This window comes from Pristiophorus japonicus, unplaced genomic scaffold, assembly GCF_044704955.1.
Source record: "Pristiophorus japonicus isolate sPriJap1 unplaced genomic scaffold, sPriJap1.hap1 HAP1_SCAFFOLD_368, whole genome shotgun sequence".
Lineage (NCBI taxonomy): Eukaryota > Metazoa > Chordata > Chondrichthyes > Pristiophoridae > Pristiophorus > Pristiophorus japonicus.
In genome coordinates this window covers 176,175-464,532 of record NW_027253521.1, presented here as the reverse complement: position 1 = coordinate 464,532, position 288,358 = coordinate 176,175, and the positions used below count along the sequence as shown (strand labels likewise).

General features: G+C 46.8%; 1 protein-coding gene across 1 annotated transcript; it reads right to left on the bottom strand.

The window, feature by feature from the left end:
* Positions 1 to 48,168: 48,168 nt before the first annotated feature.
* On the bottom strand, positions 48,169 to 231,377 carry ccdc83 (coiled-coil domain containing 83). The gene is made up of 11 exons (XM_070872795.1): positions 231,354 to 231,377; positions 216,949 to 217,047; positions 173,754 to 173,838; positions 163,412 to 163,580; positions 134,913 to 135,080; positions 127,263 to 127,354; positions 112,344 to 112,412; positions 75,196 to 75,317; positions 74,646 to 74,743; positions 61,354 to 61,550; positions 48,169 to 49,794 (listed from the first exon to the last, which is right to left on the bottom strand). The coding sequence occupies exons 2-11, from the start codon at positions 217,023 to 217,025 to the stop codon at positions 49,618 to 49,620; spliced, it is 1,254 nt and encodes a 417-aa protein (XP_070728896.1). The 5' UTR covers positions 217,026 to 217,047; positions 231,354 to 231,377; the 3' UTR covers positions 48,169 to 49,617.
* Positions 231,378 to 288,358: the final 56,981 nt, after the last annotated feature.

The following is a 288,358-nucleotide window of genomic DNA, read 5'->3' as shown; positions in this document are numbered from 1 at the left end:
TATCTATCTGTGTGTGTGTGTATGTATCTATCTGTGTGTGTGTGTATGTATCTATCTGTGTGTGTGTATATCTATCTATCTGTGTGTGTGTGTATCTATCTGTGTGTGTGTATCTATCTGTGTGTGTGTGTATATCTATCTATCTGTGTGTATTGTGTGTGTATATCTATCTATCTGTATGTGTGTGTATCTATCTGTGTGTGTATGTATATCTATCTGTGTGTGTATCTATCTATATCAATCTGTGTGTGTATCTATCTATCTGTGTGTGTGTGTGTATCTATCTATCTGTGTGTGTGTGTGTGTATCTATCTATCTGTGTGTGTGTGTGTATCTATCTCTCTGTGTGTGTGTATATCTATCTGTCTGTGTGTGTGTATATCTATCTGTCTGTATGTGTGTATATCTATCTGTCTGTGTGTGTGTGTATATCTATCTATCTATCTGTGTGTGTGTATATCTATCTATCTATCTGTGTGTGTGTATATCTATCTATCTGTGTGTATTGTGTGTGTATATCTACCTATCTGTGTGTGTGTATATCTATCTATCTGTGTGTGTGTATATCTATCTATCTGTATGTGTGTGTATCTATCTGTGTGTGTGTGTATGTGTGTGTATCTATCTGTGTGTGTGTGTGTGTATGTATATCTATCTGTGTGTGTGTGTGTATATCTATCTGTGTGTGTGTGTGTATATCTATCTGTGTGTGTGTGTATATCTATCTGTGTGTGTGTATATCTATCTGTGTGTGTGTGTATCTATGTGTGTGTGTGTATCTTTGTGTGTGTGTGTATCTGTGTGTGTGTGTGTGTGTGTATCTGTGTGTGTGTGTGTGTGTATCTATCTGTGTGTATGTGTATGTATCTGTGTGTGTATATCTATCTGTGTGTGTATATCTATCTATCTGTGTGTGTATATCTATCTGTGTGTGTGTGTATGTATCTATCTGTGTGTGTGTATGTATCTATCTGTGTGTGTATCTATCTAGCTATCTATCTGTGTGTGTGTGTGTGTGTGTATCTATCTGTGTGTGTGTGTGTGTGTGTATCTATCTGTGTGTGTGTGTGTGTATCTATCTATCTATCTGTGTGTGTGTGTATCTATCTATCTGTGTGTGTATCTATCTATCTGTGTGTGTGTGTATCTATCTGTGTGTGTGCGTTTGTGTATCTATCTGTGTGTGTGTATCTATCTGTGTGTGTGTATCTATCTGTGTGTGTCTGTGTATCTATCTACCTGTGTGTGTGTGTGTGTATCTATCTATCTATCTGTGTGTGTGTGTGTATCTATCTCTGTGTGTGTGTATCTATCTCTGTGTGTGTGTATCTATCTATCTGTGTGTGTGTGTATATCTATCTATCTATCTATCTATCTGTGTGTGTGTATATCTATCTATCTGTGTGTATTGTGTGTGTATATCTACCTATCTGTGTGTGTATGTATATCTATCTGTGTGTGTGTGTGTGTATATCTATCTGTGTGTGTGTGAGTGTGTGTGTATATCTATCTGTGTGTGTGTGTATATCTATCTGTGTGTGTGTGTGTATATCTATCTGTGTGTGTGTGTGTATATCTATCTGTGTGTGTGTGTGTATATCTATCTGTGTGTGTGTATATCTATCTGTGTGTGTGTGTATCTATCTATCTGTGTGTGTGTATCTATCTCTGTGTGTATCTATCTATCTGTGTGTGTGTGTATATCTATCTGTCTGCGTGTGTATATCTATCTATCTATCTGTGTGTGTATATATCTATCTCTCTGTGTGTGTGTGTGTGTATATCTATCTGTGTGTGTGTATGTATATCTACGTGTGAGTGTGTGTGTATCTATGTGTGTGTGTGTGTATCTATCTGTGTGTGTGTGTATCTATCTGTGTGTGTGTGTATCTATCTGTGTGTGTGTGTATCTATCTATCTGTGCGTGTGTGTATCGATCTGTGTGTGTGTGTATCTATCTGTGTGTGTGTATATCTATCTATCTGTGTGTGTGTGTATCTATCTCTGTGTGTGTGTGTGTGTGTGTATATATATCTATCTGTCTGTGTGTGTATATCTATCTATCTGTATGTGTCTGTATCTATCTGTGTGTGTGTGTATATCTATCTGTGTGTGTATCTATCTATCTGTATTGTGTGTGTATATCTACCTATCTGTGTGTATGTATATCTATGTGTGTGTGTGTGTGTGTGTGTGTATCTATCTGTGTGTGTGTGTATCTATCTGTGTGTGTGTATCTATCTATCTATCTGTGTGTGTATCTATCTATTTATCTGTGTGTATGTGTGTATCTATCTATCTGTGTGTGTGTGTATCTGTCTATCTGTGTGTGTGTGTATCTATCTATCTGTGTGTGTATCTATCTATCTATCTGTGTGTGTGTATCTATCTATCTGTGTGTGTGTGTATCTATCTATCTGTGCGTGTGTGTATCGATCTGTGTGTGTGTGTATCGATCTGTGTGTGTGTGTATCTATCTGTGTGTGTGTATATCTATCTATCTGTGTGTGTGTGTATCTATCTCTGTGTGTGTGTATCTATCTATCTGTGTGTGTGTGTGTGTGTGTATATATATATCTATCTGTCTGTGTGTGTATATCTATCTATCTGTATGTGTCTGTATCTATCTGTGTGTGTGTGTATATCTATCTGTGTGTGTATCTATCTATCTGTATTGTGTGTGTATATCTACCTATCTGTGTGTATGTATATCTATCTGTGTGTGTGTGTGTATCTTTGTGTGTGTGTGTGTATCTATCTATCTGTGTGTGTGTGTATCTGTCTATCTGTGTGTGTGTGTATCTATCTATCTGTGTGTGTATCTATCTATCTATCTGTGTGTGTGTATCTATCTATCTGTGTGTGTGTGTATCTATCTATCTGTGTGTGTATATCTATCTGTGTGTGTATATCTATCTGTGTGTGTGTATCTATCTGTGTGTGTATGTATATCTATCTGTGTGTGTGTGTGTATGTATATCTATCTGTGTGTGTGTATATCTATCTATGTGTGTGTGTGTGTATCTATCTGTGTGTGTATATCTATCTATCTATCTATCTATCTGTGTGTGTGTGTATCTATCTGTGTGTGTGTGTATCTATCTATCTGTGTGTGTATCTATCTATCTGTCTGTGTATGTATCTATCTATCTGTGTGTGTATCTATCTATCTGTGTGTGTGTGTATGTATCTATCTGTGTGTGTATGTATGTATCTATCTGTGTGTGTATGTATGTATCTATCTGAGTGTGTGTGTATGTATCTATCTGTGTGTGTGTATATCTATCTATCTGTGTGTGTGTGTATCTATCTCTATCTATCTGTGTGTGTGTGTGTGTATCTATCTGTGTGTGTGTGTGTGTGTATCTATCTTTCTGTGTGTGTGTATATCTATCTGTGTGTGTATATCTATCTGTGTGTGTATATCTATCTATATGTATGTGTATGTATATATCTGTATGTGTATGTATATATCTGTGTGTGTGTATATCTATCTGTATGTATATGTATCTATCTGTGTGTTTGTGTGTATGTATCTATCTGTGTGTGTGTGTATGTAAATATCTGTGCGTGTATCTATCTATCTGTGTGTGTGTGTTTGTGTATCTATCTGTGTGTGTGTGTATGTATCTATCTGTGTGTGTGTGTATCTATCTGTGTGTGTGTATCTATCTGTGTGTGTATATCTATCTATCTGTGTGTGTATATCTATCTATCTGTATGTGTATGTATATATCTGTATGTGTATGTAAATATCTGTATGTGTATGTATATATCTGTGTGTGTGTGTGTATCTATCTATCTGTGTGTGTATCTATCTACCTGTGTGTGTATATCTATCTACCTGTGTGTGTGTGTGTATCTATCTGTATGTATATGTATCTATCTGTGTGTGTGTGTATGTATCTATCTGTGTGTGTGTGTGTATGTATCTATCTGTGTGTGTGTGTATGTATCTATCTGTGTGTGTATCTATCTATCTGTGTGTGTGTATCTATCTGTGTGTGTGTGTGTATCTATCTATCTATCTGTGTGTGTGTGTATCTATCTATCTATCTGTGTGTGTGTGTCTATCTATCTGTGTGTGTGTGTGTCTATCTATCTGTGTGTGTGTGTATCTATCTATCTATCTGTGTGTCTATCTATCTGTGTGTGTGTGTGTGTCTATCTATCTGTGTGTGTGTGTGTGTATCTATCTGTGTGTGTGTGTATCTATCTGTGTGTGTGTGTATCTATCTGTGTGTGTGTATCTATCTGTGTGTGTGTATCTATCTGTGTGTGTGTATCTATCTGTGTGTGTGTGTATCTATCTATCTGTGCGTGTGTGTATCGATCTGTGTGTGTGTGTATCGATCTGTGTGTGTATCTATCTGTGTGTGTGTATATCTATCTATCTGTGTGTGTGTGTATCTATCTCTGTGTGTGTGTATCTATCTATCTGTGTGTGTGTGTGTGTGTGTGTGTATATATATCTATCTGTCTGTGTGTGTATATCTATCTATCTGTATGTGTCTGTATCTATCTGTGTGTGTGTGTATATCTATCTGTGTGTGTATCTATCTATCTGTATTGTGTGTGTATATCTACCTATCTGTGTGTATGTATATCTATCTGTGTGTGTGTGTGTGTGTATCTATCTGTGTGTGTGTGTATCTATCTATCTGTGTGTGTGTATCTATCTATCTATCTGTGTGTGTATCTATCTATTTATCTGTGTGTGTGTGTGTATCTATCTATCTGTGTGTGTGTGTATCTGTCTATCTGTGTGTGTGTATCTATCTATCTGTGTGTGTATCTATCTATCTATCTGTGTGTGTGTATCTATCTATCTGTGTGTGTGTGTATCTATCTATCTGTGTGTGTATATCTATCTGTGTGTGTATATCTATCTGTGTGTGTGTATCTATCTGTGTGTGTATGTATATCTATCTGTGTGTGTGTGTGTATGTATATCTATCTGTGTGTGTGTATATCTATCTATGTGTGTGTGTGTGTGTATCTATCTGTGTGTGTATATCTATCTATCTATCTATCTATCTGTGTGTGTGTGTATCTATCTATCTGTGTGTGTATCTATCTATCTGTCTGTGTATGTATCTATCTATCTGTGTGTGTATCTATCTATCTGTGTGTGTGTGTATGTATCTATCTGTGTGTGTATGTATGTATCTATCTGAGTGTGTGTGTATGTATCTATCTGTGTGTGTGTATATCTATCTATCTGTGTGTGTGTGTATCTATCTCTATCTATCTGTGTGTGTGTGTATCTATCTCTATCTATCTGTGTGTGTGTGTGTGTATCTATCTGTGTGTGTGTGTGTGTGTATCTATCTTTCTGTGTGTGTGTATCTATCTATCTGTGTATATGTGTGTATCTGTCTGTGTGTGTGTGTATATCTATCTGTGTGTGTATATCTATCTGTGTGCGTATATCTATCTATATGTATGTGTATGTATATATCTGTATGTGTATGTATATATCTGTGTGTGTGTATATCTATCTGTATGTATATGTATCTATCTGTGTGTTTGTGTGTATGTATCTATCTGTGTGTGTGTGTATGTAAATATCTGTGCGTGTATCTATCTATCTGTGTGTGTGTGTTTGTGTATCTATCTGTGTGTGTGTGTATGTATCTATCTGTGTGTGTGTGTATCTATCTGTGTGTGTGTATCTATCTGTGTGTGTGTATCTATCTGTGTGTGTGTATCTATCTGTGTGTGTATATCTATCTATCTGTGTGTGTATATCTATCTATCTGTATGTGTATGTATATATCTGTATGTGTATGTAAATATCTGTATGTGTATGTATATATCTGTGTGTGTGTGTGTGTATGTATCTATCTGTGTGTGTATCTATCTATCTATCTGTGTGTGTGTGTATCTATCTATCTATCTGTGTGTGTGTGTCTATCTATCTGTGTGTGTGTGTGTCTATCTATCTGTGTGTGTGTGTATCTATCTATCTGTGTGTGTATCTATCTATCTATCTGTGTGTGTGTATCTATCTGTGTGTGTGTGTATCTATCTATCTGTGTGTGTATATCTATCTGTGTGTGTATATCTATCTGTGTGTGTGTATCTATCTGTGTGTGTATGTATATCTATCTGTGTGTGTGTGTGTATGTATATCTATCTGTGTGTGTGTATATCTATCTATGTGTGTGTGTGTGTGTATCTATCTGTGTGTGTATATCTATCTATCTATCTATCTATCTGTGTGTGTGTGTATCTATCTATCTGTGTGTGTATCTATCTATCTGTCTGTGTATGTATCTATCTATCTGTGTGTGTATCTATCTATCTGTGTGTGTGTGTATGTATCTATCTGTGTGTGTATGTATGTATCTATCTGAGTGTGTATGTATGTATCTATCTGAGTGTGTGTGTATGTATCTATCTGTGTGTGTGTATATCTATCTATCTGTGTGTGTGTGTATCTATCTCTATCTATCTGTGTGTGTGTGTATCTATCTCTATCTATCTGTGTGTGTGTGTGTGTATCTATCTGTGTGTGTGTGTGTGTATCTATCTTTCTGTGTGTGTGTATCTATCTATCTGTGTATATGTGTGTATCTGTCTGTGTGTGTGTGTATATCTATCTGTGTGTGTATATCTATCTGTGTGTGTATATCTATCTGTGTGTGTATATCTATCTATCTGTATGTGTATGTATATATCTGTATGTGTATGTATATATATCTGTATGTATATGTATCTATCTGTGTGTGTGTGTGTATGTATCTATCTGTGTGTGTGTGTATGTAAATATCTGTGCGTGTATCTATCTATCTGTGTGTGTGTGTTTGTGTATCTATCTGTGTGTGTGTGTATGTATCTATCTGTGTGTGTGTGTATCTATCTGTGTGTGTGTATCTATCTGTGTGTGTGTATCTATCTGTGTGTGTGTATCTATCTATCTGTATGTGTATGTATATATCTGTATGTGTATGTAAATATCTGTATGTGTATGTATATATCTGTGTGTGTGTGTGTATCTATCTATCTGTGTGTGTATCTATCTACCTGTGTGTGTATATCTATCTACCTGTGTGTGTGTATCTATCTGTATGTATATGTATCTATCTGTGTGTGTGTGTATGTATCTATCTGTGTGTGTGTGTGTGTATGTATCTATCTGTGTGTGTGTGTCTATCTATCTGTGTGTGTGTGTATCTATCTATCTGTGTGTGTGTGTATCTATCTATCTGTGTGTGTGTGTATCTATCTATCTGTGTGTGTGTGTATCTATCTGTGTGTGTGTATATCTATCTATCTGTGTGTGTGTATATCTATCTATCTGTGTGTGTGTATATCTATCTATCTGTATGTGTATGTATCTATCTGTGTGTATGTATGTATCTATCTGTGTGTATGTATGTATCTATCTGTGTATGTATGTATCTATCTATCTGTGTGTGTGTGTGTGTATGTGTGTGTGTGTGTGTGTGTGTGTGTATATCTATCTATCTATATCTATGTGTGTGTGTATATCTATCTATTTGTGATCTTTACGCAAAAAAAAATTGGCCGTGCGTTATTATTAAATCCTAGCGGGAATTACATGCCGAAAGTAACGCTGGGTGATATTATGGGTGTTGGGACTGCCCATTCTGATGATGCCGCCCAAAAAAAGTAGGCGGGCGGTAGTATTTTTTCTTGCCGTTACGCACATGCGGAAAGTTACGCTCGGCAATAAGTGATCGAGAAATGGGCGTCAGTTTCCATTTTGTGGCTTAATGGCCGATATCTGGGTGTTAACGTCCATTTTAACGCTGAAATGACGTGTAAGTGGGCGTTATGCAGGCAAAAATAATGGAAAATCTAGCCCATAGACTGATAAAATGGGCAGAGACATAGCAGGTTATGTTTAACACACAAAAGTGTGAAGTGATACTTTTTTGTGGGAAGAATGAGGAAAGAGGCAATATGATCTAATGGTACATTTTTTAAAGGAGGTGTAGGAACAGAGATCTCTGATGTATTTACACAAATCTCTGAAGGTGGCGGGACAAATTGTTAAGGCTGTTAAAAAGCACATGGAATCCTTGGTTTTATTAATAGAGACATAGATTACAAAAGCAAGGAAGTTTTAGTAAAAGAATCTAGGGAAGAGATAGAGTCATTGCTACACATTTGATAATTCATTAGAAAAAGGTGCAGTGTGAGAGGACTGATGGGATAACTGACATATATTTAAGAAGGGAGATCAAACATGTCCAGGGAACTGTAGACCAGGCGGCTTAACATCTGTGACAGGAAAAATAATGGAATCCCGACAAAAGGAGAAAATAGAAGAAAACATCTAGAAACCAAAAATATAATGAGGAATAGTCAGCATGGATTTCAAAAGGAAAAGTCTTGCTTGATTAACATCATTGAATTTTTTGAAGAGGTAACAGTGAGGGTAGACAAGGGCAATGCAGTAGCTGTAATCTATCTAGATTTTCAAAAGGCCTTTCATAAAGTGCTACATTACCACCCTAAGTGGAGGAAGTGCATCCAGGAGGGCGCTGAGCACTTTGAGTCTCGTCGTCGAGAGCATGCAGAAATCAAGTGCAGGCAGCGGAAAGAGCATGCAGCAAACCAGTCCCATCCACCCTTTCCCTCAACAACTGTTTGTCCCACCTGTGACAGAGACTGTGATTCTCGTATTGGACTGACCTAAGAACTCACGCTAAGAGTGGAAGCAAGTTTTCCTCGATTCCGAGGGACTGCCGATGATGATGATGACTACATGATAGACTAATGAATAAGGTCAGAGTGTGTGGAGTCAGGGGACAAGTAGCAGAATGGATAGTTTGCTGGCTTCAAAAAGAGTAGGAGTAAAGGGTAGCTATTCACTGGCAGGTGGAAAATGGGTCCCAAAAGGATCAGTGCTGGGACTACTGTTCACAATTTATCTTAATGATTTGGACATTGGAATCAAAAACGTAATTTCAAAATTTGCAGATGACGCCAAATTGGGGGCGTGGGTGGATAGCTGAGGAGGACTGCAACAAATTACAGGAGAACATTAATAAACTTGCAGAGTGGGTGTTATATACATAAACTTGTATTTACTCTGTACAACCACCAGAGGGTTCATCCCCTGTAGTCCCAAAGAATCCCATAATCCTTTGGGAGCGCAGATATTTAAGGAAGCCTCACAAGTGGAGAGGCACGCTGGAGACTTGCAATAAAAGACTAAAGTCACACTTTACTTTGAGTTCAGTGTTCAGTCTGACTCTCTCCATACATAACAACTGGTGATGAGATACAGATAGTGAACCTAAAGATGCAGAGAACAGTGGGTATCCTGGAGAAATTCTCAGAGGGAGATGATTGGGAAACTTTTGTGGAGCGATTTGACCAATACTTTGTGGCCAACGAGCTAGATGGGGAAGAGAACGCTGCCAGACGAAGGGCAATCCTCCTCACCGTCTGTGAGGCACCAACGTACGGCCTCATGAAGAATCTGCTACACCAGCAAAACCCACAGAGAAATCGTATGACGATTTGTACACACTGGTCCGAGAGCATTTGAACCTGAAGGAAAGCGTTCTGATGGCAAGGTACCTACAAAAGGTCTGAAGGCCAGGAAGTGGCGAGTTATGTCGCCGAGCTAAGACGCCTTGCAGGACATTGTGAATTTGAAGGACATTTGGAGCACATACTCAGAGACTTTTTCATACTTGGCATTGACCACAAAACCATACTGCGCAAACTTTTGAATGTCGAGACCCCAACCTTGAGTAAGGCCATAGCGATAGCCCAGGCGTTCATTGCCACTAGTGACAATACAAAGCAAACCTCTCAGCACACGAGTGCTGCTACAAGTACTGTGAACAAAGTGATGTTGTTTTCAAATCGCAACGTACAGGTCACATATGTCTGCAGCAGCACGTCCGCAGATGTCGGAGTCCACCATCAAGGGTGATGAATGCAAGGCCATTAACACCTTGTTGGCGCTTCGGGGGGTGATCATCATTTCCATTCATGCCGATTCAAAGGGTACGTTTGCAAGGGCTGTAGAACAATGGAACACCTCCATTTGCAGGTGAGCTGCAAACCACCATGTTGCAGAGGAGGACAGATCCACGGAGGATCATGAAGAACCGGAGCCTCAGATAGAGGAGGCAGAGGTACATGGGGTGCACACATTCACCACGAACTGTCCCCCGATAAAGCTGAATGTCGAACTAAATGGACTCCCAGTGTCAATGGAGCTGACACGGGCACGAGCCAGTCCACCATGGGCAAAAAACTTTAGAAAGGTTGTGGTGCAGCAAGGCTTCAAGGCCAGTCTTAACTCCCATTCGTACGAAACTTAGAACTTACACTAAAGAACTGATTCCTGTAATCGGCAGTGTTACCATAAAGGTCTCCTACGATAGAGTGGTGCACAAGTTACCACTCTGGGTGGTACCAGGCGATGGTCCCACGCTGCTCGGCAGGAGCTGGCTGGGAAAGATACGCTGGAACTGGGACGACGTCCGAGCACGATCGCCTGCTGACAACATTTTGTGTGCCCAGGTCTTAAACAAGTTCCCTTCGCTGTTCGAATCAGGCATCGGGAAATTCCAAGGAGCAAATGTGCAGATCCACCGAATTCCGGGGGCGCGACCCATCCATCACAAGGCGAGAGCAGTACCGTACATGATGAGAGAAAGGGTTGAGATCGAGCTAGACCGGCTGCAAAGAGAGGGCATCATTTCACCAATCGAGTTCGACGAGTGGGCCAGCCCGATCATTCCTGTCCTCAAGGGAGACGGCACCGTTAGTTAGCCACAGATTCTATCAATTGTTTCTCGCTGCAGGACCAATACCCACTACCAAAGGCCGACGACCTCTTTGCAACGCTGGTGAGAGGAAAGACGTTCACGAAGCTGGATTTGACTTCAGCCTTCATGACGCAGGAACTGGATAAATCATCGAAGGGCCTCACCTGCATCACCATGCACAAAGGTCTTTTCATTTATAACAGGTGCCGGTTTGGAATTCGATCAGCGGCGGCGATATTCCAGAGTAACATGGAAAGTTTCCTGAAGTCGGTCCCGCACACAGTGGTCTTCCAGGACGACATCTTGGTCACAGGTCGGGACACTGTCAAGTATCTGTGGAACTTGGAGGAGGTTCTTAATCGACTCAACCGCGTGAGGCTCAGGTTAAAACACTCGGTGCGTTTTCCTGGCGCCTGAAGTGGAGTTCTTGGGGAGGAGGATCACGGCGGACCATTGATTTGAAGACCGAGGCAATCAAGAACGCACCGAGGCCACAGAACGTGATGGAGCTGCGGTCGTTTCTAGGACTCCTGAACTACTTTGGTAACTTCTTACCGGGTCTGAGCACACTGTTAGAACCACTGCATGTCTTACTACGAAAAGGGGATGAATGGGTTTGGGGCAAAAGCCAAGAAAATGCCTTTGTAAAAGCGAGAAAATTGTTATGCTCAAACAAATTGCTTGTGTTGTATGATCCATGCAAGCGTTTGGTACTAGCATGTGATGCGTCGTCATATGGCATCGGGTGTGTATTGCAGCAAGCGAATGATTTCAGGAAACTGCAACCGGTTGCTTATGCATCCAGGAATCTGTCTAAGGCTGAGAGCCTACAGCATGATTGAGAAAGAAGCATTAGCGTGTGTCTATTGGGTAAAGAAAATGCATCGATACCTGTTTGGGCTTAAATTCGAATTGGAAACTGACTATAAGCCACTCATAACCCTGTTTTCCAAGAGTAAGGAGATAAATACCAATGCATCGGCCTGCATCCAGAGATGGCTGCTCACGTTGTCCGCATACAACTATGCCATCCATCAGAGGCCAGGCACAGAAAACTGCGCCGGTGCTCTCAGTAAACTGCCATTGCCCACCACGGGGGTAGAAATGGTGCAGCCCGCAGATTTAGCCATGGTTATGGAAGCATTTGACAGTGAGCAATCACCCGTCACTGCCCGGCAGATCAAAACCTGGACGAGCCAGGACCCCTTATTGTCCCTACTCAAAAACTGTGTGCTTCAAGGGAGCTGGTCCAGTGCCCCAGTGGAAATGCAGGAAGAGATAAAGCCGTTCCAGCAGCGCAAAGATGAAATGTCTATACAGGCAGACTGCCTTCTGTGGGGCAATTGAGTAGTGGTCCCCAAGAAGGGTAGAGACACCTTCATCAGTGACCTCCACAGTACCCATCCAGGCATCATATTGATGAAAACGATAGCCAGATCCCACGAGTGGTGGCCCGGTACCGATGCGGACTTAAAGTCTTGCGTTTACAGATGTAATACATGCTTGCAGTTAAGCAATGTACCCAGGTGGGCGCCACTAAGTTTATGGTCTTGGCTCTCCAAACCATGGTCTAGCGTACACATCGACAATGCAGGCCCGTTCTTGGGCAAAATGTTCCTTGTAGATGTAGATGCGTACTCCAAGTGGATTGAATGTGAGATAATGTCAGCTAGCACGTCCGCTGCCACTACTGAAAGCCTGCGGGCCATGTTTGCCACACACGGCCTACCCGATGTCCTGGTGAGCGACAGCAGGCCATGTTTTACCAGTGCTGAATTCAAAGAATTCATGACCCGCAACGGGATCAAACATGTCACATCTGCCCCGTTTAAACCAGCGTCCAATGGTCAGGCAGAGAGCAGTGCAAACCATCAAGCAAGGCTTGAAGAGGTTGACTGAAGGTTCACTGCAGACTCGCCTATCCCGAGTCCTGCTTAGCTACCGCACGAGACCCCACTCGCTGACTGGGATCCCACCTACTGAACTGCTCATAAAAAGAGCACTTAAGATAAGGCTCTCGTTAGTTCACCCTGATCTGCATGATCAACAAAGTACATACCATGATAGCGTAAATGTGTCACGCGAGATTGAAATCAATGATCCTGTATTTGTATTGAATTATGGACAAGGTCCCAAGTGGCTTCCCAGCACTGTCGTGGCCAAAGAGGGGAGCAGGGTGTTTCGGGTCAAACTTTCAAATGGACTCATTCACCGGAAACACTTGGACCAAATCAAACTCAGATTCACGGACCATCCTGAGCAACCAACCTTGGACCCGACCTCCTTTGACCCCCCCCCAACAAACACCAGTGGCAACCAGCACCACGGTTGACCACGAAGCAAAACCCATTATCTACAGCAGCCCAGCAGGGCCCGACAATTGATTCAACAATACCAGCTTTCACACTGAGACGATCAACCAAGGCAAGAAGGGCCGCAGATCGGCTCACATTGTGAATAGTTACACTATTGACTTTGGTGGGGAGTGTTGTTATGTAAGTAAACTTGTATTTACTCTGTACAGCCACCAGAGGGCTCATCCCCTGGAGTCCCAAGGGATCCCATAATCCCTTGGGAGCACAGGTATTTAAGGAGGCTTCACAGGTTGGAGAGGCGCTCTGAAGACCTGCAATAAAAGACTACGGTCACATTTTACTTTGAGCTCACAGTGTTCAGTCTGACTCTTTCTCCATACATAACAGTGGGCACATCATTGGCAAATGAATTTCAGCACAGCTAAATGTGAGGTATTACATTTTGGTAGGAAGAATAAGGAGGTCATTTATTGGGTGGTGCGAGTCTCAGTAGGATACAGGAGCAAAGGGATCTCGGAGTATAAATATGAAAATCACTAAAAGTAGTGACACAGGTTAACAAGGCCACACATAAAACAAACCAAGCACGAGGGTTTATTTCTGGAGGGATAGAATTGAAAAGTAGTGAAATTATGCTAAACCTGTATCGAACCTTGGTAAGATTACAGTTGGTGTACTGCATACAATTTTGCCATATTATAAAAGGATCGAGGCACTGGAAAGGGTGCAGAGAAAATCGACAAGGATGATATCAGAAATGGGAGGGTATACCTAATGGGAAAGGATGAACAGGCTGGGTCGCTTTCCTCTTGAAAAAAGAAGGCTGAGGTTTGACCTTATAGAGGTCTTTAAAATTATGAAAGGTTTTGATAGAGTAGATGCAGAAAGCGTGTTTCCACTTGTGGGGAAGAGCATAACTAGAGGCCATCAATATAAGATAGTCACCAAGAAATCAAATAGGGAATTCAGAAGAAACTTCTTTACCCAGAAGGTGGTGAGAATGTGGAACTCGCCACCACAGGGAGGAGTTGAGGCAAATAGTTTGGATGCATTTAAGGGGCGGCTAGATAAGTGTCATGTTTGTAACTACAATGTAACACCACTGTATTACTGTATACATTCAACTTCGATGCACACCTTGACCACAGGGGGTGAACTTGTGGGAGACACTCCTTACCTGATCACACAGGTATATAAAGGGAGGTCCCACGTAGGGTCATCACTTCTGGACTCCTGTAATAGAGAGTTAAGGTCACAGAGTGGCCTTGTCCCTGGAATGTGCCTCGTGTGGTTTCATGCTGTAGAGTAAGGACTTTACATTGGCGACGAGAAACGGGAATTCACGACCCACGAGAATGGCCACTGGTAGCACAGAGGAACGGTACTGTGTTGGGGAAGACTGGGACGATTTTGTCGAGAGGCTTCAGCAAAGCTTCGTTACAAAAGACTGGCTGGGGGATGCAGCAGCAGACAAGCGACGGGCTCATCTCCTGATCAGCTGCGGGCCAAACACTTATGCGCTCATGAAGGACTTACTGGCACCCGAAAAGCTGTCGGACAAAACCTTTGAAGAGCTTAGCAAATTAATCGGGGAGCACCTCAAACCAGTGAGCAGCATACACATGGCTCGACACAGATTCTACACCCACCGACGTCGTGAAGGACAGAGCATACCGGACTTTGTAGCGGACCTCCAGCATTTGGCCAGCCTCTAAGTTCACACATGTCTGCAGGGGGGAGATGCTAAGGGACTTCTTTATCGAGGGTATCGGTCATGTGGAAATTTTTCGTAAGTTAATTGAGACCAAGGACTTGACCTTGGAAGCGGCAGTGTTGTTAGCTCAAACTTTCATGGCGGGGGAGGAAGAGACGCAAATGATTTACGCGCGTAATTCTGCCTCTAACGCGGCGATGGATCAGGGAGTCAACATTGTCAATGCTACTCAGAGCCCCGCAGTCAGGCAGGGGCAGTCCGACATTTACCAAGCAGCAAAAGACCCCAGAGCAGGACCTCAGCAGAGATAATGGCAGGCTGAATGGACGTTCGCGCCATCACAATGGGCAATGCGGTCTGGGATGGGGCCATTGACACCCACTAATAGGGTACTTGAGCAGTCAAAGGGACAGTCAGCGCGGAATTCCTGGCCATAGTCCCTTTGTCCCCAACAATGGAAACTTTAACTCCTGCTGGAGGTGTGAGGGAAAACACAGCCAGATCTTGTAGATTCCAACAGTTTGTCTGCAGAAACTGCAATCTCAGTGGCCATTTAGCTCGAATGTGCAGAAAACCTGCAACCAGACTAATATCTGAGGCAGATGGACCAAAAGAGGGTTCTGTGAGGCAGGATGACTTTTGGGACAAATCGATGGACGCCAAGGTTCAGCGGGTCCATGCGGTGAATATTCATAGTTCATACACCAAAACGCCACCAATGATGATGAGGGTTTTGTTGAACGGTATCCCAGTACGCATGGAGCTGGACACTGGGGCCAGCCAGTCACTCATGGGCGTTCAGCAATTTGAGAAGCTATGGCCACTCAAAGCCAGTCAACCCAAATTAGAACATATTGAGACACAATAACGGACTTACATCAAAGAAATCATTCCGGTGCTAGGCAGTGCAATGATGGCTGTCATACACAATGGGTTAATGAACCGGCTGCCACTCTGAATTGTCCCGGGCAACGGTCCCGCACTATTGGGGGGGAGCTGGTTAGCCGAGATGAACTGGAAATGGGGGGATGTTCATGCAATGTCCTCGGTGGAGCGAAGTTCGTGCTCACAAGTCCTGCAACAATTCGAGTCACTATTCCAACCGGGCGTCGGGACTTTCAAAGGCACTAAAGTAGTGATACACATCACCCCGGACGCCAGGCCAGTGCACCACAAAGCCAGAGCAGTGCCATATGTGATGTGGGAAAAAATCGAGAGCAAATTGGACCGGCTGTTGCGAGAGGGCATCATCTTGCCTGTTGAATTCAGCGACTGGGCAAGCCCCATCGTTCCCGTTCGAAAAGCGGATGGCTGTCAGGATCTGTGGTGACTACAACGCCACCATCAATCGGGTGTCCCGACAAGACCAAAACCCGCTTCAAGAGCGGAGGACCTTTTCACCACGCTGGCAGGCGGCAAGCTGTTTACCAGGTTGGACCTCACTTCAGCCTTTCTGACCCAGGAACTGGCCGACGAATCCAAACTGCTGACCACCATCACCACGCACAAGGGACTGTTTGCATATAATAGGTGCCTGTTTGGCATTCGATCAGCGGCCACGATTTTTCAACGTAACACGGAACGCCTGCTTAAATCCATTCCAGGAATGATCATATGCCAGGACGACATCCTCATCACGGGTTGAGACACCGAGGAACACCTCCACAACCTGAAGGAGGTGCTACGCCGACTGGATTGGGTAGGCCTGTGACTCAAGAAGTCTAAATGTATGTTCTTAGCTCCTGAGGTTGAGTTTCTGGGCAGGAGGGTTGCTGCAGATGGGATTCGGCCCACCGAATCCAAAACTGAGGTGATTCGACGAGCACCCAGGCCCTGTGACACATCAGAGCTGCGTTCATTCCTGGGAATGTTGAACTATTTCGGGAACTTTCTGCCGAACTTGAGCACGTTGTTGGGGCCGCTACACGTGCTCCTGCGTAAGGGTTGCGATTGGTTTTGGGGGGACTGTCAGGAACGAGCTTTTGATCGGGTGTGAAACCTACTTTGTTCAAACAAGTTGTTGACCCTGTACGACCCCTGTAAACGTTTAGTGCTGACATGTGATGCATCGTCCTATGGGGTTGGTTGCGTGTTGCAGCAGGGTAATGCTGAGGGTCAGCTCCAACCTGTGGCTTATGCCTCCAGGTCGCGCGTCAAGCAGAACGGGGCTATGGGATGGTCGAGAAGAAAGCGCTTGCATGTGTCTATGGTGTAAAAAAAAATGCATCAGTATCTCTTCGGTAGGAAGTTTGAATTAGAAACGGACCACAAGCCACTCATATCCCTGTTGTCAGACAGCAAGGCTGTCAATGCCAACGCATCAGCTCGTATATAGCGGTGGGCTCTCACGATCGCTGCTTATGACTACTCCATCCGGCACCGGCCCGGCACTGAAAACTCCGCTGATGCGCTCAGCAGGCTCCCACTGGCCATCACCGAGGGGGCAGCTGAGCAAAGCGCCGAGATGGTCATGGATGTCGATGCCTTTGACAGTGCAGGCTCCCCCATCATAGCCCGCCAGATCAAAATCTGGACATACAGAGATCCCCTCCTATCCCTGATTAAGAAATGTGTCCTGACTGGGGATTGGGCGCCCGCACACGGTGCATGCCCTGAGGAGGTCAGATCGTTCCACAGGCGGATGGATGAGCTCTCCATCCAAGTCGACTGCCTACTATGGGGCAGCCGGGTAGTCATGCCCCAGAAGGGCAGGGAGGCATTCATCAGGGAGCTCCACAGCGAGCACCCAGGCATTGTGATGATGAAGGCCATTGCCCGGTCACACGTTTGGTGGCTTGGAATTGATTCAAACCTGGAGCACTGTGTTCGCAGGTGCACGACCTGTGCCCAGCTGGGTAATGCCCCCAGGGAGGCCCCGCTCAGCCCGTGGCCCTGGTCCACCAAGCCATGGTCACGCATTCACGTTGACTACGCGGGCCCGTTCATGGGGAAGATGTTCCTCATTGTAGTAGATGCGTACTCGAAATGGATCGAGTGCATCATCCTGAATTCATGCATGTCTTCCACCACCATGGAAAGCCTACGTGCGATCTTTGCAACCCATGGATTGCCGGACATCCTGGTTAGTGATAATGGCCTGTGTTTCACGAGCCATGAATTATGGGAGTTTATGTCGGGCAATGGCATCAACTACGTCAGGACTGTGCCGTTCAAGCCGGCTTCCAATGGCCAGGCGGAATGGGCAGTCCAAATCATGAAGCAAGGTATGCTCAGGGTTCAAGGACCCTCCCTACAATGCTGCCTATCACGCCTCCTGCTGGCCTATAGATCCCGCCCGCACTCGCTCACGGGGGTCCTGCCCGCAAAGCTACTCATGAAACGGACACTCAAAACTCGGTTGTCCCACATCCACCCAGTCGGTCAGTTGAGGGCAAGCGCAAGTCACAAAACGAGTACCATGACCGTAATTCAAGGGGGAGATGTATAGAAATAAATGATCCTGTATTCATCCTCAAACACGCCATGGGGCCCAAATGGCTTGTGGGTACTATAATTGGCAAAGTGGGGAATAGGGTCATCGTGGTTAAACTCAACAATGGCCAGGTATGCCGTAAGCATCTGGACCAAGAAAAAAAAAGGTTCAGCATGGACACGGAGGAACCTGAAGAAGACCATGAGATGGAGCTCACACTACCACCAGCGAACGTGCAGCAAGAGCGATCAGAAGAATGCACAGTCCCCAAGGTCAGCCCGGAATCACCACAGGTGACAGACACTCACGTCAGTGCCCAACAACCAGAGCCCCAACTGCGGCGCTCCATGAGGGAGTGTAGACCACCTGAAAGATTAAACCTATGATCCCAGTAAGACTTGGGGGGTGGGGGAGGAGAAGGTGATGTCATGTTTGTAACCACAATGTAACACCACTGTATTACTGTATACACTCAACCTAGATGCACACCTTGACCACAGAGGGTGAACTTGTGGGAGACACTCCTTACCTGATGACACGGGTATATAAAGGGAGGTCCCATGTAGGGTCATCACTTCTGGAGTCCTGTCTTAAAGAGTTAAGATCACAGAGTGGCCTTGTCCCTGGAATGTGTCTCGTGTGGTTTCATGCTGTAGAGTAAGGATTTTACAATCAGCATATGAGAGAGAAGGGAATAGAGGGATATGTAGATGGAGTTAGATGGGGAAAGATGGGAGAAGGTTCAAGTGGAGCATAAATGCCAGCATAGCCTGGTTGGGCCAAATGGCCTGTTTCTGTGCCGCATATCCTATGTAATCCTATATAAATGTTTATAAAACACAGGTAAGACTCAGATGGAGTATTGTTCAATTCTGAGCACTACACTTTAGGAAAGGTAGAAACATAGAAAATAGGTGCAGGAGTAGGCCATTCGGCCCTTCGAGCCTGTACCGCCATTCAATGAGTTCATGGCTGAACATGCAACTTCAGTTCCCCATTCCTGCTTTCTCGCCATACCCCTTGATCCCCCTAGTAGTAAGGACTACATCTAACTCCTTTTTGAATATATTTAGTAAATTGGCCTCAACAACTTTCTGTGGTAGAGAATTCCACAGGTTCACCACTCTCTGGGTGAAGAAGTTTCTCCTCATCTCGGTCCTAAATGGCTTACCCCTTATCCTTAGACTGTGACCCCTGGTTCTGGACTTTCCCAACATTGGGAACATTCTTCCTGCATCTAACCTGTCTAAACCCATCAGAATTTTAAATGTTTCTATGAGATCCCCTCTCATTCTTCTGAACTCCAGTGAATACAAGCCCAGTTGATCCAGTCTTTCTTGATATGTCAGTCCCACCATCCCGGGAATCAGTTTGGTGAACCTTCACTGCACTCCCTCAATAGCAAGAACGTCCTTCCTCAAGTTAGGAGACCAAAACTGTACACAATACTCCAGGTGTGGCCTCACCAAGGCCCTGTACAACTGTAGTAACACCTCCCTGTCCCTGTACTCAAATCCCCTCGCTATGAAGGCCAACATGCCATTTGCTTTCTTAACCACCTGCTGTACCTGCAAGCCAACCTTCAATGACTGATGTACCATGACACCCAGGTCTCGTTGCACCTCCCCTTTTCCTAATCTGTCACCATTCAGATAATAGTCTGTCTCTCTGTTTTTACCACCAAAGTGGATAACCTCACATTTATCCACTTTATACTTCATCTGCCATGCATTTGCCCACTCACCTAACCTATCCAAATCACTCTGCAGCCTCGTAGCATCCTCCTTGCAGCTCACACTGCCACCCAGCTTAGTGTCATCCGCAAATTTGGAGATACTACATTTAATCCCCTCGTCTAAATCCAAGCTGTCAAGGTCTTGGAAAAGGTGCAGAAGAGACTTACTAGAATGATACCAGGGATTTATTTTTGTTCAATCTGGGTTGTGGGCGTCGCTGGCAAGGCCCATCCCTAATTGTCCTTGAGACAGTGGTGGTGAGTCGCCGCCTTGAACTGCTGCAGTCCTTGTAGTGAAGGTACTCCCACATTGCTGCTTGGGAGAGAGTTCCAGGATTTTGACACAGCAACGATGAAGGAACACTGGTTTCCAAGTCAGTATGGTACGTAACTTGGAGGAGAACTTGCAGGTGATGGTGCTCTCATGTACCTGTTGCCCTTGTCCTCCTAGGTGGGAGAGGTTGTGGGTTTGGTAGGTGCTGCCAAACAAGCCAAGGTGAGTTGCTGCAGTGCATCTTATAGATGGTACACACTGCAGCCACGATGTGCTGATGGTGGAGGAAATGAATGTTGAAGGTGGTGAATGGGTGCCAATCAAGCGGGCTGCTTTGTCCTAGATGGTGTCTAGCTTCTTGAGTGTTGCTGGACCTTCACTCATCCAGGTAAGTGGAGGGTAGTTCATCACACTCCTGATGTGTGCCCTGTAGATGATGGAAAGGCTTTGAGGAGTCAGAAGATGAGACACTCACTGCAGAATACCCAGCCTCTGACCTGCTCACAGTATTTATGTGGCTGGCTCAGTTAAGTTTCTGATCAATGGTGACCCCCAGGATGTTGTTCCTCAGGGATTCGGTGGTGGTTAGACTCTCGTTTGTTGGATGAGTGACTTCAGTCATGTGGAGAGACTGGAGAAGCTTGGTTGTTCTTAGAGCAGAAAAGGTTAAGAGGAGATTTCATCGAGGTGTTCAATATCATGAATGATTTTGATAGAGTAAATAAAAACAGTTTCTAGTGGCAGAAGAGTCGGGAATTAAAGGACACAGATTTAAGGTGATTAACAAAAAAAACAGAGGCAACACGAGGAATCTTTTTTTTTTAAAAAGAGAGTTTTGATCTGGAATTCACTGCCAGAAAGGGTGGTGGAAGCAGATGCAATAGTAACATTCAAAAGAGAATTGGATAAAAATTTGAAAGGAAAAAAATTGAAGGGCTATGAGGAAAGATTGGCTAACTCTACCAAAGAGCTGGCACAGGTACAATAGGCTGAATGGCATCCTGTACTGTATCATTCTATGATTCTTTCTCAAGATGGCTTCTGGGCTGGCTAAGCTCCTGTCCTCTGCAACTCTATCTGTTGTGTCTCTGCACCTTGTTACAAACTCACACGAGACATGGATATATCAGACACGGTCATTCTGTGACCTTCACTTTATTCCCAGGACCAAAGAGTGCTGATCCTGGGTGGGACCTCCCCTTTTATACCTGGAAGCCCAGGTGAGGAGCTCACTCCCTGTGGTCAGGTTGTGCATTACAAGGGTACAGGTACAGTCTGCATGAGTTACAGTTACAGACTTAGTCATTGCAAGATGGTGAAATACATGACATCACCTCCCCCCTTCGGTCTTTTAGTTTCAGAGGTTAAGTCTATCGGGTGGTCAGCGCTCTCTCGTGGAGCGCCATAGTTGTGGCTCTGGTGGCTGAGCCTCAGCACACGTCTCTGTCACTTGAGGTGATTCCGGCCTGTCCTGGCTGGCCGCAGGGACTGTGCATGCTGAGGGCTGTCTTTGTTGCTCGTGCGCTGGCAGTGGTGTGGGTGTTATCTCCTCATGCTCTTCTTCCGGTTCCTCCGTGTCTGCACTGAACCTTGTCTTTACTTGTTCCAATTGTTTGCGGCATATCTACCCATTGTTTAGTCTGACCACCATGATCCTGTTTCCTTCTTTGCCGATTACGGTGCCCTCAAGCCATTTGGGTCCCAAAGCATGGTTAAGAACAAATACCGGGTCATCTATTTCTATACACCTCCCCCTTGAGCCGCGATCATGGAGCTCGGTTTGGGACTGGCGCTTGCCCTCAACAATGTCTGCCAGGGCTGGGTGAATCAGGGACAGCTGCGTCTTGAGCGTGCATTTCATGAGGAGTTCCGCTGGCGGGACCCCCATGAGCAAGTGTGGGCGGGACCTGTAGGCCAGCAGGAGGCGCGATAGGCGCTACTGAAAGGAGGGTCCTTGGATGCGTAGCATGCCCTGCTTTATGACTTGGACCGCCCGTTCTGCCTGGCCATTGGAGGCCGGCTTGAACGGCGCTGTCCGGACGTGCTTGATCCCATTGCCCGACATAAACTCCTGAAATTCATGGCTGGTAAAACACGGACCATGTTCGCTGACCAGGATGTCCAGCAAGCCGTGGATTGCGAAAACCGGACGCAGACTCTCCACAGTGATGGATGTCGTGCACGAGTTCAATATGATGCACTCGATCCACTTCGAGTATGCATCGACAACGATCAGGAACATTTTTCCCATGAACGGGCCCGCATAGTCCACGTGAATACGTGACCATGGCCTGGTGGGCTAAGGCCACGGGCTGAGTGGGGCCTCCTTGGGGGCATTGCCTAGCTGGGCACACGCCGTGCACCTGCGAACCCACTGTTCCAGGTCTGAGTCAATCCCCGGCCACCACGCGTGTTACCAGGCAATGGCCTTCATTAACACGATGCCAGGGTGCTCGCTGTGGAGTCCCCTGATGAACGCTTCCCTTCCTTTTCTGGGGCATGACTACCTGGCTGCCCCATAACAGGCAGTCGGCTTGGACAGAGAGTTCATCCATCCGTCTCTGAAACGGCCTGACTTCCTCGGGGCACGCCTTGTGTGCGGGCGCCCAGTCTCCAGTCAGGACACATTTCTTTATCATGGATAGGAGGGGGTCCCTGTTGGTCCAGAGTTTGATCTGGTGGGCTGTGATGGGGGAGCCCGCAGTGACAAAAGCCTCAACGGCCATGACCATCTCGGCGCTCTGCTCCGACGCCCCCTCGGTGGTGGCCAGTGGGAGCCTGCTGAGCGCGTCAGCGCAATTTTCGGTGCCTGGCCGGTGCCACATGGTGTAGTCATACGCAGCCAGCGTGAGGACCCATCGCTATATGTGAGCTGACGCATTAGCGTTGACAGCCTTGCTGTCGGACAACAGGGATGTTAACGGCTTGTGGTCCGTCTCTAGCTCGAACCGTCTACCAAAAAGGTACTGGTGCATCTTTTTCACGCCATACACACACGCGAGTGCCTCCTTCTCGACCATGCCGTATCCACGCTCTGCCTGGGAGAGTGACCTGGAGGCGTAAGCCACCGGTTAGAGTCGGCCGTCATCTTTGCCCTGCTGCAAAACACACCCAACCCCGTAGGATGACTCATCGCATGTTAAAACCAGTTTTTTACAGGGGTCATACAAAGTCAAGAGTTTGTTGGAACACAGCAGGTTCCTCGCCTTATTGAAAGCCCGTTCTTGACAATCCCCCCCAAGACCATTCACAACCTTTACGGAGGAGCATGTGTAACGGCGCCAACAATGTGCTTAAGTTCGGCTGGAAGTTCCCAAAATAGTTCAAGAGTCCCAGGAATGATCGCAATTCCGACGTGTTGCCGTGCCTGGGCGAATCTCCTTAGCTTTTGATTCAGTGGGCCGGATCCTGTCTGCGGCAATCCTCCTGTCCAGGAACTCGACCTCTGGGGCCAAAAACACGCACTTGGCCTTGAGTTACAGTTACATACTTATAGTCATTGCAAGATGGTGAAATACACGACACTATCAATTGCCACCCATTCTCCACAATACCCTAATCATCTGCTTAAGACCTTCTGGCATTTTAATGCAAACTACAAGGTACAAAGGTACATTTTTAAAATTATTTTGTGCAGAGCCCACAGCCCATCCCCAGCTTCTTGTTTGTTTTCACTGCTTTTTTCAATGGCTGGAACACTGCTCAAATTTGACTTCCAACTCCTGGATTACTTTGCCATCAGGACTCTGCTGCTATGACTCTACTCTGCTACTCAGTTGTTTCAAGGTGACTTTTCAATCCCACAGCCCACCCCCCACCTGATGAGTTTCTGGCTCTACTTCAGTGCATTGCAGATTGCTCAACTGCTGTGTGGGTCCTGGGCAGAAATCCACTTTCTCCTGGGCTAAAGTCCTTTTCCCACTGTTTCTGGACCTTATAGTGATCTCTAAAATTGCTGCTGTTTCTACTGCAACCACATACTGGGCCATCTCGATTCTAGTATCTGGTCTGCTCCTGCATCCTCTATTTTCTCAGCTGCTGGGAATTTTTCACTCTGCGCTGAATACTTTCTCATCTGTTCCTGCTTGTCCCATCCTGCCCTGGATTGTTTTCCACTGCTGCTGAATGACTGTTACTCTGCTCCATTCCACCTGCTTCCCACTGTTGCTGACTCCATTCATCTCTCCGCTGAAACACAGGATTAATTGGTGTATACTAATCACTGAAGCTATTGCCCATCTCCGCTGGATCTATGTTGGTTCATGTTCGATTCTCCATGCCTCCTCTAGCAATGTGCCCACTGATGCTCACTCTGACACTCCTGAACTCGCTTGCTCTCCACATCTGTCTCCAAAACTAGACACTAGTTCATCAGTGCTCCAAGCTGACTACCCTGTCAACTTCATTCCACCATGGGATCTCTGACTTTTAACTTTGGATTCTCTCTCTTATGATCTCCTCCCTGTACTTTGTTTAAAACCATGACCTATCTTAATCTTTGCCATGCCAATGCAACCTAAATTTTCTGTATTCATTGATGTGCACCTTTTGGCTGCTGCTCCAGACTGGAGTCCATTAATTCCATTTTACTTTTTCTTTCTCCTCTTTTTACCCTTCTTGAGTCCTCTCCTTCTTATCTACCTGCGAAACATTTTATTTCTGCCCTTTCTGCTATTTCACAATCTCTCCCCTCCCACCCCAACTTTTCATTATTCCTCTACCTTGCTCCGATTGTCCTGCTGCCATATCAGGCTTGACACGCTCTTGGATAAGCCCACAGCTCCCCTCTGTGCCTCTCTCAGCATTCTCCGAAGGACCCATTGAGCACTCTACTGTGCCTCCTAATATGAAGCAACTCTAAATGCTCCATCCTCCCCTCTCCGAACTTGCATGCCTGCTGGGGCTATTCTTGCTAATCTACTTTCCGTCCCGTTCACGCCTCCCACCATGGCCCGTGGATTCTGCAGGTGGATTAACAATTCCTTCACTGCATCTCCCTTCAGAATGTTAGTTCACTTGAGAACAAGGCCCTTTTCTTCCATAGCCTTATACTGGATAACAGTATTGAAGTGGCCTTTGACAGAAACTTTGTTTCCTCTTACTCAAAATTCTTTGCCTTGGCTATATCTTCCATCATCTATCGTGCCCAAACCACTATGGTGGCCGTGTGGCCCTTATCACCCAATGTAAGCTTTGTCTGTCCTCCCTTCTCCTTTTTCAGCACCACCTTGTTCCACCCCTCTTGCCTCTTTTAAAATTCTCGTTCTTGCCATCCACTCAAGCCCCACACCAAGTTTCTTACCAAGATATTCTCCTTCGGTCTCTGCATTAAGTAACTTCTCACCCACTGATTTCAACCTCCATTTCAACTCGCCTTTCCCTCTTTCCTCTGAGTTCACTTACCATCTTGTCCTCCCTTAACCTCCATATAAAATCTCCTACACATTTACTGTCACACTCTTGACCTTGCCATGTCATATGACCTCTATTCTCCTTGTCTCAATCACCAATAAAGCTATCTGATCACTTCCTTTGTATCTCCTCACTCACATCCCCTTTCAACCCCACTTCCTTCTGCTTGGCACCTGGAAACACCCTCTCCCAAGTCACAATAGCACTTTCAACTGTCTAGACTCTCCGTTGCCATGATACTTCTGCAGCTGTTGATCACAATCTCACCTCTGCCTTTGATGCCCTTGTCGCTAGAAAAAATGTTACTTCCTCCCACTCTGGTTGTTCCCCTGGTACGGTCCCCATTTCACTCCCTTAAATCCAAGGGGCACATAATTGGATTAGCTATTTATTACCAGATCTGGCTGGACCATATCAAGCACTATCATGCTCAATATCATCATCATAGGTAGTCCCTCGAAACGAGGATGACTTGTCTCCATGCCAAAAAGGGATGAGTTCACAGGTGTTTCAATGGAGGACCTCATATTCCAGGTCCCGAACTACATCTTGAAGGGTGGAAGATGCCTGTGCGTGGATTTTTTTAACGTGTGATGGCCGTTGCACATCAGCCACCACACGGGCTTGACAGAGCTAGGTCGGTCCAGTGGCAAGGATTAACCAAGACAGCTGGAGACCTGCTCTGCTGCACGGGCTTAGTGTGCACACATATCGCAGTGTGGGCTGGCCCGTGCTGCCCCTGGGCCCTCGCCTCTTCTGGCCCCACACTCATGCTTCTCCCGGGTCCTGATCAAATCCCTCTACATTCTCTCGGTCTGAACGAAGGAGCGGCCTCTCCACTCCTGCTGTACCTGCCCACGCTCCTATCACCAACCTGGACCTTGATGACATCCCTCTTCGCTGCCGTTACTCTCTGCACCAGCTCACGCTGTACCTTGAAGTGGTACATGCCACGCTGTCCAGGGGCTGCCGCTCGCCGCCCCTGTTACGGCCCCGACCTGCCACTGATGGTCTCTCGCAGGTCGGGGCCACCACTCCTTTTATGGCCCCGACCTGCCACCGATGGTCTCTCACAGGTCGGGGCTGCCATGTTGTCCAGTCACTGACAATGTAACCTTTCCATGCTCAAATATACCAGGATCATCTTCAAATGCAAAAATAACCCCTGGCTTCTTTTATCCATTACCAACCATCTCCTTAAACCACTCTCCCCTGCCCCCTCCACCCTCATCTCCAAGTGCAAGGAGCTCATGGACTTTGCCACTAAGGTTGAGACAATCCATTCAGCTGCCTCTGCTGCATCCCTCCCTGTCCTAGTCCTGAAACGACCTCTTTCTCTAGTTTCTCTTAATCTCCCCTCATGTCTACTCTGAGCTCACCTTGTCCATGAAACATACCTACTACTCCCTTGGTCCCATTCCCACTAAACTGCTGATCACCCAACGTCACTCCCAGGCCCTCATGCTAGCTGATATTTTAAATGGTTCCCTCTCCTCAGGTAGTGACCCTCTCCCTTCTAAAATCTGCTGTTGGCATTCCCCTCTTCTGTCCTTGCAAACTGCCACCCCATCTCCAATCTGCCTTTCCTCTCAAGTCCTTGAACGTGTTGCCGCCTCCCAAATCCGAACCCATCTTTTCCGCACTCCATGTTTGAACCCCTCCAATCTTTGCCGCACTCCATGTTTCCACTCCTGCCCTAGCACTGAAGTGACTCTAATCAAAGTCACAAATGACATTCTCTGTGACTGTGACCATTGTGCACTATCCTTCCTCATCCTTCGGGACTTCTCTGTCGTCTTTCATACGGTTCACCATCCTCCCACAACACCTCTCCTTTGTCCAGCTGAGTACGACTTGCCCAGTTGTAGCCATAGAATTTCCTTCTATGCCTTATCTTTCCACCCCACACTTACCTCTGGAGTGGCCCAAGAATCTACCCTTGCCCCCTCCATTTCTCATCTACATTTTGCCCCTCAGTGACATCATCCGAACGTTACCCAGCTTTACGTCCTCACCACCTCTCCTGGCCCCAGTCCTGGAAGAACCACAATTTACTCCACTTTAAGACCGAAGCCATTATCTTCTGCCCCTGCAACAAATCCTGTTTCCTTGCCACAGATCCCATCCCCCTCCCTGGCCACTGTTTCAGGTTGAACCAAACTGTTCAGAATCTGGGCATCCTATTTGATCCTGAGCTGAATTTCCAACCTCACATCTTCAGCTGTCTAGGACCAAAGCTATGAAATTTACTCCCTAAACCCCTCCGCCATTCCATTTCTCCACCTTTTAAGACCCTCCTTAAAACCAACCTCGATGACTAAGCTTTTAGTCACATCTCCTAATATCATCCTTTGGCTCAGTGTTAATTCTTGTCTGATTGCGTGCTTCTGAAGTGTCTTGGGATATTACCTTGCATTAAAGGTGCTATATAAATGCAAGTTTTTATTGTATGAGGGTAGCCTGCTTATAGAAGTTGACTCCCATCACCCACTGCTACGAGTGTGGTAGCAGGACTAGGAGTATAACAATGAAACATACCATATTCTGGAGAGGATCTCTCTTCTGCACATGTACTCCGCTCTGCTAAGGCAGACCGATTAAACACGATGTGAGACAACATTCACTTCTATTCGTAAACTACTTTATTCCACGGTACAGAAAATATACAGAATGGGGAGTATCAGGAGACATTTGATACTGTCAGTGTAATTTTTGTTTGCGCACTATTGTAAAAGTAGAGAACATGCACATGCTAGCCCACTTTTGTAAATGCACAAACTCTCCCTGACCAGGGCAGAAGTTCCCTACTTACTAATTAATTGCTTCACATCTCGCATATTAATTATCATTCATCTGCTTACAGAATCACAACTAAACATAGGTCAGTATTGGGAGCAAACTTATACTCAATAGACATTTTAAAAATCGCAAGTCTTTTCTGTGGAAAAATAATCCTGAATCGTTACACATAGTAATTCTTGTAGTGTTGCTTCGACTATCAGAGAAGCAATTGTCTATTCTCCAGTCTTGCCTTTGGACTGCTGAGTGAAGGAGGGGAGGAGTTTTTTTTTTGGTAAGCAGTGCTATAATCTCTCATTGGGTGGACATTGACTTTATGTAACATAGGTGCTCATTTCCTTACAGATTCCAATCTTTGACCGAGATTTCCAGACATTTTGGGCACTCCATTTTCTCCAGTGTAAGGGAGCTGTTAATTACTTGGTTACGCATTGAGAACCCAAGCTCCTGTGCCATTAGCATGAGTAGCATTTCTGGGATCAAACTATCAAAGTACATACTTAATAGGCTGGTTTTTAATTTTGGTTTGCAAGAATGGATTGCTTAATTTCTCTGTTTATGATCCTCTTCAAAATGTAATTCAGTACTTTGAAAGTAAGTTTACCATCTGTCTTTATATACCAAAAATGTGAGGATATACATATCAGGAAAGGATGAACAGGCTGGGTTTCTTTTCTCCTTAAAACAGGCTTAGGTGACCTAATATTGGTCTTTAAGATTATGAAAGGTTTTGATAGAGTGGATACAGAGAGAATGTTTCCACTTCTGGGGAAGGCCATCAATACAAGATAGTCATCAAGAATCCAATAGGGAATGCAGAAGAAACTTCTTTACCCAGTGAGTGGTGAGCATGTGGAACTCGCTACTACAGGGAGTGGTTGAAGCGAATAATATAGATGCATTTAAGGGGGGGCTAGACAAGCATATGAGGGAGAAGGGAATGGAGGATTATGCTGATAGATTTAGATGAGGAAAGATGGGAGGAGGCTCGAGTGGAACATAAACGCCGCATGGATTGGTTTGGCCGAATGGCCTGTTTCTGTGCCACTTTTCCTATCTTGTCCTATAATTCCAACACGCACCCATCCCTGCCCCACACACACTTCTGATTCTGGCCTCTTGCTCCTGTGTATGTCACCGACTTTTACACATGCATTGATGGCCGTATCTTCAGCTACACTTTGAACGTCCCTCCCCAAATAAGCTCTATCTTCCTGTGTTCCTTTAACACCCTTAAAATTCACATAATTGAGCAAGCTTTTGGTTAACCCTCCTATTAACTCCACTTTGAGCTGTGCATCTTTTTTTGATCATGCCTCTTACGTACTTTGGGATGTTTTGCTATATTAAAGGTGCTATATAAATGCAAGTTATAATCCTGCACTCGTTCATACAACTTTTTATGGGTGAATGCAAATTCTGAACGCTGATATCTAAACTTTTGTTTATGCTCTACATTGTTTTATTCATAAATACAAAATCACCTGTGGAGTGAGAAACAGAGTTAACGGCGTGATTATTTGTACTGCCCTTTTTCTGTCCTTCTGCGCCTGCGTCCTCTCGACTCCCCCGCCCCCACCCCGCCCCGAAAACTGGAAGTGGGGCCCCGCAATCAGTCTGACCATGTTGTTCCTCAATTGATCACGGGTTGTTCGATGGAGCTGCTGATCCCCCGACCGACCGCCGACCGAACCGCTGATCCTCCGACCGACCGAGCCTCCCACTGACCGAGCCGCTGATCCTCTGACCGACCGAGCCTCCCACTGACCGAGTCGCTGATCATCCGACTGACCGAGCCTCCCACTGACCGAGCCGCTGATCCTCTGACCGACCGAGCCTCCCACTGACCGAGTCGCTGATCATCCGACTGACCGAGCCTCCCACTGACCGAGCCGCTGATCCTCTGATTGACCGAACCTCCCACTGACCGAACCGCTGATCCTCCGACCGACCGAGCCTCCCACTGACCGAGCCGCTGATCCTCTGACTGACCGAACCTCCCACTGACCGCACCGCTGATCCTCCGACCGACCGAGCCTCCCACTGACCGCACCGCTGATCCTCCGACCGACCGAGCCTCCCACTGACCGAGCCGCTGATCCTCTGACCGACTGAGCCTCCCACTGACCGAGCCGCTGATCCTCTGATTGACCGAACCTCCCACTGACCGAGCCGCTGATCCTCCGACCGACCGAGCCTCCCACTGACCGAGCCGCTGATCCTCTGACTGACCGAGCCTCCCACTGACCGAGCCGCTGATCCTCTGACTGACCGAACCTCCCACTGACCGAGCCGCTGATCCTCTGAACGACCGAGCCTCCCACTGACCGAGCCGCTGATCCTCTGACTGACCGAACCTCCCACTGACCGCACCGCTGATCCTCCGACCGACCGAGCCTCCCACTGACCGAGCCGCTGATCCTCTGACCGACCGAGCCTCCCACTGACCGAGTCGCTGATCCTCTGATTGACCGAACCTCCCACTGACCGAGCCGCTGATCCTCTGACTGACCGAGCCTCCCACTGACCGAGTCGCTGATCCTCTGACCGACCGAGCCTCCCACTGACCGAGCCGCTGATCCTCTGATTGACCGAACCTCCCACTGACCGAGCCGCTGATCCTCCGACCGACCGAGCCTCCCACTGACCGAGCCGCTGATCCTCTGACTGACCGAGCCTCCCACTGACCGAGTCGCTGATCCTCCGACTGACCGAGCCTCCCACTGACCGAGCCGTTGATCCTCTGATTGACCGAACCTCCCACTGACCGAGCCGCTGATCCTCCGACTGACCGAGCCTCCCACTGACCGAGCCGCTGATACTCTGACCGACCGAGCCTCCCACTGACCGAGCCACTGATCCTCTGACTGACCGAGCCTCCCACTGACCGAGCCACTGATCCTCTTACCGACCGAGCCGCCCACTGACCGAGCCGCCCACTGACCGAGCCTCCCACTGACCGAGCCTCCCACTGACCGAGCCTCCCACTGACCGAGCCTCCCACTGACCGAGCCTCCCACTGACCGAGTCTCCCACTGACCGAGTCTCCCACTGACCGAGCCTCCCACTGACCGAGCCTCCCACTGACCGAGCCTCCCACTGACCGAGCCTCCCACTGACCGAGCCTCCCACTGACCGAGCCTCCCACTGACCGAGCCTCCCACTGACCGAGCCTCCCACTGACCGAGCCTCCCACTGACCGAGCCGCTGATCCTCTGACCGACCGAGCCTTCCACTGACCGAGCCGTTGATCCTCTGACCGACCGAGCCTCCCACTGACCGAGCCGCTGATCCTCCGACTGACCGAGCCTCCCACTGACCGAGCCGCTGATCCTCTGAACGACCGAGCCTCCCACTGACCGAGCCGCTGATCCTCTGACCGACCGAGCCTCCCACTGACCGAGCCTCCCACTGACCGAGCCTCCCACTGACCGAGCCTCCCACTGACCGAGCCGCTGATCCTCTGACCGACCGAGCCTCCCACTGACCGAGCTGCTGATCCTCCCACTGACCGAGCCTCCTACTGACCGAGCCGCTGATCCTCTGACTGACCGAGCCTCCCACTGACCGAGCCGCTGATCCTCTGACCGACCGAGCCTCCCACTGACCGAGCCGCTGATCCTCTGACCGACCGAGCCTTCCACTGACCGAGCCGCTGATCCTCTGACCGACCGAGCCTCCCACTGACCCGAGCCACTGATCCTCTGACTGACCGAGCCGCTGATCCTCTGACCGACCGAGCCTCCCACTGATCCTCCCACTGACCGAGCCGCTGATCCTCTGACCGACCGTGCCTCCCACTGACCGAGCCTCCCACTGACCGAGCCGCTGATCCTCCCACTGACCGAGCCTCCTACTGACCGAGCTGCTGATCCTCTGACTGACCGAGCCTCCCACTGACTGAGCCGCTGATCCTCTGACTGACCGAGCCTCCCACTGACCAAGCCGCTGATCCTCTGACCGACCGAGCCTCCCATTGACTGAGCCTCCCACTGACCGAGCCATTGATCCTCCGACTGACCGAGCTGCTGATCCTCTGATTGACCGAGCCTCCCACTGACCGAGCCACTGATCCTCCGACTGACCGAGCCGCTGATCCTCTGATTGACCGAGCCTCCCACTGACTGAGCCTCCCACTGACCGAGCCGCTGATCCATTGACCGAGCCTCCCACTGACCGAGCCGCTGATCCTTTGACCGACCGAGCCTCCCACTGACCTGAGCCACTGATCCTCTGACTGACCGAGCCTCCCACTGACCGAGCCACTGATCCTCTTACCGACCGAGCCTTCCACTGACCGAGCCGCTGAACTTCTGACCGGCTGAGCTGCTGATCCTTTGACCGCATTGACCGCTGGAAAGTTGTGGTTTTTGCTTCTTTTGCTTTTCCCATGTTGCTTTGCTGAGGACCCCGCAGCATTGACCGAGCAGGGAGCTGTGTTGCTGTTGCTCTGTGTTGGTACTTCCACACGGGTATTCATTTATAGTACAACTGTGTGAGCTGTGTTTTCTTACTTCCAAGTGCAAGTTTTTTGGTGCAAAAAATAGTACATTTGTGGAGATGCAGCCTGTTGTGTATCTATAAAGCATGCACTCCCCTGTTCCGCCATCAGGAAGCTCATCCCCTGAAGTCCCAAGGGATCCCAGCATCCCTTGGGAGCACTGTATATAAGCCTGTTCCTGACTGTCTTATTAAAGACTGAGGTCACTGTTACTTTAACCTCCCTGTGTGCAGCCTCATCTGTGTTATGAACACAATAACTGGCGACGAGAATACTTATTCAACGCAAAGATACAGCAAACTGTGGGCATCCTGGAGAAGTTCTCGGAGGGTGAAGACTGGGAAGCCTATGTCGAACGGCTAGACCAGTACTTTGTAGCCAACGAGCTGGACGGAGAAGGAAGCGCTGCAAAAAGGAGAGCAGTCCTCCTCACAGTCTGTGGGGCACCGACCTACAGCCTCATGAAGAATCTTCTGGCTCCGGTGAAACCCACAGATAAGTCGTATGAGGAGCTGTGTACACTGGTTCTGGAGCATCTTAACCCGAGGGAGAGTGTGCTGATGGCGAGGTATCGGTTCTACACGTGCCAGCGATCTGAAGGTCAGGAAGTGGCGTGCTACGTTGCCGAGCTAAGGCGATTTGCAGGACAATGTGAGTTTGATGGCTACCTGAAGCAAATGCTCAGAGACTTTTTTGTACTGGGCATTGGCCACAAGACCATCCTACGAAAACTTTTGACTGTAGACACACCTACCCTCAGTAAGGCCATTGCGATAGCACAGGTGTTTATGTCCACCAGTGATAACACCAAACAAATCTCTCAGCACACAAGTGCTAGCAATGTTCATAAAATAACTGGAACTGTGTTTGCGAGCAGAAATGTACAGGGTAGAACCCACGAGTCTGCAACTACCAGCTGGCCTCAGGTGACCCAGATGACTGAGTGCCCAACAAAGGATGAATGCAAGGTAATTCACACCTTGTTGGCATTGTGGAGGCTTCCATCAGCCTATTCATGCCGTTTCAAAGGGTATATTTGAAAAGCTGTGGAACAATGGGGCACCTCCAATGAGCTTGAAAACGAGCTGCAAGCTCTGCAAAACCTGCTAACCACCACGTGGCAGCGGAAGATCGGTCCATGGTGGATCAAAGCAATTTCGAGCCTCAAAGAGAGGAGGCAGATGCTGAAGTACATGGGGTGCACACATTTTTGACAAAATGTCCACCTATTAATCGTTTCTCGCTACAGGACCAATACCCGCTACTAAAGGCAGATGACCTATTTGCGATGCTGGCAGGAGGCAAGGCGTTCACCAAGCTTGACCTGACTTTGGCCTACATGATGCAGGAGCTGGAGGAGTCTTCGAAGGACCTCACCTGCATCAACACGCACAAGGGACTGTTCATCTACAACAGATGCCCGTTTGGAATTCGGTCGGTTGCAGCGATCTTCCAGAGAAACATGGAGAGCCTACTCAAGTCGGTACCACACACGGTGATCTTTCAGGACGACATATTGGTTACGGGTCAGGACATCGCCGAGCACCTACAAAACCTGGAGGAGGTCCTCCAGCAAACTGGATCGCGTAGGGCTGCGGCTGAAGAGGTCGAAATGCATCTTCATGGCAACAGAAGTAGAGTTTTTGGGGAGAAATATCGTGGCGGACGGCATTCGGCCCACAGACGCTAAGGCAGAGGCTATCAGGAACGCGCCCAGGCCACAGAACGTCACAGAGGTGCGGTCGTTCTGGGACTCAACTATTTTGGTAACTTCCAACCGGGGTTAAGCACCCTTTTAGAGCCCCTACATGTGTTATTATGCAAAGGTGAGAATTGGGTATGGGGGAAAAAAAACAAGTAATTGCTTTTGAGAAAGCCAGAAACATTTTATGCTCCAACAAGCTGCTTGTATTGTATAATCCGTGTAAAAGACTTGTGCAAGCATGTGAGGCGTCGTCGTACAGGGTCGGGTGTGTATTACAACAAGCTAACGTTGCGGGGAAGTTGCAACCTGTCACCTATGCTTCCAGGAGCTTGTCTAAGGCTGAGAGGGCCGACAACATAAGAACATAAGAATTAGGAACAGGAGTAGGCCATCTAGCCCCTCGAGCCTGCTCCGCCATTCAATAAGATCATGGCATGATTGAGAAAGAGGCATTAGCGTGTGTGTTCGGGGTAAAGAAAATGCATCAGTACCTGTTTGGCCTCAAATTTGAGCTGGAAACTGATCACAAGCCCCTCCCATCACTGATCGCTGAAAACAAGGGGATAAATACTAATGCCTCAGCCTGCATACAAAGGTGGGCACTCGCGCTATCAGCATATAACTATACCATCCGCCACAGGCCAGGCACCGAGAACTGTGCGGATGCTCTCAGTCGGCTACCATTGCCCACCACGGGGGTGAAAATGGCGCAGCCTGCAAACTTGTTGATGGTGGCACAGCCCGCAGACCTGTTGATGGTCATGGAAGCATTTGAAAATGATAAATCACCTGTCACGGCCCGCCAGATTAGAACTTGGACCAGCCAAGATCCTCTGCTGTCCCTAGTAAAAAAACTGTGTACTACATGGGAGCTGGGCCAGCATCCCCATTGAAATTTCAAGAGCCAATCAAGCTGTTCCAGAGGCGAAAGGACGAGCTGTCCATCTAGGCAGACTGCCTGTTGTGGGGTAACCGCGTAGTGCTACCAAAAAAGGGCAGGGAGATGTTCATCTCGGATCTCCACAGCACACACCCGGGTATAATAATGTTGAAAGCGATAGCCAGATCCCACGTGTGGTGGCCCGATATCGACTGACTTAGAGTCCTGTGTACGGCAATGCAGCGTATGTGCTCAGTTGAGCAACGCGCCCAGAGAAGCACCACTAAGTTTGTGGTCCTGGCCCTCCAGACTATGGTCGAGGATCCATGTCGACTATGCGGGCCTGTTTCTCGGTAAAATGTTCTTGGTGGTAGTGGATGCTTTTTCAAAATGAAGTGAATGTGAAATAATGTTGGGAAGCACCGCCACCGCCACCATTGAAAGCCTGAAGGCCATGTTTGCCACCCACGGCCTGCCTGGCAAACTGGTCATTGGGATCAAACATGTCACCTCGGCCCCATTTAAACCTGCTTCCAATGGGCAGGCAGAGCTGGTAGTACAAACCATCAAACAGAGCCTTAAACGAATCACAGAAGGCTCACTCCAAACCCGCCTGAGCTACTCATGAAAAGGACACTTAAAACCAGACTCTTGCTGATTCACCCCAACCTGCATGATCAGGCAGAGAGCAGGCGGCAGCAACAAAATGTAAATGATGGTCGCGCCACTGTGTCACGGGAAATTGATCTGAATGACCCTGTGTATGTGGTAAGCTATGGACATGGTCCCAAGTGGATCACGGACACGGTGATAGCTAAAGAAGGGATTAGGGTGTTTGTAGTCAAACTAGACAATGGACAAATTTGCAGAAAGCACCTGGACCAAACGAGGCTGTGGTTCACAGACTGTCCTGAACAACCCACAGCAGACACCACCTTTTTCGAGCCCACCACACACACCCAAAGGATCAACGACACCACGCCGGACCAGGAAATCGAACCCATCACGCCCAACAGCCCAGCAAGGCCAGGCTCACCCAGCAGCCCTGCAGGGCCAACAACACACCAGCCCAGCGAGGACACAGCCAACACACCAGAACAGACATTTGTACCGAGGCAGTCCACCAGGGAAAGAAAGGCTCCCGACCGCCTCACCTTGTAAATAGTTTTCACTTTGACTTTGCAGGGGGAGTGATGATGTGTATATGTAAAGCATGCACTCCCATGTTCAGGAGAACTGTATATAAGCCGGCCCCTAAGGCCTGTCCCTGACTCTGGAGTGTCTTACAGATTGAGGTCACTGTTACTTTAACCTCCCTGTGTGCAGCCTCATCTGTGTTGGGAACACAATACAGCCGGTGATGGCAAGTATGGTGTGCACCAATAAACCTAGCAATTGTCCATGGATTCAAGGACATCTTCAACTATTGAGTTTGATACATTTGAGAGTTTACTTTGAAATTGGAGGAGTTTCAATAGGTACCTGTGCTTGCTTCTGTATTTTGTGCCTGTTGTGTACGGCTGCAGGCTACGTGTTATCGTACATTTCTGGCAAAAGTCTCAGATTTCAGCAAAACTCAACACTCTTCCCTTTTCGCAGGCGACTCTTCTACAAGGCAACCTCACATACAATGGCAAATAAGAACAAGAAACGGAAGATGAAATCCCTAACAGGTTTGTGTACGTGTTTGTGAAACTGGTGTGTCCACTATGGGCAGCCACGCATCCATTCAACTGGGAGGTAGACCAAATCAGAGGTAAATGTTAATACATCTGCTTGGTTACTGTGGTGTTCATGTTCAACAGCACTGTGTGAACCCCGAATCTATTGTGTTTCAGGTACCTCTCAATGGGATGTGAGGCCATGCTTGCTTTGACCTACAGCAGCAAGAAGGCGAAACTGTGTGTCACATCGTACCACATCATACACACAGCCCACGTACCGAGGAAGGAGTTCCTTCCATTTTATCCTAGCAGGCGGCATCACAGTCCAGAGGAGATGCAACATGTGGCAGACTTGGTCAAGCTCCACTCTCAAAATAAGTAGTTGAAGAAATACATTGAGCAGATATTGAACAAGGTTGCAACACTGACTGACATCAGGAATATCAAGTCACGGCTGAAAGCTGGGAATGGAAGCATGGCTTCTGTAATAGCTGTACTCGAGCGTGTCTCAGAGGTTGGGCAGGTGCATATCAGCATGGACAGAGATAATAACTTCATTGCCTTCGCAACAAATGAAATACAGTCGAGGTTTCAGGCATTTCCTGAAATGTTGTTAATTGACAGCTCCTATAAGATAAACAAGCACGACTATCCCCTCTACCAAATCATGGTGCAGGACAACTGTGGCAAGGATCGGGGGCTGCCTTCTATGCCTTTGCAAAGAATGAAACATCTGAGATGCTAAATAACATTGTGGAAGTGTTCGTAAAACAGATGGGATCCAGCATTGATCGTGTGAAGACTGTCATGCTGGATAAGGACATTGAGGAGATCAATGCTGTCAGGAAGAATTTGCCAGGGGCCACCATTCTGCTATATCTGTTCCATGTTATGATGAACCTAAAGAGACAGATCAGCAGCTACGTAGTACACAACTCCATCAAGGAGATGTTGTTCCAACTCTGCAAAGAAATGGTTCATGCCCGCACCTAGGAGTTTCTGCAGAGTTGTGTACAAAGGATTGGCCTGCTGCACTTTCTGCTGCAGGCAAGTCTGTGCAAAACATGCATTTAAGAGTGAGTCTGTTGATTCCTGTGCTGTAACGCCTTTCTTTCTATTTCAGGAATATCTGTTGGCCAACTGGATTCCGCAGAAGGAGGTATGGGTCATGTATCTATGCAGAAATGTAGTGACATTTGGGAATAATATAAATAATCATATTGTGTCTGAGAAACGAGAAGATCAAACACTTACACTCCGCCATTGATGAAGAATGGAGTATCAACAACCTGGTGTTCCACAACGATGTCCTGGATAGGGAACGCATGTATGCGACGTACCTGCACTATTCCTCAGTAAAGCAGTTTGGAGAATTGCCAGCAGATGTACAGGCTTTGTCGGCCAAGTTCATGGAGCATGCTGCGAAGAAAATGGCCAAGAATCACTGGCACGTGAATGTCATGAGCATTAAGCAGCAGGATGCTGATGTGAGCTCCGGGTTCAAGGGGTATGATGTTCATATACATCATGGGCAAGCTACCTGTAGCTGCACTTTCTGCCTCCAGCTCTTACTCCCTTGTAAGCATGCAGTTGTAGTCCAGCAGCTTTTGAGCCTGCCTCTGTGGAGACTTGCCCTCGAGAGCCGTTGGCGGTTATCAAGAACTCCCTTGCAAGCAGTCACAAGAGCTGGTGTTGTCATGACGGAAGCCTACCAATGCCCACTCAACGGCGCTGAAAAGCACAGGCGTGCATCCGGTGCATTGCAACTCCTGACCAGTTGTGGAATGAAGCGTTTCACTCTAACTTTAAGCCTGGCTCTGGATCCATATTCACATGTTGGAGCGAGGAGAGGAACCTTGGGCGCTAAGGACTGCTCAGCCAAGCAGCAACTCATTAAGCCTCATGACTGTTCCAGCTGCTATTGCTAACTCTGCCCTCCCCCTCCCAACAGTGTATGTCATGAGGAGGATGTCACCACCATGCCACCAGTCGTGCCTGACCAAGCTCCTACCTTCTCGCCTCCAGCAGCTGGCACTATGGACTTCAGCAATGTGTGCTAGCTCACCACTCTGCCCCGCAAACCCAGTCAGCTCTCGCAGCAGTCCAGGGGCTGCCCGTTGCCTCACCTGGCCCAGCACAACAGACAGTTACTGCACGACCCACGCATTTCTCAATACATGTAACCTCTGAGGACTCAGACCAATCTCACCTTCAGGTACTGGAAGGCTGCCGATTGATGTCTATTAAGCAAATAGGCCGGCCAGAAGGGTCTAAAGGCTTCGGACATTTCAACAGGAAGAAGCGGTCATGAGGACATGACCAGGCCCGCTGCGGCTTTCGTCACCCGAGGTATCCGCCCAGCCACCTGAGCACCGAGCCCCAGGTTTTATGGGTGCAATGTGCACACAGTGGTTTCACCATTGTTGCTTCCCTCACGATGTGACTCCAGATACACACACATGTGAGCGATGCTCGTGTTAATCATGTTTGGAGAGTTTTGTACAATGCAACTTGATTATCTTTTATTGTCAATAAATTTCATTACATTTTTTACATTATTTCTGTGTCATTTAGGTCAGTCGCTATTGGCAACTACTAGGGCTTTTGGGTTAGCTTTCGAAGAGCAACGAACTTCGGCTGGGGGAGGCAACATTTGTGCTGGGGAAAGGGACTTTGGCTGGGGGAGGGATGCACTTGTGCTGGGATAAGGGGCTCCAGCTGGGGGAGGGATGCACTTGTGCTGGGGTTAAGGGGCTTCGGCTGGGGGAGGGATGCACTTGTGCTGGGGTAAGGGACTTTGGCTGGAACTTGGCTTTTGGGGAGATCTATCCTCCCTGGCTTCTGAAGTCAAAATGGATCGAATTACAATTTGCAGTCAGTCAGAATTTGAGTTGGGCGGTTCCAGTTGCACATTCCAGAGAAACTTCAGGTTGTGGCTTATTCTCCAAGGTGGCCAATCAGCAATAAGTCATGTGATAATGGAGAGCCAATCAGAGACAAGGCGGCCATTTTGGCATTACAAATAAACGCAACACAGAATTAATGTTTCAAGTCGATGACCTTTCATCAGAACTGGTAAAAGTTAGAGATGTAACAGATTTTAAGCAAGTGCAGGGGCAGGGAAAGCGGAAGAGGGGAAGAAAGAACAAAAAGGAAGGTCTGTGATAGGTGGAAGGCAGGAGAAATTAAATGACAAAAGGTATGATTGTCCAAAGCAAAAGGAGATGGTAATGGGACAAGTAAAGAAACAAAAGGTGGATCTAAAAGAGGTGTAAATGGGTATAGCGGAATCATCAACAGCTGCCATCTGAAAATAAAAGGCAGAGTTATGTTCTGAAATTGTTGGACTCGATTTTGAGTCCAGAAGCCTGTAAAGTGCCTAATTGAAAGATTAGGTGCTGTTCCTCGAGTTTACGTTGAGCTTCATTGAAACAGTGTAAGAGGCCAAGCTCCGAGTGGGAGTGGAGCAGAGAATTAAAGTGACAGGCGACCGGAAGTTCGGGGTCACGCTTAAGGACTCAATGGGGATGTTCCGCAAAGCGGTCACCCAATCTGCGATTGATTTCCCCATTGTAGAGGAGATCGCATCGTGAGCAGCGAATACAGTATACTAAATTGCAAGTAGTACAAGTAAATCGCTGCTCCCCCTGGAAGGAGTGTTTGGGGCCCTGGAGGATAGGAAGGGAGGAGATAAAACTGCACGTGTTGCATCTCCTGTGCTTGCACGGTCCCTTCGGAATGCTGGAAGGGGAGGGGAAGATGTGCTTGATGGTGAGATCATGCTGGAGATGGCGGAGGATGATCCGTTGAATGTGGGGGCTGGTGGGGTGAAAGGTGAGGACAAGGGGAACACTATCGTGCTTCTGCTCGTACCCCTTCCATAAGTGCGGGAAATGGAACAAACTCGGTTGAGGGCCATGTCAACCACGGTAAAGAGAATCCTTGGTTCAGGGAAAATGCAGACATTATCGGAAGTACTGATATGAAAGGTGGCATCGTCAGAACAAATGTAACTGAGATTGAGAAACTGAGAGAATGAGTCCTTACAGGAAGCTGTAGTGGAAGTGTAGTCCATGTAACTGTGGGAGTAACATAGGGATTTGTAGTGGATGTTTATCAATAGCCTATCCCCAGAAATGGAGCCAGAAGTCGAGGAAGGGAAAAGTTGGAGTTGGACCAAGTGAGGGAAGGGTGGAAATTGGCTGTAAAATGAATTGAAATTTTCCAGTTCAGGGCAAGAGCAGGAAACGGCTCCGATAGTCATCAATGTACTGGGAAAAAGAGGCTCTCATAGCAACACCTTTTATTTGATCAGCCATGATCACATTGAATAATGGTACAGGCTCGAAGAGCCGAATGACCTACTCCTGCACCTATTTTCTATGTTTCTATTTGGAGGAAGTGAGTGGAGTCAAAGGAGAAGTTTTTCAATGTGAGAACCAGTTTTTCCAGGCGGAGGAGAGTGGTGGTGGGTGGGGACTGGTTGAGACTTTCTTCAAAGAAGCAGCATTGCGCCCTCAGGCCGTCCAGGTGGGAGATGGAGTTATAGAGGGATTGGACCTCCATGATGAACAGGAGACTATTGGGGCCAGGAAACTGGAAACTGTTAAAGTGGTGGAGGGCGTTGGAAGAGTCGCAGATGTAGGTGGGAAGAGAATGGTCAAGGGGAGAAAAATAGTTAAGATGGCTGTGGGGCAAGAACAGGTTGAAATGATGGGTCTACCAGGGCAGTGCTGTTTGTGGATCTTTGGAAGGAGGTAGAAGCGGGCTATGCGGGGTTGGGGGACTATGAGGTTGGCAGCTGTGGAGGGAAGATCTCCAGAAGAGATGAGGTCAGTTGATAGTCTTGGAAACAATGGCTTGATGTTCGGTAGTGGGGTCATGGTCCAGGAGGGAGGTAGAAGGTACCCAGTGGGTTGGTATTCAGCCTCTACAAGGTAGAGGTTGGTTTGTCAAACAACAACAGTGCCACCCTTGTCAGCAGGTTTAATGACAATGTTAGAGTTGGATCTGAGAGAACGGAGTGCTGAAAGTTCAGAGGGAGGTAGGTTGGAATGAGGGGGAGCAGAGAAATTGAGACAGCCAATATCATGCCGGCAATTTGCAATGAATAGATCGAGAGAGGGTAAGAATCCAGAGGGAGGGGTCCAGGTAGAATGAGAATTTAGAAAACTGGAGAAAGGATCTGCTGTGCAGGGGGCAGAGTCCTAGCTGAAGAAGTGGGCACGGAGGCGAAGGTAGCGGAAAAAGAGCTCAGTGTCGTGCTGCACTCAAATTCGTTGAGGTGGGGATGTAGGGATGACTAAAAAAGCAATAAAGATAGGGAAGATAGATTACGAAGGTAAACTTGCGCAAAACATAAAAACAGATCGTAAAAGCTTTTACAGATATATAAAACGGAAAAGAGTGACTAAAGTAAATGTTGGTCCCTTAGAAGATGAAAAGGGGGATTTAATAATGGGAAATGTGGAAATGGCTGAGACCTTAAACAATTATTTTGCTTCCGTCTTCACAGTGGAAGACACAAAAACCATGCCAAAAATTGCTGGTCATAGGAATGTGGGAAGGGAGGACCTTGAGATGATCACTATCACTAGGGAGGTAGTGCTGGACAGACTAATGGGATTGAAGGTAGACAAGTCCCCTGGTCCTGATGAAATGCATCCCAGGGTATTAAAAGACATGGCGGAAGTTATAGCAGATGCATTTGTTATAATCTACCAAAATTCTCTGGACTCTGGGGAGGTACCAGCGGATTGGAGAGCAGCTAATGTAATGTCTCTGTTTTTAAAAAAGGGGGCAGGCAAAAGGCAGGTAACTATAGGCCGGTTAGTTTAACATCTGTAGTGGGGAAAATGCTTGAAACTATTAAGGAAGAAATAGCGGGACATCTGGATAGGAATAGTGCAATCAAGCAGACGCAGCATGGATTCATGAAAGGGAAATCATGTTTAACTAACTTACTGGAATTCTTTGAGGATATAACGAGCATGGTGGATGGAGGTGTACCGATGGATGTGGTGTATTTAGATTTCCAAAAGGCATTCGATAAGGTGCCATTCAAAAGGTTACTGCAGAAGATAAAGGTACGCGGAGTCAGAGGAAATGTATTAGCATGGATAGAGAATTGGCTGGCGAACAGAAAGCAGAGAGTCGGGATAAATGGGTCCTTTTCCGGTTAGAAATCAGTGGTTAGTGGTGTGCCACAGGGATCAGTACTGGGACCACAACTGTTTACAATATACATAGATGACCTAGAAGAGGGGACAGAGTGTAGTGCAACAAAATTTGCAGATGACACTAAGATTAGTGGGAAAGCGGGTTGTGTAGAGGACTCAGAGAGGCTGCAAGGAGATTTGGATAGGTTAAGCGAATGGGCTAAGGTTTGGCAGATGGAATATAATGTCGGAAAGTGTGAGGTCATCCACCTTGGGGACAAAAAACAGTAAAAGGTAATATTATTTGAATGAGGAGAAATTACAACATGCTGTGGTGCAGAGGGACTTGGGGGTCCTTGTGCATGAATCCCAAAAGGTTAGTTTGCAGGTGCAGCAGGTAATCAGGAAGGCAAATGGAATGTTGGCCTTCATTGCGAAAGGGATGGAGTACAAAAGCAGGGAGGTGTTGCTGCAACTGTATAAGGTATTGGTAAGGCCGCACCTGGAGTACTGCGTGCAGTTTTGGTCACCTTACTTAAGGAAGGATATACTAGCTTTGGAAGGGGTACAGAGACGATTCACTCGGCTGATTCGAGAAATGAGGGGGTTATCTTATGATGATAGATTGAGTAGACTGGGTCTTTACTCCTTGGAGTTCAGAAGGATGAGGGGTGATCTTATAGAAACATTTAAAATCATGAAAGGGATAGACAAGATAGAGGCAGAGAGGTTGTTTCCATTGGTGGAGGAGACTAGAACTAGGGGGCACAGCCTCAAAATACAGAGGAGCCAATTTAAAACCGAGTTGAGAAAGAATTTCTTCTCCCAGAGGGTTGTGAATCTGTGGAATTCTCTGCCCAAGGAAGCAGTTGAGGCTGGTTCATTGAATGTTTTCAAGTCAAAGATAGATAGATTTTTAAGCAATAAGGGAATTAAGGGTTACGGGGAGAGGGCGGGTAAGTGGAGCTGAGTCCACGACCAGATCAGCCATGATCTTATTGAATGGCGGAGCAGGCTCAAGGGGCTAGATGGCCTACTCCTGTTCCTAAATCTTATGTTCTTATGTAAGCTCAGGCCTTTGCTGAGGACTGATTGTTCGGGGTCAGAGAGGGGAAGGTCAGAGGGGATAGTGAAAACACGGCAGGGTTGAGATTGGAAGTTTTATTCATTAAGGTTTTTTAAAAAATAAACAGACCATCTTTAGAGAGCACTTTATTTTGAATTGCATGACACTTTGTTTTCATTTAATTGTAAATTATGGCTTAAAGTTTGCTGTGGTTTTTGTAACATTAGAAGTTTTGGATTGTGGCATGATTTCTCAAAGTTGGGTGACTCCCGAGCAGTATTTGGACCAGACAAAAGAGTGGCATTCCTGTTTCCGATAGGGTCGCTTCAAGATGCATGGAACAATTCAGTGATGTCACGAGAGTGGCTTAGCAATAAGGGAGACTCGACTCAGGATTTTCAAACCAGCACTAAAATTGACTTTTTTTTAAAACTAAAAAATTCTGTCTCCTAACGTTACTCTTTTGTAAAAAGGGCAACTACTTTGAGCCTCTATCCAAGTTTCCTCAGCCACAGTGCACAAAATCATGGAAATTTGCAGCACAGAAGGAGGCCATTTTCTTAAAGATTTTTTTAAAATTTAATTCGAGCTTTACTAAGGAGCTTGCATAGTATCTTTAAATTTAGAGCAAAGGCTATGTATCTTTAAATTTGAAGTACAGAATGATGACCTATGAAAGTAAATGATTTTCAGTTGCTTACAGTACCTTAATGTGGGAAGTCAGGGACACTTCCAGTGTGTCCAGCTACAGCTCCTGACAGACCTGGCGCAAGGGTCAAGGATGTCTCGGAGTGGCTGCAGGGCATTCTGGAGGGGGAGGGTGAAAAGCCAGTTGTCATGGTACATATAGGTAAAAGCGATACAGGTAGAAAATGAGATGAGGTCCTACAAACTGAATTTAGGGAGCTAAGAGTTAAATTAAAAAGTCGGACCTTGTAAGAGAAAATTGGCATTAGGGGTATAAGCAAAATAAGGTTTAAAGTGCCGGCTTCTACATTGGCTCAGCAAAAGTGGCAGAAGGTCTGTGGCTGACCTCCCATTCTAACATATTCCAGCACCAAGAACTCAGAGAGCTTTGATTCAACATTGATGAACCAAAACACCAGATAACATTTAAGGTACGTCCAGTTCGACAAGATAAGACTCTATGAAAAGACTTTAAACAGACTTTTAGGCGCTACTTAGGATCAGCAAATTCTAACCCAATGAGGTCATCCCAGTTAAGTCTAAAAGTTGCCTTGAGATCTTGGACTGTCAATCCAAAATATTACTAATAAGGTAACCTAATTAGAGATCGAGGGAGTCGTACCGGGGGGGGCGAAGGGATCTATGAAATGTATAAATGATGTACAATTTTGCTATTCAGGGAACATCTCCACTCACAGGCGGCTGTGATAAGAAGTGTTCGCGGATGTCTGTAATTAAAGATCGTTATACCTCGTCATCCGTCTCCATCTAATACTTCGAGGGCTGCTGCGCAGGTTGGGACGAGCGTCGACCCTTTATATCAAAGGGCCCGCTCGTGGGAAGAGAAGCCTTCCCATTTTCCCCTTCAGACCTCAAAGGTAGTAATCTCAGGATTGCTAACAGTGCCACGTGCTAGTCAGAATAGAAATAGCAGGATAGTTAAGATGAATACGTGGCTTGAGGAATGGTGCAAGAGGGAGGGATTCAAATTCCTGGGATATTGGAACCGGTTCTGGGGGAGGTGGGAACAGTACAAACCGGGCGGTCTGCACCTGGGCAGGACCAGAACCTATGTCCTCGGGGGAGTGTTTGCTCGTGCTGTTGGGGAGGGTTTAAACTTATATGGTAGGGGGATGGGAATCAATGCAGGGAGACAGATGTAAGTAAAATGGGGGCAGAAGCAAAAGGTAGAAAGGAGATAAGGAAAGGTGGAGGGCAGAGAAATCAAAGGCAAAAATCAAAAAGGGCCACATTACAACATAATTCTAAAAGGACAAAATGTTAAAAAAACTAGACTGAAGACTCTGTCTCAATGCGAGGAGCATGCGTAATAAGGTGGATGAATTAACTGCGCAGATAGCTGTTAACGGATATGATCTAATTGGGATTACGGAGACATGGTTCCAGGGTGACCAAGGCTGGGAACTCAACATCCAGGGGTATTTAATATTCAAGAAGGACAGACAGAAAGGAAAAGGAGTGGGGTAGCGTTGCTGGTTAAAGAGGAGACTAACTCAATAGTAAGTAAGGACATTAGCTTGGATGATGTGGAATCTGTATGGGTAGAGCTGTGGAACACCAAAGGGCAGAAAACACTAGTGGGAGTTGTGTACAGACCACAAAACAGAGGCAGTGAGGTTGGGGATGGCATCAAACAGGAAATTAGGGATGCGTAAAATAAAGGTACAGCAGTTATCATGGGTGACTTTAATCTACATTGAGATTGGGCTGACCAAACTGGTAGCGAGACGGTGGAGGAGGATTTCCTGGAGTGTATTAGGGATGGTTTTCTGGACCAATATGTCGAGGAACCAGCTAGAGAGCTAGTCATCCTAGACTGGGTGTTGTGTAATGAGAGAGGATTAATTAGCAATCTTGTGCAAGGCCCCTTGGGGAAGAGTGATCATAATATGGTATAATTCTTCATTAAGCTGGAGAGTGACACAGTTAGTTCAGAGACTAGGGTCCTGAACTTAAAGAAAGGTAACTTCGATGGTATGAGACTTGAATGGCTAGGATAGACTGGCGTATGATACTCAAAGGGTTGACGGTGGATAAGCAATGGTAGACATTCAAAGATCACATGGATGAACTTCAACAATTGTACATCACACATGTGGCGTAAAAATAAAACGAAAAAGGAAGCTCAACCGTGGCTAACCAGGGAAATTAGGGATAGTGTTAAATCCAAGGAAGAGGCATATAAATTGGCCAGAAAAAGCAGCAAACCTGAGGACTGGGAGAAATTTAGAATTCAGCAGAGGAGGACAAAGGGTTTCATTAGGAGGGGGGAAATAGAGTAGGAGAGTAAGCTTGCAGTGAACATAAAAACTGACAGCAAAAGCGTCTATAGATATGTAAAGAGAAAAAGATTAGTGAAGACAAATGTAGGTCCCTTGCAGTCAGAATCAGGTGAATTTATAATGGGAAACAAAGAAATGGCAGACCAATTGAACAAATACTTTGGATCTGTCTTCACTAAGGAAGACACAAATAACCTTCTGGAAATACTAGGGGACCGAGGGTCTAGCAAGAAGGAGGAACTGAAGGAAATCCTTAGTAGTCAGGAAATTGTGTTATGGAAATTGATGGGATTGAAGGCCGATAAATTCCCAGGGCCTGATAGTCTGCATCCCAGATTATTTAAGGAAGTCGCCCTAGAACTAGTGGATGCATTAGTGGTCATTTTCCAACATTCTATAGACTCTAGATCAGTTCCTATGGATTGGAGGGTAGCTAATGTAGCCCCACTTTTTAAAAAAAAGGAGGGAGAGAGAAAACAGGTAACTATAGACCGGTTAGCCTGACATCGGTAGTGGGAAAAATGTTGCAATCAATTATTAAAGATGTAACAGCAGCGCATTTGGAAAACAGTGACATGATCGGTCGAAGGATTTATGAAAGGGAAATCATGCTTGACAAATCTAGAATTTTTTGAGGATGTAACTAGTAGAGTGGACAAGGGAGAACCAGTGGATGTGGTGTATTTGGACTTTCAAAAGGCTTTTGACAAGGTCCCACACAAGAGATTGGTGTGCAAAATTAAAGCATATGGTATTGGGGGTAATGTACTGATGTGGATAGAGAATTGGTTGGCAGACAGGAAGCAGAGTCGGGATAAATGAGTCCTTTTCAGAATGGCAGACAGTGATTAGTGAGGTGCCGCAAGGTTCAGTGCTGGGACCCCAGCTATTTACAATATACATTAATTATTTGGACAAAGGAATTGAATGTAATATCTCCAAGTTTGCAGATGACACTAAGCTGGGTGGCGGTGTGAGCTGTGAGAAAGATGCTAAGAAGCTGCAAGATGACTTGGACAGGTTAGGTGAGTGTGCAAATGCATGGCAGATGCAGTATAATGTAGATACATGTAAGGTTATCCACTTTGGTGGCAAAAACAGGAAGGCAGAATATTATCTGAATGGTGACAGATTAGGAAAAGGAGGTGCAACGCGACCTGGGTGTCATGGTACATCAGTCATTGAAAGTTGGCATGCAGGTACAGTAGGCGGTGAAGAAGGCAAATGGCATGTTGGCCTTGATAGCGAGAGGATTTGAGTATAGTAACAGGGAGGTCTTACTGCAGTTGTACGGGCCTTGGTGAGGCCACACTTTGAATATTGTGTACAGTTTTGGTCTCCTAATCTGAGGGAGGGCATTCTTGTTATTGAGGGAATGCAGCGAAGGTCCATCAGATTGATTCCCGGGATGGCAGGACTGACATATGAAGAAAGACTGGATCGACTAGGCTTATTATATTCATTGGAATTTAGAAGAATGAGAGGGGATCTCACAGAAACATATAACATTCTGATGGGATTGGACAGGTTAGATACAGGAAGAATGTTCCCAATGTTGGGAAGTCCAGAACCAGGGGTCACAGTCTAAGGATAAGGGGTAAGCCATTTAGGACCGAGATGAGGAGAAACTTCTTCACTCGGAGAATTGTGAACCGATGGAATTCTCTACCACAGAAAGTTGTTGAGGCCAATTTGTTAGATATATTCAAAAGGGAGTTAGATGTGACCCTTACGGCTAAAGGGATCAAAGGGTATGGAGAGAAAGCAGGAAATGGGGTACTGAAGTTGCATGATCAGCCATGATCATGTTGAATGTTGGTGCAGGCTTGAAGGGCCGAATGGCCTATCCTGCACTTATTTTCTATGTTTCCATGTAGTCCATTGTATTCAGGAAAATGCCAGGTTCAATTTCAGCTGTGTATTGAGTTCTCTTAAAATCTGATGGGGTCACTGCAATTGTCCCTGGGCACATAAAGAAAGGCCACTTGGGTGAAATACCCAAGGACTACTGGTGCCTTTGGAACTATTCCTCAACATGAGCTACTGTCTTCAGGCGATCTGGGTTAGGGGTAGGAGAGGGAAATAAACTAAATTATTTAAGACTTATAATTATAGCTTGTAGTCACAATAGCATTGTTGTCTTTACAATTTTAAATAATCCACTCTACATCAACAAATGCTGCTAAATTACAAGAGTTTTAATACCTATAAAATAGCAGATCTCAGCATTGCATTGGTAACGGGCCACCCCATCTCGGCTTCATTTGATTGTGCCTGTTGATTTCTCACTCCTTGACTGGAAGGTTGCTTGACGACTTGAAAAGACATAGCTCGGCCCTTTACGTACAACAGCCTCTGCTCCAGGGCACCACACTCTAAGTACTGGATAACAAATTAGAAATGTTTTACACAATAATTGGACAACAACTTGCATTTATATAGCACCTTTAACATAATAAAATGTTCCAAGGTTTCACGAGCAATATCAAATAAAATTTGACACTGCGTCACCTAAAGAGATCTTGGGGCAGAATTTACAGTCACTATGATGACATACTCTCAGCGTATAGACTCAAGTTCAGACTCGATCCCAAACTTGCGGTCTGTCTAGTTCCGACTAGACCCATCATCCACTGCTACTGTCAAATCCTCATTGCTGGTGAAAAGTTGGACTAATTGCCCATCAATTTTATGGCTGGTGCAAAGAGATGCAGGAGCCTGTTTTGCACAGTGTGAGGGGAATGAGAAAATTGTAATTTTAGAGCTATAATATAATTTGTGCATTTGTTTTAATTATATATAAATATAAAATAATGTTATCAAGTTTATGGTGGCCAAATAGATTTCAACTTTTTGTCAGATCATTTACAGATATATGGAATTGTATTGATGTAAGCTTGCAAGAAACAGTGTTGACAGAAAAATAAATCTAACGGTGAAGGCCAGCCAGTATTTATACTGAGGCTGTCGAGTTGCTATGCTTAACATGCTTTCTATGTTTCCTGATTGGCTAGTGAAAGGAGATCCTGATAGGCTTATGTACAACGGTGCGCCCCTGGGATCTGTGGGCCACTACACTGCACACGACTCTGCAGCATTTCAAATAAGTTTTTGTTTGGGGTCTCGCACCAGGTAAGTGCGGATTTCGTTCGGAAGTCGGCGGTGTACTCCTTAGGTTCGCCGCCAAATGCAATTTCAGGGCCATTAGGACAGGTGACCAAAAGATTGGTCAAAGAGGTAAGTTTTAAAGCGCTTTGAGATGTCTGATGGTCATGAAAGGCACTATATAAATCCAAGTCTTTTTACAATGGAAAAGTTGGCGTCTTAAAAGTGATCAATTTGATTTGAAGATTAGAGCATATCCCATACTGAATAAAAACAAATTATTCACTTTCCATTTTACGTGTATTTAGCACTTTACACTTGTGTTATCTACATAAGAACATAAGAAATAGGAACAGGAGTAGACCATACAGCCCCTCGAGCCTGCTCCACCATTCAATAAGATCATGGCTGATCTGATCATGGACTCAGCTCCACTTCCCCACCCGCTCCCCATAGCTTCTTATCCCCTTATCTTTTAAAAAATGTCTATTTCTGTCTTAAATTTATTCAATATCCCAGCTTCCACAGCTCTCTGAGGCAGCGAATTCCACAGATTTACAACCCTCAGAGAAGAAACTTCTCCTCATCTCTGTTTTAAATGGGCGGCCCCTTATTCTAAGATCATGCCCTCTAGTTCTAGTCTCCCCATCAGTGGAAACATCCTCTCTGCATCCACCTTGTCAAGCCCCCTCATAATCTTCTACATTTCGATAAGATCACCTCTCATTCTTCTGAATTCTAATGAGTAGAGTCCCAACCTACTCAACCTTTCCTCAAAAGTCAACTCCCTCATCCCCAGAATCAACCTAGTGAACCTTCTCCGAACTGCCTCTAAAGCAAGTATATTCTTTCGTAAATATGGAAACCAAACTGCACGCAGTATTCCAGGTATGGTCTCACCAATACCTTATATAGCTGTAGCACGACTTCCCTGCTTTTATACTCCATCCCCTTTGCAATAAAGACCAAGATACCATTGGCCTTCCTGATCACTTGCTGTACCTGCATACTATCCTTTTGTGTTTCAGGCACAAGTACTCCCAGGTCCCGCTGTACTGCGGCACTTTGCAATCTTTCTCCATTTAAATAATAACTTGCTCTTCCATTTTTTTTCTGCCAAATTGCATGACCTCACACTTTCCAACATTATATTCCATCTGCCAAATTTTTGCCCACTCACTTAGCCTGTCTATGTCCTTTTGCAGATTTTTTGTGTCCTCCTCATACATTGCTTTTCTTCCCATCTTTGTATCGTCAGCAAACTTGGCTACATTACACTCAGTCCCTTCTTCCAAGTCGATATTACATAGGATTACATGGGATATTCAGCACAGAAACAGGCCATTTAGCCCAAAGTTCATACCTGCGTTTATGCTCCACTCAAGTCTCCTCCCGTCTTTCCTCATCTAAATCTATCAGCACAATCCTCTTAAATTCATCTATATTGTTTGCTTCAATCACTCTCTGTGGTAACAAGTTCCATATTCTCACCACTCTCTGAATTCCCTATTTGATTTCTTGGTGACTATCTTATACTGATGGCCTCTAGTTTTCCTCTTCCACACAAATAGAAATGCTCTCTCTGTGTCTAATCTATCAAAACCTTTCATAATTTCAAAAACCTCTAAGGTCACCTATCAGCCTTCTCTTTTCCTGATGGGTATGCCCTCACATTTCTGGTATCATCCTTGTAAATTTTTTTTGCACCCTCTCCAGTGCCTCTGTATCCTTCCTGACTTGCGAGGAACCATCTGCGGCAGGTCGGGGCCATAAAAGGAGCGGAGGTGTGGCGACCCAGCCCACAGCGAAGCCCCGACCTGTGAGGAACAATCTATGGCAGATCGGGGCCATAAAAGGAGTATACCACTGCAAGGTACAGTACAAGCCGGTCGGGAGGGTGACGACTGTGAAGAGGGCGACTGGATTGGACATCACCATAATCCAGATCGCTGATTGGAGCGCGGGCAGGTACAGCAGGAGCAGCGAGGTCGGGGCGAAGGAGTGGCGAGAGATTGCAGAGTGACGTGATCGGGGCCCAGGAGAGGCGAGGGCCCAGAGGCGGCACAGGCCAGCCCACACTGTGATATGTGTGCGCACTAGGTCCGTGCAGCAGAGCTGGTCTCCAGTCGTTTTGATTAATCCTTGCCATTGGACCAAGACCTAGATCTGTCAAGCCTGAGTGGTGGCTGGTGTGCAACGGCCACCACATGTTTAAAAAAAAAAATCCAAGCGCAGATATCTTCCACCCTTCAATATGCAGCTCGGGACCTGGAATATCAGGTCCTTCAATGAAACACCTGTCAACTCATTCCTTTTTGGTGGAATCCTCGATATGAGGAACTGCCTAAGAAGAAGAGAAGATCCTTTTTATAATATGGCGACCAGAATTGTACACAGTACTTCAAGTGTGGTCGAACCAAGGTTCAAGACAAGGTTAGCATAACTTCTCTACTTTTCAACTTTCTCCCTCTAGCAATAAACCCAAGTGCTTGGTTTGCTTTATTTGTGGCCTTGTTAACCTGTGTCATTTATTTTTAGTGATTTGTGTATTTGCACTTGGAGATCCCTTTGCTCTTCTAATGTGACCTCCCTATTTTTCTTACCAAAATGTAATACCTCACATTTATCTATGTTGAAATTAATTTGCCAATTCTATGCCCATTCTGCAAGTTTATTGTTGTCGTCTTGTAATTTGTTGCAATTCTCCTCCATATTGACTATCTCCGCCCCCTCCCCCCAATTTGATGTCATCTGCAAATTTAGAAATAGTGTTTTTGATTCCAAAGTCTAAATTGTTAATATAAATTGTGAACAACATATTGGGTTTTAAAATATCTTTGGAAACTCTAAAGGTCCTTGGAAAAGTTATAGGCCCGGAATTCGCGGCCCTGTACGAGGTGTGCACGCGCCCATAGGGGGACCGCAAGTTCTGGGTTTAGGCATGCACTGCACATGCGTCTAAGCCCAGAGTTTGCGATCTGTCAAGAATCCTTTTGACAGATCGCACGCATCCAGAAGTAAAGGGCCTCTGCTGGAGGAGAGTTGGGCTATTTGCATAAGAAGGAAAGAAAGACTTGGATTTATATAGCACCTTTCATAACCACCAAACATCTCAAAGCGCTTTACAGCTAATGAAGTTTTTTTAAATTTGAGTGTAGTCACTATTGTAATGTGGGAAACATGGTAGCCAATTTGCACACAAGCAATCTCCCACAAACAGCAATGTGATAATGACCAGATAATCTGTTTTATTGTTATGTTGATTGAGGGATAAATGTTGGCAAGGACACCGGGGATAACTCCCCTGCTCTTCTTCAAAATAGTGCCATGGGATCTTTTATGTCCGCTTGAGAGAGCAGACGGGGCCTCGATTTGATGTCTCATCCGAAAGATGGCACCTCCGACAGTGCAGTGCACCCTCAGCACTGCACTAGAGAGTCAGCCTCTTTTTTTTGTGCTCAAGTCCTTGAAGTGGAACTTGCACCCACCACCTTCTGACTCAGAGGTGAGGGGACCGAAATTGCCCACCGCCCGAAACATAAGAACATACATAAGAAATAGAGGCAGGAGTAGGCCATTTGGCCCCTCGAGGCTGCTCCGCCATTTAATAAGATCATGCCTGATCTGATCTTGCGCTCAGCTCCACTTCTCTGCCCGCTCCCCATAACCCTTCACTCCCTTATCGCTTAAACGAGGCATACCAACCTTTTTCGATGTGTTCTGACCACCCCAATGCATGGTGCAGCCAAACAGTTGAAATTCAGCAATTCCGGGTTTGCTTTCGAATGGGGCGGAAGTGGCCTCACTAGCGGGGCAGAAGTGGGGGCGGGGTGGAGTGACCAACGCTGCAAGGCATCAGCGCTGCGCTGATGATGTCATCACGCTGGCGCGTCGCTCGTTACACGTCTCCCCCTTCACTTAAAGGTCCAAGAGGGAGTGCCAGGCTGCCTGTTGTAAGCCTGGCTGAAACCGCGGCCATAATTGGCAAAAAAAAACATGGCAGCCGCGGCAGTGCGCCCTCCCCTTTAAGGGTGACCGCGCTGCCAAGCCACAGAGTGTACCGACAGCTTGGGACCGATCGGCGGTGGCGCTGCTACTCCCACGGGGCAATTCCGGGAAAGGGGCAATTTCCCGAGGGGCAATGTCGGTAAGGGGTCGGTGCGTGCATGCCGTGGCGGGAAAACAGACGGAGCAATTCCGGACATTGCTCCAAAACCGAGGAATGGCAATTTTCAAAATGGCGGCCCCTCCACGGAGACTCGGCGGCCATTCCGCACCGACCCGTGGCCGCTGCTTTCAGGCTACCAGAGGCCTTATACACAGGGGCAATTTCTGCCCCCAGAGTGTTACCCACTGAGCCACGATGAGGCCTGCTTTTATTAGCTTAAGACTTTAAAAGGACAGAAAAATAATTTTTTTTCAATAATTTTAATATTTAAAAATCTAAGAAATAAGCTAAGTTTATCTTTAACCCTTTAAAATATGTTTTTAAAAAGTTTAAATGTGTTAATTTAAATCATTAAATTCCATTTTGATTAATTTTAAAATGTGATTTAAAAAATATTTATTTTAAGTGTGTATTTTTTGGAGTATTCCCATTCATACTTATGGTGATATACGGAACTCACCCCAAGTGTGAATGCGAATACCCCTACTTTGGTTGGACCGGCCCACGTGATCCTCTGGGATACGTGGACCTCTACTCAGGCCTATGCCGAGAGGCCCAGGACCACAAGTCTCCGAAGCTCCTGGATCACCAGGTAAGTTCGTAGATATTTTTCTGGTCAATGACATCTGCCCACGAGAAGCCTCCGACCACAATTTCTGGGCCATAATCTCCCAGCTCCGTTTATCTTTCCCAAAACACGCTGTTCAAATCCTTCAGTCGCGGCCATCCTTACTTCAGATCGCAGGGTCCGTGCCGTGATGTTGCAGCCCGACACTCCGCTTGTGTGCAGGGCTCCCTGGTGCTCTAGCAGGTGACCCCTTCTATCTGCTGCAGAGTCGGCAGCTTGGCTCTCCCCTTTAATGGAAGGGGAGGGCCCTGTCTTCCCGCCAGCACTATGCACCCCTCCACGTTGAAATTCGCGTTGATTAGCGCCCCGGTCCCACCCCTTGAGAGGAAGTGGAGTGAGAGATTTTGCGGTCCACTTCGTCTCAGGGCGTTACGCAATTTTACCCTGTTGTTCTATAACTCTCTTTATTCCCTGCCATCAATGTCCTCCCTTACATTATTCTTTCCAATGCTCACTTTTCCTGCTTTGTTTATATTTAGGCTGGTTGCGTTTCTTGTAGATCCCTACCCCCCATCTTACTAGTTTAAAGCCTTTGTCACACCTCAATTTACCCTTTCCGCTGGGACATAGGTACCATCCCGGTTCACGTGGAGCCCGTCCCATCGGTACAACTCTTTCCTGTCCGAGAACTGGTGCCAGTGTCCCAGGAAAAGGAACCCCTCTTTCTGTCTGCTTCTATGCCAATTTGCACATGGCTCGGGCAATAATCCAGGGACTTGAGCTCATAAATCTAGGCTGACATTCCAGTGCAGTACTGAGGGAGTGCTGCACTGTTGGAGGTGCCATCTTTCAGATGAGAAGTTAAACCGAGGCCCCGTCTGCCCACTCAGGTGGACGTAAAAGATCCCATGGCATTATTTGGAAGAAGAACAGTGGAGTTATCCCCGATGTCCTGGCCAATATTTATCCCTTAATCAACATAACAAAAAAAACAGATGATCTGGTCATTATCACATTGCTGTTTATGGGAGCTTGCTGTGCATAAAGTGACTGCTGCATTTCCCACATTACAACGGTGACTACACTCCAAAAAGTACTTCATTGGCTGTAAAGCGCTTTGAGACGTCCGGTGGTCGTGAAAGGTGCTATATAAATGCAAGTCTTTCTTTTTCAAACCTGGTTTTCCCCTTGCTCAAAGCATTGAGACTGCCCTGGCTAAAGCTGTGAATATCATCCTCGGTAACAATCCATTATCTCTTCTCAACCTCACCACTGTGTTTAATATGGTTCACCATATCCAATGCCTGTCTGTGGAAGTGCACTTGCATGGTATCCATGAGCACTTCAGTCGGACTACCTGACTGACGTCAAATCCGATATTAGTCAAACATTTCCTCCATCTGAACATCAAACAGGCTGAAACCATTGTCTTCGCTCACGTGCCACTGACTTCATCCGCTTCCCTGTTCACACACATGCTGTACCAGGCAGTGCAAAATCTTGGTACAGTCTTGTATCATCATAGACAGTCCCTCGAATCGAGGATGACTTGCTTCCACGTCAAAAAGTTCACGGGTGTTTCAGTGAAGGACCTGACATTCTAGGTCCTGAACTAAATCTAGAAGGGTGGAAGATGCCTGTGCGTGGATTTTTTTTAACGTATGGTGACCGTTGCATACCAGCCACCACACAGGCTTGACAGTGGCAAGGATTGACCAAGACGACTGGAGACCAGCTCTGCTGCATGGATCTAGTGCACACACATATCGCAGTGTGGGCTGGCCCATGCTGCCCCTGGACCCTCGCCTCTTCTGGGCCCCGAACTCTCGCCTCTCCTGGGCCCCAAGCACGTCCCTCTACAATCTCTCGCCTTTGCCCCGACCTCGCCACTCCTGTTGTACCTGCCCACGCTACAATCACCGACCTGGATCTTGGTGACGTCCCTCTTCACTGCCATTGCTCTCCTGCTCCAGCATGTGCTGCTCCCTGTAGTATGCCGCCACACTGCTCCTTCCGCTCCCCGGCCTGCTCCCACAGCTGAACTTCAAATCCTATCCATCATCCAGACTGTTTATTTCTGCCTCCAACAACGCCCACCTCCAACAATGTCCTTTCCAACATTCCCACCTCAGCCAAACATCCAATCCTTTCTCTGTTTTCTCACTCCCTACTCCCGCACCCACATTTTCTGTTCAACATGTAATATACATTTCAATTGCTGTAGTCATAAAGGTGCAAATGATTATTAATGGTTTGGAATTTGTTAACTAGTTCGATAGAAAGAAGTGTATATGGCATCTACACATTTCAATTTGAAATAACTTTTCCTCAGTTACATCATGTAATTGATCTAAATGAAAAATCTTAATAGTCACAACAGTTGCATTTAAAATAGTGAGACTTACCTACAACTGTCATGAGGGAAACAGGATTGTTTCCTGAAGGACATACCTGTCAGACTGGGCCTGCAGCAGGTGGTGAGAGAACCAACATGAGGGGAAAACATACTTGACCTCATCCTCACCAACCTACCTGTCGCAGATATATATGTCCATGACAATATTGGTAGCAATGACCATCACACAATCTTTGTGGAGACAAAGTCCCATTGCCTCACTGAGCACATCCTCCGTCATGCATTGTGCTAAATGGGATAGATATAGAACATATCTAGCAGCTTCAAACTGGGCATCCATAAGGCACTGTGGCCCATTAGCAGCAGCAGAATTGTAATCCGCCACAATCTGTAACCTCTACCATTGCCATCAAGCCAGAGGACCAACCTTGGTTCAATGAGAAGTGTAGACGAGCATGCCAGGAGCAGCACCAGGCATACCTAAAAATGAGGTGCCAACTTGAGGAAGCTGTAACACAGGACTACATGCATACTAAACAGCTATAGAAATGCGTCACAACATCCCTCACATTCAGTTAAAGAGGAGAACCGCTGCGAGCTCTGCATATTTTTCAGTTAGATCCACTAGGCCACCAAGGAGGATTTCAGCTGGGCCAGTGGCCTGGCACCTAAGAGGGAGTGCCAGGCTGCCTGTTGGCGGCCCAGCCGAACCCAGGGGCATAATTGTCAGGCTGACCTGACAGTCAGCCGACAACAAAAAATAAAATGGCGTCATCAGCAGCGCCACCTCCCCTTTTAGGGCGGCCACGCAGCCGAGCAACAAGGAGTGCACCGACACAAAGCTATCTGGGGCAATTCTGCAAAAGGGATATTTCCCGCGGGGCAATCTGGGAAGCAGTCGCCGCCGGTTGGTAAGGGGTCGGCGCGTGCATGCCGCGACGGGAAAACGGGCAGACTGGCCCCCTACGCCGCTCCGCCCCTGATGAAGGGAAATTTGCAAAATGGCAGCCCCTCCGCGGACAGTTGGTGGCCATTCCACACTGCCCATGGCCGCCGCTTTCAGGCGGCCAGAGGCCTTTTCAGGAGGGGCAATTTCGGCCCCAAAGTGTTTTTACAAAACTTTAAGCATAGATTCATGTACTTTCTTCAAACCTCAAAACATTATGGCTCGGGTTTACAGCATTTTACAAGAGTAATTTAATGATAGACTTCAGATTGTACGTGTTATATATGTAAACTTGTATATACTCTCTACAGCCACCAGAGGGCTCATCCCCTGGAGTCCCAAGGGATCTCATAATCCCTTGGGAGCACAGATATTTAAGGAGGCCTCATCGGTTGGAGAGGCACTCTGGAGACCTGCAATAAAAGACTAAGGTCACACTTTACCTTGAGCTCACAGTATTCAGTCTGACTCTTTCTTCATACATAACAGTATGAATGTATGTATTTGTAAAATATGTAATTTGGTACATGTATATATGATGCTTTATTTATTTGCTTGAATATTTCACATAGGAGATGATGCTAATTCCTTTACAGGTATAACGTCCAGAATCTGGCTGCCAAGATGGCGACCAAGATGGCGACATCGAGCAGTGAGGGACGAGGAAACCAGTTTTTTTTAAAAAGCAGCGTTGGGGGGTCGCGGGCGGCAAGAATCGGTGGGTGGTGAGTATCGGTGGATCGGCGGGTAGCAAATAGCACCAACAGAGCGGTCTGAAATCCGGAAAGATCCAAAAACCAGCACGATCTCGGTCCTGAGGTTTCTGGATTTCGGACATGATGGCCCAGAAATCCCGGTTTTTACTTCCCACGTGCGTTCGACTGGATTCTAGAAAAAAGAAGCGCACTTACCTGAAGCTGCTGCGCCCACGAGAGTTCCCGGTCCCGAGGCCTCCACTGACTGCGCATGCACGTAGGGACGTGCGCAGGGCTGAAACTGCAGTCACATGGATCTGGGTAGCCAATCAAGGTAAAGTATGTTCTCATTCAGAATAATGGGAACTCCATAAGTTGGAGTTCCCATTATTATGAATGAGAACCACCCCCCCCACATAAAATATTAATAAAAAATAGAAAAAAATACATTACATATTTAACATTAATTTAAATTAGTTATTTACGTATTAAATATATATATTCTGATTTTTTTTAAGTTTTTTAATTATGCTTTAAAATAAACTTAACTTAGTGGGCAGGTTTTAAAAATAAAATGTTTTTTGAAATTTTATTTTTTATGTTTTAACTGTGTTTTAAAACTCTTACGCCTGTAAAAGTAGGCTATGCGACTGCTTTCATAAGGCGTGAGAGTTTTCAGGACATTCGCTGGGCAAGATAAGGGTAAATACTGCAATTTTGTCCATGTGAATGTCCTGGCTGTGGAGATGTGTTGGATCTGTCAAGCTCCAGCTTGACAGATCGGAAAAGCTGGTTTTCAGCGTATGCGCATTGTGTGCTGTAAACTGGCTTTTGCGATGCCTTCCCGGGTCCGTACACACTCCGTACGGACCAGGGAGGCCGGAATTTCTGGGCCATTAATTTTCTTGTCTGAAATCCCGAAAAATCCAAAAACCGGCACGGTCTCAGTCCCGAGGTTGCCGGATTTTGGATGTTGTGCCTGTATAAAGAATAATAATTCCCTATGGTATATAACTTTGTGGAAAGCTGCCGAATGCTAGAATAAAGCTGCTGGTAAAGTAAGGCCAGCTCACAGTGCCACTATAATGAAGGTGTCTGTTGGAAATCAAGATGACCATTCATGACAGTGAAATTTCACAATACTGATGTTTTTGTTTCCCCATTACGTGATTTTGGAAATAAATTCTGATGGTTGTCAAGGTATGCACTTATGTCATGCCTCAATTCAAATGATAACAGGCTGATGTGTATCTGAACAATATTAAACTAAAAAGGAATACACATCTTTCCACTCTTGACATTAACTGGTATAGAAATATATTAAAGGCTGGATTTTTGGCTTCCGGCTGCCTCTGTTTTTGCCTCGGAGGAGCGGCAATGGCGGCAGTAAGCTCTTCTAGGCGGGCGGCGGGTGGCCAGCTTCCAGCGCCCTGCCTGGGTTTTCGGGGCTGGTTTCGGTGGGGCACGGAGCATTTCCGCCCGGAAGAGGCGAGCCAGTGTGCAATGCCTGGTTTGTGACACCAGCTCGATTTTTGGCTCCCACCCCACCATAGATTGCCTGTGAAAACGGGTAGTCCGACCTGTAGCGGCTGCAGTGAGTTAAGTAATGTCCACCTCAGGTAAGTGTGATTGTTTCATTTTTTTTTAATGATTTATGTTGTGGTGGCGTGAGTTATGTATTGGGAATGTTATTGTTGGGCTTTTTTCAGGTTTATTTTTACTCCCCAGGCCTCTCTGAGCGTTCTCAGGCCGGCTGTTTAGTCGGGATTTTTGCATGTTCAGCTGGCCTAGCGCCCTAAGAGAGGTGACCTCCCTTACCACTCCGTCCCACACTCGGAGCGCAGCTGCCCAATTTTGCTGACTGAGGCACAAAGTTTTTCCAGGCAGTATCAGGACCGCCCCATCGCCATTAACGCCCCGAAATCCTAAAAGCCGAAAATCCAGCCCTAGGCTTTCCAAGTACTCTATGGATATAAAAAATATCGTGTTTACAAATACCAACCTTGAACTACATATTGAATATTTGTACCTGAAGTATTGTGGGGCAGTGTTGCAAGTAATGGATAGTTTTAAAAAAAATGTATTTTAATTTATTTAACTAACCTCAAAGCATTTTTCGTCTTCCTGCAGCAAATAGGTGAGATTCTGTGACACAGACTTGCCTAACTGGAACTGTGGTTCATTGTCATTTTCTGTCTTTTCCTTTTTAAAATATGGTTGCATTGAGGAAACTTTCTTCTCTACTGCAAGAAGTGTTGTATTCTTGGGTTTTGGCAGATTGGAGTCAACATCATCGATCTCTGCAAGAGCATCAATAAAAATGAATATGAATACTTTTTTAATATGTCCCCACAGCCATGTTCAATGTTCAAAAATGCTGGAACATTGGCTAAGTGGGTAAAGGCAGTGAGTAACTGATCTATGCAAGCTCGGAAGATCACAGGTTCAATGCCTGGTGGTGTTGAGTTAGTTGGTCTCAACCTGGCTTCAGGTGGGCAGCACAATTGGTTTCAATAAACCTGGCTATTGAGGCCTTTGATGGTTCATTAGTTTTGGACTCTTACACAAGTGGAAACAACATCTCCATATCTACCCGATTGACCCCCTTCAAGTCACTTCTCAATCTTTTCATTTTTTTCCAGAGAAAAGAGCCCCAGCCTGTTCTGTCTTTCCTGATAATTGTACCCTCTCAGTTCTGGTATCATCCTGGTAAATCTTTTTTGCACTTTTTCCAGTGCTTCTATGGGCCCAAAATTGATGAACTCACCACCCGCTGCCGCCGACGTTCTTCTTCGGGTTCCGCCCAGTGCCATTTTCGATTTGGGCTGGAGCGGGTGGGAGGGGAGAACCGCCTGTGATATTGATGTGGGCGGGAGTCAGCGCCAGAACAGGAGTGAACTGGAGGCTGGTCTGTCCCCGATCTTAAAAAAAAAAAGGTTGGTAAACATTTTTTACATTTTTTTTCACAGTGACTTACCTGATTGGGGTCCCCTGAAGGTGTTCCGATGGGTTTTTTTTCCAATGATTTTTCTTTGCAGGTCTTCGACCTTCCTTGGGCCCAAATCCATCCTCGGCGGCACTTGGGCGGCAAGTGCCCTTGCCACCAAGATTGGGAGCTCCTGCCGGCTGCTGCCCAGATTGGCGGTGTAAGTCCCTCATTTGCTGCCCATCGCCCTTTGAAGGACCTTTTTGATGAAAACTCTGCCCAAAGTACTATTGGGTACTTGGGTAGCCGGGGGCCTTCACCAATTTCTGCCCCTTTATCTTTTTTGTAATATGGAGACCAGAACTGAGCATTGTATTATTGTAAGTATTGCCTGTTATATAGCCCAGTAAATTAATTTGAAGATCCTCGCCCCTTTTCAGATGACACCATGGATCCAACCTATCTGACCTCCTAGCTGTAGATTCCCCCTCACATACCACCTGATCCTCTGACATCTTACTTCCCTTTTGCAGTTCCTTCTACTTCACCATAGGTGGTTGCTTGTTCAGTCATTACAACTTTTTCTTTTGATTTATTCCTGGGATATGGACAACACTTGCAAGACAACATGGTGGATATTGAGTCTAGTGGCAAAGAAATTGATCAAGCAATTGCTCTGTCCTGGATAGGGGTCAAGCTTCTTGAATGTTGATGTGGCTGCACTCACCCATGATATGGCTGCCAGCCCCCCCACCCCCACCTCACCACTGCCCCCAATCCTATATCCTTCCTGTCAACCATAACGACTACCTACTTCTACCTCCCTAACATTATCCACCTCAGCCCAACTGTTGCTAAAAACCCACATCTATGCCGTTGAAACTTCCAGATATGACTATTGCAATGCTCTTCACCCTTTGTCAAGTCCAGCTCAGACATTACTTGTCTGCCTGCATCTTGTACTGCTTGTCCATCAACCCTTTCCTCAGCACTTCAAATTCTCATCCTCATATTAAAATCCCTGCGTGGCCTCACTTCTCCCTTTCTCGAGAAGCTCCCCTAGCCCTACAACACCCAAACTCCAAATTCCCCATTGCTTTCTCTGGCCTCCTTTGCATCGCACTTTCTTTCGCCCCCTTATTGGTGGCTGTACCTTCAATCATGGAGGCTACTTCTCCACCAACCTGTCCTTTTAAGACCACCCTTAAAACCTACCTCTTTGACCAAACATTTTTTTCACCCCTCCTATTCCTTCCTCGGCTAGCTCAGTGTCCATTTTTTGCTTACACCTCCGTAGATTACTACTTTATTTCGATTCCCTCAAAACCTCTAACAGATCCAATGTGGCAGATGTGTCCTTAGTCTGTCAGACTTAATTACAGTGATAGTGTCACAATACACAATGATGACTGAACTTTGCCTTCACAAGACTGTGAGATGATCACTTCTATTATTGCCAATGTGAATAAACATGCCTAGAATAGGTAAGTTGGTGAATACGAGGTTAATCATGTTATTCCCTTATATTGGTTATCACATCACCTGACAGGCCAAGTTAGCTAGCTATGTCCTTCAGGACTCTTCCAGCTCGATCTCTGGTGATACTAACAGATACTCTTGGTGGTGGACACCTCAGAGTTTCCTCCAAGTGATGTTCAACATGGAGGAGTACTGATCTGTCAGTTGAGGGGTGATAAGCTCATAATAAAGGATGAAACTGAGTACTGTGAACAATGAGTAAGTGTGACCTTAACTCCTTTAATAAGACTCCAGAGTGCAGGTACCGCGTGGATGGCCTGCTTCTATACAGTGCTCCCAAGGGATGCTGGACTCTGCTGGCGGTGTGATACAGGTTGCCAAGGGTTAAATACATAACATCACATCACTCCCTCGTAAAATCGATAGTACACTTATTTACAGGGTGAGATGATCTTGGGGCTTTTCTCTCCCTTGTCGATCGTCTCTGTACAAATGCAGGTGTGGGTGAGTTGGTTAGTTCTTCACTGGGCTGCTGGGCAGCTGGCCTTGCTGGGATTGTAAGTTCGGCTTCATGGTCAACCATGATGTCGGTTGCCACTTGTGTGTGTGTTGGAGGGTCAAAGTTGGTGGTGTCTTCTTCGGGTTGCTCGTACCTGTTAGTGAACCGCAATTTGATTTGGTCCAAATGCTTTCTGCATGTTAGTCCATTGGCCAATTTGACCTGAAACACCCTATTCTCTTCTTTGACTATAACCATGCCAGTGAGCCATTTGAGACCATTTCCATAATTGAGTTCAAACACAGGATCATTGACATCAATATTGCGTGACAAATTGGCGCGATCATGGTACATACTTTGTTGATGCTGCCTGCCCTCTACATGATCATTGAGATCAAGGTGGACAAGATAGAGCCTTGTTTTGAGCGCCCTTTTCATGAGCAGCTTGGCTGGGGGAACCCCGGTGAGCGAGTGGGGTCTGGTGCGGTAGCTGAGCAGAACTCGGGACAGTCGGGTCTGCAGGGAGCCTTCCGACACGCGTTTCAAGCTTTGCTTGATGGACTGAACTGCCCTTTGGATGCGGGCTTGAATGGGGCAGATGTGACTTGCTTGATCCCATTGCGGGTCATGAATTCCTTGAATTCAGCACTGATGAAACACGGCCCATTGTTGCTGACTAGGACATCAGGCAGGCCGTGTGGGGCAAATATAGCTCGTAGGCTTTCGATGGTGGCAGTGGACGTGCTTACAGACATTATTACATATTTCAATCTGTTATATATGTGAACTTGTATTTACTCTGTAAAGCCACCAGAGGGCTCATTCCCCAGAGTCCCAAGGGATCCCATAATCCCTTGGGAGCACAGGTATTTAAGAAGACTTCACAGGTTGGAGAGGGACTCTGGAGTCCTGCAATAAAAGACTAAGATCACACTTTACTTTGAGCTCACAGTGTTCAATCTGACTCTTTCTCCATACACTACAACTGGTGATGAGATACAGATAGCGAACCCAAAGATGAGAACAGTGGGCATCCTGGAGAAATTTTCGGAGGGAGATGATTGGGAAACTTTTGTGGAGCGACTCGACCAATACTTCATGGACAACAAGCTAGATGGGGAAGAGAGCACTGCCAAACAAAGGGCGATCCTCCTCACTGTCTGTGGGGCACCAACATATGGCCTTATGAAGAAACTGCTCACTCCAGCGAAACCCACGGAGAAATCGTACGACAATTTGTGCACACTGGTCCGAGAGCATTTGAACTCGAAGGAAAGCGTTCTGATGGTGAGGTACCGGTTCTACACCTACAAAAGATGTGAAGGCCAGGAAGTGGCGAGTTATGTCGCCGAGCTGAGACACCTTGCAGGACATTGCAAATTTGAAGGACATTTGGAGCACATGCTCAGAGACTGTTTCATACTTGGCATTGGCCACGAAACCATACTCCGCAAGCTTTTGACTGTAGAGACCCCAACCTTGAGTAAGGCCATAGTGATAGCCCAGGCGTTCATTGCCACCAGTGACAATACTAAGCAAATCTCTCAGCACTCGAGTGCTGCTACAAGTACTGTGAGCAAAGTTGTTTTCAAATCGTAACGTACAGGGTAGGTCACACATACCTGCAGCTACACATCCACAGGTGTCTGAGTTCACCATCAAGGGTGATGAATGCAAGGCCATTAACATCTTGTTGGCACTGCGGGGGTGATCGTCGTTTCCATTCATGCCGGTTCAAAGGATACGTTTGAAGGGCTGTGAAACAATGGGACACCTCCAACGAGTGTGCAAGCGAGCTGCTAAGCCTGTTAAACCTGCAAATGACCATGTTGCAGAGGAGGACAGATCCACGGAGGATCACTACGAACCAGAGCCTCAGATAGAGGAGGCAGAGGTACATGGGGGTGCACACATTCACCATGAATTGTCCTCCGATAATGCTGAATGTTGAACTAAATGGATTCCCGGTGTCAATGGAGCTGGACACGGGCGCGAGCCAGTCCATCATGGGCAAAAAGACTTCCGAAAGATTGTGGTACAATAAGGCCTCAAGGCCAGTCTTAACTCCAGTTCGCACGAGACTAAGAACTTACACTAAAGAACTGATTCCTGTAATCGGCAGTGCTACCGTAAAGTTCTCCTACGATGGAGAGATGCACAAGCTACCACTCTGGGTGGTACCGAGTGATGGTCCCACTCTGCTCGGCAAGAGCTCGCTGGGAAAGATACGCTGGAACTGGGACGACGTCCGAGCGCGAACGCCTGCTGACGACACTTCGTGTGCCCAGGTCTTAAACAAATTTCCTTCGCAGTTCGAACCAGGCATCGGGAAATTCCAAGCAGCAAAAGTGCAGATCCACCTAATTCCGAGCGCGACTCATCCATCACAAGGCGAGAGCGGTACTGTACTTGATGAGAGAAAGGGTAGAGATCGAGCTGGACCGGCTGCAACAGCGAGTGGGCCAGCCCTATTGTCCCAGTCCTCAAGGGAGATGGCACTGTCGGAATCTGTGGCGATTCCAAAGTAAATGTCAATCGTTTCTCCCTGCAGGACCAATACCCACTACCAAAAACCGATGACCTCTTTGCAACGCTGGCGGGAAGAAAGACGTTCACGAAGCTGGATCTGACTTCCGCCTACATGACGCAGGAACTGGAGGAATCATCGAAGGCCCTCACCTGAATCAACACGCACAAAGGTCATTTCATTTATAACAGATGCCCATTTGGAATCCGATCAGTGGCGGCGATATTACAGAGAAACATGGAAAGTTTACTGAAGTTGGTCCTGCAAACCGTAGTCTTCCAGGACGACATCTTGGTCACAGGTCAGAACACAGTCGAGCACCTGCAGAACCTGGAAGAGGTTCTTAGTCGACTCAACCATGTGGGGCTCAGGTCAAAACGCTCGAAGTGCATTTTCATGGCGCCTGAAGTGGAGTTCCTGGAATGAGGATTGCGGCGGACGGTATCAGGCCCACCAACGCGAAGACGGAGGCAATCGAGAACGCACTGAGGCCACAGAATGTGACGGAGCTGCGGTCGTTTCTGGGACTCTTGAACTACTTTGGTAACTTATTACCGGGTCTCAGCACCCTTATAGAACCACTACATGTCTTACTACAAAAAGGGGGTGAATGGGTTTGGGGAAAAAGCCAAGAAAATGCCTTTGTAAAAGCGAGAAAATTGTTATGCTCAAACAAATTGCTTGTGTTGTATGATTCATGTAAGCGTTTGGTACTAGCATGTGATGCGTCGTCATATGGCACGGGTGTGTATTGCAACAAACTAATGATTTCGGGAAACTGCAACTGGTTGCTTATGCATCCAGGAGTCTGTCTAAGGCCGAGAGAGCCTACAGCATGATTGAAAAAGAAGCGTTACGTGTGTCTATGGGGTAAAGAAAATGCATCAATTCCTGTTTGGGCTAAAATTCGAATTGGAAATTGACCATAAGCCACTTATATCCCTGTTTTTCGAGAGTAAAGGGATAAATACCAATGCATTGGCCCGCATCCAGAGATGAGCGCTCACGCTGTCTGCATACAACTATGCCATCCGCCACAGGCCAGGCATAGAAAACTGCACCGATGCTCTCAGTCGGCTGCCATTGCCCACCATGGGGGTGAAAATGGCGCAGCCCGCAGATCTAGCCATGGTTATGGAAGCATTTGACAGTGAGCAATCACCCGTCACTGCCCGGCAGATCAAAACCTGGATAAGCCAGGACCCCTTTCTATCTCTAGTTAAAAGCTGTGTGCTTCACGGGAGCTGGTCCAGTGTCCCAGTGGAAATGCAGGAAGAGATAAAGCCGTTCCAGTGGCGCAAAGATGAAATGTCAATACAGGCAGACTGCCTTCTGTGGGGCAATCGAGTAGTGGTCCCCAAGAAGGGCAGAGACACCTTCGTCAATGACCTCCACAGTACCCACCCAGGCATCATTATGATGAAAGCGATAGCCAGATCCCACGTGTGGTGGCCCAGTATCAATGCGGACTTATAGAGTCCTGCGTGCACAGATGTAATACATGCTCGCAGTTAAGCAATGTACCCAGGGAGGTGCCGCTAAGTTTATGGTCTTGGCCCTCCAAACAATGGTCTAGGGTACACGTCGACTATGCAGGCCCGTTCTTGGGTAAAATGTTCCTTGTGGTTGTAGACACGTACTCCAAGTGGATTGCATGTGAAATAATGTCGGCTAGCGCGTCCGCTGCCTCCACTGAAAGTCTGCGGGCCATATTTGCCACACACGGCTTACCCGATGTCCTGGTGAGTGACAGTGGCCATTGTTTTACCAGTGCTGAGTTCAAAGAATCCATGATCTGGAACGGGATCAAACTTGTCACATCTGCCCCGTTTAAACCAGCGTCCAATGGTCAGGCAGAGAGAGCAGTGCAAACCATCAAGCAAGGCTTGAAGAGGGTAACTGAAGACTCACTGCAGACTCGCCTATCCCGAGTCCTGCTTAGCTACCGCATGAGACCACACTCACTCACTGGGATCCCACCTGCTGAACTGCTCATGAAAAGAGCACTTAAGACAAGGCTCTCGTTAGCTCACCCTGATCTACATGAACAGGTAGAGAGCAGGCGGCTTCAACAAAGTGCATACCATGATAGCTCAAATGTGTCACACGAGATTGAAGTCAATGATCCTGTATTTGTATTAAATTAGGACAAGGTCCCAAGTGGCCTCCCGGCACTGTTGTGACCAAAGAGGGGAGCAGGGTGTTTTGGGTGAAACTTTCAAATGGACTCATTCACCGGAAACACTTGGACTAAATCAAACTCAGATTCACGGACTACCCTGAGCAACCCACCTTGGACCCTATCTTTTTTGATCCCCCAACACGCAGTGGCAACTGACACCATGGTTGACCACGAAGCAGAACCCATCATCCACATCAGCCCTGCAGGGCCCAACACACCAGGAAGGCCAGCTGCACAGCAGCCCAGCGAGGGCCCAACAAATGATTCAACAACACCAGCTTTCACATCGAGACGATCAACCAGGGCAAGAAGGGTCCCAGATCAACTCGCATTGTAAATAGTTACACTCTTGACTTTGGGGGGGAATGTTGTTATATATGTGGACTTGTATTTACTCAGTACAGCCACCAGAGGACTCATTCCCTGGAGTCCCAAGGGATCCCATAATCCCTTGGGAGCACAGGTATTTAAGAAGGCTTCACAGGTTGGAGAGGCACTCTGGAGACCTGCAATAAAAGACTAAGGTCACATTTTACTTGGAGCTCAGTGTTCAGTCTGACTCTTTCTCCGTACACTACATAATCCATTTTGAATAAGCATCCACGACAACCAAGAACATTTTGCCTAGAAATGGGCCTGCAGAGTCAACGTGGATCCTCAACCACGGTTTGGAGAGCCACGACCACAAACTTAGCAGTGCCTCTCTGGGTGCGTTGCTCAGTTGAGAGCAAGTGTTGCACTGGCGCAAGCATGACTCTAAATCCTAGTCGAATCCGGGCCACCACACATGGGGTCTGGCTATGGCTTTCATCATTACAATGCCTAAGTGGGTGCTGTGTAGGTCACAAATGAACATTTCTCTGCCTTTCTTGGGCAAGACCACACGATTATCCCACAAAAGACAGTCCGCCTGCAAGGACATTTCGTCTTTGCGCCTGTGGAATGGCTTAATCGCCTCCTGCATCTCCGCAGGGACGAGGGACCAGCTCCCATGGAGGACACAGTTTTTTTTACCAGGGACAGTAAAGTATCCTGGTCCAAGTCCTGATCTGGTGGGCCTTAACAGGTGACACTTTGTTTTCGAATGCATCCATCACCATGAGCAAGTCTGCAGGCTGTGCCATTTCCATCCCAGTGGTGGGCAATGGTAGCCGACTGAGAGCATCAGCGCAGTTCTCTGTGGCCGGTCTGTGAGCGCCCATCTTTGGATGCGGGGAGAGGCATTGGTGTTAATCCCTTTGCTCTCTGAGAATAGCGATATAAGCAGCTTATGGTCAGTTTCAAGCTCAAACTTGAGGCCAAACAAATACTGGTGCATTTTTTTCACCCCGTAAACGCACGCCAGGGCTTCTTTTTCAATCATGCTGTATGCCCTTTCGGCCCCCGATTCGTTAGCCTGTTGTAACACACACCCGACTCCGTACGACAACGCATTGCAAGCTAACACTAATCGTTTACATAGGTTATACAGAACAAGCAGTTTGTTTGAACATAACAGATTTCTGGCTTTCTCAAAAGCAACCTCTTGTGAATCCCCCCATACCCAGTCGTCTCCCTTGCGCAGTAGCACATGTAGGGGTTCTAGCAAGGTGCTTAAACCAGGTAGGAAATTACCGAAATAGTTGAGGAGTCCCAGGAACGACCGCAGCTCCGTCACGTTCTGTGGTCTCGCCGAGTTCTTGATGGTCTCCGTCTTGGCGTCGGTGGGTCTGATTCCATCTGCTGCGATTCTTCTTCCCAAGAACTCAACCTCCGGCACCAAGAAAACACATTTCGAGTGTTTCAACCCGAGTCCCACGCGATCCAACCGACTTAAAACCTCTTGCAGATTCTTCAAGTGTTCGATGGTGTCCCGACCTGTAACCAGTATGTTGTCCTGAAAAACCACGGTGCGAGGAACCAATTTTAGCAGGCTCTCTCCATGTTCTGTTGGAAAATTGCCGCGGTCGACCGAATCCCGAACGGTCATTTGTTGTCGATGAATAGACCTTTGTGCGTGTTGCAGGTGAGGCCTTTCGAAGATTCCTCTCGCTTCTGCGTCATGCAGGCCGAGGTCAGGTCCAACTTGGTGAACGTCTTCCCTCCAGCCAGGGTCGCAAATACGCGTCTGCCTTAGGTAGCGGGTACTGATCCTGTAGCGAAAAACGGTTAATCGTTACTTTATAGTCCCCACAAATTCTGACCTTGCCGTCACCTTTAAGTACCGGGACAATCAGATTGGCCCACTCGTTGAATTCCACCGGCATGATGATGCTTTCTCGCTGCAGCCTGTCCAGCTTAATTTCCACTTTCTCTCGCATCATATACGGTACCGCCCGTGCCTTGTGGTGGATGGGTCACATACTGGAACCAAATGGATCTGCACTTTCACCCCCGAGAAATTTCCAATGCCTGGCTCGAACAACGATGGAAATCTGCTCAGAACCTGGGCACATGAGGCGTCGTCGACGGACGAAAGCGCTCGGATGTTGTTCCAGTTACAGCAGATTTTTCCCAGCCAGCTTCTGACGAACAGTGTGGGGCCATCCCCTGGCATGATCCATAGTGGGAGTTCGTGCACTGCTCCATCATAGGAGACTTTGACTTCTGCACTGCCAATTACAGGGATCAGTGGTATAAGTTCTTAGCTTGGTGTGAATGGGGCTGAGCTTGGGCCTGTGTGCCTTGTTGCACCACAGCCTGTCAAAGGCCTTTTTGCTCATTATAGGCTGACTCGCACCCGTGTCCAGTTCCATGGATACTGGAATTCTGTTCAGTTCAACTTTTAACATTATTGGTGGACATTTCGTGGTGAAAGTGTGTACCCCGTACACTTCTGCCTCCTCGGTTCAAGTCTCTAGTTCAGCCTGATTCACCGTGGATCGATCTTCCTCTGCAACATGGTGGTTTGCAGGGTTTTCAGCTCGCCTGCACATTCGCTGGAGGTGTCCCATTGTTCTGCAGCCGTTGCACGCTTAGTGTTTGAAGCGCCAACATTTGCATTAGCGATTGATGGCGGACTCTGGGTCATCTGAGGTTGTGCAGCAGCCGATGTGTACATTCTGCCATGTATATTCCTGCTTGAAAACGACGTTTTTGCACAGTAATGGCCGAAACCTCTTTATGCTGGTGTTGTTTGGTGTTGTCGCTGGTGGACAGAAATGCCTGGGCTATCGTTACGGCTTTGTTCAGATTCGGTGTTTCAACAGTCAATAGTTTGCGAAGTATTACCTCATGGCCAATGCCAAGCACAAAAAAGTCTCTCAGCATTTGTTCTAGGAACCCATCAAATTCGCAATGTCATGTGAGGTGCCTTAATTCGGCGATGTAGCTCGCCACTTCCTGGCCGTCCGACCGTTGACACGTGTAGAACCGATACCTCGCCATCAAAACGTTTTCCTTAGGATTTAGGTGCTCCCGGACCAGCGTACACAATTCTTCATAGGATTTGGTTGTTGGTTTTACCGGAGCTAGAAGATTCTTCATGAGGCCATAGGTTGTTGCCCCACAGACGGTAAAGAGGATCGCCCTTCGTTTGGCAGTGTTCTCGTCCCCTTCCAGCTCATTGGCCACAAAGTATTGGTCAAGTCTCCATGAAAGCCTCCCAATCTTGCCCTTCTGAGAACTTCTCCAGGATACCAACTGTTCTTTACATTTTCGCACGGTTGTTCATTATCTCGTCGCCAATTGATAAGCTCATAATTAAGGATGAAACTGTGAACAATAAGCAAGTGTGACCTTAACTCCTTTAATAAGACTCCAGAGTGCAGGTACCACAGGCCTGCTTATGTACAGTGCTCCCAAGGGATGCTGAGATCCCTTGGGACTTTAACAGGTGGGCTCTCTGGTGGTGGTATGATACAGGTTGCCAAGGGTTAAATATATAACAAGGGGGATGGTAGATGGTGATCAGTTTCATAACTTTCTAATAATGTGATTTTGAACTCATTACCTCCTGGGCTGTTCTAGTAACATCTCTCACATCTCTCCTACAAACCCTTCTTTTTAATTGCTCTTTCAACTGCAATGCAACTTTCTTTCCCCTTTCACTTCTGTTCGCCTTTTCTATGCCCTGTAAAATGCTTAGAGACATATTTCTGTACATGAGGAACACTGTACAAATATGTTGCTTTGTTTGTTGGTTCAATTGAATTTGAGGTACAATAGAATGACTCATAATTGTAGACTGTTTTCCCCTCGAGATCTCTCTACTTTCTTCCTAACCCAATTTGCATTAAATAGATCAACAATCTGAATAATCCTCAATCCTCTTTCTGAACAGATATTGACCTGGAATTGTCTTTTTTCTGGCAGTGTGCTCCACATAGCACTTCTGTCGATGGGAAAAAATCTTTTAATCTTATCAAGAGAAGTGAATTTTGTAATTGTGTGCTCAAGTTCAGTGCTCACTGTTCCAAACTAAATAATCTGTTTACCTCTACCTTATCTATACTGTTCATTATTCTAAACATCTTCTTCATACCTCCTTTGTCTTTTCCAGTCAAAGTAAGTTGCCATTTCCATCTTTCTTCATACGTTAATTCCTTAAGGTCTGGAATCATCCCTGGCATTTCTCTCTGAATGATTTCCAAACATCTATATTATTTTGACGTAAACTAACCCATCTTTGATACCATGCCCCAGAATTCTTTACATTTAAAGAACAAGCCGATTGCTGTAAGTTCATGTGGGAACACAGAAGATGATGAGTTCCCACATTTTTTTTAGTCTGATATATTGCACTATTGTCTGTGCACATTCACATTTATGTGTTTATTCTAATCAAAGGTGCGATGATTTATCCAAAGCAAAAAAGTGTCTCCTCAAGATCTGAGAAAATATTCATCAACCCACAACAGATTTTTAAGAAGCTAAATAAGGTTAAAAGCAGTTAATTTATAATGGATAATAAAGTACATTCAGTTTGTTGTGTAGAAGTAAGACTATCACACCGTTTTAAAAAAAAAGAAAAGTCTTAAAATCACAGCTCAACAAATAAAGCTTTATCAATTTCTAATTTAACATTATGAAAATGGACAATGGGAATTTGCTTAATGTTTTGTTAGAACCCAGCCTAAGATCAAGAACTGCCCCTCCCACATCCAGAAATCTAGCTTGTTTAGAAGATGACAGTTGTCTTATCACTGCCTAGTTCAGGGAGCAGAGAGACATGCTCACAACCCAAAAGTAATATTACTTAACATGTCTAAGCGTTTGATGAGGCAAATAGGGAAAAACTAATTCCACTAGTTGGTAAGTCACTAACTTGAGGACAGAAATGAAAAATAATCAAATGAACAAAGGGAGAGTTTAGGAGAATTTCTTTTTTATGCAGAGGTTGTTAGGACATGAAATGCCCTAGCAGAAACTGGTGGAAGCAGAATTCATAAAAGCTTCATCAAATAACTACCCATTTTTTAAATAAGTACATTTGAAGAAAGGGCAATGGAATTCAATTAAGTGGATACCTCCTTCAGAGACTTAGCAATAGGCATTTTGGGCTGAATGGCCTCATTCTGTGGTATAACATTTTGTGATTCGAAATCATTGTATTTAGGTACTTGAGTACAGTAGACCAAATGGCATGAGTTGAATATTAAATGTCCTGTACATTAATTCTGATAAAACATTAATCAATACAGGGTACCACGCGTTCTACCGTACCATATATAATGAATTTTTTAAAAAGTAGTATTGTGGAAAAAGTCACATTATTTAACATAACTATGCAGAAATCCATCACATTTCGTTTCTGAATTTAGGAGAACTTGTGTGGTTTAGATGCATTTTTTGTGGTTATTACCTGAAGGTTGACCTCTGAGCTCTAATTTAGCTAAATCTTCTTCCATTACTCTACTGCTGTGGCCCTCAGGTCCAACGGTATAAGTCTCAAATAAGTTCCTATATGATCATCAGAAATAAAGCATCATTAGATTACAGTGCGAGGGGAAAAATTACTTTGCATTTGTCAGTTGAAAACCAAAACAGGTGGCTTTACTAGATCTGACCTTGATACATTCACCATGAATATGGCGTAGGTAATATAATAAGGAATGGAGCTACATGCGACCAAAAAATTGAATTTCTAAAAGGGTAAATTATACAATATTTTGAGCAGTACTTTTCAAATTTTGAGTTTACAGCAAATATCTAAATCATGGTATATTCATGTTACTGAAATTTTAATTAAAATCAATACCAAACAATTAAAAAAAAAATTTGGAGATCGTACAATAGTAGATATACTGAGTGTAATGGTCAGCATTTAAATGTTAATGCAATTAGTAATAGATCTGTTCAGTCTTAATTTTGAGGTAAGAGACGTCAAAATGCTTATGGGTGTTAACCATTACCTGCATATATTACGGTCGCTGATCTGACAATCAAACAGTTGACCCAAAATATCTAGATTTTCCTCTTCAACCTTTTGAACTGCTTGCTCTATATTAGCAAATTCCAGACTATATAGGTTTAGCTGCAGAAACAAAATCAGAATACAAATAGTTAATCAGTACCAAGAATTTGACTGAAATGTAACTTTATAACCAAGTTATTAGATTAAATTGCATACATTCTGCTTTAGGTAATTCAGCATTCAATTTAACTCTGAGAAAGACTGAACATAAACCACTGCTGAACTTATCTCCTTGGGAGAACCTACATCTACATAATTTTAAAAATATTGTACACACTTCCTGACCACAAACTTTACTTCCTATATTACACTTTCTAACATCAATGTTTAATTTTGAAACAGTCCATGTAGACATTTTTCTTGGAAAATCCCATAGGACCATGTCAACATTTGGCTATCACAATATGTTGTTGAATCAACTGAATCACTCGATATGCTTTTCAATTAAAAAAAAATCCTGCCCTATTTTTCCCTCAGTAACTGAAATTTCTATTGTCTAAAATCAAGTTTAAACATTTCACAAAATATTTCACAAAAATGTGATTTATTTTCCTCATTGAATTACTTTTGTGTCTTTTAATACCTCAATTAGCATTTTTACTTTATCCTCTCCCAAAGGTCTGAGCCCAGAGTTGTCACTTTGTCCAGTCCTGCAACCTGAGCGTGTGCACAATGCACAGTTTCCCATGATGCATCAGTAAATTTAAGCCAACCAATTGATAGACGGCTTCTCTCTCATAAAATTTGATTGTTTTTCAAAATTTCTGTTAGAAAAGCTATGAATAGAGATAGTAGGAGAAATATTGGACATTGATAGAAACTGGCCGATATCACCGTGACCTCAGGTTTACGGCTGCAGCACTACCGGGCAAAAATTAGGGCTGGGGCCTAGAGATTTGTAGCGCAACGCTAACTTACCATGTAACTCCCTTGTGGTGGTAGTGGAGGCATCCGAGCTGAAGTTCCCATCCAGGAGTGGCATTGCAGCTTCTTACAGCCTCTGGGAGTGAGGCTGAGGAGTTTGCAATTAATTGTGGGTAATTAAAAGGGCTATGATTTACAGGGGCAAGGCATTCAAAAGGAATAAAAATTAAAATCAAGTGGAAAAAATTCATTTTTCAGCCCTGAGTGCCTTTCAAAAAAAACATAAACATTGAAAATAAGTCCCAAATGGCAGTCTTCAGCTCTGAATTGTCTTCTGCACTGTAAGGATTCGGCAAAAATATCAACAGCAAAAGCATAAACTTTTGGACTTTAAGTTTTGGACATTGCTTTTAACTTTGCTGTTACTGCAGAAGGGTAGAAAACATGACTTGGGACATGTCCAAACATATTCCACAGGAATACACATCAGGTGGGCAGGATGGGTCGATGGCTGAATGGAGGAATCATCGCAGGAAGGAACCTAATGTAGGACCCTTTGTCATGTCATGCGAACCCATTGGCCGGTGCTCAAGACACAAAGGAAGCTTTTCGGCCATCCAGACTTGTTGGAGCCTTATCCCCAAGAACAGCCAGTTGACAAAGACACCGGCCGAAAAGGTGTTTCATTTTGCTTTTTAGTTGTACTGCCTCAGGCGAAGGACTAACTTTTGGCGTGAGAAGAAGCATTTTTGTAGGTATAAGAGAGGCAGTTTTAGCTGCCATCTCGCTCTCTCTCTCTCTCCGCTTCTACGCTTGCTTGCTTCGTTCAACGCACTCAAAGATCGAGCACTCCGTCTGGGATATTACATGAATGATTTGGATGAAGGAATTGAGTGTATATTGTAAAGAGCTAGGATCTCAGCACTGAGCCCTACAGCACTCCACTCGTCACTGCCTTTAAAACCAGCTCAGAGGAGGAGGTAAGGGCAAGGTACACGAAATAAAGCCCAGTGAGGCTCGTAAAAAGGAATGGTGTCAGGAAGGGGTTAGCGCAGGGAAGGCTAGGATGTGTTTTGGGTGTGGAAAGATGCGACACTGGAGGAGAGACTGCCCAGCCCCGAGGAGGGGACAAGGCAAAGGGGATCCTCCAGTGCCTCAGACAAAACCTGTCGAGGCGAAGGGACCGACCGTGGAACAATTTGATGTTCTCGTGGCCGCCCTTCGGACAGTTTTTGTGCCAGAGCAGGGAAGGGTAGATGCTGCTGTGAGCAGGGAAATCCCAACCGCTCCGGTAATCCTACTATCCTGACTCGCACGCACCCAGCCTGAGTACCTGTGTTTGCTCATGTACGATGAGTGGAGTAGACATGCGTGAGGATGGGGGTGGAGAAGATAGAGGGGAAGTACTTGGTGGACACCGGAGCTTCGAGCACGGTGATCCATGCGAGTAACCTGACCGATTCACCCTGGTCCAGCAAGGTTCCATTCAGTCTCGTAGGGTTCACTGGGAACGAGCAGGTAGGGCAATGTCCAGACCGTTAGCCATAAATTTAGGATCCCTCCACACCAGGTGGGAATGCGTCCTAATAAAGTGGGAACAGCCAGGGTCAGGAGTCCTCGGGGCCGACTTTATGCGAGCCCAAGAATTATAGTGGATTTGAGGAATCACTGCTTTTGGGGAGCAGTGGGTTCCGATTAGGAGAAATAAGTTGTAGTGATCCTAAGGAAAGGGGAAGGAAAAGGCAACGTGTACCATGAAGCTGAAAGGGAGTTACGACCGAGAGCAATTGGTCAATACTACCCTGACCAAGTACCAGGCGTACGTGTGGGACAAGCTCGCATCGTTCGCCACACATGAGCACGACTGAGGTAGGGTGACGGGGGTGGAAGTCCGAGTAGATGGGAACCTATGCAGGGAGACAGAGGGAAGTAGAATGGGGCCAGAAGCAAAAGATACAAAGAAGAAAAGTAAAAGTGTAGGGCAGAGAAACCCATGGCAAAAAGCAAAAAGGGCCACATTACAGCAAAATTCTAATGGGGCAAAGCGTGTTTAAAAAAACAAGCCTGAAGGCTCTGTGCCTCAATGCGAGGAGTATTCGGAATAAGGTGGATGAATTAACTGCGCAGGCAGCAATTAACGAATATGATATAATTGGCATCACGGTGACATGGCTCCAGGGTGACCAAGGCTGGGAACTCAACATCCAGGAGGATTCAACTTTCAGGAAGGATAGGCAGAAAGGAAAAGGAGGTGGGATAGCTTTGTTTGTTAAAAAGGAAATTTAACGCAATAGTAAGGAAGGACATTAGCTTGAATGATGTGGAATCGGTATGGGTGGAGCTACGGAATACCAAAGGGCAGAAAACGCTAGTGGGAGTTGTGTATAGACCACCAAACAGTAGTAGTGAGGTTGGGGACAGCATCAAACAAGAAATTAGGGATGCGTGCAATAAAGGTACAGCAGTTATCATGGGCGACTTTAATCTACATATAGATTGGGTTAACCAAACTGGTAGCAGTACAGTGGAGGAGGAATTCCTGGAGTGTATTAGAGATGGTTTTCTAGACCAATATGTCGAGGAACCAACTAGAGGGCTGGCCATCCTGGACTGGGTGATGTGTAATGAGAAAGAACTAATTAGCAATCTTGTTGTGCAAGGCCCCTTGGGGAAGAGTGACCATAATATGGTAGAATTCTTTATTAAGATGGAAAGTGACACAGTTAATTCAGAGACTAGGGTCCTGAACATAAGGAAAGGTAACTTCGATGGTATGAGACGTGAATTGGCTAGAATAGACTGGCGAATGATACTTAAAGGGTTGATGGTGGATAGGCACTGGCAAACATTTATAGATCACATGGATGAACTTCAACAATTGTACATCCCTGTAAAGATAAAACGGGAAAGGTGGCTCAACCATGGCTAACAAGGGAAATTAAGGATAGTGTTAAATCCAAGGAAGAGACATATAAATTGGCCAGAAAAAGCAGCAAACCTGAGGACTGAAAGAAATTTAGAATTCAGCAGAGGAGGACAAAGTGTCTAATTAGGAGGGTGAAAATAGAGTATGAGAGGAAGCTTGGTGGCAACATAAAAACTCACTGCAAAAGCTTCTATAGATATGTGAAGAGAAAAAGATTAGTGAAGCCAAACGTCAGATTCAGGTGAATTTATAATGGGGAACAAAGAAATGGCAGACCAGTTGAACAAATACTTTGGTTCTGTCTTCACGAAGGAAGACACAAATAACCTTCTGGAAATACTAGGGGTCCGAGGGTCTAGTGAGAAGGAGGAACTGAAGGAAATCCTTATTAGGCGTGAAACTGTGTTATGGAAATTGATGGGATTGAAGGCCGATAAATCCCCTGGGCCTGATGGTCTGTATCACAGAGTACTTAAGGAAGTGGCCCTAGAAATAGTGGATGCATTGGTGATCATTTTCCAACAGTCTATCGACTCTGGATCAGTTCCTATGGATTTGGAGGGTAGCTAATGTAACCCCACTTTTTTTAAAAAGGAGGGAGAGAGAAAACAGGTAATTATAGATCGGTTAGCCTGACATCAGTAGTGGGGAAACTGTTGGAATCAATTATTAAAGATGAAATAGCAGCGCATTTGGAAAGCAGTGACAGGATTGAAAGGGAAATCATGCTTGACAAATCTTCTAAAAAATTTTGAGGATGTAACTAGTAGAGTGGACAAGGGAGAACCAGTGGATGTGATGTATTTGGACTTTCAAAAGGCTTTTGACAAGGTCCCACACAAGAGATTGATGTGCAAAATTAAAGCACATGGTATTGGGGGTAATGTATTGACGTGGATAGAGAACTGGTTGGCAGATCGGAAGCAGAGAGTCGGGATAGATTAGTCCTTTTCAGAATGGCAGGCAGTGACTAGTGGGGTGCCGCAGGGCTCAGTGCTGGGACCCCAGCTATTTACAAAATACAGTCATGATTTAGATGAAGGAATTGAGTGTGATATCTCCAAGTTTGCAGATGACACTAAGCTGGGTGGCGGTGTGAGTTGTGAGGAGGACGCTAAGAGGCTGCAGGGTGACTTGGACAGGTTAGGTGAGTGGGCAAGTGCATGGCAGATGCAGTATAATGTGGATAAATGTGAGGTTATCCACTTTGGGGGCAAAAACACAAAGGCAGAATATTATCTCAATGGTGACAGATTAGGAAAAGGGGAGGTGCAACGAGACCTGGGTGTCATGGTACATCAGTCATTGAAAGTTGGCATGCAGGCACAGCAGGTGGTGAAGAAGGCAAATGGTATGTTGGCCTTCATAGCTAGGGATCCCTGGTAGCACAGTAAGTGTTGAGGCCCATAGCCACATGTGAACTCACCACTTTGGCCAATTAGGAAACCGGACCAGTCGTGGAGAGCCACCATGGACTATCTGGTGCTCAACAAAAACATTCCATCCTGCGGGTCCACAGCCGCGGCCGTAGCTGATCTGATGGGGAGTTTTCCAGCAATCGCAACCACATTTACGGTGCTGGACATTTGAAATGGGTTTTGGTCGATTCCCCTGAAACAGGAAGACCAGTACAAGTTTCCCTTCACTTTGAAGGGACAGCAGTACACATGGACACGCCTTCCCCAGGTATTTCATAACAGCCCCTCCATATTCCACCAATGTATGGCAGACGCCTTGAAGGGTTTCAGCAGGCCCCAACAGTTGGTGCAATATGTGGACGATTTGCTTTTGTTCTCCGATGAGGGGGAGGAGCATGGTCCACTGCTGGCCGAGCTGCTGAGAGAGACAGGGTTCAAGGTCAATCCTAAGAAAGCTTAGATCAGTCAGAGGGAAGTAAAATTCCTCGGGCTGACCATGAGAGCTGAGGGAAGGGCTATAGACGAGGCCAAATGGAAGGCGGTACAGGAGTTACCAGCCCGCACAACCGTGACGGGGGTGAGATCCTTCCTGAGGCTCATGGGGTACAGCAGGGATTTTATTGAAGATTACGCTGCCACGGCAGCCTCTCTGCTTCGGCTCCTCCGCAAAGGAGTCAGATGGGAGTGGGATGAGGACTGCACGGCAACGTTTAATCGCCTCAAGGGAGACCGGCAGACGGCACCCGCATTAGGGGTGATTAATGGTGGGGAAGTAACTGCCAGCGGCAACAGTTTGAGCACGGTGCTGTTCCAGGAACAGCACGGCAAACTGAAGTCTGTGATGAACTCATCAAGAGTTCTTACGGATGTGGAACCGGGATATTCCAATTGCGAGAGGCATCTCCAAGTTACGCATTGGGTCGTAAAGCACTTACAGCACTTTACGGGATCATCCTTGATCATTCTACTAACCCACCATACCCCACTCAGATGTTATTAGATGGGAAGATAAAGGACGGCACGGTGAGCAGTGCTCGCATTGTCCGCTGGACTTTATTGCTATCACAAATGCATCTGAGAGTGCAAGGCTTGAGTGAGCCCAAGTTGGCCGCCAATATGATCTACCCGGGGACGGCCCACAAGTGTACGGTGGAAGGGGTATGGGACGTGGACGGAGGATTCTGGGCCAAGTTAGAGAGAGATCTACGTCGACGGGTCTAGTTCGGTGATGAACGGGAAGCGTTTCCCTGGGTGAGGGATTTATGACCCTCTGGCTGGGATAGCAAGGGCCATTAAACTGCCGAGCGCCCAGCACGCTGAACTGTTGGCAGTGATGTATGTCATTAACCACATCGACGAGTTCCCAGCCCCGTCCACCATCTGCTCAGATTCCATGTTTATGTGCAATTCGTGCACCGAATACTTGGCCATCTGGGCTCGTCGCGATTTCACATCTGCGACGGGAAGCCCTTAGCAACAGTACCGTTGCTGAGAAAGGTCTTGGAGGCTACGGGGAACCTGGGATGTCATTATATCCACAAAGTAAAGGCTCAATCTAAGACAGAGCCCAGAGGGGAAGGCAACCAAAGGGTAGGCGAGTTAGCAAAGGAAGGAGCCAGGGAAAGAGTTTTTTGGGATCCATATTATTGTGTTCCTAACACAGATGAGGCTGCACATAGGGACGTTAAAGTAACAGTGACCTCAGTCTTTAATAAGACACTCCAGAGTGAGGAACAGGCCTTGGGGGCCAGCTTATATACAGTGCTCCCAAGGGATGCTGGGATCCCTTGGGACTTCAGGGGATGCGCTCCCTGGTGGCGGAACATGGGTGTGCATGCTTTACAGATACACAACACATATGGGTCCAGCCCAGTAGCAGCGATCCGGGAAAAAGGGGGTCATCAGGGAGTGCAGGGGCACATTGGCTCCGGACTTAAGGCAAGTCCAGTCACAGGATCCCGTCCTCAAGGTCGTCCTGGAGCAGCTGGCTAAGGGCGAGAAGGTAGAAGGTCCGTTCGGGGTAGCGGGCATCACCGTAAAGGAGGGGATGCTCTTTAAGGGGGATCGGTGGATAGTTCCCGAGACACACCAAAGAGAATTCCTCCAGTTGACCCACGGGGGCCCAGGAGCGGGACACCGAGCCAGCGACTACCTGGCAAAGGGTAGAACAGGCAGGGTGGTGGCCGCAACTGAGGAAGGATGTCCCCGATTTTTGCGCAGACTGTCCGGTGTGTGCGGTGAACAACCCCGATCCGCAACTTAGGAAGATTCCCATGGGGCATACGAGAAGGGCAGAGGGACCATGGCAGTTGGTACAGGTCGTTGCCCACCACAAAGGGGGGTTACAAATACTTAGTAGACGTGTTCTCCAATGGGGGGAAGCCTTCTCTTGCCGATCAGCCACGGTGTTAGCAACGGCAAGGATTTTGGTAAGGGAAGTATTCTCCAGGTGGGGACTGCCACAGATCGTGGAGTCCAACCAAGGGAGCCACTTCACGGGGCAAGTCATGCAGGCCACCTTGAAGGTTCTGGGGATAAAGGATAAATGGCATGTGGATCACAACCCACAGTCATCGGGGGTTGTGGAGTGACTTAATTGGACCATCAAAGCAAGGCTGCGGAAGGAAACAGGGCCATCCCCGAAAAGGTGGGATGAGGTCCTGCCGTTAGTTTTGATGGGGGTCTGAACCAGCCTCTCCAGGAACACGGTACTCCCCGCATGAGCTCATGACGGGGAGGGTCATGTGCATACTCACCCATGTTCTGGCACTGGTTCTCACTGAAGGTCAAGTGAGAGAAGTAAACTGGGATATGTTTGTCAAGAATCTGTACGAGAGGTTGAAGCAGATTCATTGGCAGGCAGCCAGTAACATGGGGAAGCAGCACCGACTGGAGTAATCAGTTGCTGCTCGAACCCCAGAGAACGCACGAGTGGAAGGTAGGGGACCAAGTAATGGTCTGAAACTACGCTTCAGTAGGGACGTTTGAGCCACTGCATATGGGACCTTTCAGTATAGTGGATAAGGCAAGCCCCATGGTTTACGCGGTTAAACTTCCAAGGCGCACAAAGTGGTTCCCTGTGAACCAGCGTAAGTTGTTTAACCCGGGGGAAAGGGTAAGGAAAGGAAAGAAACACCAAGGCTCTGTAAACAGCATGGTGGATGCGGGTCTTCCTCCCATAGTTTGGGATAGCGAGGATCCTGTGGTAGGGGCTGTAAGAAGGAGCAGCAGGATCCCACGGCCAAAGGCGCCATGGACACCTCCTTACACATCGATTACGAGCCGTAAAAGGCTCAGGCAAGAGGCGCCCATGCGGGGCCACCTGGTAACACGGGTAGTATTGTACATAGTTTTTTTTTTTGAAGTGTTTTGGTTAGTTGTAATGAAGCCAGATCTGTGGGGGTAGGCCCTCTCACAGCAAGGTGTTTGTTAGTTTTGTTTTGCAGGAAGCCGAGGACGGAATGGAGACAGCCCTGAGACTGAGCCTGATTTGGATGTTGGCTGGAACGGGGCACCGCAGGAGAGGAGATACCGAATTGTCCTTCCTCTGGGGGAACCGGACCCATCATGACACAGGGGGTAAGACAGAGGACACGGATGGGATGGCAGCCTACTTCCACGAGGGAAGGTGGCCAGGGTGGCTGGGATTGAATTCGGCGAAATACTCCATCGACGCCAAGTTCACCTACGGGGAGGCTTCCATACCGTGTCCCAGACTGAAGGTCACAGCCACACGGGTTAGGGTGACCGAGGGCAAGCGCGTATGCTTGAAGTGCAAGGGACACATTCCCCTGGGACAGTGGTGGTGGGTCAGGACACTGGGAACCAGACAGCGGACTGGGAGAGACTAGGGAATGATACGTACCGACAGATTACGGGGACACGGGGGTGTTTTGTATGTGAACCTCACCTGTGTGTAAGACATGCCACTAGAGGGCACACCTGTGGGAGACCTATTGATCACCTGTGTACCCTGGTGCCAGCAGGTATAAAAGGCAGAAGCAAAAGATAGAAAGAAGACAAGTAAAAGTGGAGGGCAGAGAAACCCAAGGCAAAAATCAAAAAGGGCCACATTACAGCAAAATTCTAAAGGGGCAAAGTGTGTGAAAAAGACAAGCCTGAAGGCTCTGTGCCTCAATGCAAGGCGTATTCGTAATAAGGTGGACAAATTAACTGCACAGGCAGCAATTAATGAATATGATATAATTGGCATCACGGAGACATGGCTCCAGGGTGACCAAGGCTGGGAACTCAACATCCAGGGGTATTCAACATTCAGGAAGGATAGACAGAAAGGAAAAGGAGGTGGGGTAGCGTTGCTGGTTAAAGAGGAAGTTAACGCAATAGTAAGAAAGGATATTAGCTTGGATGATGTGGAATCTGTATGGGTGGAGCTGCGGAATACCAAAGGGCAGAAAATGCTAGTGGGAGTTGTGTACAAACAGTAGTAGTGAGGTTGGGGACAGCATCAAACAAGAAATTAGGGATGCGTGCAATAAAGGTACAGCAATTATCATGGGCGACTTTAATCTACATATAGATTGGGCTAACCAAACTGGTAGCAATATGGTGGAGGAGGATTTCCTGGAGTGTATTAGAGATGGTTTTCTGAACCAATATGTTGAGGAACCAACTAGAGGGCTGGCCATCCTAGACTGGGTGATGTGTAATGAGAAAGGACTAATAGCAATCTTGTTGTGTGAGGCCCCTTGGGGAAGAGTGACCATAATATGGTAGAATTCTTTATTAAGATGGAGAGTGACACAGTTAATTCAAAGACTAGGGTCCTGAACTTAAGGAAAGCTAACTTCGATGGTATGAGACGTGAATTGGCTAGAATAGACTGGCAAATAATACTTAAAGGGTTGGCGGTGGACAGGCAATGGCAAACGTTTAAAGATCACATGGATGAACATCAACAATTGAACATCCCTGTCTGGAGTAAAAATAAAATGGGGAAGGTGGCTCAACGATGGCTAACAATGGAAATTAAGGATAGTGTTAAATCCAAGGAAGAGGCATATAAATTGGCCAGAAAAAGCAGCAAACCTGAGGACTAGGAGAAATTTAGAATTCAGCAGAGGAGGACAAAGGGTTTAATTAGGAGGGGGAAAATAGAGTACGAGAGCAGTCGGACTCAGGTGAAATTATCATGGGGAACAAAGAAATGGCAGATCAATTGAACAAATACTTTCGTTCTGTCTTCACGAAGAAAGAACAAATAACCTTCCGGAGGTACTAGGGGACCGAGGGTCTAGTGAGAAGGAGAAACTGAAGGATATCCTTATTAGGCAGGAAATTGTGTGGGGAAATTGATGGGATTGAAGGCCGATAAATCCCCGGGGCCTGATTGTCTGCATCCCAGAGTACTTAGGGAAGTGGCCCTAGAAATAGTAGATGCATTGGTGATCCTTTTCCAACAGTCTATCGACTCTGGATCAGTTCCTATGGACTGGAGGGTAGCTAAGTTAACACCACTTTTTAAAAAAGGAGGGAGAGAGAAAACATGGAATTATCGACCGGTTAGCCTGACTTCAGTAGTGGGGAAAATATTGGAATCAATTATTAAAGATGAAATAGCAGCGCATTTGGAAAGCAGTGACAGGATCCGTCCAAGTCAGCATGGATTGATGAAAGGGAAATCATGCTTGACAAATCTTCTGGAATTTTTTGAGGATGTAACTAGTTGAGTGGATAAGGGAGAACCAGTGGATGTGATGTATTTGGACTTTCAAAAGGCTTTTGACAAGGTCCCACACAAGAGATTGGTGTGCAAAATTAAAGCACATGGTATTGGGGGTAATGTACTGATGTGGATAGAGAACTGGTTGGCAGATCGGAAGCAGAGAGTCGGGATAGATTAGTCCTTTTCAGAATGACAGGCAGTGACTAGTGGGGTGCCGCAGGGTTCAGTGCTGGGACCCCAGCTATTTACAATGTACATTAATGATTTAGATGAAGGAATTGAGTGTAATATCTCCAAGTTTGCAGATGACACTAAGCTGGGTGGCGGTGTGAGCTGTGAGGAGGACGCTAAGAGGCTGCAGGGTGACTTGGACAGGTTAGATGAGTGGACAAATGCATGGTAGATGCAGTATAATGTGGATAAATGTGAGGTTATCCACTTTGGTGGCAAAAACACGAAGGCAGAATATTATCTCAATGGCGGCAGATTAGGTAAAGGGGAGGTGCAACGAGACCTGGGTGTCATGGTACATCAGTCATTGAAAGTTGGCATGCAGGTACAGCAGGCAGTGAAGAAGGCAAATGGTATGTTGGCCTTCATAGCTAGGGGATTTGAGTATAGGAGCAGGGAGGTCTTACTGCAGTTGTAAAGGGCCTTGGTGAGGCCTCACCTGGAATATTGTGTTCAGTTTTAGTCTCCTAGTCTGAGGAAGGACATTCTTGCTAAATGCCCTGGGAGTGCAACGAAGGTTCACCAGACTGATTCCCGGGATGGCAAGACTGACAAGAGACTGGATCGACTGGGTCTGTATTCACTGGAGTTTAGAAGGATGAGAGGGGATCTCATAGAAACATATAAAATTCTGATGGGACTGGATAGGTAAGATGCAGGAAGAATGTTCCCGCTGTTGGGTAAGTCCAGAACCAGAGGACACAGTCTCAGGATAAGGGGTAAGCCATTTAGGACTGAGATGAGGAGAAACGTCTTCACTCAGAGTTATTAACCTGTGGAATTCTCTACTGCAGAGAGATGTTGATGCCAGTTCATTGGATATATTCAAGAGGGAGTTAGATATGACCCTTATGGTTAAAGGGATCAAGGGGTATGGAGAGAAAGCAGGAAAGGAGTACTGAGGTGAATGATCAGCCTTGATCTTCTTGAATGGTGGTGCAGGCTCGATGGGCTGAATGGCCTACTCCTGCACCTATTTTCTATGTTTCTATCTTTCTATGTTTTATCGAGCTGTATTTACATAACAAATGGAAACTTTAGTACAATCTTCACAGTAGAAGACACACAAAATATACCAGAAATAGTGGGGAACCAAAGGGCTGATAAGAGTGAGGAACTTAGTAATGAAGATTAATAGCGAAAAATTAATAATGGGACTAAAAGCGACAAATTCCCTGGACCTGATGCCCTACATCCTAGGGTTCGAAAAGTAGTGGCTGCATTGGTTGTGATCATCCAAAATTCCCTAGATTCTAGAATGATCCTAGCAGGTTGGAAGATAGCAAATGTAAACTCGCAATTCAAGAAAGGAAAGAGAGAGAAAACAGGAACGTACAGGCCAGTTAGCCTGACAACAGTTGTCGGGAAAATGCAGGAATACATTATTAAGGAAGTGGTAACAGGGCACTTAGAAAATCATCATATAATTAGGTAGAGTCAACTTGGATTTATGAAAGGAAAATCGGGTTTGATAAATTTCGTATAATTTTTTGAGGATGTAACTCGCAGGGTAGATAAAGGGAAACCAGTGGATGTAGTATATTTGGATTTCAAAAAGGCGTTTGATAAAAGATTTCTACGCAAGCTGAGGTAGAATTAAGGGTAATATATTAGCATGGATAGAGGATTGGTCAACCGCCAGAGAATAGGGATAAATGGGTCATTTTCCAGTTGGCAGGCTGGAACTAATGGGGCACCACAAGGATCAATGCTTGGGCCTCAGCTATCTATAATCTATATGTATGACTTAGATGAAGGGACTGAGTGCAATGTATCCATGTTTGCTGATGATACAAAGCTATGTGGGAAAGTAAGCTATGAGGAGGACACAAAGAGTCTGCAAAGGGATACAGACAAATTAAGTGTGTGGACAATAAGGTGGCAGATGGAATATAATGTGTGACGGAATTTTCAGGTTGGAAAGCGTGCATTTTTGGGAGTGGTTGGCAGTTAAAAGCGCTAAAATTGACAGTCTGTCGGGAACGCAGCCGACTTCCACCTTTCACTGGGGCACATTTCGAGGCCGACCACGGACCCGCTCGAGAAAGGCGGGCGACATCATTGAGGTTGTTAACTGCTCGTTTACAAACCCTTAACAGCCTTTTTAATGTCAGGTTTGAACTTTAACTGATTGTGCATGGGATTCACGCACATCAGGAACTCGTCTGTGAAGGGGAGGAGGAAGCTCAGTGGCCATTATGTTACTTCATAAAATGACAGCTGGATAAAGCACATACATATTCACCTTATGCCTGCTTCCTTGCCGAAGGGGAAGGCTCTGGTTGACACCATTTTATGCAGAGATTTAACTTTCAGCAGTTTGCAGTAATTTCTGCAACCTCGGAAGTCACTCTCACCACATTGCTAGTCACACTCAGTACATTGGAGGATTATGCCTCTGATCTCGACATTACCTGGTAGCTATTGCATCAGCATTAATGCCGCTTATGCTATTTCACTTTGGACCTCATACTCGGACCAGGATGAGTCGCAGCAGCAACCACAATAGCAGCCTTGTCCTCACTGACCTGATACACTCATGAGAGATAGGATCAGAAAAGGGGTGCACCGTGCCAGAGGCGATACCCCCAACACAAAATACAAAGGCAGAGGATGAGCTTCCTGGACATGTCTGAGCAGCAGTACTTACCGGTGGCTGTCAAAGTCACCACTGCCCTCAGCATCTTTGCCTCAAGCTCCTTCCAGGGATCTGCAGCAGACTTTTTCCGGATCTCGCAGTCGGCCACCCACAGATGTATCACCCAGGTCACTGATTCCATGTTTCATCATTAGCCAGCCAATTATGTACATTTTGCCACTAATGGACCCAGTGTTATTGAGCGGGGGCTCAGCTTTGCCACTCTAGCTAGCTACCCACAGTGCAGGACATCATCGACTGCACACATGTGGCCATCAAGCCACCCCACATTACCCAGGAGTGTTGGTGAACCATAAGGGCTTCCACTCCCTCAATGTGAAGCTTGTCTGCAACCATCAAAAGATCATTCTGGATGATCGGAGACGAAAGCTATCTACTGAAGACGTGATTAATGACACTGTTGAGGCCAAGAAGCGCAATAATGACAGCCACATGTCCACCAGATGTATCACACAGCAAGCAATCAGCATGTTGAAGATGTGCTTCAGATGCCTTTGCAGATCTGCAGGAGCCCTTCAGTACGCACCAGCCAGAGTCGGTGTCGTCATCGTAGTAGTATTATTATTCGTCATCATAATGGCCCGATTTTATTTTACTTGCACCAGTGCACCCATATGCTGTATCAATTCCCCCTCGCCTACACCTACAATGACCACGCCATTCCTGTCAACCATTGTTCGAGGTGAAGTAATGTCTCACCATTCATTCCAAGTGATAAAGCCACTTCCCAGGTAGCAGGCAAAAATGGACTTGACGGGAAAGGAGTGCAAAGAAATAAATTTATGTGCGTTATACTGAACTGAACTTAACACTAACATTTTGGCAAACACCCATGTGCATACCCTTGGGCATCTACGACTATGTTTTTTTTCTTTTCCAAGTGCTTCTATGAGGTGCAACCCCTGCAGCCCTATTGCCCATGTTTGGACCAAGGTTGTAAAGAAGTCTGGAGCCGAGGAGTCCTGTGTTGCAGCTTCCCCAGGTTGGTACCCCATTTTTAGGTACGCCTGGTGCTGCTCCTGGCATGTTCTTCTGCACTCCTCATTGAACCTGGCTTGATGGTAATGGTAGACTGAAGGATATGCCAGGCCATGAGGTTACAGATTGTGGTGGAATACAATTCTGCTGCTGTTGATGGCCCACAGCGCTTCATGGATGCCCAGTTTTGAGCTGCTAGATTTGTTCTGAATCTATTCCATTTAGCACGGTGGTAGTACCACACAATACAAATGAGGATGTCTTCAGTGTGAAGACGGGACTTCATTTCTACAATGACTGTGCGATGATCACTGCTATCAATTCTGTCATGGACAGATGCATCTGCGACAGGTAGATTGGTGAGGACGAGGTCAAGTAGGTTTTTCCCTTGTGTTGGTTCTCTCACCACCTACTGCAGGCCCAGTCTGGCCTTCAGGACTCGGTAGATAGGCCGAGACGTTGTTTCCCATGGCTGGAGAGTCCAGAACTAGTGGGTATAGCTTCACGTTAAGGCGTCAGCCATTTAAGACGAGATGAGGAGGCATTTCTTCACTGAGGGTTGTCAATCTTTGCAATTCTCTACCGCAAAGGCCTGCAGATGCTCAGTTGGTGAGTATATTCAAGGCTGAGATAGATTTTTGGACTCTAGGGGAATCAATGGATATGGGGATCGGACAAGAAAGCGAAGGTGAGGTCAAAGAACAGCCGTGATCTTATTGAATGGCAGAACAAGCTCGAAGGGCCGTATGGTCGAATCATGCTCCTAATTCTTGTTATATTCTTACAAGAATTTAAGATTTTGTTTGTAAATACCTAAAGCTGTCAAGAGTCTAACCATTAATTTATTCAATTCCATTGCAACTGGACTGCCCAATGGCATACTACAAATATCTTGTTAATTTAATGGAGCAGGAAAATTGATGTATTTTTTGTGTTTACATTCTAGCTAAAATCAAATGCTCCAGTTCCTTTCTGGGGCAGTAGCAGGGTGCACGGCTCAGCAGCGCTATGCACTGGGCCGCGTAGGAGGGTCTCCTCCCTGAATTAAAGGGAAGGGCCCAAGCTGCGTACTCTGCAGATTGTGAACATATCTACCTGCACCACCCCCCCTTTCGCTCCACTAGCAGTCGACTGCTCGGTACGCGTCCCCTGAAGTTGTCTCTGTCATCGCTCAGCTTCAGCGCATGATACCCAATTTAGTGTCTGGGGTGCTAATGGGACGCTGCACAAGGCAATGGCATCACGATCTCCAGACGAAGGATATCTGGGTGCAACATCGCAGTAAACTCCCGCCGAATTTAGCGGGAGTCGTTAGTAGCGCCGTGCCCAGTCGCAAAGTCGTTTGCGCTCCCCAGGGCGCTAACGGGAGGCACAAATGACTCCAATATCTTCCTCTATGATTCTAGTTCTGATGCCATTATAACAGGGCCCAATTTTCAAAATTTATAATCAGCTAAGCAATTCTTTTGAGATAAGATATATTTGTGCTGGAGGGAGATATTATGATATTCGCCATAGATAATTTTGGAGCTGCTGGAGCATGATTGCCATGTTTGCTTGGTGCTAAAATTGGCAGACAGATAGAGGGACAATATAAACAACTTTCTTTCTGATAGGAGGAAATTAAAATAATTTATTTTTGAAGGCATGAAGAGCTGTAAAGTCATATATAGCATGGTATCTTTTAAATATACGATGTAACTATTTGTACTGCACTTTTTGTGACAGACGGGTGTCTGTCCAGCCCTCCCCCGCCACCGCCCCCCGCCATGGCCCCCCTGGCCATACTGCACTTTTTTGACAGACATGCGACAAGCCCTGCTCCTGTCAAGCTCCGCTCCGCCCCGCCACCCCCGCCCCCCCCGCCTTCCCTCGGCCCGAATCATTCCATGCATGTGGTGCCGAGAAGCAGGTCCTGAGGTCCCAACTCTCCTCGCCCACTCAGGCCCCAGCCCTGGCCCCAACCCCATACAAGGGACATCGTTGGAGTGGATGATATCCAGAAGTCACAACATGTCACTATTTACTTCATGCCCAATAAACGTTAACAATCCGTACTCAATGCCTGCCCCATCTATGGTGGGGAGGGGGGCAGGAAAGGATGTACTTGGACTAGGGTAAGGCACTTCGGCTGGGGGAGGCATGCACTTGGACTGGGGTCAGGCACTTTGGCTGAGGGACGCATGCACTTGCGCTGGGGTACGGGACTGTGGCTGAGGGACGCATGCACTTGCGCTGGGGTACGGGACTGTGGCTGAGGGACGCATGCACTTGCGCTGGGGTACGGGGCTGTGGCTGGGGGACGCATGCACTTGCGCTGGGGTACGGGACTTTGGCTGGGGAAGGATATAGTTGGACTGAGATAAGGGACTTCGGCTGGGGGAGGCATGCACGTGGACTGGGATAAGGCATTTTGGCTGCCCTTGCTTTCTTACATAGAAACATCGAAAATAGGTGCAGGAATAGGCCTCGGCCCTTCGATCCTGCACTATCATTCGATATTATCATGGCTGATCGTGCAACTTCAGTACCCCATTCCTGCTTTCCCTCTATACCCCTTGATCCCTTTAGCCATAAGGGCCACATCTAACTCCCTTTTGAATATGTCCAACGAACTGACCTCAACAACTTTCTGTGGTAGAGAATTCCACAGGTTTACAATTCTGAGTGAAGAAGCTTCTCCTCATCTCGGTCCTAAATGGCTTACCGCTTATCCTTGGACTGTGACCCCTGGTTCTGGACTTCCCCAACATCGGGAACATTCTTCCTGCATCTAAAATGTCCAACCCCTTCAGAATTTTATATGTTTCTATGAGATCCCCTCTCATTCTTCTAAATTCCAGTGAAAATAAGCCTAGTCGATCCAGTCTTTCTTCATATGTCAGTCCTGCCATCCCGGGAATCAGTCTGATGAACCTTCGCTGCACTCCCTCAAAGCCAAAAATGCCCTTCCTCAGATTAGGAGACCAAAACTGAACACAATATTCTCGGTGTGGCCTCACCAAGGCCCTGTACAACTGCAGTAAGACTTCCCTGCTCTTGTGCTCAAATCCTCTTGCTATGAAGGCCAACATGCCATTTGCCACCTTCACCACCTGCTGTACCTGCATGCCAACTTTCAATGACTGATATACCATGACACCCAGGTCTCGTTGCACCTCCCCTTTTCCTAATCTGTCACCATTCAGATAATATTCTGCCTTCCTGTTTTTGCCACCAAAGTGAATAACCTCACATGTATCTACATTACACTGCATCTGCCATTCATTTGCCCACTCACCTAACCTGTCCAAGTCATCCTGCAGCCTCTTAGCATCCTCCTCACAGCTCACACTGCCACCCAGCTTAGTGTCATCTGCAAACTTGGAGATATTACATTCAATTCCTTTATCCAAATCATTAATGTATATTGTAAATAGCTGGAGTCCCAGCACTGAACATGGTGGTACCCCACTAGTCACTGCCTGCCATTCTGAAAAGGACCCGTTTATCCCGACTCTCTGCTTCCTGTCTGCCAACCAGTTCTCTATCCATGTCAATGCATTACCCCCAATACCATGTGCTTTAATTTTGTGTACTAATCTCTTGTGTGGGACCTTGTCAAAAGCCTTTTGAAAATCCAAATACACCACATCCACTGGTTCTCCCTTGTCCACTCTAGTTACAGCCTCAAAAGAATTCTAGAAGATTTGTCAAGCATGATTTCCCTTTCATAAATCCATGCTGACTTGGACCGGTCCTGTCGCTGCTTTCCAAATGCGCTGCTATTATATCTTTAATAATTGATTCCAACATTTTCCCCACTACCGATGTCAGTTCCCTGTTTTCTCTCTCCCTCCTTTTTTAAAAAGTGGTGTTACATTAGCTACCCTCCAGTCCATAGGAACTGATCCAGAGTCGATAGACTGTTGGAAAAGGATCACCAATGCATCCACTATTTCCAGGGCCACTTCCTTAAGTACTCTGGGATGCAGACAATCCGGCCCCAGGGATTTATCAGCCTTCAATTCCATCAATTTCCCCAACACAATTTCCTGCCTAAGAAGGATATCCTTCAGTTCCTCCTTCTCACTAGACCCTCGGTCCCCTAGTACCTCCGGAAGGTTATTTGTGTCTTCCTTCGTGAAGACAGAACGAAAGTATTTGTTCAATTGGTCTGCCATTTCTTTGTTCCCCATGATAATTTCACCTGAGTCCGACTGCTCTCGTACTCTATTTTCCCCCTCCTAATTAAACCCTTTGTCGTCCTCTGCTGAATTCTAAATTTCTCCCAGTCCTCAGGTTTGCTGCTTTTTCTGGCCAATTTATATGCCTCTTACTTGGACCTAACACTATCCTTAATTTCCCTTGTTAGCCATGGTTGAGCCACCTTCCCTGTTTTGTTTTTACTCCAGACAGGGATGTACACTTGTTGAAGTTCATCCATGTGATCTATAAATGTTTGCCATTGCCTACCCACCGTCAACCCTTTAAGTATCCTTTGCCAGTCTATTTTAGGCAATTCACGCCTCATGCCGTCGAAGTTAGCTTTCCTTAAGTTCAGGACCCTAGTCTTTGAATTAACTGTGTCACTCTCCATCTTAATAAAGAATTCTACCATATTATGGTCACTCTTCCCCAAGGGGCCTCGCACAACAAGATTGCTAATTAGTCCCTTCTCATTACACATTACCCAGTCTAGGATGGCCAGCTCTCTGGTTGGTTCCTCGACATATTGGTGTAGAAAACCATCCCTAATACACTCCAGGAAATCCTCCTCCACCGCATTGCTACCAATTTGGTTAGCCCAATCTACATGTAAATTAAAGTCGCCCATGATAACTGCTGTACCTTTATTGCACACATATCTAATTTCTTGTTTGATGCTGTCCCCAACCTCACTCCTACTGTTTGGTGGTCTGTACACAACTCCCATCAGCGTTTTCTGCCCTTTGGTATTCCCCAGCTCCACCCATACCGATTCCACATCATCCATGCCGATGTCCTTCCTTACTAATGCATTAATTTCCTCTTTAACCAGCAACAACACCCTGCCTCCTTTTCCTTTCTGTCTATCCTTCCTAAATGTTGAATACCCCTGGATGTTGAGTTCCCAGCCTTGGTCACCCTGGAGCCATGTCTCTGTGATACCAATTGCATCGTATCCATTAACTGCTATCTGCGCAGTTAATTTGTCCACCTTATTCCGAATACTCCTCGCATTGAGGCACAGAGCCTTCAAGCTTGTCTTTTTCACACACTTTGCCCATTTAGAATTTTGCTGCAATGTGGCCCTTTTTGATTTTTGCCTTGGGTTTCTCTGCCCTCCACTTTTACTCTTCTCCTTTCTATCTTTTTCCTCTGTCTCCCTGCATAGTTTCCTATCCCCCTGCCATATTAGTTTAACTCTTCCCCAATAGTACTAGCAAACACTCCCCCTCGGACATTGGTTCCGGTCCTACCCAGGTGCAGATCGTCCGGTTTGTACTGGTCCTACCTCCCCCAGAATCGTTTCCAATGCCCCAGCAATTTGAATCACTCCCTTCTGCACCACTCCTCAAGCCATGTATTCATCTGTGCTATCCTGCGATTCCTACTGTGGCACTGGTAGTAATCCTGAGATTACTACTTTTGAGGTCCTACTTTTTAATTTAGCTCATAGCTCCCCAAATTCGTCTCGTAGGACCTCATCCCGTTTTTTACCTATATCGTTGGTACCTATATGCACCACGATAACTGGCTGTTCACCCTCCCTTTTCAGAATGTCCTGCTCCGAGACATCCTTGACCCTTGCACCAGGGAGGCAAAATACCATCCTGGAGTCTCGGTTGCGGCCGCAGAAACGCCTATCTATTCCCCTTACAATTGAATCCCCTATCCCCTATCACTGTCGCTCTCCCACTCTTTTTCCTTCCCTCCTGTGCAGCAGAGCCAGCCACGGTGCCATGAACCTGGCTGCTGCTGCCCTCCCCTGATGAGTCATCCCCCTCAACAGTACCCAAAGTGGTGTATCTGTTTTGCAGGGGGATGACTGCAGGGGACCCCTGCACTACCTTCCTTGCTCTACTCTTCCTGTTGATCACCCATTCCCTATTTGGCTGTGTACCCTTTACCTGCGGTGTGACCAACTTACTAAACGTGCTATTCACATCATTCTCAGCATCGTGGATGCTCCAGAGTTCATCCATCCGCAGCTCCAGTGCATCCTTGTGACTCAAACGAAAAGTGTGCATGCGTGGCGCGGACATATTTTTGGATCTTCAAAGGCAATGTAGCAACCCAAAAAAACGGGTGCTACGGATTGCAATTTAAAGCCCATAGCATTATACAGCACAGAAAAGTACGGTAGCAAAGTGGCTATGATTCGGATACGTGAGTTCAAATCCTACCATGGCACTTGGGGAATTTAAATTTTGTTCATTAAATAAATCTGAAATAAAAAGCTAGTAATAATGGTGACCATGAAACTACCCGATTGTCGTAAAAACCCACCTAGTTCATTAATGTCTTTTAGGGATGGAAATCTGCCATCCTTACCTGATCTGGCCTATATATGATTCCAGACCCACAGCAATGTGGTTGACTCTTAACAGCCCTCTGAAATAGCCTACGAAAAACAATAAGAATAAAACCGGATGGACCACTTGGCATCGACCTAGCCACCGACTCCTGACATGATAAAGGCACACCCACCCCAGTCAGCCCTGTAAAGTCCACCTCACTAACATCTGGGGTCTGGTGCCAAATTGGGAGAGCTGTCCCATCGACGAGTCAAATAACAGCCTGACATAGTCATACTTGTGGAAACCTAGCTTTCAGCCAATGTCCCAGACTCCTCCATCACCATCACTTTGTATGTCCTGCATATGGGTAGGACAGACCCACCAGAGGTGGCAGCCCAGTAGTATAAAGTCAAGAAGGACTGGTCCTGGGAGTCCTCAACATTGATTCTGGACCCCATGAACTCTCGTAGCTTCAGGTCAAGCATGGGCAAGGAAACCTCCTGCTGATTACCACCTACCGCCTACCCTCAGTTTATGAACCAGTACTCCTCCATGTTGAACACCACTTGGAAGAAGCACTGAGGGTAGCAAGGGCACAGAATGTACTCTGGGTGGGGGACTTCAATGTCCATCACTGAGTGGCTGAGTAGCACCGTTACTGACCGAGCTGGCCGAGTCCTGAAGGCCATAGCTGCCAGATTGGGCCTGCAGCAGGTGAAGGGAGAACCAACACGGGGGAAAAACTTACTTGGCCTTGTCCTCACCAATTTACCTGTTGCAGATGCATTTGTCCATGGCAGCATTGGTAGGACTGACCACCGCACAGTCCTTGTGGAGTCAAAGTCCTGCCTTCACATTGAGGACACCCTCACCATGCTAAATAGGATAGATTCAGAAAAGATCTAGCAGCTCAAAACTAGGCATCCATGAAGTGCTGCAGGCCATCAGCAGCAGTAGAATTGCATTCCACCACAGTTTGTAAACTCATAGCCCACCATATCGCTCACTCTACCGTTATGATCAAGCTGGGAGACCAACCATAGTTCAATGAGGAGTTTAGAAGAGCATGCCATGAGCAGCACCAGGTGTACCAAAAAATGAGGTGCCAATCTGGTAAAGTTGCAACAATGGACTACATAACTGTTAAACTGTAGAAGCAGCATGCTATAGAGAGTTAAGCGATCCCACAACCAATGGATCAGATCAAACCTCTGCAATCCTGCCACATCCAGCCATGAATGGCGGTGGAGAATTAAACAACTAAAGGGAGGAGGAGGCTCCATAAACATCCCCATCCTCAAAGATGGTGGAGCCCAGCACACGAGTGCAAAAGACAAGACTGAAGCTTTTGCAACCATCTTCAGTGAGAATTGCCAAGTGCATGATCCATATCGGCCTCCTTCTGAGGTCTCCACCTTCACAGATGCCAGTCTTCAGCCAATTTGATTCCCTCCGCATGCTATTAAGAAACGGCTGAGCGCACTGGATACAGCAAAGGCTATGGGCCCCGATAAACTCCCGGCTGTTGTGCTGAAGACGTGCTCCAGAAGTAGCCACTTCTCTAGCCAAGCTGTTCCAGTACAACTACAACACTGGCATCTACCCGACAATGTGGTAAATGGCCCAGGTATGCCCTCTCCACAGAATGGAGGGCAAATCCAATCTGGCCCCATTAGTCTACTCTGAATCATCAGCAAAGTGATGGAAGGTGTCCTTTACAGTGCTTTCAAGTGGCACTTTACTCACCAATAACCTGCTCACTGATGCTAATTTGGGTCGTGCAAAGACCACTTGGCTCCAGACCTCATTATAGCCTTGGTCTAAACATGGACAAAGAGCTGAATTCCAGAAGTGAGGTGAGAGCGACTGTCCTTGACATCACAGCAGCATTTGACAGAGTGTTGTATCAAGGAGGCCTAGTAAATTGACGTCAATGGAAATCGGGGGAAAGCTCTCCTCTGGCTGGAGCCATACCTAGCACAAAGGAAGATGGTTGTGGTTGTTGAAGGCCAATCATTTCAGCCCCAAGACATCACTGCATGAGTTCCTCGGGCCAGTGTCCTAGGCCCAACCATCTTCAGCTGCTTCATCAATGGCCGCCTCTCAATCATAAGGTACATGGGGCTAGATTTTCCATTATTTTTGCATGCATAACGCCCACTTAACATCCATTTTACTGCTGAAATGAGATATAACGCCCAGATATTACACATTTAGCCACAAAATGGAAACTGACGCCCATTTTTCGGACACTTAAGGCCAAGCGTTACTTTCGGCATGTATGTAATGCCGGGAAAAAATAATACCGCCCGCCCATTTTTTTGGGGCGGAATCATCAGAATGGGCGAAACCAACACCCATAATATTGCCCAGAGTTACTTTCCGCACGTAATTAACGGCAAGATTCAATAATACCGACCGCCCACTTTATTTTGTTGCAAAGATCACATTTGCCGAAACTAACGCCCAGGAGATTGGCAAGTGTCACTTTCATCACCTCGCACACATTTCACCCACAATATCGCTCATCCAAAACACCACTCCAAAAAAAGTGGAACTGTTCTGAACGAATCACAGCGGTGTGGGCGCCATTTTTAAATCGCAGGTCACTTCATTCAAAAGGCTGCTTCAACGTCGGGGGAGTTTGGATTGACTCTGGAGTTCTTCTCAGGTGAAGTGACCATCTCAACAGACATCTTTTCAGACTCTGGACGATTGTGTGTCTTTTAGTGTGGAAATTATTGCTTCTGATCAATCGTTATTATACTTTCATTGGAATGGGGCCAGCCATTTCTCAGCCTGCATCGATTAATATGCAGATGCTGCAGAGTGCAAATGACACAACGTCTAATGCACATCATTATGTGCCCAATGAAAGACGTGCCAGATTGAGGAGGCGGTCCAGACCATACACATCCTGCACTTACAGGGAGAAGAGGTATTACCTCGACGTGTACGAGCACACCTGCCTTCGGAGACTGCGCTTCCACAAGGTGGTGATCAATGAAATATGCAAACTCATCAGGCCAGATATGCAGCCTGCCATCAGGACATCACTGTTGGTCAAGGTCAAGGTCACCATGGCACTGTTTTTTCTACGCTTCCGGTTCCTTTTGGGCCTTTGCGGTCGAGATTTCCCCTCTGTTTCACCATGCCACACATCGCTGCATTAGACAGATCACAGAGGCCCTGTATGCATGTAGGTTATCAGCTTCCCCATGACCACGGAGGCTCAGAGTGACAGGGCTGCAGCATTCTACCGCATTGCTAAGTTCCCCAGGGTGCAGGGAGCAATACAGTGCACTCACATCGCCATGCGGGCACCTTCTCAGGACCCAGAGCTTTTTCGTAACAGAAAAGGATTTCACTCCCTGAAGGTCCAACTAGTTGTTGACCACAACCAGATCGTAATGGCAGTGAATGCTAAATGTCCGGGCAGCTTCGATGAGGCTCACATCCTGCGTGAGAGCGCTGTCTCTGACATGTTTAAGAGTCAGCCACAAGGACAATGCTGGCTGCTTGGTGACAACTGATATGGCCTAGCCACCTTGCTGATGACCCCACTGGGCATGACGCCTACACCGAGGTCGAGAAGCGATACAACCAGAGCCACAGAGATACACACAATGTGGTCCAGAAAACAATAACTGTGTTTAAGCTGCGCTTTAGATGCGTGGAGCACTCAGGAGGGGAGCTACAATACAACCCTTAATGCAAGGAGTATCCGTAATAAGGTGGATGAATTAACTGTGCAAATAGATGTTAACAGATATGATGTGATTAGGATTACAGAGACGTGGCTCCAGGATGATCAGGGCTGGGAACTCAACATCCAAGGGTATTCAACATTCAGGAAGGATAGAATAAAAGGAAAAGGAGGTGGGGTAGCATTGCTGGTTAAAGAGGAGATTAATGCAATAGTTAGGAAGGACATTAGCTTGGATGATGTGGAATCTATATGGGTAGAGCTGCAGAACACCAAAGGGCAAAAAACGTGAGTGGGAGTTGTGTACAGACCTCCAAACAGTAGTAGTGATGTTGGGGAGGGCATCAAACAGGAAATTAGGGGTGCATGCAATAAAGGTGCAGCAGTTATCATGGGTGACTTTAATATGCATATAGATTGGGCTAACCAAACTGGAAGCAATACGATGGAGGAGGATTTCCTGGAGTGCATAAGGGATGGTTTTCGAGACGAATATGTCGAGGAACCAACTAGTGGGGAGGCCATCTTCGATTGGGTGTTGTGTAATGAGAGATGATTAATTAGCAATCTCGTTGTGCGAGGCCCCTTGGGGAAGAGTGACCATAATATGGTGGAATTCAAAATTAGGATGGAGAATGAAACAGTTAATTCAAAGACCATGGTCCAGAACTTAAAGAAGGGTAACATTGAAGGTATGAGGCGTGAATTGGCTAGGATAGATTGGCGAATGATGTTTAAGGGGTTGACAGTGGATGGGCAATGGCAGATATTTAGAGACAGCACGGATGAACTACAACAATTGTACATCCCTGTCTGGCGTAAAAATAAAAAAGGGAAGGTGGTTCAACCGTGGCTATCAAGGGAAATCAGGGATAGTATTAAAGCCAAGGAAGTGGCATACAAATTGGCCAGAAATAGCAGCGAACCCGGGGACTGGGAGAAATTTAGAACTCAGCAGAGGAGGACAAAGGGTTTGATTAGGGTAGGGAAAATAGAGTACGAGAGGAAGCTTGCAGGGAACATTAAGACGGACTGCAAAAGCTTTTATAGATATGTAAAGAGAAAAAGGTTAGTAAAGACAAATGTAGGTCCCCTGCAGTCAAAATCAGGGGAAGTCATAACGGGGAACAAAGAAATGGCAGACCAATTGAACAAGTACTTTGGTTCGGTATTCAATAAGGAAGACACAAACAACCTTCCGGATATAAAAGGGGTCAGAGGGTCCAGTAAGGAGGAGGAACTGAGGGAAATCCTTATTAGAAGGGAAATTGTGTTGGGGAAATTGATGGGATTGAAGGCCGATAAATCCCCAGGGCCTGATGGACTGCATCCCAGAGTACTTAAGGAAGTGGCCTTGGAAATAGCGAATGCATTGACAGTCATTTTCCAACATTCCATTGACTCTGGATCAGTTCCTATGGAGTGGAGGGTAGCCAATGTAACCCCACTTTTTAAAAAAGGAGGGAGAGAGAAAACAGGGAATTATAGACCGGTCAGCCTGACATCGGTAGTGGGTAAAATGATGGAATCAATTATTAAGGATGTCATAGCAGCGCATTTGGAAAGAGGTGACATGATAGGTCCAAGTCAGCATGGATTTGTGAAAGGGAAATCACGCTTGACAAATCTTCTGGAATTTTTTGAGGATGTTTCCAGTAGAGTGGACAAGGGAGAACCAGTTGATGTGGTGTATTTGGACTTTCAGAAGGCTTTCGACAAGGTCCCACACAAGAGATTAATGTGCAAAGTTAAAGCACATGGGATTGGGGGTAGTGTGCTGACGTGGATTGAGAACTGGTTGGCAGACAGGAAGCAAAGAGTAGGAGTAAATGGGTACTTTTCAGAATGGAAGGAAGTGACTAGTGGGATACCGCAAGGTTCTATGCTTGGGCCCCAGCTGTTTACACTGTACATTAATGATTTAGACGAGGGGATTAAATGTAGTATCTCCAAATTTGCGGATGACACTAAGTTGGGTGGCAGTGTGAGCTGCGAGGAGGATGCTATGAGGCTGCAGAGTGACTTGGATAGGTTAGGTGAGTGGGCAAATGCATGGCAGATGAAGTATAATGTGGATAAATGTGAGGATTTCCACTTTGGTGGTAAAAACAGAGAGACAGACTATTATCTGAATGGTGGCAGATTAGGAAAAGGGGAGATGCAACGATACCTGGGTGTCATGGTACATCAGTCATTGAAGGTTGGCATGCAGGTACAGCAGGCGGTTAAGAAAGCAAATGGCATGTTGGCCTTCATAGCGAGGGGATTTGAGTAGAGGGGCAGGGAAGTGTTACTACAGTTGTACAGGGCCTTGGTGAGGTCACACCTGGAGTATTGTGTACAGTTTTGGTCTCCTAACTTGAAGAAGGACATTCTTGCTATTGAGGGAGTGCAGCGAAGGTTCACCAGACTGATTCCTGGGATGGCAGGATCGACATATCAAGAAAGACTGGATCAACTGGGCTTGTATTCACTGGAGTTCAGAAGAATGAGAGGGGATCTCATAGAAACGTTTAAAATTCTGACGGGTTTAGACAGGTTAGATGCAGGAAGAATGTTCCCAATGTTGGGGAAGTCCAGAACCAGGGGTCACAGTCTAAGGATAAGGGGTAAGCCATTTAGGACCGAGATGAGGAGAAACTTCTTCACCCAGAGAGTGGTGAACCTGTGGAATTCTCTACCACAGAAAGTTGTTGAGGCCAATTCACTAAATATATTCAAAAAGGAGTTAGATGTAGTTCTTACTACTAGGGGGATCAAGGAGTATGGCGAGAAAGCAGGAATGGGGTACTGAAGTTGCATGTTCAGCCATGAACTCATTGAATGGCGGTGCAGGCTCGAAGGGCCGAATGGCCTACTCCTGCACCTATTTTATATGTTTCTATGTTTAACCCTGAACAAGTAGCTAAATTTGTCGTCGTGTGCTCCATGCTGCACAATCTGGCTATCAGGAGGGGACAAGAATTACCAGAGGGGACTGATGGTCCACCCCAGGAGAGAGAGGAAGAGGAGGACGAGGGGTTGGATGCTGAGCTAGGGCCAGGCAATCAGGCTGACTATACAACCATGCCCATGCCCCACCTCCAGACCACAGGAAAGGGCCCGTGGTGGCAACACAGCTGCAAGACTCTTACGTCAGGAGCTCATAACTGAACAATTTGCCTGAAAGAACGTTTCCGTGATTGACAACGCCGACACACTGCTGTGTGTGCAGCTCCGACATCAATGGTGGGCATCACCTTGATGCCAGTTAAAGTTTAAGTTGATTCAAGTTAAGTTTTATTTAACACTTTCATGTTAAGGAATCACCGTGTGTAATGGTCCAGCTATCTGAGACAATGCACAACAAGGTTATGTTGATTAAAAAAACATTTTATACGACCATTGGTCTGAAATCATAAGTATCACGGGCAAAAACACCCCACCCCCACCCCACTTTTTCGACCATTGACATCAATCAAATGGTCAACATGTCCAGCAACACAGAATACAAATGCAAAGCAGGACGGTGGCCCCCCTTCCCCCATACATTACAACAAATTGCACACACCGAGATGGAGATATAACACAGCCATTACCTGCGGACATGCACCTCACTTTCCTTACCCCCTGCCACCTTCTCCCCACCTCTACCCCTTCCCCTCCTTGCTCCATGCTGTCTGGCCAAAGAGCTCCTCAGGCGGTAGCTCATTGGGGGGGGATAAAGGCAGAGGCAGTGGTTGCACGGGTACGGGAACTGGGGGGTGCCGAGGTGGGAGCATTCACAGATCCAGGTGCAGGATCTTGGTCCTGCCTCTCGTGTCGTTGGCACTGGTGGTGCGGAACGTGGTGGTGGAGTGCCACGCTCCAGGACCACTGGGAGGCCTGTGCCAGCAATGTTCCTAGCTATCGCCTCCAGGGCCTCCGCTATCCGTGGAACGTACTCAGTCATGATGCCCCCCAATGCATCGAGGATCTGGTCACCAATGTCTACAGTTCTCCAGGACAACTGTACCATCTCTCCGCTTTCATGTGGCGCTCATGGACCAGACCTGCTGCATCCATGAAACCTCCGCGGGGTCGGTGCCATCCTGGGGACAAATGGGGTGCCCTATGGCGAGGTGCTTGGGCCTGGTACCTCCAAAGTGGAGGCAGAAATGGCCGGGGGAGCACTAGATGGCCTTGGGGTCGAATGCCTTCTGGAGCGTGGCGATGCAGGTTCCTCGAAATCCACGTTCTCATCCGTAGAGAACAGACCCAGCGGATTGACGGGCGAGAATCGAACTGCCTCAGCACCAGGTGTCGGATTGTCTGGTGAGTCCGGCCCCACACCCCCACCTTCTGGCCTCTGTGATCTTGCCTGGGGACGCGCTGATGGCTGAGCTGCAAGACACAAATGAGGTTATTAGAGGAGAAGGGGGTGCTAGGGTCACAAGGTGATTCCAACGATACTCACAGCATATGCACGACAAAAGCACCACCGCTATCAAAATCATCAGACATCACATTTCGTGACCATCAACACATTGTGCAATGTTATGATTTTCATTAGGCCAGCATTATTTATAGGACAATTTTAGAAATCATCCATCATATATTACTGTTCGGATATGAGTCAATGTGGCATCGATTGACTTCACATCACGCAATGGTGTAAACTTTACTCACGTGGCATCACTTGAGGATCTACAGCTCCTTGCGTGGCCGTCCGGGGGGTGCTTCTCCACGAGTGCGAGCACCCGCTCCTCCATGTCAGTGATGTCGCTGGTGACTGGTGGCCCCCCACCCGTTCGCCTCTGCACGGACCTCATCGATGATAGCTTCTTCTGTAAAAGATAACAGGACACATGGCATGAGATCTGATACGTCCTTACTACACAGTATAAATGCACACGAGGCCCATGTTTGAGAGAAGGTCAGTCTGTGACCTGTCCTTTATTCCTCAGCACTCAAGTGATGAAGGTGGGTGGAGCTTCCCCTTTTATACCTGAAGGTCCAGGTTAGGAGTGTCTCCCACCTAGTGGTCAGTGTTCTCACGGTGTACAACTTAGGTCAGTTTATACATGGGTTACAATGCTGGTTAAATACATATCACATCACCTCCCCCCCCAAAGTCTCATTGGGATCACAGGTTGAGTCTCTCTGGTGGTTTACGCTCCCTTGTAGAGCGCCTGAGTTGGGGCTCCGGTTGTTGGGCGCTGGCCTGAGTGTCTGCTGTTTGCGGTGCCTCAGGCCTGTCCGGACTGCCCACAGTGACTGGGCTCTCCTCCCTTTGGTTCCGGTGTTCGGTCACCTGTGGTGGAGTGAACTCGATATCGTGTTCTTCCTCTGCTTCTTCTATGGGGTTGCTGAACCTCCTTTTTGTTTGATCCATGTGTTTGCGGCAGATTTGTCCATTGGTAAGTTTAACTACCAGAATCCTATTTGCCTCTTTGGCAACCACAGTTCCTGCGAGCCATTTGGGCCCTGCAGCATAGTTGAGGACAAAACAGGATCATTTACATCAATACATCGCGCCCTCGCATTCCTGTCATGGTAGTCATATTGTGACTGGCGCCTGCTCTCGACAATTTCTTTCATGGTGGGGTGTATAAGGGATAACCGGGTTTTGAGCGTCCTTTTCATTAGTAGCTCTGCGGGTGGAACCCCTGTGAGCGAGTGTGGTCGGGATCTATAGGCCAACAGGAGGCGTGTAAAGCGGGTTTGTAGGGAACCCCCTTGGATTCTGAGCATCCCCTGTTTGATTATCTGCACTGCTCATTCTGCCTGGCCGTTTGAGGCCGGCTTGAACGGTGCCGTTCTAACATGGTTAATTCCATTGCCTGCCATGAAGTCCTGGAATTCAGTGCTTGTGAAGCACGGGCCATTGTCGCTGACCAAGATGTCCGGTAGACCGTGGGCAGCGAACATTGCCCGTAGACTTTCTACCGTGGCAGAGGATGTGCTTGAATTTAAAATGTCACACTCGATCCATTTGGAGTAGGCGTCTACTACAACCAAAAACATTTTCTCCATGAAAGGACCTGCACAGTCCACATGGATGCGTGACCAAGGCTTGGCGGGCCATGGCCAGGGGCTAAGGGGGGCTTTCCTGGGCGCATGGCCCAGCTGGGCACACGTGTTGCACCTGCGAACACAAAGTTCCAGATCTGTGTCTATCCCTGGCCACCAAACGTGTGACCTGGCAATTGCCTTCATCGTGACAATGCCCGGGTGCCCATTGTGGAGTTCTCTGATGAACACCTCTCTGCCCATCTGGGGCATGACTACGCGGTTTCCCCACAGTAGGCAATCGGCCTGAATCGAGAGTTCATCCTTGCGCCTGTGAAATGGTTTAAATTTCTCAGGGCATGCCCTGTACGTGGCTGCCCAGTCCCCATTCAGGACACATTTCTTGATTAGAGACAATAGCGGGTCTCTATTTGTCCAGACTTTAATCTGACGGGCTGTCACGGGTGAGCCTTCGCTTCCGAAAGCTTCAACAGCCATGACCATCTCAGCAGCATGCTCGGTAGCCCCCTCAGTGGTGGCTAGTGGGAGCCTGCTGAGTGCATCGGCGCAGTTTTCAGTGCCCGGTCTGTGCCGAATTGTGTCGTCATAGGCGGCTAACGTGAGTGCCCACCTCTGTATGCGGGCCGATGCGTTTGCATTTATGGCCTTGTTGTCGGCCAAAAGGGACGTTAGGGGTTTGTGATCTGTCTCCAGCTCAAATTTCCTGCCAAACAGGTACTGGTGCATTTTCTTTACCGCAAATACACATGCGAGCGCCTCCTTTTCTACCATCCCGTAGCCCCTTTCTACCTGGGACAGACTTCTGGAGGCATAAGCTACCAGCTGTAACTGACCCTTGGCATTGACATGCTGCAACACACACCCGACACCATAGGACGACGCATCGCACGTTAACACAACTTTCTTCCATGGGTCATATAGCGTTAACAGATTGTTGGAACAGAACAAATTGTGTGCTCTATTAAAAGCCCTTTCCTGGCTGTTCCCCCAGACCCATTCACGACCTTTGCGAAGGAGCACATGTAGCGGCTCTAGCAGCGTGCTCAATTTGGGAAGAAAGTTACCAAAATAGTTCAGGAGCCCCAGGAACGAACGCAGCTCCGTCGTGTTACGGGGTCTGGGTGCTCTCTGGATCACTTCCGTCTTGGATGCAGTAGGGCTGATCCCGTCTGCTGCTACCCTCATCCCCAGGAATTCTACCTCTGGAGCGAGGAAGACGCACTTCGCCTTTTTCAGTCGCATACCTACCCGGTCCAGTCTGCGTAGCATCTCCTCCAGGTTGTGGAGGTGTTCTTCAGTATCATAACCTGTAATGAGGATGTCGTCCTGAAAAACCACCGTCCCTGGAATCGACTTGAGGAGGCTTTCCATATTTCGTTGGAAGATCGCGGCGGCCGAGCGAATCCCGAACGGACATCTGTTGTACTCAAACAACCCCTTGTGTGTCGTGATGGTGGTCAGCTTCTTCGACTCACTCGCCAGCTCCTGGGTCATGTAAGCTGAGGTCAGGTCCAATTTTGAAAAATGTTTGCCACCGGATAGCGTCGCAAAGAGGTCCTCCGCTCTCGGTCACGGGTACTGGTCTTGGAGTGACACCCGATTGATGGTGGCCTTGTAATTGCCACATATCCTGACCGACCCATCCGCCTTGAGCACCGGCACAATCGGGCTCGCCCAGTCACTGAATTCGACTGGCGAGATGATGCCTTCCCTCAGCAGGCGGTCCAATTCGCCTTCTATCTTTTCCCGCATCACGTACGGCACCGCTCTGGCCTTGTGGTGTACTGACCTGGCGTCCGGGTTTATGTGAATCACTACCTTGGCCCCCATGAAAGTGCCAATGTCGGGTTGAAATAATGAGTCAAATTTGTCCAGGATCTGTGAGCATGATACTCGCTCCACAGAGGAAATTGCATTGACATCGCTCCATTTCCAGTTCATGACAGCAAGCCAACTCCTCCCCAGTAGTGCGGGACCGTCCCCTGGGACAATCCAGAGTGGCAACCTGTTCTCCGAATCTTTGTGGGTCACGACTACCGTGGCGCTGCCTAGCACCGGAATGATCTGCTTTGTGTAAGTCCGTAGCTGTGCATCAATCCTCCTGGCCTTGGATGCCCACAACTTTTCGAACTGTTTGATACCCATCAGGGACTGGCTGGCACCCGTGTCTAACTCCATTGATACTGGGATGCCATTGAGGAGCACTTTCATCATTATCGGTGGCGTCCTGGTGTATGAACTGTATACGTGCTCCACACGAACTCGCTGAACTTCAGCTTCCAGCGATTTCCCCCAGTGTCCATTTCTGCAATTTCTGCAGGTATTTTGCTCATCTCTGCAAACTCCGGCTGAGTGTGTGCCTCCACGCCTCCAGCATGAGTTGCGGTTTGAAACAAAAGGTCCCTTGAGAGTCGATCGTCCCTGACTGCCCCTGTTATTGTCCTTGAGTGCACCATTAACAGGTGTTGATGGCCCCATTACTGGCCGCATTGTCCCTTGCAATGGCATGAATCGCTGTTCAGCTTGCCATTGTCTCTGTCGAACCCCTCTGGGTTCGACTACATGTTGGGGCATGCCCGACTGCCCTTGTCTGCCTGGAGAACTGTGTGCTGCTTTAACAATGTTGAATCTCTGTCCCAACCATTCCTTAACACAGTACCTCTCGTCTGTTCTGCTAGTGGCCATGCTCGCGTGGTTTAAATCCCAGTTTCTTGTCGCCATTGATACGTCCTTACTATACAGTATAAATGCACACGAGGCCCATGCTTGAGAGAAGGTCAGTCTGTGACCTGTCCTTTATTCCTTAGCACTCAAGTGATGAAGGTGGGTGGAGCTTCCCCTTTTATACCTGAAGGTCCAGGTTAGGAGTGTCTCCCACCTAGTGGTCAGTGTTCTCACAGTGTACAACGTAGGTCAGTTTATCCATGGGTTACAATGCTGGTTGAATACATGACAAGATCATTGCGTGATATCATTGCTAGGTACTATCACAGAGACTGATATAACACATAACCGACAGATGTAATCATAATTATTATGATAATTATCATTCGTTACCTAAAGACATACACCGCGGGCTTTGAGTACAACATTGCCGGTAAAAGTGAAAGACCTTACATCTGATGATAGTCATAAGAACAGAAGAAGATAAGCAATAGGAACAGGGGTAGGCCATACGGCCCCTCGAGCCTGCTCCGCCATTCAATAAGATCATGGATGATCAGATCGTGGACTCAGCTCCACTTCCCCGTCCGCTCCCAATAACCTCTTATCCCCTTATCGTTTAAGAAACTGTCTATTTCTGTTTTAAAATTATTAAATGTCCCAGCTTCCACAGCTCTCTGAGGCAGCGAATTCCACAGATTTACAACCCCCTCTGAGAGAAGAAATTCCTCCTCATCTCTGTTTTAATTGGGCAGCCCCTTATTCTAAGATTACGTCCTTTATTTCCAGTCTCCCCCATCAGTGGAAACATCTTCTCTGCTTCCACCTTGTCAAGCCCCCTCATAATCTTATACGTTTCGATAAGATCACCTCTCATTCTTCTGAATTCCAATGAGTAGAGGTCCAGCCTACTCAACCTTTCCTCATAAGTCAACCCCCTCATCCCCAGAATCAACCTAGTGAACCTTCTCGGAACTGCCACCAAAGCAAGTATACCCTTTCATAAATATGGAAACCAAAACTGCATGCAGTGTTCCAGGTGTGGCCTCACCAATACCTTGTATAGCTGTAACAAGACTTCCCTGCTTTTATTTAGAATTCAGCAGAGGAGGACTATGGGTTCAATTAGGAGGGGGAAAATAGAGTATGAGAGTAAGCTTGCAGGGAACATAAAAATTGACTGCAAAAACTTCTATAGATATGTGAAGAGAAAAAGATTAGCGAAGACTAATGTAGGTCCCTTGCAGTCAGAATCAGGTGAATTCATAATGGGGAACAAGGAAATGGCAGACAAATTGAACAAATACTTTGGTTTTGTCTTCACTAACGAAGACACAAATAACCTCTTGAAAATACTAGGGGACATCAATGATTTAGATGAAGGAATTGAGTGTAATATCTCCAAGTTTGCAGATGACACTAAGCTGGGTGGTGGTGTGAGCTGTAAGGACGATGCTAAGAGGCTGCAGGGTGACTTGGACAGGTTAGGTGAATGAGCAAATGCATAGCAGATGCAGTATAATGTGGATAAATATGAGGTTATCCACTTTGGTGGTAAAAACAGGAAGGCAGATTATTATCTGAATGGTGACAGATTAGTAAAAGGGGGTGTGCAAAGAGACCTGGATGTCATGGTACATCAGTCATTGAAGGTAGGTATGCAAGTACAGCAAGCAGTAAAGAAAGTAAATGGCATGCCCGCCTTCATAGCGAGGGGATTTGAGTATAGGAACAGGGAGCTCTTACTGCAGTTATACAGGGCCTTGGTGAGACCACACCTTGAGTATTGTGTGCAGTTTTGGTCTCCTAATCTGAGGAAGGACGTGCTTGCTATTGAGGGAGTGCAGCGAAGGTTCACCAGACTGATTCCCGGGATGGCAGGACTGATATGAGGAAAGACTGGATCGGCTAGGCTTATACACACTGGAATTTAGAAGAATGAGAGGGGATCTCATAGAAACTTAGAAAATTCTGACAGGACTGGACAGGTTAGATGCAGGTGGAATGTTCCCAATGTTGGGGAAGTCCAGAACCAGGGGTCACAGTCTAAAGATAAGGGCTAAGCCATATAGGACCGAGATGAGGAAAATCTTTTTCACTCAGAGAATTGTGAACCTGTGGAATTCTCTGCCACAGAAAATTGTTGAGTCCAGTTCGTTGGACATATTCAGAAAGAAGTTAGACGTGGCTCTTATGGCTAAAGGGATCAGGGGGTATGGAGAGAAAGCAGGGGTGGGGTACTGAGGTTGCATGATCAGCCATGATCATATTGAATGGCGGTGCAGGCTCAAAGGGCCGGATGGCCTGCTCCTGCACCTATTTTCTATGTTTTTATACTCCATCCCCTTTGCAATAAAGGCCAAGATACCACTGGCCTTCCTGATCACGTGCTGTACCTGCATACTATCCTTTTGTGTTTTATGCACAAGTACCTCCAGGTCTTACTGTACTGTGGCACTTTGCAATCTTTCTCCATTTAAATAATAACTTACTCTTCAACCTCACACTTTCCAACATTATACTCCATCTGCCAAATTATGACTCTTACAAATGAAATTAAATAAATACATAAGTACATGTAAATAAATATAATACTTACTCTTGCGGATCTGACAAGGTCATTCCATCGTTTGCGGCATTGGTTGCCCTCACGCTCCTCATTGGTCACCGACGAGACCACCTCTGCTATGTCGGCCCATATCTTCTGGTAGGCCTTTGGGGTGGGCTTCCCACGCCCTCCCTGGGTCAAATCACCCCAGCGTAACTCGACCTCTTGCAGGAGGGAGGCATTTGCCTTGTCCGCGAACCACCTCGCTCTTTTGCGCCCTCCAATGCGCTCCTCTCCCAGCTCACTGCTCTCACCAGCATCAGTCCCACAGCGTGCCGTGTCACCTCCTCCTCTTCCTCCGTTATAGGCACCAAATTCGGGCAAACATCTGGCTGGTAACAGCTAATTTTTTTTTCCCAATTTGCTCTAAAGCTCTAAACTCTCCCTCCTTCCTCCCAAAGCAGCCACACCACACCCACACAGGCCTTCACTTCCTCTCAGCTCCCTCTATCTTTGTCTCCTCTTCTGCGCATGTCATGATGACCCTTGACCTCCTGAATCGCGGGAATCGAGCGTTGCCATGTCGTTGCTAAGTACGGCAACACTTTACGCCAGAAGTTCAGAGAGATTTAACGCTACCGCCCATTTCATATCACTCGCGGTCACGCCCAATTTCAAAAATGGAGACTAGGAGCTTTGAGAATGGGTGACAAGCCGGCGATTTGAAAATCTATTTTTACCGCCCATGCTGGAAATATCGCCCATTTTTGGGCCATCGCACAAAAGTGTAAAATCTAGCCCATGGGCTATCGAGGAAATAGGCTGATGGACAAAGAGCCTGTTTGTGTTCAATGCTTTCTTACTTGCCATTGGACTGTTTTAATTAAAACATGTAATATGCAGTAAAAAAAATCTAGCTTCATATTTTCTTACCTCTTTCTTTAGCCAGTCATTTTCCCTCACTTCTTGGCAACTGTCTCTACCCATATAACTTATGGCTTTCTGAACAAAAGAGTAAATAATTTTTCAAGAATCACATGAATAGATTTGTTGCATATTGTAAATATATGTACTGTGATACAGAGTGGGTTGTTTTGAACAGCAGCAGGACAAGTAGTTACAGCACAAACAGTATTAACATAAATAGCATCCATCAAAACAAAATAATAATAAAGTAGCCAGCCTTAGTTACTTGGATACACAGAGTGTGGAAAGCACTGAACTTTATGGATTGGACCCGGCAAGGCCTCGCAAAAGTGCGCGATGTGCATGCGCCGAAAACCGGCTTTTCCGATCTGTCAAGATTTCTGTAGACAGCTCCTCTGCATCCCCGGGAGAAGAACATCCACGCGGGAGAGATTGGACTAATTGCCCAACTCGTGCCCAGCGAATGTCCTTCAAACTTTTACGCCTGGTAAAAGCAGGCACATAGCTTACTTTTACCAGTGTAAGAGTTTTAAGAGAGTTTTATTTTTAACCCTATTAAAACACATTAAAAAAAATTATGGCATGAGTGAATTATGTATACACTGCACCAAAATTACCTGGATCCATTTGCTGGAACCATTGCCGAAACTCTAAAAAATGGATAATCCAAGCTCTGCCCCAATTAAAAACAGTGGCGTTCACAAATTTACTGGATTTGCGCTATCTTAATTGCTGCTTGGAGAACACGGTAGGAGAAAGACGCTGGTGGTCTCAAATTACTGAAAGGTTAGTTCTGGGCATAGGATATAAAGGCTAACAGAATATTAAAAGGCTATTGACTTTACGAAATAACTTGCTCATTTTATGATTATGTGAGAATGACATTTTTATTTTAGGTACTAAGGCCGAATGTTAGTCTGGGCCTGTTTTCGGGATCAAACTCAGTGCTGCCGGACCAGCATGTGTCTGAACAGAGTCCTGAGGGTCGATGGAAATCGGTCACCAACGCAGTTGGCATGAATTGCCGCCACTAGGCACACTTCCACAGGCAGCTCGCCCAAGAAAAGGTATCACCAGCAGCAGTGCTCATGTGCGTTCCAGGAGGGACGGAGGAATTGGAGCAAGCTATAGTGGGCGGGGCACTTGCAACTTCTGCTCCTCCTGGCTTCACTGGAAGGGTTTTCAACAACATTTTTTTTTATAACTGACCTGGAGTTGGAGGCAGCGGGAGCTGCTGAAGAATCCTGATATTGCCTCGTACATCACTGACTAATTTCTCAATGGGCCTCTTTAATTGACATTACACCCATAATTTACAAACTTAAAGGACTTAACACCTGTTTTAGGCATTTGCCTGGGATACCTGAAAAAAGAGCTCCACGAATTTAGCAGGCGCTCCCACTGCTAAATTGGTATGCTTTGCCCCAGTTTTATGCCTGAAAAATGTGTGCAACTCATACTAATTTCTACCCCTATAACTTCTGGTCTTCATTATAAATAAAGGTGTAAAAGGTACAGTCACTACATTGTGATAGCAAGTAAATTCTTGTCAGAAAGACCATTACTAACAGCAAATAGCATAACTACGTTTTCTACATTTTACAAGCTGAAATGTAAAAACTTTGGGTTAGGTTTATATTGCAAATAGGATGATCGTTCCTTTGTGATTTATAAAATGCAAGGAAACATTAATTAAAATTATTTTTAATTAATTAAATCTATTCTAACTTGATTGCAATTAATCATTTTCATATTTGTAATATTGTAAAATGAATGTCATAAAACAAAGTAATTAATAATGTTATTGACCATGAATTGGCAGAATATTTGAGGAGGCGATAGAGTGATGTAAAATTGAGTGATTAGGCCGCTTCAGAGCTCCTTGGATCGCCACTGTCATTGCTGTGACATATAATAAGAAATAGGAGCAGGAATAGCCATACGGCCCCTCGGGCCTGCTCAGCCATTTAATACGATCATGGCTGATCTGATGGACTCAGGTCCACTTCCCTGCCCGCTCCTCATAACCCTTTATTCCCTTATCGTTTAAGAAACTGTCTATCTCTGTCTTAAATTTATTCAATGACCCAGCTTCCACAGCTCTCTGAGGTAGCAAATTCCACAGATTTACAACCCTCTGAGAGAAGAAATTCCTCCTCATCTCAGTTTTAAATGGGTGGCCCATTATTCTAAAATTATGCCCCCTAGTTCTAGTCTCCCCTATCAGTGGAAACATCCTCTCTGCATCCACCTTGTCAAGCCCCCTCATAATCTTATACGTTTCGATAAGACCACCTCTCATTCTTCTGAATTCCAATGAGTAGAGGCCCAACCCCCTCAACCTATCTTCATAAGTCAACCCTTCATCTCCGGCAACAACCTAGTGAACCTTCTCTGAACTGCCTCCAAAGCAAGTATATCCTTTCTTAAATATGGAAACCAAAACTGTACACAGTATTCCAGGTGTGGCCTCACCAATACCTTGTATAACTGTAGCAAGACTTCCCTGCTTTTATACTCCATCCCCTTTGCAATAATGGCCAAGATACCATTGGCCTTCCTAATCACTTGCCGTACCTGCATACTAACTGTCATGTATCCTTCATGGCTACTGTTGGTACTATCTCAAGGTGTGCCACCAGAGGACACAGCAGTGGGAGACTCGTAGGTTACCTGTACAGGTATGCCTGACCTAGTATAAAAGGCAGGCCACCAGGTGTGATCCTCACTCTGGAGCTAACTAATAAAGGACTAGGGTCACTACAGTTCAAGTATAACACACTGCCTTGTGGAGTCATTGTTAGAGCATCTAAGGACACAACACTAACCTTTTGTGTTTCAAGCACCAGGATCCCCAGGTCCCGCTGTACTGCAGCATTTTGCAATTTTTCTCCAATTAAATACTAACTTGCTCTTCAATTTTTTGTGCCAAAGTGCATAACCTCACACTTTCCAACATTATACTCCATCCGCCAAATTTTTGCGCACTCACTTAGCCTGTCTATGTCCTTTTGCAGGTTTTTTGTGTCCTCCTCACACTTTGCTTTTCCTCCCATTTTTGTATTATCAGCAAACTTGGCTACGTTACACTCGGTCTCTTCATCCAAGTCGTTAATATAGATTGTAAATAGTTGGGGTCCCAGCACTGGTCCCTGCGGCACCCCACTAGTTACTGATTGCCAACCCGAGAATGAACCATTGATTAATTTCAAAACAAATTTTGGCTTTAGATCAGCAAAGAAGGATTGGGGCAAACAATGGTCAGATTTATGGCAATTGTTGCTAATAATGCCAATGCATCAAATTCCTTGGAACTGTGTGTTCTGGCTGTTTTCACCATTTTTAATATAGAGGGGCTCAATTTTCCCCAGTGATTTGCGTCGTTTTTTTGGTGTACGCCACTTGTTTTGGTGTAAGTTAAAAAATTAAAGTTTCCCCAAGGAATGTGCGCCAACATAACTCAGTTAGTTACGATTTTTGTTAGGTTTGTTTTTTATTGCATCATAGAGGGCGTAACCTGATGTCTGCACCAGTTTTTATCAATTATGGACGTTTGCCCCAAAAGAATTTCTCCGAGGTCGGAGTATGTGACCACTCCTGAAAAACCTTCTGGTGAGTTAAGAAAAAGCAGCGCGCATTGAAAAATCGGCACAGAAAGATGCCATTATTTTTCAGCGAAGTTTTGGAGGGAGTCAAGATGACTTAAATATGCATAATAATGATTCATTTTTTTTAACCTTATAGTGCAGGAAATGGAAGTTTGCTGGAATTCTGTAAGTTTTCATATTCTTTTAACTGACAAGCTACCACCGAACGTCTGCAAACAGGGCTGGAGGGTCGGAGCGTTGGCCGGCAGAATCGGTCCCGCGCTCGGCTGCAAAAGAAGGCTGGGGCGGGGGGGGGGGCAAGTGTGGGGCTGTGTAAGACGATCGGAGGGCATCAGAAGCCTGCACTATGCATCAAATCAAGCTCAGTGGGTGGGGGCCGTAGAAAGCGATCCAAAGGCATCAGAAGACTGCACTATGCATCAAAGGTGGGTGGGGGCTGCGGAAGATATGGCAAGGCATCACAAGACTGCATTGCCCATCAAATGTATCCCGGGTGGGTGGGGGGGCTGTGGAAGGTGATCGGAAGGCTTCACAAGACTGCACTATGTATCAAATGTAGCCTGGGTGGGTGAGGGGGTCTGCGGAAGGCATAAGGAAGGCATCACAAGATTGCATTGCCCATCAAATGTATCCCGGGTGGGTGGGGGGCTGTGGAAGGCGATTGGAAGGCTTCACAAGACTGCACTGCACATCAAATGTAGCTCGGGGGGGTGGGGCAGTCCCGATCACTGCGCCTGCTCAGACCTGGGTGTGGTCCATACAGACCTGTGGGGAGAGAGAACAAAGCACCTTTCCAGACTGCCTGCCGTTTTGAGCATCTTGCAAAGGTACAATTTAAGCATGGGGGCAATACTGACAATGCCATACCTTATGCAAGCCTTTTGCATGATGGTGCTGCAGAGGAGACAATTGATTCGACGTCATCACATGATGAACCTCAGAGCCCATAGGGTCATGGGCAGGAGGCCTTACCCATATCAGGTATACCGAGACAGGCGTTCGTCCCTGCACCTGAGTGATGCAGACTGTGTCAGAAGGCTGCGTTTCCGCTAAGAAGTAGTAATTGAGATCTGTGAGTTGGTAAAAGCAGACCTGCAACCTAGAAGCTTTGTCCATTGATGTGAAGGTTACAGCTGCACTTTCATTCTAATCATCCGGATCATTCCAAGCTACAACTGGGGATGTGTGCGCTATTTCTCAACATGCAACACATGTCTGCATTTGGCAGGTGACTGCTGCACTATATGCCTGGAGGAATGACGACATAAAGTTCCCCATGACCGCCCAGGCAATGCGTGACAGGGCTGTGGGCTTCTCCAGGATTGCTGGCTTCCCAAAGATACAAGGCTGCATTGATAGTACCCACATCGCCTTACGAGCACATTTGGAGGATTCCAAGATGTATAGGAACAGAAAAGGCTTCAACTCCATTAATGTGCAGCTTGTATGTGACAACATGCATCATGTTGTGTCTTGAATAAAGAATCTGACCAGATACTGTAAGCTTAAAGTAATGTGTGACCGTAGTCCTTTATTACAGGTCTCCAGAGTGCCTCTCCAGCCTGAGGCCTCCTCATGTATAGGTGCTCCCAAGGGATTGTGGGATCCCTTGGGACTCCAGGGGATGAGCTCTCTGGTGGTTAAACAAGGTATTTACAGGTTTACATATATAACACTCCCCCCCCCCAAAGTGAATAGTGTAACTATTTACAATGTGAGTCGATCTGGGGCCTTCCTTTCCCTGCTTGATCGTCTCAGTGCAAATGCTGGTTTTGGTGAGTGGTTTGTTGGGCCCTCGCTGGGCTGCTGCGCAGCTGGCCTTGCAGGGCTGCTGGGTGTGGTGAGTCCTGCTGGGCTGCTGCAGGTGATGGGTTCTGCTTCGTGGTCAACCGCTGGGTCGGTTGCCATTTGTGTGTGTGTTGGGGGGTCGAAAAAGGTAGAGTCTATTGTGGGTTGTTCTGGATAGTCTGTGGGTTTGGTTTGGTCCAAGTGTTTTCTGCAGGTGAGTCCATTTGAAAGTTTGACCAGAAACACCCTACTCCCCTCTTTGGCCACGACAGCGCTGGGAAGCCACTTGGGACCTTGTCCATAGTTCAACACAAATACAGGATCATTAATCTCGATTTCACTTAACACAGTTGTGCGATCATATGCATTCTGTTGAAGCTGACTGCTCTCCACCTGTTCGTGTAGATCAAGGTGGACTAACGAGCATCTTATCTTAAGTGCCCTTTTCATGAGCAGTTCAGCAGGGGGAACCCCAGTGAGCGAGTGGGGTCTTGTGCAGTAACTAAGCAGGACTTGGGATAGGCGAGTCTGCAGTGAGCCTTCAGTTACCCTTTTCAAGCTCTGCTTGATTGTTTGCACTGCTTGCTCTGCCTGACCATTGGACGCTGGTTTAAACGGGGCAGATGTGACATGTTTGATCCCATTATGGGTCATGAATTCTTTGAACTCGGCACTGGTGAAGCACGGCCCATTGTCACTCACAAGGACATCGGGCAGGCCATGCATGGCAAGCATGGCCCGCAGGCTTTCAATGGTGGCAGCGGACGTGCTTGCCGACATTATCACACATTCAATCCATTTGGAGTATGCATCTACAACCACAAGGAATATTTTTCCCAAGAATGGGCCTGCATAATCGACATGGACCCTGGACCATGGTTTGGAGGGCCAGGACCATAAACTAAACTTCCTGGGTGCATTGCTTAACTGTGAGCATGTGTTACATTTGTGCACGCAGGACTCTTAAGTCTGCATCGATACCGGGCCACTAGATGTGGGATCTGGCTATCGCTTTCATCATTACAATGCCTAGGTGGGTACTGTGGAGGTCACCAATGAAAGTGTCCCTGCCCTTTTTTGGCACCACTACCCGATTACCCCATAGGAGGCAGTCTGCCTGTATGGACATTTCATCTTTGCGCTGCTTTATTTCTTCCTGCATCTCTAACGGGACACTAGACCAACCTCCATGGTGTACACAGTTTTTTTACTAAGGACAGTAAAGGGGCCCTGGCTCGTCCAGGTTCTAATCTGTCGGGCGGTAACAGGTGATTGCTCACTCTCGAATGCTTCCATTACCATAACTAAATCTGCGATATGTGCCATCTCCACCCCCGTGGTAGGCAATGGCAGCCTACTGAGAGCATCAACACAGTTTTCTGTGCCTGGCCTGTAGCGGATGGCGTAGTTGTATGCGGACAAGGTGAGTGCCCATCTCTGGATGCGGGCCGATGCATTCGTATTTATCCCCTTACTTTTAGAAAAGAGGGATATAAGAGGCTTATGGTTGGTTTCCAATTCAAATTTGAGCCCAAACAGATATTGATGCATTTTCTTTACCCCATAAACACACGCTAACGCTTCTTTTTCGATCATGCTGTAGATCCTCTCAGCCTTAGACAGACTTCTGGATGCATAAGCAACCAGTTGCAATTTCCCAGTTTCATTAGTGTGTAGCAATACACACCCGACACCATATGACGACACATCACATGCTAGTACCAAACGCTTACATGGATCATACAACACAAGCAATTTGTTTGAGCTTAACAGTTTCCCAGCTTTCTCAAAGGCATTTTCTTGGATTTTACCCCATACCCATTCATCTCCTTCACACAGTAAAGAGTGCAGTGGTTCTAACAGTGTGCTAAGACTTGGTAAGAAGTTACCAAAGTCGTTCATGAGTCCTAGAAACGACCGCTGCTCCGTCATGTTCTGTGGTCTTGGTGCGTTCTTGATTGCCTCCGTCTTCGAATTGGTGGGCCTGATGCCATCTGCCGCAATTCTTCTCTCCAGGAACTCCACTTCAGGTGCCAGGAAAATGCACGTCGAGCGTTTTAACCTGAGCCCCACACGATTAAGCTGACTAAGAACCTCCTCCAGGTTCTGCAGGTGCTCGATGGTGTCCCGACCTATAACCAAGATGTCGTCCTGGAAGACTATGGTGCGCTGGACCGACTTCAGCAATCTTTCCATGTTCCTCTGGAATATCGCCGCGGCTGATCGAATCCCAAACAGGCATCTGTTGTAAATGAAGAGACCTTTGTGTGTGTTGATGCAGGTGAGGCCCTTCGATGATTCCTCCAGCTCCTGCATCATATAGGCCGAGGTCAAGTCTAGCATCACAAATAGGTCGTCTGCCTTTGGTAGCGGGTATTGATCCTGCAGGGAGAAACGATTGATAGTTACTTTGTAATCACCACAAATTCTGACGGTGCCGTCTCCCATGAGGATTGGAACAATCGGACTGGCCCACTCGTTGAATTCAATCGGTGAAATGATGCCCTCTCGTTGCAGCCGGTTCAGCTCGATCTCCACCCTCTCATCATGTACGGTACCGCTCTTGCCTTGTAATGGATGGGTCGTGCCCCCGGAATCAAGTGGATCTGCACTTTTGCTCCTTGGAACTTCCCAATGCCCGGTTTCAACAGGGAGGGGAACTTGTTTAGGACCTGGGCACATGAAGTGTCATCGACAGACGAGAGCGCTCGGATGTCGTCTCAGTTCCAGCGTATGTTTCCCAGTCAGCTCCTGCCGAACAGTGTGGGGCCATCGTCCGGTACCATCCAGAGTCGTAAATTGTGCACCGCTCCATCGTAGGAGACATTTACGGTAGCACTGCCGATTACAGGAATCTGTTCCGTTGTGTACGTTCTCACTTTAGTACGAATGGGGGTCAGGATTGGCCTTGAGGCCTTGCTGCACCACAATTTATCGAAAGTCTTTTTTCTCATTATGGACTGGCTCGTGCCCGTGTCTAGCTCCATTGACACCGGGAGTCCATTTAATTCAACCTTCAGCATTATCGGGGGACACTTTGTGGTAAATATGTGCAGCCCATATACCTCTGCCTCCTTAGTCTGAGGCCCTGGTTCGTCGTGATCCACCGTGGATCTGTCCTCCTCTGCAACATGGTAGTTTGCAGGATTAGCAGCTCGGCTGCACATACATTGGAGGTGTCCCATTGTTCCACAGCCCTTGCAAACGTATCCTTTGAAGCGGCATGAATTGAAACAATGATCACCTCCGCAGCGCCAACAAGGTGTTAATGGCCTTGCATTCACCACTCTGGATGGTGGACTCTAAGACAGCTGTGGACGTGCAGCTGCAGGCATGTAAGTCCTGCCCTGTATGTTATGATTTGAAAACAACATTACTTTATTCACAGTACTTGCAGCAGCACTCGTGTGCTGAGAGATTTGTTTCGTATTGTCACTGGTGGCGATGAACGCCTGGGCTATCGCTATGGCTTTACTCAAGTTTGGGGTCTCTACAGTTAAAAGTTTGTGAAGTATTACTTCATGGCCAATGCCAAGTACAAAGAAGTCCCTGAGCATGTGCTAAGTGTCCTTCAAATTCACAATGTCCTGCAAGGCGCCTTAGCTCGGTGACATAGCTCGCCACTTCCTGGCCTTCAGACCTCTTGTATCTGTAGAACTGGTACCTCGCCATCAGAACGCTTTCCTTCGGGTTTAGATGCTCCTGGACCAGTGTGCACAGATCACTGTACGACTTTGCTGTGGGTTTCACTGGAGTGAGCAGATTTTTCATGAGGCCATACGTTGGTGCCCTGCAAACGGTGAGGAGGATCGCCCTTCATTTGGTAGCATTCGCTTCTCCTTCCAGCTCGTTGACCACGAAGTATTGGTTGAGTCGCTCACAAAGGTTTCCTAATCACTTCCCTCCGAAAATTTCTCCAGGATGCCCATGGTTCTCTGCATTGTTGCGGTGGGGCTCGTCATCTGTATCTCGTCGCCAGTTGTTGTGTCTTGAGTAAAGAATCTGACCAGCTACTGTAAGCTTAAAGTAATGTATGACCGTAGTCCTTTATTACAGGTCTCCAGAGTGCCTCTCCAGCCTCTGAGGCCTCCTTATATACAGGTGCTTCCAAGGGATTGTGGAATCCTTTCGGACTCCAGGGGATGAGCCCTCTGGTGGTTAAACAAGGTATTTACAGGTTTACATATATGACACATCACATCATGTCAGTTGATGTGAGATACCCTGGGAGTACCCATGATGCCTTCATCCTACGCGAGAGCGCTATATCTGCTATGTTTCATCAGCAGCCAGAAAGGCAGAGCTGGCTGCTGGGAGACGAAGGGTACGGCCTTACCACCTGGCTCATGACACCCCTACGTGTCATCCGGACGGATGCTGACCAGGAATACAACATGTCGCACATTGCGACGCGCAGCATCATAGAGAGGACCATTGGCATCTTGAAACAGCGCTTCCGAAGCCGTGACTATTCCAGAGGCTACTTGCTATACTCCCCTGAGATTGTCGGTCAGTTCACTGTTGTGTGCTACATAACTTAGCCATCATGAGGCAGCAGCAGATGGTAATAAAAACCCCACCTGAGATGAGAGTGGCTGATGTTAATAATGAGGAAGATGCAGATGATGAGGAAGAGGACGAGGACGAGGAAGCCATGCAACTACCTGAACCCAGAGCACGACGGCAGGGGAGGGCGGGCCGTCATGCCCCATTAACGATTGCTCGAACCGAGCACCAGCAGTTTATCCGTGAACACTTTGCTGCCTGAAGGCTCAGCGGCAACTATTCCACATGGACCAGGTTTACTGTCTGGACCTGTTCCGTAATATTGTGCTGTGTTAATGGAACAAATGATGGAAATGATTCTTGTTTACTTCAAAAGTTGTGTTAATAATCGAACAAATAATGGAAATGATTCAGTTATAATTGAAAATATATTTTATTCAAATGTTTAACAAATATTTGTTTGTACTTAACTTAACTTTAATAAACATATTCTTGAATCTAACTTTAAAGTTTTCACTTAAGATCACTTACAAACTTTAAGATCGCTTAAAAATAACTTACAAAAAACTTTTAATTTGAGAACAGTTACAACAGTAACAATAATGACAACAACAGCAGCAAAGAAAGGCTGCACCCATTTTTCCTCCACCTTATTCTAAGACCGCCCACTATGCTTGGTCTTGGTGACTCCACCACCCCTGCCTACAGGCGGTGGCGCAGCGTTTCTTGGGTTGGTACCAAATTCTTCTGAACATCTCTGGTAATGCGCACTTCTTGATGGGAGGGCGGGGGGCAGGTGGTAATATGGAAGGCCCGGCTGGTCTGGGATTGGAGTGGGAGTGGCTGTTGATTCTGTTGATGGCTGCGGGGTCTGGGCGTGTTCCCTTATTGCAGCAGCTAGCTCCAAAATTCCCTCCCTCATGTGCCCTGACAATATCTCAACTACCTCCAACATTCCCTCCTTCATGTTCTCCGACAGTGTCTCAGCTACCTGTGACATGCCCTCCCTCATATTCATCAACAGTGTCTCAACTACCTCCAACATTCCCTCCGTCATGTTCACTGTCAGCGCATCAGCTACCTGCGACATAGAAACATAGAAATTTACAGCGCAGAAGGAGGCCATTTCGGCCGATCGTGTCCGCGCCGCCGACAAAGAGCCGCACGGCCCTTGGTCAGCAGCCCTAAAGGTTACATATAAACCTATGAACAATGACGGAAAGGCAAACAGCCCAGCCCAACCAGTCCGCCTCACACAACTGCGACACCCTCTATACTGAAACATTCTACATTCCACCCCAACCAGAGCCATGTGATCTCCTGGGAAAGGCAAACACCAGATAAAAACCCAGGCCAATTTAGGGAGAAAAAAACTGGGAAAGTTCCTCTCCGACCCATCCAGGCGATCGAAACTAGTCCAGGAGATCACCTGGCCGTATTCTATTCCTTGCAGTACTTACCATTATATCTGCGCCATCCAACAAAATGTCTAGGTCCGTAGCCCTGCAGGTTACTGCACTTCAAGTGCCCATCCAACCATCTCTTAAAAGTGGTGAGGGTTTCTGCATCCACCACTCTTCCAGGCAGCAAGTTCCAGATCCCCACACCCCTCTGTGTAAAGAAGCCCCCCCTCAATTCCCCTCTGAACCTTCCACCAACCATCTTCAAACTATGCCCCCTCATAATAGACCCCTCCACCAATGGAAAGAGACCCTTATGATCCACTATGTCCAGGCCCCTCAATATTTTGTACACCTCAATGAGGTCTCCTCTCAACCTCCTCTGTTCCAACAACCCCAACCTATTCAATCTGTCCTCATACCTAAGATTCTCCATTCCAGGCAGCATCCTAGTAAATCTCCTCTGCACCCTCTCTAATGCAATCACGTCCTTCCTATAATACAGCGACCAGAACTATATGCAGTATTCCAGCTGTGGCCTAACCAAAGTATTATACAATTTAAGCATAACCTCCCTACTCTTATATTCTATGCCTCGGCCAATAAAGGCAAGCATTCCGTATGCCTTCTTAACCACCTTATCCACCTGGCCTGCTACTTTCAGGGATCTGTGGACAAGCACTCCAAGGTCCCCTTGTTCATCTACACTATTAAGTGGCCTACCGCTTAATGTGTATACCCTTTCCTTATTAGCCCTCCCAAAGTGCATCACCTCACACTTCTCTGAATTAAATTCCATTTGCCACTGCTCTGCCCATCTGACCAGTAGATTGATATCCTCCTGCAGCCCATGACTTTCCTCTTCATTATCAACCACACAGCCAATGTTAGTGTCCTCTGCAAAGTTCTTAATCATGCTCCCTATATTCAAATCTAAATCATTGATATATACCACAAAAAGCAAGGGACCCAGTACTGAGTCCTGCGGAACCCTACTGGAAACATCCTTTCAGTCGCAAAAACATCCATCAATCATAACCCTTTGCTTCCTATCTCCAAGCCAATTTTGGATCCAACTTGCCACTTTGCCCTGGATCCCATGGGCTTTAATCTTCATGACCAGTCTACCATGTGGGATCTTATCAAAAGCCTTGCTAAAGTCCATATATACTACATCGTATACACTACCCTCATCGACCCTCTTGGTTACCTCCTCAAAAAATTCAATCAGGTTAGTCAAACACGATCTTCCCTTAACAAATCCGTGCTGACTGTCCCTAATTAATCCTTGCCTTTCCAAATGCAGATTTATCCTGTCTTTCAGGATTATTTCCAATAATTTTCCCACCACTGTGGTTAGGCTGACAAGCCTGTAATTACTCGGCCTATCCCTTTTTCACTTCTTAAACAAGGGTACTACATTAGCAGTCCTCCAATCCTCTGGCACCATGCCCAAATCCAAAGAGGTCTGGAAAATGATGGTCAAGGCCTCTGCTATTGATGCATGGGATGCATTTCATCCGTACCTGAGGACTTATCTACTTTCAAAGTTGCTAAACCCCTTAATACCTCCTCTCTCACTATATTTATTTCATCCAGAATATCACACTCCTCCTCGATAGCAGTATCTGCATTACCCTTTCCTTTGTGAAAAGAGATGCAAAATATTCGTTAAGAACCCTATCAACATCTTCCACCTCCACACAAAGATTACCCTCATGGTCTCTAATAGGCCCTATCCTTTCTTTAGTTACCCTCTTACTCTTAATATATCTTAGTAAGACATTCCCTTCCTCATGTGCACCGACACTGTTTCAGCTGACTGCGATATTCCCTCCCTCATGTTCCCAGAAGGCGTTCCCATTTCTCGTGAGAGTGTTGTTACTTCTCCTGACAGTCCCGATACCTTATCACCCACCCCAGTGATCGCGTAAGGTTAATGGTCTCCGCACACATTGCCATCATCTGAACCACGTTAGATCCTGCACCTCAGGAGAGCGGTGTCGAGCTCTCCTTACCCTCCGCACCCTGGGTGTGCCTTGCTGCATCCCACTGGAACCCGCAGCCTGGGATGGTGGGGCCCTGGGTGTGCCTCACTGCACCCTACTGGGACCCACAGCCTCGGACAGTGGGGCCCTGGTTGTGCCTCGCTGCACCCCACTGGAATCCCCAGCCTCGAACGGTGGGAAACCATGGAATGTCCCATCAACACTCAAACCACTACTCAGGGAAGGGGCTAGCACCTCAATGGGCGGCAGCTGCACCTCCTCCAACAGTGGGAACTTCATCCCCACTCCCTCCCCCTCCCCCTCAACCCCCTGTTCTTGGTCTGGAAGGTGGGATTGGAAGATGTTCTCCTCTTCAGGCTAGTCCTCGTCTGAATATTCTTCTGCATTGTCAAAGTTGGCCTCAAATTCTGCAAAATATAACAGAACAGATAAATGATTAGCAGCAAAGGAGGGGGAAGGATGGGTGGCATGAGTAGGCTAACACAGCGCAGGCAGCAGGCTGATTTGAAGGACCGCGATGAATGATAGCATATTGCATCAATTGAAGCGTAGCTGACAGAGACATCCCCATGAACCAAAACATGGCTAGCCTGCGCAGTACTTAACATTTAGCAAAGCAGACTGGGGAATTTGCAGGACTTGCCCTCTTCCTCAAGTGTGGGCCCAGCTTGTATAGTGGTGGTTGCTTTTCTCCAGGCAGGACCCATCAAAGCAGCAACCCTCTCTGTCAGTGGGTGCAGATTTGCCGGGCCTCCTCCTGTTCGAGTTCTTTCTCGTTTGTTGTGTGCCACTTTCCTCTGCAAAGATGAAAACATAACTTTTTAGATAGGGTGGATTTCTGCTGGGTGGGACATATACAGATGGTCACATTTACAATTGCAATTCCATTGAAAAATGAAAATATTGCTTATACTAACTACTTGACCAAGGTCCTGCCATTTCTTTTTGCACTGGCCTCCAGACCTCGGGGTGGTCGCCATTGTACAGTAATCTTCTGCAAGTTGGTTCCAGTGTTTCTTCATTTTTTTGGGTGGAACTTTTATGTGACCTCTGCTGGTGTCCAGCTCCTGTCATCTGCCCTCAATCACAGTAACTAGTGCCTCCACTTCATCCTGTAAGGAATTCTTGGTCCTTGCACCACATTGCATCTTGTATTACAGCTCTGATTTTTCCAATGAGAATGAAAGTTCTCACACAAAACTGGCTCTTTAAAAATGGCCGATTGCAGACTGGGAGCTATACTGTGCATGCGCACTCATAGGAATCACGTCAAAAACATTCTTTTTTTTTCACGCATGCGCAGAAGGGGCGGCATCGTTTTTTTGGCGCAAACAGTTGGCTCCACCGCCCAAGGCTACAGGACAGACTGCGCGGTGCGGTGCCAATTTTGAAAAATAGAGCGGGGAAACTTAGCACATTTATTTTTGGAGTAGTTCTGGCCTAGTAAAACGGGTGTAACTCTGGCAATACGCCAAAAAACGGCTTTGGGCAAAATTGAGTCCGAGGAGAATGACCGTTACTATTAAATTTTAGGAACCAAACTTTTCCGGCACAAGAGTTGCAATGCTTGGTTGCACAATAAGAACAAAATGATAAATTGAAAATTTCAGTTACCTGTGAAGCAAGTGCCTTTTTTTCATCCATTTGTTCATTCATTAACGTGTCACTTTCTTCTTTTGCCCTCTCTAAGAGTCTATTAAAGTAATCTTTAAAAACAAAGATAAATTTAAAAAGAAAAAATCACAGCTGCCCCAATAACTTTGCGTAAATTAACACATGGTCTAGTGTTAAATCATATCGTTTACTAAGATCCCATATCCAGTCCCTTGCATGTATTGAGCAAAACAAAACTGGGGCAACAACAGGAGTGCTGCAATTAGCTTTCTGACCACTGTACTTCATAAGTGACCAAAGTTCCTGCTAATTATCCAGCAACTGCTGCTGTGTGATTGTCAGATAAGGAGTGGAACAGGTTCAGTTGTGCTAGAATATTATGGTAACAGTCATTTGCCGTGCTTACTCATGAAAAATGGTCTGCTGGGTTGGATCGCATGGGAAATCGGAGGTTGAGAATCTCTGGGATGGGACGGCCAGGAGCAGCAGCGATTGAGATGCTGCTTTACAGGAAAGTAACGTATCTTTTTTCGCATGCAATCTTTAGAGTTGGTTTCCCTGGGGCCAAGTTTCCACCGACCCTTAGAACGGCGCTGGTGGTTGTGCCTATGTGTGGGCGCGTGCTTTGATTTAAAGTATCTTGAATATTTTATGACAAGATTGGGATCTTTACAGCATAACTTGTCGAGGGCATTATTGTCAACCAGCAAGTCAAAGGCAGGAGATGATCGGCGCCGTTCTGGACCAAAAAGCGTGCCTAATCCTTACCATGGTATTCTCTACGCTCATCAGACCTCCTTCGTACTCGGCAGAGTGCAGCAGAACCAGCGGGGGGGGCGGAGCCAGGTCCCGGCGCTGAAAACAGTGCCGGGACCCCTGCACATGCGCGCGCACTGCAGTAGCTCCTCGCCCCCAGATTCCATGTGCATGTGCTGCAGTCTGTGTGGGAGGGGCCCAAAGCACACCGCCCATAGTCCTGGCCAAATGGGCTCCCCCGATGCCGCGTTCATGTGAGCAGACCCCCAATGGACCTAACAGCATTATTTTGGTGGTTGTGCCGATGTGTGGGCGTGTGCTTGGATTGAAAGTATCTTGAATATTTTATGGCAAGATTGGGATCTTTACAGCATAACTTGCCGAAGGCATTAAAGTCAACCAGCAAGTCAAAGGCAGGAGATGATCAGCAACAGGGTTAATGTGTGTGTGGGGCACATGAAGTATTTGGAGAGTGGGCACGGCTTCATGCAGTGTGTGAAAGCGAAGGAACAGGCCAAGAGGGGGCGAAGCATAGAAACATAGAAAATAGGTGCAGGAGTAGGCCATTCGGCCCTTCAAGCCTGCACCGCCATTCAATGAGTTCATGGCTGAACATGCAACTTCATTCCTGCTTTCTTGCCCAAGGGGGCAGACAAAAGGCAGGTAACTATAGGCTGGTTAGTTTAACATCTGTAGTGGGGAAAATGCTTGACACTTTCATTAAGGAAGAAATAGCGGGACATCTAGATAGGAATAGTGCAATCAAGCAGACGCAGCATGGATTCATGAAGGGGAAATCATGTTTAACTAATTTACTGGAATTTTTTGAGGATATAACGAGCATGGTGGATAGAGGTGTACCGATGGATGTGGTGTATTTAGATTTCCAAAAGGCATTCGATAAGGTGCCACACAAAAGGTTACTGCAGAAGATAGAGGTACGCGGAGTCAGAGGAAATGTATCAGCATGGATCGAGAATTGGCTGGCGAACAGAAAGCAGAGAGTTGGGATAAATAGGTCCTTTTCGGGTTGGAAATCGGTGGTTAGTGGTGTGCCACAGGGATCGGTGCTGGGACCACAACTGTTTACAATACACATAGAAGACCTGGAAGAGGGGACAGAGTGTAGTGTAACAAAATTTGCAGATGGCACTAAGATTAGTGGGAAAGCGGGTTGTGTAGAGGACACAGAGAGGCTGCAAAGAGATTTAGATAGGTTAAGCGAATGGGCTAAGGTTTGGCAGATGGAATACAATGTCGGAAAGTGTGAGGTCATCCATCTTGGGGAAAAAAAACAGTAAAAGGGAATATTATTTGAATGGGGAGAAATTATAACATGCTGAGGTGCAGAGGGACCTGAGGGTCCTTACGCATGAATCACAAAAAGTTAGTTTGCAGGTGCAGCAGGTAATCAGGAAGGCGAATGGAATGTTGGTCTTCATTGCGAGAGGGATGGAGTACAAAAGCAGGGAGGTCCTGCTGCAACTAGGGTATTGGTAAGGCCGCACCTAGAGTACTGTGTGCAGTTTTGGTCACCTTACTTAAGGAAGGATATACTGGCTTTGGAGGGGGTACAGAGACGATTCACTAGGCTGATTCCGGAGATGAGGGGGTTACCTTATGATGATAGATTGAGTAGACTGGGTCTTTACTCGTTGGAGTTCAGAAGGATGAGGGGTGATCTTATAGAAACATTTAAAATAATGAAAGGGATAGACAAGATAGAGGCGGAGAGGTTGTTTCCACTGGTCGGGGAGACTAGAACTAGGGGGCACAGCCTCAAAATACGGGGGAGCCAATTTAAAACCGAGTTGAGATTAATGTGCAAAGTTAAAGCACATGGGATTGGGGGTAGTGTGCTGACATGGATTGAGAACTGGTTGTCAGACAGGAAGCAAAGAGTAGGAGTAAATGGGGACTTTTCAGAATGGCAGGCACTGACTAGTGGGGTACCGCAAGGTTCTGTGCTGGGGCCCCAGCTGTTTACACTGTACATTAATGATTTAGACGAGGGGATTAAATGTAGTATCTCCAAATTTGCGGATGACACTAAGTTGGGTGGCAGTGTGAGCTGCAAGGAGGATTCTATGAGGCTGCAGAGCGACTTGGATAGGTTAGGTGAGTGGGCAAATGCATGGCAGATGAAGTATAATGTGGATAAATGTGAGGTTATCCACTTTGGTGGTAAAAACAGAGAGACAGACTATTATCTGAATGGTGACAGATTAGGAAAAGGGGAGGTGCAAAGAGACCTGGGTGTCATGGTACATCAGTCATTGAAGGTTGGCATGCAGGTACAGCAGGCGGTTAAGAAAGCAAATGGCATGTTGGCCTTCATAGCGAGGGGATTTGAGTACAAGGGCAGGGAGGTGTTGCTACAATTGTACAGGGCCTTGGTGAGGCCACACCTGGAGTATTGTGTACAGTTTTGGTCTCCTAACCTGAGGAAGGACATTCTTGCTATTGAGGGAATGCAGCGAAGGTTTACCAGACTGATTCCCGGGATGGCGGGACTGACATATCAAGAAAGACTGGATCAACTGGGCTTGTATTCACTGGAGTTCAGAAGAATGAGAGGGGACCTCATAGAAATGTTTAAAATTCTGACGGGGTTAGACAGGTTAGATGCAGGAAGAATGTTCCCAATGTTGGGGAAGTCCAGAACCAGGGGACACAGTCTAAGGATAAGGGGGAAGACATTTAGGACCGAGATGAGGAGGAATTTCTTCACCCAGAGAGTGGTGAACCTGTGGAATTCTCTACCACAGAAAGTTGTTGAGGCCAATTCACTAAATATATTCAAAAAGGAGTTAGATGAAGTCCTTACTACTAGGGGAATCAAGGGGTATGGTGAGAAAGCAGGAATGGGGTACTGAAGTTGCATGTTCAGCCATGAACTCATTGAATGGCGGTGCAGGCTAGAAGGGCCGAATGGCCTACTCCTGCACCTATTTTCTATGTTTCTATGTTTCTATAAGGAATTTCTTCTCCCAGAGGGTTGTGAATCTTTGGAATTCTCTGCCCAAGGAAGCAGTTGAGGCTAGCTCATTGAATGTATTCAAGTCACAGATAGATAGATTTTTAACCAATAAGGGAATTAAGGGTTACGGGGAGCGGGCGGGTGAGTGGAGCTGAGTCCACGGCCAGATCAGCCATGATCTTATTGAATGGCGGAGCAGGCTCGAGGGGCTAGATGGCCTACTCCTGTTCCTAATTCTTATGTTCTTATGTACCCCTTGATCCCCGAGGAGTAAGGACTACATCTAACTCCCTTTTGAATATATTTAGTGAATTGGCCTCAACAACTTTCTGTGGTAGAGAATTCCACAGGTTCACCACTCTCTGGGTGAAGAAGTTTCTCCTCATCTCGGTCTAACGCCTCATCCTTAGACTGTGACCCCTGGTTCTGGACTTCCCCAACATTGGGAACATTCTTCCTGCATCTAACCTGTCTAAACCCATCAGAATTTTAAAAGTTTCTATGAGATCCCCTCTCATTCTCCTGAACTCCAGTGAATACAAGCCCAGTTGATCCAGTCTTTCTTGATATGTCAGTCCCGCCATCCCGGGAATCAGTCTGGTGAACCTTCGCTGCACTCCCTCAATAGCAAGAATGTCCTTCCTCAAGTTAGGAGACCAAAACTGAACACAATATTCCAGGTGGGGCCTCACCAAGGCCCTGTACAACTGCAGGAAGACTTCCCTGCTCCTGTACTCAAATCCCCTTGCTATGAAGGCCAACATACCATTTGCCTTCTTCACCGCCTGCTGTACCTGAATGCCAACTTTCAAGGACTGATGAACCATGACACCCAGGTCCCGCTGCACCTCCCCTTTTTCTAATCTGCCGCCATTCAGATTATATTCTGCCTTTGTGTTTTTGCCCCCAAAGTGGATAACCTCACAGTTATCCACATTATACTGCATCTGCCATGTATTTGCCCATTCGCCTAACCTGTCCAAGTCACCCTGCAGCCTCTTAGCGTCCTCCTCACAGCTCACACCGCCACCCAGTTTAGTGTCATCTGCAAACGTGGAGATATTACACTCAATTCCATCATCTAAATCATTAATATATATTGTAAAGAGCTCGTGTCCCAGCACCGAGCCCTGCGGCACTCCACCAGTCACTGCCTGCCATTCTGAAAAGGACCCGTTTATCCCGACTCTCTGCTTCCTGTCTGCCAGCCAGTTCTCTATCAACGTCAGTACATTACCCCCAATACCATGTGCTTTGATTTTGCATACCAATCTTGTGTGGAACCTTGTCAAGAGCCTTTTGAAAGTCCAAATACACCACATCCACTGGTTCTCCCTTGTCCACTCTACTAGTTACATCCTCAAAAAATTCCAGAAGATTTGTCAAGCATGATTTCCCTTTCATAAATCCATGCTGACTTGGACCAATCATATCACTGCTTTCCAAATGCGCTGCTATTTCATCCTTAATGATTGATTCCAACATTTTCCCCAGCACCGATGTCAGGCTAACTGGTCTATAATTACCAGTTTTCTCTCTCCCTCCTTTTTTAAAAAGTGGTGTTACATTAGCAACCCTCCAGTCCATCAGTCCATAACTGATCCAGAGTTGATAGACTCCTGGAAAATTATCACCAATGCATCCACTATTTCTAGGGCCACTTCCTTGAGTACTCTGGGATGTAGATTATCAGGCCCTGGAGATTTATCGGCCTTCAATCCCATCAATTTTTCTAACACAATTTCCCGCCTAATAAGGATATCCTTCAGTTCCTCCTGCTCACTAGACCCTCGGTCCCCTCGTACATCTGGAAGGATATTTGTGTCTTCCTTTGTGAAGACAGAACCAAAGTACTTGTTCAATTGGTCTGCCATTTCTTTATTCCCCATTATAAATTCACCTGAATCCGACTGCAAAGAGCCTACGTTTGGCTTCACTAATTCTTTTCTCTTCACATATCTATAGAAGCTTTTGCAGTCATTTTTTATGTTTCCGGCAAGCTTCCTCTCGTACTCGATTTTCCCCCTCTTAATTAAATCCTTTGTCCTCCTCTGCTGAATCCTAAATTTCTCCCAGTCCTCCGGTTTGCTGCTTTTTCTGGCTAATTTGTATGCCTCTTCCTTGGATTTAACACTATTCTTAATTTCCTTTGTTGGCCACGGTTGAACCACCTTCCCCGTTTTATTTTTACTCCAGACAGGGATGTACAATTGTTGAAGTTTGTCCATATGATCTTTAAAGGTTTGCCATTGCCTATCCACCGCCAACCCTTTAAGTATCATTTGCCAGTCTAATTTAGCCAATTCGCGCCTCATACCGTCAAAGTTACCTTTCCTTAAGTTCAGGACCCGAGTTTCTGAATTAACTTTGTCACTCTCCATCTTAATAAAGAATTCTACCATATTATGGTCACTCTTCCCCAAGGGGCCTCGCATAACAAGATTGCTAATTAGTCCCTTCTTATTACACAGCACCCAGTCTAGGATCGCCAGCTCTCCAGTTGGTTCTTCAACATATTGATCGAGAAAACCATCCGTAATACACTCCAGGAAATCCTCTTCCATCGCATTGCTACCAGTTAGGTTAGCCCAATTAATATGTAGATTAAAGTCGCCCATGATTACTGCTGTACCTCTATTGCACACATCCCTTATTTCTTGTTTGATGCTGTCCCCAACCTCACTACTACTATTTGGTGGCCTGTACACAACTCCCACTAGCGTTTTCTGCCCTTTGGTATTCCGTAGCTCCACCCATACCAATTCCACATCATCCAAGCTAATGTCCTTCCTTACAATTGCATTAATTTCCTCTTTAAACAGCAATGCCACCCCGCCTCCTTTTTCTTTCTGTCTATCCTTCCTGAATGTTGAATAACCCTGGATGTTGAGTTCCCAGCCTTGGTCACCCTGGAGCCATGTCTCCGTGATGCCAATCACATCGTATCCATTGACTGCTATCTGCGCCATAATTTGTCCACCTTATTCCGAACACTCCTCGCATTGAGGCACAGAGCGTTCAGGTTGTCTTTTTAACACAGAGAGAGGCTGACAGAAACACCTATCCTTCACATAAAGGTAGGACTTCTATATTGAATTGTTATTGATTGATTGATTGCTTTGGTCTTGGTGCTTAAGGTGCAGGGTTCCTTCTATTTTTTAATTATTAATAACTGCTTATTACTTTTTGTGCTTTGTTTAGTGCTTTATAAGTTTTGGTGCTTTCCTTGTATTTTTTATTTGCTTTGAATGCTTATTTTGGTGCTTTGTTTAGTGCTTTATGTTTTAAATGTATTGCTTTGTTTAGTGCTTAGTGCTTTAAATGTACTTATGCTTCTTTACTGTTGTTGTGAAGGTGTTTCATGCTTTGGAAAATCCTCTTAACTTCTCTTCCCCCCCCCCCCCCAATCTCTGGCTATCTGCGCCTGATTTCTAAAGTGTCCGCAAGGTTTTTCTGAGCGTACAAAAGTGGACATATACGCTGGCCTAAGTTAGTTTGGAGTAACTATTGGCTGTCTAAACTTGCTTAAATGGCCAAAAACAGGCATAAGTGGCTGGTAACGCCCCCTTTTGAAAAAAAAACTGAACTGAAAAGAAACTGAACAAACTCACTGAAACTGGAGCAAACTAAATGTGGAGAATTGCGATTTTTAAGATACTCCAAAAAAAACTAGTTGCTCCAAAAAAATAGGAGCAACTCCTATGGAAATTTGACCCCCCTGCAGGTGGACAAACCAATGTTGGAGCAGGAACCTAAAGGAGGCATTAGGCCTCTTATTTGCATATGCTTCAGTCGTGGGTAAAGGATCCTCATTTGAGTGCGCTTTCTGTCAGCCATTTTGGGCACTTCGGAAGCTGTGTAGCACCTGAAAAATGGGCACTACATGATTCTAGGTCATGAAGTATTAAGCATACCTTTCATCTCGCTAAAATTTTTCGCCATCTCTACGAGTTCATTTTCCCGAACATTAATATATTTGCTATGCTCAAATCTTCCAACATTCTTGTACTCCAGCCAGTACACCTTCACTTCTTCCACCTTCCGAATTTCCTGCTCCAATTCATTTATTTGGTACAGCATCTCTGGTCCAAACAGAAAATAACTCAACATTGATAAGAATTTTAAACATGTTTGGTGTACAGCTCTTCAAGTCTCTTCAGGCAAATATAAACAACAACAAAAAAAATCAAAGTAAAATAAGGCGGTCTGGCAGCACAGCAGATTGGTGTACGACAACGTGCAGTGAAGTCTTCACTTCTAACAACTAGGAGGAGTTCATAGATTTATTCATCTTCACGATAATCTGTTTAGCTGCCTCTGCTACTTTCCCCTGCCCACTACGCCAAAACTCTCCCCAGGCTGTACCCACCATAGCCCAGGACCTTGGTCTGTCTCTAGCTTCTCCTCCAAGCTCTTCTCATCCATGAGCCCTACCTTCTGCTCCCTCAATCCTTTTCCCACTAAACTCTTTACCACCCAACTTCCCATCCAGCCATAATTTAGGCAATAGTTTAAATAGATCCCTCTCCTCAGAAACTGCTCCTTAACCCTCTCGTCAAAAAGCACTCACTAAGTCTCTCTGTCCTCGCTAACTATCGCCCAATCTCCAACTTCCCTTTCCTCTCTTAAGTTTGAGCATGGCATTGCCTCCCAGATCCATGCCCATCTCTTCTATTACTTCCTGTCTGAATTCTTCCAAATCGGGTTTCTGTTGGACATCCTGAAGAGTTGTACATTAGACATCTTGAGAGTTAAGGGTTAATAAACAAACTTCCTTGTATCTGGGACCAACAGCCTTTCCAAGATAAACAAAATACCTTTGGGGTACCACAGGAGAAAGGATAGCTTGTCTTCTGCTTTTGATGTCTGAGTATTATCTACGAAAAATGCTGTGCATGGAAATAAGTGATGGGAACGACATCAACCATGGGTGATTAAAATATAACTTTAGTGGCTAGTGTAATAAACAACTAGCGGGATCCATTAACTTTCATATAAATAAGTGGTTAATAAAAAAGGATTCAAGAAGAGTTAAGTTCGGAAGTCTTGTTTGAGAGAAGTATCTTTGAAGTAAACAACCATAACTATTTATGTAAACAGACTGCTTTCAAAGGATTTGGGAACAGATACATCCGGAAGTCTTATCTGCAACATGTACTTTTGATGTAGGCAAAATAAGGTGCTTTAAGGAGCATGGTTTTCATCAGTTAGTTGGGGAGCTCAAAAGATACAGAAACAAAAAAAACTGCTCTCTCTATATATAGTTAGATTGATCACCAATGCTGTATATGAATAAAGTCTGTTCCATATACTCCACCATCAAGTGTCTCATGCTTATCGAAGCATGTCGTTGTGAATCATAGAATGAAGGAAGTTGACGAACAGTTGATCTTTAACAGACGGCAGGTGGTGAGAGAACCAACACGAGGGAAAAGCCTACTTGACCTCGTCCTCACCAATCTACCTGTTATAGATGTATCTGTCGATGACAGCATTGATAGCATAGTTCTTGTGGAAATGAAATCTGTCTTCACACTGAGGACACCCTCCATTGTGTTGTGTGGCACTACCACCGTAGTAAATGGGATAGATTCAGAACAGATATACCAGCTGAAATTTGGGCATTGATGAGGCGCTGTGGGCCATCAGCAGCAGCAAAATTGTATTCACCACAATCTGTAACCACATGGCCCGGCATATCCTTCAGTCTACCATTACCATCAAGCCAGGGCACCAAACTTAGTCCAATGAGGAGTGCAGAAGAGCATGCCAGGAGCAGCACCAGGTGTACCTAAAAATGAGGTGCCAACCTGGGGAAGCTGCAACACAGGACTACATGCATGCTAAACAGCAGAAGCAACATGCGATTCGACAGAGCTAAACAATCCCACAATCATTGGATCAGATCAAAGCTCTGCAGTCCTGCCACATCCAGTCGTGAATGGTGGTGGACAATTAAACAACTAACGGGAGGAGGAGGCTCCATGAATATCACCTTACTCAATGAGCTCAGCATGTGAATGAAAAAGATAAGGCTGAAACGTTTACAACCATCTTCAGCCAGAAGTGCCAGGTGGATAATCTATATCGGCCTCCTCCTGAAATCCCCACCATCACAGAAACCAGTCGTCAGCCAATTTGATTCAGTAGAATCTACCCGACAATGTGGAAAACTGCTCAGGTATGTCCTGTCCACAAAAAGCAGTACAAATACAATCTTCCTAAATACCGCTCCATTAGTTTACTCTGAATCATCAGCAAAGTGATGGAAGGTGTCGTCAACAGTGCCATCAAGCGGCTCTTACTTACTCACCAATAACCAGCTCACTGATGCGAAGTTTGTGTTCCACAAGTGCCACTTGGCTCCAGACTTCATTACAGACTTGGTCCAAACTTGGACAAAAGAGCTGAAATCCAGAGGTGAGGTGAGAGTGACTGCCCTTGACATCAGGGCAGCATTTGACACAGAGTGTGGCATCAAGGAGCCCTTGTAAAATTGAAGTCAATGACATCAGGGGGAAAACTCTCCACTGGCTGGAGTCATACCTAGCACAAAGGAAGATGGTTGTAGTTGTTGGAGGACATGCTGCGGAGTTCCTCAGGGCAGTGACCTCGGCCCAACCATCTTCAGCTGCTTCATCAATGACCTTCCCTCCATCATAAGGTCAGAAGTGGGAATGTTCGCTGATGATTGCAGTGTTCAGTGCCATTTGCAACTCCTAAGATAATGAAGCCATCCATGCCCGAATGCAACAAGATCTGGATAACATTCAGGCTGATAAGTGGCAAGTAACATTCGCGCCACACAAGTGCCAGGCAATGACTATTTACAACAAACGAGTCTATCCACCACCCCATTACATTCAACGGTATTACCATCACCGGATCCCCCACCATCAACATCCTGGGGGCGGTCACCATTGACCAGAAACTTAACTGGATGAGCCACATAAATACTGTGGCTACCAGAACAGGTTAGAGACTGGATATTCTGTGGCGAGTATCTCACCTCCTGACTCCCCAAAGCTTTCCACCATCTACAAGGCACAAGTCAGGAGTGTGATGGAATAAAAACAAAAAATGCTGGAAATCTCAGCAGGTCAGGCAGCATCCGTGGAGAGGAAGCAGAGTTAACGTTTCGGGAGAGTGTTCGAAAAGAACAGATTCTTAACAAGCACTGAAAGAGGGAGGGGAAGAAAGAACAAAAGGGAAGGTCTGTGATAGGTTGGAGAGACAAAAGGGATGATGGCCCAAATTCAAATGCTAATGCCAGGAGTTAGAAAAACATTAGTCAAGATAGGGTGTGAATGGTGGGATAATGACCAACTGCCATTAGAGACAAGAAAAAAAGAATGAAACAGGCTCTGAGCGGGATGAGGGGTGGGGAAAGGGAGTCAAAGATTGGCAACGGTTACACTCTGAAATTTTTGAACTTGATGTTGAGTCCAGAAGAATGTAAAGTGCCTAAACGAAAGATGAGGTGCTGTTCCTCGAGCTTGTGTTGAAACAGTGTAGGAGACCAAAGACAGAGAGGTCAGAGTGGGAATGCAGTGGAGAATTAAAGTGACTGGGGGTGACTGCGGAATGGACCAGGGTGTCGCGGAGAGAGCGGTCCCTTCGGAATGCTGAGAGGGGATGGGAGGGAAGATGTGTTTGGTGGTGGGATCATGCTGGAGGTGGCGGAAATGGCGGAGGATGATCCGGGTCACACTTGCGGACTGAACGGAGTTGCTCCGCAAAGTGGTTACCCAATCTACGCTTGGTCTTCCCAATGTAGAGACCACATCGTGAGCAGCGAATATAGTATACTAAATTGAAAGAAGTACAAGTAAATCGCTGTTTCACCTGAAAGGAGTATTTGATAGTGGGAAGGGAGTTAAAAAGACATGTTTTACATTTCCTATGCTTGCAAGGAAAGATGCCGTGGGAAGGGGAGGGGCTGCTAGGGGTGACTGTAGAATGGACCAGGGTGTCGCAGAGGGAGCGGTCCGTTCGGAATGCGAGAGGGGAGGGGAGGGAAGATGTGATTGGTGGTGGAATCACACTGGAAGTGGCGGGAATGGCGGAGGATGATCCGTTGAACGTGGAGGCTGGTGGTGTGAAAGGTGAAGACAAGGGGAACCCTGTCATGGTTCTGAGGGGGAGTGGAAGGGCAGAGGTGTAGGAAATAGAACAGACACGGTCGAGGGCCATGTTAAACACGGTGGAGGGGAATCCTCTGATGAGGAAAAAGGAAGACATGTCAGAGGCACTAGTGTGAAAGGTGGCGTTGTCAGAGTAGATGCGATGGAGTCGGAGAAATTGGGAGAATGGAATGGAGTCCTTACAGGATGCGGGGTGGGAGGAAGTGTAGTCCAGGTAGCTGTGGGAGCCAGTGAGTGGGCTTATAGTGGCTACTGGTTGAAAGGCTATCCCCAGAGATGGAGACGGAGAAGTTGAGGAAGGGAAGGGAAGAGTCGGAATTGGTCCATGTGAAGGTGAGGGAAGGGTGGAAATTGGATGCAAAGTGAATTACATTTTCAAGTTCAGGCGAGAGCAGGAAACGGCACCGATACAGTCATCAATGTACTGGAAAACGAGGTGAGGGAGGGACCCGAGTAGGACTGGAACAAAGAATGTTCCACATATCCCACGAAAAGGCAGGCATAGCTAGGACCCATGCGGGTTACCATAGCAACACCTTTCATTTGGAGGAAGTAAATGGCGTTAAAGGAGAAGTTGTTCAATGTGAGAACAAGTTCAGCCAGGCAGAGGAGGGTGGTGGTGGATGGGGACTGGTTGAGACTCTGTTCAAGGAAGAAGCAAAGAGCCCTGAGGCCATCCTGGTGGGGGATGGAAATGTAGAGAGATTGGACGTCCATGGTGAAAAGGAAACGGTTGGGGCCGGGAAACTGGAAACTATTAAAGTGACGGAGGGCGTCGAAGGAGTCGCGGATGTAGGTGGGAAGAGAGTGGACAAGGGGGGGAAAAATAGAGTCGAGATAGGAAGAAATAAGTTCTGTGGGACAAGAACAGGCTGAAACGATGGGTCTACCAGGGCAGTCTTGTGTGATGGAATACTTTCCACTTGCCTGGATGAGTGCAGCTCCAACAACGTTCAAGAAGCTTGGCATCATCCAGGACAAAGCAGCCCGCTTGATTGTAACCCCATCCACCACCTTAAACCTTCACTCCCTGCACCATCGGCGCTCCGTGGCTGCAGTGTGTACCATTTACAAGATGCACTGCAGCAACTCGTTAAGGCTTCTTCGGCAGCACCTCCCAAACCTGCGACCTCTACCATCTCGAAGGACATGGGAACACCATCACCTCCAAGTTACACACTATCCTGACTTGAAAATATATTGTGGTTCCTTCATCGTTGTTGGGTCAATATCCTAGAACTCCCTCCCTTAACAGCACTGTGGGAGTAGCTTCACCACAAGGGCTGCAGCAGTTCAAGAAAGCGGCTCACCACCACCTTCTCAAGGGCAATTAGGGATGGACAATAAATGCTGGCCTTGCCAGCGACGCCCACGTCCCAGGAAACAATATTTTTTAAATCTCTACGTTGTCCAACAAAAGGTTACTGCACAAGATAAAAGTTCACGGGGTTGGGGTAATATATTAGCATGGATAGAGGATTGGCTAATTAACAAAAAACAGAGAGTCGGGATAAATGGTTCATTCTCTGGTTGGCAATCAGTAACTAGTGGGGTGCCATAGGGATCAGTGGTGGGACCCCAACTATTTACAATCTATATCAACGTCTTGGAAAAAGGGACTGAGTGTAACGTAGCCAAGTTTGCTGACAATACAAAGATGGGAGGAAAAGCAATGTGTGAGGAGGACACAAAAAATCTGCAAAAGGACATAGACAGGCTAAGTGAGTGGGCAAAAATTTAGCAGATGGAGTATATATTAACAAGTGTGAGGTCATGCACTTTGCAAAAAAATCAAAGAGCAAGTTATTATTTAAATGGAGAAAGATTGCAAAGTGCTACAGTACAGCGGGACCTGGGGGTACTTGTGCATGAAACACAAAAGGATAGTATGCAGGTACAGCAAGTGATCAGGAAGGCCAATGGAATATTGGCCTTTATTGCAAAGGGGATGGAGTATAAAAGCAGGGAAGTCTTGCTACAGCTATACAGGGTATTGGTGAGGCCACACCTGGAATACTGCGTGCAGTTTTGGTTTCCATATTTACGAAAGGATATACTTGCTTTGGAGGCAGTTCAGAGAAGGTTCACTAGGTTGATTACGGGGATGAGGGAGTTGACTTATGAGGAAAGGTTGAGTAGGTTGGGCCTCTACTCATTGGAATTCAGAAGAATGAGAGGTGATCTTATCGAAATGTATAAGATTATGAGGGGGCTTAACAAGGTGAATGCAGAGAGGATGTTTCCACTGATGGGGGAGACTAGAACTAGAGGGCACGATCTTAGAATAAGGGGCCATCCACTTAAAACTGAGATGAGGAGAAATGTCCTCTCAGAGGGTTGTAAATCTGTGGAATTCGCTGCCTCAGAGAGCTGTGGAAGTTGGGATATTGAATAAATTTAAGACAGAGATAGACAGTTTCTTAAACGATAAAGGGATAAGGGGTTATGGGGAGTGGGCAGGGAAGTGAAGCTGAGTCCATGATCAGATCAGCTATGATCTTATTGAATGGCGGAGCAGGCTCGAGGGACCGTATGGCCTACTCCTGCTCCTATTTCATATGTTCTTCTGAGCCTTGAATGAGTTGTACTAAAGATTGGGAAGACTGATTGTCGTCTTCAACCTCCACAACAAATGTCGTAACCTCGATACCAACTCTATCCCTCTCCCTGGCTTCTGTTTCATCCTGAACCAGACTTGTATGCACTTGTGACTCTATGCAGGTAATTTGAATTTTTGGCGAGTGTAAATCAGGCGGTATTGGATCTGCCTTGCCACTTCCTCTCCTCATTTGACCCTCCTTAAAACTTTAATTACATTTTTGGTAAACCTCGTAAGCGCTCCCTCTAGTTCTCAGCACCTAGTTTCCTTTGTGTCTCTGCGAAGCACCTTAACATCTTTCTAGTTCAAGATGTTATATAAATGTAAGTTTTTTATACTGCACTCTTCATAAAAGGGAACATCTCAGAATGGGAGACATGGAGATTGAGCAAGAAATGAAAAGAATTTGGGGAGGGCAGAAAAAACTGAAGGTACAGTTAATGAGGTTATTTCGTTTTAGGCTTTCAGTAGCAGAGAGAGATAACAAGGCAAAGTGGTTTTGAGATAATAGTGTGTATTCCCTATCTACTCAGTTGATGTGTCACAAAGATGGGAAGTAGATTTGCACCTATAGTTCTCCGCATCAAGTTCCTGGTATCAGACATGCGATTAGTAGCAGGCTCTGAATAGAAATTCCACATGATTCTTCTCTGAGGTACAGAAAAGCTTAAGTTGTCTAAAGTTGCTCTTGCTGACCTTGCCTTTGATTAAAGAGCAGGTTATGGCAGACGATCGGGAGAACCCCAACAGAAATTCAAACCCAAAGTAAAGCTTTTTGAACACTCTCCCAACTGTTTACTTATCCAAAATCCATGAATATTCCCATTTTCCAGCCATTTATGTCACCTCTCAGAGATTGACATTACATACCAGTGAAATAAAAAGTTATCTTACACACTTGAAAATGCCAGCAATTATGTATAGTGTTCCACTGATATCACGTGAAACGATAAGTAACCAATGGAAATCCAGGCTGCATCTCTCGCAGCTGCCACCTAAACCGATGAACCATTGACTTTAGACCAGGAGAAAAAGTTAATGTTTACGTTTTAAAATTTGTGTTCACCATGAAAGTTGCCGGGCATTAACAGCCGCTGAAAATGGCTGCAACGCTAAGGAGAATAAATTCGCCTGGGGGGGTTAGAGATTGGTGGCGCAGCGTTAACCTTCCATGGTGGTGTTAATGGAGACCTCCGAGATGAAGTCCTGAAGTGGCGTTGGAGCTTCGCACTGCCTCTGGGAGTGAGGCCATGGAGCCTGCAAGGAATTGTGGGCAATTAAAAGGGTTATGAATTAAAGGGGCAATGCACTCAGAACTAATACAAATGCAGTGCAAAATGAAGTTTTCAGCCCTTTTGCCATTCAAAAAAAAAACTTAACATTGAAAAGCTCCGAATGTGATTATTCAGCTCTTAAAGCTGAATTCCCTTCCAAACCTTAAAAAAGAGAAATTTGCTTCAGCGCTAACACAAATGGCTCAGCAAGCCAGGGAAGGGGCACCCAGGTCTCGTACGCAGCACTCAAGCTTTGTGCAGCGGGTCAATACTGCAAGACAGGTCTTCTAGCCACAGGGGCCAGGAGGCCCTCCAGAAAAAACGATGTGGGATGACTCCACCAAGGCTGTCACTGCCAGCAGTGTCGCCCCCCACCACTGGCTCCAGGGCCCAAAGAAGCTTCATGACATTAGAGCATTGGTCAAGGTCAGTGAATGGATCTTCAAAAGCCATCTTCTATCAATTGCACCACCAGTCTCACACACTGCTCAATGCACGGTCCCCACCCCCAATTACTCACCTACTAACAATCTGCACCAACCACGAGGCACATCTCCCATTCCTAATTTCATCTCACCCCCTAGAAGGAGACAGTGCAGGCTATTCTTGGCAAGGGCATGGCTGAGTCCTTGGCCAGCGGCAGGGTTGAAAGGATAAAAGATGCTGGTATTCTCATATGTTATCCACCTTCTGGCATGCACCTCTTGCTTTCCTGCCCTCTCATCACCACAACTCCATCCTTGTGCCCTCCTCATTGCACACTCACACAAAATGCAGCTTGCCCAGGAAGTGGAAGAAGAGGAAGAAAAAGAAGTAGAAGTAGAAGAAACAACAAAGTCACTCGATTTCACACTCCCAGCCACCAGCTCCTCAAGGTCAACCAGCAAGGCCATTTGCAGTGTCCACCACTGAAAGTCAGCAGCCTTTCACCAGCCATACAGTAGCCACTGGGGTAGTACTCCTTGACATCAGTAGGATAGGCAAAGGCACACACCACACAGCCACTAAAAGAATGCATGAGGCTGATGAGTTGATTTCTTGATGTTACATTGGATGGATAGATGTATAAAGTTGCTTTGTGGTGACTTATATTTCAGAATTGTGGCAACAGAGGGTGATAAGGGAGTCAAGAGTTATGGGGAGTGGCCAGGGAAGAGGAGTTGAGGCCAAAATCAGATCAGCCATGATCTTATTGAATGGTGGAGCAGGCTCGAGTGGCTAAATGGCCTACTCCTGCTCCTATTTCTTATGTTCTTATGGTCGGTAACAGAGGCAAGGTAAGGCGTGGGACAAATGTGGAAAGGGGAATTAGGGTTGTGGTCACTGGTACCGCAGGCAGATGATTCCATCTTGGATATCCTGGCCAGAAAGATGCTGTCTGGGTTACATCCTTCCATCTGCTTCCTCAACTTCTTCCTCATCCCGCTGGAAGCAAAAGCTGGAAATCTGAAATGACAGCACAAATGCTGGAAATACTCAGCTGGTCAGGCAGCATTTTGATTTGAGACATGAACTCTGTTTTTTCCACGGATGTTGCCTGACTCGCTGAGTATTTGCACATTTTCTGTCTTCTCAGAGGTCTTCCTTTACCACCTGAGGCCTTGCAAGCATCCAGCAGCACTCCCTACATACTTAAAAAACTTTTAGAATCTATGGCAGCAAGCCACTACTTCAATAAAATCAAAAAACCCAGACCAAAAGCTTAAATCCAAACTTACCTGAATGATGTGCATGTCCCTTTAAGAGGTTTACCTGGTGTGCTTATGACTGAGCACTGAATTCAACGCGAGGGTCGAAGTTAAGAGTGGTGACATTATGTCGGCATTGCACACATATCTGCAGCGTAACTACAACTGCCTGATTCCACCTCCGTAACATCGCCCATCTCCGCCCTTGCCTCAGCTCATCCGCTGCTGAAGCCCTCATCCATGCCTTTATTACCTCCAGATTTGACTATTGCAACGCACTCCTGGCTGGCCTCCCACATTCTACCCAAATAAGCTAGCGGTGATCCAAAACTCGGCTGCCCATGTCCTAACTCACACCAAGTCAGAACAGACAGTTGAGCCCAGACTGACATGCAGGACATCAGCCAGCTGGAGGAGCGAGTACTCCAGCTAATTTGGCGGCACATGGTAGAGGCAACCGGCAAGGTTGAATGCCTTGGGGACAACAATGGTATGTTCATTGGTATATGCGAGATACACATATGGTATATGCGAGGGTATATATATCAGGAAAGAATAAACAGATTTGGTCTCTTTTCTCTTGAAAAAAGAATGCTGAGGGGTGACCTAATGGAAGTATTTAAAATTATGAAAGAGTTTGATAGAGTGGATACAGAGAGAATGTTTCCACTTGTCGGGAGGAGCATAACTCGGGGCCATCAATATGATAGTTACCAACAAATCCAATAGAGAATTCAGAAGAAAATTCTTTACCCAAAGAGTGGTGAGAATGTGCAATTTGTGTCCACAGGGAGTGGTTGAAGTGAATAGTATAGATGCATTCAAGGGGAGGCAAGACAAGCATATGAGGGAGCAGGGAATGGAGGGTTATAAGAACATAAGAAATAGGATCAGGAGTCGGCCATTTGGCCCCTCGAGCGTGCTCCGCCATTCAATAAGATCATGGCTGATCTGATCTTGGCATCAACTCCACTTCCCTGCCCGCTCCCCATAACCCTTGACTCCCTTATCATTCAAAAGTCTATCTATCTCCACCTTAAATATATTCAATGACCCAGCCTCCACTGCTCCCTGAGGTAGAGAATTCCAAAGATTCACAACATCTGAGCGAAGAAATTCCTCCTCATCTCCGTTTTAAATAGGCGACCCCTTATTCTGAAACTGTGCCCCCAGTTCTAAATTCCCCCTCGAGGGGAAACATCCTCTCTGCATCTACCACCAAGCCCCCTCAGAATCTTATGTTTCAGTAAGATCACCTCTCTTTTTTCTAAACTCCAATGAGTATAGGCCCAACCTGCTCAACCTTTCGTCACAAGACAACACCTTTATCTCAGGAATCAACCGAGTGAACCTTCACTGAACTGCCTCCAATGCATGTATATCCCTTCTTAAATAAGGAGACCAAAACTGTACATAGTACTCCAGGTGTGGTCTTACCAATTGAAGCAAGACTTCCCTACTTTTATCCTCCATCCCCCTTGCAATAAAGGCCAACATTCCATTTGCTTTCCTAATTACACGCTGTACCTGCAGGCCTACATTTTGCGTTTCATGTACAAGGACCCCCACATTCCTCTGTACCGCAGCATGTTGTAGTCTCTATCCATTTAAATAATAATTTGCTTTTTTATTCTTCCGACCAAAGTGGATAACCTCAAATTTTCCCACATTGTACAACATCTGCCAAATTTTTGCCCAATCATTTACCTATATCCCTTTGCAGATTCTTTGTGCCCTTCTCACAGTTTGCTTTTCCAACTATCTTTGTATCATCAGCAACTTTGGCTACAGTACACTCGGTCCCGTCATCCAAGTCATTAATATAGATTGTAAATAGTTGAGGCCACAGCACTGTTCCTTGTGGCACCCCACTAGTTACAGTTTGTCAACCTGAACATGATCCATTTATCCCGACTCTTTGTTTTCTGTTAGTTAGCCTATCCTGTATCCATGTTAATATATTACCCGCAAACCCGTGAGGTATTATCTTGTGCAGTAACTTTTCATGTGGCACTTTATCGAATACCTTCTGGAAATCCAAATACACTACATCTACTGGTTCCCCTTTATCTACCCTGCTCAATACATCTTCAAAGAATTCCAGCAAATTTGTTAAACATGATTTCCCTTTCATAAAACAATGCTGACTTTGCTAGAGAACAGGCCATCCTAGACTGGGTCTTCTGTAATCAGAGAGGATTAATTAGCAATCTTGTCGTGCGAGGCCCCTTGGGGAAGAGTGATCATAATATGGAAGAATTCTTCATTAAGATGGAGAGTGACATAGTTAACTCAGAGACTACGGTCCTGAACTTAAAGAAAGGTAACTTCGATGGTATGAGACGTGAATTAGCTAGGATAGACTGGCGAATGATACTTAGAGGGTTGACGGTAGATAGGCAATGGCAGACATTTAAAGATCACATGGATGAAGTACAACAATTGTCTGGCGTAAAAATAAAACAGGGAAGGTGGCTCAAGTGTGGCTAACAAGGAAAATTAGGGATAGTGTTAAATGCAAGGAAGAGACATATAAATTGGCCAGAAAAGGCAGCAAACTTGAGGACTGGGAGAAATTTAGAATTCAGCAGAGGAGGACTAAGGGTTTAATTACGAGGGGGAAAATAGAGTATGAGAATAAGCTTGCAGGGAACATAAAAACTGACTGCAAAAACTACTACAGATATGTGAAGAGAAAAAGATTAGTGAAGACTAATGTAGGTCCCTTGCAGTCATAAGAACATAAGAACATAAGAATTAGGAACAGGAGTAAGCCATCTAGCCCCTCGAGCCTGCTCCGCCATTCAATAAGATCATGGCTGATCTGTTCGTGGACTCAGCTCCACTTACCCACCCTCTCCCCGTAACCCTTAATTCCCTTATTGCTTAAAAATCTATCTATCTTTGACTTGAAAACATTCAATGAGCCAGCCTCAACTGCTTCCTTGGGCAGAGAATTCCACAGATTCACAACCCTCTGGGAGAAGAAATTCCTTCTCAACTCGGTTTTAAATCGGCTCCTCCGTATTTTGAGGCTGTGCCCCCTAGTTCTAGTCTCCCCCACCAATGGAAACAATCTCTCTGCCTCTATCTTGTCTATCCCTTTCATGATTTTAAATGTTTCTATAAGATCACCCCTCGTCCTTCTGAACTCCAACGAGTAAAGACCCAGTCTACTCAATCTATCATCATAAGTTAACCCCCTCATTTCTCGAATCAGCCTAGTGAATCGTCTCTGTACCCCTTCCAAAGCTAGTATATCCTTCCTTAAGTAAGGTGACCAAAACTGCACGCAGTACTCCAAGTGCGGCCTTACCAGTACCTTATACAGTTGCAGCAACACCTCCCTGCTTTTGTACTCCATCCCTTTCGCAATGAAGGCCAATATTCCATTTGCCTTCCTGATTACCTGCTGCACCTGCAAACTAACCTTTTGGGATTCATGCACAAGGACCCCCAGGTCCCTCTGCACCACAGCATGTTGTAATTTCTCCCCATTCAAATAATATTCCCTTTTACTGTTTTTTTTCCCAAGGTGGATGACCTCACACTTTCCGACATTGTATTCCATCTGCCAAACCTGAGCCCATTCGCTTAACCTTTCCAAATCTCCTTGTAGCCTCTCTGAGTCCTCTACACAACCTGCTTTCCCACTAATCTTTGTGTCATCTGCAAATTTTGTTACACTACACTCGGTCCCCTCCTCGAGGTCATCTATGTATATTGTAAACAGTTGTGGTCCCAGCACTGATCCCTGTGGCACATCACTAACCACTGATTTCCAACCGGAAAAGGACCCATTTATCCCGACTCTCTGCTTTCTGTTCGCCAGCCAATTCTCTATCCATGCTAATACATTTCCTCTGACTCCGCGTACCTTTATCTTCTGCAATAACCTTTTGTGTGGCACTTTATCGAATGCCTTTTGGAAATCTAAATACACCACATCCATCGGTACACCTCTATCCACCATGCTCGTTATATCCTCAAAGAATTCCAGTAAGTTAGTTAAACATGTTTTCCCTTTCATGAATCCATGCTGCGTCTGTTTGATTGCACTATTCCTATCCAGATGTCCCGCTATTTCTTCCTTCATGATAGTTTCAAGCATTTTCCCCACTACAGATGTTAAACTAACCGGCCTATAGTTACCTGCCTTTTGCATGCCCCCTTTTTTTTAAACAGAGGCGTTACATTAGCTGCTCTCCAATCCGCTGGTACCTCCCCAGAGTCCAGAAAATTTTGGTAGATTATAACAATTGCATCTGCTATAACTTCCGCCATCTCTTTTAATACCCTGGGATGCATTTTATCAGGACCAGGGGACTTGTCTACCTTCAATCCCATTAGTCTGTCCAGCACTACCTCCCTAGTGATAGTGATCATCTCAAGGTCCTCCCTTCCCACATTCCTATGACCAGCAATTTATGGCATGGTTTTTGTGTCTTCCACTGTGAAGACGGAAGCAAAATAATTGTTTAAGGTCTCAGCCATTTCCACATTTCCCATTATTAAATCCCCCTTTTCATCTTCTCAGGGACCAACATTTACTTTAGTCACTCTTTTCCGTTTTATATATCTGTAAAAGCTTTTACTATCCATTTTTATGTTTTGCGCAAGTTTACCTTCGTCATCTATCTTCCCTTTCTTTATTGCTTTTTTAGTCATTCTTTGCTGTTGCTTAAAATCTTCCCAATCCTCCAGTTTCCCATTAACCTTGGCGACCTTATACGCATTGGTCTTTGATTTGATACTTTCCTTTATTTCCTTGGTTATCCACGGCTGGTTATCTCTTCTCTTGCCACCCTTTTTCACTGGAATATATTTTTGTTGCGCATTATGAAAGAGCTCCTTAAAAGTCCTCCACTGTTCCTCAATTGTGCCACCGTTTAGTCCTTGTTTCCAGTCTACTTTAGCCAACTCTGCCCTCATCCCACTGTTGTCCCCTTTGTTTAAGCATAGTACTCTCGTTTCTGACACAACTTCCTCATCCTCAATCTGTATTACAAACTCAACCATATTGTGATCACTCATTCCGAGAGGATCTTTTACTTGGAGATCGTTTATTTTTCCTGTCTCGTTACACAGGACCAGATCCAAAATGGCTTGCTCCCTTGTAGGCTCTGTTACATACTGTTCTAAGAAACAATCCCGATGCATTCTATGAATTCCTCCTCCATGCTACCCCCTGCGATTTGATTTGACCAATCGATATGTAGGTTAAATTCCCCCATAACTACTGCCGTTCCTTTTTCACATGCCTCCATTATTCCCTTGATTATTGCCCGCCCCACCATGAAGTTATTATTTGGGGGCCTATAAACTACGCCGACCAGTGACTTTTTCCCCTTACTATCTCTAATCTCCACGCACAATGATTCAACATTTTGTTCATTGGAGTCAATATCATCCCTCACAACTGCCCTGATATCATCCCTTATTAACAGAGCTACCCCACCTCTCTTCCCTTCCTGCCTATCTTTCCGAATCGTCAGATACCCCTGTATGTTTAATTCCCAGTCCTGGCCACCTTGCAACCATGTCTCTGTAATGGCCATCAAATCATACCCAGTCAGAATTAGGTGAATTCATAAAGGGGAACAAGGAAATGGCAGACCAATTGAACAAATACTTTGGTTATGTCTTCACTAAGGAAGACACGAATAACCTCCCGAAAATATTGGCGGACCGAGGGTCTAGCGAGAAGGAGGAACTGAGGGAAATCCTTATTAGTCAGGAAATGGTGTTAGGGAAATTGATGGGATTGAAGGCTGATAAATTGCCAGGGCCCGAGAGTCTGCATCCCAGAGTACTTAAGGAAGTGGCCCTAGAAATAGTAGATGCATTGGTGGTCATTTTCCAACATTCCATGGACTCTGGATCAGTTCCTATGGATTCGAGGGTAGCTAATGTAACCCCACTTTGTAAAAAAGGAGGGAGAGAGAAAATTATAGACCAGTTAGCCTGACATTGGTAGTGGCAAAAATGCTGAAATCAATTACTAAAGATGTAATAGCAGTGCATTTGGAAAGCAGTGACAGGATCGGTCCAAGTCAGCATGGATTTATGAAAGGGAAATCATGCTTGACAAATCTAGAATATTTTGAGGATGTAACTAGTCGAGTGGATAAGGGAGAACCAGTGGATGTGATGTATTTGGACTTTCAAAAGGCTTCTGACAAGGTCCCACACAAGAGATTAGTGTGCAAAATTAAGGCACATGGTATTGGGGGTAATGTGGATAGAGAACTGGTTGGCAGACAGGAAGCAAAGAGTGGGAATAAACGGGTCCTTTTCATAATGGTCAGCAGTGACTAGTGGGGTATCGCAAGGTTCAGTGCTGGGACCCCAGCTATTTACAATATATATTAATGATTTAGACGAAGGAATTGAATGTAATATCTCCAAGTTTGCAGATGACACTAAGCTGGGTGGCAGTGTGAGCTGTGAGGAGGATGCTAAGAGGCTGCAGGGGACTTGGACAGGTTAGGTGAGTGGGCAAATGCATGGCAAATGCAGTATAATGTGGATAAATGTGAGGTTATCCACTTTGGTGGCAAAAACAGGAAGGCAGATTATTATCTGAATGGTGACAGATTAGTAAAAGGGAAGGTGCAACGAGACCTGGGTGTCATCAGTCATTGAAAGTAGGCATGTAGGTACAGCAGGCTGTAAAGAAAGCAAATGGCATTTGGCATTCATAGCAAGAGGATTTGAGTATAGGAGCAGGGAAGTCTTTCTGCACTTGTACATGGACTTGGTGAGTCCACACCTTGAGTATTGTGTGCAGTTTTGGTCTCCTAATCTGAGGAAGGACATTCTTGCTATTGAGGGAGTGCAGCGAAGGTTCACCAGACGGATTCTCAGGATGACAGGACTGACATCTGAAGAAAGACTGGATCGACTAGGCTTATAGTCACTGGAATTTAGAAGAATGCGAGGGGATCTCAGAGAAGCATATTAAAATTCTGACGAGATTGGATAGGTTAGATGCAGGAAGAATGTTCCCCATGTTGGGGAAGTCCAGAACCAGGGCTCACAGTCTAAGGATAAGGGGTAAGCCATCTAGGACTGAGATGAGGAGAAACTTTTTCACCCAGAGAATTGTGAACCTATGGAATTCTCTACCACGGAAAGTTGTTGAGTCCAGTTCGTTGGATATATTCAAAAAGGAGTTAGATGTGACCCTTACGGCTAAAGGGATCAGGGGGTATGGAGTGACGGCAGGAATAGGGTACTGAAGCTGCATGATCAGCCATGATCATATTGAATGGTGGTGCAGGCTCGAAGGGCTGAATGGCCTGCTCCTGCACCTATTTTCTATGTTTCTATGTTTCATTGTATTATGACTATCTAAATGTCCTGCTACTGCTTCCTTAATAATGGATTTCAGCATTTTCCCAATGACAGATGTATAGTTTCCTGCTTTCTGTCTCCCTCCCTTTTTGAATAGGGGTGTTACATTTGCAGTTTTCCAATCTGCTGGGAACTCTCCAGAATCCAGGCAATTTGTTTTAGATTACAGCCAATGCATTCACTATTTCTGCAGCCACTTCTTTGAAGATCCTAGGATGCAGGCCATCAGGTCCAGGGGACGTGTCCATCTTTAGTCCCATTAGTTTGCCTCGTACTTTTTCTTGAGTGATTATATGAACGTTTTAAGTTCCTCCCTCCCCTTAGCCCCTTGATTATCTATTATTATTAGGATGCTTTTAACGTCTTCTTCCATGAAACAAAGCAAAAAACAAAAAGGGTCACTGAATATAAAGGGGCTGCAGGAGGGGTCAAAACTAAAAATCATGGTTTAAAAACTAGTATTAAAACACTCTACCTCAACGCACGCAGCATTCGAAATAAAGTAAATGAGTTGACGGCACAAATCATTACAAATGGGTATGATTTGGTGGCCATTGCAGAAACATGGTTGCAGGGTGGCCAAGACTGGGAATTAAACATACAGGGGTATCTGACGATTCGGAAAGACAGACAAGAAGGGAAAGGAGGTGGGGTAGCTCTGTTAATAAAGGATGATATCAGGGCAGTTGTGAGAGACGATATTGGCTCTAATGAACAAAATGTTGAATCATTGTGGCTGGAGATTAGAGATAGTAAGGGGAAAAAGTCACTGGTGGGTGTAGTTTATAGGCACCCAAATAATAACTTTATGGTGGGGAGGGCAATAATCAAGGGAATAATGGAGGCATGTGAAAAAGGAACAGCAGTAATCATGGGGGATTTTAACCTACATATCGATTGGTCAAATCAAATCGCACGGGTAGCCTGGGGGAGGAATTCATATAATGCATACGGGATTGTTTCTTAGAACAGTATGTTACAGAACCTACAAGGGAGCAAGCTATCTTAGATCTGGTCCTGTGTAATGAGACAGGAATAATAAACAATCTCCTAGTAAAAGATCCTCTCGGAATGAGTGATCACAGTTTGGTTGAATTTGAGATACAGATTGAGGATGAGGAAGAAGTGTCACAAACGAGCGTACTATGCTTAAACAAAGGGGACGACAGTGGGATGAGGGCAGAGTTGGCTAAAGTAGACTGGGAACACAGACTAAACGGTGGCACAATTGAGGAACAGTGGGGGACTTTTAAGGAGCTCTTTCATAGTGCTCAACAAAAATATATTCCAGTGAAAAAGAAGGGCGGTAATAGAAGGGATAACCAGCCGTGGATAACCAAGGAAATAAAGGAGAGTATCAAATTAAAAACCAATGTGTATAAGGTCGCCAAGGTTAATGGAAAAATAGAATATTGGGAAAATTTTAAACGACAGCAAAGAATGACTGAGAAAGCAATAAAGAAAGGAAAGATAGATTACGAAGGTAAATTTGCGCAAAACATAAAAATGGATAGTAAAAGCTTTTACAGATATATAAAACGGAAAAGAGTGACTAAAGTAAATGTTGGTCCCTTAGAAGATGAAAAGGGGGATTTAATAATGGGAAATGTGGAAATGGCTGAGACCTTAAACAATTATTTTGCTTTGGTCTTCACAGTGGAAGACACAAAAACCATGCCAAAAATTGCTGGTCACAGGAATGTGGGAAGGGAGGACCTTGAGACAATCACTATCACTAGGGGGGTAGTGCTGGACAGGCTAATGGGACTCAAGGTAGACAAGTCCCCTGGTCCTGATGAAATGCATCCCAGGGTATTAAAAGACATGGCGGAAGTTATAGCAGATGTATTTGTTATAATCTACCAAAAGTCTCTGGACTCTGGGGAGGTACCAGCGGATTGGAAAACAGCTAATGTAACGCCTCTGTTTAAAAAAAGGGGCAGACAAAAGGCAGGTAACTATAGGCCAGTTAGTTTAACATCTGTAGTGGGGAAAATGCTTGAAACTATCATTAAGGAAGAAATAGCGGAACATCTAGATAGGAATAGTGCAATCAAGCAGACGCAGAATGGATTCATGAAGGGGAAATCATGTTTAACTAATTTACTGGAATTCTTTGAGGATATAACGAGCATGGTGGATAGAGGTGTACCGATGGATGTGGTGTATTTAGATTTCCAAAAGGCATTCGATAAGGTGCCACACAAAAGGTTACTGCAGAAGATAAGGGTACGCGGAGTCAGAGGAAATGTATTAGCATGGATAGAGAATTGGCTGGCGAACAGAAAGCAGAGTCGGGATAAATGGGTTCTTTTCGGGTTGGAAATCGGTGGTTAGTGGTGTGCCACAGGGATCGGTGCTGGGACCACAACTGTTTACAATATACATAGATGACCTGGAAGAGGGGACAGAGTGTAGTGTAACAAAATTTGCAGATGACACAAAGATTAGTGGGAAAGCGGGTTGTGCAGAGGACACAGAAAGGCTGCAAAGAGATTTAGATAGGTTAAGCGAATGGGCTAAGGTTTGGCAGATGGAATACAATGTCGGAAAGTGTGAGGTCATCCACCTTGGGAAAAAAAACAGTAAAAGGAAATACTATTTGAATGGGGAGAAATTACAACATGCTGAGGTGCAGAGGGACCTGGGGGTCCTTGTGCATGAATCCCAAAAAGTTAGTTTGCAGGTGCAGCAGGTAATCAGGAAGGCAAATGGAATGTTGGCCTTCACTGCGCGAGGGATGGAGTACAAAAGCAGGGAGGTCCTTCTGCAACTGTATCGAGTATTGGTGAAGCCACACCTGGAGTACTGCATGCAGTTTTGGTCACCTTACTTAAGGAAGGATATACTGGCTTTGGAGGGGGTACAGAGGCGATTCACTAGGCTGATTCCGGAGATGAGGGGGTTACCTTATGATGATAGATTGAGTAGACTGGATCTTTACTCGTTGGAGTTCAGAAGGATGAGGGGGGATCTTATAGAAACATTTAAAATAATGAAAGGGATGAACAAGATAGAGGCAGAGAGGTTGTTTCCACAGGTCGGGGAGACTGGAACTAGGGGGCACAACCTCAAAATACGGGGGAGCCAATTTAAAACCGAGTTGAGAAGGAATTTCTTCTCCCAGAGGGTTGTGAATCTGTGGAATTCTCTGCCCAAGGAAGCGTTGAGGCTAGCTCATTGAATGTATTCAAGTCACAGATAGATAGATTTTTAACCAATAAGGGAATTAAGAGTTACGGGGAGCAGGCGGGTAAGTGGAGCTGAGTCCACGGCCAGATCAGCCATGATCTTGTTGAATGGCGGAGCAGGCTCGAGGGGCTAGATGACCTACTCTTGTTCCTAATTCTTCTGTTCTTATGTTCCATGAAGACCGATACAAAATATTTGTTCAAAGTCTCTGCCATTTTCGTTTCCCATTATTAATTCTCAAGTCTCATTCTCTAAGACACCAACATTTAATTTAGCTACTCTTCTTTTTTATGTACCTGTAGAAGCTCTTACACTGTTTTTATATTTCTTGCTAGTTTACTCTCATAATCTATCTTCTCCCTCTTTATTATTTTTTTCGTCGTCCTTTGCTGATTTCTAAAAATTTCCCAATCCTCTGGCCTACCACTAATCTTCAAAACATTGTATGCTTTTGTTTTCAATTTTATACCATCCTTAACTTCCTTAGTTAGCCACGGATTGTTCATCCTTCTCGTAGACTCTTTCACACTGGAATATATCTTTGCTGAGAGTTATGAAATATCTCCTTAAATGTCTGTCACTGCTTATCTATTGTCTTCGCCTTTAATCTATTTCCCCAGTCCAATTTAGCCAATTCAGTCTTCATATCTTTGTAATTGCCTTTAGTTAAGTTCAGAACATTAGTCTGAGACCCAAGTTTCATACCCTCAAACTGAATTAGAAATTAGAACATGCTATGAACACTCTTCTCTCGTGGATTCTTTTTCTAGAGATCATGAATTAATCCTATCTCATTACACATTACCAGATCTAAAATAGCCTGCTCCCTGGTTGGTTCCACAACATATTGTTCTAAGAAACCATCCCGAATATACTCTATAAACTCATCCTCAAGGCTACCTTTGCCAATTTGATTTGTCCCATCTATAGGAAGATTAAAATTGCCCATGATTATTGCAGTACCTTTCCTTCAAGCCCCAATTATTTCTTCATTTATACTCTGTCCTATAGTGTAGCTACTTCTGGGGGCCTATAGACTACTCCTACCAGTGACTTCTATCCCTTATTTCTTTTCTCCACCCAAACTGATTCTACATCTTGATCTTCTGAGCCAATATCATTTCTCACTACTGCACTGATCTCATCCTTTATTAACAGAGCTACCGCACCTCCTTTTCCTTTCTGTCTATCCTTCAGAAATGTCAAATACCACATAATATTCAATTCCCAGCCTTGGTCACCTTTCAACCACGTCCCTGTAATGGCTATCAGGTCATACCCATTTATTTCTATTTGTGCCGTCAGCTCATCTATCTTGTTATGAATGCTGCGTGCATTCGGATAAGGAGCTTTTAATTTTGTCTTTTTACCATTTTCCCTGCTCTGACTCTACTTTCTGGTGCACTCTTATGTTTATATACTCCGTCCCTTTCTGTCACACTCTGGTTATCATTACCCCTATCGCTACCCTGCACTATTGCCTTCTCCTTTCTCTTTGACTTTTAACATTTCCTTCACCTGTACCCGCCCCAGCCTCCACTGTTTAGTTTAAAGCCCCATCTGCAGACCTAGTTATTCAATTCACCAGTACACTGATCCCAGCATGGTTCGTGAAGCCCATCCCAACAGAACAGCTTCCTCTTTCCCTTGTACAGGTGGCAGTGCCCCATGAATCGAAACCCATTTCTCCCACGCCAATCTTTGAGCCATGCATTTATCTCCCTGATCTTATTTACCCTGTGCCAATTTGCTTATGGCTTAGCTAGTAATCCAGAGATTATTACCTTTGTGGTTTTGCTTTTTAATTTAGCCTTTGGCTGCTTATACTCCCTCAGCAAAACCTCTTTCTTTGTCCTACCTATGTTGTCGATACCTACGTGGACCACGATGACTGGATCTTTCCCCTCCCAATCCAGGTTCCTCTCCAGGCCAGAGGAGATGTCCTTAACCCTGGCAACGGGCAGTCAACACAGCCTTCAGGACTCACGCTCTTGGCTGCAGAGAATAGTTACTGTCCCCTACCACTACTACATTTCTTTTTACTCCCCCAACTTGAATGGCCCCCTGTGGTCAGTTTGCTCATCCTCCCTGCAGTCCCTGCTCTCGTCCACACAGGGAGCAAGGACCTCGTACCTGTTGGACAAGTTCAAGGGCTGAGGCTCCTCCAATGCTACCTTCTGGGTCCCCATACCTGCCTCACTCGTAGTCACACCCTCCTGTCCCTGACCATGGGTCAAATTTTAAGTATTTAACCTAAGGGGTGTGACTGCCTCCTGGAACACAGTGTCCAGGTAACTGTCCCCCTCCCTGATGTATCGCAGTATCCAAAGCCTGGCCTCCAGCTCATCAACTCTGAGCCGAAGTTCCTCGAGCCGGCAACACTTACTGCAGGTGTAATCGCCATGGATCACACTGGTGTCTACCAGCTCCCACATGCTGATAAGATTTAGATGAGGAAAGATGGGAGGAGGCTTGAGTGGAGCATTAACATCGGCATACACTGGTTGGGCCAAATGGCCTGTTTTTGTGTCATATATCCTATGTAATTCCTAATCCTTCTTCTCACATCCCACTTCACCCTCAGCCCACAATCCTTTCTCACTTTCAAGCCACTCATGCGGTATGTATGCATTTCTGGTTTTCCTGTTCCCCTCACCACGACTCAAATCTTGAGCCTTTCTGCTTTCAGATAATCAACAAGCACCCGAGCAGTCTGTCCCTGATGCCATCAACGTGAGTGAGGGGCGGAGAAGAGGAGGAGAAAAAAAAGAAAACATGTCAATGCACCTCTCACTCGCAGACACGAGCTCAGAATCTAGCACTGCACGTATCTTAGAGGCTAATGTAGAAGTGAGATCTCCACAGGGTAAGACATCGGGCACGAGTGGGCTGCAGCAAAGCTGGGGAAAGGATAGCTCGGGGGGCAGCTCCCCGGACGGCAAGTTCGCACGCAAGTTCTGCTGCACAGGACTCAGGTGAGGATTTCGATGGGGCAGCCTTCAGAAGAAGGGTATTGGGCATGCACACTGAATTGATGGGTGCAATGGCAAGCCTGCCAGAGAACATCCTGGCAATGTCAAGGAATGTGGAGGAGTCCACCTCCAAGGGGTGCAGAGCTTGGAGCCCAGGATTTCCAGCCTGGAAATTATGATACACTCCTTGTTGATGAGGGCAATGCGATTGATGTGGTGTACATGGACTTCAAAAATATATTTGATAAAATGTCATGTATTAGGCTTGTCAGCAAAGTTGAAGCCCATGGAATAAAAGGGACAGGGCAGCATGGATATGAAATTGGTTAAGTGACAGGAAGCAGAGAGTAGTGGTCAATGGTTGTTTTTTGGACTGGAGGAAAGTATACAGTGGTGTTCCCCAGGGGTCGGTACCAGGACAACTGCTTTTTTTGATATATTAATAACTTGGACTAGGGCGTACAGGGCACAAATTCAAAATTTTTAGATGAGACAAGACTTGGAATTATAGTGAACAGTGAGGAGGATTGTGATAGACTTTAAAAAGACATAGACAGGCTGGTGAAATGGGCGGACATGTGGCAGATGAAATTTAATGCAAAAAAGTACGAAGTGATACATTTTGGTCGGAAGGGGCGAGGCAATATAAACTAAAGGGTGCAATCCAAAAAGGTGGTGCATAAACCGAGAGACCTGGGGGTATATATGTATAAATCATTGAAGGTGGCAGGGCAGGTTGAGAAAGTCGTTAAAAAAGCATACGGGATTGTGGGCTTAATAAATAGAGGCATAGAGTACAAAAGCAGGGAAGTTATGATGAACCTTTATAAAACACTGGTCCAACCTCAACTAGAGTATTATGCCCATCGCACATTAGGAAGGATGTGAAGGCCTTGGAGAGGGTGCAGAAAAAATTTACATGAATGCTTCCAGGGATGTGGGATTTCAGTTCCGTGGATAGACTGGAGAAGCAAGGTTGTCAAGAGCAGAGAAGGTTGAGGGGAGATTTGATAGAGGTGTTCAAAATCATGAGGGGGTCTAGACAAGAGTAGATAAGAGAGAAATTGTTCCCATTGGCAGAAGGATTGGGAACCAGAGGACACAGATTTAAAGTGAGTGGCAGAAGAACCAAAGGCAACGTTGTGAAAAACTTTTTTACGCAGCAATCTGAAATGCACTGCCTGAGAGAGTGGTGGAGGCAGATACAATCGTGGCTTTCAAAAAGGAATTGAGTAAGAACCTGAAGAAAAAAAATTTGCAGGGCTACGGAGAAAGGGCAGGGCAGTGGGACCAGCTGAAGTACTCTTGCAGAGAGCTGGCACAGGCTCGACGGGCTGAATGGCCTACTTCTCTCCTGCAACCATTCTATGATTCTATGATTTCCAAAGAGACTGTGTCGACCCACATGTGATGGTGTGCATGATAGGCGATGTCGCAGCTTCCATTGCAGCACAGGTGGAAGTGACCCAACGTCTTAGTGCTGCAGTGGAATCTCAGATTGCTTTCATGCACTGTCAGCGTGATGCCACTCAAGCTCAGACCTCGTCATGCAGTCTCAGCATAAAACCACCCAAGCTCTGACTGCTGCCATCATGGCGGGGTTTATCACTGTCGACCAGGGCTTACAGGGTTTTGCAACAGGCCAGCAATCTGTGTTGCAACAGATTGTGAGGAATGCTGAGGTGCCACCCCGTGGGAGTTGCATTGGGTCAGTGGAGCAGGACTCAAGGTGACAGTATTCCTGTTTTTAACTCTGTCACTCCGCCATTGCCCTTGCCGCTGTCATGTCAGTCAGCCCAGACTGCTGCCACCCATGGCATGGTGGTGCAATCTACAGCAGGGCCTTCAAGGGCCAGAGCTGCTCGAGGTCATCCTACAAGGCAATCTGAAGTCTCCTGCATGGAAACTCAGCAGCCATCCACCAGCCATGCAACCAGGCGGACTCCTTCACGCTCCTTATCATTGCCGAGAGGCTCTCGGCCACCCTTGCCATTGCACCTAATATCTCCGTGTGCATGCCCATCACCCTTCTTCTAAACACCTCCCCATCAAGGTCCTCATCCAAGTCCTGTGCAGCAGACTCGCCCGCATACTCGCCCTCCGGGGAGCTGGCCCCCAAGCTAACCTTTCCCCCTGGCCTTGCTTCAGCCCACTCATCTCCGGTGCCTCACCCAGGGCAGATCCCGCTGCTATGCTAGCCTCTAAAGAACACATAGTGCCAGTATCTGAGATGGTGCCTGTGGGTGAGACATGCAGTGACGTGTTGTGTTCTTCCTCCTCCTGTTCTCCAGCCTCGCTCTCTATGGTGTCCTCAGAGACAGGCTGCTCAGGTGCTTGCGGATTATCTGAAAGCATAAAGGCACAAGAGTCAGTTTGAGGTGAGGGGAGGGGGGCAGGAAGGGAGAAATGCATGCATACAGCATGATTAGCTGGAAAGTGCAAAACGCTTGGGGGTGAGGGGAAGTGGGATGTGAGAAGGAGTAGGGATGAACACACCATTGTTGTTCTCAAGGGAGTCAACGTCACTGGTGGCCACAGCATCCACAACCTGGCACCCAATAATCTGCAGCACTCTATTCTCCAGCGCAGACAGTGGTTGGGTGTCGGCTGGTCCCCGGCCTGTGCACTCCTGCTCCCTCCTGTTGTGAGCCACCTTGGCCTGCAAGAGAAAGAGAAGTGTGTAAGTTAATTTTGCATGCAGTCCAAAGCATTAGTGCCTGCCGCTAATTCTCCAACTTTTGTAATGACAAATTCCTGGGCTATAATGAATTTCTAGCCCCAAGTCCCTCCTCCTGGTGCAGAGAGCCTCAGTGGCCTTCTGGATGCAGCGATGGACTGCAAACTTTGAGATGTTAGCTATGTCTCCTGCTGCAGACTGGAAGGATCCACTGGCGAGGAAATTGATTGTCTCGGTGACCTTGACCGTCACTGGGAGAGCCGTGATCGCCCTGCTCCCAGGCTGCAGGTCTGGTTGCAGGAGGTGGCAGTGTTCTCTGACCACCTCCTTGGTAAAGTATAGCCTTCTAAGACACTGCTCCTGACTTAAGTGGAGGCAGAAGAAGCACTGTTGGAAGACCATAGGTGGGTAAGGCCTCCTATCAGAGCCCACATGGCCCTCCTCCTCCTCTCATATGTTCCCGTCTTCCTCGTTGCCTATGCTCTCTCTGCCAAAGATCCTGGAGTGCGAGGTTGACTGCCAGTACAGCCGCCATGACTGTAAGCAAGTGTTGTGAGCAGAAGCCTTTAAATAATCATTAAGGTTTTCTGCATTTGCAACAACACTCCCTGTTACCTTAGAACCTTTTAAGAAGCTAATAAAGCTGGTGGAGTTGAAGAAAGTGGCACAGAGCCAGTCAAACTACATAATCATGTCAGGTGCAACTGATTGATGATGATCCCTTTAAATATCACTGCTGGAGTCTCCTTCCTGCTTTTGAAGGCTTGCTCTGTCTGTTGTTGCTGAGGCATGCCAGGAAGTGCAGCAGTGAAATCGAATGCTGCAGATTGGACGACGAATGTGCCACGATCTGGTTCATTTCAATCCCTTCAATGATCGCTTTTATCGGCAGTGATGCCAGCCCTTGCAAAATGGCAGCCACTGCAGGACCCGCCACCAGCTGGCGGAAGAGCGGCCGCTGCCATTTTTCACCATATCATTGCGGTAACGGGTGGCATTAAACACCCGAATTTTTAACCCAATGTATGCGCAAGGTTAATTATGCTAGGCTGAGAAGAAATGAGTGAAAAAAGACGACAACAATCACAGACGAAGACAATGACCACAGATGGTGACTTGTTAAGGACATCCTCAGCAATGACGCTGAGCAACCCTGGTGGGAGGTAAAACATTCATCAGCCAGCCTACTAAAAGGATGATGTTGTACATTTTATATTTCAGAGTCATGACTGAATGTTGAATGTCAGTGACCCATAGAAAACCTTTGCCTTATTTAGAAATATATACTTCTGTAATATTGTCAGTAAGCAAGCTGAGATAGTGAAATATTTAAGAATCAAGTACTTGTAATTCCCAATTTTTATCCTTTTAAAAAAAATATTTGTTCATGGGATATGGGCATCGCTGGCAAGGCATTTAATGCCCATCCTAATTGCCCTCGAGAAGGTGATGATGAGCCACCTTCTTTGAACAGCTGCAGTCCGTGTGGTGAAGGTACTCCCATCGTGCTGTTTGAGAGGAAGTTCCAGGATTTTAACCCAGCGACTATGAAGGAACGGCAATATATTTCCAAGTCAGGATAATGTGCGACTTGGAGGGAAACTTGCAGGTGATGGTGCTCCCATGCGCCTGCTACCCATGTCCTTCTAGGTGGTAGAGGTCGTTGGTTTGGAAGTTGCTGTCAAAGAAGCCTTGGCAGATTGCTGCAGTGTATCCTATAGATGGTACACACTGCAGCCACGGTGTGCCGGTATCCTAATTTTAGTGTTATAATGGATGCATTCTGAACCCGACTTTATTTGTGATATCTGATAAGTAGGACTTTAGTACTTCATTCTGATTGTGACTAGTTTAGTTTGTGAGACTGTTGAAGAATTTGGACTGGCTAATATAAGGCTATTCAAAGGTAAGCTAACTTGGTATCTTAAAACCTTAAACATGAATAGCAAATCTCCAACCCAATACACTGATGTAAAAATATGGGAAAATGGAAACGGACTCCAAAATTAAATATAGTTTCTTTGGGACTTTCACTTTTCTTCACTGTCAGAACAGGTTCTTCTTTTGTATTCGGGATGTGTTCTGACACTAGGGTATCAGTATAAGCAGTTACTATTGGTTAAGCAAACATTTCAATATATCGATTTGCACAAGTGCCAAGACTATTATTTCTGTAATGAAGAAACATGACAGCAGAACATTTCTTTCTAAGACTTGCCAAAATAGATCAGGTGCCACTTGCCAGATTGCAAAATTTAAATTGATCAGGCCAATATTATGCATGAATTAAGAATTGACAGGGGAAAGCCACAGAGTGAGTGTCCAGGTCTGAGTAGGAGTAAATTTTTGTTTGAATATTAAAGTGTAAGCACAGCAGAATATGCACAATCTGGCTTAGACACAACTCACCACCGTGATGAAAGCATATACATGAACGACTATAGCTGATGAAAATATAGGTGATTATTAAAAGTCTTCAAAAAGTAATTCAGCTAATATAATTGCAAATACCTTTCACTTGTTGTTTGTTTTGTTTAATTAGCTCCAACTTTTCTTTCATGGCCTGTTCTACTTGTTCGTTGTGGATTATTTCTCTGCTTTCCAGTTCTTTCTCCAGTTCTCGGGCCTTTATAAGTAGAACCTTGATGTGTTCCTTCTGCTCCTTCATCAATTGTTCATTCTTATAAAAAATGCAGATAAATTAGGTATTATTAATATTAAACGAGCATTGGTACAGTCTGCATAAAAATGTATTTGCCAAACTTTTTCTGTTTGTACACAAATACAAAATAATGATGGAAGTTGCACCTAACATACTTGTATCACTATATGGCACAAATGATACAGAACTGTGCTTGCTCTCCCCACATTCCCCTCCCCCACCCCTAACAAAAAATATTTTAAAATCAAGTTTAAAAAAAAAACTTGACAAATAGACAAAGACATATATTGGAAAAAACATGTTCAGTGAAAGGAATAAGTCCACCCCCACAGAAAGAATAAAACTTAGTAAGAATAACATTTATCAGGGTGACATGGTAGTGCTCCGACCCGCTGTGCCACAAAGTTAGTTAGGATGCAAATTTGTGCCCACTGATTCTGTATATGGTAAGTTTATATCTGTGACACAAAGACAGGATCTGATGCTTTAAATAAAACATATAGAATGACCTCACAGGCAATTTTTACAAAACCAACAATTTAAGAGCAGTAATTTCCCCAAGCTGTTTTGTCGGCGCACTGACCTCAAGCGCGCCGACTTTGCGCGCTGGAAATGGCGCCGGCAAAAACTCGCCCCATCCTGGCCGCTGCGTACAGTCCCCAGAGTCCTGGCGTGGCGTGGAGGCTGAAGGAGGGGGGGGGCGGAAAACAGGCCAGCGCACAAAGCACTGCCGGCACCTGCGCGCATACTCAGTGAGAGCTGTGTGCATGCTCCTGCCCTCCCAGCGTGTCCTCTGGGCTGTGAGCAGGACCCGATGCTCGCAGCCCCTATTCCAGGCCAAAGGGATGCCCGATCTCGCCGTACCCTATCCCCGGCCGAGTGGACTCCCACACCGGCCAACCCGCTGAGTTCCCAGGCAGGTAAGGACTTTGCTTTTATTTTTTATTTAGTGGCTGTGCTTGTGTGGCTATGCTTTAAACTTTTGATTGGGGAGGGGGAAGAGGAGAGTTTTGCGGGGGGGGGGGGGCAAGGAGGAGAATTTTGGGGGGGAGGAGGAGGAGATTTTTTTTGGGGGGAGGAGATTTTTTTTGGGGGGGGGAGGAGGGGGAGATTTTTTTTCGGGGGGGAGGAAGAGGAGAGTTTTGGGAGGAGGGTTGTGAAGAGATGAGACTTCCACACCCAGGAGCTGTGATTCCTCCGGTCACTCGGTGGCTTCCCCCCGCCCCGAGACGCCCCAGTCCAGCAGCTGTGACTTTTCCGGTGTACGTCTTCCCACCCCTATCCCAGGTTGAATGGCCTTATGCACAGGCCGGTCCGCTGCCTTTCCCGGGCAGACTTTAAAGATAAGGTAGGATTTACTTCTTTTTTTATTGTATTTTATTGGTTTGAGCTTTTCCTTAATTATTGCTGCTTGGTTTTTGAGGTCCTCTCCAGTTCCCTTCCCTCTCCTATCCCTGCCCTAATGTCTGCTGAAAGTGCGCTGCTTTTTCTTAACTGCCCGCAAGGTTTTACAGAGCTGGCCACATACGCTGACCTAAGTGGATTTAGAGTACATTTTTGTTGGCCAAAGTGGCATAAATGGCCAAAAGTGGCATAAGTGTTTGGGAACGCCCCATTTTGAAAAAAAAACTGACCTAAAAAAATCATACCTTACTGACTTACTCTGGAGCAAATCTTTTGGGAAAAATGGCATTTACGCCAGAAAAAACAACTTACTCCAAAAAAATTGATGCAAGTCATGGGCCCGAAGTCTTGTCTTCACACTGAGGGCACCCTCCATCATGTTATGTGGCACTACCACCATGCTAAATGCGATAGATTCAGAACAGATCTAGCAGTTCACAACTAGGTATCCATGAGGTGCTATGGGCCATCAGCAGCAGCAAAATTGTATTCCACCACAATCTGTAATCTCATGGCCCGGCATATCCCTCACTCTGCCATTACCATCAAGCCAGGGGACCAACCTGGTTCAACGAGGAATGTAGAAGAACATGCCAGGAGCAGCACCAGACATGCTTAAAAATGAGGTGCCAAACTAGGGAAGCTGCATGCATGCTAAAAAGCGGAAGCAGCATGCCATAGATAGGGCTAAGTGATCTCACAATCAATAGATCAGATCAAAATCTCTGTAGTCCTGCCACATCCTTTCTTTCAGTATGAATAATCTAATCTGGTGAAACCAAATTTGCTCTGTGTTTATCAATACAAAATCATCTAATGGACAGACAGAGCTCCCTCAATAAATCGTATATGGAAGAGAATTGAACCATTAAACAACTAACGGGAGGAGGAGGCTCTATGAATATCCCCATCCTCAATGATGGCGGAGCCCAGTACATGAGTGCAAAAGGTAAGGCTGAAACGCTTGCAACCATCTTCAGAAGTGTCAAGAGGATTATCTATATCGGCCTCCTCCTGAAGTCCCCACCATCACAAAAGCCAGTCTTCAGCCAATTTGATTCACTCCACGGGATATCAAGAAATGGCTAAACGCACTGGATACATCAAAAGCTACAGGCCCCAATAACATCCCGGCTGTCGTGCTGAAGACTTGTACTCCAGAACTAGTCGTGCCTCTAGCCATGCTGTTCCAGTACAGCTACAACACTGGCATCTATCTGTCAATGTGGAAAACTTCCCATGTGTGCCCTGACCACAAAAAGCAGGACAAATGTAATCCGGCCAATTACCGTCCCATCAGTCTACTCTCAATCATCAGCAAAGTGATGGAAGGTGTCATCAGCAGTGCTATCAAGCTGCACTTACTCACCAATAACCTGCTCACTGATGCCCAGTTTGGGTTCCGCCAGGCTCCAGACCTCATTACAGTCTTGGTCCAAACATGGACAGAAGAGCTGAATTCCAGAGGTGAGGTGAGAGTGACTGCCCTTGACATCAAGGCAAAATTTGACAGAGTGTGGCATCAAGGAGCCCTAGTAAAACTGAAGTCAATGGGGCCGGGGGGGAGGGCTGGCGGGGGGACGCACCACTGGCTGGAGTCATACCAAGCACAAAGGAAGATTTTTTGTGGTGGTTGGAGGTCAATCATCATAGCCACAGGATATCGCTACAGGAGTTCCTCAGGGCAGTGTCCTAGGCCCAACCATCTTCAGCTGCTTCAACAATGACCTTCCCTCCGTCATAAGGTCAGAAGTGGGCATGTTCACTGATGACTGCCCAGTGCTCAGTGCCATTTGCAACTCAAGATAATGGAGCAGTCCATGCCCACATGCTGCAAGACCTGGACAACATTCAGCCTTGGGCTAAGTGGCAAGTAACATTTGCACCACACAAGTGCCAGGCAATAAGTATCTACAAGCGAGAGTCTAACCACCACCCCATGACATTCAACTGCATTACCATTGCCAAATCCCTCACCATTAACATCCTGGGGGTCACCATTAACCAGAAACTTACCTGGACCAGCCACATAAATACTGTGGCAACAAGAGCAGGTCAGAGGCTGGGTATTCTGCGGTGAGTGACTCATATCCTGACTCCCCAAAGCCTTTCCACCATCTACAAGGCACAAGTCAGGAGTGTGATGGAATACTGTCCTTGCCTGGATGAGTGCAGCTCCAACAACATTCAAGAAGATCGACACAATCCAGAACAAAGCAGTCCACTTGATTGGCACCCCATCCACCATCTTCAACATTCACTCGCTCCATCACCGGCGTACCGTGGCTGTCGTATGTACCATCTACAAGATGCACTGCAGCATCTTGCCAAGGCTTCTCCGGCAGCACCTCCCAAGCCCATGACCTCTACCACCTAGAAGGACAACACACTATCCTGACTTAGAAATATATCACCGTTCCTTCATTGTGTTGGGTCAAAATCCTGGATCTCCCTCCCAACAGCACCGTGGGATTACTTTCACCACAGTCTGAAGCAGTTCAAGAAGATGGCTCACCATCCTCTTGCCAAGAGCAATTAGGGTTAAGCAATTAATGCTGGCCTTGCCAGCGACGCCCACATCCCGGAACAAATTTTTTAAAAATTGTGCATGGTGCAGTGTAGCTCATAAACAGGGAAGGAAACAAAAGTGTTTCTAAAAATAAGATTGATGATTGAAGTAAAACTCATAACGTGCATCACAATTATTAATCATTTAAGTCTCAATGTAGAGCAAGTGTGTCCGCCACAAAGGTATAAAGCACATACAAGATTTGTGAAGCAAGATGAGAAGGGTAGAAAAGATGAATCATGCAGAGCAAGAAAATCTCAAGTTCAATCCCCTGTCTGTATTGAATTAGCTGACTTCAGCTGGAGTGCACCAGATTTATACTGGCCAAAACAACTGAGTTTCTGATCCTGAATATTACCAAGAAATCACTGTTAGAAGTGCAGATGTGTTCACATTAAATGAGGATAGGATTGGGCTCAGCTGTCATGACCCACAAATTTGAATGACCTACTAACATACACTGCCAATGTTCAGATGTGAATAATAGGGCAGTCTGAGTGAGGTTCCAGAGGGAAACTAGCACCTATGGAACTGTATCCTAGTAAGCAGTTCATGCTTTCATGAGATAAGGGATAGGATGAAAATCAGCAAGGGAGAAAGAAAATGAGCAAAAAACCCAGATACTCAGTGATCATTTGTTTAAGAAATTTCCACTTAATTAACATCAGTAATTTGAACAGTAAGATGATAGATTCAGCTGAATGGTATTTTGCCTGGATTGATTAATTTATAAATCATATGAGAGCCATGCTGCCATGAGGAACCTCATCGATCAGATCCATCGGGGTGCTCAAGCAACGGTTCCATTGCCTTCACCGCTCAGGAGGAGCCCTCCAGTACATGCCGGAGTGGATGTCCCATTTCGCGTTGGTCTGTTGCATCCTTCACAACTTGGTGAACATGTGGGCACAGCCCATGCCACCATGGGTTCAGTGACCACCTCAGGAGGAAGAGGAACAGGAGGAAGAGGCAGGCAACAGATCCCTGTTCCGGACGGACTGTCTGTCAGTGCCTCATCCTCTAAATGAAACCCCAGATCCCCGTTGCTCAACACTTCCCCACCCTACCATCCCATTATCACAGAACATCACAGCGTCTTCTTGGGCACAAAGCTGAAATGAGCGCCGTCATAAAACAAACATTCCAAACCTAATTTATAAATGAATCAGTCCAATACTACATAACAAAAAGTCAACTAATCACCTTTGTGAATTGCCTTGGCATCTGTCTTTTATTTTCCTTTGCCTATTCTAGTGCTCCTATGTATGGCTGGTGGAAGGCTGCCGACTTTCAGTGAGGTACACTGCAGATAGCCTTGCAGGGTGACCTCAGGCATCTCTGGGTCTAGAAGGACCAGCTGTAGATTGCACCACCTCGCTATGGGCGGCAGCAGTCTGGGCTGGCTGGCTGACAGGCAGAGAGAGGCTTCATAGTTGTGCAGTTAATAATGAAATTTTAGCAAGCCTTATGTAATTGTTGATGGTGGTGATTGTATCATTTTTATTCCCTGCTTTACTCATGCTGCAATTCTACTTAGTGGAAAGGACATGTTAATTTATACAGATAAAACTAGCAAGATATAAACAACTTTAATTTTGATGCTTCCCGCATGCCTTAGATATAATATGTGGCACTGCACTGAAGGTCAAAAGTTGGATTCTTGTGCTGAGTTAGATGATCTCAGTGGGAGATCTAACAGTGACAGTGGGATAAAATTTCCTAGGTTTCTAGTTTTGTTCACTTTGCGGTAACTCCAGATGGAAGTCTGCATGATAGGTTTATAACGGGGGAAAGTAAAAATGGGATGTCACCTGTACAATAAACCCAGTCAGGAGTAAGATAAGAGGAAAACTACTGACAAAAAATATATTTTCCCTTTTTATAAATTTTCACCCCCCCCCACCAAGAAAGCGAATTGTTTTAGTGTTAAGAACATAAGAATTTGGAGCAATAGGCCATTTGGCCCCTCGAGCCTGCTCCACCATTTAATAAGATCGTGGCTGATCTGATCTTGGGCTTAGCTCCACTTCGCTACCCACTCCACATAACCCTTCACTCCTTTATTGTTCAAAATTCTGTCTCTCTCCACCTTAAATATATTCAATGACCCAGCCTCCACAGCTCTCTGGGGCAGACAATTCCAAAGATTTACGACTCTCTGAGAGAAGAAATTCCTCCTCCTCTCAGTTCTAAATGGGCGACCCCTTATTCTTAAACTATGTCCCCTAGTTCTGGATTCCCCCACGAGTGAAAACATCCTCTGTGCATCGACCTTGTCGAGCCCCCTCAGTATCTTATATGTTTCAATAAGATCACCTCTCATTCTTCTAAACTCCAATGAGTATAGGCCCAACCTGCTCATCCTTTCTTCATAATTCAATCCCTTCATTTCCGGAATCAACCTCGTGAACCTTCTCTGAACTGCCTCCAATGCAAGTATATCCTTCTTTAAATAAAGAGACCAAAACTGTACATAGTGCTCTCAGTGTGGCCTCACCCATACCCTGTACAATTGTAGGAGGACTTCCCTGCTTTTATACTCCATCCCCCTTGCAATAAAGGCCAACATTCCATTTGCCTTCTTGATTACTTGCTGTACCTGCATTCTAAATTTTTGTGTTTCATGCACAAGGACCCCCAGGTCCCTCTGTATTGCAGCATTTTGTACTTTCTCTCCATTTAAATAATAAATTGCTTTTTTTATTTTTTCTGACAAAATGGATAATCTCACATTTTCCCACATTATACTCCATCTGCCAAATGATTGCCCACTCACTTAGCCTTTCTATATCCCTTTGCAGATATTTTGTGTCCTCTTCACAACTTGCTTTCCCATCCATCTTTATATCAACAGAAAACTTGGCTACATTACACTCGGACCATTCATCCAAGTCATTAATATAGATTGTAAATAGTTGAGGCCCCAGCACCAATCCCTGTGGCACCCCATTAGTTACCATTTGCCAACCAGAAAATGACCCATTTATCCCGCGCTCTGTTTTCTGTTCGTTAGCCAATCCACTATCCATGCTAATCTATTACTTCCAACCCAGTGAGCTCTTATCTTGTGCAGTGACCTTTTATATGGCACCTTATCGAATGCCTTCTGGAAATCCAAATACACCACATCCACTGGTTCCCCTTTATCCACCCTGCTCGTTACATCCTCAAAAAACTCCAGCAAATTTGTCAAACATGATTTCCCTTTCATAAAACCATGTTGACTTTGCTTGACTGTATTATACTTTTCCAAATGTTCTGCTACTGCTTCCTTAATACTGGATTCCAGCATTTTACCAACGACAGATGTTAGGCGAACTGGTCTATAGTTTCCTGTCTGCCTCCTGGTCTATAGTTTCCTATCTGCCTCCTACATTTACAGTTTTCCAATCCGCTGGGACCTCTCCAGAATCCAAGGAATTTTGGTAGATTATATAATCAATGCATCCACTATCTCTGTAGCCACTTCTTTTAAAACCGTAGGATGCAGGCCATCAGGTTCAAGGGACTTGTCCACCTTTAGTCCCATTATTTTACAGAGTACTTTTTCTTCAGTGATAGTGATTGTTTTAAGTTCCTCCCTCCCTATAGCCCCTTGATTATCTATTACTGGGATGTTTTTAGTATCTTCTACCGTGAAGGCCGATACAATATATTTGTTCAAAATGTTCTCCATTTCCTTGTTCCCCATTATTAGTTCCCCAATCTCATCTGCTAAGGGACCAACGTTTACTTTAGCTACTCTCTTCCTTTTTATATATCTGTAGAAGCTCTATCTATTTTTATATGTCTTGCTAGTTTACTCTCATAATCTATCTTCCCTCTCTATATTTTTTTAGTTGTTCTTTGCTAATTTTTAAAAATGTCCTAATCCTCTGGCCTCCCACTAATCTTAGCAATTTTGCATGCCATTTTAAAAAATTTGATACCATGCTTTACTTCACTTCCTTAACCATGGATGGGTCTCCCTTCTCTTAAAGTCTTTAATACTCACTGGAATATATTTTTGTTGAGAGTTATGAAATATCTCCTTAAATGTCTGCCACTGTTTATCAACCATCTTACACTTTAATCAATTTTCCCAGTCCACTTTAGCCAACTCTGCCTTCATACCTTTGTAATTGCCCATCATCATAGACGGTTCCTCGAACGAGGATGACTTGCTTCCACAAGAGTGCACAAGATGCTTCAATGAAGGACCCGATGTTCCAGTCCTGAACTCCAATTGAGGTGGTAGAAGATGCCTGTGCGTGGATTTTTTTAACTTGTGGTGACTGTTGCACATCAGCCACCACACAGCCTTTATCCAATAGCAAGGGTTGAACCAGGATGACTGGAGACCTGCACGATCCTAGTGCACACACATATCGCAGTGTGGGCAGGCCTGTGTTGCCACTGGGCCTTCGGCTTTTCTGGGCCCCATACCCTCATTCGCCGCACTTTAGCCCACCTCGTTCCAGAGCCTGGCGCTCCAGCTCTATTTATAGCTCTGACCTGCGGTGATGTTCTCACAGGTCAGGGCAGCCCATGATGTTCCAGAGCCTGGCGCTCCAGCTCTATTTATAGCCGACCTGCGGTGATGTTCTCACAGGTTGGGGCGGCCCATGATGTTCCAGAGCCTGACGCTCCACCTGTATTTATAGCTCCGACCTGCGGTGGTGTTCTCTCACAGGTCGGGGTGGCCCACGATGCTCCAGGGCCTGGCGCTCCAGCTCTATTTATAGCTCCGACCTGCAGTGGTCTTCTCACAGGTCGAGGCGGCCCATGATGTTCCAGAGCCTGGCGCTCCAGCTCTATTTATAGCCCTGACCTGCGGTGGTGTTCTCACAGGTCGGGGCGGCCCATGATGTTCCAGGGCCTGGCGCTCCAGCTGTATTTATAGCTCCGACCTGCGGTGGTCTTCTCACAGGTCGGGGCAGCCCATGATGTTCCAGAGCCCGGCGCTCCAGCTCTATTTATAGCTCCGACCTACGGTGGTCTTCTCACAGGTCGGGGCGGCCCATGATGTTCCAGAGCCCGGCGCTCCAGCTCTATTTATAGCTCCGACCTGCGTTGGTCTTCTCACAGGTCGTGGCGGCCCACGATGTCTTTATTTAAGATCAGGACACTGGTTTGACATCCAACTTTCTCACCCTCCAACTGAATTTGAAATTCAACCATGCTATGGTCATTCTTTCCAAGAGGAACCTTTACTATGAGATCATTTATTAATCCTGTCTCATTACACAGTACCAGATCCAAGATAGCCTGCTCCCTGGTTGGTTCCACAACGTACTGTTCAAGGAAATCATCTCGAATACACTCTTTAAACTCTTCCTCAAGGCTACCTTGGCCAATTTGATTTGTCCAATCAATATGAAGATTAAAATCGCCCATGATTATTGCCGTACCTTTCTTTCAAGCCTCCATTATTTCTTTTATACTTCATCCAACAGTGTAGCTAGGGGGCCTACAGAATGTGCCCACCAGTGACTTCTTCCCCTTATTATTTCTTATTTTCACCCAGACTGATTCTACATCTTGATCGTCTGAGCCAATATCATTTCTCACTACTGCACTGATCTCATTCTTTATGAACAAGTCTAGCCCACCTCCTTTTCCTTTCTGTCTATCCCTCCGAATTGTCAAATACCCCTGAATATTCAGTTCCCAGTCTTGGTCACCTTGCAACCTGTCTCAGTAATGGCGATCAGATCATATCCATTTATATCTATTTGTGCCGTCAACTCATCTATCTTGTAACGAATGCTGTGTGTATTCAGATAAAGAGCTTTTAATTTTTTTTTTACTATTAAAGGATTAAATGGTGGGTTTTGATCCATTTCATGACTCCACATACCACACTCACGTTATACAAGAGCTTGGATACCTGCAGGATCACAAATTACAACCTAATCCATTCCAAATAGTCATATGTCAACATAAACAACTGCCACATAGACCAAGTCTGTTGAGGGAGTGACCATTAAATCAAATTATGCAGAAGCCATTTTGTTATAATATTACCTGAGCAGTTTATATTAGCAATCTGAGCCCAAAGATCAAACTAAATTTTAATTTGCTCAATATTACTTGTTTCTTTGTGTTTTTCTATCATTTTTTGCTGGTGGTAATTGTTTTGGTGAATTATGTCTTTAATATGCAACAACGTTCACAAAAAGTTCTATTGTAAGAGCAATAAAAGAGCATTGGTTTTTATTCATGTGACAGTGCCTTACTCGTTCTCTGTATCGTGCGTTTATTTCTTCATGCACTTCTATTTCATGGGTGAATTTTTCAATAGCCTTCGCTTTTAGCTGAAATCTAAGAATATTAATGGTTAACAATCTAAACACAATTCATGAACTTATAATTGTTTTAATAAAAGTAATACAGATAGTTACAGCAACAGCCTCAAATGATGATGTCTGGAGAAAGAGCATCCATCTATCGAGGATTACATAGAATATACGGTACAGAAACAGGCTATTTGGCCCAAGCAGTCCATGCCGACGTTTATGCTCCACTCAAGTCTCCTCCAGTCTTTCCTCATCTAACTCTAGCAACATAACCCTCTATTCCCTTCGCTCTCATATGCTATTTGCTTCAACCACTTCCTGTGGTAGCGAGTTCCACATTCTCACCACTCTTTGGGTAAAGAAGTTTCTTCTGAATTCCTGATTGGATTTCTTGGTGACTATCTTATATTCATGGCTTCTAGTTATGCTCTTCCCCATAAGTGGAAACATTCACTCTATATCCACTATCAAAACGTTTGATAATTTTAAACACCTCTGTTGAGTCACCCTTGATCCTTCTTTTTTCAAGAGAAAGGAGACCCAGCCTGTTCATCCTTTCCTGATATTTATACCCACGCATTTCTGGTATAATTCTTCTAAATCTTTTCTGCAGCCGAGCCAGTGTCTCTATATTCTTTTTATAATATGGTGACCAGAACTGTATGCAGTACTCCAAGTGTGGTCTAACCAAGGTTCAATATAGGTTTAGCATAACTTCCCTACTTTTCAATTCCATACCTCTAGAAATAAACACTTGTGCTTGGCTAGCTTTATTTACGGCCTTCCTAACCTGTGACGTAACTTTTAGGTATTTGTGTATTTGTACTCCGAGATCCCTATGTTCCTCCATCCCACCTAGACTCACACCCTCGAAGTATTGTGACCTCCTTATTCTTCCTACCAAAATGTAATATCTCACATTTCTTGGTGTTGAAGTTAATTTGCCAATTATATGCCCATTCTGCAAGTTTATTAATGTCCTCCTGTAATTTGTTGCAGTCCTTCTCAGTATTGCCTATCGCCGCCCCCCCCCCCCGCCCCCCCAATATGGTGTCATCTGTAAATTTAGAAATTGTGTTTTTGGTTCCCATCCCTCTGCCATATTAGTTTAACTCCTCCCCAACAGCACTAGCAAACACTCCCACTAGGACATTGGTTCCGGTCCTGCCCAGGTGCAGACTGTTTGGTTTGTACTGATCCCACCTCCCCCAGAACCGGTTCCAATGCCCCAGGAATTTGAATCCCTCCCTGCTGCACCACTGCTCAAGCCACGTATTCATCTGCGCTATCCTGCGATTCCTACTCTGACTAGCACGTGGCACTGGCAGCAATCCCGAGATTACTACTTTTGAGGTCCTACTTTTTAATTTAGCTCCTAGCTCCTTAAATTTGTTTCGTAGGACCTCATCCCTTTTTTTTACCTATGTCGTTGGTACCAATGTGCACCACGACAACTGGCTGTTCTCCCTCCCTTTTTAGAATGTCCTGCACCCGCTCCGAGACATCCTTGACCCTTGCACCAGGGAGGCAACATACCATCCTGGAGTCTCGGTTGCGGCCGCAGAAATGCCTATCTATTCCCCTCACAATTGAATCCCCTATCACTATCGCACTCCCACTCTTTTTCCTGCCCTCCTGTGCAACAGAGCCAGCCACGGTGCCATGAACTTGGCTGCTGCTGCCCTCCCCTGATGAGTCATCCCCCTCAACAGTACTCAAAGCAGTGTATCTGTTTTGCAGGGGGATGACCACAGGGCACCCCTGCACTACCTTCCTTGCACTACTCTTCCTGCTTGTCTTCCATTCCCTCGCTGGCTGTGGACCCTTCTCCTGCGGTAAGACCAACTCGCTACACGTGCTACTCACGTCGTTCTCAGCATCATGGATGCTCCAGAGTGAATCCACCCTCAGCTCCAATTCCACAACGCGGTCCGTCAGGAGCAGGAGGCGGATACACTTCCCGCAGATGTAGTCGTCAGGGACACCGGAAGTGTCCCTGAGTTCCCACATGGTACAGAAGGAGCATATCACGTGACCGAGCTCCCCTGCCATGACTTAACCCTGAGATACACTTAAATTGACAACAACAATGTTAAAAGTTACTGACTGTTATAGAAGAGAAAAAAGAAAAACTACTCACCAATCCAGCCAATCACTTACCCCCTTGGCTGTGACGTCACCTTTCTGTTTCTTTCTACTTCTTTTTTGCCTTCTCCCTGCAGCTGCACCAGCACGCCTCTCGCCGACCCCGGACTCGCGCTGCTCCGAGCTCCCGCCTCCTCGACTGACTGCTCGAACTGCCTGACTCCCGCTGGCCTTTATAGGCCTCTCGCCGACCCCGAACTCGCACTGCTCCGAGCTCCCGCCTCCTCGACTGACTGCTCAAACTGCCTGACTCCCGCTGGCCTTTATAGGCCTCTCGCCGACCCCGGACTCGCGCTGCTCCGAGCTCCCGCCTCCTCGACTGACTGCTCGAACTGCCTGACTCCCGCTGGCCTTTATAGGCCTCTCGCCGACCCCGGACTCGCGCTGCTCCGAGCTCCCGCCTCCTCGACTGACTGCTCGAACTGCTCGACTCCCGCTGGCCTTTATAGTCCTCTCGCCGACCCCGGACTCGCGCTGCTCCGAGCTCCCACCTCCTCGACTGACTGCTCGAACTGCCTGACTCCCGCTGGCCTTTATAGGCCTCTCACCGACCCCGGACTCGTGCTGTTTTATGTTCCTTGATAATTTAATTTCATAGTTCCTCTTTGCCTTCCTAATGTTTTTTTTACTTCTCTCCTAATCTCATCGTATTCTTCCTCATCATGCACTCCCCTGCTGTCTGGTTACTTAATGTATGCCTCTTTCCTTACACTCAATTGTTCCCTTATGGCTTTATTCATCCATGGAGTCTCATTCGTGTTTAGTTTGTTCTTTTTAGCGGAATATATCGTTCCTGCACTCTATTGAACACCGTTTTAAATGTTTTCCATTGCTGTTTGTCAATATTGTTGCCCATTTTATTTTCCCAAGTTCTATTCTCAGCCCCTCAAAATCAGCTTTTCTCCAATTTATTAGCCTGGTTTTCATCATACTTATGTCCTTCTCAATCTTATAGTGTATTATATTATGGTCACTATTGCCTATATGTTCCCCTACCTTTACTTCTCTTATCTGCTCTGGTTCATTCCTCATTATTGATCCAGTAGTGAATCCATCCTTGTTGGGCTTTTAAATATTGAGTTAGAAAGCAATCTTGTACACAGTGTAGGAACTCCATTCCCTTATCCCCTTATCTACCTCTTCTGTCCAATATCGTAGTTGAAATTTCCCATGATTATTATTCTATGTTTTTTACTCATTTTCCTAATTCATCTGCATATTTCTTCCTCCACTTCCCTTCCACTATTGAGTGGTCTGTATACTACACCTATTAGTGTGATTGATCTTTATTTTTTTAAATCTCTATTCATATGGATTCTATTTTTGTCTTACTAGGGAGGTTGCAAAAGCTTTAAACTAGTAAGATGGGGGAGAGATCTGCAAGAAATGTAACCAGCCTAAATATAAACAAAACAGGAATTGAGAGCGTAGGAAAAAAGAAAGTAAGGGAAGACATTGATGGCAAGGGAATAAATAGAGTTATGGAACAAGAGTCTAAAAAGATGGTTAAACATAAAGTGAGAGGAAATCCTATTAAAAATGAGTTAAACTTTCTGTACAGCAATGCACACAGCATCCGTGACACAACAGGGGAGTTGGAGGCAATCATGCATTGCGAGGAACCAGACATTGTAGGGATTAATGAGATATGGCTACAGAAAAATAAGGACTGGGAATTAAACATTGCAGGATATAACATATTTAGAAAAGATAGAGAGGGAAAAAGGGGAGGTGGAACAGCTATACCTATTAGGGATAACACAATGGCAGTAGAAAAAAGATTTACAGGCACGAATTAGAAAATAATCCCATGTAAATGCCACTTGTGTTACCAATTCCTGACTCATTTTATACAATGAACAATATTATACCCAATTTATTCAGCAAATGAGAAAGATCTGATAATTCAGAAGTAATACTTACAAGTGCAAAGCAGAACAGCAAAAATTTACATTTATACAGTGCCTTTAACGTAGAAAAATGTCCTAAAGCACTTCACTGAAGTGTAATCAAACAAAAATTGACACCAAGCCAAAGAAGATATGAGGAGGGGTGAAGGTGATAGCTTTTAAGGATGGTCTTAAAAAAAAAAGAGAAAGATGGAAAGGCAGAGGTTTAGGGAGGGAAAGCTGAAGGCATGGCTGCCAATGGTGGGGCGAGGGGACGGCAGGATGCACATCAGGTCAGAGTTGGAGGAAAGCAGAGTTCTTGGAGCATTGCAGAGCGAGAAGATGTTACAGAGATAGTGAAGAGATTTGAACACGAGGATGAGAATTTTAAATTGAAGGCATTGGGGGGCCAATGTAGTTCAGTGAACGCAGGGGTGATGTGGGTTAGGATATGGAACCTGATGTGGGTTAGGATATGGGCAGCAGAGTGTTGGATGAGCTGAAGTTTGTGGATGGTTCATGATTGGGGGCCAGCCAAGAGAGCATTAGGATAGTGGCCTCCCGACCTGCGAGAGAACAGCTCCACAGGTCGGGCTATAAAAGAGCTGGAGCGGCATACTACTTCAACCTCCAGTGCGAGCTGTTCCAAGTGTGCGCCGATTTTGAGATGGGCAACTGGGTGAGGTCATCAAAACCGTGGTCGCCGTTTTGGAGCGTGGGCAGGACCCAGGTACAGAGGAGTGGGAAGGTCGGGGAAGATGAGCGGTGAGTGCTTGTGGCGAGATGTGATGAATGTTTGTGGCGAAGGAGCGGCTAAAGATCGTAGCGGAGGTGCGACAGATGAGGGTACGGAACCCAGAAGAGCCGAGGGCCCAGAGGCAGCACAGGCCAGCCCACACTGCGATATGTATGCGCGCTAGATCCGTGCGGCAGCGCAGGTCTCCAGTCGTCTTGGTTAATCCTTGCCCCTGGAGCAAGACCTAGTTCTCCCAACCCCGTGTGGTGGCTGGTGTGCAAGGTGCTGGTCACTGCACGTTAAAAAAATTCACGCACAGGCATCTTACACCTCCTCAATTGGAGTTCAGGACTGGAATATTGGGTCCTTCATCGAAACACCTGTGAACTCGTGGAAGCAAGTCATCCTCGTTCGAGGGACTGCCTATGATGATGATGATGAGAATAGCAGAGTCTGGAGGTTCATCAGCAGATGGGCTGACACAGGTGTGGAGGTGGGCGATGTTAGAGGTGGAGAGGTTATGGGGTCAGAAGCTCAGCTCAGGGTGAAATGGGACACTGAGGTTGCAAACAGTTGGCTTCAACTTGAGGCAGTGGCCAGGGTGGGGGAATGGAATCGGTTGTAGAATTTGTGCCAGAGGCCAAAGATGATAGCTTTGGTCTTCACAATCTTTAACAAAAATGACATTAGTGCAAATACTTTTGTGAAGAAATATATATGTAGCTTTATTCATTGCTTTATATTAAGAGATAATTATAAGCCTAGAACGTACTATTCAATGTCCAATTATATAACTCGAGTTGTTCCTTGTCTTGCTCTAGAATACTGCATTTGAAAATCCCCAAAGTGAGGATTCAGTATGAAATTCAATGGGGGCTACTCTATCCCAAATGCTGCTAATTTCACCAGTGATTAAGGAGGCTAATATAGTTATTTAATCACTAAACAGCCACAAGCTATATATTGGGGTAGAAATTCCGATGACCCGGGCCTGTACGAAGTTTCTACGGACCTGGGAAGACATCAGAAAAGCCGGTTTTCAGCAAGCAATGCGCATGCACTGAAAACCGGCTTTTCTGATCTGTCAAGCTGGAGCTGAAAAAGCAGACGCATAGCCTACTTTTACAGGCGCAAGTGTTGTTACAGCTATATTAGGTATTGGTGAGGCCACACCTGGAATACTGCGTGCAGTTTTGTTTTTCATATTTATGAAAGGATATACTTGCTTTGGAGGCAGTTCAGAGAAGGTTCACTAGGTTGATTCCAGGGATGAGGGCGTTGACTTATGAGGAAAGGTTGGGTAGGTTGGGCCTCTACTCATTGGAATTCAGAAGAATGAGAGGTGATCTTATCGAAACGTATAAGATTATGAGGGGGCTTGCCAAGATGGATGCAGAGAGGATGTTTCCACTGATAAGGGAGACTGGAACTAGAGGGTATGATCTTAAAATAAGGGCCGCCCATTTAAAACAGAGATGAGGAGAAATTTCTTCACTCAGAGTTGTAAATCTGTGGAATTCGCTGCCTCAGAGCTGTGGAAGCTGGGACATTGAATAAATTTAAGACAGAAATAGACAGTTTCTTAAACGATAAGGGGATAAGGGGTTATGGGAAGCGGGCAGGGAAGTGGAGCTGAGTCCATGATCAGATCAGCCATGATCTTATTGAATGGCAGAGCAGGCTCGAGAGGCCGCATGGCCTACTCCTGTTCCTATTTCTTATGTTCTTATAAAAACACACATAAACATAACAAAATAAAATAAAACAAACACAATGTATTGTTAAAAACTCTGCCCACTAAGGCAAGTTTATTTTTAACCTGAATTACAAAACGTAAAAAAAAATAGGAAATATATTGTTTTTTCTAAGGCATTTATTAACTTTAATTGCAATTAATTTTAATTATGTGAGGTCTGTTTTTTATTTTTTATTAGTGTGTGTTTGTTTTTTTTCGCCATTAATAGCACTGAGAACTCGTAGATACGCGAGTCTCAGTGTTACTAATGGGAACCTGTGAACTATCTACCTGATTGGCTGAGCAGTCACGCAAGACTGCATCTTCTGCGTGGGGACCCTCCAGACGGGAGTGTGCTTCGCAGCGTGGGAAGAGAAGGCCTTCCCACCAGAATCCAGGGCGCCTCCTAGACCACCAGATAGTTTGTAAAATACTCCGGTCGGAAGGCAATTGCCCGCGGGAAGCCTCCGACCGGAATTTTCGGGCCATTACCTCCGCAATGTGATTCAATATGTTAGATTTACTGTGGCATTGGGGAGGAAGAAGCAGTTCCAACTGGGACATTGGCACACATGCAAGAGGTATTATTCATGATACTTTGTAAGATAACATTTGGTTTGACTTTTTTCATGTGATGAATGACCATTACCACAACCAAGTGCTAAAGTGCTAATATGTACTCGAATTTCCACTCATAAGCTATGATTGGGTGGAAATCAGCATACTAAGCTTAAATAAAGGAGACCACAAAAGTGTGAGAGCAGAGTTGGCTAAAGTGGACTGGGAAAATAGATTAAAGTGTAGGATGGTTGATGAACAGTCGCGTACATTTAAGGAGATATTTCACAACTCTCAAAATATATTCCAGTGAGGAGGAAAGGGTGTAAAAGAAAAGGCAGTCATCCGTGGCTAACTAAAGAAATAAAGGACGGTATACAATTAAAAACAAGGGCATACAAAATGGTCAAAACTAGTGGGAGGACAGAAGATTGGGAAGCTTTTAAAAGCCAACAAAGAATGACTAAAAAAATTATTAAGAAAGGGAAGATAGACTATGAAAGTAAACTAGCACAAAATATAAAAACAGATAGCAAGAGTTTTCGATAGATATATAAAAATGAAAAGAGTGGCTAAAATAAATGTTGGTCCCTTAGAGGACGAGACCGGGGAATTAGTAATGGGGAACATGGAAATGGCAGAAACTTTGAACAAATATTTTGTATCAGTCTTTACGGTAGAGAACACTAAAAATATCCCAACAGTGGAGAGTCAAGGGACTATGTGGGGGGAGGAACTTAACACAATCACAATCACTAAGGAGGTGGTACTCAGTAAGATAATGGGACTAAAGGCAGATAAATCCCCTGGACCTGATGGCTTGCATCCTCGGGTCTTAAGAGAAGTAGCAACAGGGATTGTGGATGCATTGGTTGTAATTTACCAAAACTCCCTTGATTCTGGGGAGTTCCCAGCAGATTGGAAAACTGCAAATGTAACACCCCTAGTTAAAAAGGGAGGTAGACAAAAAGCAGGAAACTATAGACTAGTTAGCCTAACATCTGTGGTTAGGAAGATGTTGGAGTCCATTATTAAAGACGCAGTAGCAATATATTTGGAAAAACATAATTCAATCAGCATGGATTTATGAAGGGGAAGTCATGTTTCAAAAATTTGCTGGAATTCTTTGAGGATGTAACGAACAGGGTGGATAAAGGGGAACCAGTGGATGTGGTGTATTTGGACTTCCAGAAGGCATTTGACAAGATGCCACATAAATGTTTACTGCACAAGATAAAAGTTCACAGGGTTGGGGGTAATATATTAGCATGGATAGAGGATTGGCTAACCATCAGAAAACAGAGAGTCGGGATAAATGGTTAATTCTCGGGTTGGCAATCGGTAACTCGTGTGGTGCCGCAGGGATCAGTGCTGGGACCCCAACTATTTACAATCTATATTAATGACTTGGAAGAAGGGACCGAGGGTAACGTAGCCAAGTTTGCAGATGATACAAAGATGGGAGGAAAAGCAATGTGTGAGGAGGACACAAAAAATCTGCAAAAGGACATAGACAGGCTAAGTGAGTGTGCAAAAATTTGGCAGATGGAGTATAATGTTGGAAAGTGTGAGGTTATACACTTTGGCAGAAAAAAAAAATCTAAGAGCAAGTTATTATTTAAATGGAGAAAAATTGCAAAGTGCTGCAGTACAGCGGGACCTGAGGGTCCTGGTGCTTGAAACACAAAAGATTATTATGCAGGTACAGCAAGTAATCAGGAAGGCCAATGGAATCTTGGCCTTTATTGCAAAGGAGATGGAGTATAAAAGCAGGGAAGTCTTGCTACAGGGTAATACAGGGTATTGGTGAGGCCACACCTGGAATACTGCGTACAGCTTTGGTTTCCATATTTAAGAATGGAAATACTTGCTTTGTAGGCAGTCAGAGAATGTTCACTAGGTTGATTCCGGAGATGAGGGGGTTGACTTATGTCGATAGGTTGAGGAGGTTGGGCCTCTACTCATTGGAATTCAGAAGAATGAGAGGTGGTCTTATCGAAACATATAAGATTATGAGGGGGCTTGACAAGATGGATGCAGAGAGTATGTTTCCACTGATGGGGGAGACTAGAACTAGGGGGCATAATCTTAGAATAAGGTGCCGCCCATTTAAAACTGAGATGAGGAGTAATTTCTTCTCTCAGAGGGTTGTAAATCTGTGGAATTCACTGCCTCAGAGAACTGTGGAGGCTGGGACATTGAATAAATTTAAGACAGAGATAGACAGTTTCTTAACCAATAAGGGAATAAGGGATTATGGGTAGCGGGCAGGGAAGTAGACCTGAGTCCATGATTGGATCAGCAGGCTCGAGGGGTCGTATGGCCTACTCCTGCTCCTATTTCTTATGTTCTTATGAAATCTAGTCCGTATTTCCACATCCTTATAGCCGATATTCCTATTGCAAACCCAACAAAACATCATTCCTTATTCAGTCTTATCTTTTTCTCCACAGCTGTCATAAATAACCATTTTGCTTTAACTGACAATACAGGTTCAATCAAATACTTCTTTATACCATTATTCATTCATATTAGAATCTCAAAATATGAATACTTTAGGACTGGGTGGTATTTGAAATAGTTAAACATTGCAATTTTACACTGATTAAACAAGGATTTATGGCCCCTATTTTCGCCACGATTGTGCGCCGATTTTTGGCGTCCAAAAATATTTTGGCATCAAATCCTCAGTTTCCAATATCCACCAACATTTGTACGCCGGCGCGAACCATGTGCGCCAGTTTTAAAAATGTTGCCACAGACACGAGTGAAAACAGGCTCTGGCGCCTTTTTTCTGCAATTAGGCAATTTTAACCTTCCACGACTTTTATCAACACGGTGCACACTACCAAAACTGTAAAGTCCTGTCCCTGCAGTATAGACTCACACGAGGCACATGCTGAAGTCAAGGTCACTCAGGACCTGCACCTTTATTAGACAGCTCTCAAATGCCACACTTGCCTGAGACCTGTCTTTATATACCTGTCTGGGACAGTATTCCAGTGTCTCCTGCAAGTGCTCACCTGGTGGTAAGGTAAGCTTGTGGTTACAGGTCATCTCTAGTTACAGTCATGTATAGCATGGTAAGATACAGTTATGTACAGTAGTATGAGATACATGACATCACCCTCCCCCAAGGTCTAATTGTCTTTATAGGTTCAGTCTCTCAGGTGGTCTACGCTCTCGCGTGGAGCGTCTTAGTTGTGGTTCAGTTGTTTGCCTTGGTGCCTGTTTTTCTTTTGGTGTGATTGTTGGTAACTCGCTTGGGCTGTCTACTTCGTTCAGTATGATTGTTGGTGTCTCGCCTGGGCTGTCTGTTGGGATTGCCCTTTCCTCAGGTTGTTCCCTCTGTCTGTCCACCAGGTGTGGTGTGAGTTCCACATTGTAGTCTGCCTCTGGTTCAGCAGTGTTGTTGGTAAATCTACTTTTGACTTGGTCTACATGCCTCTGGCAGGTTTGGCCATTGTCCATTTGTACCACCAGTAGCTTCTTTCCTTCCTTGCCTGTTACTGTCCCTGCAAGCCATTTGGGACCCCTGCCATAGTTTAGCACAAACACTTTGTCCCCTATCTCATTCCACCTCGCCCTCGAATTTCAGTCATGGTACTCGGTTAACTTATGGCGCTTTGCCTCAACGATTTCATGCATGTCTGGGAGGATTAATGAGAGCCTTGTCTTTAAGGTCCGTTTCATCAAGAGTTGTGCAGGGGGAACTCCAGTCAATGAATGTGGACGAGATCTGTATGCCAGCAGCAGTCGCGACAGGCGGCCCTGCAGCGTGGGACCTTGGATTTTGAGCATGCCTTGTTTAATGATTTGCACTGCTCGCTCCACCTGGCCTTTGGAGGCTGGCTTGAACGGTGCCGTCTTAACGTGATTTATGCCGTGGTCACTTACAAAATCTTGGAATTCTGCGCTGGTGAAGCACGGACCATTATCACTGACCAATATGTCAAGAATTCCGTGCGGTGCAAACATAGTTCCAAGGCTCTCCACAGTGGTGGAGGTCGTGCTCGAGTTTAAAATGGTGCATTTGATCCATTTTGAAAATGCATCTACAACCACGAGGAACATTTTGCCCATGAATGGGCCCGCATAGTCTACGTGCACCCACAACCACGGTTTGGTGGGCCAAGGCCAGGGGCTCAGGGGGGCCTCCCTGGGGGCATTACTGAGTTGGGCACAAATGGTGCACCGTCGGACACAGAGCTCCAAGTCCGCATCAATGTCAGGCCACCAGACGTGGGATCTGGCTATGGCCTTCATGAGAACGATCCCCGGGTACTCGCGGTGGAGCTCCCGGACAAATGCCTCTCTGCCTCACAGAGGCATAACTACTCGGCTGCCCCACATCAGGCAGTCTGCTTGTAGTGACAGCTCTTGCATGCGCCTATGGAAAGATTTGATCTCCTCGGGGCAGGCATCGCGAGCCTCTGCCCAGTCACCAGTTAAGACATATTTTTTTACTAGGGATAACGTGGGGTCGCTGGTCGTCCAAGTTCTGATTTGGCAAGCCGTCATGGACGAACCTGTGGACTCAAAGGCATTGATTGCCATGACTATCTCACAGTCCTATTTGTCAGACCCTTCCGTGGTCGCCAGGGACAGCCTAAGCGCGTCGACACAGTTGTCTGTGTCTGGTCTGTGCCTTATGGTGTAGTCGTAAGACGCCAACATGAGTGCCCACCGTTGAATGTGCGCTGAGGTGTTGGCGTTTATTGCCTTGCTCTCGGATAGTAGGGACGTGAGGGGCTTGTAGTCGGTTTCTAACGCGAACTTGGCCCCGAAAAGGTATTGGTGCATATTTTTGACACCGTACATGCACGCGAGCGCCTCCTTCTCCACCATTCCGTACTCTCGCTCCGCCCACGAAAGTGACCTGGAGGCATAGGTTTTAATTTACCCGCACCATTGACGTGTTGTAAAACGCACCCGACCCCGTACGCTGACGCATCACATGTAAGAACTAGCTTTTTACCTGGATCAAGGAAAGCCAGAACATTGTTGGAACATAGAAGGTTGCGTGCCTTATTGATGGCGCGTTCCTTGGCGTCCCCCCAAAACCAATCGCACCCCTTTCTGAGTAGCATGTGGAGAGGCTCCAGCAGCGTGCTTAAGTTCTACATAAAGTTCCCAAAGTAATTGAGTAGCCCGAGAAAGGCGCGCAGTTCCAAGACATTCCGGGGCCTGAGTGCCAGGCGAATTGCTTCGGTTTTGGACTCTGTTGGGCAGATTCCATCAGCGGCAATTCTTCTGCCCAAAAATTCAACCTCGGGCGCAAGAAACAGGCACTTGGATTTCTTAACTCTTAGGCCTACCCGATCCAACTGCTTTAGTACCTCCTCCAAATTGCGGAGATGGGAGTCGGTGTCACTGCCCGTGATAAGTATGTCGTCTTGAAATACAACCATCCCCGGGATGGACTTGAGCAGACTCTTCATGTTGCGCTGGAATATAGCAGCTGCCGACCTGATGCCGAATGGGCATCGATTGTACATGAAAAGGCCTCGATGTGTGTTGATGATGGTGAGTAGCTTAGACTCCTCGGTCAGTTCTTGCGTCATATACACAGATGTGAGATCTAGTTTTGAGAAAAGTTTTCCTCCGGCCAATGTGGCAAATAAGTCCTCTGCTCTGGGCAGCGGGTATTGGTCCTGTAGGGAGACTCTGTTTATGGTAGATTTGTAATCCCCACAGATTCGTACGGATCCATCAGGCTTCATGACTGGGACGAAGGGACTTGCCCAGTCGCTAAATTCCACAGGTGAGATAATGCCTTCCCGCAGAAGCCTGTCCAGTTCATGTTCAATCTTTTCCCTCATCACATAGGGCACGGCTCTAGCCTTGTGATGGACCGGTCTAGCATCCTGTGTGATGTAGATTTTGACTTTAGCCCCTTTGAAGGTGCCCACACCTGGCTGAAAGAGATGTTCAAATCGACTTAGAACTGTTGAGCAGGAGGTCCGTTCCTCTGACGACATGGCGTGAACATCATCCCATTTCCAGTTTAGTTTTGCCAGCCAGCTTCTCCCCAACAGTGCTGGGAGATCTCCGGGGACAATCCACAGGACAAGTCGGTTCACTGTCCCTTTGTGTGTGACTGAGAGCATGGCGCTGCCAAGGACTGGGATGATTTCTTTGGTATAGGTCCTTAGTTTGGTGTCGACCGTTGTGAGTTTTGGTCTGTCTCTTTTGTGCGGCCACAGCTGTTCAAATTGTTGAGCGCTCATGAGAGATTGACTCGCTCCCCATAGCCAGCTCCATGTTGCCGGGTATCCCGTTGAATAGGTCCCTTATCATTATTGGAGGCGTCTTGTTGTAAGAACAGTGGCCATTGATCGTGTTGACCCGCTGTATCTCTGTGTCCCGGGTACTGTCCCCACCGTCTTCTGGTCCACTTTCCGACCCTTCCGATTCGTATATCAGCCGAGCTGCCGTTTTTCTGCACATGCGGGCCAGATGCCCTGTATAGTCGCAGTTTCTGCAAACAGCATGCTGAAATCGCCCCCCCGCCCCCCGTGATGAGTGCCTTCCCCCACATCTCCAGCACAGACCGCTTCCATTGTTTCCAAAGAATGAGCTGCGTCTGGCTGATCTCTCTTGAGCTTCTCTCAGTTTGTAGTTGATTGCTCGCATTGTGGGTTGATGAGGTGTGAACGGCCATTCATGTGGCCCTTGATGGTTTCTGGCGCCACTGCTTGTTGTTGAGGGCCTGCTCTCCTACCTTTGTCTGTGTGTGGGGGTTGCGGCTTGTTTCACGCTGTGAACCCCTTGTTCCGATGTTTTGTTAGTTGTCGTACCCGCAGTGTAGATCAACCTCGTTGTTTCTTCTCTTGCCAAGAATGTCTGTGCAACCAGTGCTGCTGCCTCTAGGGTCAAGTTCTAGGTCTCTATCAGCTTTCGGAATATTCCTATGTGGCCTATTCCTTCAATAAAAAAGTCTCTCAGTACTTCTCTCCTTAGTTCATCGGAGAACTCACATAAGCTAGCCAACCTCCGAAGTTCTGCCACGAAGTCGGGTATGCTCTGGCCCACACAGCGTCTGTAGTTGTAGAACCTGTGTCTGACCATGTGTAGGCTGCTCGCTGGCTTCAGGTGGTCTCTTACCAGTGTGTTCAACTCTTCAAACGACTTGCTTGCTGGTTTCTCGGGTGCCAGCAGGTCCTTCATTAAGGTGTATGTTTTCGAGCCACAGCTGGTCAAGAGATGGACTCTTCTCTTGTCTGCCTTATCGTCGCCTAACCAGTCTTTGGTTACGAAGATTTGCTGGAGCCTTTCTATAAAGTCCTCTCAATTATCTCCAGCATTGTATTTTTCATCTGAGCCGTTGGTCGCCATTCTGTGGATTCTGTAATCCCGTAACTCGACGCCACTGTAAAGTCCTGTCCCTGCACACACTCACACTAGGCATATGCTGAAGTCAAGGTCACTCAGGACCTGCACTTTTATTACACAGCTCTTGAATGCCACACTTGCCTGTGACCTGTCTTTATATACCTGTCTGGGATAGGTATCCAGTGTCTCCTGCAAGTGCACCCCTGGTGGTAAGGTAAGCTTGTGGTTACAGGTCATCTCTAGTTTCATGTATAGCATGGTAAGATACAGTTATATTACAGTAGTGTGAGATACATGACAAAAACGCCCGGAAAAAAAAACCTTCTGTGAACTAAGGAAATCGGCCTGCACAAAAGGACATTGGGGCCAGGCAAAAGAAGACAAAATAAAGTACAAATACATGGATTTTTTTGGACAGGGTACTCTGAAAATAACTCGGAAAGTAATTTCCGAGTTTCTGGAGCGAGACAATTTAATAAACAAATATATAAGTTTTTCGTAGGGAGGGAACTGAAATAACTTGGGTTAGGGTTAGGGTGGTTCTTTTTCACCCCAACACAATCGTTACTGGCTGGGCTCCAGGCACGGGTCAGGATACTGCCGGCCGAGCAGGGTCACGGGCTCGGCCGGACACAAGCACCAGAGCCCAGGAGAATCACTGTAGTCAGCATCCAAATGGGTGGTTTTGTGCATAGGCACTGCAGCAAGCTAGAAATCACCATTTGTCACAGGTGACCCAAGAGAATCACTGTACATACAAACAAACTATGCGCAGATCAGGGTGTGGTCCGATCTAGGGTGTCACCCAGCCTTGTGGAGCAAAACGGAGAGGAAAGGTGTCAGTGATTTAAGTATTTATCTGCATAATAACAATAATAATGGGCGCAATTTTTAGCATGCCTGATGTGATAAGGGCGTTGGCTATACATGGCATGCACATGCAGAGGCGATGAATAACTTGATGTCGATATTGGGGAAACAGATTGATGGGGAGGAGCACTTACCCTCAGTGAGTCTATAGGGAGAGGCACTCATACCTGCGACTGAGTGAGGCAGACTGCATTTGCAGGCTGCGATTCAGAAAGGTCATTATTGAGATCTGTCAACTAATCATGGCAGAAATACGGCCAAGAAATGGAAGGCGGACTGCCCTACCTGAAGAAGTAAAGGTAACAGTAGCACTTGGGTTCTATGTTACGGGATCATTTCAAGCTTCAACTGGGGACGTATGCTTGATCTCTCAGCGCGCCACCCATGGCTACATTCGCCAGGTGACTGTTGCACTGTATGCCAAAAGGGACCAGTTCATCACTTTCCCTATGACCACACAGGCAATGAGAGACAGGGCTGTGGATTTCTCCAGAATTGCTGGCTTCCCACATCTCCTTGAAAGCACCCTTGCAAGATTCAGAAGTTTACTGCAACAGGAAAAGATTCCATCCACTCCCTAAATGTGCAGCTGGTGTGCGACGATTTGCAGCAGATCATGGATGCCAAATATCCCGGTAGCATCCATGATGCTTTCATCCTACGTGAGAGCATTATATCTGCGATGTTCCAGAAGCTGCCAGAAGGGCAGAGCTGGTTACTCGGGGACAAGGTTACGGGCTCACCACCTGGATTATGATGCCCCCGAAGGGCAGGAGGACTCTTGTGGGCATTGCACGTCGGCGGACGCCAGCGGACGGTCCCCAGCGGTCTTCTCTCCCGCCAGCATGAGGACCTGACGAAACTCGCTCGGAGGGGACAGTGCCCAAAAACCATCAAGACCACCGAGAAAACTCGTGCAATATGTCCCACATAACTACACGGAGCATCATAAAGAGGACAATTGGCGTTTTAAAGCAGCGTTTCCGATGCCTGGACCTACTCTGGAGGCTATCTGCAATACTCCCCTCACCACGTCGCTCAATTCACTGTCAAGTGCTGCATGCTGCACGACTTGGCCATCATGAGGGGACAGGTACGGGACATTGAAGATCCTCCTGCGGGGAGAAGGAGGTATGAGGATTCGGAGGAGGCCGACAAGGAGGAGGAGGAGGAGGACCAGCAGCAGGAGGAGGAACCACCTCAAGCCGCAGGATGACGGCGGAGGAGGGTGGGGCGACCAAGGGGACCTCTAGCCATTGCAAGAGACTTGCATCAGTGGCTAATCTGTGAACGTTTTTCTGCCTGAAGGCTAAACGGCAGCATGGTTGATTGTAATGTCGCACCATGTTGACTGTTTACACCTGTTTGCACTTTTAATAATGTTGTGTTGGTTTATGTTGGCTAAATTCGCAAAATAATGCACTGATTCTGGTTAAATTAAAAGAATAGGGGCCCGAGTTTGGTGAAATCTAAGTTTCGCCCAAGTCCCATCCAAAGGACTGCTAAGATCTTGACGGTACTTTGGGCGGAAATTTGGTGAAAAAATGTGAAGACTGCCCGGTGTTAAAAATGGGCCTTGCACGCTGATTCTGGGTGGCAGTGGGCAGCAGCTTACATTCTGGATGGCAAATGCAATTGGGCCCAGGGAGGGGAAATGGAAAAAATAAACATTTTTCAAAACAATAAAACAAAAATCCTTCGGGGACCCCATCCACCTAAATCCCTGCAAAAGAAATAAAGAAAGTGCATTAACCTTTTTTTGTAGGTCTTCATACTTACCCTTCAGGAAAGACCTGCCTCCACGCGGCAGTCTCTTCTGCTGCTGCAGCGGAGGAACGCCCGGACCAAACTGGCAATTCAGCAGGCGAGAGGACTCTTGTGGGCGTTGCACGCCGGCGGACGCCAGCGGATGGTCCCCAGTGGTCTTCACTCCCCACCAGCGTGAGGACCTGACGAAACTCGCTCGGAGGGGAGAGCGCCCAAAAACCATCGAGACCACCGAGAAAACTCGTGAGTCAACCAAACTAGGGCCCTAGGTTTATTAGACATTTGCACATTTGTACTTAACTTTAATAAAACATTTAACTTTTCAATGAAGAAATATCAAGCTTTAAAATTTTCAATTAACATGTATCAAACTTTAAACTTCTCGCAAACTTTAACATTTTCAATTAAGAAAACTTTATTGTGTCAAACTTTTCTATTTACAAAACAAGTAACAGCAAGATACAAATATCTCTCCTACCCCATATTCAATGACCACTAGCGCGTAGTGCCCCGCTTGCCCGCCCTGGTGCCTCTACCCTTAGCCCTTTCTGTTGGCGCAGCAGACTTCCTTGGCCCCCCCCCAGGTGAGCCCAAGGTTATATGTTTTAGTTTTTCGTTGGCGGTGGGGTTGGACAGGGGCAGACCTGGTAGACATCTTTCTGGAAGGCCTGGGTTCGTCTTCGTCGTCTTCTTCAAGCTGTGGATCACCCTGCGGCAGTCCCTGAGGGTGGTCTGGGGATGATTTGAGTGGCAGCAGTTGATGCCACCAATTGGTGTTGTTGAATGACAACCTGGGTGTGTTCCCTTATTGCAGCAGCTACCTGCAAATTTCCGTCACATATGTCAAACAATTTTCCCATCAGCTGTCCCGACAGTGCATCAAGTGCATCCACCATTCCCTCACTAATCTGCCCCGCCAGTGGTGGTCCTATTCCTCAAGACAGTGTTGCGACTTCTCCTGACAGTCCCGCAATTTCTACCCTCACTCACCCATGGTGTCCAGGAGCGACCTGGTTAGCTGCATACTCTCCCCACTCATCCCAATGAGCTGTACCATGTCTACTTGCGCTGGTGGTTCAGCTATATTTTCCACACTCCTTCGCCGTCTCCCACCTGTGCCTTGCTCCTTGACCCTATTGGGCATTCCTCTCACAGGTGTACATTGCTGAACCACACTGGGACCTGCATCCTATTCCATGGGCTCCACCGGCTGCAGATCCAATATGACCATCTGATCAGTGGGGGGATCTTCATGCTGGCCTTCATCCAGATCGTCCTGCTCAAAATCAGGAAACAATTCTGGACTCTCTTCTGGATGCCCTTCGGGTGCTACTTCTGCTTGTCCTTCTGGATCATCTTCTGCCTCTTCCTGACGCACAGCTTGCTGTAAAACATATCGAAAACATCCACTAAAGCCCAGCTAGCCCACGCAGTATTTAGCCAACCCACAATGCAAATTGCAGAGCTTACCCCGTCTATTTGACCTGGGCCCAGCGTCCACATTGGTGGTGGATCTTCTCAGCTTTAATCAGATCAGAAATCCTCTGTTCCAGCTGGCTCAATTGCAGCTTACTTGGTGGACGTCCACCAGTACAATTCCTGTGGTTCCTGATCTTTGCATTCTTCAACTGTAAAGATGAAAATAGAACTTTTTAAGAGAGGGCCCTTCTGCTGTGGTGGCCACACACACACACATTTACAAATGTAACTGCAGTGCATACTTACTTTAACTAATTGTCCTAGGTCCTGCCACTTCTTTTTCAGCTGCCCACCGATTCTCCAGGTGATGGCAGCAACATGCAACATGATCCCAACATTGAGCCATTATAGCCAGTTTTACCTTTTTTTCGCTTTTCCCCGAGTTGCCAGCAGATCCCATTTACTTTCAATGATATCTACCAGGGATATCACTTCGTGTGGGAGAAATCGAACGGCCATTGAATTACTCTTCCACTTCCCTCTCAGCCATGTTTTGCAGGTTTTAATGCTCTAAATTGCAGAAAGATCCAGCCAGCACGATCCAATCACAAAAGGCTCTTTAAAAATGTCTGATCCAGACCAGGATGTTTATTTTTTGCGCATGCCCAGAGAGTTTTTAGCGCAGACTTGAAGCTCCGCTGCCCCCCACAGACCGCCCCCCTCCCCATCCCCACCACCAACAACTTCAAAGAGCGCGGCACCAAATTTAAATATTTGTTTGGCGAAAGTCCAGATTTTTTTTTCTGCCCGCAAACGTACAAAAAAAAATTGTACATTAACATGTGTGGGCACCAAAAATGAAGCAAGTGGAAAATAGGGGCCTTAGCTTCTGAATGAGTTTGTGAAAAGTATAGATATGCAATTTACTGCACATATCATCACCCTCCATCCAATAAACAATAACATGTATAGGCTGTACCGCTCCAGTCCGGGACTCTAAACCAGAAACATCCGTGGTCCGGCATGGGTGGTGTCCCGGTTTCCCGCGCTTCCTGGCTCTCAGTGTTCAGTGAGGTAAGCGGGTCGGGCAAGTAAAGGAAAGGGCAGGCGGCTGACTGAGGCACCGAAGTGGGCCGGAGGGAGAGGAATGTTTAAAAGTAAAAAGATCACCAAACCAGCACGGAGAGAGAGAATGAAGCCCGAGTTGCACAGCCTGAGCCAGAGCATGGGGAAGCGTTTAAAAGCCAACAAAGAATGACTAAAAAAATGATTAAGAAAGGGAAGATAGACTATGAAAGTAAACTAGCACAAAATATAAAAACAGATAGCAAGAGTTTCTATAGGTATATAAAAAGGAAAAGAGTGGTTAGAGTAAATGTTGGTCCCTTAGAGGACGAGACCAGGGAATTAGTAATGGGGTACATGGAGATGGCAGAAACTCTGAACAAATATTTTGTATCAGTCTTTACAGCAGAGAACACTAACAATATTCCAACAGTGGCTATAGCGGGGGGAGGAACTTAACACAATCACAATCACTAAGGAGGTGGTACTCAATAAGATAATGGGACTAAAGGCGGATAAATCCACTGGACCTGATAGCTTGCATCCTAGGGTCTTAAGAGAAGTAGCGGCAGGGATAGTGGATGCATTGGTTGTAATTTACCAAAATTCTCTGGATTCTGGGGAGGTCCCAGCAGATTGGAAAACTGCAAATGTAATGCCCGTATTTAAAAAAGGGAGGTAGACAAAAAGTAGGAAACTATAGACCAGTTCGCCTAACATCTGTGGTTGGGAAGATGTTGGAGTCCATTATTAAAGAAGCAGTAGCAGGACATTTGGAAAAGCAAAATTCGATCAGGCAGAGTCAGCATGGATTTATGAAGGGGAAGTCATGTTTGACAAAATTTGCTAGAATTCTTTGAGGATGTAACGAACAGGGTGAATAAAGGGGAACCAGTGGATGTGGTGTATTTGGACTTCCAGAAGACATTTGACAAGGTGCCACGTAAAAGGTTATTGCACAAGATAAAAGTTCACGGGGTTGGGGGTAATATATTAGCATGGATGGAGGATTCGCTAACGAACAGAAAACAGAGAGTAGGGATAAATGGTTCATTCTCGTGTTGGCAATCAGTAACCAGTGGGGTGTCGCAGGGATCAGTGCTGGGACCCCAACTATTTACAATCAATATTAACGACTTGGAGGAAGGGATCGAGTGTAATGTAGGCAAGTTTGCTGACGATACAAAAATCCGCAAAAGGACATAGACAGGCTAAGTGAGTGGGCAAAAATTTGGCAGATGGAGTATAATGTTGGAAAGTGTGAGATCATGCACTTTGGCAGAAAAAAAATCGAAGAGCAAGTTATTATTTCAATGGAGAAAGATTGCAAAGTGCTGCAGTACAGCGGGACCTGGGGGTACTTGTGTATGAAACACAAAAGGTTAGGTACAGCAAGTGATCAGAAAGGCCAATGGAATCTTGGGCTTTATTGCAAAGGGGATGGAGTATAAAAGCTGGGAAGTCTTGCTACAGTTGTACAGGGTATTGGTGAGGCCACACCTGGAATACTGCGTGCAGTTTTGGTTTCCATATTTAAGAAAGGATATACTTTTGCTTTGGAGGCAGTTCAGAGAAGGTTCGCAAGGTTGATTCCGGAGATGAGGGGGTTGACTTATGAGGAAAGTTTGAGTAAGTTGGGCCTCTATTCATTGGAATTCAGAAGAATGAGAGGTGATCTTATCGAAATGTATAAAGTTATGAGGGGGCTTGACAGAGTGGATGCAGAGAGGATGTTTCCACTGATAGTGGAGACTAGAACTAGAGGGCATAATCTTAGAATAAGGGACTGCCCATTTAAAACTGAGATGAAGAGAAATTTCTTCTCTGAGGGTTGTGGATCTGTGGAATTCGCTGCCTCAGAGAGCTGTGGAAGCTGGGACATTGAATAAATTTAAGACAGAGTTAGACAGTTTCTTGAACGATAAGGGAATAAGGGGTTATGGTGAGCGGGCAGGGAAGTGGACCTGAGTCAATGATTGGATCAGCCATGATCATATTAAATGGCGGAGCAGGCTCGAGAGGCCGCATGGCCTACTCCTGCTCCTATTTCTTATGTTCTTATGGCGGAGGCATTCAGGAGCTGTCATCAGGTACCAGTACACTCAGTGTGACCTCCCGTGGTTCGGAAAACTCTCTCTTTCAGCACTGTCAGGTCCAGAGGATGCCGGACCAGAGAGGTCCAACCTGTATTCGTCAAAGGAAACATTTGACAAAAGTAATGCAGCATATATCACAAAGTGGATTCGACTGTGCAGTTTGTAAGTTTGATGTTCCACTACATCTTTGCTGACTTAAGAAGTCACTGCATTCTAAAAAATATCAATTGTATGAAGTTACTTGAGGCATTCCAGCAATGATATATTATAAAGTATATCAATATTAGTATCTTATTGTTATTGTATTACTGCATCAATTTTAGTGAAAATATTACAACTGCATCCTCCCTTTAACAGTGTATGGCGAGAAGAGATGTAGAGATGGGCATCTCGCGCATGGTATTCCTGAGAAACGTGTCAAACTGATGGAAATCAGCAATAACAAGTACCTGAGTGCTGTTAGAGTGGATAGGAAACAAACAGAATGGTTTAGATCAACAGTTGGGGTGAGACAAGGATGCACATTCTTGCCTGATTTATTTAATCTACTATTGGAAGCAGTAATGAATGGTGCAGTAAAATATGAGCTTGTCTCCTAATCAATGAACCCCCTAATTTTTTTTGGGTGCACGGCCCCATTAACAGGCTGCGCGGTCCATTCAATGATGCGCGCATGCGCAAAATTTCACATTTGAAAAGCTGGTCCTGTGTAATCCCAGGCTGCGCGGGACCAGCAGACAGTTGTGTGGCCACGCAGCTTAGAGGGAACGTTGCTCCTTATGTGGCAACATTTTAAACAATCTCAGATTTGCTGATGACATTGATGTAAAGCAACATCTAAAACAAATTTCCAGAAACCAAGTGATTATGTGTACGTGGAGAGTAGAAAATTTGGATTATACATTAAAATGGGAAGCATCAGGAATTGTACATATTAGAATCTGCTGCATTTGGAAGATTAAGCAGGATATCAAAGGCTAACGGTATTTAGGTAAAAACAAAGGTAAGAGTTTATGAAGCAATGGTTATCTCCATATTATTAAACAGATCTGTGTGTTGGAACATGAGAAAAGTTGACGCATAAAACATGATGAGTTGTAAGAACATAAGAAATAGGAATGGGAGTAGGCCATTCGGCCCCTCAAGCCTGCTCTGCCATTCAATAAGATCATAGCTGATCTTCGACCTCAATTCCACTTTCCAGCACTATCCCATATCCCTTGATTCACTTAATATTCAAAAATCTATTGATCTCGGTCTTGAATATACTCAACGATTGAGCATTCACAGCCCTCTGGGGTAGAGAATTCCAAAGATTCACAAGCCTTTGAGTGAAGAAATTTCTCATCTCATTCTTAAATAGCCGACCCTATATTCTGAAAATGACCCCGAGTTCTAGACTCCCCAGCCAGGGGAAACATCCTCCCAGCATGTACCCTGACAAGCCCCTTAAGAATTTCATAGGCTGGATTGGGGCTTTTTGGATTTCGGGGCGTTAATCGTGGCGGGGTGTTAAAGTTAGTGCCTGAAAATAGTTTGTGCCTTCGACTGCAAGTTTCAGCGAAAATGTAAATTGGAGGAACGTTGGCGTTAAGTCAGGCGTTACACAACGGACTATGTGTGTCCGAGCCGAAACTTGCGGCGGTAAAGAAGTTTCATTGTTGTTTAGTACCCTGCAACATAACGGTGTAGATTGTATGGTTTTATTTTGATGGGCGGGGGGGGGGGGGGGGGGGAGTGTTTTTGTTGCAGTAAAATTTATGACTCATCATTTGCCATTGGTGTCTTGTGCATCATTCCAACGTTCACCGGAGATGTGCCTTTATGGGGGCACATAGCATGTCCAGTATTAACTCCATCCCTCAGTTTCCTCCATTTAGGAGAGCTGGTCCATTACGAGCTGGCGACATGCGAGTGTTGGTCTGGCAGCATCTCCACGCTGCCTCCCGTGGATGGAATGGCTATCCAATGAGGGCCTCACCAGGCTCCTCTTTGTCATCCTCCTCCTCCTGAGGTATGCAATCCCCACTGGCAGTGCCTGGCCCCTCATGATGGCCAAGCTGTGCAACATGCAGCACGCTACAATTAATTCGGATACCTGTTGAGGTGAGTATTGAAGGCCGCCTCCAGAGTGGTGCAGGCGGTTTGCCTGTAGGAGATGGCATATCTCTGTCAGCACTTCCTTTCGGAAGCACAGCCTTCTCACACTGCTCCTCAGAGAGCTGGAGATCTGAGCGTTGGTGCCTGTAAAATTGTGGGGGATAAGCCCTTCTTCCGGGATGTCTTCGGCCTCTCATCATCCATGGGCCGACATGGCCAAGAGGCCTTCCTCTAGCTTGACACCGCCTGGCAATAGAATGGAGCATGATACGCTGGCGAACTAGTAATGCCCCCATTAAAGTTAAGGTAAGGGCACTGCAATGACAGATAAAAATGAAGTTTGCAAGTTGGAGCTTCACACAGCGTTATGTGCGCAACCATTGTAGTGACTATAACCTGCGATGTAGGATCCTCATTCCTCCTTTTAAAAATACTGCCAATACCACCTGCCACACCTAGGGACCGCCTGGTTTTTTCAGGCATTTCCTGGGGTGAGCATTAAATGAGGCGGTGAGGCCAAAAGTTCTATCCGGAGAACTAGCGCAGCGTTCCATAACGATTGACGTCATCATCACGCTAAAAACGGAGGGCGGGGCAGTAAGTTTTTGCGGCGTTGCAAACCAATAGCCGAATCTTCCGGCCAGGCGGTAAATCCTGGACGCCCAGCATAACGCCCAAAGACAGCATTTAATGCTAACCGTGGCGCAAATGAGCCGAAAAGCTTCAATGAGATCAGCTCTCATTCTTCTAAACTCTAGGGAATATAGGCCTAGGGGCTGAAATTGCCCCTTTCTATAAGGCCCGTGGCCACCTGAAAGCGGCGGCCACTGGTCGGTGCGGCTTGGCCACCGAGTCTCCGCAGAGGTGTTGCCATTTTAAAAATTGCCCTTCCTCAGATTTGAAGCGATATAGGGGATGGCTCCGCCCGTTTTCCCATCGCGGCATGCACACGCCGACCCATTACCAACCGGAGGCAACCCCTACTCGAAATTGCCCCGCAGGAAATTGCCCCTTTCCCGGAATTGCCTTGTGGGATTGGCGCCACAGGTACATTCTCTGCGGCTCCTCATTCTCTCCTCATACGACGCCATGTTATTTTTTTTTGTCGGCCGACTGCCAGGTCGGGCTGACAATTATGGCCACGGGTTCGGCCGAAACCCTCGATGGCCCAGTGTTTGCCACTAAAGTGGCTGCAGAGTTGGCAGCAGTCCTCTCTTTTAACTGATGGGGAGAGACGTTGTGACGTACCAGCACGATGGCGTCATCAGCGCGCCGCTGATGACTTCAAGTATCAGTTACTCCAGCCCGACCGCACTTCTGCCCCGCTAGTGACGGCTACTCCGCCTCGCCCCCACTTCCTCCCCGATTATGAGGGCACTTCTGTCCCGCTCCAAAAAAAAGCATGAAGTGCTGAATTTCTCTGGTTTGGCCGCCCCATGCATTGGGATGGCCAGAACACTTTGAAAACTGTAGATGCGACTCGTTTCGGGCGGTGGGCAATTTTGGCTCCATTAGTCTCCTCATTATCTCCTCATAGGACATTCTCCTCATTCCAGGAATCAGTCTAGTAAACCTTTGTTGCATTCCCTCTTAGGCAAGTATATCCTTCCTTAGGTAAGAACAACAAAACTGTACACAGTGCTCCTGTTGGGATCTCACCAAGATCCTGCATAATTGCAGTAAGACTTCTTTGCTCTTATACTCCAACCCCCTTACTATAACGGCTAACATGCCATTTGCCTTCCTAATTGCTTGTTGTACCTGCATGCTAACTTTGTGTTTTCTGTACGAAAACAAACACCAACATTGAATAGTTTCTCACCAATTAAAAAATATTCTGTTTTTCTCTTCTTCCAGCCAAAGTGCATGACAAGTTGGTTGAGAAGAATACTAGGAGTGTCCAGGATCCAAAGAATGAAGAATATTGTAACAACATGGCTACGACAAGAAATAATACTTCCGCAAAAGATTCAAGAAAGACGACTGCGATAGTTTGGGTACGTTTCAAGAATGGAAACCGCTAGCATACCTTCCATGGCACTGCATACAGAGGTATGGGGAACAAGAAGCCAAGGAAGATCAAAAAAGCATTGGATAGATAATATCAAGTGTGACTTGTCACAGAAAGGGATTTAGATGATTGAAGCGGCCAGGCTAATTCAGAACTGAACAATGGAATTATTTCATTCGACCCAATCCTCGCTGCTGAGCTGACGGATGTGAATTTAATAGTAGTAGTATTAGTGGTATCTTCCATTACACAGGATCCAGAAAGTAAGCAACAAGATCTATGGCGAGGAAGCTCAATAGGGAAATGTTACTATATTTAAAATGATTTTATGGTCCCACCATTTCAGAATGCCATAGTGTGTGATGGCTTCTCTAAACATGATGCTGGTGTACTATTTGTTTACACGCTTTCCAAGTCACAGCCAAGAGTATTTGGCTTCTGCTCCCTTTCTGACAAGGCTGGTTGTTTAATCTTAATACTTTGAAGTCAATGCTGATGAGCACTGGCGGCCACCATATAGCCCGACAGCCATAAAATTCAATCCACCTTTCACGGAGTTATTTTGCAAACAACTTCAAAGTAAGTGAAAACTCAATTTCTAAGCGTTGAATTATAAAAACAATTTAGTGGGCTGGATTTTGCTGTAGAAATAATGGTGAGGCTAACTAACAGTGCTTAATGTTATTGAAGTGTAAATTAGACAGTAACTACCGGCTGCACATATGCAGTTAAACGCAGAAATCAGAAAGTTGCTGTCCAAGTTGCCCTGCTCCTCCAGAGGCTGCACTATACCGAGACTCAGCATTGAAATATATGGAATGGCATGAAGTTGCTGTATTTACATGATAGATACCCACTAAACACGCCAGAAAAAGTTGGGGCTTGTCCATTCAGGTGCAAGTAAATATCTAATGGCGTGATAAGTCTTAATTACTACTGAACAACTTCTATGGCACTGAAAACTAACTTAGAATTATATTCCTTCTGATTTTAATTATTGTAGGAGATTTAAAAAAAAATTTTTAATTAAATAATTTTGTTTCAACTTTTTCTTTGTCTTTTATCTCTCTCTTAATCCCATTGTTCTTTCCCGCTCTTTATTTTGTTTTCTGAGCCTGATTTAAACATAGAAACATAGAAAATAGGTGCAGGAGTAGACCATTCGGCCCTTCGAGCCTGCACCACCATTCAATAAGATCATGGCTGATCATTCCCTCAGTACCCCTTTCCTGCTTTCTCTCCATAATTGACAATGTATTAAGTGTTCCAACTGACACTTCCTCGTTCAGCCTTGGCCCTGCTCATTAACAAGTCTACAAACTTATTCGTCAAGGAGATACACTGCTCTTGTATTGTTCACAGGTCTCACATTCCCTGTAGCCAAAATGGCTCTCTAATTACAGTAAATTCCAGTGCAAAATGCCATAGAAAGTCTGGGTGCAAGTGTAATGAATGGCTGCTGCTGTTCGTTCATCACTGAGAACAAAATCCGGCCCAATGCTTTACATCTAGGGCATTATTGGGCATTACTCAACAGTGGCAATAACAACTTGTATTTGTATTATACTTTTAATGTGACAAAGTGTCAAGTGGAAGCCAGGCATTTCCTCATAGGCGAAGAAAAGAAATAGAAGGATTAATCACCCCAGTCATCCTTGTACACTCACCGTGTATGGAGTTTTTACATGGTCAATATTTATTACTATGCAGAGAACATTCTTAGCCCATTTCTAATGGCTTGTGGGAAGACAATATTGATGTCAATGAGATAACATACAATAATGTTGCTCAGTGCCCTTGGACTGCTGAGTATTATTGAAAATATTCATTAGTGTTGCGGTATATTCTATTGCAAAACATGAGCCAGATATCTGTGAAACTTAGTAATCTACCAAAGAAAGAGATGAAGCAACTGAGGCCTTTCATTGTGGAGGGGACGAGGAAATATTTTAACCTGTTCACTGTCACAAACCTATATTAAAAACTTATTGGAAGTAAAAACTTATGACATTCCCCTGAATTTTTTTAAAAAAATACACAAAACGAGAAAAGATCATTCAACCTACCAAATCTGATTTTTCCACAGGCCATGTCCAATCTGCCTAACCACTGATCCCTTATGCCCAAGGTAGTTGTGTAACACTCCACAATATATACTTGTACTTTTAGCACTCTTATTTAAACCTAGCTATTGCTGTTTCTGTCATCTCAGCAGTGCAGAAATTGTGATCCATTAAGAATTTAATCAGTAGGTATCAGTATGTCTCAGTTGATAATCAGAATTTTGTGGATTCAAGCTACATGCCAGAATTTAAGCACGTAATATAGGCTGACACTTCAGTGTGATATTGAGTGGATGAAACAATAAAGCAAGGTCCTGGATATCTGTGCAGGTAAATTCTATGCACTGTTTGAAGAAGAGCATACAGTCCTTTATCTGTGTCTATATTTACCTATATAATCTTCTGTTCCATTCCTAACCAGGTAATTATTCATTTCTTTCTTGCAAGAGTACATTGCTATTTTTGTTTTAACTGTCCCAAATCAGGACTTCCGAAAACCGGAATTGTCCGAAAACTGGACTTTCGGCGAGCGGCAGGGAGCGGAGGGTGGCGAGGTCCAAAATCTGGCAAAACCTGAAATCTGGCACGGATTCGGTCTATGGCTAGTTCCAAAATCTGGCAAAACCCAAAATCTGGCTCGGATGCAGTCCCGAGGATTCCGGATGTCAGACTATTGATTTTCTTGTCTGAAATCTGGAAAAACCCAAAAACCAGCATGGATTCGGTCCCGAGGATTCCGGATTTCAGACGTTGCACCTGTATTTCACAACTGGCAAGCATTGCATAAATAAAATATACAGGCTAAATTTTCGGTGTCGGCAAAAACGGTCGTTTTACGCCAAAATTACCGTTTTCGCTGTGTTACCGTTTTTAGGCCTAAATTTCGGCCTTTACGTCCATCAGTAAAGTCGGCGTTGCACGAGGATTTGTAGCGTAAAGCGTGAGCTTCGGCAACTTCAGTCCGAGGCCGGTTGCGCTACGAGAGGCCTTGGGAGGGTCTTCATACGTACTGCTGCTGGCAGGGCTGCACCGACATGTTTGCCTGTCGGTATTTTGGGCGTCGTGGAGAGTGCCGAAAGTATGACGGTAACAGAATACTCGGCGTTGCACATCGTTTCACGTCGGCACACCTCTCTCCTGTGGTACATGGAAGCGCTGCCGCAAAAAGGTGACCGAAGATCCCGCCGACCGGGTTTTCGCCGCAGAGGGTCAAACCGCAGCGAAAACCCAGTCGCAAAGTCGGCAAAACTCTAGCTCAATGTGTATAGTGAAAAAAGATGTAATATCTAATGTAATTCAATATAAATTTTATCAAAACAAAAGTAACAGCAACCACAGTTGAGCCCTGTATTCACTGATTAGTATAATCCAAGCTGCCCAGTGAAAGATTGATATATCTACTGTCTTTCTTAAATGTTTCATATTACATAATCATCATCATAGGTGTCATGTTTGTAACTACAATTTAACACCGCTGTATTACTGTATACACTCAACTTAGATGCACACCTTGACCACAGGGGGTGAACTTGTGGGAGACACTCCTTACCTGATCACACAGGTATGTAAAGGAAGGTCCACGCAGGGTCATCACTTCTGGAGTCCTGTAATAAAGAGTTAAGGTCACAGAGTGGCCTTGTCCCCAGAATGTGCCTCATGTGGTCTCATGCTGTAGAGCAAGGACTTTACATTGGCAACGAGAAACGGGAATTCACGATCCACGAAAATGGCCACCGGTAGCACAGAGGAACAGTACTGTGTTGGGGAAGACTGGGACGATTTTGTCGAGAGGCTTCAGCAAAGCTTCGTTACGAAAGACTGGCTAGGGGATGCAGCGGTCAACAAGCAACGGGCTCATCTCCTGACCAGCTGCGGGCTAAAGACTTATGCGCTCATGAAGGACTTACTGACACCCGAAAAGCTGTCAGACAAAACCTTTGAAGAGCTTAGCAAATTAATCGGGGAGCACCTCAAACCGGTGAGCAGCATACATATGGCTCGACACAGATTCTACACCCACCGACGTCGTGAAGGACAGAGCATACCGGACTTTGTAGCGGACCTCCGGCGTTTGACCAGCCTCTGTAAGTTCACAGACACCTGCAGGGGGGAGATGCGCAGAGACTTCTTTATCGAGAGTATCGGTCATGCGGGAATTTTTCGCAAGTTAATTGAGACCAAGGATTTGACCTTGGAAGCGGCAGCGTTGTTAGCTCAAACTTTCATGGCGGGGGAGGAAGAGACGAAAATGATTTACGCGCGCAATTCTGCCTCAAACGTGACGATGGATCAGGGAGTCAACATCATCAATGCTACTCAGAGCCCCGCAGGCAGGCAGGGGCAGTCCGACATTTACCAGGCAGCAATAGACCCCAGAGCAGGACCTCAACAGAGACAATGGCAGGCTGAACGGACGTTCACGCCATCACAGTGGACAATGTGGCCCTGGATGGGGCCATTGACACCCACTAATAAAGGTACTTAAGAACAGTCAAAGGGGCAGTCAGCGCGGAATTCCTGGCCATAGTCCCTTTGTCCCCAACAATGGAAACTTTGACTCATGCTGGAGGTGTAGGGGAAAACACTCAGCCAGATCTTGCAGGTTCCAACAGTTTGTCTGCAGAAACTGCAATTTCAGTGGCCATTTAGCTCGAATGTACAGAAAACCTGCAACCAGACTAATATATGAGGCAGATGGACCAGAAGAGGGTTCTGTGAGGCAGGATGACTTTTGGGGCAAATCGATGGACGCCGAGGTTCAGCGGGTCCATGCGGCGAGTATTCAGTTCATACATCAAAACGCCACCAATGATGATGAGGGTTTTGTTGACGGTATCCCAGTACACATGGAGCTGGACACTGGGGCCAGCCAATCACTCACCCTCATGGGCGTTCAGCAATTTGAGATGCTATGGCCACTCAAAGCCAGTAGACTCAAATTAGAACGTATTGAGACACAATTACGGACTTACACCAAAGAAATCATTCTGGTGCTAGGCAGTGCAATGATGGCTGTCACACACAATGGGTTAGTGAACCGGCTGCCACTCTGGATTGTCCCGGGCAATGGTCCCGCACTGTTGGGGAGGAGCTGATTAGCCGAGATGAACTGGAAATGGGGAGATGTTCACGCAATGTCCTTGGTGGAGCGAAGTTCGGAGCCCGAACGCCAGGCCAGTGCACCACAAAGCAAGAAAGGTGCCGTATGTGATGCGGGAAAAAATCGAGAGCGAATTGGACCGGCTGTTGCGAGAGGGCATCATCTCGCCTGTTGAATTCAGCGACTGGGCGAGCCCCATTGTTCCCGTTCTAAAAGCAGATGGCTCTGTCAGGATCTGTGGCGACTACAAGGCCACCATCAATCGGGTGTCCCTACAAAACCAATACCCGCTCCCGAGAGCGGAGGACCTCTTCGCCACGCTGGCAGGCGGCAAGCTGTTCACCAAGCTGGACCTCATTTCAGCCTATATGACCCAGGAACTGGCCGACGAATCCAAACTACTGACCACCATCACCACGCACAAGGGACTGTTTGCGTATAACAGGTGCCCGTTTGGCATTCGATCAGCAGCCGCGATTTTTCAATGTAACATGGAAAGCCTGCTTAAATCAATTCCGGGAATGATCGTATTCCAGGATGACATCCTCATCACGAGTCGAGACACCGAGGAACTCCTGCACAACCTGGAGGAGGTGCTACGCCAACTGGACCGGGTAGGCCTGCGACTCAAGAAGTCTAAATGCATGTTCTTAGCTCCTGAGGTTGAGTTTCTGGGCAGGAGGGTTGCTGTAGATGGGATTCGGCCCACCAAATCCAAAACAGAGGCGATTCGACGAGCACCCAGGCCCTGCAACACATTGGAACTACATTCATTCCTGGGACTGTTGAACTATTTCGGGAACTTTCTGCCAAACTTGAGCACGTTGTTGGAGCCGCTACACGTGCTCCTGCGTAAAGGTTGCGATTGGTTTTGGGGGGACTGTCAGGAACAGGCTTTTGATCGGGCGCGAAACCTACTTTGTTCAAACAAGTTGTTGACCCTGTACGACCCCTGTAAACGTTTAGTTCTGACATGTGATGCATCGTCCATGGGGTTGGGTGCGTGTTGCAGCAGGATAATGCTGAGGGTCAGCTACAACCTGTGGTTTATGTCTCCAGGTCACTCTCTCAAGCAGAACGGGGCTATGGGATGGTCGAGAAAGAAGTGCTTGCATGTGTCTATGGTGTAAAAAAAATGCATCAGTACCTCTTCGGTATGAAGTTTGAATTACAGACGGACCACAAGCCATTAACATCCCTGTTGTCAGACAGCAAGGCTGTCAATGCCAATGCATCAGCTCGCATACAGCAGTGGGCTCTCACGCTAGCTGCTTATGACTACACCATCTGGCACCGGCCCGGCACTGAAAACTGCACTGACACGCTCAGCAGGATTCCACTGGCCACCACCGAGGGGGCAGCTGAGCAAAGCGCTGAGATGGTCATGGCTGTCGATGCCTTTGACAGTGCATGCTCCCCCATCACTGTCCGCCAGATCAAAATCTGGACAGAGATCCCCTCCTATCCTTGATTAAGAAATGTGTCCTGACTGGGGATTGGGTGCCCGCACACAGAGCATGCCCTCAGGAGGTCAGACCGTTCCACAGGCAGATGGATGAACTCTCCATCCAAGCCGACTGCCTACTATGGGGCAGCCGGGTAGTAATGCCCCAGAAGGGCAGGGAGGAATTCATCAGGGAACTCCACAGCGAGCACCCAGGCATTGTGACGATGAAGGCCATTGCCCGGTCACACATTTGGTGGCCTGGAATTGATGCAGACCTGGAACACTGTGTTCGCAGGTGCACGACCTGTGCCCAGCTGGGTAATGCCCCCAGGGAGGCCACGCTCAGCCCGTGGCCCTGGCCCACCAAGCCATGGTCATGCATTCACGTTGACTACGTGGGCCCGTTCATGGGGAAGATGTTCCTCATTGTAGTAGATGCGTACTCGAAATGGATCGAGTGCATCATCCTGAATTCATGTACATCATCCACCACCGTGGAAAGCCTACATGCAATCTTTGCAACCCATGGCTTGCCGGACATCCTGGTTAGTGATAATGGTCCGTGTTACACGAGCTATGAATTCCAGGAGTTTATGTCGGGCAATGGCATCAACCACGTCAGGACTGCGCCGTTCAAGCCGGCCTCCAATGGCCAGACGGAACGTGCAATCCAAATCATTAAGCAAGGTATGCTCAGGATTCAAGAATCCTCCCTACAATGCCACCTATCACGCCTCCTGCTGGCCTATAGATCCCGACCGCACTCGCTCACGTGGGTCCCGCCCGCAGAGCTACTCATGAAACGGACACTCAAAACTCGGTTGTCCCTCATCCACCCAGTCCTGACCGACATAGTTGAGGGCAAGCGCAAGTCACAAAACGAGTACCATGACTGTAATTCAAGGGGGAGATGTATAGAAATAAATGATCCTGTATTCGTCCTCAATCACGCCATGGGGCCCAAATGGCTTGAGGGTACTGTAATTGACAAAGAGGGGAATAGGGTCATCGTGGTAAAACTCAGCAATAGCCAGATATGCCGTAAGCATCTGGACCAAGTAAAAAAATGGTTCAGCATGGACACGGAGGAACCTGAAGAAGACCATGAGATGGAGCTCACACTACCGCCAGCGAACGTGCAACAAGAGCAAGCAGAAGAATGCACAGTCCCTGTGGTCAGCCCAGACAGGCCGGAATCACCACAGGTGACAGACACTCACGTCAGTGTCCAACAACCAGAGCCCCAACTGCGGCGCTCCACAAAGACTAAACCTACAATCCCAATAAGACTTTGCGGGGGGGGGGAAGGTGATGTCATGTTTGCAACTACAAACAACACTGTATTACTGTATACACTCAATTTAGATGCACACCTTGACCACAGGGGGTGAACTTGTGGGAGACACTCCTTACCTGATCACACAGGTATATAAAGGGAGGTCCCACGCAGGGTCATCACTTCTGGAGTCCTGTTAAGATCACAGAGTGGCCTTGTCCCTGGAATGTGCCTCATGTGGTTTCATGCTGTCGAGTAAGGACTTTACAATCGGCAGTCCCTCGGGATCGAGGAAGACTTGCTTCCACTCCCAGAGTTGTCTGGTGGCTGAACAGTCCAATATGAGAGCCACAGATGGGACAGGCATTCGTCGAGGGAAGGGGTGGGTGGGGCTGGTTTGCCGCGCTCTCCTTCCGCTGTCTGAACTTGACCTCTTCACGTTCTCTGCGTTGAGACTCGAAGAACTCAACACCCTCCCAGATGCACTTTCTCCACCTCGGGCGGTCTTCGGCCAGGGTCTCCCAGGTATCAGTGGTGATGTTGCGCTTTACCAGGGAGGCTTTGAGGGTGTCCTTGTAACGCTTCCGCTGCCCACCTTTGGCTCGTTTACCATGATGGAGCTCCGCATAAAGCATTTGCTTAGGGAGTCTCGTATCTGGCATGCGAACTATGTGGCCTGCCCAGCGAAGCTGATCGAGTGTGGTCTGTGCTTCAATACTGGGGATGTTAGCCTGAACGCGGACACTGATGTTGGTGCGCCTGTCATCCCAGGGGATCCGCAGGATCTTGCGGAGACATCATTAGTGATATATCTCCAGCGACTTGAGGTGCCTTCTATATATCGTCCATGCTTCAGATCCATACAGGAGGGTGTGTATTACTACAGCCCTGTAGACCATGAGCTTGGTGGTAGATTTGAGGGCCAGGTCTTCAAACACTCAGACGGCCGAAGGCTGCCCTGGCGCACTGGAAGCGATGTTGAGTCTCCGCATCAATGTCTGCCTTTGCTGATAAGAAGCTCCCGAGATATGGGGAATGGTCCTCGTTGTCGAGGGCCGTGCCGTGAATCTTGATGATTGGAGGGCAGTGCTGTGCGGCAGTGACAGGCTGGTGGAGGACCTTTGTCTTACGGATGTTAAGCGTAAGGCCCATGCTTTCATATGCCTCAGTGAATACATTGACTATATCCTGGAGTTCAGCCTCAGAATGTGTGCAGCGTACTGCAGCTCAACGACAGAGGTTGGGGTGGTCTTGGACCAGGCCTGGAGGCGGCGTAGGTTAAACAGCTTCCCACTGATTCTGTAGTTTAGTTCCACTCCAGCGGGGAGCTTGTTGATTGTGAGGTGGAGCATGGCGGCAAGGAAGATTGAGAAGAGGGTTGGAGCGATGACGCAGCCCTGTTTGACCCCGGTCCAGACATGAATTGGGTCTGTAATGGATCCGTTGGTAAGGATCACGGCACTCATCAAGGACACCGAGGCTGTCGGGGCCCGATGGAAGGAACACTTTGAAGATCTCCTCAATCGAGACTCTGCCTTTGACTTGGTGTTCTCAACTCCATCCCGCAGCATGCGACCCCGCCACCAACTCAGTGAAACTAGAAGGTTGCACGAGGTAGGCAAAGCCATAAAGCAGCTCAAGAATAACAAGGCTACGGGTGCAGATGGAATCCCTGCTGAGGCGCTAAAGTATGGCAGAGAGGCGCTGTTGGCGCGGATGCATGACCTCATCTCTCTCATCTGGAGGGAGGAGAGCATGCCGCGAGATCTCAGAGATGCAGTGATTGTGACCATTTTTTAAAAAGGGGACAAGTCCAACTGCGGCAACTACAGGTGAATCTCCCTGCTATCAGCCACTGGGAAAGTTGTCGCTAGAGTTCTCCTCAACTGTCTTCTCCCTGTGGCTGAGCTCCTCCCGGAATCACAGTGCGGATTTCGTCCCCTACGGGGCACAACGGACATGATCTTTGCAGCACGACAGCTGCAGGAAAAATGCAGGGAGCAGCGCCAGCCCTGATACATGGCCTTCTTCAACCTCACAAAGGCCTTTGACACTGTCAATTGTAAGGATCTATGGAGCGTCCTCCTCCGTTTCGGATGCTCCCAAAAGTTTGTCAACATCCTTCGCCTGCTTCATATTACACATTAACTTACTAAGGCAAACCATACCCTGTAATATTCAATGTCATGGTTAATATAATTGACCATTTTCCTTATTATTGTCCGTTTTTCACAAATTCTGGGTACACCCTATTGTAAACTCTCCAGCTTTTGGAACTTTCTGATTAAGCTTGCAGAGTGAGTACTCGGAATTTTATTTCTCTTTAGCAACACTTAAATGGACCCTGGAGACTGATGAGGCAGTGTAATCTTTTGCACATGCTGTGTAGCAATGAAGTAGCTCCACAGCAAAAAGTTCTGAAACCATCAAATCATCAGTTTAGTGTATCACAGCCTTTTTAGATTTTGTTCTGCGCTGTAATGTGTATATTGTCATGAAGCAAATAACAAATATATTTTTAGTTGTCGATAACAACTGTGTGATTTTTTATAATACTGTAATTGCAATCCCGTTTGCTTTGAGAAAACTCTGGATATTAAAGAGCAGCTGAAAAGGACTACCTTGTACTGGTAAATTTGTATCCTGGAATTGAATCTTCCATTTGTTTTCCTGTATGGAAATATGGAACTTTAGGTCTTTACCAGCTAATTAGGTCTGGGCAAACTAAGTGGATAATCTGTGGTAGTGTGGCCATCTTGAATTTCTGTTGTTTTAGAAAATGAAGGTCTAATAAAGGGTGGAGTTTCCATCCCGTCCTGCATTCTGATCAGATGATCTCTTTTTCTGCTGCCTGACATGCTAATTATGCTACCATGTTAGAGTACTGCATGTGGCCCAATCTGATTACTCACAGAATTTCATGGATGTTCGTGTAATGCTGCTTCCCTATAAAGCTGCAAATTCCTGCAGGCAGCCCCTTACCATAAAATGTTGAGCAAGGGGCCATCTTCAAAAGGACTATCTTTTTCATAGCCATCCCTGTCATAGCATGCACACTCTACTGTTTCTTTAAATTTTTAATCCAGCAGCTCTTCCACTTAACTGCAAATAAGTTATTGCAATAGATACTGGTGTAGCTCCCTTGGGAGTGACACTTAATGTAGCTAGGCAGAGCAATACACTGAACGCCCTCGATCTCACTGCAAAGTCCAGGTCAGTCTGTACTTTTGACCTAAATTATAGCAGCAATTGAAATTATCCCAATCAATTTAGTGACTCAATGGAGCTGTGGTCCCTTGGTGATCAAATCTTGTACATGGGTCCATATTACCAACTTGTTGGTAAATTCCTCAGCCAAACATGCCCATCTGTTTGAACTTTGTCAGAAGGCTCAGGATCTATTTCTTCATGAAGGATTCCCAATGTCAGGAGAGCACCCGAACCACAGTCATCAAATCTGCAACTGGTTTGCTACGCAAGTTACACTGAATCTTAGTGAGCCCTGTCCCTCTGCACTCTGTACTTTAGGGTTAGACAGTGATCGTTTGCATATATCCACTCAGACCATGTGATCATGGTACAATGTCAAGATTCCTTGGGAGACTATAATTGCTGCTTCGAGAGGATTTCAGAGCCCCTGTAAGCCTTGATCCATAAATAAACAAGTTTTGGGTTCTTTGCAGGAGAGCTGAAATTTCTAGTTTTGATCATGAGTGAAAAATGTGTGTAAGAAACTAGTCTCATGGTCATTATCACTTTGGCTTTCAATATTTAAAAACTGTCATCCATTTGACTGTCTAATTGCTACAGAAAAATTGTTTTCTATGCAAAAGAAAAGGACAACTTAAATCATCCAGGAAGGCTAGTCTTCTATTTGCCTAATGTTAACTAAGAAAAGGAATTCAATAAACAACTATCTCATTAAAAGCAACATCAGAAGCTATGGGGGGATTTTAACCCCCAAAGACAGGAGGGCTGGAGCGGGTGGGTGGGGGATGAAAATTTGTGATTTTTAGAGCAGGAGCACAACCCAGCTACATCACACCTACCTCTGCATTTAACAGTGATGCACTTGGATGCCAGCGAGAAACTTACTTGTCGAAGTCAGGGATTTCATAATTGGATGCGGGTGGGTACTTATTGGCTCAATTAATGTCCTTGGGAGACGTTAATAGGCTCTTTTAAAATTGGTTTTAATTTGGCTTCAAATTTAACTTGAGCAGCACGTGTTTCCTGGGGCTTGGGAAACAGACCAGGGAAACGGAGGCAAGTTTGAACGGCAGTTCAGATGGGTATTTAAACTTGTCATTGTCCCATCTGAATAAAAGCTCACTTATTACAGCTGGTGTCTCAGTTCCCTCTGGCAAATGTTTGGCAGAGAGTGCTCGTGTGGATAGAGCTTTTTTCAACCTTTGAGTATTTCAAATTGACAAGAGCAGCATGGGAGGCACCTTGGATGTGTTTGACAGCATATCAAAAGAGGAAGACCATCACCATCCACGGCAGCGACGACGTGTTGTGGTGGGATCAGCACATGCACAGGGGGGAGTTGCAAAGGAGAGAGGCAGAGGTCACAGGAGGCACTACCCATGTCACAGGGTTTACAGACAGAGGCTCAGCTTCTTTGACCTCTCAGAAGAGCAGTGCTTCCGCAAGTTGAGGTTGTCACTTTAGGTGGTGGCAGACAACTGCAGCCTCCTACAGGAAGACCTGCTCCCTGCTGCCCATGCGCAAACAGTGGTTGTGAAAGTGCCACCGCCCTCAACTTTTTCTCATCCGAATTCTTCTGGGATGCTACCGGCGACATATCCAGGACCTCGTAGTCGGCTGCATATAAATACATAAGGATAGCTTGTTTACCAGAGCCGACAATTATGTAAATTTCCCCTGTGATGACAATAGCCAGAATGGGTGGGCACTCTTATTCGCCCCTCTGGCTGGATTTTCCCCAGGTGCAGGGTGCCACTGACTGCACATACGTGCTAATCCGAGCACTGGCACAGGAACCAGGAGCTTTTATAAACTGCAAGGCATATTCATCCATCAATGCGTAGCTGGTATACAAGCACAAGAAGTTCATGCAGGTCCATGTGCCGGATTCCCTGGGAGCTATCATGAAGCCTTCATCCTGAGGCAGTCCAACACTCCAGACCTTTTCATTCCAGGAAGCAGACTTAGGGCTGGCTCTGAGGAGACAGGGGATACCCAATTCAACTTTGGCTTACGACACCTGTGAGGATCCTCACCAATGAATTGCAGGAGAATTCAGTGTGGAATGGATGAAGAAGAAATACTTTGGACTGGAAATTCCCCAACCTTGTGCTAGGTTTTTCGGCGATATTTTGCTGTTTTTGGCAAAAAACGGTGCGGCGGGAAATTCCCTGAAGTCTTGCGCCGGCAGTTTTGAAAAACCGCTGGGGTGCAGACCAAGAAAAAGTGATTTCGCCCGATATTTGGCTCGCAGCGCGTTCGTAAATAGGACCAAAAAAAACGCCAGGGAAAAACGTGCGTAGCAGCCCTTGGAACGGCGGTAGGTATGAAGACCTGCAAAAAAGGTAAGTTAAAGTTTTTATTTTTGAATTCTTTTGCAACGATTGGATAGAAAAGGGTTTTGCAAATGTTGTGTGATTTTTTTTTAATTTTTTGGAATTTTTTTTGTGTTTTCCCCCCTCCCTAAGCCCAACTCGCAACGGTATCGGCCTCGGAGAAAAGTTGCAGAAAATCTTTGGTTTGTGCCACGAATCCTCGTGCAACGCTGATTTTTTTTACCGCTGGGCGCATTTTTTCCCGAATGTTAGGCCATGAAATTATAGCAGAGTTATAGCGGTATTTTTGGCGGAAAAAAAACGCTATGACTAAAAACCGAATTTCTAGTCCTTACTGTTTTAGGCACACAGTGTCGACACCAAACACTCTCATGACAGATATGGCTTAGTTAGGGAAGACTCAAACTTTTGTCAATATCTCTCAATGATATGCATCAGCCCAACTTTAGATGAGCATGCCTACTCCACTGTTTTCCAATGTGGCTGTTTTCCTCCACCAGCCATCCTATGGACTCTCCAAGTGAAAATGACAATTGCTGCCAAATTAGAGGCAGGTTTGTTCTATAAGGCAAGTCTAGCAGGAACTAATAGATACTGGCCAAATTCATTTAATCAATTTCATGATCCTTGGGAAAATGGGCCGGGATTACTGTGCGTGTGGCACATTGTGCATTGCGCACTTGCACAACTGGACGTGGGGAGCTAATCTTGCCTGATTTAGGTACAATATACAGTTGGTAGCATTATCATACTCACCACTTCCAAAGGCTTTAGGTTAGATGCATGGCAGCCAGTGACCCTCTCCAATTTAGGAACTTCACCAGTCTTGTGACAGGGAGATGCATGTTATGGTATAGTGGGAAATTAGATAAAAATGTGGCTTGCTGACAAAGGGTTCAGTTACTTTTTTGATCTATACACGATCTGATATCGCAGTACTAGCTTGGAATGAAAGACAGACATAAGCACTGACGAAAGTAGTGATCTTGCCAGCCACTTGTAGTACTGTCTCTATGCTGCAAATGATAAAGCTCTGTCCTGTTGACCTGCAGCAAGCTGAGACAATTATCCTGATCACTGGAAGGTAGGTGTACCATGATCTGCAAAATGGTCTGGAACTGTTGATCTCAACATGCCTGTTTAATCTTGTACTACTTCGAGCATGAAATATGGTATTTGATATGCTTTAAAAACAAACTTAAAAAATAAAAGGCCAGCCATTGTTTGTCAAATTTCATAACTATGCAAAACAACTGCTTAGCAAAAAACATTATAGTATAAACCTCCAAAGCTAATTAAGAGCTCTTGCCTTCATGGAGCTTCCCTTACACTCATTCCAAATGGGCACACAAGAATAAGAGCTAACCTGGCACAAATACCACTGAATTAAAAGAGGTGTACATTTAAATATGTTTGAATTAAGTCTGGGGTCCCAATAAGGCTCACACAGTTGTGCACCTGCTCGTTTGGCTCACATTCCGGCCCTTTTTATTTCATCAATCTGGATTGAATTTGAACCAAGATCTAAGATGTGAAAGTCAGTGTGCAACTCATTGGGCCCAAGTTTCCACATGATTTGCGCCTGATTTTTAGGAGCAACTGGTGGAGAACGGACTATCTTAGAATTCGCAATTCTCCACATTTTTTTTTCTGCAGTTCTAGTCAGGTAGAACAGTTCTACTTTGGAACAGAATTTTTTCTTCAAAATGGGGCGTGTCCGGCCACTGACACCGGATTTGAAAGTTTCCACAGAGAAAACGTACTCCAAACTAAAGTAGAATGGAGCAAGTGAAGATTTTTGTAGAACTGAAAAAACCTGTTCTACACATTAAAAAATCAGGCGCCGGTTACAAATCAGGCGTCCAGAACGAGGGGGGGGGGGCGGGGAAGGGAACTCACTAAATTCTACAATCATTCCTTATTTATACTTATACAAATATTATACAAATAAATCCAACCTGAATAAACATTTATAAGCAAAGAAAAGATTAAATAAACCATCTTCCTACCTGTGTGAAAGTGCTTCAGCCAGGAAGAATGGTGCAGCAAGCCTCACAAAACAAGGGAGCCGACGAACGCGGGCGGGGGGCGCCAACTGAACGCGGGAGGGTGGGGATGGAAGGGAGCCGACGAACGTGGGGTGGGGGGGGGGGGGGGAGGGAAGGGAGCCGACGAGCGCGGAGGCGGGGGGAGGGAGCCGACGAACGCCGGGGGGGGGGGGGGGGGAGAGGAGGGAGCTGACCGAACGCGGGCCGGGGTGGGGGGGGGGGAAGAGGAGGGAGCCGACCGAACGCGGGCCAGGGGGGAGGAGGGAGCCGACCGAACGCGGGCCGGGGAGGAGGAGGGAGCCGACCGAACGCGGGCGGGCAGGGGAGGGAAGGGAGCCGACGAACGCGGGAGGGAGAGAGCTGACCGGACGCGGGTGGGCCAGCGGGAGGGAGGGAGCCGATCGAACGCGGGGGAGGGAGCCGACCGAACGCGGGCGGGCGGGAGGGAGGGAGCCGACCGAATGCGGGGGAGGGAGCCGACCGAACGCGGGGGGGGGGAGGGAGCCGACCGAACGCGGGGGAGGAAACCGACCGAACGCGGGCAGGAGGGAGGGAGCTGACCGAACGCGGGAGGGAGGGAGCCTACCGAACGCGGGGGGTGGGGGGGGCGGGGGGGAGGGAATGGAGCCGTTCCAGACGGCTGGCGGGAAAGAGAGACGGCTGCAGGAAGCCTCAGAAATTGAGGAGTCATTTCCCGACGGCAAAAGGAGGAGGTCGTCGGGAAACGGCTGCCTCAACTTTCTGAGGCTTCCTGCACCTTTCTCACTGCTACAAGAAGCCTTTGTGCTGATGGCAATGTACTTTTATTAAAAAATGTTCAAAAACTAAACAGCTACAAAGAACTACAAAGAACTACAAAAATGGCCGAGTGCCAATGTTTTTTTCACACTGCGTGTGCGCGAACGCTCCAACGCGCACGTGCAGCGTTGCCGGCAGGAAAAAAACTAATTTAAATAGTACCCGCCCCCTCCCACTTACAAAATCGGCGCGAGTGTAGGCTCCGCCCCCCTGGGCGCCGCGCCAAGCAGACAAGGAGCTGCAGGGCGCTCCAGAATCGCCCGTTTTTTTTCCGCCGATTTAGGCGCGAAAAACGGGCGCCCAGCTCGGAGGGGCGCCCGTTTTTTATCATGTGGAAACTTGGGCCCAATATGCCACTCTAAAGTATAATTGTTATTTTTAGAAGGATAATAAGCTTGTGGAATAGGTAAGCATTGTAGCAAGCAATATAAATTAGTTCAAGAGACAGTTAAATGGGCAGAGTTGAGCACTATCAAAAAGGGAGGAGCTAGTTGGGTCGAATGGTCTTTTCCTGTTCCGAACATTTCTTGTTAACCCTTTGATTACTGCAAAGCCACTGAATCTTTTAAAATGTAATGCCTGCCTACATTACAACAGTGACTACATCCTGAGTATAATGAAAGGTGCTATCTAAATGCAAGTTCCTTCTTTCTTTAATTATTATTTTTTTTTAACCACCAAATTCCCCCCACTCCCATTCTCTTCTCTTGGGGGCACTATTCATCTTGCTGAAGTACAGTTCGATGCACTAGTTGCCCCATAGCATCTGATCAGATAACTGTTATTTGTGTTAAACAGTGATTGCTGGCAGGCAATCCAGCTGAGGGGGCATCATAGCAGAACCTGCTCCTGTCCTAAGCTGATGGGCATATTTCCAGCAGGGTCGTTGAAGAGTAATCAGGAGCAAGAACCCTAACCAGTTTTCCGCTTCCTAACCCAAGAGTGCGGAGGTCAATTTTAACCTACCACTACTCTAATTGGGTTCAATATTATCAGACCCAGGATCGAACCTGCAACCTACCTGTTCTGAATGCTTCGCCTATACACTGTATAAAGCCGATAAGTGACTGAGGGAAAAAAAACTGCTGCAAATTAAAATAACACTATCAACTTGAAGATATATGTACTTACCGAAATCCCAGAAAAGCTTCTGCCAAAGTCAATTTATCTTCATTACTTCCTTTGCTGTCTTTCTTTTTCTTTGACATTTTCACTTCAAAACGGTAGTTACTGTAATTAATATTTTTTCAAAGTAATTATGTCAATTTGTAAGATTATTCCACAGAGTAACGAGGATGGTTATTCCACAGTGTAACAAGGGGGAACCAGTGGATGTGGTGTATTTGGATTTCCAGAAGGCATTCGATAAGGTGCCACATAAGAGGTTACTGCACAAGATAAAAGCTCACGGGATTGGAGGTAATATATTAGCATGGATAGAGGATTGGCTAACTAACAGAAAACAGAGAGTCGGGATAAATTAGTCATTTTCCAGTTGGCAAACAGTGACTAGTGGGGTGCCGCAAGGATCAGTGCTGGGTCCTCAACTATTTACAGTTTATATTAATGACTTGGATGAAGGGACTGAGTGTAATGTAACCAAGTTTGCTGATGATACAAAGATGGGTGGGAAAGCAAATTGTGAGGAGGACACAAAAAAATCTGCAAAGGGTTATAGACAGGTTAAGTGAGTGGGCAAAAATTTGGCAGATGGAGTATGTAGGAAAATGTGAGGTTATCCACTTTGGCAGAAATAATAGAAAAGCAAAATATAATTTAAATGGCGAAAAATTGCTGCCGTACAGAGAGACCTGAAACACAAAAAGTTAGTATGCAGGTACAGCAAGTAATCAGGAAGGCAAATGGAATGTTGGCCTTTATTGCAAGGGGGATAGAATATAAAAGCAGAGAAGTCCTGCTACAACTGTACAGGGTATTGGTGAGGCCACACCTGGAGTACTGTGTACAGTTTTGGTCTCCATATTTAAGTAAGGATGTACTTGCATTGGAGGCTGTTCAGAGGAGGTTCATTAAGTTGATTTTGGAGATGAGGGGGTTGACTTATGAGGATAGGTTGAGTAGGTTGGGCCTATACACATTGGAGTTCAGAAGAATGGGAGGTGATCTTATTGAAACTTATAAGGTAATGAGGGGGCTCGACAAAGTGGATGCAGAGAGGATATTTCCACTCATAGTGGAAACTAAAACTAGGGGACATAGTCTTAGAATAAGGGGCCGCCCATTTAAAATTTCTTCTCTCAGAGGGTTGTATATCTATGGAATTCTCGGCCCCAGAGGTGTGTGGAGGCTGGGTCATTGAATATATTTAAGGCGGAGATAGACAGATTTTTGAGCAATAAGGGAGTAAAGGGTTATGGGGAGCGGGCAGGGAAGTGTAGCTGAGGCCATGATCAGATCAGCCATGATCTTATTGAATGGTGGAGCAGGCTTGAGGGGCCAAATGGCCTACTTCTGCTCCTATTTCTTACGTTCGTATGGAAGCTTATGTTACTCTGAAAAGCAATGCCCCACTGCAGTGAAGCAGTACAAGTCTAAAAATACTGAGGTAAATACATTATAAACCTTGAACTCCTTCTGTTAATTGTTTGCTATTTTCCACCCAGGATCTGACTTCAACATAGAAAGAAGCTTAATGATCTGACAAGAGATGCTAAGATAAGACTCTTAACTTATATTTCTCATTACTTTCTGCTTAGCCCTGTACTACCTTTATCCCCAGCACTGTGTAAATGCAAGTCTTACTTTCTTTTTTTCATTCACAATCCTTCCCTCCCCATCACTCTCCAGCACACTTCATTCCACGTCCTTCTACTGCTACTGCAACAGTCTGCACCTTCTTTTGTCCTCACTGTTATTTCCCTCACCTCCTCATACCTGTGCACACTATCAAACCCTGAAATGCACATCTTCAACACATCACATTAGGTTACCACTCTTTTCTTTCTTGCAGATCAAATTGGTACGCAATACGAGTGAGCAAGTGAAGACAGGAGGAGGGACAGAGTTCATCTACACGCTGCCCCATTAGAAGATAAAGTCTTGAACATAGTGGGATGGGGCATGTCAGCACTGGTGAGACTGGAGGACATGTTTTGCAGGGCTTTTGAACACCTTAACCTCATTCCCTTTCCACTGAAATATCACTCTCATACTATGTATGGCAAAATGTTGCTGCATTGAGCAGCCACGCATTTGTTTCTGCTTACCCTTGCGACTAAATGCTGACTTTTATCCCTTTCTTCCATTTCAGGTCTGGAAGTTCAACAGGGCCCAAGGGTATAGAGGAAGAAAAGGACGCACAGTAGAAGATAAAATTTCGCCTGACCATACCTTTGCAGGCACCAGCTCAGACAGCGGCATCCTGAGTGGTTCAGTGGATAATCTAGAGGCATCTGCACTGGGATATACACCAAGCACTAGTGTACAGGGGAAAGGACAGGGGGATAGGACGGCACATCGGAGGGATAACTTGCATCCTAGCCCTTCTGCAGAGGGCACAGATGAAGACTTTGAGGAGCCAACCGACATAAGAACACTGGTAGCAATACACAAGGACCTTCTAAGTGGCCTGCCTCCCAGAAAGCTTGTGCATAATGTCGGAAAGCATGCAGGAGTTCAGCTCCAAGTTGTTTGAGGTCTTCACGCATAGCATTGAGAAAAAGGGGCTAACCATGGAGGAAGTGGTCAGTACTACGAACATTGCAGGCTATATCACCACAGTGATATAGCCTGTAATGACAAACATTTTTGGAAGCTCTGACTGCTGTTATCCTGGCTCGGCGGTTCAGCATCTTTTCAGGTTTTCAAAGCCTGAAGGGGAGCCTGGATATGGACTTCGAGAGCCTCCCATCAAGCCTGCATTCTTTTCTCACTGTGTGCTGAGGCAAAGCAGTCCCATGAGAGTGACATTTGCTTCATGGGAGAGGCATATGCTGTCCTTTCTCAGGATAGCAGCAGGCCTGCTCTTCTATCAGCATCTCAACCAGTGCCCTTGTTGGTGCCTGACAGTTAGCTGGGCCAGACTGCCCCAGCCGATTCAGAGTTTCAGCAGTCAGCAGCTGGGCCCTCAATGGCCAGAGCTCTTCGAGATTGCGCACCATGGCTTTCTCGTGCCTTCAGCAGAGGTTTTCAGCAGCCTTTCACCTCCTTCAAGCTGTAGCCCCTGGGGAATCACCTCGTAGGAGCATTAGAATAGGTAAATGAGCAAAGAAGACAGGCATTAGGGCTTCGTACAATGATTTTTAGAACCTCTCCAATAATTTGCTGCCTGAGAGCTCTGGCAGGTGGCAGTATTGCTGGGCCTTTCTCTTCCTCTCGAGCTTCCGCCTCCTTGTCCCATTCTTGATGTTCCTGCTCCAGTTCGTATTCTCTAAGGGCTCTATTGCAAAATTGTGTAGCATGCAACACATGACCATGAATCATGAGACCCACTCATGGGAGGCCTCCAAAGCTATCCAGACCTTTTGTTTTAAGACCCCTATGGTTTCCTGGCAGTAATCATGATGCATTCATCCTGTGCATATTCTCTGCCTGTGGTTACAAGGAGTTGAATAGTCAAGAAATGGAAGCCCTGCTTGTTGTTTAAAATTGCTGGTTGATGAATGGGAGCATGCAGAGCCACGCGGGTGCAGTCTATGTCCCCCACCGGGTCACCAGTGGAAATGGAGCAATTCTGTCAAATCCCAAAGCTCTTTCCTGTTGCCAGACAGCCACCGAGGGGGAAGGTGATGAATTCTTGCCTCTTTGAAAATTGTGCAGCTGCTACCTGTCTGATGGAGGTCTGCACAGCAAACTGACTAATATTCTTGATTCGTGTTGAGGGGGGAGGGAGAGGGGGGGTGGGAGGAGTGGGAGAGGGGGGGTGGGAGGATTGGGTGAGGGGAGTGGGAGAGAGGGGGGGGTGGAGGGAGTGGGAGAGAGGGGGGGGGTGGAGGGAGTGGGAGAGAGAGGGGGGTGGAGGGAGTGGGAGAGAGGGGGGGGGTGGAGGGAGTGGGAGAGAGGGGGGGGGGTGGAGGGAGTGGGAGAGAGGGGGGGGGTGGAGGGAGTGGGAGAGAGGGGGGGGGGTGGAGGGAGTGGGAGAGAGGGGGGGGGTGGAGGGAGTGGGAGAGAGGGGGGGGTGGAGGGAGTGGGAGAGAGGGGGGTGGAGGGAGTGGGAGAGAGCGAGGGTGGAGGGAGTGGGAGAGAGGGGGGGTGGAGGGAGTGGGAGAGAGGGGGGTGGAGGGATTGGGAAACAGGGTGAGGGGGTGGAGGAATTGGGGGAGAGGGGGTGGAGGGAGTGGGAGAGAGGGGGTGGAGGGAGTGAGTGGGAGAGAGGGGGTGGGAGGAGTGAGTGGGAGAGAGGGTCAGGGAAGTGGGAGAGAGGGGATGGAAGGGGGAGTGGGAGAAAGGAGGTGAAGGGAGTGAGAGAGAGGGTGGGGTGGGAGTGAGAGAGAGGGTGGGGTGGGAGTGAGAGAGAGCGGGGGTTGGGAGAGAGGTATGGGGGAGGAGAAATGTGGGGGTGAGAGGGGGTGGTGGGGTGAGAGAGAGGGGGTGGGGGTTTGATAGAGAGGGGTTGGGAGTGAGAGAGAGTAGGTGGGAGGGAGTGAGAGAGAGGGGGTGGGGGGGAGTGAGAGAGAGGGGGTGGGGGGGAGTGAGAGAGGGGGTGGGGGGGGGTTGTGAGAGAGGGGGTGGGGGGGGTTGTGAGAGAGGGGGTGGGGGGGAGTGAGAGAGGGGGTGGGGGTGAGTGAGAGAGAGGGGGTGGGGGTGAGTGAGAGAGAGGGGGTGGGGGGAGTGAGAGAGAGGGGGTGGGGGGGTGAGAGAGAGGGGGTGGGGGGGAGTGAGAGAGAGGGGGTGGGGGAGAATGAGAGAGGGGATGGGGGCAGAGTGAGAGAGGGGGTGGGGGCGGTGTGGGAGAGAGCGGGTGGGGGGGGAGTGAGAGATGGCGGGTTTTGGGAGAGAGGTGTGGGGGGGGAGAAAGGTGGGGGAGAGAGGGGAGGTGGAGAGAGGGAGAGGGGGCGAAGAGGGGGGAGAAAATGTCGGTAGGAAGAGAGTGGGGAGAAAGTGGTGGTGAGAGAGTAGAGGAGGGAGAGGGGAGAGATCAGAGGGTGTGAGGGAGATTGGAGGGGGTGGGAGAGAGGAGGTCAGGAACTCGGTGGGCGGGGGGGGGAGGGTAAAGACTACAGAGAGCACAGTGGGAATAACGGAAGAACGTGATCCAGGTCTAAAGAGAGGGGTTGAGAGCGAGAATGTGATCCAAATGGCAAGACTCTTCCTACCGACATTTTCTCCCCCCTCTTCGCCCCCTCTCCCTCTCTCCACCTCCCCTCTCTCCCCCACCTTTCTCCACCCCCCCCCCCCACACCTCTCTCCCAATGTGATCCAAATGGCAAGACTCGACAAAATCTGGAAGTCACGAAACTCTCACTATTCACCATAACCAATAAACCTGTTAACAATCCGTGACCCACACACAATGAACCAGCTAGTATTTTCCTGTGGTCAATTTTGTATATGAATAAAAGAATGTTAGATTGCTGCCGGATCCACCACAGACTCAATTCACGTTCGGACCGGGGTCAAGCAAGGCTGTGTCATCGCACCAACGCTCTTCTCGATCTTCCTTGCTGCAATGCTCCATCTCACCCTCAGTAAGTTCCCCACTAGAGTGGAGCTAATCTACAGAACAAACAGAAAACTGTTCGCTGTCTCCAGGTCAGATCCAAGGTTGTCCCATCCTCTGCCATTGAATTACAGTACGCAGACGACCCCTGCGTCTGCACACATTCGGAGGCCGAACTCCAAGCCATCGTCAACACCTTCACCGAAGTGTTCGAGAACATGGGCCTTACACTAAACATCCGCAAGACAAAGGTCCTCTACCAACCTGCCCCCGCCACGCAGCGCTGCTCCACGATTATCAAAATCTACGAAGAGGCCTTGGACAACGTGGACCATTTTCCATACCTCGGGAACTACTGTCAACAAGGGCAGATGTCGATGATGAAGTCCAACACCGCCTTCAGTGTGCCACTGCAGCCTTCGGTCGCCTGAGGAAGAGCGTGTTTGAAGACCAGGGCCTCAAACCCGGCACCAAGCTCATGGTCTACAGAGCAGTAGTAATACCCGCCCTCCTATATGCCTATGTACAGCAGGCACCTCAAAGCACTGGAGAAATACCACCAATGCTGCCTCTGCAAGATCCTGCAAATCCATTGGCAGAATAGGCGCACTAACGTCAACGTTCTCGCTCAGGCCAACACCCCTAGCATCGAAGCACTGACCACGCTCGATCAACTCAGTTGGCTGGGCCACGTCGCCTGCATGCCCGATACGAGACTCCCCAAAACAAGCACGCTACTCAGAGCTCCGACATGGCAAGCGAGCCCCAGGTGGGCAGAGGAAACGGTTCAAGGACACCCTCAAAGCCTCTTTGGAAAAGTACAACATCCCCACCGACACCTGGGAATCCCTCGCCCAAGACCACACAAAGTGGAGGAAAAACATCCGGGAAGGTGCCGAAAATCTCGAGTCTCTACGCCAAGATCAAGTTGAAGCCAAGCATATGGCAACCCAAGCACCCCACCCACCCGTTCCTTCAACCACTGTCTGCTCCACCTGTGACAGAGACTGTAAGTCCCACATAAGGCTCATCAGTCAGGAGAACTCATTTTTCGTGTGGAAGCAAGTCATCCTCGACTCCGAGGGACTGCCTAAGAGAGCAAAGAATATAGGAAGACCACTGATTAAACAGTGCCAGTGAGATCTTTTTTCATGGGCAAGACTATCACTTATATCACCGCCAGCGCCAATTGTAACCTCCGAGATACCAACATTACACGTTTTGCGGGTGTGAAGTGTCTGCACCTGGAAATGCAAGGGATTCAGAGTTCCAATGCCTCACAATGTACCAACATAACAGTATCCTACGTAAATGACCCATTTATGTGCGATGTATATTTCTTCTTAGGCAGTCCCCCAGAGTCGAGGATGACTTGCTTCCACGCTAAAAATTAGTTCTCATGTAACTGATGAGTCCTATAGACTGACTCTGTCACAGGTAGGGCAGGTAGTGGTTGAAGGGACGGGTGGGTAGGGTGCTTGGTTTGTTGTACGTTCCTTCCGCTGTTTGTACTTGGCTTCCGCGTGCTCCCGACGAAGAAACTCAAAGTATTCGGCGCCTTCTCTGATGATTCTCCTCCACTTTGTGCGGTCTTGGGCCAAGGATTCCCAAGAGTTGGTGGGTATGTTACATTTTTTCAAGGAGGCTTTGAGGGCATCCTTCAAGCGTTTTCTCTGCCCTCCTGGGACTCGCTTGCCGTGACGGAGCTCGGAGTAGAGTGCTTGTTTCAGGAGTCTTGTATCAGGCATGCGGACAATGTGGCCCGTCCATCGGAGCTGATTGAGCCAGATTAATGCCCCGACACTGGGGATGTTGGTATGAGAGAGAACACTGATGTTGGCTCGCCTAGGGGAATTCCTAGGAGAATCTTTAAGTCGCCAAACTAGCTAATTTTTGATGACGAAGCCAACCCAATGGAGACGGCGTTCTTCTTCTGGTTTGCCGACCCAGAAGGCAGCGATGTCGATGTCGAAGCGTTTGAGTTCCTGAGCAATGATAGCGGTGGAACATTCAGGTCTGTCGCTGTTGGGGTTATCCATGAGGGTCCTGACGCTCCAGGACCCAAACTTCATTTTAAAGGGTGGAAGAAGCCTGTGCATAAATTCTATTAACGAGGGGTGTCCGTTGCACACCAGCTACCACACGAACATGGACCTAGCACACACGCACACATATTCCCGCTAACCCCCTCCATTCCTCCCTCAGGTTCTCGGGGCTCAGGGCCAGCATTGGGTGAGGTCGGGACGTGAGGCCAGCATTGTGGGAGGTTGGGACTCGTGGTCAGCATTGTGGGAGGTCGAGACATGGGGTCAGCATTGTGGGAGGTCGAGACATGGGGTCAGCATTGTGGGAGGTTGGGACTCAGGACTCATGGCCAGCATTGTGGGAGGTTGGAACTCGAGGTCAGCATTGTGGGAGGTTGGGACTCGAGGTCAGCATTGTGGGAGGTCGAGACATGGGGTCAGTATTGTGGGAGGTTGGGACTCAGGGCCAGCATTGTGGGAGGTTGGGACTCAGGGCCAGCATTAGAAACTAAGAAATAGGAGCAGGAGTAGGCCAAACGGCCCCTCGAGCCTGCTCTGCCATTTAATACGATCATGGCTCATCCGATCATGGACTCAGGTCCACATCCCTACCCGCTGGCCATAACCCCTTATTCCCTTATCGGTTAAGAAACTGTCTATCTCGGTCTTAAATTTATTCAGTGACCCAGCTTCCACAGCTCTCTGAGGCAGCGAATTCCACAAATTTACAGCCCCCTGAGAGAAGAAATTTCTCCTCACCTCAGTTTTAAATGGGCGGCCCGTTATTCTAAGATTATGCCCCCTCGTTCTAGTCTCCCCCATCAGTGGAAACATCCGCTCTGCATCCATCTTGTCAAGCCCCCTCATAATCTTACACGTTTCGATAAGATCACCTCTCATTCTTCTGAATTAAAATGAGTAGAGGCCCAACCTCCTCAACCTTTCCTCATAAGTCAACCCCCTCATCTCCGGAATCAACCTAGTGAACCTTCTCTGAACTGCGTCCAAAGCAAGTATATCCTTTCGTAAATATGGAAACCAAAACTGCACGCAGTATTCCAGGTTTGGCCTCACCAATACCCAGTATAACTGTAGCAAGACTTCCCTGCTTTTATACTCCATCCCCTTTGCAATAAAGGCCAAGATTCCATTGGCCTTCCTCATCACTTGCTATACCTGCATACTAATTGTTATATATGTAAACCTGTATATACCTTGTGTAGCCACCAGAGGGCTCATCCCCTGGAGTCCCAAGGGATCCCACAATCCCTTGGGAGCACAGGTACTTAAGAAGGCCTCACAGGCTGGAGAGGCACTCTGGAGACCTGCAATTAAAGACTAAGGTCACACTTTACTTTGAGTTCACAGTATCCAGTCAGACTCTTTATTCATACATAACAACTGGCGACGAGATACAGATGACGAACCCAACGATGCAGAGAACAGTGGGCATCCTGGAGAAATTCCCGGAGGGAGATGATTGGGAAACCTTTGTGGAGCGATCCGACCAATACTTCGTGGCCAACGAGCTGGAAGGAGAAGAGAACGCTGCCAAATGAAGGGCGATTCTCCTCACCGTCTGCGGGGCACCAACGTTTGTCCTCATGAAAAATCTGCTTGCTCCAGCGAAACCCACAGAAAAATCGTACGATGATTTGTGCACACTGATCTCCGGGAGCATCTGAACCCGAAGGAAAGCATTCTGATGGCGAAGTACTGGTTCCACACCTACAAAATGTCTGAAGGCCAGGAAGTGGCGAGTTATGTTGCCGAACTAAGATGCCTTGCAGAACATTGCGAATTTGAAGGACATTTGGAGCACATACTCAGAGACTTTTTTGTACATGGCATTGGCCATGAAGTGATACTTCGCAAACTTTTGACTGTAGCGACCCCAACCTTGAGTAAAGCCATAGCGATAGCCCAGGCGTTCATTGCCACCAGTGACAACACAAAGCAAATCTCTCAGCACACGAGTGCTGCTACAAGTACTCTGAACAAAGTGATGATGTTTTCAAATCGCAACGTATAGGGCAGGCCCCGCATGTCTGCAGATGTCTGAGTTTACCATCAAGGGTGATGAATGCAAGGCCATTAACACCTTGTTGGCGCTGCGGGGGTGATCATAGTTTCCATTCATGCCGCTTCAAAGGGTACGTTTGCAAGGGCTGTGGAACAATGGGACACCTCCAACGTATGTGCAGGCGAGCTGCAAACCCTGCTAATCCTGCAAAGCACCATGTTGCAGAGGAGGACAGATCCACGGTGGATCACAACGAACCAGAGCCTCAGACCAAGGAGGCAGAGGTATATGGGGTGCACACATTTACCACAAAGTGTCCCCCGATAATGCTGAAGGTTGAATTAAATGGATCCCTGGTATCAATGGAGCTGGACACGGACGCGAGCCAGTCCATTATGAGTAAAAAGACTTTCGATAAATTGTGGTGCAGCAAGCCCTCAAAGCCAGCCTCGACACCCATTCGCATGAAACTGAGAACTTACACGAAGGAACTGATTCCCGTAATTGGCAGTGCTACTGTAAAGGTCTCCTACGATGGAGCGGTGCACAAGCTACCACTCTGGGTGGTACCGGGCGATGGTCCCACGCTGCTCAGCAGGAGCTGGCTGGGAAAGATATGCTGGAACTGGGACGACGTCCAAGCGCTCTCGTCCGCTAACGGCATTTCATATGCCCAGGTCTTAAACAAGTTCCCTTCGCTGTTCGAACCAGGCATCGGGAAGTTCCAAGGAGCAAAAGTGCAGATCCACCTAATTCCGGGGGCGTAACCCATCCATTACGCTGTATCGTACATGATGAGAGAAAGAGTAGAGATTGAGCTAGACCAGCTGCAACGAGAGAGCATTTCGCCAGTCGAATTCAATGAGTGGGCCAGTCCAATTGTTCCAGTCCTCAAGGGAGACGGCACCGTCAGAATCTGTGGTGATTACGAAGTAACTATCAATTGTTTCTCCCTGCAGGATCAATATCCACTACCAAAGGCCGACGACCTTTTTGCTACGCTGGCGGGAGGAAAGACGTTCACGAAGCTGGACTTGACCTCGGCCTACATGACGCAGGATCTAGAGGAATCATCAAAGGGCCTCACCTGCATCAACAAGCACAAAGGTCTCTTCATTTACAACAAATGCCCGTTTGGAATTCGATCAGTCGTAGCGATATTCCAGAGAAACATGGAAAGCTTACTGAAGTCGGTCCCGCGCACGGTGGTCTTCCAGGACGACATCTTGGTTACAGGTCGGGACATAGTCAAGCATCTGCAGAACCTGGAGGAGGTTCTTAGTCGACTCAACCGCATGGGGCTCAGGTTACAACGCTCAAAGTGCATTTTCCTGGTGCCTGAAGTGGAGTTCCTGGGGAGAAGAATCGCGGTGGATGGCATCAGGCCTACCAATTCGAAGACGGAGGCAATCGAGAACGCACCGAGGCCACAGAACATGACGGAGCTGCGGTCGTTTCTAGGACTCCTGAACTACTTTGGTAACTTCTTACTGGGTCTCAGCACACTGTAAGAACCACTGCACGCCTTACGGCTTAAAGGAGACGAATGGGTATGGGACAAAAGCCAAGAAAATGTCTTTGTAAAAGCTAGAAAATTGGTATTCTCAAACAAATTGCTTGTGTTGTATGATCCATGTAAGCATTTGGTACTAGCATGTGATGCGTCATTGTATGGCATCGGGTGTGTATTGCAACAAGCTAATGAATCTGGTAAATTGCAACCGGTTGCTTATGCATCCAGAAGTCTGTCTAAGGCTGAGAGAACCTACAGCATGATTGAAAAAGAAGCGTTAGCGTGTATTTATGGGGTAAAGAAAATGCATCAATATCTGTTTGGGCTCAAATTTGAATTGGAAACTGACCATAAGCCACTGATATCCCTTTTTTCCGAAAGTAAGGGGATAAATATGAATGCATCGGCCCGCACCCAGACATGGGCGCTCACGTTGTCCGCATAAAACTACGCCATCCGCCACAAGCCAGGCACAGAATGGAAATGGCACAGCCTGCAGATTTAGTCATGGTTATGGAAGCATTCGAGAGTGAGCAATCACCCATCGCAGCCCGACAGATTTGAACCTGGACGAGCCAGGACCCCTTACTGTCCCTTGTAAAAAACTATGTGCTTCACGTGAGCTGGTCCAGTGTCTCAGTGGAAATGCAGGAAGAGATAAAGCCGTACCAGCAGCGCAAAGATAAAATGTCTATACAGGCAGATGCCTTCTGTGGGGTAATCGGATAGTGGTCCCCAAAAAGGGCAGGGACACTTTCATCAGTGACCTCCACAGTACTCACCCAGGCATCGTAATGATGAAAGCGATAGCGAGATCCCACGTATGGTGGCCCGGTATCGATGCAGACTTAAGAGTCCTGCGTGCACAAATGTAACACGTGCTCACAGTTAAGCAATGCACCCAGGGAGGCGCTGCTAAGTTTATGGTCATGGCCCTCCAAACCGTAGTCCAGGGTCCATGCCGACTATGCAGGCCCGTTTTTGGGTAAAATGTTCCTTGTGGTTGTGGATGCGTACTCCAAATGGATTGAATGTCGGCAAGCATGTCCGCTGCCACCACTGAAAGCCTGCGGGCCATGTTTGCCACACACGGACTGCCTGGTGTCTTTGTGAGCGACAATGAGCCATGTTTCACCAGTGCCAAGTTCAAAGAGTTCATGACCCATAATGGGATCAAACATGTTACATCTGCCCCGTTCAAACCAGCATACAATGGTCAGGCAGAAAGAGCAGTGCAAACTATCAAGCAGGGCTTGAAACATAGAAACATAGAAACATAGAAAATAGGTGCAGGAGTAGGCCATTCGGCCCTTCTAGCCTGCACCGCCATTCAATGAGTTCATGGCTGAACATGCAACTTCAGTACCCCATTCCTGCTTTCTCACCATACCCCTTGATTCCCCTAGTAGTAAGGACTTCATCTAACTCCTTTTTGAATATATTTAGTGAATTGGCCTCAACAACTTTCTGTGGTAGAGAATTCCACAGGTTCACCACTCTCTGGGTAAAGAAATTCCTCCTCATCTCGGTCCTAAATGGCTTCCCCCTTATCCTTAGACTGTGTCCCCTGGTTCTGGACTTCCCCAACATTGGGAACATTCTTCCTGCATCTAACCTGTCTAACCTCGTCAGAATTTTAAACGTTTCTATGAGGTCCCCTCTCATTCTTCTGAACTCCAGTGAATACAAGCCCAGTTGATCCAGTCTTTCTTGATAGGTCAGTCCCGCCATCCCGGGAATCAGTCTGGTGAACCTTCGCTGCACTCCCTCAATAGCAAGAATGTCCTTCCTCAAGTTAGGAGACCAAAACTGTACACAATACTCCAGGTGTGGCCTCACCAAGGCCCTGTACAACTGTAGTAACACCTCCCTGCCCCTGTACTCAAATCCCCTCGCTATGAAGGCCAACATGCCATTTGCTTTCTTAACCGCCTGCTGTACCTGCATGCCAACCTTCAATGACTGATGTACCATGACACCCAGGTTTCTTTGCACCTCCCCTTTTCCTAATCTGTCACCATTCAGATAATAGTCTGTCTCTCTGTTTTTACCACCAAAGTGGATAACCTCACATTTATCCACATTATACTTCATCTGCCATGCATTTGCCCACTCACCTAACCTATCCAAGTCGCTCTGCAGCCTCATAGCATCCTCCTCGCAGCTCACACTGCCACCCAACTTAGTGTCATCCGCAAATTTGGAGATACTACATTTAATCCCCTCGTCTAAATCATTAATGTACAGTGTAAACAGCTGGGGCCCCAGCACAGAACCTTGCGGTACCCCACTAGTCACTGCCTGCCATTCTGAAAAGTCCCCATTTACTCCTACTCTTTGCTTCCTGTCTGACAACCAGTTCTCAATCCATGTCAGCACACTACCCCCAATCCCATGTGCTTTAACTTTGCACATTAATCTCTTGCGTGGGACCTTGTCGAAAGCCTTCTGAAAGTCCAAATATACCACATCAACTGGTTCTCCCTTGTCCACTCTACTGGAAACATCCTCAAAAAATTCCAGAAGATTTGTCAAGCATGATTTCCCTTTCACAAATCCATGCTGACTTGGACCTATCATATCACCTCTTTCCAAATGCACTGCTATGACATCCTTAATAATTGATTCCATCATTTTACCCATTACCGATGTCAGGCTGACCGGTCGAAAATTCCCTGTTTTCTCTCTCCCTCCTTTTTTTAAAAGTGGGGTTACATTGGCTACCCTCCACTCCATAGGAACTGATCCAGAGTCAATGGAATGTTGGAAAATGACTGTCAATGCATCCGCTATTTCCAAGGCCACCTCCTTAAGTACTCTGGGATGCAGTCCATCAGGCCCTGGGGATTTATCGGCCTTCAATCCCATCAACTTCCCCAACACAATTTCCCGACTAATAAGGATTTCCCTCAGTTCCTCCTCCTTACTAGACCCTCCGACCCCTTTGATATCCGGAAGGTTGTTTGTGTCCTCCTCAGTGAATACCGAACCAAAGTACTTGTTCAATTGGTCCGCCATTTCTTTGTTCCCCGTTATGACTTCCCCTGATTCTGACTGCAGGGGACCTACGTTTGTCTTTACTAACCTTTTTCTCTTTACATATCTATAGAAACTTTTGAAATCCGTCTTAATGTTCCCTGCAAGCTTCTTCTCGTACTCCATTTTCCCTGCCCTAATCAAACCCTTTGTCCTCCTCTGCTGAGTTCTAAATTTCTCCCAGTCCCCGGGTTCGCTGCTATTTCTGGCCAATTTGTATGCCATTTCCTTGGCTTTAATACTATCCCTGATTTCCCTTGATAGCCACGGTTGAGCCACCTTCCCTTTTTTAGGGTAACTGAAGGCTCACTGCTGACTCACCTGTCCTGAGTCCTGCTTAGCTGCCGCACGAGACCCCACTCGCTCACTGGGATTCCACCCGCTGAACTTCTCATGAAAAGGGCACTTAAGACGAGGCTCTCGTTAGTTCACCCTGATCTATATGAACAGGTAGAGAGCAGGCGGCTTCAACGAAGTACATATCATGATAGCGCAAATGTGTCACGCAAAATTGAAATCAATGATCCTGTATTTGTGTTGAACTATGGACAAGGTCCCAAGTGGCTTCCCGGCACTATTGTGGCCAAAGAGGGGAGCAGGGTGTTTCGGGTCAAACTTTCAAATACTCATTCACCGGAAACACTTGGACCAAATCAAACTCAGATTCACGGACTATCCTGAGCAACCCACTTTGAAACCTACCTTCTTTGACTCCCCAACATGCACACTAGTGGCAACCGACAACGCGGTTGTTCACGAAGCAGAATCCATCACCTGCAGCAGCCCAGCAGGACTCACCACACCAGGGAGCCCAGCAAGGCTAGCTGCACAGCAGCCCAGGGAGGGCCCAACAAACGATTCACCAAAACCAGCATTTGCACCGAGACGATCAACCAGGGAAAGAAAGGCCCCAGATCGACTCACCTGTAGCCACCAGAGGGTTCATCCCTGGAATCCCAAGGGATCCCACAATCCCTTGGGAGCACAGGTACTTAAGGAGGCCTCACAGGCTGGAGAGGCTCTCTGGAGACCTGCAATAAAAAGGTCACACTTTACTTTGAGTTTACAGTATCCAGTCAGATTCTTTATTCATACATAACACTAACCTCTTGTGTTTCATGCACCAGGACCCCCAGGTCCCACTGTACTGCAGCATTTTGCAATTTTTCTCCATTTAAATAATAACATGCTCTTCAATTTTTTCTGCCAAACGTCACACTTTCCAACATTATACTCCATCTGCCAAATTTTTACCCACTCACATAGCCTGTCTATGTCCTTTTGGAGGTTTTTTGTGTCCTCCTCACACATTGCTTTTCCTCCCATCTTTGTATTGTCAGCAAACTTGGCTACGTTACACTCAGTCCCTTCTTCCAAGTCGTTAATAGATTGTAAATGGTTGGGGTCCCAACACTGATCCCTACTAGATTCTGATTGCCAAACCAAGAATGAACCATTTATCCCAACTCTCTGTTTTCTGCTAGTTAGCCAATCCTCTATCCATGCTAATATATTACCCCCAACCCCGTGGACTTTTATCTTCTGCAGTAACCTTTTATGTGGCACTTTGTCAAATGCCTTCTGAAAGTCCAAATACACCACATCCACTGGTTCCCCTTTATCCACCCTGTCCGCTACATCCTCAAAGATTTCCAGAAAATGTCAAACATGACTTCCCCTTTCTAAATCCATGCTGACTCTGCCTGACTGAATTATGTTTTTCCAAATGTCCTGATACTGCTTCTTTAATAATGGACTCCAACATTTTCCCAACCTCAGATGTTCGGCTAACTGGTCTATAGTTTCCTGCTTTTTGTCGACCTCCTTTTTTTTTAAATAGTGGGAGGTCAGGACTCAGGGCCAGCATAATGGTAGGTCGCGCCTGACTGCCTGCCTCTCTTCTGAGGTTACATCTGAGCCAGGGTGTCCCTGGAGATGGAGCACACGGTTTCCACCGGTACGCTCGCGGCTTTCCGTGAGAGGTGGGCGCCGGAGGGACTGGAGTGCATTATCACCTCCGGCAACCAAATTTTGAGTTGAATTAAGTTTACTGCCAAAAGTTAATTTGTTTATTGTGTCGGGTTTAGTGCCCCCCCCCCCCCTTTAATCAGGAGGCACTTGTATAAATTGTGTTTTTGGTGCCCTCAAAAAAAAACTGAAAATTTCTGGAGTATGACCCCCCCCCTTTAACCAGGGGGCACTTGATTATTGTTTCTACAAAAATAGTTGTGGGAAGTCGGGACTCGTGGTCAGTATTGCGTTGGTTGGGACTCGGGGCTCGTGGTCAGCATTGCGTTGGTTGGGACTCGGGACTCGTGGTCAGCATTGCGAGAGGTCGGGACTCGGGACCAGCATTGCGGGAGGTCGGGACTCGGGGCCAGCATTGTGGGGCACCTGCAGATGAGGGCCTGGGGATCAGAGGGGGGAGTGAGGTCGGAGGTGTTCATGGTAAATATGCACGGCCATTAGTAAAGACCCAACAGCCAAAGCACGAGCGGCTGGAAAGAGAGTGGGGAAAAAGTGCAGCAGAACCTGCGAATGGAGAGCAGCGAGCTGGAGCTGGAACCGGGGTACTGTGTCAGTATTTTATTGATTAACTCACAAGCTGTTCCAAGGTTAATGTGCTCACCTACACTGCTATCTCTGAAAACCAAGGCGATGTATACAATGGTCTTTAAGCTCATTGTACTTTAGTTTACTGAGAGGATTAGAGACCCTCACTGTATTGGTAAATAACTTTATGATTGAGTGGATTATATGTTTAAATATCACAACCGGAAAATTCCCGTGCGGGGCTACACTGTCATCTGACATCCTACAGTAGTCGATATGAAAACGGTATGAGATTAAGCATTTAATAAATAGGTATTGCTACATCAATACATTTTTGACACTGACTTAGCAATTCAGGTGAATGGAGCTTCTAATCAATACTTGATCAAGAGAAATTAACTAAATTTCAAAAAAGGATTATGATGAGATTAATTGTTGGCTGGGTTTATTTGATAGTCATACTATTATGTGAATTCAGGCCCAGACTTTTAAACACACTAATAACATAATTAAATAACAGATCTATGCTGAATTTTCCCAATCATATATGTTTTGTGAAATTTAACCAACTATTATTTTGATAAATTTTAATTATGTTATAAAGCAATAATATAATTGCCCGTTTTAGGTGATTTCATAAACTGTGATAGTGAACGGGTGCCTTTTTTAAAAAATTGCTGCTAATTTATTGGCCTTTGCACTTCTTTGTTGAGTCAAGCCAATTGTTAGTCGCTACAAACATTTGAGGTGTCAGGAAGCGCATGATGCGTTATCACATAGACACCATCCATCTGTATTTGGTGGGGACGGCAATGTTTCAAACTCACTGGCCCGGATTTTGCAGTATTAATAACTGTGAGGCTATTAGCGTTCACCATTATTACAGGGTAAATCTGACAGCACCCTCTGGCGTCCGCACATGCCCAGTTAAACGCGGAAATCCGGAAGATGCTGTCAGAAATACCCTGCTCCTCCACAGGGAGTGCTGTTGCGGTCTTCGCCGGTAGACCCGGCATTGAAATGACTGCAAAGGCTTGAACCTGCTGTACTTGCCCACTAGTTTTGTGCAAAAAACAGCTGAAAAAGTTAGGGTTGGTGTATTCAGGAGGAAGTGAGCTTTTAGCAGTGTGGTAAGTTATAATTACTACTGAACAACCTCGCGCTCTGAAAAATAAATTTTAGAAGTGTGGAATCTAATTCTCTCAAGAAAACTAGTGTTGGAATTTTTTTTAAATACATTTTCTTTTAAAAACTTTTTGTGTCTCTTATCTCCCTGAATCTCATTTGCATTTTCCAATCTTCATTTCACTTTCAATATATAATTTAAATCTAATTTGTATTTCCTGCTTGATACTTCCTGGTCTGTGTGTCTCAGTGAGGATACTTCAGTCTGATTGGTTGAAAAGCCTCGCTGTGCTTGATCTGCTCACAGATCCCCTGGAAAATACGCCAAATTAGAGGAAATAGATACTGAGAAGCCCTTGGAAACACTGTGGGCAGCTGTCAGTGAGGTGAACAGCGAGTGCCATTCCTTCACCGCGGACAGCAAAATCTGGGCCATTGTTCACAAGTCTGCACTTGCACCGAGAAATCTGCGGGAATTAAAAATCAATGTGAGACTACCCCATACTGCACTGACATAATAATACTCAGTATAAATAGCCTCTGCAACAACATCCCAGCCTATTTCACTTTTCTGTATTTGAGGTCGCCGGGAGGAGGAAGGGGGCACTTTTGGTGATTTGATTGATGAGTCATCCGAATTGGCAGTTAAAAGAGTCGAGGGATCGAATACCCTAAAGTGTAACTTTATAGTTCAGTGAGCCCTACTTATTTGTCTACTTTTTCCACACACACACTTTAATTAGCATATGACTTTCTGGAATGCTCATTTTAATTCAGTTTAAGTAATTATCTTTTATTTAAATATTTCCCATCATCTAAATGTATTATCTTTCCATTTACACTGGATATTCTACTGCCATATGGTGCACAAGAAAATAAACTGAGCATAATAAAGAGAAAACAGGATTGTCCATATCACCAGTGCTGTGGATGTGCATTTTTTGATTTTTCTCAGTTATTTCAATATAAGATTTTTTTTAAATGTTGCTACTGAATTTATAAATTGTTTACAACCAAGGCCTTTCTCAACTATTAATCACTTAATCATGCTGGCCAGGATCCATATGGTATACAGGCATACCCAAAGCTCTTTGATTAATCTAAAGATATTAAGGCCATGAAGAGGCCACAGAAGAGAGTCATTAAAATGATACCAGGAAATGAGAGGCTTCAATTCCGAGAAACTAGGGAAACTTTTCATTCGACAAAGAAGGTTAAGAGAAGATCTGATAGAGGTGTTCACATTTAAGAGAGGACTTGATAAGATAAATCCGGAAAAATTATGTCCACTGGTCAGTGAGCCGGTAATTAGAGGACATAAATTTAAGATAATCACCAAATAGAGAGAGAGTGAGGTTAGAAGAATTTTTATACAGTGTCGTTCGACAAAAACCGTGGAAGAAGCAGAATCCGTAATAGCTTGGGTAAATATTTGAAAAATAAAAAGGGTATGTATTGGGAAGGAGCAGAGGAGTAATTATTTCCCATACAGAGAAAATTAAGTACATAGGATATACGGCACAGAAACGTGCCATTCGGCCCAACTAGTCCATGCGGCGTTTATGCTCCACTCGAGACTCCTCCCGTGTTTCCTCATCTAAATCTATCAGCATAGCCCTCTATTCTCTTCTCCCTGATATGTTTGTCTAGCCTTCCGTTACATTTGATATATACTATTTGCTTCAACCACTCCCTATGGTAGCGAGTTCCACATTCTCACCACTTTTTGGGTAAAGAAGTTTCTTCTGAATTCCTGACTGGATTTCTTGGTGACAATCTTATATTGATGGTCTCTAATTATGCTCTTCCCCACAAGTGGAAACATTCTCTCTTAATCCACTCTATCAAAATCTTTCATAATTTTAAAGACCTCTATTAGCTCAGCCCTTAGCCTTATTTTTCCGAGAAAAGAAACCAAGTCTGTTCACCCTTTCCTTTGTAGTACCATTGCAGTACTTACTGAGAAAGAGGAAGATACCCAACATATTAAGCAGCCACAGCCACTTCAGTTGTATCAATTATTATTTGTGCTACTGGAAACTTTAAGGCTTATTCATTCCAGAATAAATGCTGAAACGCAATTCACTGCAAAATGCACTAAATCAAAATTGCCTATGGAAATAAATTTGGCATTAATAGAATTTAATTCCCCTTCAAAAAATTCTAAATCAACTGCTGTAAAAATTGCACGTTTTTTCCCTACAATACAATTGCTGCATTATTGGGTATGCTTGCAGCTTAAAAGGAAAGGACTTATATTTATATAGCACTTTTTATGACATCAGAATGTACCAAAGCGTTTTACGCTTTTTTGAATAGTGACACGGGGTCTGTCCAACAATACCGTATGCCCTCAGTACTGCATTGACACGTCAACCTAGATTATGCGCTCAAGTTTCAAGAGTGACGCTTGAATCTACATGGAGCAGCAGCTAATACCTGAAGTCTATGTCGTAAAGGTACTCCCACAGTGCTGTTAGGGAGGGAGTTCCAGGATACTGACCAAGTGTCGATCAAGGAACAGCGATATTTTCCAAGTCAGGATGGTATGTGACTTGTAGGGGATGGTGTTCCCATGTGCCTGCTGCCCTTTTCCTTCTAGGTGCTAGAGATCATGGGTTTGGGAGGTGCTGTCAAAGAAACTTTGGTGAGTTGCTGCCGCGCATCTTATAGATGGTACACGCTGCAGACACGCTGCTCCGGTGATGGAGGGATTGGATGGTTAGAGTGGTGGATGATGTGTCAATTAAATGCGCTGCTTTGTCCTGAATGGTGTCGAGCTTCTTGAGTATTGTTGGAGCTGCACTCATCCAGGCCAAGTGGAGAGTATTCCATCACACTCCCGACTTGTGCCTTGTAGATGGTGAAAAGGTTTTGGGAAGTCAGAAGGTGAGTCACTCGCTGCAGAATACCCAGCCTCTGACCTGCTCTTGTAGTCACAGTATTTATGTGGCTGGTCCAGTTAGGGTTCGGGTCAATTGTGCCGCTTGATAGCATTGTCGGTGACATCTTCCATCACTTTGCTGATGATTAAGAGTAGACTGATGGGGCGGTAGTTGGCTGGATTGGATTTGACCTGCTTTTTGTGGACAGGACATACGTGGGCAATTTTTCACTTTGTCGGGTAGATGCCAGTGTCGTAGCTGTATTCTAACAGCTTGGCTAGAGGCGTGGCTAATTCTGGAGCACAAGTCTCCAACCAGAATGTTGACGGGGCCCATAGCCTTTGCTGTATCCAGTGCGCTCAGCTGTATTTTGATTTCACAAAGAGTGAATCGAATTGAATGAAGCCTGGCTTCTGTGATGGTGGGGACCTCGGGAGGAGGCTGAGATAGATCATCCACTTGGCACTTCTGGCTGAAGATGGTTGCAAATGTTGTCTTTTACACTCGTGCTGGACTCCGCCATTACTGAGGATAGAGATATTCATGGAGCACCCTCGTCCCATTAGTTGTTTAATTGTCCACCATCATTCACGACTGGATGTAGCAGGACTGCAGGGGTTTGATCTGATCTGTTGGTTGTGGGATCGCTTAACTCTGTCTATAACATGCTGCTGCCATTGTTTAGCATGCATGTAGTCCTGTGTTGTAGCATCACCAGGTTGGCACTTCATTTTTAGGTTTTCTCCTGGCATGCTCGTCTGCACTCCTCATTGAACCAGGGTTGGTCCCCTGGCTTGATGGTAATGGTAGAGTGAGGGATATGCCGGGCCATGAGGTTACAGATTGTGGTGGAATACAATTCTGCTGCTACTGATGGCCCACAGCACCTCATGGGTGCCCAGTTTTGACTGCTAGATCTGTTCTGAATCTATCCCATTTAACACGGTGGTAGTGCCACACAAAACAATAGAGGGTGTCCTCAGTGTGAAGACGGGTCTTCATTGCTACCTATACCTTCATCGACAGATGCATCTGCGACATGCAGATTGCTGAGGACGAGGTCAAGTAGGTTTTTCCCTCATGTTGGTTCTCTCACCACCTGCCGCATGCCCTGTCTGGCAGCTACGTCCTCCAGGACTCGGCCAGTTTGATCAGTAATGGTGTTACCGAGCTACGCTTGGTGAGGGCCATTGAGAAGTCCTCCAGGTAGTGTTCAACCTGGAGGAATACTGTTTCATCAGCTGACGGAGATTGATAGATAGCAATTAGCAGGAGGTTTCCTTGCCCATGGTTGACCTGATACCATGAGAGTTCATGGGATCCGGAGTCAATGTTGAGGACTCCCAGGGCCACTCCCTCTCGATTGTATACCACTGCGCCACTGCATCGTAACCTCTGGTGGGGTTGTCCTGTCAGTGGGACAGGACACATCCAGGGATGATGATGCAGGAGTCTGGGACATTGGTTGGAAGGTGAGTAAGCCTATAAGAACATAAGAAATAGGAGTAGCAGTAGGCCATTTAGCCCTTCGAGTCTGATCTGCCATTTAATAAGATCATGGCTGATTTTTCACCTCAACTCCACCAACAACATATTGTATTTATATAGTGCCTTTAATGTGGTAAAACATCCCAAGGCGCTTTACAGGAGCATTCTAAAACTAAATTTGACAGCAAGCCACAAGGAGAAATTAGGGCAGATGAGGTAGGTTTTAAGAAGCGTTGTAAAGGAGGAAAGAGAGGTAGAGAGGCGGAGAGGTTTAAGGAAAGAACTCCAGAGCTTAAGGTCTTGGCAGCTGAAGGCACGGCCACCAATGGTTGAATGATTAAAATTAGGGATTCTCAAGAGGCAGAATTAGAGGAGCACAGATATCTCAGAGGGTTGTGGAGCTGGAGGCGATTACAGAGATCGAGGCGAGGCCATCGAGGAATTTTTAAGGGTGAGAATTTTTAAATCGAGGCATTGCTTAACCGGGATCCAATGTAGTTTAGCGAACAAAGGGGTGATGGGTGAACGGGACTTGGTGCAAGTTAGGACAGGCAGCCAAGGTTTGGATCGCCTCAAGTTTACGTAGGGTAGAACATGGGAGGCCAAGCAGGGGTACGTTGGAATACTCAAGTATAGAAGTAACAAAGGCATGGATAAGGGTTTCAGCAGAAGATGAGCTGAGGCAGGGGTAGTCTGCTAAAAAAAAATATGAATTGGACAGGTACTTGAGCCAATTTTTGGTTTTGAACTGATTGGCACCTCGAGTTCATAATAGAAACAGAGAAAATAAGTGCAGGAGTCGGCCATTCGGCCCTTCGAGCCTGCACCACCATTCAATATGATCATGACTGATCATGCAACTTCACTACCCCATTCCTGCTTTCTCTCCATACCACTTGATCCCTTCAGCCGTAAGGGCCACATCTAACTCTCTTTTGAATATATCTAACGAACTGGGCTCAACAACTTTCTGTGGTAGAGAATTCCACAGGTTCGCAATTCTCTGAGTGAAGAAGTTTCTCCTCATCTCGGTCCTAAATGGCTTACCCCTTATCCTTAGACTGTGACCCCTGGTTCTGGACTTCCCCAACGTCGGGAACATTCTTGCTGCATTTACCCTGTCCAATCCCGTCAGAATTTTATATGTTTCAGTGAATATAAGCCTAGTCGATCCAGTCTTTCTTCATATGTCAGTCCTGCCATCCCGGGAATCAGTCTGGTGAACCTTCGCTGCACTCCCTCAATAGCAAGAATGTCCTTTCTCAGATTAGGAGACCAAAATTGTACACAATGTTCAAGATGTGGCCTCACCAAGGCCCTGTACAACTGCAGTAAGACCATCCTGCTCCAATACGCATATCCTCTCGCTATGAAGGCCAATATGCCATTTGCCTTCTTCACTGCCTGCGGTACCTGCATGCCAACTTGTACCTGCATGCCAACTTTCAATGACTGATGTACCAAGATACCCAGGTCTCGTTGCATCTCCCCGTTTCCTAATCTGTCACCATTCAGATAATATTCTGCCTTCCTGTTTTTGCCACCAAAGTGGATAACCTCACATTTATCTACATTATACTGCATCTGCCATGCATTTGCCCACTTACCTAACCTGTCCAAGTCACCCTGCAGCCTCTTGGCATCCTCCTCACAGCTCACACTGCCACCCAGCTTAGTGTCATCTGCAAACTTGGAGATATTACTTTCAATTCGTACGTCCAAATCATTAATGTATATTGTAAACAGCTGGGGTCCCAGCACTGAACCTTGCGGTACCCCACTAATCACTGCCTGCCATTCTGAAAAGGACCCATTTATTCCTACTCTTTGCTTCCTGTCTGCCAACCAGTTCTCTATCCACGTCAATACATTACCCCCAATACTATGTGCTTTAATTTTGCACACTAATCTCTTGTGTGGGACCTTGTCAAAAGCCTTTTGAAAGTCCAAATACACCACATCCACTGGTTCTCCATTGTCAACTCTATTTGTTACATCCTCAAAAAATTCTAGAAGATTTGTCAAGCATGATTTCTCTTTCATAAATCCATGCTAACTTGGACCGATCCTGTCACTGCTTTCCAAATGCGCTGCTATTAGATCGTTAATAATTGATTCCAACATTTTCCCCACTATCAATGTCAGGCTAACTGGTCTATAATTCCCTGTTTTCTCTCTCCCTCCTTTTTTAAAAAGTGGGGTTACATTAGCTACTCTCCAATCCATAGGAACTGATCCAGAGTCTATCGAATGTTGGAAAATGACCACCAATGCATCCACTATTTCCAGGGCCACTTCCTTAAGTACTCTGGGATGCAGACTATTCGGCCCTGGGGATTTATCGGCCTTCAATCCCGTAATTTCCCTAATACAATTTCCTGACTAATAAGGATTTCCTTCAGTTCCTCCTTCTCGCTAGACCCTCGGTCCCTCAATATTTCCGGAAGGTTATTTGTGACTTCCTTACTGAAGACAGGACCAAAGTATTTATTCAATTGGTGTGCCATTTCTTTGTTCCCCCATTATAAATTCACCTGATTCTGGCTGCAAGGAACCTACATTTGTCTTCACTAATCTTTTTCTCTTCACATATCTATGGAAGCTTTTGCAGTCAGTTTTTGTGTTCCCTGCAAGCTTACTCTCATACTCTATTTCCCCCCCGCCTAATTAAACCCTTTGTCCTCCTCTGCTGAATTCTAAATTTCTCCCAGTCCTCAGGTTTGCTGCTTTTTCTGGCCAATTTATATGCCTCTTCCTTGGATTTAACACTATCCCTAATTTCCCTTGTTAGCCACAGTTGAGCCACCTTCCCCGTCATTTTATTTTTACACCAGACATGGATGTACAATTGTTGACGTTCATCCGTGTGATCTTTAAATGTCTGCCATTGCCTATTCATCGTCAACCCTCTAAGTATCATTTGCCAGTCTATCCTCACCAATTCACGTCTCATACCGTCGAAGTTACCTTTCTTTAGGACCCTAGTCTCTGAATTAACTGTGTCAATCTCCATCTTAATGAAGAATTCTACCATATTATGGTCACTCTTCCCCAAGGGGCTTCGCACAACAAGATTGCTAATTAATCCTCTCTCATTACACAACACCCAGTCTAGGATGATCAGCTCTCTAGTTGGTTCCTCAACATATTGGTCTAGAAAACCATCCCATTACAGGGGTCAATATTTTCTAAGTTGTGTGCACGTGGTTGTTTCAGAACTAATGAAATTGTGTAAAAATGCAGTCTGTATGAAGATTTAAGTCCCCATTGATTACAGTACTACCTTTGTTACATGTACCGCTTATTTCCTGATTAATAAATACTCTGCTCGACACTACAAGTACTGTTACGTATAAACTTTTCCCACCAGTGTTTTCTGCCCCTTGTTGTTTCTTAGCTCCACCCAACTGATTCTAAATCTTGATTTTCCGAGCCAAGATCCTATCTTTCTACTATCTTTATCACATCCTTTATTCTCAGGACTACCCCCGCCACCACCTTTTCCATTTTGCCTATCTCTTCTAAAAGTCAAGTATTCTGGAATATTTAGTTCATAACCTTTGTAACTCTGCAACCACGTCTCCATAATGGCGATTAAATCAAACCCATTAATTTTTATTTGTGCCATTAGTTCATTTATTTTGCTGCGAAAGCTTTGCGCATTCAGATATAGTGCCTTTAGATATAACTCTTTTCTATTTTCCCTGATGTCACCTTAGTCTCTAATGCCGTATTACCTTTGTTAAGATCTCTGTCCTTTCCTGACCCACTCTGCTTATTTTTATCCAAATCACTACTCTACTCTACAGCCATGACATTTCTTTTACTGCTTTGAATTTACACTTTCCTGAATGTTCCCACCCACTGGTTTAAAGCCCTATCTATTGCCCTAGTTATTAAATTCGCCAGGACACTGGTCGCAGCTCGGTTTAAGTGAAGCCATCCCAGCGGAGCAGCCAGTGCACCATGAAGCAAAACCCCTGCCTCCAAAACTATTGTTTCAGCCACACATTTAACCTTCTAATCTGTCACAAATTTTCACTTGGCTCAGGTAACAGTCCTGTGAGGTTCTGCATTTTAATTTGGACCCTTGCTCCTCAAAGCAGAACCTCATTCCTAGTTCTACCTACGCTGTTGGTTCCTACATGGACCACAACAACTGTATTCTCGCCCTCCTACTCCAAATCCTTCTCCAGCCACGAGGAGATGTTCTTAACTCTGGCCCACAAGCAGGGCAAGCAACACAACCGTTGGAACTTCCGGTCACAGTTGCAGAGAACAGTATCTATCCCCCTGTCTATACTGTCTCCTACCACTACTGCATTTCTTTTCACTCCCCCGACTTAAATGGCCTCTTGTACCACAGTGCTGTGGTCAGTTTGCTCATGCACTTGCAGACTCGCTCTCCCAATTTTAGCATAAGTCCCCAGATGTTTCCATATTTACGAAAGGATATACTTGCTTTGGAGGAAGTTCAGAGAAGGTTCACTAGGTTGATTCCGGAGATGAGAGGGTTGACTTATGAGGCAAGGTTGAGTAGGTTGGACCTCTACTCACTGGAATTCAGAAGAATGAGAGGTGATCTTATCGAAATGTATAAGATTATGAGGAGGCTTGACAAGGTGGATGTAGAGAGGATGTTTCCACTGATGGGGGAGACTAGAACTAGGGGGCATAATCTTAGAATAAGGGGCCACTCATTTAAAACTGAGATGAGGAGAAATTTCTTAACTCAGAGGGTTGTGAATCTGTGGAATTAGCTGCCTCAGAGAGCTGTGGAAGCTGGGACATTGAATAAATAAATTTAAGACAAAAATAGACAGTTGCTTAAACGATAAGGGAATAAGGGATTATGGGGAGCGGGTAGGGAAGTGGATCCGAGTCCATGATCAGATCAGCCATGATCGTATTAAATGGCGGAGCAGGCTCAAGGGGCCGTATGGCCTACTCCTGCTCCTATTTCTTATGTTCTTATGTTAGTGAGGATAATTTTGCAAGGTCAACTTTGCTGGGTGTCCCCCAAGGATCTATCCTTGGCCCCTCCTATTTCTACATGCTGCCCCTTGGCGACATCATCCGAAAACACGGCATCAGTTTCCACATGTGGGCTGACGACACCCAGCTCTACCTCACCATCACTTCTCTTGACCCCTCCATGGTCTCTAAATTGTCAGATTGCTTGTCCGACATCCAGTTCTGGATGAGCAAAAATTTTCTCCAATTAAATATTGGGAAGACATAAGCCATTGATTTCGGACTCCACCGCAAACTCCATTCCCTAGCCACTGACTCCATCCCTCTCCCTAACATCTGTCTGCAGCTGAACCACACTGTTTGCAAACTTGGTGTCATATTTGATCCTGAAATGAACTTCTGACCACATATCCACGGCACGACGAAGACTGCCTATTTCTACCTTCGTAATAACGGCCATATCTGCCCTTGCCTCAGCTTATCCGCTCATGAAACCCTCATCCATGCCTTTGCTACCTCTAGACTTGACTATTCCAATGCACTCCTGGCTGCCCTCCCACATTCTACACTACGTAAACTTGAGGTCATCCAAAACTCGGCTGCCTGTATCCTATCTCGCACCAAGTCCCGTTCACCCATCACCTCTGTGCTCGCTGATCTATATTGTCTCCCAGTTAAGTAAGCCTCGATTTCAAAATTCTTACCCATGTTTTCAAATCCCTCCATTGCCTTGCCCTTCCCTATCTCTGTAATCTTCTCCAGCCCCACAACCACCCCGCCCAGAGATATCTGCGCTCCTCTAATTCTGCCCTCTTGAGCATCTCTGATTTTAATCGCGCAACCACTGGTGACCGTGCCTGCTGTTGCCTAGGTCCTAAGCTCTGGAATTTCCTTCCTAAACATCTCCACCTCTCGTTCCTCCTTCAAGACGCTCCTTAAAACCTGCCTCTTTGACCAAGCTTTTGGTCATCTGCCCTCATTTCTCCTTATGTGGCTCAGTGTCAATTTCTGTGTCTTATAACACTCTTGTGAAGTGCCTTGGGACTTTTAACTAGGTTTAAGGCGCTATATAAATACAAGTTGTTGTTGTTGGGTGTGCCTTTGTTGTGTTCGAACCGGCTGACCAATAGGTCGATGCCGGGTGCTCCGTCCAGTTTTATTCTTATTGTCGTTTTTCCTCACTGTTTTGATACAACTGAGTGGCTTGCTAGGCCATTTCAGTGGGCAGTTAAGAGTCAAATACAGACCAGACCGGGTAAGGCGGCAGAATTCCTTCCATAAAGGACATTAATGAATCAAATGGTTTTTTACGGCAATCCGGTAGTTTCATGGTCACCATTACTGATATTAGCTTTTTATTCCAGATTTAATTTATTTTTCCTAGAAGGCAACTTTTCTTCCTCCTCCTCTCACAAGGTCCTGGGTTCACTCTCACTGTAGTTGGAGCAGTATTAGCAAAGGTTTAACAATCACACTGCACATTAGCAGTTCAACTATTTTAGTTGTGCATTTTAAACAAATGTCCCCTGCAATGGGAGGGTCACACTCCAAAATAAATGTATTTTCCAGTGTCCTTTTTTTTTTGGGGGGGGGCAGTATTCGGGCACTAAAAACAGAAATTATACAAGTGCCCCTTGGTTAAAAGGGGGGGGGGGCAGGGGGAGATTTATTTAATTAATTGAATTTAAATTCCCCAGGTGGTGGGATTTGTACTCATGTCTCCGGATCATTAGTCTCGGACTCTAGATTATTAGTCCAGTAACACAAGTTAGGTATTGGAAGGGTTGTAACCAAAGGTCATCGACCTGAAACGTTAACTTTGTTTCTCTCTCCATTAATGCTGCCTGACCTGCTGATTATTTCCAGAATTTTCTGGTTTTAGCTTGGACGAATATACCGGGCCAGGGGGAAAACAATTGGGTGAAAGTCACGTGCTGTCAATAGGTCAAAGTTTAAAATTAATTGAGTGAAGATGAGGAACGTTATGAACTCGTTCACGGGCGACCACTTTCACCCCAATTAAGTGCCGAAACAACGTATTTCACTAGCTCTAAGGCCCACAGTGACAATCAGCACCTACCTGTTACAGGGATCACACTGTTGGCCGCCGGTTGTTTTCAGTTTGGGTCAAATGCCTTGTTTGTCGCTGAAGTTGTAACCACAGGCAACACAAGGACGCATCCTGATTGGTCGGACAATCTCAACCAATCAAATTTGAATCGTAAAGAAAACTCTCGATAACGATCCCTGCCGGTCGAGCTCAGTCACAGCAGTCTTGGCTTATTGAAGCCAAAACTGTAATGGGGTAAGATTGCCAACTCTTAAAATTAAACCTGCTAATATCTTTTTCTTTCTTAAATATATATTTAAATCGGTCTTACTGTTGGAAGAACCGTACAGTTTCTGTACATTGTTAGTGACTTGAATTATTCTTGAAACCAGTGGTGTAGTGGTCATTTCAGAAGTGGTTGGGGCATGCTACGCTAAAAGGTTAACTTTTCCCACTTTATTTTGTGTATTCTGCAGCGTTTTGCTATGAAATCTATATCTATTATATTTTAAATTCAATAAATGAAATAAGCATTTTATTTGAAAACTCTTTAAATACCTAGATTACCAACTCTCCAGGATTGCCCTGGAGTCTCCAGCAATTAAAAAATAATTTTCAGAACACTGTTGCAAACCACCCTAGTAAAGAATCAAATACATTAAAAACAATTCTGTGCTTTTTTTTCATTCTCTTAGAGCATTTTTATAAAAATATTGGCGAATGGGAGAAAAATCTTTTTGACTAACAGTCAAGAATCATTCAATTGGGTCCCAAAAAGTATGTTTGCTTTCCAATTGGTGTGGGAAAGAGGTGCACCCCAAGAATGGATGTATTGGGTGACCAATGGTGGGAGGTCATGTGATGAAATCCCAGAATTGGCACAATGATTATTTGCACAGGATCTTGTGTTCTGTGCATCATATGTGTGGCTGAGCCTAAACACCATCCCACCTGTTATCCATGCAAACTATAGTTATACTCCGTGTAATCACTGTATAGTTGCATAAGATGGAGATGTGTTACCTGATGTGCTATCAATAAGGTTTACACTGTGTATATACTAGAGGGTGCAGCTGGTGGAGATGTGGGTTTTCTGCCCCTATGGCAGAGGCTGTTCACGAGAGGGCATTGTTTATAGAATGTATACGGGATTGTTTCTTAGAACAGTATGTAACAGAGCCTACAAGGGAGCAAGCCATCTTGGATCTGGTCCTGTGTAACGAGACAGGAAAAATAACCGATCTCCTCGTAAAAGATCCTCGGAATGAGTGATCACAATATGGTTGAATTTGTAATACAGATTGAGGATGAGGAAGTTGTGTCAGAAACGAGCGTACTATGCTTAAACAAAGGGGACTACAGTGGGATGAGGGCAGAGTTGGCTAAAGTAGACTGGAAACAAGGACTAAACGGTGGCACAATTGAGGAACAGTGGAGGACCTTTAAGGAGCTCTTTCATAGTGCGCAACAAAAATATATTCCAATGAAAAAGAAGGGTGGCAAGAGAAGGGATAACTAGCTGTGGATAACCAAGGAAATAAAGGAAAGTATCAAATCAAAGACCAATGCGTATAAGGTGGCCAAGGTTAGTGGGAAACTAGAGGATTGGGAAAATTTTAAGCAACAGCAAGGAATGACTAAAGAAGCAATAAAGAAAGGGAAGATAGATGACGAAGGTAAACTTGCGCAAAACATAAAAACAGATCGTAAAAGCTTTTACAGATATATAAAACTGAAAAGAGTGACTAAAGTAAATGTTGGTCCCTTAGAAGATGAAAAGGGGGATTTAATAATGGGAAATGTGGAAATGGCTGAGACCTTAAACAATTATTTTGCTTCTGTCTTCACAGTGGAAGACACAAAAACCATGCCAAAATTTGCAGGCCACAGGAATATGGGAAGGGAGGACCTTGAGACAATCACTATCACTTGGGGGGTAGTGCTGGACAGGCTAATGGGACTGAAGGTAGACAAGTCCCCTGGTCCTGATGAAATGCAACCCAGGGTATTAAAAGAGATGGCGGAAGTTATAGCAGATGCATTCGTTATAATCTACCAAAATTCTCTGGACTCTGGGGAGGTACCAGCGGATTGGAGAGCAGCTAATGTAATGCCTCTGTTTAAAAAAGGGGGCAGGCAAAAGGCAGGTAACTATAGGCCAGTTAGTTTAACATCTGTAGTGGGGAAAATGCTTGAAACTATCATTAAGGAAGAAATAGCGGGACATCTGGATAGGAATAGTGCAATCAAGCAGACGCAGCATGGATTCATGAAAGGGAAATCATGTTGAACTAACTTACTGGAATTCTTTGATGATATAACGAGCATGGTGGATAGAGGTGTACCGATGGATGTGGTGTATTTAGATTTCCAAAAGGCATTCGATAAGGTGCCACACAAAAGGTTACTGCAGAAGATAAAGGTACGTGGAGTCAGAGGAAATGTATTAGCATGGATAGAGAATTGGCTGGCGAACAGAAAGCAGAGAGTTGGGATAAATGGGTCCTTTTCCGGTTGGAAATCAGTGCTGTTTACAATATACATAGATGACCTAGAAGAGGGGACAGAGTGTAGTGCAACAAAATTTGCAGATGACACTAAGATTAGTGGGAAAGCGGGTTGTGTAGAGGACTCAGAGAAGCTGCAAGGAGATTTGGATAGGTTAAGCAAATGGGCTAAGGTTTGGCAGATGGAATACAATGTCGGAAAGTGTGAGGTCATCCACCTTGGGGGGGGGGGGGGAAACAGTAAAAGGGACTATTATATGAATGGGGAGAAATTACAACATGCTGTGGTGCAGAGGGACCTGGGGGAATCCCAAAAGGTTAGTTTGCAGGTGCAGCAGGTAATCAGGAAGGCAAATGGAATGTTGGCCTTCATTGCAAAAGGGAAGGGGTACAAAAGCAGGGAGGTCTTGCTGCAACTGTATAAGGTATTGGTAAGGCCGAACCTGGAGTACTGCGTGCAGTTTTGGTCACCTTACTTAAGGAAGGATATACTAGCTTTGGAAGGGGTACAGAGATGATTCACTAGGCTGATTCCAGAAATGAGGGGGTTTACCTTATGATGATAGATTGAGTAGACTGGGTCTTTACTCCTTGGAGTTCAGAAGGATGAGGGGTGATCTTATAGAAACATTTAAAATCATGAAAGGGATAGACAAGATAGAGGCAGAGGTTGTTTCCATTGGTGGGGGAGACTAGAACTAGGGGGCACAGCCTCAAAATACGGAGGAGCCAATTTAAAACCGAGTTGAGAAAGAATTTCTTCTCCCAGAGGGTTGTGAATCTGTGGAATTCTCTGCCCAAGGAAGCAGTTGAGGCTAGCTCATTGAATGTTTTCAAGTCAAAGATAGATAGATTTTTAACCAATAAGGGAATTGAGGGTTACGGGGAGAGGGCGGGTAAGTGGAGCTGAGTCCACGACCAGATCAGCCATGATCTTATTGAATGGCGGAGCAGGCTCGAGGGGCTAGATGGCCTACTCCTGTTCCTAGTTCTTATGTTCTTATTGTGGTGGGAGACCTGAGGGTCACCTGCATAGGTGTGCAGCGCCCAGTATAAAAGGCTGCCCACCATGCTTGTGCCTCTGGAGTTACAAATAAAGGACCAAGGTCACTACAGTTTGAGTACAACACATTGCCTCGTGGAGTCATTCATAAGTGCATTGCAGACATAACACCACCCCAACTGGAACCGCGCAGCCACACTGACGTTGCAGCTGCGCATGTGCACCGGAGGGCTCTTGTCCTCCTATGCAGGGACAGGCTGGCGGGCGCAGGTCTGAACAGTAGGCTGTGGCCTCTGGGCGGGAGTCTAGGTGTTGGGAGAGTGGGGGAGAGGACGGGATTGGAGCGGAGGGAGAGAGGATCGAAAGGGAAAAGGAGAGAGGATTGGAAGTGGAGAGGAGAAGGGATGGGGGGGTGGGGGAGGTCTGAGGTTATGAAGCTTCTGTTTGGGGGGTACTGGAGCCAGGTCCTTGGGGTGGCACTGACGGCTTCGTTGTTCTTTCTGTAGAACCTCCTGCCCCCTGTGGGTAGAGGATCTCTCTCGCAGTGTTGAGCCCCTGCACAAAGCAGGAGTGCTGTGTGCGAGACCCAGGGTACCCCTTCCTGATCAGGTATCTTTACAGCACATTTGTATTAGTGCTGAAGCACTTGGCCCATTTTTTTAGTTGCAGAAGGCAATTCAGCTTTAAGAGCTGAAGACTGGGAATGCATTTCAATGTTAATTTTTTTTCATTAAGGCTGGTAAGCTGTAAGGCATAAAAACTGTCAATTTTAAATGATATTTTATTTTCATGTTTTTTCACTGTTTTCTGAAATGACAGGTTCTTGCTGGTTCTTGCCAGGCGGTTCTGGCTGCAATGAAGACAAGGCCACACTACACTCCTGCTGGGACTAATGCCACAAAACGGTCTCGCAGAATGATTTTAGCGCTAGGCTAATGTTCATGAACAACTAGCAGGAATATCCCGGTCCTGCCAACGCCATTAATTTTGGTGACTATTAACCACGGTGGCATCGGCAGGTTTTTATCGATCTCAAAGTTTTAAGCCAAAGTCTTTTATTTTTCCAGCCAGGGGCAATTGTAATTACAATTGCAGAACACTAGATGACAGGATTTTCTACACTTCCTACTTCACTTCCACTTTCTGTTGGCTGCGTGACAAGCCTGGATCAAATTACACATTCCAGACAAACTGTTGGGTGTGCCTTGCCCTCCAAGGGGATCAATCAGAAATCTCGTCCAATCCACTGGTGTTAAAAAGAAAAGGAAAGCTTGCATTTATATAGCGCATTCACAACCACTGCATGTCCCAAAGCGCTTTACAATCAATTAAGTATTTTGAAGTGTGTTGTAATATAGGAAACACAGCAGCCAATTTCACATAGCAAGCTCCCACAAATAATCTCTGTTTGTTATGCTGATTGAGAAATATTGGCCAGGACACTGGGGATAACTCCCCTTGCTCTTCAAAATAGTGCCATAGGATCTTTTACATCCACCTAAGAGAGAGCAAATGGGGCCTTGGTTTAACTTCTCTTCTGAAAGATGGCACCTCTGTCAACACAGCACTCCCTCAGTGCTGCAATGGACTTGTGCTCAAGTCTCTGGAGTGGGACATGAACCCACATCCTTCTGACTCCCAGGCAAAAGTGTTTACCCACTGAGCCACGGCCGACACCGATAAATGCTGCCGAGTTGGCAACCCTATAAATACCTGTAGGTTGTGTTTTGATCACGTATTTTCAATGTTAAAAGTGTAATATTTGACACACAGTTTATAGTATTTTATAGTAGAGTATATTCCCCTGAGATTGTGTAATCTGGCCACAGTTCCCACAAATTGCTGAAAATGGTTTTTGAATTTCTTTCAGTTAATAAAGGTTTAAATGAAATAATACTCAAAATATATATTTCTCAATTACATGGTTAAATTTATCCATTGCATTGTCTTTGGGTCTTTTAATGCCTTCATTTACATTTTTATTTGAAGGCTACAGCTGCTTCCATAAGCCCAAGTTTAGATTTGATCAGCTATTTTTCTTTACTTCCTAGCTCTTTCTGCTCAGAAGATTTTCTTCAAATAATTTTGACAAACAAGAGGACTGATTTCAAAATCTTTACTGGTGTAAAACTGATAGTGTTTTCCTTTATAAGAGAGAAGGGGAAATTTTAACCTAGTGGGTTGGGGGTGGGAGGGGCTTATGGCTAGTTTAAAGTGTTTTTAAGAACATGAGATATCGGAGCAGGAGTGAAATCTGAATCCCGACCTGAACCCAATTCGCTAACAGAAACGGGACAGGAGGCAGGCAGCCAATCTGCTGCCAGGAGGTGGGTTTTCTATTTAAATAGAATGAGGCTGGAAAATTCTGCTTTAACCTCCATTTTGTATTTGACTTTAGCTGGTTGGATTTTGCACGCTTTGTGAAACCGGTCAGCTAATGCTGCTGGATCTAGCCCTCCGCGATCGAAGACCCCCCCCCCCCCCCCAAGAGGTCTCCGATCTCCCTCCCCCTCCCCCGAGGCTTCTGATCTCCACCATGAGGCCTTCTCTGGCCGTGATCTTTGTTGACAACCCCCTCTTTCCCTTTTCTCGCTCCTCCCGGGCTGCAATCTCTACACCCCCTCTCCCCTCTGCTCCTCCTGGCTACCAATCTTGTTGCGATCGTGGCCTCCAACCCTCCACTCCCAGCGCCCCTGACCACTCCCTGCCCCCGCTCCTTGTGATTTACCTTCCCCTGACACCCCCCCCCACCCCCCCAATCCTGTTCCTCAAGCTGCTCTCTGGCCCGCAATCGACTTGCGAACGCCTGCACCCCGTGCTCCTCTGGCCACTCCCTGGCCCAAATGCGATCCTCCCTCCCTCCTCTGTGTAGCCTAATGCCACAGGCCTACCTGACTGGAGCCAGCCAGTCTCTCAATCTGGCTGGCTGCGGGTAGGAAACAGAGCCTGATTTGCATGGGAAGCCTCTATCATTAAAGTCGGCAGCACCTGTGACAAATCTGTTCTCCCAGATATCCTGATCACCTTGGAGACTCCCCCTGCTCCCAACCCACCTTCCCGATTAAAATTCAGCCCTATGTGTGTGTGCTTGTATTCGTGTGAGAGGAAAAATGACAGTGTCCTGATAACACACCTGTTGTAGTTCTTGTATTAGCTGCATAATTTAAAAAGCAGGGAGGAAACAGGTGTGGGAAATAATGGGGAAGAGATGGGTGCATATGGGACAAAGTGAGGCACTAGCAGGAAAATAAGCAGGAAGGAAAAGACACAGTAAGCCTTCCTTGCACAACTATAAAAAGCAACGTCAGGTGTGAGTGCTGGGGTAGAGAGGAACTGGAAAACCATTAAACCAGGGTGTGAAGAAGGAAGTGCAGAAGACAAAGGTAAGCATGAGTATCGATGCACAACCTGATATTGAGTCCCATTTACAGCCACTGTGAACTGAAGCAGCAGAGTAAGACAGATGCTGGAAAGTGTGGCACTAATCCCCAAAACTGGAACATCATAACCATAAATGGGCATCTAGAATTCAATGCTGTATGACACCAGCCAAGAAGAGTTTGGGAGTCCTGAGAGTAGCTGGAGAGGGAGACCAGCCAAGAAATGGTAAACCGAGCCTTGAAGGTGGCCAGACAGGGAGACCAGCTGAGATGAGGGAGATCTGTAGCAAAATTGAGGAAGCTAGCTGAGCAATCCTGCCAGATTCATACAAGTTCGAGGAAGGCTTTGATAACTAAACTTGTCACCACATCATCAGTCAGTAGCTTGACTTCCTGTATTTGAAACCTTCAGCATTAAAGTGAGAAACGCTAGGCCATTGTAAGCAATTAGTAAACTTTCTACTAATACCAGAAGCTCCTCTTTTACAGTGAGCAACAGCCCTTTAAAAGCTGCTGCCTTGCTGTATTTATGCTCCCAGCCAACTGTGCTGCAGGGCCAAGCTCTCATGGCAAGTTTTCATGTGTTAGTAAGAGAAGAGATTCCCATTGCAAAATTCAACATCCTTGCCGTCTGATCTGCCAGTGCGGGCAAGCCTGTGGCTAGAGCTAGCCAGGCTCCAGTGTGTGGTTTGCACTTCAGAAATTTAGCAGATTTTCTTAAAATCTTAGAATGATACAGGCAATTTTGCCCATCACATCTGTGCCAATGTTTTTATTTTTCACAAGTCACTAAGTCTAATCTTATTTTTTTATTCATTCCCTCAATCTTTTTAAATTCCTCTTTTGTGAACAAATATAGAATTTATTTTTTAAATAATTTTTCGACTGCTTCAATAATGGTTTGTGCCATAGAACTTAACGATTCTGTGTAATAAAAAGAAATTCTAACTTCTAATTCAATTATTTTTGTGATAATCTTTCGTTATAGTCTCGCTGACCTGCAGAAACATTTATCACAATGTACTTTATCATTGCCCGTCATAATCCGGACAATCTCTATCACATTAGCTCTTCAGAGATATAGTGCAAAAAGTACTAACTTCTCAAGTTTCTCGAACTATACCGTCAGCCCTTGTAATATCCGACTGAATCTTTGCTGCACATTTTCCATTGCTTTTATTGTCCTTCCTATAATGGGGTGCTCAAAACTGTACATAATATGCCAAACTGTGGCCTGTTCACAAGTTAAACATTGCCTCCTTATTTTTGTATCCTATGTCTCCAAATATAAAACCAAAAATTCTGTTTGCTTGTCTTATGGCCTTATCTACTTGGACTGCCACCTTTAATGGCTTGCGTGCCAGAAAAATTCCTCTGCTCTACTTAAAATCTTACCATTTCAAGGTATATTTCCTTTCCCTATTCTTTCTTCCAAAAATAATCATTTTCACTTTTCTACATTGATTCCACAAATGCCATCTGTTTGCCCATCCTGCTAGTCTATCTTAGTCTTCCTGCAGTCTTTCATAACTCTTTTCGCAATTTGCCATATCACCATTTTGATTTCAGCAGCAAATGTTCTAATGGCTTCCTAGATTCCTATTTATCTATACGACTAGATCTTCTGTGGGCATTGCTTATGATGAATAAGAGGGAACGTTTTTTTGACTTCTAAAATGTGATGGGGAACTAAATTATGTTGGATGCTTTTATTTGTGTGTAAAAATGGCCGCTCTTTGTCTCTGGTCTCGTTGGAGGATAAGCCACACCCTGAGGTTTCTCTGGAATGTTTATCTGGAATCGCCCATCCCAAGTTCTCACTGACTTCGCAAATTGTACTTTGACTTCCAGAAGCCATAGAGGATAGATTTCTCCAGAAGCCACCAAGTGCCAGCTGAAGACCCTTACCCCAGTGCAAATGTGTCTCTCCCCCCAGCCAAAGTCCTTTGCCCCCACCGCAAGTGCTGCCTCCCCAGCTGAAGTCCTCTTTACACCAGCGCAAGTGCTGCCTCCCCAACTGAAGTCCCTTACCCCAGCACAAGTGCTGCCTTCCCCAGCTGAAGTGCCTTACCCCAGCGCAAATGCATCCCCCAGCTGAAGTCCCCCCTTACACCGAGCATGACCTTACCACTGCGCCCCCCACCCCATAACAGGTTTTTTGGGTATGAAGTGAATCGTGAGAGTTTTGAGACTTCTGGATTTCATCCACTCCAACGATGTCCCTTGTAGGGGCTTGTAAGAACATGATCCATCTTCCCTGAGTTACCCCTCTCCCCTCCAATTAACCCCCCCGAACCATGTCTCTTCTCCTCCCCCCCCCCCCACAGACGCTCTCTTTCCCCCCAGCCTCCCTCCTACCCCAAGCGCTCTCGCACTCTCCTTTCCACCCCCCAACACTCCCTGCTCCCACCCCAGACTCTCCCTCGCTCCCACCCATCCCAGGCTCTCTCTTTCTGCCGCCCCCCCCACCCAATGCTCTCTCTCCGCCCCTCCCCCAATCTCTTTCTCCCTCTGCCCCTGTAATGTCTCAAGAGTCTTGTTACTGTAAACTGCCTCAGGTGTAAACCTGATCCATCTTTATTTGTGCCCAAAGTACACACGTGACACAGTACCTGCGCTTATGCCAGTGACCGCGCATACAGCCTGATGACCTCCGACAGTGGCACCCTTTGGTATCTGGTGATCCCCAAGCATCAATACATAACCCCCTCTCTCCCCTTCTCCTCCTCCCCGCCCCCCCCCCCCCCCCTCCTCAGCCACCCGCTGGGTCGGACCACTAAATCACCAGGGAAAGTTGGAGCTCTAGAAACAGGGGAATTATCTCGAGTCGGGGGCTCAGCGGGCAACGTGGTCGGAATGATTCAGGTTCAGGCTGCACTTCCGGTCCAGGCGGGAGGCATCGGGGACTCGACCGGGCGGAAGAACCGGGGGCAGGGACTTGACAGAAAAAGCACAGTACAAATAGTCACTTCGTATTATGTTTACAGAAAGATTGCACTATATGCAAGACTTTTAATATAGATAGTAAACAAGAGCAACTCCAAACCCAGCCCCTGTCTGATACGCTCAAAATAAAGGATGAAACTGACTACTGTGAGCAATGAGTAAGTGTGACCTTAGCTCCTTTTTTAATAAGACTCCAGAGTGCAGGTACGGCGTGGGTGGCCTGCTTATATACAGTGCTCCCAAGGGATGCTGGGATTCTCTGGTGGTGGTGTGATACAGGTTGCCAAGGGTTAAATACATAACACTGTCAAACATCACTCATCATAGTTTTTCAGCTCCTTTTACCCCTAACTTTTGCTTCCATCTAACCATCTATCTGTGTGGTCATATTCTCCTTAATTCTGTGTGCCATTATCATTGTCATAAGTATCTTGTGCGGTACCTTATCAAAATAGGATGGGTAACATCCGTTTTAATTACAGGGGCAATGGAATGATTTCAACCCTATCCATGCAGTGGAAACTAGCGGTGGGCAGATACAATTGCCTAAGTTACGTACCCACCTAGGAACTGACAAGTTTGTAGTTTAACCTGCTCTCCTGAGCAGACGGCAAAGACACCTTCCCAAATAGGCGGGATTCCGTTTTAACAGAAGCATATCAGCCCCAGTGTCGTCATCAGAACCTGACTGAAATTCTTACTGGTAGGCTTTGGGGGGGGGGGGGGGGGGGTGGGGGTGGATGGTGTGGTAAACGGCAGCGAGTTGCCCGCTAAATCAACCCAGCACAGAAGTGGATCGGGGTCAAAAGAGGCTGGAAAAGGTAAGTTGAAAATTTAAAATCTATATTTCTCCTCCTCCTGGCCCCACAAGGAAATCTTAGGCCTCCCTGCTGTGATCTGGCCCACTCCTCCTGATTGCAGAAATCCTCAACGGGACTGCCCGGTAGTATACTTAGCTGCTTTCCAGGTGGCCTCCGGGCCAGCTACACTTAAAGTACGCCGGATCTCTTTGCTGCAAAGAATGTCACCACAACAGACCTGCTAAAAATTGGCTTCCAGTTCAGATCAGGGGCAATGGATTCGATATTCAGGACAGCTTAAAGCCTGTAAATGACAATCAACAGGAGGCACATTTATCACAGACTACATGCTCAATGGTCCTAATTATCTGACCTAAAATGCAATTTGCTTTCCGTATTGTTACCTCGCACAATATGTGCACCTTTAAGTGATCAGTAGGTCTTTTTGTTACGTATCGAATAACTCCACAAGGCTAAGTACGGTGAGCTCGTTCAGGCATAACCTTACTCCAGCTTATTCATTCTCAAAGTGAGGATTCAACATGGCTGCCAATATTATATACATGGCTTGCATGTGTCTGCCAGTGACCATTAGGACTCCCGACAGTTGCACCCCCTCCGTTGGCAGGTAAAACCCAGTTAACATGCATAACATCATTCCCCCAAAATCCTTGGTACAGGTTGTATTTACAAGTTGAAACGGTCCAGGGCCTTTCGCTCCCTAGTTGATCTTCTCAGTTCGCACCCAAGCTTGGGTGAGTTAGTAGGACCATTGCTGCATTGCGGAGCAGTCGGTCTGACAGGACTGTCGTTGATGGTAGGTTTATCTTCGTGAATGACACAAGGGTCAACTGATGGTTGGATGTGTGTTGGTTGATCGATGATGATGTCATCTTCAATTTATTCTGGGTTGTCTGTGAATCGCAGTTTGGTTTGGTCGATGTGCCTCCTGCACATTTGGCCATTTAACAGTTTGACTACAAACACCCTGTTCCCCTCCTTGGCCAAAACCATGCCAGCAATCTACTTTGGACCATGACCATAATTCAGGACAAACACAGGGTCATAAACAGTAATGTCACGTGATACGGCTGTGCGATTGCGATACCATTGCTGCCGTTGCCTTCTGGTTTTGACATGATCATCGAGATCCGGGTGTACAAGGGAGAGCCTGGTTTTGAGGCCCCTCTTCATTAACAACTCGGCAGGAGAGACGCTGGTGAGCGAGTGGGGTCTCGTCCAGTAACTGAGCAGAATGCGGGACAAGCGGGTCTGTAGGGAGCCGTGAGTTACGTGTTTTAGGCTCTGCTTAATGGTTTGGACAGCCCGCTCCACTTGACCGTTAGTCGCGAGTTTGAAAGGGGCAGACCTGACATGCTTGATGCCATTACGGGTCATAAACTCGTGGAACTCCGAACTGATGAAACACGGTCCATTGTCGCTGACAAGGACGTCGGGTAGGCCATGGGTAACGAACATAGCCCGGAGGCTTTCAATAGTGGCTGCGGACGTGCTGGATGACATTACACATTCAATCCATTTGGAGTAAGCGTCCACTACCACTAAAAACATTTTGCTGAGAATGGGGCCAGCAAAGTCTTTGTGGATCCTTGACCACGGTTTGGATGGCCATGACCACAGACTCAGCGGAGCCTCCACAGGTGCATTACTCAGTTGTATGCAAGTGTTGCACTGATGCACGCATGACTCCAAGTCCGAGTCAATGGCGGGCCACCAAACGTGAGACCTAGCAAAGGCCTTCATCATGATAATGCCTGGGTGAATACTGTGTAAATTTTGCACAAAAGTTTCCCTGCCTTTTTTTTGGCACAACATCACGATTACCACATAACAGACGATCAGACTGAATAGACAATTCATCTTTGTGGCGGCTATAAGACTTAATTTCAACCTGCATTTCCCTGGGAATGGCAGACCAATTTTCATTTAGGACACTCCGGTGGCAGGTAAAACCCAGTTAACATACATAACGCTTTTTCTGGATCCATTACCTTTTTAATGGTTATGGCTATGATTGGTAGACACAGTGCCCTGGGTTAGGGAGGATAAAATCAACCTGGATTTGTGCTATTGCTCATTGCTTAGGACTTCAGATATGAGTAGGATCTGACTCAATTGAGATACCTTCCACAACAGTCACACTCAAGGCATGGAAAATAGCCAGTATGGTGAGGTACCAGAGTGTAACCACCACCTGTGAGACAGGATATGAGAAAATTACCAAAAGGAACTCCTTGAAACTGAGTCCTTAAACAGTAAAATACAATCACAGAGTTCCAATCAAACTGTATAGTGCTCTGGTCACTGGAAACTTTGATACTGTGTCCATTTCTGGTTGAAGAAACAAAAATTCAAGCACTGGAGGCAGTGCAAAGAAGAGCCAAAAGGCTGATCCCTGCAGCTAAAGGTCTGCTATAAGGGAAGTCTGGAGAAATTTGAGCATATCAACCTGAAAAGAGGCATCTGAGAGGTGATTTTTGTAGAAGAAAATAAGAAAGTTAATGCAATAGAAAAGGTAAATGTGGAAAATTAAACTTGAATCTGAGAGTAGGAGAAGGAGATATGGGTTCAAATTATAAATGGAAATTTAGCACTGATATGAGGAAATTCTTCTTCACACAAAGCATGATCACCATGACAACAAATTGCCAGATAGAGCAGTTGAGACAAAATCCTTAGAATCATTTAGAACTAATTGGATGCTGCAATAGGGAGACTTTAAGGTCTCTTTTTGGATGGATGAATTAAAATGACCAACTTATCTTTCTCATCATCTGTGATTATCTTGTTGTCTTGTGAGAGAACGAAGATAGTCAGACATCCCCATCTGGTGGTCAAGCAAAGAGATTCACTCGCACACATGTGGAAGAAAAGGACCAGTTGCTGTTGAAACTTAGGGCTAGAAATTCCTCACTCTTTCATTATTTGATAAATAATGTCATTTTTGTGAAGAAATAAGAAGAAAGATTTCGCCATTTTTTAAGGGGATAGGTTTGGCCAAAAAATACCCGACTTTAAAAATGGCGTTGCTGGAGAAATCGTGTTTAATATCGCCGTCCTCTCTAACTTTACAGCGAGGCTGATATCGCCAAAAATACAGGGAAGGAAACACTCAAAAAATTTGTAAAAATGAGAAAACATTCACAAAAGCCTTGGGGGGGCCGAAATTGGTGAAAGCTCCCGCCCGCCCAAAGGACCGCCGAGGTACCTGACGCTACTTTGGGAAGGGTTTTTGTCAAAAAGGTCCTTAAAAGTGTGGCGGGCATCAAAAGAGGGACTTGCGCTGCCAATCTGGGCAGTAGCCGGCGGAAGCCCCCAATCTCGGCAGCAAAAGCGCGTGCCGCCGAGGATGGAGTCGGGCCCACTGAGGGTCGATGACCTGAAAAGGAAAATCGTCTTTTTAAAAAAAAACATCAGAACACCTTCAGGGGACCCCATCCAGGTAAGTCGCTGTAAAGAAAAAATTTAAAAAATGTTTAACTTTTTTTTCCAGCTCTTCATACTCACCATCAGGGATAGAACAGCCTTCAGCCAACGGTCCTTCCCCATTCTGGCGCCGACTCCCGCCCGCATCAATATGGCATCTTGGCCAGTTGCGCCATTCGGCCATCCATTGATGTTCCTGGCAGTTCTTCCCTCCCACCCGCTCCACACCAAATGGAAAGTGGCGCTGAGCGCAACTTCAAGAGGAAAGTGGGCGGCAGTCAGCAGCAGTAGGCAGTAAGGCCATCAATTTCAGGCCCTTAAGAAATGAATCGCTGAAATTTTTTTTTTTTAATTTAACTTACCTTTTTTGTCGGTCTTCTTACTTACTGATGTTTCTTAGGCTGCAATGCCTGCTTTTTCCATGCATTTTTTGACCTGAGTATGGGTTCGCCGAATGGCCAAATTTAGGCGTTCCTATTTTTAAGGTATGGTGATCTGTAAAATGACGATCTTGTGAAAATGCCATTCTTAAGCTTTGGGGAATTTTGTGCGCTATTTTAAGGACAAAAAAGCAGTTTTAATATGAGAAAATCGTGTTAAAACCTGCATTAGGCTGGCTAATTTCTAGCCCTTAAAGCTTTCACCATAGTAATATGCAACAAATTTTTTTAACCAAATATTATAGAACCCTTTTGTCATTAAATCTTATTTCCAATAGGAAACGTTTTATAGTGTTAAATGCAACTGAGCTAATTGTGGAATAACAAGGCAAAATTAAACCAATTTAGAGAGCAAAGGTAACCTATCACACAACACAAATGCACAGCAAGGTTATGGAGCATTATGTTACAGGAAGTAAATCCGTTGTCTCAAAAAATATGATACAACAACTAAAGAGAAGCTTCAGCAAGAAGAATAAATTTGCATTTTTGAGAAATATGTGAATTGCTTAACAGAATAATGAAACCCGACTAAAGAAATGTGGGGATAAGAATTACACACCTTCTTCCTAGGACTTTAGTAGTTGCTGTGCAGCTTGAAATTCTTGTATTACCTACATTGATTCAGAGGTGTAATCTAATGCATTAATTATAGTGATGTTCGACAAATAGCAATGGTTTCTATTGATCCGTGAGGTTAATGCCACTGCAGTCTAGGAAATTAATAATGGATGACTAATGCTAATATTTTAATTGAAGCAAGTGTATTATTTCATTCAGTTATAGACTATTGAAATCTATACAATGGAAATAAGAGAATAACTTACAGGAGAGAGAAAAATTAAAAATATGGATACTTAAAATGCACACTAGGCTGATCAGCATCCGAATGAGAAAGTTAGATTCATGCTTTGAATTTTCATAACAGTCTACATGTTAATGCTAAAGAAGAAAATTATTACATGATTGTGATGTGTGAGGGAGGAGTAAGATGTGAATACATGACTGCAGTTTCCCACACTGCAAGCTGCCGACCCCAGAAGCACTGTGTGATTGTGTATGTATACTTGGAAGTGAGAGTTGTCAGCGAGAAGGCAAAAAGCATGCTCAATTATCCAGCAACACGATTCCCATAAAGCACTTTTACATTATGAGGGGAGCAGTGCTCAATTGGAGGCCCTGCAATATTATGTACTGATAGCCCCTGAGTTACTTGAGTCACCACTCCTGTTCAAATCCCATTTATGGTTGGAGACCTATGAGACTGATGCCTGCAGGCTTACTTCTGAGTGGAAACCCAATGGTTTTATATGGCATGCACAAAAATGTGGGCTTCTGACAGTCACATTATAGAGTGCCATTGATGGCAGGAATCTTCCGTCAACAGCACTTCTTTATTGCTTACAGAGAGGAAGAGAAAGTCATGGAGTGAGGCACTTCTTAACCACTTCCGAGAACCTAACACTGGCTCAAAAGAGGAGAAAAGGAATATTAAATAATGGAGAAATTAGAAATATGTATGTAAATGCATTTTATTATATATATTCATCATGAAGGTATGATTTATTTTAAAAATAACTTATTTTGATCCAAATAATTAGAGAATTAGCTTCCTAAATCATGTGACCAACATGGCTTCAGGTCAGCTGATAGTGAGATGATACGAGCAGATGCCAGACAGATATTGTTGATGGGCAGCTGAAATGCCGAAAATGCTTGTCCAAGTTTACTCCATTCCAGCCACCAGTGGCCTGTTTTTTTTTGAGGATGACACCTATACAAACAATAAACTGGCAGAAAACTGGAAAGGTAACTGAAAGCACCTTTTATCAATGTTTTAAAATAGCCTGCTGTTGCTTCTTATTATTGTGTTAGGGGAAATTATAAGGCCCATTAGGGATTATCTCTCCCGCAGCTTGAGTTAACTCAATATTGGAGCAGCTAAAGTCTTAGCAACGTGGATTTTACCGTGATTGTCATATTAACTAGGTCATTGGTTAAAGGGTTGCACAGGAGATTAACCATCCACTCCACCAACTAGCCTCAAGCCGTTTTAAACAGTCTGCAACACTGCACTCACAAACACTTTAAACAGCTGAGCAGCACTAGCAAATATTTCAAACAGACGAAGCGTGAACTATTTAAGAATTCAATGTGCTACTCAGCACTTTATTTCTTTCTTCCTTTTGGTAAATCAAAATTCTTAAAGTTTTAATTGAAATCATTGCAAGTACAAAGAACACCAGACTTAACCAAGAAATAAATTTAGCCATGTTAAATACAACACCTGCACAATGGTTTCAATTTATACGTTTCTGGTTTCAAACCATGGGGGCTGATTACCTACAAAAGAGCAAATTATTTTCACTCTAGACCTAGAAACCAATTTTTCAAAAAGTAATTTCAGTGAATCGGGCATTACAAATTCTCCACTCTGCTTAATTTACGACTGATTTCTTGCTTCATTTACTACTGTTTTCTTCCCAGAATTGTATTAGCATAGAAACATAGAAAATAGGTGCAGGAGTAGGCCATTTGGCCCTTCGAGCCTGCACCACCATTCAATTAGATCATTCACCTCCGTACCCCTTTCCTGCTTTCTCTTCATACCCCTTGATCCCTTTAGCAGTCAGGGCCATATCTAACTCACTCTCTTGAATATATCTAATGAACTAGCATCAACAACTCTTTGCGGTAGAGAATTCCACAGGTTAACAACTCTGAGTGAAGAAGTTTCTCCTCATCTCGGTCCTAAATGGCTTACCCCTTATCCTTGTACTGTGACCCCTGGTTCTGGACTTCCCCAACATTGGGAACATTCTTCCTGCATCTAACCTGTCCAGTCCCGTCAGAATTTTATCTGTCTCTGAGATCCCCTCTCATTCTTCTAAACTCCAGTGAATACAGGCCCAGTCGATTTAAGTCTCTCCTCATATGTCAGTCCTGCCATCCCGGGAATCAGTCTAGTGAACCTTTGCTGCACCCTCAATAGCAAGAACATCCTTCCTCAGATTAGGAGACCAAAACTGAACACAATATTCTAGGTGAGGCCTCGCCATGTCCCTGTACAACTGCAGTAAGACTTCCCTGCTCCTATACTCAAATTCCCTAGCTATGAAGGCCAACATGCCATTTGCCGCCTTCACCGCTGACTGTACCTGCATGCCAACTTTCAATGACTGATGTACCATGACACCCAGGTCTCGTTGCACCTCCCCGTTTCCTAATCTGCCACCATTCAGATAATATTCTGCCTTCATGTTTTTTCCCCCCAAAGTGGATAACCTCACATTTATCCACATTATACTGCATCTGCCATGCATTTGCCCACTCACCTAACCTGTCCAAGTCACCGTGCAGCCTCTTAGCATCGTCCTCACAGCTCACACCACCACCCAGCTTAGTGTCATCTGCAAACTTGGAGATATTGCATTCAATTCCTTCATCTAAATCATTGATGTATATTGTAAATAGCTGGGGTCCCAGCCTGCCTGCCATTCTAAGAAGGACCCGTTTCTCCCTACCCTCTGCTTCCTGTCTGCCAACCAGTTATCTATCCACGTCAATACATTACCCCCAATACCATGTGCTTTAATTTTGCACACCAATCTCTTGTGTGGGACCTTGTCAAAAGCCTTTTGAAAGTCCAAATACACCCCATCCACTGGTTCTCCCTTGTCCACTCTACTAGTTACATCCTCAAACATTTCCAGAAGATTTGTCAAGCATGATTTCCCTTTCATAAATCCATGCTGACTTGGACCGATCCTGTCACTGCTTTCCAAATGCGCTGCTATTTCTACTTTAATAATTGATTCCAACATTTTACCCACTACTGATGTCAGGCTAATCGGTTTTAAATTCCCTGTTTTCTCTCTCTCTCTCTCTCCCTCCGATATTAAAAAGTGGTGTTACATTAGCTACCCTTCAGTCCATAGGAACTGATCGTGAATCGATAGACTGTTGGAAAATGATCACCAATGCATCCACTATTTCTAGGGCCACTTTCTTAAGTACTCTGGGATGCAGACTATCAGGCCCCGGGGATTTATCAGCCTTCAATCACATCAATTTCCCGAACACAATTTCCTGACTAATAAGGATTTCCTTCAATTCCTCCTTTTCACTCGACCCTCGGTCTCTAAGTATTTCCGGAAGGTTGTATGTGTCTTCAGTCAAGAAGACAGAACCAAAGTATTTGTTCAATTGGTCTGCCATTTCTTTGTTCCCCATTATAAATTCACCTGATTCTGACTGCAGTGGACCTACGTTTGTCTTCACTAATCTTTTTCTCTTCACATATCTATAGAAGCTTTTGCAGTCAGTTTTTATGTTCCCAGCAAGCTTCCTCTCGTACTCTCTCTTTTTCCCCCTCCTAATTAAACCTTTTGTCCTCCTCTGCTGAATTTTAAATTTCTCCCAGTCCTCAGGTTTGCTGCTTTTTCTGGCCAATTTATATGCCTCTTCCTTGGATTTAACACTATCCCTAATTTCCCTTGTTAGCCACGGTTGAGCCACCTTCCCCATTTTATTTTTACGCCAGACAGGGATGTATAATTGTTGAAGTTCATCCATGTGATCTTTAAATGTTTGCCATTACCTATCCACCGTCAACCCTTTAAGTATAATTCACCAGTCTATTTTAGCCAATTCTCGTCTCATACCATTGCAGTTACCTTTCCTTAAGTTCAGGACCCTAGTCTCTGAATTAACTGTGTCACTCTCCAGCTTAATAAAGAATTCTACCGTATTATGGTCACTCTTCCCCAAGTGGCCCCGCACAACAAGATTGCTAATTATTCCTTTCTCATTAGACATCACCCAGTCTAGGATGGCCAGCCCTTTAGTTGGTTCCTCGACATATTGGCCGAGAAAACCATCCCTAATACACTCCAGGAAATCCTCCTCCCACCGTATTGCTATCAGTTTGGTTATCCCAATCTATATGTAGATTAAAGTCGCCCATGATAACTGCTGTACCTTTTGTAAAGTCCTGTCCCCTCAGTACAGATTCACACGAGGCATGCAGTGAAGTCAAAGTCACTCTGGACCTGCACCTTTTTATTTCACAGCTCTGGAATGCTGCACTTGCCTGAGACCTGTGCTTATATACCTGTCTCTTGCAAGTGCACCCCCGGTGGTAAAATATGCTGGTGGTTACAGGTCATATCTTATTACAGTCATGTATAGCATATTGGGATACAGTTATATATAATAATGTAAGATACATGACACCTTTATTGCACACATCCCTAATTTCTTGTTTGATGCTGTCCCCAACCTCTCACTACTGTTTGGTGGTCGGTACACAACTCCCACTCGCGTTTTCTGCATCCTTGATCTTTGCCTCACGAGGGAAAGCAGACTTGAGAAGCAGAAAATTAACATTATTTTATGTGGCGACATCATCTGAAATCACTGCGTCAGTTTCCACATGTACGCTGACGACACCTAGCTCTACCTTACTACCACTTCTCTCGACCCCTCCACGATCTCTAATTTGTCAGACTGCTTGTCTGACACCAAATACTGGATGAGCAGAAATTTTCTCCAATTAAATATTGGGAAGACCAAAGCTATTGTCTTTGGTCCCCGCCACAAACTGCGTTCCCTAGCTACCGACTCCATCCCTCTCCCGATCATCTGTCTGAAGCTGAACCAGACTTCACAACCTAGGTGTCATATTTGACCCTGAAATGAGCTTCCGGCCACATATCCGCAGCAAAACTAAAACCGTCTATTTCCACCACCGTAACATTGCCCGTCTCCTCACCTGCCTCAGCCTTTGTTACCTCTAGACTTGACTGCTCCAACGCACTCCTGGCTGGCCTCAGACATTCTACCCTATGTAAACTAGAGGTTATCCAAAACTCGACTGCCTGTGCTCACTGACTTACATTGGCTCCCAGTTAAGCAACGCCTCGATTTCAAAATTCTCATCCTTGTTTACAAATCCCTCCATGACCCCTCCCCTTCCTATCTCTGTAATCTCCACTCCCACAACCCTCTGATATCTGCACTCCTCAAATTCTGCCCTCTTGAGCATCCCTGATTATAATTGCTCAACCATTGCTGGTCATGCCTTCAGCTGCCTGGGCCCTAAGCTCTGGAACTCCCATCCTAAACCTCCCTGCCTTTCTACCCCTCTTTCCTCCTTCCAGACGCTCCATAAAACCTACCTCTTTGATCAAGCTTTTAGTCATCTGTCGTAATTTCTCCTTATGTGGGTCAGTGTCAATTTTTTTTTTTGTCCTACAACACTCCTGTTATATAAATACAAGTTGTAATAAGTCATAATTGACCAAGTTTCTGTCAGTAAGGCTAGTGAAGTTCTATTGAAAGAACTCACTCGGTGGAAAACTACAATAATTAATATTTCTATTAATATCCCGTTTCTAAATGTGAAAACTGTAGTCCCTGATGTGTAGTGGTTGAATGTCACTGCTCCCTCCTACTCTTGATGAGAGAGATTCTAAGACTGGTATTGAGAGGCAAGACTATTCTAGCATTTTAAAATCCATCTATTACTGGGGATTCAAGACAGAACAGAGCAGCCAACATTGGGAAAATATTAGCTTTGATCGGTATCGTGACATCAAGCAAAAAATGTGAAGTGGTTTGCACTGCTCCCCCCATCCATGTGATGAGCATGATTTTAACTTACTTGTTATTTTGGATTCAAATTGAAAAGCTTCCAGGGAAATCTGAAGTAATTAACTTATCACTAATTACATAATTGCAGCCTTGCGTTTACATTTGAAGAGTATATTTTCTTGTATGTGTACAAACATGAGCACGGAAAATGTTTTTCTTTGTATTTTGTTCCTGTGCATACAGGATTTTTAAAATTAATATGATATTTGTAATGTTTAATCTCGTGTTGTTTCTCTCTCCAGTCCTTTGCTTCTCCTTTCCTTTTTAAATCAATTTTTCCTCTACAGTTTCCTTTACCTTCCTTTCTGCTATTGCCTAATTAAATTCTGTCATCTTTCCCATCTCTGGCAGTCTTTACATTTAGTTCTCTCATTCAACCCCCTATTGCCCCACACTAATCACACTTGAAGTTGGGAATTTATTTCATACATTCACATCCACTTCTGCTGGCCAAAGCCTTTGTACCCGGTTATCTTGTTGAGTCCTGCCCAATCTGCTTCTAGTATCCTCTGAGGTTAAACTAATCTCGTCCCCATTGTGAGAATGCAAGATTTGATTTATCTTGAGAATAGACCAGTTTCACTTTATGGGAAAGAGGGGATAGCCCCACCTCCCAGTTCATAAGATCATAAGAAATAGGAACAGGAGTAGGCCATACGGCCCCTTGAGCCTGCTCCACCATTCAATAAGATCATGGTTGATCTGATCATGGACTCGGCTCCACTTCCCTGCCTGCTCCCCATAACCCCTTATCCCTTTATTGTTTAAGAAACTCTCTATTTCTGTCTTAAATTTATTCAATGTCCCAGCTTCCACAGCTCTCTGAGGCAGCGAATTCCACATATTCACAACCCTCTGAAAGAAGAAATTTCTCCTCACCATGTTTTAAATGGGCGACCCTTTATTCTAAGATCATGCCCTCTAGTTCTAGTCTCCCCTGTTATATATGCAAGCACTCTAGTAATGACTCCACGAGGTAGGGTATTGTACTTGAACTGTTGTGACCTTAGTTCATTTATTGTAGCTCCCTGAGTGAGGACACAATAAGGTGAGCTCCCTTTTATACTTGGTTACCTGCAGTGTGGAGGTGACCCTTAGGTCTCCACCAGTAGCACCCTCTGGTGGTACAGGTGTGGTGTATACAGTGTGAAGATACATTGTGGTCTAATGTTACAGTACATACATTATACATACACAACAACACTCCCGCCTAAGTCTTGTGCCACTGGCTTTTGCACTGTGTGCTGTGGCCCTCGACTTGAGTGCCCAAAGCCCTTGCACTTTGTCTTTGTTTGGGTATGGCTTTCTCCCTATGGACCCCCAAGTCCTTATTGCCACGACATTGGGAAATGGTCAGCAGTGGACGATTGGAGATTGTAGTGAGGGTTGTGTGGGTTTTGGGTTCAGCAGTAGTGGAACAAGTACATTTTACAGGCAAGGTGCATACATGGTATTAGTCTTGTTCCTGGGGTGTGGATGCATGGTGGGTGAGGATGCTTGTTCCGGAGCAACCGGACTGTGCCACCTGCCAGCTGGGTGGGCTCGGATTTCTCACCTGGCTGTGTCTCAAGGCTTTAGTTGTTGCTTAGTGATGGGCAGAGCCATAGGAATGTGTGGCCTCCCTGTCCTCCTTTGAGGGCTGCAGGGTCTCCCTGCTGCCCTTCAGCGGTGGTGGGAGTCTGGTCATTCCAGGTCCTGTTGGAAGGGCTGGAAGGTGCTGGCCTCTTGCTCCCAGTGCTAGCCCTGGTGGCCAGAGGAGTAGTGCCAATCTGGGGCAGGGTGCCAGTGATGTGCCTGTGCCATCCATTGATCGCTGGCTATGCATGGAGGGGGTATGCTCCCACTGTGTGTGGCCACCCTCCCTGGGGCATCACATTGGTCCTGGAGGCGCAGGTTATATGATCAGGTAGCCCGCTGGACCTGGGTGCTTCCCACGAGAGGTTGCCCTTGGCTTTGTCAGCGTGCATGTTGAACTCGGCATCACATCTCATTTCATCATTAGTGTTCATGATACATTGGCTCCGACCGCAATCAGCTGATTTGACGTTGTTATTTGTCTTTACACTTTCGCATTTGTCAATTACATCACTTTCCTCTGTACTATCAGCATCTCTGTGCAAGGTTACATTTTGAGACCTGCATTTGTTAATTACATCTTTTTCATTAGTTTCACCAGCATTGCTGTTCAACGGTACATTTATAGACTTGCATTTGTTGATTACATCTTTTACATTAGTGTCACTGGCATCGCTGTACAAAGAATGAAACTGTCCCTTTAATTGTGCTGGGTTGCCAGACTCCTTTAAAAGGGCCTTGCAATCTTTACCCCAATCCGGTTCACTGCTTGGCATCACGTGTTGCTCCCTCAATGCTGCCCCTCGTGGTCTGGTCTCGGCCATCTTGATTTCAGGTGCTTCACCTCTTGGTGCGGGCACCAGCTTCTTTCTCTCCACGAGGTAGGCTGCGGTGATCCTTTTCTCCCCAGGTTCTGCCACGGAAGCCGGGAATCTACCTTCCGCGCCGATCTTCTTCCCTCGGAGTCCTGCCACTGGAGCCCGGAAGGTGAGTTCTGGTCTTTTGGGTTGGATCATCTCACCGTTGAGTTGTGCGGTCTTGTTGTCGCCACGCAGTCGAGTTGGACGGTAGGATTTTGAGGTGCTGTGATGGATCCAAATTTGGGGCCACGTAGGATGTCGATCGCCGGGGCCTGGAGGCTTTCCCAGCTCTAACAGATTTGGAATTGTTTCATCTGTCTTCTCCCCAGCAGTGTTGGACCATCACCAGCAAGGATCCACAAAGATAGCTTGTGCATCGTGCCGCCATGGGATACCTGGACACCCATGCTGCCAATGACTGTGATGGTGTCTTTTGTGTAAGTCAGCAGCTTCACCTGGTTTGGGAGCATTTTGGGTCGTTCGGTGGGATTGTCCCAGAGTTTCTCGAAGGCCGTCTGATTCATCGGTGATTGGCTCGTCTATGTGTCGACCTCCATCGAGACTGGAACACCGTTGATTTCTACATCCATTTTCCATGGGGAAGTCTCGGTGGAGCAGGTATACACTCCGTACACCTCTTCCAGGGGCTGAGCCGCTTCATAGACTCTTAGTCTTCATCAGCACTGGAGCCCGGGTAATCAGCCAACTCTTCAGCAACTCTGTGAGTAAAGTTTCTTCTACACATCCGCTGAAGATGACCTTTAGTATTACAGCCTTTGCAAGCCTAGTCTTTATATTGGCACTGGTGGACCCTGTGATTTCCTCCACAGCGCCAGCACGGGGCTAACCAGTTGGCCCCATGTGGCGGTCTCAGGGTTGGGGACTCTGGGTAGCAGCCTTGCCTCTGAAAGGCGCCATTCGGTTCACTGTACTTGTCGGGTGAGAGTCCTAGTGGTGAGTCATCATCCTCTTGGAATCATAGGCCGAAATCATGAATGCATGGCTCACTTTAATTGCCTTCTGCAGGGTGACCGTAGTGTCCGCAGAGAGCAGCTTGTGGAGGAGGCCCTCGTGGCCGATTCCAATAACAAAGATGGTCCTCAGTGCTTCGGTGAGGTGGTCGTCAAAATCACACAGTGCAGCCAATCGTCTCAGGTCTGCATATTTTGCGATTTCTTGGCCTTCGGGCCGCCGATGGGTGTAGAACTGGTGTCTGGCTGTGAAGATGCTCTCTTTAGGTTTGAGCTGTTCCTGTATTATTGTTACGAGCTCCGCGTACATTTTGGCTGTCGTCTTCTCTGGGGCTAGCAGGTCCCTAATGAGGCCATGGACAGTGGGCCCACAACTGCTGAGCAGGATGGCTCTGTGCTTATCAGCCAACGAAGTCAGTGTGTCTCCAGCCAGGTCATTCGCAATGAAGAAGTGCTCGAGCCTTTCCACAAAGGCATCCCAATCTTCTCCATCAGCGAATTGTTGAAAGTTGTTTAGGTTAGCCATGTTGCACGTGGAAATTCGTAATCTCGTCGCCAGTTTTTATATATGCAAGCACTCTAGTAATGACTCCCATGAGGTTAGGGTATTGTACTTCAACTGTTGTGACCTTAGTCCATTTATTGTAGCTCCCTAAGTGAGGATACAATGAGGTGAGCTCCCTTTTATACTTGGTTACCTGCAGTGTGCAGGTGACCCTTAGGTCTCCACCAGTAGCATCCCCCATCAGTGGAAAAATCCTCTCTGCATCCACCTTGTCAAGCCTCCTCATGATCTTGCATGTTTTAATAAGATCACCTCTCATTCTTCTGAATTCCAATGAGTAGAGGCCCAACCTACTCAAACTTTCCTCAGCGCAGATGAACAGGACCCCAAGAAAGAATGCAAAAAGCAGGAGGCAACAGAGCAGAGTAGCACTGGGGTAAGTGTAAACCACAAGGTGATAGGAAGGGACAATATGTATGACTATAAAGGGGCTGCAGGAGGGGTCAAAACTAAAAATTATGGTTTAAAAACTAGTATTAAAACACTACTGAAACGCACGCAGCATTCGAAATAAAGTAAATGAGTTGACGGCACAAATCATTACAAATGGGTATGATTTGGTGGCCATTACAGAAACGTGGTTGCAGGGTGGCTAAGACTGGGAATTAAATATACAGGGGTAGCTGACCATTCGGAAAGATAGACAAGAAGGGAAAGGAGGTGGGGTAGCTCTGTTAATAAAGGATGATATCTGGGCAGTTGTGAGAGACGATATTGGCTCCAATGAACAAAATGTTGAATCATTGTGGGTGGAGATTAGAGATAGTAAGGGGAAAAAGTCATTGGTGGGCGTAGTTTATAGGCCCCCAAATAATAACTTCACGGTGGGGCAGACAATAATCAAGGGAATAATAGAGGCATGTGAAAAAGGAACAGCAGTAATCATGGGGGATTTTAACCTACATATCGATTGGTCAAATCAAATCGCATGGGGTAGCCTGGAGGAGGAATTCATAGAATGCATACGGGATTGTTTCTTAGAACAGTATGTTACAGAACCTACAAGGGAGCAATATCTTGGATCTGGTCCTGTGTAATGAGACAGGAATAATAAACGATCTCCAAGTAAAAGATCCTCTCTCAATGAGTGATTACAGTATGGTTGAATTTGTAATACAGAATGAGGGTGAGGTAGTAGTGTCTCAACCGAGCATACTATGCTTAAACAAAGGGGACTACAGTGGGATGAGGGCAGAGTTAGCTAAAGTAGACTGGGAACACAGACTAAACGGTGGCACAATTGAGGAACAGTGGATGACTTTTAAGGAGCTCTTTCATAGTGCTCAACAAAAATATATTCCAGTGAAAAAGAAGGGCGGTAAGAGAAGGCATAACCAGCCGTGGATAACCAAGGAAATAAAGGAGAGTATCAAATTAAAAATTTAATGCGTATAAGATGGCCAAGGTTAGTGGGGAAACTAGAATATTGGGAAAACTTTAAACGACAGCAAAGAATGACAGAAAGCTATAAAGAAAGGAAAGATAGATAACGAAAGTAAACTTGCACAAAACATAAAAACAGATAGTAAAACCTTTTACCGATATATAAAACGGAAGAGAATGACTAAAGTAAATGTTGGTCCCTTAGAAGATGAGAAGGGGGATTTAATGGGAAATGTGGAAATGGCTGAGACCTTAAACAATTATTTTGCTTCTGTCTTCACAGTGGAAGACACAAAAACCATGCCAAAAATTGCTGGTCACGGGAATGTGGGAAGGAGGACCTTCACTATTACTAGGGAGGTCGTGTTGGACAGGCTAATGGGACTGAAGGTAGACAAGTCCCCTGGTCCTGATGAAATGCATCCCAGGGTATTAAAAGAGATGGCGGAAGTTATAGCAGATGCATTCGTTATAATCTACCAAAATTCTCTGGACTCTAGGGACTTACCAGCGGATTGGAAAGCAGCTAATGTAACGCCTCTGTTTAAAAAAGGGGGCAGACAAAAGGCAGGTAATGAAAGGTCGGTTAGTTTAACATCTGTAGTGGGGAAAATGCTTGAAGCTATCATTAAGGAAGAAATAGCGGGACATCTAGATAGGAATAGTGCAATCAAGCAGACGCAACATGGATTCATGAAGGGGAAATCATGTTTAACTAATTTACTGGAATTCTTTGAGGATATAACGAGCATGGTGGATAGAGGTGTACCGATGGATGTGGTGTATTTAGATTTCCAAAAGGCATTCGATAAGGTGCCACACAAAAGGTTACTGCAGAAGATAAAGGTACGCGGAGTCAGAGGAAATGTATTAGCATGGATCGAGAATTGGCTGGCAAACAGAAAGCAGAGAGTCGGGATAAATGGGTCCTTTTTCGGGTTGGAAATCGGTGGTTAGTGGTGTGCCACAGGGATTGGTGCTGGGACCACAACTGTTTACAATATACATGGATGACCTGGAAGAGGGGACAGAGTGTAGTGTAACAAAATTTGCAGATGACACAGATTAGTGGGAAAGCAGGTTGTGTAGAGAACACAGAGAGGCTGCAAAGAGATTTACATACGTTAAGCGAATGGGCTAAGGTTTGGCAGATGGAATACAATGTCGGAAAATGTGAGGTCATCCACCTTGGGGAAAGAAAACAGTAAAAGGGAATATTATTTGAATGGGAGAAATTACAACATGCTGCGGTGCAGAGGGACCAGGGTGTCCTTGTGCATGAAACTCTTTTAGAGTCTACCTGCAAAACATAAACATTAAACTGTGCCACCCGACCTGGGTGACACACCAGACATTTACAAGGCCCTTTTTTCCTTTTTTTGGTTTTTTTTTTGTGTTTTTCTTTTTTTTTTTTTCTTCTTTTTTTTTTGGGCACTAAAATCACAATTTTTTCCGGTGCCCCCTATAAAAGGGAAGGGGACACTAAAAACACCGGCAATTAAAACAAATTAATCGAGAGGGTCCACCGGCAGGAACGTCCCGCCCACCGTGAGCCCCTTTTCGAGGGCCAGGGACACCGCCCGCTCCGACCCCAGGAAGAAAACAGCCTTCCCAGACATCTTGGAGGCCGCGACAATGGCCGAGGGGCCAACTACCCCAGCCATCGCCCGCACGCACTCCTCGATGCTCATTGTGAGGTGAGTGTAGCTCTTGACCCCGTGTTTCTTCGTAATGAGTCTGAATGGTGGCAGGGCAGCGGGTGGCGCAGGAGGTGCCGTGGAAGCGGTTGCCACCTGCGCATATGTCTTCGCTGGCCCTGCCACCGGCATGGATGGGGTCGCCATCACTGGGTCCCTTTAAGGGCCACACCCACCCCAAAGTCACAGGCCTTAATGGTCTTGATTAGCCTCGTTGGTGTTTGAACAGAGGGAGCTCTGAAAGAGGCACACCTCTCCCCTAGTTAATGATTGGGGAGGGGCCTTGTTCCCTCTGCTCAGTGTCTTAATTGTTTTTTTTTAAATTAGGAGGAAGGGCTCTCAGAGAGAGAGGGGAGAGACAGACAGAGAGAGAGAAAGAGATAGAGATAGAGTGAGGGGTGTGGGAAAGAGGGAGGCTGCGAGGGCAGGTCTCCCCTCGCAGCTGTGGGTGGGTGCACTCCCCAGATGGCAAAACACAAAAAACACAAAGTCTTTGGGTTGGTCTTCAGGTGGGGGGAGAAGATGTCTTCACCTGGGGTAGCTAGAGCCACCAGGCACACACTCCTAACGATATTCAATTGGTGATTTAAAGAAACTTCAGCCTGGTAGCTCCAGCTATCCCAGGCTAGGCAAATGTGGGGGGGTGGGGGGGGCCTAGTTGTAAGCAAGGCCCCCACGCACACTTCCACACACACACACACACACCCCCCGCGATGTTCCGGCCCTCAGTGGTCTTCTTTCCTCCCCCCACCGATATAACAAAGTCTTTTTGGGAAATGCACCCACACCCACCTGTAGAAATGTAGAGTCTCCCTCCTTCCACACTGGATGTTGTTGTTGGTCCTTTCCCCCTCTCTCCAACTCTTTGCAGAATGGTAAAAGTTGTTTAAAGTTTTCTGCTTTTTCCTCCTCTCCCTCTGGGTGAAAGTTGATGGTGAAGCCCCTTCCTTCCTCCTCTTCCTGGGCTGGTCTCAGGGCTCTCCAGGCAGGAGCACAAGTTGATAGCTGCTCTCCTCACTGCTCACAGTTCCTACTGTGCAGGACACGCCTCCACTGCTCCACAATTGGTCCTTGTGCATGAAACTCTTTTAGAGTCCACCTGCAAAACATAAACATTAAACTGTGCCAACCGACCTGGGTGTCACACCAGACATTTACAAGGCCCTTTTTTTCCTTTTTTTTTTGGGCACTAAAATCACAATTTCTCCGGTGCCTCCTATAAAAGGGAAGGGGACACTAAAAACACCGGCAATTAAAACAAATTAAACTTTAAAACGTAAAATCAAATTAAAATTTGGTTGCCGGGCGTGATGATGCACTCCAGTCCCTCCGGTGCCCACCTCTCGCGGAAGGCCACGAGCGTACCGGTGGACACCGTGTGCTCCATCTCCAAGGACACCCTGGACCGGATGTAAGAGCGGAAGAGAGGCAGGCAGTCAGGTTGAACGACCCCCTCGACCGCCCGCTGCCTGGACCGGCTGATGGCACCCTTGGCCGTGCCCAGGAGCAGTCCTACGAGGAGGCCTTCGGACCTACCCGCTCCCCTCCGCACAGGGTGCCCAAAGATCAGGAGAGTGGGACTGAAGTGCAGCCAGAATTTCAGGAGCAGCCCCTTCAAATAATAGAACAGGGGCTGCAACCTCGTGCACTCAATAAAAACATGGAACACGGACTCCTCCAGACCGCAGAAATTGCAGGCGGCCTGGGAGTCCGTGAACCGGCTTAAAAATTTGTTGCATGGCACTGCTCCGTGCACCACCCTCCAGGCCAAGTCCCCGATGAATAGTGGGAGGACCCCTGCGTAGAGTGCCCTCCATCGGGGACCCCCGCCTCCTCCGGACGGCAAGATGGTACGCCATGGCGTGTCTGGACGGCCGGCGAGGATGGCAAAGTTGAGGGTGTGCAGGAGCAGCCCGTACAGGAAACCCCTCCGCGCGGAACTGAAAGGCACGGAGGGGATTTCCCCGAGGCGGCTCAAGTTGTGAGGCGCCGGCCCCCGAGGGAGGTTCCGGGGTTTGGCGCCGATGAGGAATTCCGTCCGGACGTGGGTCAGTTCGGACGGGATCTCCCCACGTGCTTGAGCCTCCTCGATGCACCTAACGGAGTCAGGGCCCAGAGCTGTTTTTAGCGACTCGCTGGCATCGGCCGCGTGGCGGACGTTGGCAGAGTTTAGGCGCCGCGCCAGCGTGTCTGGCGCCATCCAGCCCGCTCCTCCGCCATCGAGCAGGTCCCTGACCCTGGTCACCTCACCAGCCACAGCCCTCTCTTCCGACCGCCACATGAAACCTCGGCCGTGGAGGTACGGATTCCCGAGCAGCGGCTGCTGCAGGACGGCCGCCACTCCAGCCGGCGGAGAGCTGCGCTTGGTGGAGACTTTGTTCCAGACCCTGATGAGTTCCCTGTAAAAGACAGGCAGCTCCCGGAGGGCGGTCCTGGCACCCCCCAAGTTCACAAACAGGAGCTGCGTGTCATAATTGAGGTCGCGCTGCTGGCGGAAGAAATACCTCGCCAGAGCACACCACCTAGGAGGGGGCTCGACGTAAAGGTATCTCTGCAGGGTCTGAAGACGGAAAGTCGCGAGCTGGGCGCTGACGCACACCAATGACTGACCGCCCTCCTCAAGCGGGAGACTCAGGACCGCAGCAGAGACCCAGTGCTTCCTGTTGTTCCAGAAGAAGTCCACCAGCTTCTTCTGTATCTTGGCGACAAACGCAGGGGGAGGGGTCAAAGTGACCAGCCGGTACCACAACATTGCGGCCACCAGCTAGTTTATGACTAGCGCTCGACCCCTGTAGGACAGCACTTGGAGCAGTCCTGTCCAGCGCCCTAGGCGAGCGGCGACCTTGGCCTCCAGCTCCTGCCAGTTCGCCGGCCAGGCTCCCTCGTCGGGGCTAAGGTAGACTCCCAGATAGAGGAGATGGGTCGTGCTCCAGGCAAAAGGCCTGAGCTCCTCGGGCAGGGAGTCCACCCGCCACTGACCCACCAGGAGCCCTGAACATTTCTCCCAGTTGATCCTGGCGGAGGACGCGGCCGAGTAAATCTCCTGGCACTCACGCATCCTCCGCAGGTCAGCGGGATCCTCTACCGCGAGGAGCACGTCATTGGCGTAAGCCGAGAGGACGACCTCCACGCCCGGCCCTTGCAGAGCCAGTCCCGTCAACCTCGTCCGCAAGAGGCGCAGGAAAGGCTCCACGCAAACGGCGTATAACTGGCCGGACATGGGGCATCCCTGGCGCACCCCTCTCCTAAAGCGAAGGGGCGCCGTCAAGGACCCGTTAACCTTAATCAGACACTCCGCGGCGGCGTACAAAAGTCGGATCCGGGCGACGAAATGCGTCCCGAACCCGAAAGCGCGCAGAGTTCCGAGCAGATAGTCGTGATCCACCCTGTCGAACGCCTTCTCTTGGTCGAGGGATAGGAAGGCGACCGACAGACCAGCCTCCTGGGAACAATGGATGAGGTCCCGGACCAGATGGATGTTATCGTGGATTGTCCGGCCCGGGACCGTGTAGGACTGGTCGGGGTGGATCATGTGGTCCAGCACGGCACCAAGGCGAGCAGACATCGCCCTGGCGAAGATTTGGTAGTCCGTGCTGAGGAGGGAGACCGGGCGGCAGTTCTTAAGGAGGCGGAGATCGCCCTTCTTAGGCAGCAGGATGATGACTGCCCTGCGCCAAGAGAGGGGCATCTCCCCGGTCGCCAGACTTTCCCCCAGGACCCGCGCGTAGTCGCTCCCCAGGACGTCCCAGAACGCCCTGTGGAACTCCACGGTCAGCCCGTCCAGCCCCGGGGATTTTCCCCTCGAGAGCCGGGCGAGGGCACCGGTCAGCTCCGCCAGGCTTAGCGGAGCTTCCAGATTTTCGGCGCCCTTCGGGCTGACCTTCGGCAGGTCCTCCCACAAAACTCTACGCGCTTCCTCGCTGGACGGATCCGGAGAGAACAGAGCCCCGTAATATTCACGGGCCCTGTTGTTGACGCCCTCCGGATCCGAGACGAGAGAGCCGTCGTCGGCCAGCAGCGTCAAGAGCTGCTTACGGACACTCTGCCTTTTTTCCAGTGAGTAGAAGAAGGGGGAGCCGCGGTCCAGATCCCGCAGGAACCGGATCCGCGACCTCACGAACGCGCCTCGGGACCCGACGAGCTGCAGGTCCTTCAGCGCGGCCTTCTTCGCTTCGTACACCGTCCGCAGGGCCGGGTCCTGGACGACTTGACCGAGACGGGCTTCCAGGTCGAGCACCTCTTTTTCTAGGCGCCCGACTCTGGCCGCCCGCCTCTTGGTCGACCCCCTCGCGTACTCTTGACAGAAGACGCGGACGTGAGCCTTGCCCACGTCCCACCATAGCCTCAAGGAGGGGAAGCCCCCCTGCTTCCTTCTCCAGTCGGACCAGAATCGACGGAACGAGTCCTGGAACCGCACGTCCTCCAGCAGCCGGTTGTTAAAGTGCCAGTACGCGGACCCCGTCCTCGCGCGGAGCGAAGCGAGCTCCGCCCACACCAGGTGGTGGTCCGAACACGGCACCGGCCGCATGGAGGCCGCCGGGACGCAGGAAACGTACGCCCGAGACACGTAAAGGCGGTCGACTCTAGACCATCCTACTCCAGGCCTCACCCAAGTAAAGGCGCTGGAGTCGGGGTGGAGATTTCGCCAGACGTCCACCAAGTCGAAGGACCCGACCAGGTCCCTCAACTTCTCCATCGCCGTCATGCACTGCGGGGCACCGGAGCGGTCCCTCACCTCGAGGGTGCAGTTAAAATCTCCCCCGAGGACAATGCAGTCGCCGACGTCGACGGAGCCAAGAAGAGCGGACACCTCTTCAAAGAAGCGCGTTTGCTGCGGGCCGGGCTGAGGGGCGTACACGTTCACGAGATGGAGCGGCACGTCCCCCAGGCGAACCGTTACGTGCAGCAAGCGGCCTGGCACGGGCTCCTCGACCCCCAAGATCTCCGGCTGAAAATGCGGGCCCAGCAAGATGGCCACCCCACTAGAAATGGCGGTGAGGTGGCTCATGCGGACCTCTCCTTGCCATTCCAGGAGCCACGTGGCTTCGTCTCCCGGAACGGTGTGGGTTTCTTGCAGGAAGCACACCGCATATTTCCCCTCCCGCAGGAGCGAAAAATTGTCAAATCTACGGCGTGCCCCTCTGCCGCCGTTGATGTTGAGGCTGGCTATGGTTATCTTCATGGCAAAAGCATAGTGCAACCTTTACCTTAACCTATTGTGGGGGAGGGAGCGGAGTCTTTTGTTGAACTCCGCTCCCTCCGCAGCCCAGCGAGGAGTCCCTCGAGCTCGCGCAGCTCAAGGTGTTGCGCCTTTGTCAAGGGCCCGCCCGCGGCCAAGGTTTTAACGGCGGCGCGGACGGACCCCTTGATCAGCTCTGGCTCGGACCATTTTTCCAGGGCCAGTCGGGCTTGGTTGCAGTGACCCCGGCTCTGGGCCAAAAAGTCCCGGAGTTCCTTTGCAGGAATGAGGATGGTCTCGGCGGCGGCCGCGAGCAGATCCACCGCCTCGCTGGCGGTGGTCTCTAGGTCTTCACCCGCGTCCCCCACCGAGTCCCCGTCCTCCTCCGGGAGGTGGCCGCCAGCAGCCGGCCCATCGACCGCACAAGGTACGGCAAATGAACCGGCCGCTCCAACCGGCCCTGGCTCTGCCCCGATCCCACCCCCAGGATCGTCGGCAGAGGAGTCCCCACTGGGCTCTTTTAAAAATGGTGCTGGGTCGGGAAATGACAGCGGAAGGGGTTCCCCCTCCGCCCCAGGAACCGGGGAACAAGGAGCGACCCGGCCATAGGAAATCCCCAGGCTCTGCAAGTGCTCCAGCTCCACAGCAAGAGGCGAGGGTGGGTGTTCCTCCCCCTCCCCGCTGCCACCCCCCGGCCCAGCATCTACAGTTTCATTAAAATCAATAATTTGTGTTTCTGCCGGGTCGAGCGACTCCCGGGGGAAGTTGATTAATAGCTGGGCGGGCTCAGGTTCGGCCTTTTCGGCCCCGCCCGCATCAGTCCCCGGGGCGCCCGGCCCGGCGGCAATGCATTCCTCCGCGGTTCCCACGCCCCCCACGACAGGCAGATCTTCCACGCCATCCCCGGGAGGCAGAGGCTGGGCAGCCTCAACTGTCTCACCCTCCCCGGGGACAGACTCCTCCCGCCTACGGCGCTGGTGGGGGACGCGGGACACGCGGCGGGCACCGACTCCTCCGCGGAGGGATGTTGTTCCCCCTCCGCCTCAACGGAGCGGCGCCTCCTTTTGTTGCTGGAGGTGCGCTGAGGCAGGGAGACCTCCATGTCTGCCGAGGCCTCCCGCTCCACCCCCCCCTTTTTCTTTTCTTGCCCGGGCCCCTCTGCGGTGTTGTTCAAGGGCTCGGGCACGGGCTCAGGGCACCCCGCGCTCGCCGGTGACTGGGTTGGGCCGAGCACGGTAAATAAATTGTCTGGCGCACCGAGGGGACCCGCCTCTGGATGTTTTGCCTTGTCCCGCGCCTTCCTTCCGTTCGGACGCTCTCCCTCCCCCCCCCCCACCGGAGGCCCCGAAAACAAAGGCCTCCGACGATGCCCGCGCACCTATAGCTCCCGGCACGCGGACGCAACTAGGGGGAGGGGTGGCGGCGGCGCCAGCCTTGGCCGCCTTCGGTGGTTTGGCGGCCTTGGAGGCGGGGCAGTTCTTGCGAATGTGCCCCACCTCTCTGCAGGCATGGCACCGCACGCTGTCCGACGTCCAGAAGACGCGGTAGGCAGTCCCCTCGTGCACCACATTAAAAGACCCCTCCGTCGTCTCCTCCCGCGCCAGCCGGACAAAGAGCTGGCGGCGGAAGGAGAACACGTGGCGCAGGCTGCTCTCCCTGAGGCCGAGCGGTATGGGGTTGATCCCCGACCTTACCTCCCCCAGTTGTTGTAGGTGAGGGAGGAGGAGCTCAACGGGAACAAAGGGCGGGACGTTTGACACGATGACCCTCTGCGCGGTGGCCTCGAGAGGGTCCACCGGCAGGAACGTCCCGCCCACCGTGAGCCCCTTTTCGAGGGCCAGGGACACCGCCCGCTCCGACCCCAGGAAGAAAACAGCCTTCCCAGACATCTTGGAGGCCGCGACAATGGCCGAGGGGCCGACTACCCCAGCCATCGCCCGCACGCACTCCTCAATGCTCATTGTGGGGTGAGTGTAGCTCTTGACCCCGTGTTTCCTGGTGATAAGTTGAAAAGGTGGCAGGGCAGCGGGTGGCGCAGGAGGTGCCGTGGAAGCGGTTGCCACCTGCGCATATGTCTTCGCTGGCCCTGCCACCGGCATGGATGGGGTCGCCATCATGGGGTCCCTTTAAGGGCTACACCCACCCCAAAGTCACAGGCCTTAATGGTCTTTATTGGCCTCGTATATTAACTGAGCAGAGGAGCCCTTAATGAGGCACACCTCTCCCCTAGTTGGCAATTGGGGAGGGGCCTTGCTCCCTCTGCTCAGTTGTCTTAATTGTTTTATCTTTTTTTTTTAAATTAGAAGAAAGGGGTCTCAGAGAGAGAGAGGAGAAACAGAGTAACAGAGAAGGAGAGAGGGGGGGGGACTGCGAGGGCAGGTCTCCCCTCGCAGCTGTGGGTGGGTGCAATCCCAGATCGCAAAACACAAAGTCTTTGGGGTGGTCTTCAGGTGAGGGGAGAAGATGTCTTCACCTGGGGCAGCTAGAGCCACCAGGCACACACTCCCAACGATGTTTAATTAGGTGATTAAGAAAAATCTTCAGCCTGGTAGCTCCAGCTATCCCAGGCTAGGCAATTGGGGGGGGGGGGTTCCAATTGTGGGGGGGGCCTAGTTGTAAGCAAGGCCCCCACACACACTTCCACACACACACACCCCCGCGATGTTCCGGCCCTCAGTGGTCTTCTTTCCTCCCCCCACCGATTCAACAAAGTCTTTTTGGGACTGCACCAACACCCACCTGTAGAATTGTAGAGTCTCCCTCCTTCCACACTGGATGTTTGTTGTTGGTTTTTCCCCCTCTCTCCAACTCTTTGCAGAATGGTAAAGATGTACAAAGTTTTCTGCTTTTTCCTCCTCTCCCTCTGGGTGAAAGTTGGTGGTGAAGCCCCTTCCTTTCTTCTCTTCCTGGGCTGGTCTCAGGGCTCTCCAGGCAGGAGCTCAAGTTGATAGCTGCTCTCCTCACTGCTCACAGTTCCTACTGTGCAGGACACACCTCCACTGCTCCACAATTGGTCCTTGTGCATGAAACTCTTTTTGGAGTTCACCTGCAAAACATAAAACATTAAACGGTGCCACCCGACCTGGGTGACACTCCAGACATTTACAAGGCCCTTTTTTTTTCCCCCCCCCTTTTTTTTTGTGTTTTTCTTTTTTTGGTTTTTTTTTTTGGGCACTAAAATCACAATTTTCCCCAGTGCCCCCTATAAAAGGGAAGGGGGACACTAAAAGCACCGGCAATTAAAACAAATTAAACTTTAAAACGTAAAATCAAATTAAAATTTGGTTGCCGGGCGTGATGATGCACTCCAGTCCTCCGGTGCCCACCTCTCGCGGAAGGCCGCGAGCGTACCGGTGGACACCGCGTGCTCCATCTCCAAGGCCACCCTGGACCGGATGTAAGAGCGGAAGAGAGGCAGGCAGTCAGGTTGAACGACCCCCTCGACCGCCCGCTGCCTGGACCGGCTGATGGCACCCTTGGCCGTGCCCAGGAGCAGTCCTACGAGGAGGCCCTCGGACCTACCCGCTCCCCTCCGCACAGGGTGCCCAAAGATCAGGAGAGTGGGACTGAAGTGCAGCCAGAATTTCAGGAGCAGCCCCTTCAAATAATAGAACAGGGGCTGCAACCTCGTGCACTCAATAAAAACATGGAACACGGACTCCTCCAGACCGCAGAAATTGCAGGCGGCCTGGGAGTCCGTGAACCGGCTTAAAGATTTGTTGCACGGCACTGCTCCGTGCACCACCCTCCAGGCCAAGTCCCCGATGAATAGTGGGAGGACCCCTGCGTAGAGTGCCCTCCATCGGGGACCCCCGCCTCCTCCGGACGGCAAGATGGTACGCCATGGCGTGTCCGGACGGCCGGCGAGGATGGCAAAGTTGAGGGTGTGCAGGAGCAGCCCGTACAGGAAACCCCTCCGCGCGGAACTGAAAGGCACGGAGGGGATTTCTCCGAGGCGGCTCAAGTTGTGAGGCGCCGGCCCCCGAGGGAGGTTCCGGGGTTTGGCGCCGATGAGGAATTCCGTCCGGACGTGGGTCAGTTCGGACGGGATCTCCCCACGTGCTTGAGCCTCCTCGATGCACCTAACGGAGTCAGGGCCCAGAGCTGTTTTTAGCGACTCGATGGCATCGGCCGCGTGGCGGACGTTGGCAGAGTTTAGGCGCCGCGCCAGCGTGTCTGGCGCCATCCAGCCCGCTCCTCCGCCATCGAGCAGGTCCCTGACCCTGGTCACCTCACCAGCCACAGCCCTCTCTTCCGACCGCCACATGAAACCTCGGCCGTGGAGGTACGGATTCCCGAGCAGCGGCTCCTGCAGGACGGCCGCCACTCCAGCCGGCGGAGAGCTGCGCTTGGTGGAGACTTTGTTCCAGACCCTGATGAGTTCCCTGTAAAAGACAGGCAGCTCCCGGAGGGCGGTCCTGGCACCCCCCAAGTTCACAAACAGGAGCTGCGTGTCATAATTGAGGTCGCGCTGCTGGCGGAAGAAATACCTCGCCAGAGCACACCACCTAGGAGGGAGCTCGACGTAAAGGTATCTCTGCAGGGTCTGAAGACGGAAAGTCGCGAGCTGGGCGCTGACGCACACCAACGACTGACCGCCCTCCTCAAGCGGGAGACTCAAGACCGCAGCAGAGACCCAGTGCTTCCTGTTGTTCCAGAAGAAGTCCACCAGCTTCTTCTGTATCTTGGCAACAAACGCAGGGGGAGGGGTCAAAGTGACCAGCCGGTACCACAGCATTGCGGCCACCAGCTGGTTTATGACTAGCGCTCGACCCCTGTACGACAGCACTCGGAGCAGTCCTGTCCAGCGCCCTAGGCGAGCGGCGACCTTGGCCTCCAGCTCCTGCCAGTTCGCCGGCCAGGCTCCCTCATCGGGGCTAAGGTAGACTCCCAGATAGAGGAGATGGGTCGTGCTCCAGGCAAAAGGCCTGAGCTCCTCCGGCAGGGAGTCCACCCGCCACTGACCCACCAGGAGTCCGGAACATTTCTCCCAGTTGATCCTGGCGGAGGACGCGGCCGAGTAAATCTCCTGGCACTCACGCATCCTCCGCAGGTCAGCGGGATCCTCTACCGCGAGGAGCACGTCATCGGCGTAAGCCGAGAGGACGACCTCCACGCCCGGCCCTTGCAGAGCCAGTCCCGTCAACCTCGTCCGCAAGAGGCGCAGGAAAGGCTCCACGCAAACGGCGTATAACTGGCCGGACATGGGGCATCCCTGGCGCACCCCTCTCCTAAAGCGAAGGGGCGCCGTCAAGGACCCGTTAACCTTAATCAGACACTCCGCGGCGGCGTACAAAAGTCAGATCCGGGCGACGAAATGCGTCCCGAACCCGAAAGCGCGCAGATTTCCGAGCAGATAGTCGTGATCCACCCTGTCGAACGCCTTCTCTTGGTCGAGGGATAGGAAGGCGACCGACAGACCAGCCTCCTGGGAACAATGGATGAGGTCCCGGACCAGATGGATGTTATCGTGGATTGTCCGGCCCGGGACCGTGTAGGACTGGTCGGGGTGGATCATGTGGTCCAGCACGGCACCAAGGCGAGCAGACATCGCCCTGGCGAAGATTTTGTAGTCCGTGCTGAGGAGGGAGACCGGGCGCCAGTTCTTAAGGAGGCGGAGATCGCCCTTCTTAGGCAGCAGGATGATGACTGCCCTGCGCCAAGAGAGGGGCATCTCCCCGGTCGCCAGACTTTCCCCCAGGACCCGCGCGTAGTCGCCCCCCAGGACGTCCCAGAACGCCCTGTGGAACTCCACGGTCAGCCCGTCCAGCCCCGGGGATTTTCCCCTCGAGAGCCGGGCGAGGGCACCGGTCAGCTCCGCCAGGCTTAGCGGAGCTTCCAGATTTTCGGCGCCCTTCGGGCTGACCTTCGGCAGGTCCTCCCACAAAACTCTACGCGCTTCCTCGCTGGACGGATCCGGAGAGAACAGAGCCCCGTAATATTCACGGGCCCTGTTGTTGACGCCCTCCGGATCCGAGACGAGAGAGCCGTCGTCGGCCAGCAGCGTCAAGAGCTGCTTACGGACACTCTGCCTTTTTTCCAGCGAGTAGAAGAAGGGGGAGCCGCGGTCCAGATCCCGCAGGAACCGGATCCGCGACCTCACGAACGCGCCTCGGGACCCGACGAGCTGCAGGTCCTTCAGCGCGGCCTTCTTCGCTTCGTACACCGTCCGCATGGCCGGGTCCTGGACGACTTGACCGAGACGGGCTTCCAGGTCGAGCACCTCTTTTTCTAGGCGCCCGACTCTGGCCGCCCGCCTCTTGGTCGACCCCCTCGCGTACTCTTGACAGAAGACGCGGACGTGAGCCTTGCCCACGTCCCATCATAGCCTCAAGGAGGGGAAGCCCCCCTGCTTCCTTCTCCAGTCGGACCAGAATCGACGGAACGAGTCCTGGAACCGCACGTCCTCCAGCAGCCGGTTGTTAAAGTGCCAGTACGCGGACCCCGTCCTCGCGCGGAGCGAAGCGAGCTCCGCCCACACCAGGTGGTGGTCCGAACACGGCACCGGCCGCATGGAGGCCGCCGGGACGCAGGAAACGTACGCCCGAGACACGTAAAGGCGGTCGACTCGAGACCATCCTACTCCAGGCCTCACCCAAGTAAAGGCGCTGGAGTCGGGGTGGAGATTTCGCCAGACGTCCGCCAAGTCGAAGGACCCGACCAGGTCCCTCAACTTCTCCATCGCCGTCATGCACTGCGGGGCACCGGAGCGGTCCCTCGCCTCGAGGGTGCAGTTAAAATCCCCCCCGAGGACAATGCAGTCGCCGACGTCGACGGAGCCAAGAAGAGCGGACACCTCTTCAAAGAAGCGCGTTTGCTGCGGGCCGGGCTGAGGGGCGTACACGTTCACGAGATGGAGCGGCACGTCCCCCAGGCGAACCGTTACATGCAGCAAGCGGCCTGGCACGGGCTCCTCGACCCCCAAGATCTCCGGCTGAAAATGCGGGCCCAGCAAGATGGCCACCCCACTAGAAATGGCGGTGAGATGGCTCATGCGGACCTCTCCTTGCCATTCCAGGAGCCACGTGGCTTCGTCTCCCGGAACGGTGTGGGTTTCTTGCAGGAAGCACACCGCATATTTCCCCTCCCGCAGGAGCGAAAAATTGTCAAATCTACGGCGTGCCCCTCTGCCGCCGTTGATGTTGAGGCTGGCTATGGTTATCTTCATGGCAAAAGCATAGTGCAATCTCTACCTTAACCTATGTGGGGGAGGGAGCGGAGTCTTTTGTTGAACACCGCTCCCTCCGCAGCCCAGCGAGGAGTCCCTCGAGCTCGCGCAGCTCAAGGTGTTGCACCTTTGTCAAGGGCCCGCCCGCGGCCAAGGTTTTAACGGCGGCGCGGACGGACCCCTTGATCAGCTCTGGCTCGGACCATTTTTCCAGGGCCAGTCGGGCTTGGTTGCAGCGACCCCGGCTCTGGGCCAAAAAGTCCCGGAGTTCCTTTGCAGGAATGAGGATGGTCTCGGCGGCGGCCGCGAGCAGATCCACCGCCTCGCTGGCGGTGGTCTCTAGGTCTTCACCCGCGTCCCCCACCGAGTCCCCGTCCTCCTCCGGGAGGTGGCCGCCAGCAGCCGGCCCATCGACCGCACAAGATACGGCAAATGAACCGGCCGCTCCAACCGGCCCTGGCTCTGCCCCGATCCCACCCCCAGGATCGTCGGCAGAGGAGTCCCCACTGGGCTCATTTAAAAATGGTGCTGGGTCGGGAAATGACAGCGGAAGGGGTTCCCCCTCCGTCCCAGGAACCGGGGAACAAGGAGAGACCCGGCCATAGGAAATCCCCAGGCTCCCCAAGTGCACCAGCTCCAAAGTAAGGGGCGAGGGTGGGTGTTCCTCCCCGTCCCCGCTGCCACCCCCCGGCCCAGCATCTACAGTTTCATTAAAATCAATAAATTGTGTTTCTGCCGGGTCGAGCGACTCCCGGGGGAAGTTGGGTATTGGCTGGGCGGGCTCAGGTTCGGCCTTTTCGGCCCCGCCCGCCTCAGTCCCCGGGGCGCCCGGCCCGGCGGCAATGCATTCCTCCGCGGTCCCCACGCCCCCCACGACAGGCAGATCTTCCATGCCATCCCCGGGAGGCAGAGGCTGGGCAGCCTCGACTGTCTCACCCTCCCCGGGGACAGACTCCTCCCGCCTACGGCGCTGCTTGGGGGCGCTGGTGGGGGACTCCTTTTGTTGCTGGAGGTGCGCTGAGGCAGGGAGACCTCCATGTCTGCCGAGGCCTCCCGCTCCGCCCCCCCCTTTTTCTTTTCTTGCCCGCGCCCGGGCCCCTCTGCGGTATTGGTCAAGGGCTCGGGCACGGGCTCAGGGCACCCCGCGCTCGCCGGTGGCTGGGTTGGGCCGAGCGCGGTGGTCAATCTTTCTGGCGCACTGAGGGGACCCGCCTCTAGATGTTTCTTCTTGTTCCGCGCCTTCTTTCCGTTCAGACGCTCTCCCTCCCCCCCGCCGGAGGCCCCGAAAACAAAGGCCTCCGACGATGCCCGCGCACCTACGGCTCCCGGCACGCGGACGCAACTAGGGGGAGGGGTGGCGGCGGCGCCAGCCTTGGCCGCCTTCGGTGGTTTGGCGGCCTTGGAGGCGGGGCAGTTCTTGCGAACGTGCCCCACCTCCCTGCAGGCATGGCACCGCACGCCGTCCGACGTCCAAAAGACGCGGTAGGCAGTCCCCTCGTGCACCACATTAAAGTTCCCCTCCGTCGTCTCCTCCCGCGCCAGCCGGACAAAGAGCTGGCGGCGGAAGGAGAACACGTGGCGCAGGCTGCTCTCCCTGAGGCCGAGCGGTATGGGGTTGATCCCCGACCTTACCTCCCCCAGTTGGTGTAGGTGAGGGAGGAGGAGCTCAGCGGGAA

Excerpts from the sequence above, each read along its gene's own strand:
- ccdc83 (XM_070872795.1), bottom strand. The coding sequence starts at position 217,025 with ATGTCAAAGAAAAAGAAAGACAGCAAAGGAAGTAATGAAGATAAATTG. Across the intron at positions 74,744-75,195 it reads AGCGACCGTAATATATGCAG|GAACTTATTTGAGACTTATA; the intron begins GTAATGGTTAAC and ends ATGATCATATAG. Across the intron at positions 61,551-74,645 it reads GCTCAGAGGTCAACCTTCAG|AGATCGATGATGTTGACTCC; the intron begins GTAATAACCACA and ends ATGCTCTTGCAG.